Source organism: Choloepus didactylus, chromosome 17 (genome assembly GCF_015220235.1).
Source record: "Choloepus didactylus isolate mChoDid1 chromosome 17, mChoDid1.pri, whole genome shotgun sequence".
NCBI classification, from domain to species: domain Eukaryota; kingdom Metazoa; phylum Chordata; class Mammalia; order Pilosa; family Megalonychidae; genus Choloepus; species Choloepus didactylus.
The window spans coordinates 22,105,077-22,351,720 of NC_051323.1; the positions used below are offsets into that span (position 1 = coordinate 22,105,077).

Consider the following 246,644-nt stretch of genomic DNA (forward strand, 5'->3'; position numbering starts at 1 on the left):
GACATTAAAAAAAAAGATAATAGATGAAACAAGTAGATTAAAACGAAAAGGGGGAACTGGATATAGGGTCAGTAAAAATAAAAGGAAGCTAGATAAGGTAAGGGACTTCTTTAAGGAAATGAAAATGCAGAATTTTTAAACTATATTAGATGCAGTAAAAAGCTGAGTGGTGCGTGTATGCATGTTGCGGCAAATTTGAGACGTTCTCTCAGAAAGCAGGGGAAAAGAACAAAGGGTTGAAAATGCTAAGAGATGGGTTCATAGACACAAAGCGCAGAGAATGAAGACCTGACATGTTCATAGTTGTTGTTCCAAAGAAAAGATGAGACTTCAGGGGCATAAACCCATAAAGGCAAGGAAAACAGTACAGGGGACAATAGCTCTACATTTTTGGAAGGGGGAGCACAGATAAGAGTGGTAAATTATTGAGCAGAGCAGAGAAGGTTGCCTCCAAAGCCCACAGTGGAGAAGGGAGAACAAACCCGATTTACACCGTGATTTCCAAAAGGCTCAGGAGTTGATTGCAAAAGGTGACGATGGAAGACTTGGTTGAAAATCTGTTTAGGGAGCAGTCTGATCTTCTCCCCCACTCTCAGCAGCCAAGTCACTGCCTCCTGCAGTTCTGCCAAAAGGAATGGAGGTTTATTTCTGGAACGTGTAAAACAGAACACGGGGCATGTTGTGAGCCAAAGAATGGCACTGATGGTGAGATTAGGGTGTGTGTGCACACTGCAGACTGGCTTCCCTAGGTCTCCCCCCCGCAACTGGGTCCTCCAGCACAGGGGAGCAGGTCTCGCCCTCCAGGCCGGAAATTAGAAGCATCTTCTTTGGGGGAATCTGACTAACCCAGAAGGCTTAAAAAATGGACTTCAGAGGTACACCCTATAGTGCCACTTACAGTCCACAGATTCTAACTGAACACTCAGTTACCAATCCACGTTTAAATCTGCACTCTTAAATAGGAATAGAAATCAGGGATTATCACATATTATGGAAATCCTTGAATATGAAACACAGAGAACTAATCAAGCTAATAAATGGAAAAAAGTAACCTGAAGGAAACCAAGACCATGTAAGGAGAAGAAAACATAAAGAAAAACAAACAAGCAGAAATTGTCATTAATCCTCATGGAGATATTATATTCATGAAACAAAAACAGAATCATATAAAAAGAAATATCTAAAGAACACAATAAACTGAAAAATTTATGATTTCTAAATTAAACAAGTTTCATGCCTACTTTTGCTTATCATTTTATCATTTTTATTCTCAGTGCCTGGCAGAGCTCCTTGCACATAATGGGAAAAGCAGGTTATAATTCAATATATTCTCTATCAGCTAAAACTATAAACATACCCACATACATAAATAATATATATGCATATCAAAAAAGACAGGAATGACATCAATCTGTTGATAGACTTTTATTTTCTTCTTTCTGCTTTTCTATTTTTTCAAATATTACAAAATGATTCTATACGGTCTTGAGCAGAAATATATTTTTAAAACAGTCTTTCATCCAAATAAAAAAAGCAGCTAGCATCAAACTGGGAAAAGGGGATTTTCCATTTATCTGACAATGGGCTTTAATTAATGTCATTCAAATATAAAGAGCTGAATATCCAATCTAATGTAGTCACTCAGACCCTCTCTATCATATCACCCAGTACAATTTTGTGCATAGCATTCATCAATATCTGACACTTTTCTTGGCTTGTTAGCTTATCTACTGTGTTCCCTCCACTCTCTGGGTGGACATACCTTGTTCATCTTGTTTGGCATTATATTCCCTGTGCCTAGAATAGTGCCAAGTTCATAGCAGGTATTTCAATATATACATTGGTTGAACAAATAAAAGAGCGTTATCAAATCAATTCTTAAAAGTGGTTGCTCCAACAGAAAAATAAGAAAAAGATGTGAACAGGTGACCTAAAAACAAAGAAATATAAACATCCAATAAGCACTACATTATAAAGTGAGGGAAGGAGCATGTCTACCTTAGTTATCTTTATATTTCCAGTGACAGTTTTGGCATGCTATATGTGATCAATAAAGCAACTGGTGAATAAATAAATGAAAATTAAACAGTGTTTAAGCTCACTAATTTGAAGAACATAAATTAAAGCAATGAGCACTATCTGCACCTATCAAGTGGCACAGATTTGATTCTTTTTAAACATGCAAACTCAGTGTTGACAAGTGTAGGGGAATACTTAGAGATTAATATCTTATCTTAAGATTAGAAGCACCTTGAGGACAGACAATGTATCTACTTATATCTATTTTGTTCATTGTAATAAACTTTCCAGTGCCTTGCATCTGGTAAATGCGTCACAAACGTTTGTTAACTGAATCACTGAGTGAGAGTAAATCAGTTTAACCCTCCTGGAGGGGCCTGTTGCTCCTTAGAGTCATAAAAGCATTCTTACCTTTTGACCCAGATTTTCCACTTGTGAAAACAGTAGACTTAGAAAAGAATCAAAGAGGCACACAACAAAATATTACAATATTTCAATCATACATGTAACAGTGAAATTTTCTAATAAAACAATATAATGCTCAACAGTAAAAGATTTGTTGAGTACTGAGCAGCCATTAAACTAATGAGTCTAGATCCCTCCCTGAGTAAGATGGTGAGTGAGACACTTCAGGGCTTCACCCCCCCCACTGAAGTTTTGAACAACAATCAAGAACTGGCAGAAACATCTTTCTCAAAGCTCCAGAAGTAACTTAAAGGACTGCACTGACAGCGTGAACACTGAATCAAGGAAAAGGCTACTTAAAAGCAGTAGGATCCCACAGTGCCCTGACTGGCCTTCCCCCTTCCCTCACCCCCAGTGCAGATCCCTCTTCCCAGTTCCAGAGGGAGTAAGTAACCCTTGTGCACTTACTGAAAGCATATATGTCTGGCCCAATCTGTCTGGTGGTGGCCTGAGGGATTTGCCACCCTAGAACTTGCCCCGCATGTAGAAGGCAGCTCACTGAGCTCACTCTCCTATAGAACGCTGTGGGAGCACAGTCCAGTGACTGCCTGTGGCAAGGGATTGCTGGTAATAGGACATACAATGCATGGCCCTGGACCGTGAGGAAACTGTGAAGAGACATTTTAAGAATTCCCAGGGCCATATGTGCATGCCCAAGACAAGATGCATATCTAGAAAGGATCAGGGCAGGCCCCTACACTTTGGCCTGAAGCTATTCTCTAAACTCATTGTATGGATAACCATTGAAGGAGAAGCACTCACACAGGTCAATCTGCAAAGACTGGGAAAGGTGTTTTCTTTTTTTCCTTCTTTTTTTTCTTTTGTTAGCTCCTGGTATTCAAGGAAATCTCTGTCATAACACTAGCTGGATATAAGCTTAAGGAACAGATACCTCAGATTCTAAATTCCAGCAATAATACATTAAAATATCAAAATGTCCAGGTTTCAACAAAATATTACAAGATATACAAAGAAACAGTAAGTGATGGCCCAGGCAAAGGAGAAGATTAAAGCATTAGAAACCATCAATGAGGAGGACCAGATATGTACTGGACAAAGACTTTTCTAAAAATGGCCCTCAGTATTCTCAAAGATCTAAAGGAAAACATGGACAAAAAAAGTAAAATAAAGCAGGAAAACAGCAAATGAACAAAAGAGAATATCAATATAGAAGTGAAAATTATGAAAAGAAAACAAAGAGAACTGAAGACTATGGTCACAGAAATTTAAAATTCCCTAGAGAGGTTCAACAGCAGATTGGAGCTGGCAGAAGAAAGAATCAATGAGCTTGAATATAAAGCATTTGAAATCATCCAGTCTGAGAAGCAGAAGGAAGAATGAAGTGAAAAGAGCCTGAGGAACTTGTGGGGCCCATCAAATGTACCAATATATGCATTGAGGGAGTCCCAGAAGGAAAAGAAAGAGAAAAGGGGGCAGAAAGAATATTTGAAGAAATAACGGCTGAAAACTTCCTAAATGTAAAGATAGGTATGAATACATACATCCAAGATGCTCAATGAACTTCAAACAGGATAAAACCAAATAGACCCGTGCTACAGCATATTATAATCAAACTGTTGAATGCCAAAGATAGGGGATTCGGAAAACCACAAGAGAGAAGACTATGTCACATACAAGGGAGCCTCAATAAGATTAAATGTCAATTTACCATCAGAAAACATGGAGGCAAGAAGGCAGTGGGATGACATATATAAGGTGCTGAGAGTGAAAAACTACCAACCAAGAATTCTATATCTGACAAAACTGTCTTTCAAAATGGAGAGAGGGATTAAGACATTCCCAGGTAAAGAAAAGCTGAGGAAGTTCGTCACCACTAGATTAGCCCTACAAGAGATGCTAAAGAGAGGTCTACATGTTTAAAGGGAAGGACAATAGACAATAGAGAGAAACTGCATGAAGAAATAAAGATCTCTGGTGAGGGTAATGACAAGGGTAAATATAAATGCCAGTACTACTGTATTTTTGGTTTGTAACTCCACTTTTTACCTCCTCCAGGATCTAAAAGGCAAATGCATAAAATGTAATGATGTATCAGTGGTTTTGGACTCATAATTATAAACATGTAATTTGTGACAAGAACTACATAAACATAGGAGGATGGAGGTGCATAGAACATACTTTGTGAATACTATTGAAATTAAGTTGATATCAAAGTAAACGAGATTGTTATAGATTTAGGATATTAAATTTAAGCCCCATAGTAACTACAAAGAAAATATCAGAGAATATGCAAGCCCAGAGAGACAGAAATTAGAGTACAGGTTGCCAGGGGCAGGGGGCAGGGGGAATGGGGAGTTAGTGAAAAATGGGTATAGGCTTTCCCCATTTGGGGAAATGGGAAAGTTTAGTAGTGGAAGTTGGTGAGGGTACCTCATATTAGTGAATATGAGTAATCTCCCTGAATAATATGCTTGGAGTGGCTGGGATGGGAGATTTTATGTTGTATATATGTTCTCACAATTAATAAGAAAAAGAAAGAGCAACAAAGAGACAGCGACAATTAAAGGCAGTACATGATCCTGGACAGGATGTAACAAGGGAGGAGAGAAGGCCCAAAAGGACATCATTGGGACACATGAAAAAATTGGAAAATAGAATGTACACTTTTTAATAATGTTAAATTTCTTGAATTTGTTAACTGCACTTAAGGTTGTTACATAAGTGAATGTCCTTGTTCTTAGGAAATGTACATGGCAGTGTTAAGACTTTCAAGGAGCATTGTGTATACAACCTACACTCAAGTGTTCAGAAAATGGATTGATAGACGGATGGATAGATGGATTCATAGATTGTTAGCATGATACAGCAAAGGTGGCAAGCTGTTATATTTGGTGGATCTGGTTATCTAGGGGCACAGGGGTATGCTAGAGTTCTCTGTATGGGGTTTGTATTATTTTTGTACCTGTCTTGTAAGCTTGAAAGCATTTCAAAATAAAAAGTTTTTTTTTTTTTAAATAATGTGTTTAGAGAATATATAACAAAATGGAAAACTATTAAGTGGAAAAAAATTATAAAACAGAATATACTAAATATATAATGTGATGCCATATGGTAAAAAAAATTATTGTATTTATGTATGGGAAAAATGCTAAAAGAAAGTGATCAAAATGTCCATAGTAAGTATTTCTGAGAAGAATAATACAGGTGATTTTTTTTTAATATTCATTTTTTGAGATATATTCACATACCATGCCATCATACAAATCGTACATTCAATTGTTCACAGTACCATTACATAGTTGTGTATTCATCACCAAAATCAATCCCTGACACCTTCATTACCACACACACAAAAACAACAAGAATAAGAATTAAAGTGAAAAAGAGCAATTAAAGTAAAAAAGAACACTGGGTACCTTTGTCTGTTTGTTTGTTTCTTTCCCCCATTTTTCTACTCATCTATCCATAAACTAGACAAAGGGGAGTGTGGTCCTTATGGCTTTCCCAATCCCATTGTCACCCCTCATAAGCTACATTTTTATACGATCGTCTTCAAGATTCATGGGTTCTGGGTTGTAGTTTGAGAGTTTTAGGTATCTACCGCCAGCTACCCCAATTCATTAGAACCTAAAAAGGGTTGTCTATATTGTGCGTAAGAGTGCCCACCAGAGTGACCTCTCGGCTCCCTTTGGAATCTCTCTGCCACTGAAGCTTATTTCATTTCCTTTCATTTCCCCCTTTTGGTCAAGAAGATGTTCTCCATCCCACGATGCCAGGTCTACATTCCTCCCAGGGAGTCATAGTCCACGTTGCCAGGGAGATTCGCTCCCCTGGGTGTCTGATCCCACGTAGGGGGGAGGGCAGTGATGTCACCTTTCAAGTTGGCTTAGCTAGAGAGAGAGGGCCACATCTGAGCAACAAAGAGGCATTCGGGAGGAGGCTCTTAGGCACAATTATAGGGAGGCCTAGCCTCTCCTTTGCAGCAACTGTCTTCCCAAGGGCAAGTCCTGTGGTAGAGGGCTCAACCCATCAAACCAACAGTCCCCTATGTCTAACTACAGGTGATTTTTACTTTCTTCTCTATCTTTTCTACAATAGGCATATAAATTACTCTCTAACCAGAAAACAAAAAACTAAAACAAAACCAAGAAATGTTCTTTTTAAAGAAGGGAAATGGTTTTTATTAGATCTTCTGCTAAACAGTGGTTCTCAAACTTGAACGTGTATCAGAATCATCTGGATGATTGCTGCCTTTGGCCTCCCTTCCCTGTCAGTAGGTTGGGGTTGGGCCTGAGAATTTGTCTTTCCAAAAAGTTCCACTGGGCTAAGAGATGGGAAGATAGAATAGCCTTATGGTGTAGTGAGAATGGCAGGGGTTTTGGAGGCCGTCTATTCTATTCTGGTTTTGCCTTTTGCAGGCTGTGTCTAACTCTGGTTAACCCCTCTCAACCTCTTTTTTCACATTGATATAATAAAAACAATGAAAACCTCATAGATGCACTGTGAAGGATAAATGATATGGTCCAAAGAGCCAACCCAGGGCCTGCCTTAATTAAGGTCCTTAATCAGTGTTAGTCTCTCTGCCTTTTATTTCCCCTAAAGGTGCAGCACAGATGAGCCTCAACTGGGTTACTCTGACATGATTTAGCTGCACCACAGGTCAAATGATTTCCTCCAATCCTAACAAACCATACAAGTCCCTCTGCTACTAACAAATTCTTTATTGAGTCATCATTAATATTGGGATAACAGTATAATGGTATCCACTTTGATATAACAGAGAGTAGTATCTACTTTGCAGGGATGCTAGGAGGATCAAACAAGATAATATGTTAAGTGCTCACTACAGTAGCTGGCATATGGAAGAAACTTAGCAAATGCGTTTCCTTCTCCCTGCTCTTTAATTAGGTATTTCTCCATAGTACCTCCTAGGTCTAGTTAAAAGGACCACCTAGTCTAGGACACCTCAAATCAATCTTTCAGCCTCAATCAGATTGTTCTTTTCTGTGTCACATTTAATATTTTGTGTTTTTTAAATTAAAAAAAATACAGAAGTCTCATATACCCATCCCCTGTTTTCCCTACTATTACCATTTTTACATTAGTGTGGTATATTTTTTACAATTGATGAACCAATATTATTATATTAACTAAAGTCCATAGTTTACATTAGGGTTCACTCTTTGTATTGTATGGTCCATAGTTCTGTAATAAATACAACATAAAATTTCCCATTTTAACCACTTTCAAGTATGCAATTCAATGGTGTTAATTACATTCACAATGTTGCATTATGATCAACACTGTCCATTCCCAAAACTTCTCTATCACACCAAACAGAAACTCTGTACCAATGAAGCATTAACTCCACATTGCCCCTTCTAATCTGCAATCTACTTTCTATCTCTTTGAATTCTCATATTCTAGCCACTTCATATCAGTGAGCTCATCCAATATTTGTCCTTTTGCGTCTGGCTTATTTCACTCAACATGATGTCTTCAACGTTCATCCACGTTATAGCATGGATCAGAAGTTCATTCCTTTTTACAGCAGGACATTCCACTGCATGCATATACCAAAATTTTGTTTATCCATTCATCCATTGATTGATACTTGGGTTGCTTCCATCTTTTTGCTATTGTGATGACGCTATGAACATTGGTGTATAAACATCTGTTTGAGTTCTTGCTTTCAACACTTTTGGATATATACCTAGAAATAGGATTGCCAGGTCATATGTTAAGTCTATACTAATTTTCTGAGAACTCGCCAAACTGTTTTCCACAGTGGCTGCACGGTTTTACATTCCCACCAACAATGCAAGGGGGTTCCTATTTCTCCACATCCTTGTCAACACTTATTTTCCATTTTAAAAATAATAGTCATTCTAGTGGGTAAGAAGTGGCATCTCACTGCGGTGTTGATTTGCATTTCCCTAATGGCTACTGATATTCACCATCTGTTCATGTGCTTATTTGCCATCTGTATATTTTTTTTGGAGAAATGTCTATTCAAGTTCTTTGCTCATTTTTAATTTGGGTTGTTTGTCCTTTTGTTGTTTAGTTGTAGCAGTCTTTTATATATTCTGGATATTAAAGCCTTATCAGATATATGGTTTCCAAATATTTTCTCCCATTCTGTGGCTGTCTTTTCACTTTTTTGATGTCCTTTGATGCACAAAAATTTTAAAATTTTGATGAAGTTCAATTTATCTATTTTTTTCTTCTGTTGCTTGTGCTTTTGGTGTAAAGTCTAAGATACTGCTGCCTAATACAAGGCCCCGAACATGTTCCCCTATATTTTTTCTAGAAGTTTTATGGTTTTAGTTGTTATATTTAGATCTGTGATCCATTTGAGTCATTTGTATTTACAGTTTGAAGTAGGGGTTCAATTCATTCTTTTGCATGTGGATATTCAGTTTTCCAGCACCATTTGTTGAAGAGACTATTCTTTCCTCGTTGAGTAGACTTGACACCCTAGTCAAAAATATAAGTGAAAGTTTGTTTCTGAACTCTCAATTCTATTCCATTGGTCTATGTCTGTGCTTCCATGTGTCACATTTAATTTGAAGTCAATTATTTGGTTTGTTTAAGTATTGCTAAGGACACATTCCATGTAAACTGCTGTATTGGATGTTCAAGGAGATAAATAGTAGACCGTTTCCTGCTTTCGGGGTATTTGGCTGAGTTGACGACATATATGAAAAGTTGAACAGGAATACGTGGTAGAGTGGGATAAATTTTACAGAAAGTATGGTAGGAGTTTCGAGATTACAGTTTGATTTGTGATTATTTTGTACTCTGAAATTAGAGAATTACTGAAAGTCATAAAACAGCTCTGGCTTTTTAACAGAAAATTGGCCAGGAATCTAAGTGGTCTGAGGTGACAGACATGGAGTAGCAGAGGGTTCCCGTCATCTACTACTATGCTGTTTGTAGAATAACTATTCCCAAATCTTTTCATAAATTTATGTTTGTGTTTTCTATGTAGGCAGGTTAATGTAGCCAGTTAAACACTGGTCTCTGAGGCCAAAATATCTGGGTTTGAATCCTGATTCTGCCACTTACTAACTCTATGCCTTTGGGGAAATCACTTATCTCCACGCTTCAGTTCCCCCATTAATAAAATGGGTATAATAACAGTACCCATGTCATAGGGTTGTTTTGAGGATTAAATGACTTACTATATGGAAATCACTTATAAACTGTGGCTTTATCATAAAAGCTATTAACACTCTGAGAGTATGGAGGGCCAGGAATCTAGTCTTGTATTTATTTACTTTCTGTTTTCAACCTCCTTCCTCAGATTCTGATCAAAGCATCCAGGTGGATGTTCAAAAATACATGTTAGCTACCTTATCCTATTGGATAAAAAAGGTATTTTTGTATTTCAGAAGGGAGACTTGGGATTTGGGTAAACCTGGCCTAGTCTGGTACTAGGGAGAAGTCTAGAAAATGAAAAACTGAGATGGCAACAGATTCTGGGATTCAGTAGCCTCTCTTAATAAGTCAGTCAAAATTATTGGGTGCTGAGAAAGACTGGGGCCAATGAATGTAATTCCAAATGAGCCTTCTCATCTATTTTAAGATCTATGTCAAACTTCCTTAGACAAAACCTAGCCTTTTAAGGAAAGTGCAGAGAACACGCTTACCGGGGTTTGCTCTGAGGGAATGTTTCAGTAAGTGCTTCATTCCACCCTTGAGGTGGCTGCATAGGTTTGTGAACTGAGACAATTACACTGATTCTTTCTGAAAGAAAAGATGCTGTCTCAACACAGGAAGTGTAATTACAATGATACTACTTTAAATCTAAGTAAGCAGCAGTAGAAGCAGCAGCAACAGCTGCCAGCGCCAGCCTAGTCACAGGTCAGCTCAAAATTCAGATTAGAGAGAGCAGGAACCATTTATCACAGGGCACTCTTCTCAACTGTCCTCAAATTACTGCCGAAGAAATTCTGGAAAGAATTACAAGCCAAGAGACTGTCGCAGTACTAGGGAGATGGGAGAGCAGGTGGAGGTGAGAAATAACCTATAAACAGGGGATAGGAAAAATCATGGAATTTTTGCAGGGATGTGGCACGACCTCCAGCGCCATTTATCAGGAAATCTAGGACGGAGAAAGGTACCAACAGGTTTTCCAAATCTTCCGCGTTTGGCAGATGCAAAGCACATCGTCCATCTCCCTCAGCATTTAGGAGTTATCAGGGCAAACGAAGCATCAAAGGGGATCTTGAAGCGAAAAAGAAGTAACAGAAGGTCAGCCTAGGATTATTGTGTGGGAAGGGTTAGTGACGGTCAGCCCCACCCATAGCATCAGCAAAGGTGGAAGAATTAAGGGTCACCGTGGACACCGGAATCCAAAATTTGGGGCGGAGCCAACGGGCAGGGTGTCCTGTACGCCAGGGTCTGCACGCACACAATCTTCAGCAGTTTCTCGGTTTGATTCTTGCCTGTAGGTTCCCCAACGAGACACCGTCTTATTGAGCGTTCTCACAGCACTTAGCGCAAGAGCTGACCCTTAAGCCGGTTCTCAACAACATCTAGGAACAAAAGCAACTTTCCAGCTTGGGGGCGGAAGGCACCGACAGCGTTTGCTTATTTTAGGGTTGGCATTCCGCTGTGGCCTGAATCATCTGCCAGCAGATTTTCCACCCCGATCACCCTCCTCTTCCACCTTCTGTTCAGGTGACATCGGAAATCCTCGCAGGAGCCGCAAGGGGCTAAGCGGTTAAGCCGCGTCCTTCAGGTGTCAGCTTATTCCGTTTGGAAACCACAATCCCCAGAATCCCTTTTGCAGGGAGGCCAAGCCACAAATAAGATGCCTTCAGAAGGGTAGAACGTGCAGCGGGGGGAAACTCTGGTATCTGGCAGTTAGTTTACCGGATGTGTTTAAATAACCGAATCCCCATATATGCACCACACAGCTAACCAGCTTCGGGGCCGCGGAGGCCACGGCAGCAACTTCGGCCGTTCCCCCAGGTGCGTCCTGGGAGTTGTAGTCCTGCCGCCGCCTGCGCCGAACTACCTTTCCCAATGTGCCCTGCGAGCCGTGACTATCAAGGTTCTTTTCCAAAACTCTGTCCGCACTGAGACCTCCTTCCCGGACCCCATTCTCCCCTTAGCCGACTGCCTCCCATCTATCGCGACAGACCGGCGGTTGCTGGAGAGCCTCGGGTCGCGGGCCGCGCCGCCCCGAGAGGCACTTCCGGCGGCAGTTCACTTCCTGGTTGGGTGGATGGAGCCGGGCGGGAGCGCGCGCGGGGGAGGGGCGGCGGGTCAGTCTCCGCCGGGCGCTGGGAGGATCAGCTGGCGGGCGGGCGCCGAACGCGGCCCCGGCTCTAGCTGCAGCGCCTCCTCCTATCCGCGTCGCACGATCCGACGGCCGTGACAATGTTGCGGGGCTGGTAGCTGGGCGCCGGCCACCAAGCCGTCTCAAGTGGGTGCCGCCGGGATGCTGCCTCGCGGGGCGGCGGGGAGGATCGGGGAGGAGGGGGAGGCACTGGCCGGCCGGGGTCCGCGCCGCCCAAGGCGGCCCGAGTCCTTCCTTTCCCCGAGCCCCGGGTACAGCGATCCCGGGGTCCGGGCCGGGGATGCGTTTTCAGCTTCAGAGGTTTTTCTCCCCCAAGAAAATGCATGAAGCGTTTCCCCGGGTTGATGGCTTTGGCTCCCCCTTAGGTCTCAGCAGTTGAATTTTTAAGTGTGTTACTGATTCATCCTCTTTCTCTTCCTCTGTCATCACAGGTTTAAACTTACGCGAATCGCTCTCCTGAGGAGGAGGGGACCCGTCGCGCGATTGACACGCATATTCCTATAGGCATCCTCCCTCAGCCCCCACCCCCACGCCCGGATTCGGGTGGCTCCTTTCCGAGCTGAAATCCGAGAAGGAATCCTTGGATCTCTTGTTTTCCTTTAAAAAACAAAAATCCAGAAACCATTGGCTTTTTGCTATTTTGCTGTTCCTTTTTTGCAAGATGAAGAAGTTTTTCGACTCCCGGCGAGAGCAGGGAAGCTCTGGCCTGGGCTCTGGCTCCAGCGGAGGAGGGGGCAGCACCTCGGGCCTGGGCAGCGGCTACATCGGAAGGGTCTTTGGCATCGGGCGACAGCAGGTCACTGTGGACGAGGTGTTGGCGGAAGGTACGGTGGGACTCCGTCAGTGCACCCGTAAATTAAAATCTTGTGCTGACACGGCAGGACCCTGGTTGTCTAGTTGGTGAATGTATGAATGGGTTTTGACCAGTTGACCCCCCTTCCCCCTTCTCTTGCCCTGTGATTCATTGTTCTTGAGAGATTTAAAACTGAGATTTGAGAGTGACAGGGCATATGGAGGTTGAGGGGAGGTTGCCGGAAATCGTTTACCTTAGTGGCATTTTATTTTTTTAAAAAACATTGAGAACCCACCCTTGCCTATCTCACCGAATTTTGAGGATCAGATGAGAAAACGTATGTGTGAAAGTATAAATCTTTATATCAAATACAAGGTAGTCAGTTTTGCCATCCCTTTGAAACTTGAAATATTGACATGAAGGCTGAAAGGGTGGGGATGGGGCCTTTAGGAAAAGAGGGTTTTCTCCTTCCACCCAACTTTCCCACTTCCAGGGGCAGACTTTGGGAGGAAGAGGATTTTTGGAGTATGGGAATGTGTTTTTCTAAATTTACAGCTACCACAGCCAAATCTCTTGGATTTGACTAGGTTTTTTCCCTGACTTAACTGTGATCAGGTTCCCAAGATGTAGTTAAAATAGAAATTATATGCAATGAATGTAGTTATTTTGAATTCAGTGTTGTAGGCCCTTCTTCTTGTTTTATTCTTTTTAACCCAAAGAAGAATTACTTGAGGAGCTAAAACCGAGGTGGCTTCAATTTTGTTTTTATTTTATTGGAGAGGATGTTATTTAGATTTGCTGTGTAAATTCCCTACGTGTGTGTGCATCTGTAGATCTATTAATAATGTAGATATGTATCTTTATCCCCCAGGCTTTAGGGAAATCTTTGCACGTCTCTTCTGCTAACCTTAACCTCGACCTTCATAATTATTCCAGACTCATACTTTTCACAGCCCATTGCCTGCCTGGTGTGCTTTTATTTTTAATAAAAGCAGCAATTTCCTTGGCATGAAGCTATTCAAACTAATTGGATGGGGCCAACCTGCTGTAGGTTGTGTTATAGACTGAGCGGCGGATGGGGGAAGGGGTGGCCTCTATTACTGCAACATGGGGGAGAAACAGTTTATTAGCTGGGGTAGGAGGAGGAGGAGAGAGAGCCAAGAGGCCCCCCTTAAAAAGGAGCCTTTGGCAAGCTAAGGTTGAAGCAAGGGTCCTGACCCGGGCTTGGGAAATGCCTGTCATGGTGAGTATTGCAGGCGGGTGGGTTGGAGGGAGGAAGAAGCTGTGTTTGGCTCTCAGCTTGTGTAAGCACTGGATTCAGCAGGGCCCAGTCCTCTGGGGCTAGGGCTGAAGCCTGGACTTTAAAAACACTGTTTTTAAAAAAGATGCCTGACAATCATGTCTTTGTGAAATTGTTGCTCTTTTCCGTTCTTAGTACTGCTCTAGCTGGACTTACTCTGGGGCCTGAGTCACTGTCCCTCTGGATCCTTCTTTGTGGGCTTTGGTGCAGGATGGGAGATGCTGCTGTGCCCACTGCCAGATCCGCACCCTTGAGTCTGATCTGTCTTTTTCATCCCAGTGCTAAAGCCCTTGACTGCAGTGGGGGTGGGGGGTGGGGAGGGAGTGTGTATGAGAGAGAAATCAGGAAGAATGAGGAGGTGCCCAGCTCTTTCCTTCCCTCAGAATGGCCTCTGCTGACTTTATAACCCAGGACCGTTTTGCTCATCTGGGATATTGTCTCCTTACAGATTCTGCTACCCTAAGTAGTGCCTGTTCTCAGTTCTCAGAGTTGGAGAAGAGTGATAAGGAAGAGAAAAGGCAAAACTGGTTTTAGTTATCTAGGCTACCCTCCTCTTCCCCAAAATTCATCCCTGAGAACTGCCACATCACATATTATTATGATGTTTTTATGTGGAACTTAGGGTTTGCAGCTCTGCATTCATTCATTCCTTTGCCAGATAGTTATGGAGTGCCTGTAATGTGCCAGGTGCTGTGCTATTGAACCAGATGCTGGAGTAGAACACTACTTTGAGAGATGGGAAACAGCCAGTTATGGTGGAGTGATAAGTGTTATCATGGAGATAAGCCTGGGGTGCAGTAGTCCCCAGTTTTAGGGACCCACGAGTTGCCTGCTTGTGAAAATGACTTCTAAACAGAGGGCTGAAGAAGGAGTAGGACTTAGCCAGGTCTCTCCTATGACTTACTGGTCTCAGAGTAGCGAGAGAGACTGTGATGCATTTGGGGAGATTAATAGACTTACATTTTTTTTTTAAAGTTAGGATTCCATGGAGGTGAGGTAGGGTTTCAACCCCTGTTTGAAGAGGCAGGGGAAAGAAGTAACTGGCTTTAATTAATTTATTTTTTTAGCAACTGGGTATAGAAACTGGGTCTGGCCATGTTACCTTCTTTATGTTCTTTGGCTATAATTGAGTTTGGAATTGTGGTTCATAGAAGTATGCAGATATGTAGACGGCCAGAATACAAAGCATTTGTGTAGCATCTGCTGTGCACAAAGGCACTCCTAGGTTCTGAGAGGTCTAAAATGTGTATGCCCGTAAGGAGCTGACAGTGAATTTGGGAAGACAAGGCCTACATTCACACATATAGTAATATGGTTACTAGCACTGGCTTGGAGAGACAGATAAGTCTAAGTTCAAATTCTGGCCTTGCTCTTTTCCAGCTATGGGACCTTGGGCACGACATTTCACACCTCTCTTGAGTTTCCCTATAGCAGTGGTTCTCAAAGTATGGAGCCTGGACCGGTAGCATGCCTAACTTGGGAGCTTGTTAGAAATGTAAATTTTGGGGCTTTGACCCATAAACTGTGGGGTTGGGACTTGAGCTAATTCCTTGAGAGATTCTGATGCAATCTGAAGTTTGAGAACCACTTCCGTATGGGGTGGTCTTGAAAATTAAATGAGACAATGTATATAAAGTAACATTTCTTGAGTGTTCAATAAATGGTAGCCATTATTTTCCAGCAACATTACATCATATATACACTCATGAGGGAGGACTGGTGGGGTGGAGAATGTCAAGGCTGGTTTGGCTGTATCAATTTGAAGCAATCACTTTTCCCCCTTGTGTTTGGGTAGAACCAGTTGAGGCAAAGTCCTCACTAGGTCTTTAAAGGTTAAGTAGATGTTTTGAGTAGCCTTGATTCTTTCCTGGACTCTTTTCTCGGTGAGTCCCCGGGTGATGACCTGTTTACCAGTCCCAGTCAGAGGTATCTAAGGGCAGTAAGAGCTGTGCATGGAGTGGCCAAGGCAGTGGCCAGGGAAGGGAAGGGGATGGGGGCTTCTAACACAGACCCTGTTGCTACTTTCTCACTGATTATCCCTTTTGCTCTAATATGGGTGTTGGGCTGTGTTTCATAGTGAGGAATTGCAGGAACCCTGAGAAGCTGGGGCAGACAAGAGAATGCTTGGGCAGCCATCTCTCCATCAGCAGCATCAGCCCTGCTGGCCTGGTTTCACTGAGTAGCGCACGGGGCTGTGTTGACCTGGGTTTAGTGAAGGTTCTAAGTGCCAGGTTTAGTAGTGGGTTATGGCTAACTCTGGGCTGGGTACAGGGGAGGATATTTTCTCTCTGGCTTTCTTAGTGAAGATGAGATGCTAAATCATGTTCAAGTTATTGGGCATGGGATGTCAAGGGAATATTTGGTTTGAGCTTCTGGAATGCATTCAATGGGAAAATGAAGCAGTGCTCCAAGAAGGACTGAGAAGCTGTGTTTTCATTATACCTCCTTAGCTAAATGAAGCCTTACAGCTAAGCTTTAAACAGTATTACTTAATTAAAAAATATAAACAAAATAAGTAAATGTTTGTTGGATTCCTCCTTTGTCCGAGGCAACATTCCATAACTGCATCAGGTGGACGAGGTTCCCCCTACCACCGCCACCCCCAGGACAGTTTTCTTACCTACATTAAAGGAATCCAGCTCTAGGGCTAATGAGAATGACTAAGTCTCCATATCAGTAAACTTTGATAATTTCTCTTATCTACAGTGCAAGGTAGTAAAGCTTAAAAATGTATATGAAACCACCTAAAGTATATATATAAGGCATGTAACTGCAAGGAGTGGGTGGTATCAATATGACATATGTATATATTCATTTAGTGAATATTTATGGTCTCCTCTTTGTGGCAGGCACTGTAATAGGTTCTGGAAATAGAAAAATGAATGGGACATGGGCCGGCTCTTAAGGAATCCATAGGCCATCAAATAACTATTTAGCATGGCCCTTGATTTGTAGCAGATGGCCATAGATGTTTGTTAGAAAGATGTTATGAGACAATAAAGAGAAATGGCCCTGGGGTGAGGGTTTATAGATGATGTATGGTTTGATCAGGAATGGAAATTGCCCAGCAGATGTTCCACTGGACGGTTACGCAAGGCCTTCCAGGCAGAGAGAATAACGTGTGAAGATGTGGAGTGGTGAAACAGTATGGTTAAGTTCTGGGAATTCAGACTAGTCGTATCAGTTTGGTTAGCACAAGCGTCCTCCTCCAGAATCGAGGAAAGAAAAACTTGGAATGGTAGAATGAAATTCTCTACATTTGCTCCCTGGATGTGCTTGCTGCCCAGGGCCCTTTGAAAATAGCTACTGAATAGCTGTCAGGTATGCACAGTCCCCTACTGTGCTTTGCCCTGTGCTAATTGTGGTGCAAGGGAGCATCTGGTGCCTAGGGAAGGAGTGGTCCAGGAGGGTTCCTGGAGGAGTCAGATGAGATGCAGGAAGCTTGAAGGATTTGGACAGAAGCAGGTGGGGGAGTGAGATGACCAGTGATACAGAAAGGAGTGAACAGGAGGAGTTTGACCAGAGCAGATGGTATGTGGAGAGAATAGGAAGAAATAAGGCTTTGAACACCAGGCAGAGAGGTTAGTGGTAAGCACCTAAGGTCTTTTCTTGACCATACACCAATTTGATCCTTTCTGCTTGGGATGCCTTTGCCTGCTGGGAAGTCTGGTTTTTAGAGGCAACTGCAGATTTTCAGGGGGTGGTTTATGAATGGTGTCTTCTTCCTGGCTTGGGCATGATGACGGTTATAGCTTTGCTAAATATAGCCAAATCTAGAATTCAGAAATGAGGTCCAGAATAAGCAGTTGCCATGGTCAGATCCTTTCCTTTGGTCTTTCTACAAAGTCGTGCTCGTTTAATGAGACGTAATGAGGAGAGTTTCATGTGAGATGGTGTAGGGGTAAACACACACTTGCACCTCAGTAGCTGAAACTGCATGTAGAGTACACAGGAAAGGCTTGATGACTATTAATAAAACAGACATGAAAAAATATTACTGCAACAAGCAGTCATTTTAACTTTCAGTATTTGAAAGTTGGCACTTCGGAAAAGGATCTAGTACTACCATCTACTTTCATGTCCTCTTAGAAGGATGCTTTCTGGGACTGCATAAGAAATAACGATATCTGCATCTGAAAGAGTCCAAAATTATAAAAACAGAAATGTTATTGTCTATTGAAGTAGCTTCTAGCACTGAGAGGTGGCAAAGAAGAGCCTCCCATCTGCTTTTCCAGAGCCACGCTTTGGTGTAGGAGTTGGGAGATCAAGATTTGTTGATTGGTTCTTTGCCTTATTCAGTAAGTCTAAGGTTCTCATCATGTGCTGGGCGTTGTGCAGAGGTGATGAAGACATGGCTCTGTCTTGAGGAACTCACAGTCTTAGGACTTAACACACAAAAGGAAAGGACCGGGGGAACAAACATGAGGGAGTAATTAATTTGGGGAAGGTTGGGGAAGTAGTCAGGCAGAACTAAAGAAAGGTGACATTTGAGTGTATCTTCAGAGATTAGGACACTTTATTGCTAGATGGACGAGGTAGAGGAGAATGGCAGAGGCGATAGCATGGCCAAAGACCCCAAAGCAGGTGTGTGCACTGCTTGCTGGGGAGCTGTATGTTTTGAGGTAGCAGTAACCTTTTAGTGGCCCAGGGATGTGTTGTCCATTATGGTAGGTGCTAAACACATGTGGCTGTTTAAATTTAAAAAAAACTGAAATTAAATAAAAACTTAATTCTTCAGTTGCACTAGCCACATCTTAAGTGCTCAGTAGCCACATGTGGCTGATGCCTGCCATTTTGGACAAAACAAATAGAGAATATTTCATCGCAGGAAGTATTGTTGGACAGAGTTGGTTGGAGCAATGGTCTCAGTTTTTTCCTTTTGCTAGAACAGCACTGTTGATTTTTTAAAAAGTATGAGTCTCCTTCATGTATGTATACTTTTTTGTTTATAAGTTATACTTGTGTGCTGCTATTGTTAGCTAATATCTGTAGGTACAGTATATACTTAGGATGAAATTCATCATTAGTGATAGTGGAAGTAAATCCGTATTTAAAAAAAAATTTCAGTAAGGTTTTGGTGAACTTCTTGTCAAATCTTATTAGATTGTGATTATTTCTACATTGTAGTATGACTGATGAAGAGTTGATACCAGGAATACAAATGACAGCTCTGCCATTCTCTTGTTCATTTAACCTTGTGCTGTCTTTAATCTGTGGTTTCTTTGCAGGAATCTTTTTAAGCCTCTTTTTAAATGAATTATGAGGGTTAATTCATTTAAAACAGTGTAATCAGAAAATCCATCTAACCAAGCACACATGAACTGCAGTGCATCTCAGTGTGCTGAGAGGATGTCACCGTCAACCTTCTGTGCTGTGGAGCATCCACTTTTCCCACGGGATTCCATCAGCTTTGTATGAGACATGTGACTAACGTATGGACTGAGTGGGAATGCTGGTGTTGGATCATATATTAAATATTAATAAGGATAAACTTATTTTTTAAGATGAATATAAATAGAGGGTCTCTTGTTTCTTTTCATACTGCAGTGGGTTGTCTTTGGTACCCTTTTGGAGACCACTGGTCTAGCGCATTGGTTCTCAGCCTGGGGCAGTTACCCCCAGGGGACATTTAGCAGTGTCTGGAGACATTTTTGAGCAGCACAGTTTGGTGGGGTTTAATACTGGCATCTAGTGGGTAGAGGCTGGGGATGCTGCTAAACATCCTGCAGTGCACAGGACAGTACCTGATAACAAAGAATTATCTACCCAAAATGTCATGAGTGCCAAGGTGGAGAAACCCAGGTCTAGAGAGCAGGATTGTGGTGGAGATGATGGGAGGTGATGTGGGGAAGGACAGCAGGGGCCAGTGTGTGGTTGGCCTAACTGACATGCATTTTGTTGGCTGGGGAGCAGTCATGTATTTAAAGCAGAGATGAATAGCTATCCACTTGTGTAATTTGGAAAGATAACTGACAGCAGTTTGGGAAAAGATTGGAAGGAGGAATGATTAGTGGCAGGGAGATAAGGAAGAGACAATTGAAGTAGTCTGGGTAAGAGAAGCTGGATTAGAGCAGGAGGATACAGAATTTGGGATGACCCTGAGACATATTTCAGAGGCAGAAACAACATGATTTGTTGACCAATGGGGGAGAGAGAGAGAGGAGTCAAGGATGGCTCAGAAGGGACTAATTTTCTGTGGGATTTTAGGCAAATGACTTAATTTTTGAATTTATTTTCTCAGTCAATGAACCAGCAAACTGTCTTAACCTGTTATGTTAAAAATGTTTAAGTCATTTTCTGCATAAAATAGCTCTTCCAAAAATAAACAGTAAACCAAAGGAGGTAAAATGGTAAGTCTTTGTTGGCCCTGGCTAAGGGAAGTTGTAATAGTATTCTACCTCTTACTGGATATGGATTTTGAGCTTTAAGAAATTCTCCCCAGTTCTCATATTTCAGCACCTAAAATGTGTGGAACCATTTCCTGACTTAAAGAGCTCATAGGGAGGTGCAGATGGGGACACTTATTAAAGGTCAGGGCGTTATGAGAGAAGATATTGATAAAACTTGGTACAAGGAAAAATTTGCTGGCACAGCCCTGCCAGGGACCTTGAGTTCAAGTTCTTTCATTGCTACTTCTTGTCAGTGTGGCTTTGGGAAAGTCATTTAACCTCTGCTTCCCTTCTGTACAGCTGGAGTAATAACCATCCTGCCTACCTCTTGTAGGGATGTTGTGATCATGAAATGAGAGGATGTAGGTATAATGTTAGAGAACCTAAGAGACAGTTTGCTCTGCCAGCAAAGAGTCAGCAAGGTTTATTGAGCAGCTAGTATATTCTGAGCTCTGTTTTAGATACTGTGGGAAACAGAAGTAGTGCAAGATTTGACTTCTCTGCTTCTTGTTGCCATGATGTGTGACCAATACACAAAAAATAAGTGAACCCCACAAGACAAAATCTACTGAGATGCTGGTGTGTGTGGTGTAGTCTCTAAATTTTGGAGGGGTTGAAGGGAAGGAGATAAGAGAGGACTGAAATGGTTAGGAAAAATGGATTGTTCTTAACTGCGAGTTTTTTTCCCAGATCGCCTCCTTCAAGGAACCTTGATTTAGGGAACATATCTAGTTCACCACGTTTGCATATGTTATCTACTTCTCTTAGCAAAGTTGAAGTAAGTATTGCAATATTTTTGATCTTTCTTGAGGAACAGAAATGCCCACATAAATAAATCAGATGTTCAGTGCTTATACCAAAAGCCAAGAAGCCTTTTCATTCTATGTGGTTTTGAATTACTCAGGAATAATCAATATTAGTTCATCAAGGTGATACCTGTTGCAGAATTTTGTGCCTACGTTCTTCCTCCTTTATTATCTTTATTAGTCTGTTATCTTTATTATTGTTCAGTCTATTATCTTTATCATTATTCAGCCAATTATGGATTCTAAACAATCTCAGTTCTTCTGTTGAGTCATAGGCAATTGTTATGAAAGGGGAATCATTCTCACCAGTGAGACTTCCACATTGCCAGAGTGAGTTCCTGAAGTTCAGACAAAGTTGAAAGGATAAAGACTTGGAATTTCATTTGAGTTCTTCTGTGGGTGAATTAGCTTGAGCTAGTCACTTTTCTCCTTGGGCTCTGAGTTAACCTTGGCAGACAGTGGATTGCAGTATCAAGCGAGGTTTTGTTATTTATGATTTCTGAAAAGCTGAGAGATTATTGGATGAAACAGCTTATAGCATCCCTATATTATTAAAATAGAGGGCTAAGCCTAGCATTGAGGTTAGATTATCATTTGTATTTATAATGATCTTAAATAATGAGGCCTTTCATCCAGGACTTGAATCCTGGAGAAAGCAGTAAAATTCTCTGTAATTTGTTGAGTGCCTGTTTTCAAGGATGCTTATGGCTATTGTATTGGAACCTTTAGAGTGAGAGAAAGATGATTGTTTCTCTGATGCTGAACAGGAATTTTAGGACAAACTTCCACTTATTACCCATTTTCTTACTCATTGGCGGCTTCATTACCCATCAGTGACAGGAAGAAGGAAGAGAACCCAGGCCTCGTTGGTCAGGCCCTGTTCTCCAGGATTGAGACCCAAGCGGTGTTTACAGAGATAGCAGGTCTCCTGCTAATACCTTTGGCTCATCATTTTCCCTGGTCAGTGAATCTTACATGTTTCTTCTACTTAGTATTTAATTTCCCCTGGGAGTAGCCCAATCTTTGGCCTTTGCCCTCTACTATTTTTAGAAGCCCAGAAATCTTGGGTGATGGGGGTGGGGTAGTTAGGCAGTGTTGGAAGAAAGAATTCCATCAGCTCTTTGGCTGTTGAAAAATCTTTTCTTGACCTGAAGGTGTAACTCAGTAGTGATGGAAGAAAACCTGAAATACATTACTGTCTTTTTTCCTGGAAAAAAAGGGAGTGCTGTGATCTTCTCCTTAGAAGATGACCTTCAAGGTTAGCACCATGGGTGGGGGTTTAAAAGCATGGGATTTGCAGTTAGGCAACCCTTGGTTTGTATCCTGGATCTGCCACTGTGATGTTGGGCAACTTACTGAAGTCCAGACTTCTCACTTAAAAAAATGCAGATAATACTGAGGAATTGGATGAAATGATACGTGCAAAGAACTTAGCACAGTGCCTAGCATATAGTAAGCGGTCTTTAAATGGTAGTTCTTAATATCTGAATGCATGAATTTTGTTTTTCTCAGACAATATTTGTTTTGCTATGTGTATAACCTGGTGGAGCCAGATTCTTGGATGTATACGTCAGAGTTGCCACAAACCCCAGGATTAGGAATAGAGAGAAGAGAGAGTGTCTCATTTATACTGTGGTTTGATTTTTTTTTTTTCCTTCTTTTTTAAAGCCATCTCTGTGTTAGGAAATTCTAACTAATTTATCAAGTTGCTATTAGGATGATGGGCCTCTCTGCCCCTGAGAAATGCCTGCTCCAACTGCCTATCTAACTTCTTCTCGTACGTTAACGTGGGTCTTCAGCTTTGTACTGGCCTGGGCCCTCCTCATCTCCCGTGTACCGTGGATTTAGTTCTTTCCAGTGCTTTGCTCATAGTATTCCCTGCACCAGGGATGCCCTCACCTTCCCCATCACCTACCTTAATTAATCCTGCCAACCCGTTTATCCTTCCTAGCCTTGGTACCCCCCTAACTGCTCAAGTGAGTGCTCTTTCCTTCTATATTCTGGATGCATGTCGTTTTTGCTGCCTATGGTGATTGTTTTGGGCCCATAATCTCCAAGTTTTATTTTGCTGTTTATCTATTGCAGTTGTGAGTACCTACTTTGCAGTGTTAGACAATTTGTTCTTAACGAGCAGGGCCTAGGTTGCAATTTTATTTTGTATCCAATTCGGGACCCATGAATTCGAACAATGCAACAGAGGGTACTGGAGAATAAGTTAACTGAATGAATATTACAATTAATCAGTACTAATTCAAACTCACTGAGCAGGCAGGAGAGACTAGACAGAGTTGAGATATACAGACCTCCCTTATTCCTATTCCAATAATATGATCTATGTTGGGATCTTTATGTGGTTTGTTACCTTTTAAGACCTATTCATTCTTCTATGTGTATAGTAAAGTCAAGAAATAAAATTCAATGCAAAGTAGAATATTTCTAGAAAATCGTGGGATTCTGTTTTTTTAATTTTTTAAATTCATTTTTATTGAGATATTCACATACCATGCAGTCATACAAAGCGTACATTCTGTTGTTCACAGCACCATAATATAGTGCATTCATCACCAAAATTAATTTTTGAATATTTTCATTACCAAACTCACAAAAATAATAAGAATAAAAATTAAAGTGAAAAAGAACAATTAAAGTAAAAAAGAATACTGGATGTTTTTTTGTTTTGTTTTGGTTTTTTTTTTTTGCCCCCAGTTTTCTACTCATCCATCCATACATTGGACAAAGGGGAGTGTGGTCTATATGGCTTTCCCAATCACATTGTCACCCCTCATAAGCTACATTTTTATACAATCGTCTTCAAGATTCATGGGTTCTGGGTTGTAGTTTGATAGTTTCAGGTATTTACTGCTAGCTATTCCAATTCATGAGAACCTAAAAAAGTTGTCTATATTGTGCATAAGCCACCAGAGTGACCTCTCGGCTCCTTTTGGAATCTCTCTGCCACTGAAGCTTGTTTCATTTCCTTTCACATCCCCCTTTTGGTCAAGAAGATGTTCTCCATGCCATGATGCCGGCTGGGACTCTCTCTTTTGATTAGATTACATCATGGGTCCCTAGTTCTACCAGTCTCCAAAGTTGAAATATAAGGTATAAGTATCTTACTATAAAAAGATGGAAAAGATTAGATCAAGTATCAAAAACTCAGATATTATTGGGATTTATCTATAAGCAAGGCATACATTCATTTTCCAGCTTGTGATGACTGTTCGCATGTGGTAATTTTAGGACAGTGATTTTCAACCTATGTTTGGGATAGTGAGCATGGGGGCACGGAGTTCATAGGAAGGTAATATATAATTTGATAAAATATACTAGCCCCAGGTCCAGCTAGGAAAGGAGGGAGCCTCTAACAGGGTAGGCATGTTGTAGACTTATGGGGTTGTGGTATAGAGAAGACATGAAACTTTTATATTTGTCAAAGGGGACATGGTTTTAAATGGTTGATACATATGGCACTAGAAACTTTGTTATAAAATGAGTCTAGACAGGTGGTTCCCAAAATTGAACCAGGTATGTATCTCTGAGAACATAAATAGAAACTTATTTCTGCTTGTTCTTGTTAGTTTCAGAAAGGAGGAATAAAAAGAAGGATCAGCAGCAAACCCTGCATGTTTGTTTGCCCTGTGAGCTTTGTTGAAAGGTCAGCTCTAGGTGGTTCTCTGACCAATGGTGGGAATGCACTTGAAAAAAATTAGTTTTAGATAATAGAGACTTCCCAGAAGATGAAGTATTTCTTTGTCTTTTAGTATTGTAGTCTTAGAATCAATGTATAATACAATGAGTTATGTAAGTGCCTATCCACTCACCAGCAATTATGGGGTGATTTTAAGGTGATATGATAAAATGATTTCCAAGTCTCTATTCAAGTCCTGGTTCTAGGGTTAGCTCATAGAATATGAACAACTGCATTAGATAAGGGAAATAGGTCATCTGGTCTTCTCATTGATCTTGGGCACATCATTCCCTGGAAGAAAGTTTTTCTTTCCTTAAGTGCATAAGGAGATCACTGGGTGATCTTGAAAGTCTCTTCTAACTAACATGATTTTTAGGTTCTGTAGTTTCTGGCAAGACCATTTAGGAGGGAGAGTGGGGTGAGGTTGATTTGATTGAATTGTTAGATATGTGTCTAACAATTGGGACTAAGACACCATTCCGGAGATGAATGGTTAACTTTGGGCTGTGTATGAGTCAGAGTGGGAGGTGCCATTATCAGTGGAGGTGAAAGATTCCACTCCTTTCTTTCTTCTCACTTTTTTCCATATCTTCCCTTCAACTTAGAAAAATCAGTGCTGGGGATGAAGGGAACCTAGATGAATCTTGGGCTTCTGGTTTAGGTAACTGGGTAGATAATAGTGCCACTGAAAAGAACAAGCAGGAGAGAGAATGACTTTAGTTTGAAACTTTTTAGCATGAAATGCCAGTGAAAATCCAAGTATGGATATAGTTCAGGACACTGTTGGAAAGACTGGCCCGGATTTTAGGGAAGAGTTTGGGTGGGAGTTATCATATAACCATGTGATATTAATTCAACTTGAAAAGAAATAAGATCTCACAAAGAAACTGTGTAGAAGGTGAGAGAAGTAGGATGTGGGTGGATTTCTTGGGAGCATCCGTGTGTAAGGGGCAGATGGAGGAAGAGGATCACACCAGGAATAAAATCCTGACTTCTTACTCTGACCAGCAAACCCCTCTTAGAGCATGTTTCTCTTTACCTCCACCAGTGTGCTTTTTAGCCACAGTGATCTTTATCTTTTTTGAACACATAGCACTATTTCCTCTTTCGTGTCTTATGCCTTTCTGGTTCCTTGTCTGTAATGTTCTTTTTGATCTTCCCATGGCTATATTCATATCTTTGTGTCATGCAGATCTTGCTGAAATTTCACCCAGGGAGGCCTTCCTTGATCACCCAAGCTAAAGGGACCCATCCTGTTGTAGCATGTATCAACTGATTTTCTTGCTTATTTATTTGTTCATTTTTCCCAACTGGAATTTAAGTTCTGTGAAAGCAGTGGCCTTATCTAATTTGTTCTGTGCTGTATCCCCAGTGCCTAGCATTGTGCCAGGTCCATGTTAGAAGCTCAGCAAAAACCAGTTGAATGAATGAGTAAGCATGGAAAAGAGGTGGAGGGTGACTGAAGATGTAGAAGTAGAATTATGAGAGAATGAGGTGATGAAAATCCATGCCAAGTAGATTTAAAAGAAGAGAGTTGATTCTTTAGGTGTTCGTACATCAGAGAGGTCAAGATAAGGATAGAAGAGTGTTCCCTGGATTTGGAAATAAGATCATTTGTGAGCTTTGTTCAGAGCAGTTGAAGTGGAACAGTGGAGAGGAATCCAGGTGACAGTGAAATGATGAATGAATGGGAAGTGAGGTGGATGCTGTGTCAGGGAGGAATTTAATATTGTTTTTAATGGAGGAAGAATCTTAAATATTTTAAGTGGAGGATAAGCAGCCAATAGAGAGGAAGAGGTTGAAAATACAGTTCAGGGAGACTACTGATAGGATAGGGCCGAAGAAGTGATGGGGAAGTCATGGATGGGGTATGAGCTCAGGTGGAAGGCCTGAGTGTAGACAGGAGAAAAGGCACTCGGTTCATTGACCTGGAAGGGAGAGGAGAAAGACTGAGCATGGAGGAAGAGAGGTTGGTGGGGATTGGGAAGCTCAGGGAGCTCCTGGCTCATGCCTTCTGTTTTCTTGGTTGTTTGTTGAATGCTAGAGAATGGAAGTTGAATTGAGGGTTTGAGAAGTGTGGGGAAGGATGCAAAGGAGTTCCTTAGGTTTCTGGAGCAGGGGACTGACAAAGGATGAGTGAAAGAGTGGCCTGGTCATATTGAGAGTGCATTTGGTTGACTCATCATGAGGAGGTAGCTTTTCCTGACCCCTAAGGGTTTATCAATTTTTAAAAATTTGCTATTTTGGATAGGAATTTTTCTGAAGTGTGGAATTTAGTTCCTGTCTTCTTGAACATATGCAACAGAGGCGGTGTAACATAGGTGGAAAGTGCTCCTGATCTGAGCCAGTCTAGTGACTGCTGCTAAACTTGCCCTGCAATCTGGGCAGATTGCTTCCCAACTGTCCATGCAGTTCCTTGTCTGTAAAATGAGGACTAGATGACGGTGAAGTTACTTTCCACCTCTAACATCTATTATTATTATTGTTTCTCAAAGGCATTGTTATTTAGAATATCACTGTTTTGTCATAGAATCTATTAGGAATGTTTGCTTGGTGTGTGTAAGTCAGTTTCCCCCTGAATAAAATGGTCCTGGGTTGCTACCCTTTTTGAATCTCATGTTTGTTCTTTATGGTGTTTTCTGGTTCCTTCTTTAGGACACTGTTGGTTGTCACTTGCTGCTCTCAGTTTGCCTTCCTGAATTAGTGCCTCTCCTTTAATTTGCTGCTTTTAATCTGCTGTGGACTTGAAAACCAGATGACTAAGCTTGTTACGACTGTGTAACAATAAAGACACTAAAAGTATCATGAAAAATGTAAGTAAGAGTGAGGGTTCGAGGGTCTTTCTATGATTAAAGTACATGAGCTGTGCTGCACAGGCTTTATACATCTCTTGTTGGTACAGAAACCATTTTTTCACATCTCATATTCTAGAAAGGTTGAGTTGCGACGAGATGAACAGGTTGTTTGATATTTATTATTAATTAAATGTTTTTAATCCATTATTTGAAAGGTTGAGTATTGATGCCTTAGGGATTTAACTTCTTTTTCCTTTCCACTTTTACTCTCCCTCCCCGGTTCTCCCCCAATCCTTTCTCCTCAGTCCCTTCTCTACACCTGTCAATGCAAGGCAGTGTTCTAGGCACTGTTATAATATTGTTTCAGTCATTCAATATGGATTTATTTGAAACCACAGAGAGGTTTCTAGGATTATAATCCCTTGTTCAGTGCTGTATCTAATATCTCAATTTAGGGCCCTGTTGGAGACCCTCCTATGGTGTTTTGTGGTGAGGGCTGAAAGACTTGAAACAATGAAATAAATGCTAGTTCCATACATAACCTTTCGTTGATATGAAAGAAAGCAATCAAAAAGCCTTAATACTTTTTTTGTACACAAATTAATCCATGGTGATAGTAGAATAATTAGAAGACAGAGCCAGACCAAAAGAAAAAATCTTACCCCTAATCCTGTAGATTACCATTGCCAATATTTTGGTATACACACTTCTAGACTTGTGTATTTTCATAAAAATAAGTATATAATCTACAAAATCGTTTATAATCTGCTTTTCTCAGTAGTGTATCCTAACTCTCTCTCTCTGTGTTAAATGTCTGCATCATCATTTTCAGTTCATCTAATGACATTTAAGATTCCAGGATTGCCACGATTGCCTGTGTTGGCAAGGTCTAGGGTGTGGCCGTCGATGGAGGCGGTTAAGAGGACCAAAGGTCACTGGAGGCAAGAAATTAAGAGGCTGAGGTATAGGAATACATCATCCACGTGGATGTTGAAACCACCCAGGAATATGGCAGGAACTGTGGTGAGAGGAAGCTAGATGCCAAACACTTCAGAGAACACTGGGGAATGAGTAGGAGGGTGGAGGTACAAAGGCAGGGCAGGGTGGAAGTCAGAGCAGCCAGGTGGCATGAGCTCAGAGGAGCAGGAATTTTTACGTGAAGGTGTAGGAGGAATCATCTGGAATCAACTTAGGAGAGCAAGGAAAATTCTGACCGCCTGATCTAAGATACTTGGGATGTAGAAGATAGAGCATCAGAGGGCTCATGATGCAAATGATTGTTGGCTGGCTCAGGAGCAGGCCAGAGCAATTTGGAGGATTTATCTTTTGGCCAGGTTATGGAGCTACATTGTTTTTATTATTATGCATATATAATTTATGGCATTTATTTGAACAACTTTTTGTTTCCTTTTTTATTAAAAGGAATTAATGTTCCTTTTACTTGTGACCTTCAAGTTTTATATTTATATTTATGTCTGTAAATTATTATTATTATTATTTTATTTTATTTTTCTCCTTTGGGTCTTTGAGAAGAAAAGGACCTCACTGTAGAGACACCCCTAATACCTGGTTTTGAGTTTACTTTTTGTATAGTTTGTTGCTAGAGTTTCTAGGTTGGTTGCTTCTTGGTTTTCTTTTGTCACACTGTGGAAGCCCTTTACCTCAGGGGTTGCTGGTGAGGAAGGACCATTTCCCCGAATCTTTGTTCTGTTGCTTCAAGATAAAGGAGGAGGTCTGACTGTGTCAACCAGAATGCCCAAGCTGTGGTTTAGAAATGGTGTCTTGTGTATCCTTTCCAGTTACTCATGAACCAAAATGGTTAGCAAGGGAAGTCTCCATTAAATGCTCCGTCTTCCACACCCCTAGTGCTTCAAAGCTCCTCACCTCACCTCCTGCACAGGTATAGGGTGCTGCTGAGAATGTCTGCTGGCTTCTGTTACATGTGATTAGTTGTTGCTGATGTTTGTATTTCCCTACACTGGAGGGCCTTTGGCATGTACCTCTTTAGTGTTTATTGCATCTGGTTATAATTATTTATTTATTTATTTATCTCTTTGTCTTCTAAGCTGCTCCCCACCTGCCCCTGACCCAACTTGAACTTCTTGAGAGCATGGCTAAGTTCCTACTCTTCTTTTTGCATGCTTTTAGTAAGTAGGTACTTAAGAAGTAGATACTGAATTAATGCATTAAATTTGGAGTTCAAAGAGCCTAACTCACACATCTTGCAAATGAGAAAACTAAGCTCAGAGGATTAAGTGACCTGTCCAAGGTTACACAGCTCTCCTCTCAAGCTTTTGGGGTTTTCTGAAGGATTAATGTCAAAACAGTAGGCCTGAATTGATGGTGCTCCCTGAGATTGGGGAATGAGGGCCTATGCACAGGGAAGTTCTGCCCTACTTGTAAAACTGGTAGGTTTGCTTTTTCCTTGTTCTGTACCTTCAGGACGTCCTTCTGTCCTGTGGGTGCTAATGGAGACATGGAGCTCTGCACGGGGGACAGGACAAGGGGAGCAGGATCATCTGTGGCCTGGCAGGCAGTCAGCAGAAAGCAGCATATCTAAGGCACTTGGGGGTGGTTTGGGGAATTTAGGAACTCGAGATTAGAAGAAAGGACATTATAACCAGGTGCCAGAAGTTCACAGATAGGCCATTTGTGGTTGGTAGGGTTAGCAGGAAATAGTGAGTCACGCTGGCAGATTGAACAGGGAATAAAAAGAACAAATTCTTAGTAATTTGTGGGAGAGCCCTTTTTCCATTTGGACCAGTGGATCTCAGTTGAGGGTAGGGGGACCTGTTTTACTCCCCAAGAGACATTTGGCAATGTCTGGAGACATTTTTGTTTGTCACATCTGAGGACTGGGGTACTGCTTAGGTCAAATGTGTAGAGGACGGGGATGCTGCTAAACATCCTACAATGTACAGGACAGCCCCCAACAACAAAGAATTCTCTGACCCTAAATGTCAGTAGCATCCAGGTTGAGAAACCCTGACTTGCCCTTACCAGCAGAACTCTGATGATTAGATAAGACCAAAAAAATGTTTATATGTATGCTTTATTTTGAATTCTATGCTTAAATAGGAAAGTTGGATTGATTTCACCTTTTGATACAGCCAGGCCAACAGATATACTTTGAGCATCTGCTCCTGAGGGCCCTCTTGAAAGCATTGCATGCATTTTGATGAGCGAAACAGGTTTGGATCCTGCTCTTCTGGAGCTTACAGTCTGTTGGAAGAGGCAGGCCTTATTGATTCCCTGACCAATAAGTTTTTAAGTCCTGGAAGTGATTTTAGCAGAAGGTTTAGAAGGCATAGCTAGTGTGCACAGTTGACTGTCACAATTTATTGGATGCCATCCACTTTCTTTGTATGTGTGTGGTTCTTTCCATGTAAAAGCAAATCCACAGTTTAAAAGACACAGGGGAAAATAGACAAATGAAGGGAAATGAAGAAGCCCCAGGAGTGAGGAGGCAGGAAGACTGGGGCAGTGGCATTTGTCCTTGCCCTGTCATCTACTGGGGAAATCCTGTGTTTCAGGCTCTTCTAGAACTCTCTGGGCTGGTTCTTTTTTTTTTTACAGTTTTTTTTTTTTTTTTTTAAATTCAGTTTTATTGAAATATATTCACATACCATACAATCATCTGTGGTATACAATCAGCTGTTCACAGTATGATCATATAGTGATGCATTCATCACCATAATCTATTTCTGAACATTTTCCTTACATCAGAAAGAATCAGAATAAGAATAAAAAATAAAAGTAAAAAAAGAACACCCTAACCATCCCCCCCATCCCACCCTATTTGTCATTTAGTTTTTGTCCCCATTTTTCTACCCATCCATCCACCCACTAGACAAAGGGAGTGTGATCCACAAGGCCTTCACAATCACACTGTCACCCCTTGTAATCTACATTATTATACAATCATCTTCAGGAGTCCAGACTACTGGGTTGGAGTTTGGTAGTTTCAGGTATTTGCTTCTAGCTATTCCAATACATTAAAACCTAAGAGGTGTTATCTATATAGCGCATAAGAATAGCCACCAGAGTGACCTCTCGACTCCATTTGAAATCTCTCAGCCACTGAAACTATTTCGTCTCATTTTGCATCCCCCCTTTTGGTCAAGAAGATATTCTCAATCCCATGGTGCCAGGTCCAGAGTCATCCTCCGGGCTGGTTCTTAAAACATCATCCATTGGGACCTGTCTTTATCTTTTAAGCTAGATAGATAGGTCAGTCTTACTTCCTCTCAATTTTATTAAAAAACAAAATCATATACTCTGCTGCCCAACTTCCGTGTGTCCTGTAAGGATCGGCACCCAAATGAGGTGAGGTGGGCTGGATGCCCGGCAGGACTGAACTCTTCTGGCCTGTGGGGCCCCTTTCTCCACGGAATCCCCAGGAGGTGGGCTAAGCTGAGGTTGAAGTCCACATGGAGAGCATAATAACCAGTGGGCATGAGATTGCCTTGGTAGACTATGTAAGTGAAGATTCCCCAGAAGGAGGATTTCTGATGGCATCTATGAGGAAGTACAGGAAAGAGGTTATTATTATTATTTTTTTATTGTTGTTGTTTTACCCCTGGTTGGGGGTGAAGGACCCAAGGAACCAAGAGTATGGGAAAGTTTCCCTTAAAAAAAAATTCCTGGTTGGTAGAGGAGACACAGTGCTATGGAGAGGGGCATGACTGGAACCCATGCCTGGGTACCAGCCTTACTGCCCGCACCCTCCCTGAAAGCTCTCAGCTTGAAAAACTGGCTCCACAGGGAGAGAAGCACAGCAGCCTGACTTGGCCTGGCTCCCTGAGACATAGCTTATCAGATCTGGCCTCATAGCAATTGACCCTGTCCCCATGTGAGCCCACTTCTGTCGGCCCTTCCTCTGCCTTCTCTCCTTCCTTGCCAGTTATTCTGAGCCTGTTTCCTCTCCGGTGCATTGCTTTCCATTTTGTATTTTTATTTCCCCATTATGGGCAGTCATATGAAACAGCTGCAGGTGTTTTAGTAATTTTTATATTTATCAGGAAACATTTTGTTGCTTGTCTTGTGAGTCGGCTCAGCAGATGATGGCACTGTAGCCATAAAGTGACCTTGCCCCCTTCCTAAGTTCTTGGTCATGGGCCACATGATTTGGGATGGGATTCTTGAAGCTACTGGGATTGCATAAAGAATGTGCCTTCAGATACTTGCATTTCCTCTTCTTTAACAAGAGTGCCTGTCTTAAGGTGGTCCCTTGGGCTGGGGAGGGAGACAGACTTCCCGAGACCCTCTCTCACCCTCTTAGAATCACCCGCTTGTCTGGATTTTCCTGGTATCCCTGGTATTCCTTAATCCCTTCAGATTAAGAATTCAGTCCATCACACATGGTTAAATTATATTACTAAAATGCAAATCTCCCCTAAGGACAATAATACTTATAAAGGTCCAGAAGCGTATTCAGCACTTCTCTGACTTTGACAATTACATTGACAAATCTGCAAAGTTGACATCATAAGTGGAAAGAAGAACTCATAGCCTTTGAAATCTGACTGACTTGGAGATGGGCATTGAGGTGCTTTTTATAAATTGGGTCTTCTCTTCCACTTTAGTATGAATGTGCCAGTTCTTAATTTTTCCAGGAAATGTCCTGTCTCCTTAAGGCAACATTGAAACCTGCTGGGTAAAAATTATACAGCAGATAGTTTAATCCCTAATAGGGTTGAGTGGTGAAGCGGGCAAGGGCAATTAAGGGAGGTAATAGAAGAGACCTTTATTAATAAAATACTACAGTAACTTCAGACGCTAACTACCAGCAGATTCTGTAGATTAAATTTATAGTCCTCCGCAAGACTTGCCACACCAGCTGCAATTTTGGGGCTCCGAGGGCCACCCACCCTTCTGACAAACTGTCCACAAATTTAAGCTTCCCACCACCCCCCAAATTCGCTAGGAAGTCTCAGAACTCAGGAAAGCCCCATCCTTATGATAACAGTTTTAGGATAGCAAAAAGGAAATGAATAAAGAGGAGCCAATAGAAGAGATGAATAGGGGAGGACCTGGGAGAGTGCCCAAATGTGAAGCTTCCACGTCCTCTCCTTGTGAAGTCAGGGCATATCACCCTCGGATGCATCCATGCAAGTTGCTCACCCAAGCTTTGGTGGGGTCTCATTACTTAGGCATGGTTAACTGAATCAATGGCCACTCGGTTGAACTCAGTCTCCAGCCCACTCCCTTCCCCAGAAGTCTGGTTCATAGGATGTAGGTCAAAACCCCAACCCTCTAATCACATGGTTGGTCCTTCTGGAAGGGCCAGCCCCTACCTGTAGTCATCTCCTTAGCATAAAGGGTCAGGTGTGGTCCAGGAGCCCACCTTGAAAACAAAAAGCACTCCTAAAGAGGGAAATTCCAAAGGTTTAGAGGGCGTCTCCCAGGAACCAAGGAGGAAGCTCAGCCAGGTTCTTTATTATACAGCAAACAATGAACAAAAATTCAAACATCCTTCTCTAGGTAATGATTCAAAAATACATTTACAGTCCTTTTCTCCTAAACCATCAGGGAATCAGCTTTTACCATCCTTATAGTTATCTTCATAATAATAAGAGCTATCTTTGGTGCCTGCCTGGTAAGTGCTTTACTGGAATTATCTCATTTATCTCGACAGGCTCCTGAAGTAGGTACTATTATTACCTCATTTTATAGCTGGGTGAGGTTAAGCAACTTGCCCAAGGTCACAAAATTGTCTGATAGTAGATAGAGGGATGGCTTGACCCTAAGCCTAAGCTTTTTTTTTTTTTTGAAAAAGTACTGAATATTTGTTTAGCTTGAGGATAAGCAGAAAAATTACAAATTTGAAAAAGCTGATGAATATCACTAATATCACAAAATCCATAAAGAAACATAATACTTTTATTAAGTAACAATGAAGATTAGCTTTTTTTTCTAAAATTTTATTCACACACCAAGGCCCAAGCTTTTAACTTGCTGTATGTAACTCTTTATCTTGTTCTGCTGAAGTTAATTCCTCCCTTTTTTTAATCCTATATTTCTCCTCCATGCTCTTGAGGAATTTAAGTTCAACTTGGTCTTAGTTTTCGGTTGCTATGACAAATACCACACACTGGCTCTGGCAAAATAAACAAACGTCCTCCCAAGGTCAGTGGTGTCCTGGCTGGCCAGCGATCCTTGGGACCCTTGGCTTTCCTGTTACGTGGTCTTGTCCTCTCCGTCTTGTCCTGTCCGTTCTCTTCAAAGTTCCCACCGACTTCCACCTTCCAGCTCCTCTTCTGGCTTTCTCTTTATATGACTTCCAGTGATAGGATTAAGACCCATCTTGATTCAGTTGGCCACACTTTTAACTAAAAGTAATGTTTCCAAAAGGTCCTATTTGCAACTCATTCAAACCCACAGGAATGGATTAAGAGTAAGCACATGTTTTTTTCTGGGGTACTCAACTCAATCTACCACACATTACCAACTTGATTTCCTGTAGTCCTCAATTTGCCATTCCTTTCCTCCATTGCTATTTAAATTCATATAGCACTCAAAATTTTAATTTCCTTTCTGTATTTCCTGGTTTAACCCCCCCTTTTTAAAGAACAATTATTTTAGTATCATAGATATAGTGGCTCCTTAGATCTTATTCTGAATATAGTTTTATAGAGTTGCATAACCATCTCAAAAATCTCATGGAAAATGGATTCTTACAGAGATACCTGTGAATCTTTTACTTCTTCAAATCCAAATGAAGGAAGGGGGGAAGTTTAGCATGACTGAATTTACCCTGGGGCTGCTCATGCCAGGACTCAGCCTGCAGTGCCAGTCCCCCTGCCAGGCATGTGGCAGGGAGCGGAGCGGGGTGGGTGGGGTCTGTTTGGTGAGGGTCTTGGCCTGTGTTGCGCCTCTGTGCCTGCTGCCCTTGCCCTCTGCATGTCCTGCTTGTGCTGCCTGCACTGGCTTCCAGAACACCTGCTCCAAAGCTTGCTAGGCCTTCTTTGGTCCCGCTCCCTCTTGCCTATATCTAGCAGAAATTCCTCAACATTCTGGGCAGGTGAGATAGCATCCTTCCTAGTTTCCATTCTAGATGCAGGTTTTTCTCTATTTTTATCTTCCTTTAGTCTATTTTGAAGGGAACCGGGGGCAGGAGACAGCTGTCCTCTTGTTGTCATTTTACCCACATGTCCTGTAGGATAGAAGTTCTGTTAACCAACTCCACTCGATGAGATTAATAGGCTCTCCCTATTCCTGCTGTTGAACACATGGCCTGTTCATGGTGAGCTGAGTGATCATGGCTAGTCTTGACTATGTCTACACGTTTGAAGATTACGACTACTGGCTTAATTGATTTGGTTGGAGAAGAGAGCATCCTCTGTCTTATTTTTGTGATTGAGGGGAAAATACTGACTTTAGGAATGGGTTGGTTTAGTATGTCTAATCTTGAAGGCTTTGATGAACTTTCCTGCCTTTTGATGACCATGCCCAATTGGTTTTGCTTCCATTGTAGCTAGCAGTGGTCCTTATCTATTTTTGGTGAATTGATTTAGCCTGAGTGCCATCTTTGGGGCTGTGGGAATGGGAGAGAGAGGCCAAATAATAATGGGAAAGGGAGATAGGAGGAAAAGGTTGGAGTGAAAGTGTCATCAGCCATCAAAGTAAAGTCCTTCCAGTATCCTACAAGGTCCGACATGATCTGTGCCCACTCCCCATACACAGACAACCCTCCCACCTTTCTGAGCTCATTTCCTAACACTCACCTGCTCCAGCCATGCTGGCCTCCTTGCTAGTCCTTGAACAGGCCAGGCATGCTCTTTCCTGCTCTTTCCTCCACCTGGGCCAGTCTTCCTCCAAATAGACATGGCATGCTGGCATTCTCCCTCACCTCCTTCATGATTTTGTTCATGTCACCTTCTCAGGGAGTCCTTTTCTAACCATTGATTTTAAATTGTCCGCCCCCCGTAGCACAAACATACTGCCTCGTTTCCCTTCTTTCTTTCTGGCTTTCTCTCTATAACACTTATCACTCTCTAACCTACTTTTTAATTTACTTACCTGTTTTATTGCCTGTCTCCCTGCACTTGAGTGGAAGTGCCATCAGGGCAGCGTTTTTTTGTTGGCTTTGTTTGTGGCTATATCACCACTGCCTAGGATAGTACCTCATGTATAGTAGTCACCTAGCAAGCACTTATTGAATGAACCAATAATCGGTGGCCTCTGGTGTCACTCAGTGGTTATAAGGCCCATTGATGAAATATGTCCACCTTAGGTCATAGAGTCTTAAAAATGTTTTCAAGTGACCTGCAGATTTCAGGCTTCATTCATTTCCTGAATAATCCATAGATGTTCCAGTGACAGTATAAAGTAAGTCCTCCCAGTCTGTTAAAGTGTATTTATAGGGAGTTAGAGACAGAAAATGAGCAGGAGAAAGAGAGAGAAATCCCCATTCTGAAGTCAAAAGGTGGGTTCTGCACCCTCCTAAGATTTACTCTATTAGAACTGGGAGCTCTCATAAAGCATACCACTGATAAAAATGGAGTTCATGAAGAAGTTTCCTTTTTCATTATCTTTCCCCCTCCCTGCCTAACCAGCTGCCATCAGCCAAGAAGTTAGCAAATCTACCTTTGAGTCACTTCAGAGAAGCTCTCATCACATATCTTCAAGACCCATATATTTAGGTAAAACATTTAAAAGTAAAGGTGGGGAAATTAAAAAAAATATGGACATCTTGTGCAGAAGAACCCAAGCTAAAATCGTCCTCCTCATCATTATCATCTACTTTTGGGACTTTACATAGTATAAAAAACAAGAGACATTATTCAGCGTACGCTTTTTTTTTTTTTAAATTCAGTTTTTTGAAATATATACACATACCATACAGTCATCCATGGTATACAATCAACTGTTCATAGTACAATCATATAATTATGCATTCATCACCACACTCTATTTCTGAACATTTTCCTTTATTCAGAAAGAATCAGAATAACAATAAAAAATAAAAGTTAAAAAAAAGAACACCCAAATCATCCCCCCTCCACCCTATTTGTCATTTGGTTTTTGTCCCCACTTTTCTACCCATCCATCCACACACTAGACAAAGGGAGTGTGATCCACAAGGCCTTCACAATCACACTGTCACCCCTTGTAATCTACATTATTATACAGTTGTCTTTAGGAGTCCAGACTACTGGGTTGGAGTTTGGTAGTTTCAGGTATTTACTTCTAGCTATTCCAATACATTAAAACCTAAGAGGTGTTATCTATATAGCACATAAGAATGTTCTTCAGAGTGACCTCTCAACTCCATTTGGAATCTCTCAGCCACTGAAAGTATTTCGTCTCATTTTGCATCCCCCTTTTGGTCAAGAAGATATTCTTAATCCCATGATGTCGGGTCCATATTCATCTCTGGGAGTCATATCCTGTGTTGCCAGGGAGATTTACACCCCTGGGAGTTGGGTCCCACGTAGAGGGGAGGGAGGGCAGTGAGTTCACCTGCCGAGGTGGCTCAGTTAGAGAGAGAGAGAGAGGCCACATCTGAGCAACAAAGAGGTACTCAGGGAAGACTCTTAGGCACAATTATATGTAAGTTTAGCCTCTCCTTTGCAGTAACGAGCTTCATAAGGGCAAGTCCCATGATAGAGGGCTCAGCACATCAAACCGCCAGTCCCAATGTTTGTGACAACATCAACACCAGTCCAGGTGAGGAAGTCCAACACTTCTGCACCTCCCCCCAGCTCCTTGGGTGGAGGTGGGGGTGGGGCTGTAAATATATTTTTTATTCTCTGCCCAAATTACTTCAGGATGTGTCACTATTTCATTCTAACCTATACCAACACACTGTATCTCACTTCCTATTCAAAGCTCCACAGCATACACTTGTTTTTAAGTTCTCTGGTGTTTTGGGGGTTGGCAGAAGGTTTTCAGAACTCAGACAATGGGCATCATTCAAGTAATGGACCCAGGAGTGGGGAAGGGAAGTGGGATCCTCATTCTCTGAATCTGTTCTCTTTCTGGGACTGGAAAATAAAGCTTTTCTAATAATAAAGGCACAGAGTCCAACATCCAGCAGGGAGCCTGCCCTGTTCCAAGCAACTTGCCCTACAAAAGGCAAAGATACTTCTGAAATGAGGGAAGTTAGAGAACAATCAGAGCTTAAGGTTACAGTAACCCAAATCCCCAGTATTATTTTGATTAACTTCATAAAAACAAAAGCTGACTTTGATGGAATTCAATGCCCAGCCTCCTCACCAGAGAGTCAAATATTAAAAATTAATCAGGCTGGCAAGGCACTATTCAGTTTCAGGCAGCCTGACATAGGAAATGGAGGTCGGGGGGAACTTAAATGAATGTTTATCTTTTGTTGTCATGGAACTTCTTCAATTTAGACCATGGTCTTTTTCTTCTCCTGGTCATGTCTGGTTCTGGTTGGTGACCTCTGCGTGGCTGAGTAATGAAACTTCCTTTTGGCCTCACTACTTCTTGGTTCTTCTACTCTTCAGTTGTTCATTTCCTTCTCCAGGCTTGTCACCTACAAATGCAGGTCACTAACTCACCCTCCTCATGCCCTGCTGCGGCATCCACGGACACCATTACATATATAGGCAAGGATCCACCCATCACCTCTATTCTGAACTAGATAGAGGCAACATGTTAGTCAGCACAGGAACGGGATTTCACCAGATGGAGAAGGAAGGTGGGGATGGTGAAGAGAGAATTCCAGGCAGAGCCAGGCAGAAAATAGGCTGAGAATAATTGGGGAAGTGACCAGTGGTCTGCTGTGGATGAAGCTCAAGGGCCAAGCCATCTCAGCCTCTGGGCTCTGCTTTTTCCAATCTCCACACTTCAACTGCACACCGGACCTTTCCACATGGGGCCCTTCAAGTACCTCAAACCAGACATATTCCTGGCCCAAACCTTCCCCCCCCAATATTCTCAATTTTGGCTAATAGAGTCACCATGCACTTTTGCATTATTTGAAAAATTGTACAATAATCAAAATTACTTTTGTAATCAGAAAAGTTACGAATATTCCCATTGGAACAATAAACATTTAAAAATCAGGAAAAGATGGTGAGAATGCCTCTTTATTGAACTTATGTCTTTTTCTTTTTTTGGCTTATGTAATTGGTGAATTGTATTAATGGATTTCTTGATATTAGTCCATCCATCCATCCATCCTTACCTTTATGAACTAAAATGATTTTTGTCATGGTCTGTTATTTGTCTAACATGCTGCCAGATTCAGATTCAGTTTGCTAGTAGTTATGAATAAATGGGGTAGTCTATAATTTGTTTGTTTTTCTATATTGATTGCCAGAATTTTGGTAATTAGGGCTGTATTTACTTGCTCCATAAAATTACTTACATGCTCCTTAAAATAAATGGGGAAGCCTTCCATATTTCTCTATTTCTGGAAAATTTGAAATAATAACTATCATCATTTATGGCGAGCCTAGTTTGTGTGAGACACAGTGATTAGAACCCAGATCTCTACAGCTCCAAAGTTCATATCCTTCGTTGCTGCCAACATGGAAGGAAGAAATCCAGCCTTGGAACTCTGGGACTGCCGTGGTCATCCTCCTGGCTCACTAGGGCCAGTCTGTCTCTCATCTTATTTAAAAAAAAACAAAAAAACAAAAAACGCTTTTAATTTTGAAATAATCTGAATTACAGAAACAGTTCAAAAATAGTGCAAAGAATTCCCAAATACCATTCACCCAGATTCACCAAAGGTTAACATTTTACATTTGCTTTTATTCTCTTGCTAACTGTGTTCTGAATCATCTGAGAGTAAGTTACAGATACAATGCCCCTTTACCTCTAAATACTTCAGTGTATTTACCTCTAAAAACCACAGTACAGTTACTAAAATCAGGAATTAACCTTGATACTGTGCCATTATCTAATCTGTATTATTTAAATTTTACCAATTGTCCCATTAATGTCCTTTATAGTAAATGAGAGACATTTTCCCCGGTCCAGGATCCAATTCAGGATCACACATTGTATTTAGTTGACGTATCTCTGAAGTCCCCTTTAATCTGAAAAAATTCCTTGATTTTTCTTAGTCTTTCAAGACCTTGACATTTTTTTAAAGAGTAAAGGCCAGTTCTTTTTTGGAGGATATCTCTTCATTTAAGTGAGTCCTATGCTTCGAGTCAGGTGACATATGTTCGGCTGGAATAACCACAAGTGATGTCGTGTCCTTCTCTGTGTGCATCATGTCAAGAGGTACATGATGTCTATTTGTCTCATCACTGGTGATTACCTTTGACTACCAGGATAGTGTGGTGGCTGCCAGGTCTCCCCTTTGTAAGGTTACTATTTTTCCTTTATAATTAGTAAGTGTGTTGTGGAGCAGTACTTTGATTCTATATAAATTTCTTGTTCCTTATCAAACTTTCACTCCCTGATTTTAGAATTCATCAAATCTTTTGAGGCAAGGAGCAGGGGTACTCAAAGTAAATATACCCTGTATCCCTTGGAGCTAAAGTAAAGCAAAGAGAAAGACAGTCGATAAGGTAGATCAGCCACATTCTTTGTACCCAGTGCTTAGGCTCTTTGGGTTTTATCTTTGCATGTATTAATTTAACTTTAGTCTGGCTCTTCATGATAGTGGTCAGGTGTAACCTGCAACCACTGGGTTCCTAGTTGGGTCTCCCAAGACCCAAGATGGAGCCAACCAGTTTACTCTGGTCGCAAGTGCCTGCTGGATATGAGGCCTGTGGCCCCCCATTCTGTCTCTGACTACAAGTTTTTTTACTTCTGGCTAAGATGCCAGAGTAAAGTGCCTCTGTTGACCCACTTGTCGTGAACAAGTATTGCTTCTGGCTACCAGGCCCAACAAATCTGGCAACTGACTTCTGAGCCCCAGTTTCACATCCTGTGCTGTTCTAAGGCTGCAGGTGTTGTGTTGTAAGAGTTATACAAGCCAATTTTTTTCTTTTTTTAAACTTCTTATTTTGAAATAATTTCAACAGAAGCTGGTTTTTAATGTGTTAGAGAGTCCAGAACTATGTATAATAAGAAATTAAAAGAAAACAAAACCAGTGGTATATAATCAGTTGCCAGTTCCTGTAATTACATGCCATGGAAATTAAAGAAAGGAGAGAGGATTGAATTGAAGAATAATCAAGGAAGACTTTTTGGAGAAAATGAGCCTAGAATGGTAGGTTGGTAGGGATGTTGTGAGGAAAGGCACACTGGGGAGAAGGAGCAGGCTCTAATCAAGCCTGGGAATCGATCTTTCTAACTTATGGCTCATCCGGAAGCTGAGGGTAGGGAGGTGAGGCAGGGCGGTAGGGCCACCCTTTGGCTTACTTCTAGTCCCAGGAATATAGATGAGCCACGAGCTAGCTGTCTCCGTGCTCATTTGCAGGCATACATAACAGTTGTGCCTCTGCTTCCGGTGCCTGGTTCCAGGGCTTTCTGGCTCTTTAGTTGAATTAGAGGTTGGGGGGTGTGTTGAAACAAAGACATTTGGTCTTGGGGTCAGTATAGGTATAGAGAGACTGCCCTCTCCTCTCCCCACTTCTTTAACACGTTTCTCTGCCCTTTTTAGAGCAGTTGCTCAGAATTTCTAAGATGCTTACCTCACCAGACTCCTTTTGGGAAAGCTGGTGGCTACAGTTCACGAGACCAGAATGAGGTAAAGTCGATAGTAATTGTTCACGCCAGTGCCCTCTTGTTCAGCTCCTGGCAGCCGTGTCTCTGAAAAGATGGCTCTTTGTTGTGGTATTGCCACATGTTCCTGTCATATTAAATCTAAAACATTGGCTTTAAAATCATTTACTCTTAGATACATTTGTAGAGAGAAACACATGAAGAAATTCAAGGTTATTCCCATAATAACATGACTCCCTTTCAAATTTTGGTAAATTTTCTTGAGTGCCAGGGAATGGTATGGAGGTGTCACTCCACCCCTGAGGAGCTGGGCCCAGCCTCGGGGCTCTCTTACCTGAGCCGGCCCTCGAGTGAGCCCCCGAGTGTCCAGGGCTTCTGTCTTATCTGTGAGTGTCATTAGGGTGGAAAGCAGTTAAATGACCATGCCAGAAATAACTTTGAATTTAGAAATGTACTGTGCCCTGCCCCCAACTTCCCCAAAGAAAAGTTTCTGGGTGGCAGAAATCTCTCACATAACCCACTCTATTCTGTACCTTTGGAGAGCTCCTTACGCCCTTGGTCTCTATTCTTTCTCTTTTTTTATTGAGTTCCTGTGCTTTTGGTTTACCACTAAATTAAAATGGAGAAAGACCCAACCCTGACAGTAATGAGAAATGATTGGAGACACTGAGGTAGGAAACAAAGATGTAAAAGCTGAAGAGGAGGTCAAAGCATTGCAGTCTGGAGCTACTTAATGAGTGAGGGAAGTAGCATCAGACTCTCCATTAGCTTCCGTGGGCATCTCAGTGTTGAGCACAGAACAGGTAGTTAATATTTGCAGTGATTCCTCCAGTTAACAATAAGGGTGGAATTATGTCCAGCATACAATTTGGGAATATCAAGATGTGAATAGTAGTTTACTGTGAAAATTTTTTCTTTTATAAACTTTTGTAATGTACACTAAATGTAACTACTCAGAAACGTAAAAAATGTAAATAACAGTCCATAGTCTTACCACCCATAGATTTAATTACTCATAACATCATATTAGTATATCGCTTTTTAACCTTTTTCCTATGAATATGTATAAATATAAATGTATTTATACTAAATGGTATATTATGTGTGAGAACTTGAAGTCTGCTTTTTTAATTCATAGTATTTTCTCATATTGAGTATTGATGTTCACTTTTAAGACTGTATGGATATACTTAGTTTATGTTTAATCAGTTCCTTGTTGTTGGATATTTAGGTTTCCAATTATGCTTATTAACACTGTATCAAGCATCTTTAAAAATACATACCTCCACATTTCATCAGGGTAAAGTCCTAGGAGAGTAATTGTTGGATCAATAGATGTGTACTTTCTAAAGGATTCCAATATATATTGTCAAATTGCACTTCTACCATTTTTAAGTAACTGTTTCACTGTATTCCTGCCAGTATTTGATATTATAATTCTTTTAAATCAATGTTTATGTAATGCGGCCTTTAATGCAAGAAAAATGCCAAAAAAAAAAAAAAATGCAAACAGAGCAGTAAAAAAAGAAGTCAATTAAAACAATGTGTTTTAGGGAATGTGATACAGGAGATTATTATTTAACAGACTGACTATTCACACAAGCCTGGGGTCTGGTATTAAGACACTCACCTGTTCATGGAGTGCACAAAATCCACATCACTTCTCAGGAGGGGCAAGAAATGCCTCATAGTTTGAAGGAATGTTCAATGAGTCTTAATTCTCACAACCCAAAGGGATGAATCTCATTTTAAGACTGTTTATTTTTACTTACTTATTTTTACATAACTTTTCTGTTTTAACTTTTCTCAGTTGCCTTTAACTTTGTGTGTGGGTTTTGTTTTATGTGCCTAACAGAAGTTTCAAAGTTTAATCCGGAAAAATAAATCAAACTTTTCATTTCTCCTTTCGTAATGTGCTTATAGAAACCTCCTTCCCCACCTCAAAGTTAGAGTATTACCTTAATTTCTCTTAGTAATTTTATGGTTTTATTTTTTACATTTAAATTAGAAGTTGCAAACCTTTATATTCAATAGGCTGCATTCCGTCTGTCTGAGAGGTGGATTTTTTGATATCTCCAATATAGTGTTTTTGAAAGTTGGAATTTAGATGCCTTTTAAAAAGGCATGTAGCCTCTTCAATCCCTATGATTCTCAGTCACCTTATACCTTGCTTATTCACATTTGAGCATATTATTTTACCAATTTGTTCCTATTTTGTGACCCCTGATTTAAAGTATTAGTCCATGAAGAGTATATTTTGGTAATTGAGTGATACAGGAATTGACATCAATCCCCTCACCCCTCCCCAAATGATTAGTTAGCAGTCCCAATGTTTTTTTGGGGTAATTCCTTCACATGTTAAATTCTTTCATATTGTTGAAATCTTTGCATTTTCCTGTCTGTTCTTGTAACAATTATATTTTATAATTTTGTGTCTAAATAGTATGTGTTAATTTAAATGTCTTGTGGGACCAGCCTCCCTTATACCTGCCCATTATTTCCTCTCCTAATCTTGACTAATCCAATATTCCATTGCATCTCTTTTCTTTTTCCAGGTGAATTTTCAAATAATTTCATCCAAAAAGCAAAGAAGCCCATTGAAATTTTAGTAGCATCCCACAAATTTTTCTATATCATGTTTTCAGATCAGAATACTTTGTAATTTCCCTTTTGATTTTATGTTTGATGCATGGGTTATTTAGAAGAGTTTTATTTAGTTTCTAAATATTTGGTTATTTTTCCAGAGATCTTTCTATTATTAATTTCTAACTCAATTCTGTTTGAGTTCATAATAGTCAGAGAAAATACTTTGTATAGTTTGAATCTTTTGAAATTCACTGAGAATTGTTTTATGGCCCATAATGTGGTCTATCTTGGAAAGTCTTCTGTGGGCACTTGAAAAGAACATATGTTTGGTTGTTTGGGGGCAGAGTTTTCTATAAATGATCAAGTTGATTGATAGTGTGGTTCAAGTCTTCTATATCCTTACTGATTTTTACTTACTCGCTCTATCAATTATTTAGAGAAGGTTATTGAAATCTTAAACTATTATTGTGGATTTGTCTATTCTTCCTTGCAGTTCTGTCAGTTTTTGCTTCATATATTTTGAAGCTCTATAATTATGGGCATAGACATTTAGGATTGTTATGTCCTCTTGAAGAATTGAACCTTTTATCATTAGAAAATGACCCTAGTAATATTCTTTCCTCTAAGATTATCTTTGTCTGATATTAAAATAGTCATTCCAAACTTTCTTTGATCAGTGTTAGCATGGCATATTTTTTCCATATTTTTATTTTTAATTTATTTGCCTCTTTAAAGGGGTTTTTTTTTTAGGCAGCATATAGTTGTATCTTCATTTTTTTTATCCAATTTGACAATCTATATTTTAATTGGGGGTGTTTAGCCCATTTATATTTAATGTGATTTTTGATATGGTTGGGTTTAAATCTTTCATAATGCTATTGTTTTTTTATTAGTTCCATCTGTATTTTTGCATCCCTTTTCCTCTTTTTCTGCTTTCTTTTGGATTAATTCAATAATTTTTTTAATCCATTGTATTTCATTGTTAGTTTATTGGATACATTTCTTTGTTTTCTGTTATTAGTGTTTGTTTTTTAAAGGTTTATAGTTTATGTCTTTAACTTAACACAGTTATCCATCAAGTGATATTATACCACTTCACTCAGAGTATTAGACCCTTACTATACTTTGTTTTTCCCTCTCCTGGCCTTTGTGTTGTTTCCATCAAAAATTTTGTTTCTGCTTATGTTATAAAACCTACAACTGATTGTTACTATTTTTGCTCTAAACAGTTAATCACCTTTTAAAGTCTTTTATTTACCCATATATTTGCCATTTCCGGTGCTCTTTCCTTTGTCTAGATCTAGATTTCTATCTGGTATCATCTTTCTTTTGCCTCAAGAACTTTCTGCTGCTGCTTATTTTTTCCCCAGCTTTTCACGGTCTGAAAACATCTTTTTTCATCTTTGTTTTTGAAAGATTTTCTCTGAATATAGAATTCTAAGTTAATCTTTTTTTTCCCCACCTTGGTACCTTAAAGACATTGCTCTACTGTCTTCTGGCTTGCACTGTTTCTGTTAAGAAGTATGCTGTCATGCTTGTTTGTCCATCCCTTCATAATGTCTTTCTTTTTGTTTTCTTTTAAGATTTACTCTTTATCACTGGTTTCAGAAAATTGATTATGATGTGCCTTGGTATAGTTTTCTTCATATTTATTGTGCTTAGGTTTTCTAGGAGCTTCTTGGGATCTGTAGATCTATATTTAATCAAATAGGAATAATTTTGGTCATTATTTCTTCAAAACTTTATCTGTACCCACTCCTCATTTAGGGTTTCCAATTACATGTGCTGTATATTAGGCTGTTTAAAGTTGTCATGTAGTTCAATGTCATATAGTTCAGTGGTGCTCTCTGTTCATTTGATTTCAGCCTTTTTTCTCTATCCAGTTCACTAATCTCCTTTTGCACTAATCTGCTGTTCATTCCTTCCAGTGTTTTTTGTTTGTTTTTAATTTAGACCTTGTATTTTTCATCTCTAGAAATTCAATTTGGGTTTTTGAATAGTATGTTTTTCATGACTCTCCTTAATGCTTATGGTTCCTCTAGCTTCTTGAGCATATGGAATATAGTTATAATAACTGTTTTTATGACATTGTCTATCATTTTGTAAGTCATTTCTGGGTCTACTTCTATTGATGGATTTTTTTTCTCTTCATTGTGGGTTGTATTTTCCTGCTTCTTTGCATGCCTGATAATTTTTCATTAGATGCTAATCATTTTGAATTTTATCCTTGTTGGGTGCTGGATAATTTTGTATTTCTTTAAATGTTCGTTAGCATTCCTCTGGAATGCAGTTAAGTTACTTGGGAACTGGTTGATCCTTTTGTGGCTTGCTTTTAAATTTTGTAAGGAGGCACCAGGACAATGTTTCATCTAAGACTAATTATCCCCCACAACTAAGGAGGCATATATTCTATCCAATGCCTCATGTACCAAGAGGCTTTTCCCCCACTGACTGGTGGGAATGTGAACTACTCTAGGTCCCATATGAGCTCTGGATTTGTTCTGCCTGCTGTTTCCAGTAGTTGTTTCCCTAGCCATGTATAAGCTGTGACTTGAGGAGAACCCTCTACAGATCTCCAGAGCTCGCTCTCTGTGCAGCTCTCTCCTCCCCAGTACTCTGCCCTACTGATTTATCCACACTGGAACCCCCGGAAAAAAATTCTCAACTCTGTTTCTTCAACTTTGGGAGACCACTGAGCTCTGTTGTGGCCTGAAAACTCTTTGCCCCCAATAAGCTGAGCTTGTTGTTCAATCTGAAAGTCACGGTTCCTCTATTTTCTCTGGTTTTTGATTGTTTAAGGTGGGAAAGTAGATCTGTTTCCTATTATTCCATCACGGCTGGAATCAGAGTTCTCCCCATTGGAATGTTGTTTGGAATTGTGTTAAATGTTTAGATTAATTTGGGGTGAATAGGCATTATTGGAATGCTAAGTGTCTTTTATAACTCATGGTAAAGTTTTACAATTTTCTTCATAGAAGTATTGAACATTTTTTTTTTAAGTTTTTATTCCTAGATATTTTAGATTTTACTTGTTCTTGCTTTGGTTAGATTTTGTTTTCTAGTTTTATTTTCTAATTGATTGTTGCTTATATATAGGGAAGCTATTAATTTTCTAGTTTAATCAACTTTATTAGGGATAGTTTATATATAAAAAAGCAGCCAGTGAGTTTTGACACATGTCAACCCCACTGCAAACAGATATAGTACATGCCATTTACAGAGTATCCTTGAACATAGTCTTATTTCTCCTGCCCTGGTTCACCGTGGATTGTAGGAATGATATTTCCATACCTTGCTGGCACATGGCAAATCTCTTATGTGGGATCAGAATGGCTTGTGGATGATCCATAGATCTTACTGCTTTTTGATTGATTTCCAGTTATCCAGGCTCTAATTGAGCCCATAACACAGGGTGCTGATTGGGGTTCCATTTGTTGCTTTGCTACTATGGCCTATTCCTTAAATCTACCTGTTTCTCAAGGTCATTGAAGGTGACTGCAGAGATGCCTGTAATGTTATTTCCTTAACTATGGATATCCTAACTACGTTTAAATAAATGCTTTATGAAAATCTGGACATACAAAAATGGATTTGCCTTTCAAAATCTCAGCAGTCCTTCAGAACCCATCCAAAGTTCCATCTGTCCCAAGAAACTTTCCCTCCCAATTCCAGCTTGCTTTCATCTTTCCATAGCATGTACTGTATGTAGGCTTGCATTCTCTCTCATTGTTTCCTGCCTTATCTCTCCAACAAAATTGTAAATGAGAGGGTAGGGATTTGAGGTGATATCGTATTTTCATACTATATTAAATCCCTTTTATCTCATTTGTTCTTCCTTCCAATTTTAAGATTATTAGGATAGATATCATTATTCCCATTTTTGGCTGTGGAAATGCGGCTTTAGAGAAGTTGAGACTTTTTAGAGCATTATCTGGTTAAAAGATGGTTAAGCCAAGGATAATAACCCTAGGTTTTGAGATTTCTAACTAGAGAAATTTTTTGCAAACCTGAAAACTGGTTTTGATTTGCCGTGATAACTGCAGTGTGCAGAATCTTAGTTTTGCCAGTTGAAATATTGAGACATCTAAGCCTGCTATATTAAGTAAGGCTGTGTACGAGGTTAGTGGGGAGGGCTAATGCTGAATCATTGCTGCCCTGAATCTGTCCTCCTGGAAGGACAGGCACTGCGGAATGGCAAGCCGGTGTTGGGTATGCAGACAGATCACACAACAATTTCTCTATATAGCTTTCTTGGAACTTGTGCTCTCTCCTGTTCTCAGGCACCTTTACTAAACAAAGTCCCCAGTGTCCTCTGTTTTCATCCTTAGCATCTCCACTGCTACCGATAGAGCTTTGTGATAATAATAGCTAAAACTGGGTGTTCTAAGGGCAGGCTCCAGCCTGCCTCTTTCTCACCTTTGTGATACGCACTGAAGTGACCAGGAAGTCACTTGTACAGCCTGGTGACTGCAGACAGTGACATGGTGTCCTCGGCTGGTGTAAGATGGAGCCTTGTTTTCATCTCACGTTATACAGTGTGGTATGAAGCTCCCGGCTCACCTGCATGTCTGACTTCCATTGTTGGGTTGTCCCACACATTGAGCAGAGCCCAGCAGAGGTTTAGACTTATTTTCCTGGACTGGCAGTGTTAGCTTCTGTAGATTATTTTATCAAGACCAGTTAGCCCTTTGTTTTCTTTTTATCATCTTGCTTGGCTTTCTTCTGTGAAGGTAAAGTGGAAGCTCCTTTGAAACAAACTAGGAGCTTCTAACTTCCCTGTGCCTGAACTACCTAATCCAGGTTCTCTGTTATTTGTACCTGGATGCTTGAGGCAGATTGTGCCTGGAGATTGGTCCCTGCTTTCAAGGGCATTTATCTGAGCTTCGCAGACGCAACATTCCTTTACCTTACCTGCTTTTAATTGGAATATTGCATCTGTTCTGTTCACATCTCCTTGGTCCCCTTTTCCTGCTCATCTTCTAGGTCCTGATTCTGTACCCCAGTGCCTGACAACTAGCCAGTTTCACAGACAGTACTGGAATTCTCAACTCTGTCCAGTATACAGTCTCCTGCTTGTCTAGAACACTGTTTAGTTTTCCAGATTCCCTGACTTTGCCACGTCATCACTTAGTGCTAGTTTTCTGCCAGGTCTAAGGAATATTCAACTCCTGCCCAATCTGACACATCTCCACCCCCTCCTCTGACCAGGGGATTCAGTGAAAACTCTGGTTTCTCCTCTGTGCCCTGACCCTGTTGTGCAGACCCCAGAATGATGATGATTATACCTTAACCCCAGCTGATACTGCAGATGGCTTTATCACCAGGCTAAGAGGGAAGACTGACTTCAGGCAAACAATATGAGGATGGTGTTTATATGCCGCTCATGCCTGATTCCACTGTAGCTAAAAGGCATCTAAAAAGCAGCGAAAAATCTTTGAAAATCAGGTTTTCAAAAATCTTTTTGAAGCCAAAAACTGGCTTTTTGTTAGCAGTTCTTTTGTTTATTCTGTTGGAGGACCCAGATTGGGCTCTCTATAAAATATTCTCCCTCACAATGTACTGAGCTGGTGCTAACAATAGCAAACCTTGATCCACAGATCAGATATGCTGTTTGATAAAAATAAATAATGCAGAAGAACTCAATAAGACCAGCCTGTTTAATGGAAACATCATAAAAACCTACATGGAAAAAAAAAGCATGTATCTGTGGCAGTGAGTATAAAACAAACATAAGAGCTGAGTAGTAACTAAACTAGGTGTCAGCTCAGCTTCTTGGACGGTTTCATATATACTTGATACAACCTTGACTAGGTCTCACACTGACCACTCAGAGGGTAGGATTTCTGGAGCCATCTATTGCTGACAGTAAACCATTATAAGATATAGAGAGTCATTGGCTAAGAAGAGGATGGGTTTCATCTTCCTTAGTGTAAGGAATGTGGAAACTGAAGCCCATGGAAACTACTGAAAATGGAGCAAGTCTCATATCAGCAAAAGTTCCCAAAACCAAAGTTTTTCTGAAGGCTGCTCATTGACCTGTAGTAATAGTGTTTTCACTGCTTTAAGTAATCTACAAAAATCTATGCTTTCCCTTCTATCCATGTAAGTCTTTGACTTCTTTGGAGTATTGAATGTGTGTCCTTGTGTGTACTTGGGGCACCTAATGTCAAGGGCCACTTGTGTCAGACAGCTCACCTGATGGACAGTTACTTAGGATAGAAGTGGTGGTGGTAGTGGTGGAGGTTCACATTGGTTGAATGCTTTTGTGTGTAGACTTGTGCTAGGTGCTTTGTGATAGTTTCTTATATAATCTTCACAACACCCCTGTGGAGTAGGTGATGGTTCTGCATTTTGTAGATGAACAGAAGTCACATCCTACTGAGTGTCAGAGCTGGGATGTAAACCTGATCTAACTCTGAAACATTGCAGGTTTCCTGTGGAGAATGAATGCTTCTGAGTTTGGCAGAAAGGTAGGAGACATGGACGTAGGATTTAGCCTCGTCCTTTTTTCATAAAGATTGCTGCATTTGGAAAGCATGCCTCATTAGCTCTCAACTCCAGCTGTCTATTAGGATCACCTGTTAAGAAATTAAAATGCAAAAGCAAAAACTCACAGTTCTGAGGACTCTGGATCTCAGTGGGTTCTGGATAGAGTTGGGGCATTTATCTTTTTGGAAGCTTCTAAGGTGATTTCTATTGTACTGTTAGGATTGAGAAATGGTTGTAGTACAGGGATCAATGGGATGAATGCGAGCCCTGCTGTGGCCCTATATATAGTCTTTCCAACTCTTGTGATATAGGAGTGGAAACTGAGGCCCAGAGAGCTGAAGTTTCTTCATTCAGTATTCACACAACACTATTTGTTATTCTACGATTCAGGAAATGCAAAGAAAAAATACTTTTCTTGCCCTAGGAGATTTATTATTATTATTTTAATTATTGATGTGGTTAGATGAAAAGCTATCATTTTGCTGGGTGTTTTTCTATCTGTTCCATCCATTCTTTGTTTTCCTTTGCCTCTTATCCTTACTGCTTTGGGATTATTAGAGAAATTTTAGGGGTCATCATTTCATCTCCACTTTTGGGCTTATTAGTTATGCATTGTTTATTTTCTGGTGGTTCTCTTGGAGTTTACAGTATATCACTTTAATTCATCACAGTCTACCTCAAATAATATTATACCACTACATATGTAGTATAATAACCTTTCAAGGGTATACTTTCAATTCTTCCCTCTAATTTTTTCTGCTATGCTGTCATACATTTTAATTTTACCATGCTGTAAACACACAGTGCATTGCTACTCTTTTTAGTGGTCAATTATCTTTTACATGAATTCAAAATAAGAAAAAAAAACACACTTTTATGTGGACCCTCATTTTAACTCTTTCCAGAAATTTTAATTCTTTGTGTACCCTTTGAAGACTTTTTAGCCTAAGGCCACACAGTTGGTTAATGGCAAAGCCACAATTGTAACTCAGGTTTCTCTGACTTCTTAGTTGTTAAATTTTTGAATGTTGTCATTGCTAAGTCCTCTTTATTTCCCCCAAGCCCCTAAAAGGGTTCCTGTTATCACTGTTGTTAGTGGCCTCCAAAACCCATGGCTTCACCCTGCCAGAAGTCTCCTGCCTGCCTTTCTGCCTCATTACCAGCCTGGTATTCACCCACCCACTTGGCCTTAGGTTCACAGGCCCACAGCTTTGCAGCCGACTGCTTTGTACTCAGTGTCTAACCTGGAAAGGCCTGAAAAGCTGTACAATGATTATTTTAGAAATGCAATGCCTGAACAAAACCTGCCCTATTGGCGGTCGCCCTGATCTCTTTGCTATGCTCTCTAATTATTAGTTCATAATGCTCTGGACCATCCCAAAGTGTTTTGCAAACTGCATATTTTTCTGAGTTTTCCCCGGACTGGTCAGGGTGGTGATGCTGCAGTGAGGAGGAGCATTTTCCTGCAATGAGGCAGAGGATGGTAGCAGGGAGAGAGAAGGTGGGCAGTCCCTGTGTGTGCCTGGCACCCCCCTAGGCCCTTACTTTTTACGTTTTTCTTTTGTCCTTCTCAGCCTTGAGTTGGGGAGAGTTTTCACATCTGCAAAAATATGTATAATAACTGAGACTTACAGAAGTTGAGTAACTTTCTTGAGGTTACATAAACAAGTTTTGTAGCTGGGAATCAAACCCCGGAGCATTCTGACCTACTGGTCATGCTCTTTTCCTTGTACCACATGCCACGTTGTATGTAAAGCTTTTGATCTAGTCCAAACCAGCTTTTTGGGTGAGTCTTAAATTTGGTTTCTGGTGTTAATTTTCAGTAGGGTTTAGAACTCCAGGCTTTGGTCTAACAATCCAGGAGAGATGTCAGCCTTGGGCAGGACTCCAGAGAGGGTAGTGTTAGATATCACACTTTGAGAACTGGGGTGAGGGCAGGAGTCAAGCCCGTAGGCCAGCCCACTGGAACCAGGGCCAAGACAGCCCCTGTGCCAGGCCATTGTCAGGACCTGGGAAAACTCCAGGTGACAGAGCATAGGTGCTAAACAGAGGACTTTGGGCAGCCAGAAGTGGCATGGAGGGATGTGCATCTTCCATTATACCTTATGCCGTTTGGAGATCATTAGTCTCTCCTTTTAATAGAACAAATAGTCTTTTCTTTTAATCCTTGAATTTTTATGTAACCTTCCTTTTATTGTAATACTTATCTGGGCCTCAGTTTTTGAATCTACAAAATAATAATTCAGGGTTTATTGTAAGGGGCAAATGAGAACTTATATGTGAATGACTTTTGTAAACTGTAGACTGTCTATACAAATACCAGGGATGAAATGCTGGCTTCCCTAAAAACTAATAGGTTTATGAGAATGCCAGTTTTGATGTTGGGTGAAGGGAACAGTGATTTTTGGAATATAGATAACTCCAGGGGAGCAAGATCAGTGTGGGGAACCTGCAATGGAAGTTGGACAGAAGGCTTTAGGTTTCTTGGGGGCGGTGTGTGTGTGTGTGATGCGGCCTCTGGTTGACTGGGGTTGGAGACAGAGGGCGATCAAACACTGCACCTGGTTTGATGCTGACCTGGGATCCTGCTGACAGAGCAGCTGCCTGTGTGCATGTTGACACCACCTTGTGCAATCTTTAGCTCGGTGGTGAGTTGTTGAGAGCCTGCCATGACACCTAGAAAAAGCGAATCTTTGATGTAACATTTATGTAAGAGCTCTGTAATGGAACCAGTGCAACTATGGGTTGGCATGGCTCCGTGTGACAGGCTGGGAAAACAAGGCACCAAGAAGGGATGCTATCAGTTACAAGACTGCACTACTCAAAATTGGAGCTAAAAAGCACCATTCTGATTCTTACGTCTCTCTCACACCCTCTCTCACCTTGTTTCTTTTCTTTTAACAAAGCATGGTATTACTGTGTTGCTGAAAGCGAATTATAATTAAAGCAATGACGTGTAAAGCTCATCAATCCAGGGTCTCAACACGAAAGGTAGAGAAGCTGGTTAGAGAAGAGGTATTATGTAATGATCTAATTATGAGGCCTGCCATCTGCTTAGGAGTCACGCCTGCCTGGTTAGGATTCCCTGATTGTGTTTTTCAAGGAGGATGCTCCATTGTTAAGGGAGCAGTGTGTGTGGTAGAGAAACTACACTAGAAACATTAGTGCCTGTCTTGAAGAGGGTTATTGGGGTGCGGCGAGGGGAGGGAAGATGAAGCAGCCTTTGAGGCCTCCTTAGCAGCTGTTACCTGATAGCATGGAGGGCAGTAGTGGAAGGTTAATTAGTCCTGTAGAGGAGCCTGCATGTATGGAGAGGGGGTTGTCAGGTGTAGGTGGCTGTCAGAATATGGCCACAGAACCCAGCTCTACCTACAGGGTGAACTGAGATGTTTGTCTCCATTTGGAAGAAAGGTTGAACAATCCATGTTTTGTAGGTTGGGTGGCTTTTGTTATGGATGAAGATATTAAATCCAGGATCCTGTCAAAAATGGGACCAAGGCCATTTAGAATTGAAACACAAACCACTATGCTCAGGGCACCTGAAGACCTGGCTCTGAAGGGACTCAGGGCCAAGAATCAGATGAAGAATTCATACAGACAGTAAGAAAATGACAGGCAAGGGGTGTGTGTCTTTGGACCTGTGGGGTGCTGTGCTCAGGCTGGAGAGGGGTCTTTGGGCTGCAAGCCATGAGGCGGGGACACATGAGAATATTGACATACTGCGTGTACAGAAGACAAACGGGGTGACTTTCAAGGAAATACCACACTTTCTAAGCACACTGTAGGAGTTGCTTTAACAGAAAATCTCTCTGCCTTCAGGGTTTGAAAATGTGCCCATATCAAGAGAATTGGCAGGTTACTAGAGTGCTAAAGAGTGAACATCCCAAAGAAAATAATGTTTTGTCAATTCCTATCCCTACTCCCCACCTACCAGAGAGCTTCTTTTAATTTATTTCCTTCTGTTGTGCATCTCTCTTTTTTGCCCCAGAATGAGAACAATCTTATCTTAAAGAATTGATAATTCACATTCCTGCTTGGAAGTTAGGAGGTTGGTTGGTGTGTTTCATATCCTTAAAGATTCACCAAAATGTGGTGTATATTTGGCAACAAAGGTCAGAGATTTTTCTGTTTCTCTAATCCAGTGCCACACTTTTATTTTACAGGTAAGGAAACTGAGGTCCAGGAAAGTGTAGTGACTTGCTCAAGGTCATAAGCTTGTCCTTTGTAGAACTTTGATTAGAACTAGATCTCCTGACTCCTGACCTTTGTTCTTTCTGTTGCCCCTCGGTATCTCTCACGTGGAGATTAATTTGACATGTTGCCACGAGTCGAGTTTCATGGCAGTGGTAGTCACACCTGATTATGGCAGGTGTGTTATAGCACGGTCCATGGATATAACCCTTTGGGGGTTGTGTGGGCTCTCAGTGGTGTCTCAGCTTCCACTAGAGTCCTTCTAGCAGCAGGGAAGAGTTTCAAGGTACTAGACATCAGCATTCTTTTCTGTAAGTTTACAAAGACTTTGGAACGGAAAGTTTTATTCCTGCAACTGAATCCACCCCTTCTCTTCTCTTGACCACCACTTCTTGTTGAGCTGTTGCTGAAACAACCTTGGGCTAACCTTTCTCTTTCATCTCACTTTTCCAGCATTCATAGTTTAGCTTGGGCAGATATTAGGCCATGAGGTTTCTCTGTAGGATCTTGAATAGCCATTTAAAATGCAGATTATGATATTTTATTTTTTTCCATGGCAGGTCTTTTCAGGAGAATCGGAGCTTGCAAAGTTGTTAACTTCTTTCCCAAGACAAAGATAGCCAGCATGGTCAAACTCCCCCACCACCTCTCTCACCCCCAAACCACTGGTAGTGGTTATTTAATTTAATCAAATACCCATATACAAAGGCTTTTAACCCTGATTCTATTCTAAGTGTTCTCAGTATGATGCAGGTTTTACTCAGAGAGATCCAAAATATTTCCTGAACCTGGGACAATGGATCCCCAAATGGCAGATTATCTGTGTTGCCTAGGAAGCTTCTTAAAAAAATGGATACCGCGACCCTACCCAAGGCCTATTGAATCAAACTCTGTATCAACATTAAGCTATTTACCAAGTACTTTATCAGTGATGTAATTTGTGCTTTGGATATTGGATACTTAATAAGTGGCTTACGAATTCATCTACAGCCTGTTGAGTGGACAAAAGGTTTTATTCTGCTTTTTTTTTAAACACGTAGTGCATTACATTCAGTGTGGTATTATAAAGTAAATCTATTTTTTTTCCTGCAATAACAAAAGAAAGAATAGTGAAAAGTTTTCTCTAAATATGTTTAGAAACATCCCATTTGTAAATGGACTGGTCCACCTGCAGAATACTAAAATGAGGTCTTCTAAATTGTGGAGAAATGTTTTAATTCAGGGCTTTAAAAGACGTAATTAAAAAATGTACATTTATGGTAAATGGTTGAAAATTGACATGAATAAAACACGTTCTTTGGGTTAAAAAATTCTTTTATTAATTTTTTAAATTCAGCATCTTTTAAAAAACTTGACTATTAAAAAAAACACACAACCCTAAAATATATATTTGGCTGTCCTTTGGCAGGTGGTGACCCTCCGTTTGCACATAGACTGAATAAGAAATAACACACATACTGTGTCTGAAAACTATAGAGTGTTAATGCATAAAACCTTCTTAGAGTTCATTTAATTCAATCTGCTAGTTTTACAGATGGGGAGCTGAGATCCAGTGAGGAGGTGTGAGTTGGACCAAATGACTTAGTTAAGACTGTGTATGAGCAGTTGACAGTTACCTACTAAACTAGCTAAAATAAGAAAGGGAATGTTACAAAGATAACGTGGAGGTGGGGAGTCTCATAGAATGTAGGCTCGGCAGTGCTGCAATGCTTGGGAAGGGTCTGGAATTGGGAACAAGAAAACAGGAGGCTCCATCTCTCTGTCTTTGTCTGTCTCTGTCACGTCTCTCTTTTTTTTCTGCCTTGCTTTAGTCCTCTCTTTCTTTGTAGAGGGAGTTTCTCTGCTCACGTGGCTCAATATGGTTGCTGTACACCTCACTCTCTCAGTTGTTATAGTTAAGTTGCATGCACAAACTACACCGAATTCCAGTTTTTGAGAGAGAATCTGGCCCAGCTTAGGTCAGGTGTCCCTACTGATCCCATCACCTCTGGCAAAGAAGGGGGTGTGGCTCTTAATTAGTACAAACATGACTGGGAGGGAGAGGGCATGTCCAGAGAGAAGTGAATCATTGAGTTGAGCAGACACCCAAACAGTTCTGTCTCTTCTGAGAGTGCACTAAAAAGGGCAGTATTCTAGGAGAAGAATAAGGAGGATGTGAAATAACGCAATGGCAGTGGGTATGAGGAGAAGCAAACAGATTTGAAAGAGATGTAGGAGAAAAATCAGTAAGATTTGGTAATTGGTTGGATACTGGGGAGGGGGTTTTTGAAGACTGGAAATGGGGTAGGTGGTGATGGCATTCACTATAATGGGGAACCCAGGAAGACGAGGCTTGGGAGCTACAAGAGAGAGGGAGCCTGTGAGGCTTGATTTCAATTTTAAATATGTTAAGGTTGGGGTGCCTGTGGAAATTCCAAGTGGGAATGTCCATCAGATCAGATTAACCGAGTCAGTTGAATATATGGGTCTGGACCTTGGGAGAGAGTTGTTAATATTATGAATGTAATTAAAAGATTTTTGAAATGCTTAATGGGTGAAGTCTCCCAGGGAGCATTTGTGGAGTGAACGGAGATGTCTTAGGACTGAACCCAGAGAAACACCAGCATTTAAGGAACAGGAAGGGGACCAGAGAACTTCCATTGGAAGCCCAAAGCAAAGAGTGATTCAAGAATAGTCAGCAGATGACGTAAGATGACATCTGAAAAGGGCCTACTGGTTTGAGCCACAGAGAGAGGTCCTGGGCCTTGGGAGAGGCCAAAGTCAGATTAGCAGAGGTTTCTGAATGACGGAGAGGTGGAATGCAGGAAGAGAGTATAGGCAATTTAAAATGTCTGGTTGTGAAAGGGTAGAAAGGGGTGGTTGCTAGGTTAAGAGGTGGGGTGAGGAGATTTTTTTTCTTTCTTTTCCTTTTTCTTTTTAAGACCAGAGAGACTTGAAACATGTTTAAATACTGGTGGGAGAAAGGCGGTAGGGAAGGAGCAATTGAAAATACAAGAAAGGGGGGATACTCGCTGGAGCGAAGTCCCTGTGGGGGCAGTGGTGGTCTCTAGAGGTGGAAGGAGGGATGGAGGTAAAGTAGGGGTCAAGACAGGAAACTTAGAAGAGGGAGAAGGTGCCCAAGCTGAGGACACTGGGCCCAAGAGTCAGATTCAGGACTTTTCAGGACTTGAGAACTGTCAGTAGGTCGAGGTGGTGCAAAGGGAGCTGTTGAGGCCCCTTTCAGCACTGAGACTTTTAGAATGATCTTTGGCCCTGAGAGTAGTTTTAGATGCAAAAGTGGGTGGCTGTGCTGTATGGATCTGTAGGAATGGGGGAAGGTGGGTTACCAGGGGACAGATCTCATTGTGTTTGGCTTGAGCTCCAGCCCCAGCCTGGCTGTGGACATGCTCAGCGCTAGACTCAAGTTTCCTTAGGGTTGAATCACTAATCATGACAACTGAGCAAGCCTGGCCCATGGGCAGCATTCAGAGAAAAACCTAAGGATATCTTTCTGTTCAACCTTCCACTGAAAACAATTCCCACACCTCCATCACATACTCTTTCTAACGTGACCATCCTAGGACATGTGTATGATCTGAGTTTGTTTAATGCTAACTCTTTTTCACTTCTTCCAAAACCCTTGATTTGCAGTAATGAATTACTGCTGGGAAGCTGAGAGGTAAAAGTGGCCGAGTTCCCTTTTATAGTCCTGGGAGTGGGGGATGGAGGGTGGGGGCAGAATGTAATGAGTTCTGCTCCTTCGGCTCCCCACCTCTGACCCTGCCCTTCAACTCAGACCCATTGCCCCTGAAGCCTGACTTCCTAGAGCGCCTTTATGAAGGTGAAGGTGAAGGGGATATCCAAGAACAGTGAAAAGAGGTAGAATTAAAGAATCGGAAACAGCCTCTCCCCCGTTGCCACTCCCTCCCTGACCCAAAACGCTAGCCCCCATGTAAGGGTGCTGCTTCTTGGTCAGGGTCCCTCCTGTGGAGACAAATGTGGCAGGGATAAGGAGGGGTTCTCTTGCCAGTCCTTGGTCTTCTGGGGTCATAGTGTACATTGCACCCTGCCTCTGGCAAATACAATATTAGGGCAAATACAGAGGGCCAGGGAAGAGGGGTTAGAGCAGGGAAGGAATGTAATTTAAGCCTTGTAGCTGAAATCGTCCCGTCTCCCCCTCTGGTTCTGCAGGCAGGTCTGGGAAATGATCTCCGCTGCTCTGGAAGGTAGAAGATGATGTGCTGAAAGCTGATGCACCAACAAGTTACCTGGCGCACTTCCATGTCGTCTCTCAGCCCTCCCTGTCATGGGGGCTGGAACATGATAGGGAGAGCGTTGGGGCACCAGCTCTCCCTCCCAGGGTAGGGGTGGGGGTGGATTCTACAGAGCAGCCCAACTGCTTAGGATGGCAGAGTGGCCCACTATAAGCATGGGGCCAGAGATAAGGCCATGGAAAGTTGAGTGTATTACGTGCCACACTGTGTCTCATTTTCCTTATTGGTCAAATGGGTCCTAAGTCTCTGAATGGGTAATAGGTAACTTGATGAGAAAATCACAGTAGAATGTGCTGGAAGAGACTTTGGGAGCAAGTTTTATGGGTGGGCTTTAGGAAATGAGCTGCCAGGCACTGACCAAGGGCACCAGGCACATGCCCAGGTTATTGGGCAGAAGATGGGGTTCTGCCACTTATAGAGTGAACCTGCCGGTCCCCGTTGGCAACACGGGTATAATAATACTTGCCACACAGGGCTGTCATGAGGATGCAATTAGATAATACATGTGAAAGTGCTTGGCACGGAGCTGAATCTCAATTGTGCTATTTTTGGATGTGTCCTAAACAGATGTGCTATAAAGTAGCTGGAAGATGTGAAGGTCTGATGGGGGATGTGGAGGGGGGTGGGGGTGGGTCAGGGGGCCTTAATGCCATGGCGTGTTACAGCATGTGAATCTTTCCTTTCTTGTCCCTCTGGATTCTATTTGTGTTATCACCAGAACAATTTTTTCAGACTGCTGGGGTAGTGATGCTTCTGTGATGATTGACTTGAGCTGGTGAGAGGAGGCACCTGAGGCTGTCTTTTCGGTCCTGGAGGCCTCTGCCCATCACCAGGTGGACCCAGGCCTTGATAAACTCCTGATAAACCTGGTTAATTGAGTTAATTATTATAATTCACTTTCATTCACTTGCTTTTTGAATGTGTGTGTGCATCATATATTTATACCACCATTAAAACTCAAGCATGACCCCTTTTCAACATGAACAGGTTAGGGTGGTCACTGCCTAGACATCCCTGAAGATAGGGAAAGTGATTAAACTAGAGGAAGGGGTAGCAACAGACAAGATCGAATTTAGCAAAGGATTATGAATACTGAATCTTTATATAATTTTATTTTCCTTAGTTGCTAGGGTATTAGAATAGTTAGAAGGAAAAAATTGAAATGGTGGAACTATAACCCATAACCTCCTTTGAAATTTGTTCTATAGCTACTTGTTAAACTGTAACTTGAAAGCCATACCTTTTTGTACGTATGTTAGATTTCACAATAAGGGAATGACTGAAACTATGGTACCATAACTCATGATAACTTTGAATATAACTTTAGATATAACTTTAGTGTATCTACTAGTTAAATGATGCTTTGGAAGATAGTACCTTTTTGTATATATGTTATGTTTCATAATAAGGAAATAGCTAAAACTGTGGAATTGTAGCCTATAGTATTCTTTGAAATTTGAAAACAAATCAAAACAAAACTCAAGCATGATTGTTAACAGGGAAACATTTAAAAATAGTGTTTTGTTAAGGACTGACGCCCTGGTTGGGGAGGGGTTGTCAGTCATTGTCTGTTGTATGTTTTCTGACTGGAAAGGATTTCTTTATTCTAAATCCCAGAAAGTCACTGGGGAGAGAGAGTGGGCTCCTGGCAGGGTGAGGAGTCTTTGTGGGAGTCGTGGTCTGGGAGAACCTGGGTGAGTGAGCGAAACTCTTCACACCAGCCTGCTCCTCTCTTGAGGCCATTACCATCCTTTTGTTCCTGCTGACCGTGGCAGAGAGGCGCGGAAAATTTTCCAGGAAACAAGCCAATAGGGATTGCGGTAAGCATAGAAAGAGATTAATGCAAAAAATCTGTGACGAACAAAATATCAGAATTTTGAGTAAAGACAGGATCAGTAACGTTGCTGGGCCCAGCCATATTGGGGCCTGAGGCAAAAGGAAAAATCACAAGTACTGATCTAGTCTCTACTTTGAAATGTTGTTCATCACGGATTTTTGGCATTCATTTGTATTTTTTAAAAATATTACATTAAATATTATTTATGTATAGGTGAATGTGATTAAAAGGGGAAACTTCTGGTCGTATATGTTACTAGAATAAAAATTAAAAGATAAAACATAGGACTGTATAATGCAGTGAACTCTATTGTAGATGATGAACTGTAGTTAATAGTGTAAGAATGTTTTCATGAATTATAACAAATGTACAACAGTGATACAAGGTGTTAATAAATAGGATGGTATATAGGGGAAAATATACCTTTTTAATGTTTTATTATTTAAAAAATAAAATACATTGTTTTAAAAATAATGGATGATAGGTAATAATACTATTTTAATAATCTTTCATCCATTTTAACAAAGGTAACTACTGTTAAAAAAAACAGTACAGTAATTAAAAAAGTGCCATCATCTGTTGTAACAAATATTCCACACTAGTGCAGGATGTTGGTGGTGGGGTAATATATGGGAATCCTGTATGTTATGCATGATTGTTCTGTAAAACAACATCTTCTCTAATAAAAAATTTTAAAAACCCCAGCACAAATGTTACAATTAACGTAGGATGATAAGATACATTAAGATATCTTGTTGCTTTGTTACAAATTGCCTCAAAATAAAGCTGAAAAGCCAAACAAAACAAAACAGAACAAAGCAAAACAAAACCCCACATTAAATATTATTTATCTTGGTGACTGAGATTGTGGGTACTTTCTTAAATCTTTTGCACAAGGCAAGTGCCTCACTTGCCTCAACCTAGTCCTTGGCCCTTCATGTAATTTAGTTCACTGGTTGTTACTGGCCCTTTTTTGGAGACTTTCCATCCTAAGAGACCTCCCAAGGAGTGGAGGGAAGGTATTTCTTTAAAAACAAACAAATATAAAATATAAATATAAAATATTTATAAATATAAACTTTTTATATTTTTTTAAAATAATGTGTTCACTATCGAAAATTTGGAAAATACAGAAAAGGATAAGGAAGAAAATAATCATCTATAATCCCATGATCCAGAGGTAACCCAACCTTAGAAAGTTTTTTCTGCATGTTTCAATCATAGTTTTCTGTATTTTCCTCTAGTCTTTGCTACACATAATTTTTCCTTGTTTTTAACCTTTTTCTGTTATTAACCTTTTATTCTGAAATAATTTCAAACTTACAGGACAGTTGCAAAAATAATACAAACCCCATACAGAGAACTCCAACATACTGTCACCCCTGAAAACATCCAAAGCCACCTTTTTAACATTTTGCCGCCTTTGCTTTTCTCCCTTCCCTTCCCTTTCCCCTTCCCCTTTCCGTTCCCCTTTCCCTCTTTCCCTCTTTCCCTCCATTCTTTCCTTTCTTTCTTTCCTTCCCTCCCTCCCTCCTCCCTCCCTCCCTTCCTCCCTTCCTAACATTTGACAGCAGGTGCACACATCATCCTCCTTGACCACATAATACTTCCATGTACATTTCCTACAAATAAGGATTTCACTTTTCACCTTAAGTGCACTTATCAAGTTTAAGACATTTAACATTGATATAAAGCTTACATTCTATATTCCAAGTTTTTCTTATGTCCCAGTAATGTCCTTTTGAACCTTTTCTCCTCTTTAGATCCCATCCTGATCATGAATTGCATGTAATTGTCATTATCTCTTTAGTTTCTTTCTTTTTTTTTTAATTGTGGAAATATATATTCAATATAAGTCTTCCCATCTTAACCTTTCCCAAGCATGTCTTCAGGGGGATTAATCACATTCACCGTGTTGCAGTACCTTCATCCATTACTACATTTTTCCCTGTACCCCAAAAGGATACCCTTCACTCATTTTGCATTAACTCCCCATTGCTCTTACCCCCCACCTCTGGTAACCTGTACTCTTACTTTCTGTCTTTATAGTTCCATATTCTCTGATATTTTCTTTGTGGTAACCATGGGGCTTAAATTTAACATCCTAAATATATAACAATCTCATTTGCTTTGGTACCAACTTAACTTCAATAGTTAACATAAACTTTCCTATTAAGCTTCAGCCATTTTCTTCCTAGGCTTCTGACTGCTCTTCACTGACCTTGTGGTCTCCTTCAGTCCTTTGTTGAAGGCCCCTAAGACTCTGGTTATTAGTACACCCTGACCCATAGTCCTCTGCTCTGATTTGGCTGGCTCTCATTTATTATCAGTCTAGTTGAAGAGTTTATACTGTATTTGGCATCAAGGCTGTTCATGCTGGGTCTCTCCTTCAGTGAAGCTTGATCTCGCTATGTTTTGTTTGGAGCCAGTGTTCAAGTGTGACTTCAGCTGTGCCCAGGAAGGCTTGGGAGTGGGCCATCCCTGGAGCCTGACTGCCCAACGTAGCTCTGGGGACGCTGACTCTACAAGTCTGTTTCTCTTCCTCTTTCCCAGCTCTCTTTTCCTTTGGAGTCACTCACTAAGTTTCTGTTTTCAGCCTAAGGAATGTGCCAGCCTCCCAGGTCTTCATGGAGCAGAGAGGAGAGACCACAGGCCTGGGCAGACTTTCCCAGGCTCAGGCTGTGTTTCTCATTCAGGCCTCTGACCAGGAGAGTGGGCTTTCAGAATTGCATTTGATCAAAGGAATTTTTTTCAACTACTGCACAGACAGCTGTTTCACACAGGACCAGGACTTGAATGAGGCACTCACCTCAAGCTCAGAATTTAAGGGGACACCCCAAAACTCAGTAATCAAGACAAATAATTTTAATGCATGTTTAAAAAAATAAAAATTAATGCAAAAAAAATCCATGATGAATAAAATATCAGGATCAGTAACAATGCTGTGCCCAGCCTGCTGGAGCCTGAAACAAAAGTAAAAATCAGTCATACCAACCTTGTCCTTTGTGCCCAAGGAAGTGCCTCACTCCCTCATCCTGATCCCAGCCCTGGCTTTGTGCTGAAGGCAGAGGAAGTTTTCCTGCCTCATGTAATTCAGTTCATTGGTTGGTACTTGTGTGCTCCTAGTCATGACTGGAGACTTACCTTCTTGGCAGGTCTCCCTGGGGTTGTCCATGCCTGGGTTCTTTTTTTTTTTTTTTTTTAAATTCAGTTTTATTGAGATATATTCACATACCATACAATCATCCATGGTGTACAGTCAGTTGTTCATAGTACCGTCATATAGTTGTGCCTTCATCACCCCAATCCATTTTTGAACATTTTCTTTATACCATAAAGAATAAAAATAAGAATAAAAAACAAAAGTAAAAAAGAATACCTGAATCATCCCTCCCCATCCCACCCCAATCTTCATTTAGTCCCTGTCCCCATTTTTCTACTCATCCATCCATACACTGGGTAAAGGGAGCGTGAGCCATAAGGTTTTCACAGTCACACTGTCACCCCTTATAAGCTACATAGTTGTACGATCGTCTTCAAGAGTCAAGCATGCCTGGGTTCTTAATTTACCTGAAATGAAAGACTCAACTTGTGTGTTTCCTCCTATTCCAAGGCTACCTTGTCTTATCTTTGATTGCTTTCTGATAATCCCAAGTAAGAACCATTTTCCCAGCATCTCCAGATAATGAGTGCTCTGAGTGCTGGGGATCTGGTCTCTCTATTCCCTAACCCTGATCTGTGAGCTCCGGAAAGGTGACAACACAGGACATGTCCCCAGTTCTATTTCCCTGTGACTATCCTTTCCCAGATGGAGTTTTGACCATTTTTATTCCTAAGATCTTTGTACATTGATGCATAGCAAGTTCTTCTATAATGTAAAACTAGTCCTTAAAAATTCTAAATCTTCAAGTGTAGTTTTTATACTCTGTTTTTAACACTGTTCTGGATGTTTTCTGTTAAAGGAGCCTGTGATTGTTAACGTTATTCAAACTCTAGATACTATCAGAGCTCATGTATTCTACAAACACATTGGTGCAAGGTGCTTGGATTCAAAGGTGAATGTCTTAGGGTCATGGGGGGCAAGAAATTTAATTATAGTTATCTTAATTTAAAAAGGAATTTATTGTTTAACTACAGGGGAACCTCCCAGAACCCAACAGCTTGAAGTGAAGCTGGATTCTGTGGGAATTTCAAAGTTATCAGGTAGCTTTTCTGTTCCCCCCTGCCTCAGCCTCCCTGGAGCCTCCTAGTGTCAGATTACAGCTTCTTCTGAGAGTCGGCTTCATTCTCTTGCCTTCTTTGCACACTTGTGGGCATGTAAATGACCGATAGCACCAGCCTACTTAGTCTGCATGGTTGTACAGCACCATCTGATTACAGTTCCTGTAATCGGTTCCTGGGGCTGCCACTTCGTATCCTCAAGGGAAAATCTGGGCCAGCTCTCCAGTGCTGGTCCAGTTAGCTGTGGCCAGGGGAAAGGGGTCACCTGGTATAATGTGGCTAATCATTATTTCAGCGTGGGGTAAAGAATATGGTAAGCTAGATTGTGTCTCCTATGATGAGTTTTTGTTCTTGTTTTTAAAGATATAGTCTTTGCCCTCTGAGAGAATATAGTCCTAGTGAGAAAGAGTGGTATGTTAGACAGGGGGGATATGATCAGGATCAGAAAATAATGTGTGGGTGGGCGTTTCATCAGGTGAAAGGTCACAGAAGAGTCCTTACTTGAGCTATGTTTGGACTTACAGTTACAAATTTACCAATTAAAGAAAGAATGGACATTCCAGATAAAGAATACATGCAGAAAGCACTGGGCCATCTAGGATGTTGGCCAGGTACTCTGGGAAGTTTGGTGTGGGCCCCATGGGCCTTGCATGCCTCATTAAGGTTGGGACTTAAACTCTGTACATGGTAGAGGGCTAGGGGAGAATTATAAGCAGGGAAACAGGAGGATTGGATTTGTTGTTAATTTATCAAACATTTATTAATCCTTTGCCCTGTGCTAAGCACTGGTCTAGCCCTGAGGATTTCAAGAGAAAGAAGAAGCTCTTCTTGCCACCTTTGTTTTCTTTGGTAACTGATTTTTCAAGTGCCTCACTCAGAGAGCAATCATGAATGTTGTCCTTATGGTTTCACAGAATTCAGAGTCCTTAAACTGGGGAACAAATAAGAAGTATCATTTCTACTAAGACAGAAAAGAATGTTTCCTTCTGTCTTGGTTTGTCCAGTGGAGAGAGCAACATACCACAGATAATCGCAATACACTGTGATAATTGCAATAATAAAAGTAAGGCCAAAAGCACAAAAGCCGGGGTGATTGGCAGGAAAAGGGAGGACTTCACAGAGAAGGTGTTATTTTAACAATCTAAACTCCTTTGATCAGGCAGAAGGTTGGGACAGGGTATTCCAGGAAGAGGGAATCGCACGTACAAACCTCTTAAGAAGGAAGCAGCAAAAAGATGAAAGTTCTTCAAGCTTGGTGGTAATGGAGAGGGGAGAGTTGGGGAGAAGGCAGGATTGGGAAATAGTGTAGGGTGAGGATAGGGCAGTATTCAGATTATGAAGGGTCTGGAACCATTGTATATTGTTGGTGGGAATGTAAAATGATACAGTCCCTTTGGAAAAAGTTCTGGCAGTTTCTTATCAAATGTACATCTGTTCAGCGATCCTGCAGTTCTGCTGTTAAGTATTTAACCAAGAGAAGTAAAAACATATGACACAAAAAGACTTGTACAAGAATAATTATTGAACTTACTCACATTCGCCCCAAGCTAGAAAAAACCAAATGTCTGTGTATAAAAGAATTAACCAAGTAGATTAATTCAAATAATGGAATACTAGTCAGCAATAAAAAGGGATAAACTATCGATGTGCTCAACAATACAAACTGCTACAGTGAGTAAAAGATCCTTCCACAAAAAAGCACATGCTATACAATTCCACTTACAAGAAGTTCTACAGCTGGCAAAGTTAGTAATAGATGAGATGGGGTTGTCTGGAAAGGGGCATGAGGGAACTTGCCTGTGATGGAAGTGACTTGTATCTTTATAGGGATTTGGATCACATGAATGCGTGCATTTGTCACAACTCAATGAATAATACACTTAAGATTTGTACATTTCACTGTGAATAAATTTTATCTCCCCCTGTCCCCCCAAAAAAAGAGCCATGAACTCTGAACTCTAGTTAATGATACGCATGTGCACATGTTTAGGGTGAAGTGGACTGAGGTCTGCAACTTACTTGGAAATCATCAAAAATAAGATGCGTTGATGTTTGGATAGATGGATGATAGGTATGTGTTAAAGTAAGCAGAGCAAAATGTTAACAGTTGTAGAATGTAGTGGGGAGTATATGTTTACAGTTTGATCTTTTCAACTTTACAATATGTTTGAAATTTTTTATTATAAAATGTGAAAAAACATAACAGTTCTTTTATACTGCTACCTTAGGGAATTTGGACTTTTTTCTGGCTTTGGGGAACTAATGGATGATTTTTAAAGGAGTTTCATATATGAGTTTTAGGAGAGAAAGAGATCTGAGGCAAAGAAACCTAGGACTTTTAGTTCTGGTAAGAAAGAGGAGGGCGTGAACTAAGGAAGTGGCTTCGGGGATGGAGGGGATGGATTCTGGAGAGATTTAGGGGAGAGAATTGGTAAGACTCAGTGAAATCAGGTTGGGTAATGGCAGAAGATGGTTGTGGAGGAGATTGTTTGCAGGTGCACAAGACCCTGCTAAGGGACCATGAATTGAGGACTGGTGGGAGATGGGGCTGGGTGGTGCATCAGATTGCTCCAGCCTTAGAGGATGAGGGACTTTAGCTTGGAGTTAAACTGGAATGGTCTGGAATTAACAGCTGGAGCTATGAGAATGTCAGTCTGCTTGCTAGGATGAGTTCATCTCCTTTCAGAACTAGGAGGATTGGGGAGAACAGAATGACTTGGATAAAGCGGTTGTGTCTGGAGACAGATGCAACCTAGAATTGATAACTTTTATTATGCACCTTGGCTGCTGAGCCCAAATCCCCACCCTAGAAAAACACTCTTTCTAGAACAGGTGATTGATTCTGAGCTGGTTAACCTGATCTTACTTCAAAAGCAGTAAGTACAGAAAACTAAGTAAGCTTTGAAGCAGGAAGTTAAACTGGAGTGCTCTGGAACTGACAGTGGGGAGCTGAGAGAATGTCAGCCAAAACTAACTTCAGCTTTGCTGAAACCCAAGTTTTCCTCTGGAGAATGTGTACCAGTAACGTACATGAAGTCCTGGTTGAAATGGTTAGAGCCAGGGGCTTGGGTGTCTGCGGTGTGTGGGGCAAATGATTCCGGGCACTGCTGCCGTTCCCTCCCTGTGACCTCAGCTGCTCCACCTGCATGCCACCGAGAAGAGGACAGCTGGACCCCATGGCTCAGGGCTGTGAGCAGAATTCATGCCCGAGAGGTTCTCCGTTCCTTCAGGTGGGGAGTGATGGAGGAGTGGGCATAGTGTTTGATTTCTTTTCCTTCTCAACTGAAGAGGGTTTTCATTTCCAGCCCAGGTGTTATTTTTAAAGACGGGATCCTGTGCAGAAGAAGCATTTGCTATTATGACAGCACAGAAATTTCTCTAAATTTCTCCACAGAGCTGCACCTTGAGCATGTTGCCACAGAATGAAGAATTCCGTTGGCTCCGATTTCATGCTGCTCTCAGTTGTGCCAGACTGAGGGGGGTTTTTCTCCATAGGGGTAGACTGCCTCGTCACTGAGGGGGTGGGCCTTCTAATACATGTCTCTTCTATCCCAAAGTAGAGTCTAGCCTGAAAGGCTGGGACTGGTAGTGTGTTTTTCATTTGTTTTATTTTTATTTTTACTTTTTATATCCTTTATAGTACTAGGTAATCCCATTGTGTAACAAACACTTGAGTGTGTAAACACTTGAGTGCCTGTTCCATAGCAGGTGCTGGACGACAGAGATAGCACAGTGAGTTAGTCATCGTCCCTGCCTTGTGCAGTTGCAGTGTACAGGGGCAAAGGGCGTTAAACAAAGAATCAGACACACAAGTATTTAATTATACTTGTGACGTCATGAAGGAAGAGTAGAAGGCGCTGTGGCTAACAAGGGACCGAACCCAGTCAGCAGAGGGGCTGGGGCTACAGGCAGGCAGGGAACTCCCAGAGGAAGTAATGTTTGTCCTGAAACCTGAAGGATGATGAAGGAGCTGGCCAGGCCAAAAATGGGGTGAAGGGGGGTTCTGGTCAGAGGGGATACCGTGCACAAAGATCTTTAAGTAGGCTGGAGCAAAAGCAACTCTGAGGGAGTAAGAAAGTCACTGTGGCTGGAATTGAGTGAGCAGTAGGAGGCCATAGTGTGCGGATGAGGCTGGAGAGAGATCATAGCATGCAGGGCCTCGTAGGCCTTGGTCAGGATTTGGGATTTTATTCTAAGAGAGGTGAGAAGCCACCAAGGAATTTCAGACAGGTTGAATGATATTCAAGCTCTTGTTTTCAAAAGACCACCCTAGCCACAGTATGGAGAATTGATGACAGTGGGGCAGGGATGGATATGGGGAGACCATTTAAGGGGCTGTGATGGTAGCCCAGGCAAGAAGCTGCAGTGACTTTGATGAGAGTGGTGGTCACGGTGGTGGAGGGAAGTAGATGATTTCAAGATACGTAGGTGGTATGTTGATTCTATATGAATGGAAGGGAAGGCGGTGTCTAGGAAGACTCTTAGGCTTCTGTTTTAAGCAACTGGGTGCCACCTACCCACCCAGTTGCTTAAAACAGAGGCCTAAGAGTCTTTCATTGGGATGAAATCTTTCATTGGAATGAAGAACAGAGAAATTTGGAGCAGGAGGTCAGTTTTTGACATGCTCAGTTTGAGATGTTTGTAGTAGAAATTTTATTAGTCCATTAGATATATGATTCCAGAGCTCAGAAGAAAGATCATGGCTAGAAATGTAAATGTGAGAGTTGGAAGCACATGGATAGCTATGTTAGTTGTAAAATTGACTGAGGAGAGAGAATAGAGTGAGAAAACAATGTGTGTTTGAATTGAACATTGAAAACATAACAGAAAATGACTCAGACTGACCTGAGGAAACTTCTCTGTGGATTTCAAATGAACAAAGAATATGGCCTCACTGATGTCTCACACTTTTTCTCTCTCTGTTTGCCAGATAGCCAACCCCACGGTAATAGTTCAGTGAAGATAGGGGTGGTGAGCTCTGGGAAAGGCTCTCTCTCTCTCTCTTTTTTTTTCTTTTAATTAAATTCAGTTTTATTGAAATATATTCACATACCGTAAAATCATCCATGGTGTACAATCAACTGTTCACAGTACCATCATATAGTTACACATTCATCACTCCAATCTATTTTTGAACATTTTCCTTACATCAGAAAGAATCAGAATAAGAATAAAAAATAAAAGTAAAAAGAACACCCAAATCATCCCCTCCATCCCGCCCTATTTTTCATTTAGTTTTTGTCCCCATTTTTTCAACTCATCCATCCATAAACTGGATAAAGGGAGTGCGATCCACAAGGTTTTCACAATCACGCTGTCACCCCTTGTAATCTACATTGTTATACGAACGTCTTCAGGAGTCCAGGCTACTGGGTTGGAGTTTGATAGTTTCAGGTATTTACTTCTAGCTATTCCAGTACATTAAAACCTGAGAGGTGCCATCTATATAGTGCATAAGAATGTCCACTAGAGTGACCTCTTGACTCCATTTGAAATATCTCAGCCACTGAAACTTTATTTCATTTCATTTTGCATCCCCCTTTTGGTCAAGATGTTCTCAATCCCACAATGCCAGGTCCAGGTTCATCCCCAGGAGTCGTATCCTGCGTTGCCAAGGAGATTTACACCCCTGGGAGTCAGGTCCCATGTAGTGGGTGGGGGGGGGGAGAGCAGTGAGGTAACCTGCTGAGATGGCTTAGTTAGGAGAGAGAAGGCCACATCTGAGCAACAAAGAGGTGCTCAGGGGGAGACTCTTAGGCACAATTATATGCAAGTTTAGTCTCTTAAAAGGCTCTCTTTTGATCAGCTTTAGCTGTTGACAGGCCAGGCCCAATGTGCTCTGGTTAGAGAACCAGTAATTTACAAGCCTCTGGTGTGTATGAACCAACTGCGGTCTTAAACTCTTCCCTTTTGCTCCAGATGGGCTCCAGGCAGGCGGGTGCCTTTCTAGGAAATGTCTTCTCTTTCCAATTCCAAAGAGAACCCCAGAATTGGAGATTGCTCCCCAACCATCGCGGTTGCGGAGACAAAGAACCGATTGCTGGCCAACCCATTCAGCCTGGCCTATGGCCTTGATTGGGTTCTGTACCACTGCCAGAGTTGGCCAGCCACAGCTCCCAAATGGGGAGACAGGAAATTGAATACCTCTAGTCATTCCCCATCTGGGTGTTCTTTCTGCCTGGGGATAGGACTGCTCTGACATGTTCCCCAGAAGGAGCTAGCACATGGTGATTTTTAATTTGAGGCAAGTGAAGAGAGATTGACATGGAAAAACAAACCCCCAGTCCCCCACTGAAATCAGTGTTGAACAAATGCTTCAGATTGACCTTTTCTCCTGTAAAATCTTTGCTGTGCTCCTCGCCATCTGTTCTAGAGTTTTGAAAATTTTTGTTTCCTCTGAAACTTTTGGCGAAGTTGCCTTCATTGTGACTAAATCATAGATGGGTGTTTGTCGGCATATTGGTCATCACCCAGTATCAGAGCTCACGAACGCTGTTGACCGTGTGCCCAGGTTCTCAGAGCACAGAGGGCCCTTACCCACCTGGTGAGCTATCGAGGCAAAGCATTGGTCAGCCCCACTTGCCTGGCACTGTGTCTTTTCTTTTATCCCTTCCCTGGTAGTGGAGGTGTTCCTGCACAGTCTTGATGCTGGGAGGAGGTGATGGCAGCATGAGAGGGTAGGGGGTCCAAGTTTCGGACCGGGAATTGGCACACCTGGCTTCTAGCCCTATCCCTGCTGCTGAATGGCAGTACTAGGGAGGCCACTTGTGCTTTTCTCTGTGCCTCGGTTTCCAGTCCATCAAGTGGAGATAGCAATACATGCCCTGCTTACTTCACAAGACTCCTGCAAAGATTGGAGTAGGGCTCTCTGGTTCAGTTCTAGCCTGGAGATTGGCTTTCCTTAATGTGCATAGGGTTTAAAAGATTTTTTAAAGCTCATTGCCTAGATTTAAAAATCAGGAGGATTCACCTAAAAATCCAGCTTCTCTTGGAAATCAAAAAGACTTGGCAACTCTTGGCCCACATTCCTCCCTGGCAACAATTGGCTGGAGTTGAGGGGTGCCTGGCCCTTGAGATGGTGCGCACCCTCTCTGGTGTGCACCCTTTCTGGTGTGCCACAGTCCCAGCCACCCCAGTGGTCTCCCTGACAGTGAGTCTATGTCATTGGACACCCTTTATACACATGGTTATACCTGGACTGTTTCACTCCTTGATTTTACCTGTCTGGCCCCTGTAGACACTTGGGTTTGTGCCTTTGATCTCAAGAAGATATTCCAGATCTAGAACTTTATGATAAGTAAGATACACAAATACAAAGGATTTTCGGGGGAGAGTAGAAGTTGAGGAGGGGACGCTTGTATTCATCGCATACCTCCTATGAGTTCTGGAGCTTTATCTATCATTTAATCCTCCCCAAAGCTGTGAGGTCGATCTCTCAGCTTCCCTTGACAGGTGAGAGGACAGGGCCTCAAGGAGACTGTGGCTTGCCTGAGCCAGGGTTGAACTTAATCTGTTTGCCTCCATGGGAATGCTACCTGGTCTCAGTGTCAAGTGGAGGTGGTGGCCCAGCTCCTCCTCCCCAGAAGCTGCCCCTGCACCTTCATCCCTGAGGTAGACATGTGGGTGAGGACTGTTTGCATGACTCCTAGTACCTTACACTGGTGTAGTTCTTTATTCTTTATAAAATACATTTGCATAGAGTTACAGAATATTCTTAGGGTACTTTTTTTTTCCTTTAAAGCAGAGTTGCCCTCCACCCCCCCAACATCTTTTTCAGAATTAATAAAACAGATAAAAGCTTTATTTGAAGCTGAGAAGGAAGCTGTGTGCATAGCCCTCCCCTTAAGCGGAGTCATTTTTCCCTTACCTAGCCACCAAAGTACCTCTTGTGATCCTACGGCTCAGAGGAACCCAGTTTAAAAACCACTAATCTAGTCATAGCTTCTGGAAGCCAAAGAGATCCAGTGACTTGTCCAGATTGTCCTCTTCTTTTACATCTCCCTGATAAATTTCACTTTAACTGATTCTCTGATTCTGTAGGAAAACTTGAGGTGGCTATTTTATTTTATGCTTGTTTCTTCTTCCTCAGGTAACTCAAAGAGAAATTACAGTGAATAAGCAGCACTCATTAGGTTAAACTTTATTTTAAAAGAGAATCAGTAAACAATCGAAAGTACAATTTGTTTTGTATGACTGCGTGGTATGTGAATATATCTCAATAAAATGATGATTAAAAAAAAAAAAAAAAAAAGAGAATCAGAGAATTTGTTGAACTGGGCAGGAAAGTAGAAGACAAAGAGCAGAAAATGGGTCTGGGTGAGGTTTTTCTCTTTTTGTTGTGTTGTCTTTCATCCTTAAGTGGAAGCTATTCCTAAGGATGTAGATGGGACTTAAGTAAGGAAGGAGGTTTCCTTTTACCTGCAGGACATAAGCAGGCAGCCAGTTTCAGTGCCTAGAAGGCCCGTTTTGAAAATATTCACCAAAGCCTCTTTGGCAGCAAATCCCAAAACCCTGTCTCAGCAGCATGCCGGGCTTGCCTTATATTCCTGGGTCTAATCATGCTCATTTTCTGCTCAGCTGTTTCCCATCTCTGTGCACATCTCTACTCAGATCATCAGTTTGGTGCTTTTCATCTCTTCGCCTACCTTTCCTCCCTCTGCCCTCACATTTCCTTGGGAAGTGGAAGTCGATGGTGCCGATTCATTCAGAACAGCCCCCGGGGGCCCACTGCCATCTAGCATGATTCAGTATTTGCTACAGATCCAGGTACTGCTTACTTGTTGAAAAACCCCATTGCTGTTGTTAAATATCATGATCAGGCTCCTGAGGAGGTTTCATGCATCTTTGTCTTCAAAAAATGTCAGTCATGATAATGATGTTTGTCGGAAATAAAGCAGTACCTGTAAGGGAATAAACGCTCTCTCGGTTCTGAAGGAGAAAAGAATTTATTTACGATCTTGCAAGATGGGGCGTCCAGCCAAACACGCGGAAGGCTGGCGCGCCAGAGGAAGAGAATGGCGGTCTTTAAATCTCCTACTCCTAATTCGCAAGTCCCTCCCCTGTTTCCCCATTGACTGGGTACTACAGAGGTTACAGCCTATCCGAGAACACTAACTAATTCATCTTTTGATATTTTAATTTGTACAGCCAATCCCAGAGAGCCAACTAGCTCATTATTGAGATTTTGAACTGATTAGCCAATCCCCCCCCCCAAATTTTTATTTTATTTTATTTTATTTTTTTGCTGTGAGTTCCCGCCTCTGATACTACCTCATGTCTCTTTACATCAGGCAGATTCTCTCTTCTCTTTGTCTGGGGCTTGTTTAAACTGGTTTTGCCTCCATTTCCCTTATTCCATGCTGTCTCTATGTGAAAACGAAACTTATTCCTTTCTTACAGATTCCCTCCTCTTTCTTTTTAAACACTTTTAGTTTTCACATTTTAGATTCTCAGATTTGCTAAGGGCTTTTTCACATTCCTCATCATACGGATCTTTCTTATTTTTGATTCTAGTGGTTTTGATGGGTTTTTGAACTAGCCTTTGAGCACACGGGATTATGTAGCACCCAGCTGTTATAAACATTTTGGCTGGAATGATAAGGAAAATTAAAATAGATGTTGCAATTCCTTTCCATTTCTCGAACCAATTTTCCAACCATTCTATGAGTGGGTTGTTAATGCTAGAATTCTTTTCTAGTTTCTGAAATAAGGCTGTTAAGCCTTGTAGGGCTTTGGTGATAGTTCCATTAGGCGCGGTATTATAGGGGATGAATGTGCGACAATTTCCCCCAACTATAGCACAGACGCCTCCTTTTTCAGCTAGCATCATGTCTAGGGCCATTCTTTTTTCCCATGCCATTCGGCTAGTGGCATCTAACTGTTCTGCTATTTCTTTAATGACATCCCTGGTATAGTTGATAAATTTTAGCTGATGATTGACATTTTTATTGATGGTGACCCACCAGATTTAAATTCTGCAGCTACTTGATTTTTAGCTTTAAACTCATTAGGAACTTTCTGGGGAACCCCTATACTATCTACAAACATTTTTTTATTGAAGGAACTAGGTACACTTTGTACATTTTTCTTTTCTCCTTTGCCTTGGGTTGGTACTTTTTTATTACTTTCAAATGCCAGGGTAAATGAGATAGCCAGTTGAACCAGAGCACAGGTTCCTCCCCACCTTTCAGGTAGTGTTGGCCAGAGGATGCCCTTCCCACAGTACCACCAGAGGTCTGCTCGGGGTATAGTTAGGCTGGAGAAGTTGCCAGTACTATCCTTGCTCACATTCCACACCTGTGTACACAGAGCCATGGTACCAAGATCCTGGAGCCCTTCTTCCCATCTGGAGAGACAGGCAGAGTGGTTTCCGGGACCAAGGTGAGACGCTGGTATGGCTTTGACACTTCCCTTCTGGACTGGAGGGAAAAGGGAGGACAACGTACTACAACTTTCACCAGGAGTAGCATTTTGAAAGAGGAGTGTTATACATTTAAACTCCCTTTCATGCTTTTTCATCCCCAAGGGGAAGGGCATAATCTGAACAGTGGGTTGTTTGGTTGTACAAGCATAACAGTCACTTCTGTTTAGACTCTGGATGGTATGTTTGCCCCATTCTACCCAGGCATTTGTATTTCCATAACCTGTCTCTATTTCTGTGGTTTGCTTTAAGTCTTTGGCCTTAAGAATTCTAATGACCTTGGGGTCAATTTGAACTGGAGAGTTAAATTCCAGCCAAGTTTCCCTTAATGGTTTTTCCTCCAACCTGGGTAAGACCCATCCCTCATACTGTGTGGTCCACCAAGCAGTGTTCCAAGAATAACAGGGGTTAGGTGTCTCATAAGTTATACTCTCAAATGTTCGCCCCCCAACAATCTTGCTTTCTATTTGAACAGTCTGCTTACATAAATGCTTATATTCCTCCCTCAGTTGTTGCTGACGTTTTAGATTTTTACAGCTCATTACTTGACAAACATCAAATTGTACAGTTTGAGACTTTAAGCCTTTGACTACACTTATAACCAGCTTAGCAGAACCTGTTACTCCTTGAATATAGAACATTATGATCAGTATAAGCAATTTCATCATTAAGCTATACACAGAGCACAATGCAAACATAGGGTTTAATCCAGCCCTTCCTCCCTCCTAGTATGTTCTTTCAACTGTTGCCTATTTAAAGTGATTCTTAGGGGATCTGAGGTAGGAGTCACTTTCCAGGATTTGGGTTGAGTTGCTGGATACTTATTGTCTGGTTCAGGCACCGGTCCCTTCACTCGTGTGTAATAAGTCCAGCCTCTTTCTGCTGTTTGGACTGCCGTCTCAGTTGTCAGCAAGACCTGATAGGGTCCTTCCCAGATCGGTTGATGTTTGGATTCTTTCCACGACCGGATCAGAACCCAGCTGCCAGGCTGTTGTCGATGGGCAGCAAATTCAAGAGGCGGGGTCTGAGCCAGCAGTCCACGGTGCCTGAGAGATGATAAAGTAGAAGACAAGGCCAGTATATAATTCTTAAGAAAAAGATCTTTTGTGTCTAGGGAGGGGAGCTCTCCAGTCCACCTGGGGAAAGGCAAACCAAAAAGCATTTCATAAGGGGAAATTCCCAGTTCTTTTCTAGGGGCAGTCCTGATTCTTAGTAGAGCTATAGGTAAGCACTTGATCCAAGGTAACTTTGTTTCCAAAACTAATTTAGAAAGATGTTTCTTTATGGTTTGATTCATTCTTTCCACTCTCCCAGAGGATGGTGGATGCCAGGGAGTGTGGAAGTCCCAAGTGACACCCAGGCTTCTCATGACATTTTGCAACACACGGGAGGTAAAGTGACTGCCATTATCAGAGTCTATATTTTCCACTAACCCATAACGGGGAATGATTTGTTCAAGGATAACTTTAGAAGTTCCCAATGCTGTAGCTGAGGATAGAGGGTAGGCTTCCACCCATCCAGTGAGGTGGTCGACAATTACCAAAATATATTTTAAACGACCGATTGGTGGCATTTCAGTATAATCAACTTGAATGCTCTGGAATGGTCTCAGGCCCGGCTCTCTTCCCCCTTGTACCTGTTTTCTTAAAACCTTTTTATTAATTTTTTGACAAATTATGCACCGCTCACAGATTTGTTTAGCAACTGTATAAAGGCCTACACATCCAAATTGTCTAAGTACTACATCACACATGGCTTGTACCCCCCAATGACTCCCCTGGTGTAGGACTGCTAATATCTCCCTCATTATTTGTTTATTTAACATTTGTCTGCCATCTGGGAGAAACCATTTCCCCTGATCATTTAAGGTTGCTCCTAACTGTTTCAACTCTTTTACTTCTTTGGCAGAGAATGTAGGGACCCCAAATTCCTTAGGGATAGAGGGTATTAGGATCATTATTTTTAAAGGGGGGTAGAGAGAGGCCTCCTTAGCCTTTTCATCAGCCAACCTATTGCCTTTTGCCTCAAAAGTAGGTCCCTTCTGGTGTCCATTTATATGCACCACTGATATTTCTCTAGGTAAGAGTAGATTGGTTAATACTTGTTTCACCAATTCCCCATGAACCAGTTCTTTTCCTTTGCTATTGATTAATCCCCTTTCTTCCCAGATCTTTCCAAAGGTGTGGACTACCCCAAAGGCATACTTAGAGTCAGTGTATATTGTACCATCCTTTCCTTCTAATAATTTGAGGGCTTGATTTAGTGCATACAATTCATAAGTTTGAGCTGACCACTTATTGGGCAATCGGCTAGCTTCTTTTACTTCACAAGTTATCCCATCCACAACTGCATAGCCATTGTGCCTTTCTCCTTCTAGGACTTTGGAGGATCCATCTATGAACAGTCTTTCCCCCGAGTGCAGGGGAAGATCCCTTAGTTCAGGTCGGACTCGAGTTTGGTATTCAATTAGGTCTAAACAGTCATGCTCAGGGGTCTCTACTTGCTCAGGCCCCTTCCAGAGGAAGGAGGCCGGGTTTAGGCTATGTTCTGTTGTTAAGACCAAATCATCTTTTTCCATTAGGATTGCTTCATATTTTAAGATTCGAGAATCAGTTAACCATTTCCCTGCCCTTTGAGACAGAATAGTTCTCACTTGATGAGGAGTACTAACTACTAATGCCCCTCCAAAGGTTAATTTCCTGCTTTCTTCTACTAAAAGGGCAGTTGCTGCAATGGCTTGAACACACCCAGGCCACCCCCTAGAGACTGGATTTAAAATCTTCGAAAGGAAAGCCACCGGCCTTCTTTGGCCTCCCCAGATTTGGGTTAGGACCCCCAAAGCTGTTCCCTTATCTACTGTAACAAACAGGTGAAAGGGTTTTTCGAGGGAAGGAAGTGCTAGAACAGGAGCTTGCACCAGTGCCTGCTTGAGTTCATTTAATGCCTTTATTTCCACTTCCTCCCATTCTATCTTGTCAGGCTCTTCCTCTAGTAATTTTTGGTATAGCTCTTTAGTTCGAGATGCAAAAGAATCTATCCACAATCTACAGTACCCTACCAATCCCAGGAATTTTCTTAGCTCTCTTTTTGTTTGAGGAAGAGGCAACTCTACTATGGCCTGGATTCTTTCTGGATGGATTTTTCTTTTTCCTTCACTTATGAGGTGGCCTAGGTATTTAACTTCCCTTGCTACAAATTGCAGTTTACTTTTAGATACCCTTAATCCTTGTTCCCCTAAAAAGTTCAGTAGATTTTTCGTAGCTTGAGCCACCACTTGCCTTTCTTTACCTGATATTAATAGATCATCTACATATTGCAGAAGGGTGATTTCAGGTGGGACTGGAAATTTTTCCAGTACCCTCTCTAACTCTTGCCCAAAGAGATTGGGGGACTCCGTGAAACCCTGAGGTAAGACCGTCCATCTGTATTGCTGCTTTCGCCCATTGAAGGGATCTTCCCACTCAAAGGCAAACAGGTCTCTACTTTCTGGATCAAGGGGACAGGCCCAGAAGGCATCCTTTAAATCTACTACACTAAACCACTTATGATGGAAGGGAATTTTACTCAGGAGAGTGTAAGGATTAGGAACTACAGGGTGTCGAACCTGGACAATTTTATTAATGGCCCTTAGATCCTGCACCATTCTGCAGCTACCATCTGGTTTCTGAATGGGGAGAATGGGAGTATTAAAAGAGGACATACAGGTTTCCAAGAGTCCATCCCGAAGGAGACCCTCAATGATGGGTTGGAGTCCCTGTCTTCCTTTAAGAGGAATAGGATATTGTTTCTGGCACACGACCTCCCCTTCCTTTTTTAACTTGATTTTAATTGGGGGAATTTGCAACCCTCCCCTGTTTCCCCATTGACTGGGTACTACAGAGGTTACAGCCTATCCGAGAACACTAACTAATTCATCTTTTGAGATTTTAATTTGTACAGCCAATCCCAGAGAGCCAACTAGCTCATTATTGAGATTTTGAACTGATTAGCCAATCCCCCCCCCAAATTTTTATTTTATTTTATTTTATTTTTTTGCTGTGAGTTCCCGCCTCTGATACTACCTCATGTCTCTTTACATCAGGCAGATTCTCTCTTCTCTTTGTCTGGGGCTTGTTTAAACTGGTTTTGCCTCCATTTCCCTTATTCCATGCTGTCTCTATGTGAAAACGAAACTTATTCCTTTCTTACAATGTTGAAGACCGTGATATCTTGTTGATGTCAGAGTTGAAGGAGATCTTAGAGATTATACAATTGCCCCTCTGTGTATTACAGACTCTTACTCACCTTCTTCTCCCAGAAGAGAACTAGGCGCTCGTGTCAGTTTTACTTATTTGAGAGATGGAAGTCCAAGTTCTCTGAACAATTTCATTGGTGATTCCATGATCCTGTGCTTACTAAAGCCTTTTATCAGGAAAGTGGTGAGAAACTGCTACTCCTAGGAGTTTAGATGGTGAAGGATCTATAGGGAAATGCAAATTAAAACCAAAATGAAAAAGACTGACAATACCAAGTGTTAGTGATGGTGTGGAACAATCAGCACTCTTTTGTGGCTCGTGGGAGTGTGAAATGGAATGATCACTGTGAAGAACTAGTTGACAGTTTCTTAAAAGGTGAATATACATTTCCATATGACTCAGCATTTACCTAAGAGAAGTAAATACCTATGCCCCGCATAAAGGACTTTTACACAAATGTTTATAGCAGTTTGATTCATAATAGTCCAAAGTTGGAAATAACTCAGATGCCCTTCAGCAGGTGAATGGATAAACTAAATGTGGAATATCCATATGGTGGATAGTGCTCAGCAAGAAAAAGAAACAAACCACTGATACATGTTACAATGAGGATGAATCTCAGAAATATTATGCTGAATGAAAGAAGCCAGTCACATACTCTACATATTTTAGAGCAAGCACAACTAATCTTTAGCGAGGGAAAGCAGGTCAGGGGTAACAGGAGGTGGTGCAGGGGGAGGAGGGAGGGAAGAGTTGGGGGGCGGGATCGTCTCCAAGGAGGCCCGAGGGAACTATTTGCAGTGATGGAACTTTCTATATCTTGATGGTGGTGGGGGTTACAAGAGTGTATACGTTTGTGAAAGCATATTACACTGTACATTTAAAATGGGTACATTGTATTGTATGTAAAGTTGACCTGTAAAGAAGAATTTTTTAAAAACGGGAGATCTAATCTGAGCTCTATGACTAACTAGGTCTGTGAGTTCTTGGGAAAGGAATTTAGGAACTTAATCTCTCTACGTGTCTTATCAGGCAAATGGGAACAATAGATTGCTCACCCACCTGATTCAGTTACTGTGAAAATGTAAATGAAATAATTTATCTAGAATGCCTTTGGAAAGCATAAGGTAGTGTACAAATGCTGGATGGGGAAAATATTCCATAAATTCTTCTTTAAGGAAAAAAGGCCCAAACTGTGATAAACCAGTATATAAGCTAGTATATATATATATTGAGCTTGTTTCCAAGTCATCTTTTAACTGTGTAACATTGGCTGTGTCACTTCCCTTTTCAGGCCATCACTAAAATGAGGGGGTTAGACTAGATCAGAGATAGAAAACTCGAGGTTCAGAGACTCTAAAGTTTTTCACTGTGTTTCCTTTCATCTACAGCATTGGCCTGACCAACATTAACTTAATATGTGACTTGTTGCCAGTATTAAAATCTGGAGATTTCACAGATGGAATGATTTGAGGTTTCCAGCTTCTCCTAAAAAAGTAGCAGATCGACAAAACTGGGTCCTTTATTCTCACGTGTCAACAATTTCCTGGAGTTGCATAGAAGCTGCCCCCTTATATGGGGCACATACACTTCAGTTTGCATGGTCTCCACCCCTCTCTGTAGCCTTTTCTGTTCTCTGTAGTAACATTAAGAAGAAGATTAATTCATAATTATTGAGCGCCCACTATGTGTTAGGCACTGTTCCAGGGCATGAGGAGACAGAGGGGAGCCAAGCAGACAGTCTCTAAACTCATGGTGAGTGGTAAGTACCCATCTACATCTTCATCAAAATAAGGGGAAATTTAGGGAAAGTGGGAGAAAGCACGTTTCTTTGTGGAAGTAAAACGATATTCTGACATATTTAGTAGGCAGTGTGTCTGTGTCAAAATTATCCCCTTTATTTCACTTGGCTATCTCATGCAATAAACTCCATTTGTGATTCAGTAAATTAATGAATGAGATTTTCTTGGCATTTCAAAAAATGCCAGTAGGCATAGAGACTGGCACAGGCTCTACTGAACATTAGATTTCCTTGCCTCTGTCCAAACATCCCCAGCTCAGCTTTAGGTTTTTCCATTTACTCAGGAGCTTGGGCTGGAACTCTGTCTGGTTTAAGCATCTCTTGGCAGCAAGGTAGCTGTCTCCTTCTGTAGTAGCCTGAGCCTTGTTTAGCTGTGGCTGAGAATCTCTGCCAGTCCCCTTGATTGGTGTGGTGAATGTGGATATGTGCTGGAGAAGTATCCAGTATCTAGTATCTACTGTCTAACCTAGTAATTGTCATGTCCATTTGGTCAACTACACAGTGATGTTGGCTGAAATCATTAGACTGATGAATCCTATCAGGCTTGGATTTTGATCTCATGGTCAAGATTTTCTGATTTAAATGTTTCTTACCCACAAAGAAGCCCTTCTATGGGCATAGATGCCAAATAGCGTGGTTCCTTCTATGTTACTTATAGTGGTTCGTAGCTTTGCCTTCAGATTCATCACGGGATTTGAGATCTGGACTGGCTCTTTTCAACCACTGTGTTTGCTGGATCGTGTGGTAGGTGTCTGACCCACTTCTTCACTCCTGGCTGGAAAGTTTGCTATCTGGCAAAGAAAATGACACTGCTCCCATCTGGTGGCAGTTATCTCAAATTGCAGCACCACCAACCTGCTCCTAAAAGGAACTCCTTGTCGAGTCAATGCTATTTAATGGTGGCATGTATCACAGAATTTTAGGGAGTAGCCATTCCCAACTTTTGTTCTGCAGCACGATGAGATGTTGCCTTTGGAAGGGGGTATTGCACAGATTTTCTCTAAGACAAGTGAAATGAAAAGAACATTTTTTGGACAGTCGAGAGAGTGATAGTGTTCCAGCTCCTGCCTGTAACTAGCTATGGGACTCCTCTAAGCCACACTCAGTTCCTGTGCCCATAAGCAAGATGCTTGGGCTTAATGCTCTCTCTGAGTGCTCCCGGTACAAATTCTTTGGTTCTCTGATTTTTTTTTTTAAAATTCAAAATAGTTAAATGAATATCTACTAAGAATGTGTGCAATAGAATTACGAATGTATATAGAAATTTTGATTTATACTACTATTTTCACCTATTCTAATTTATTATAAAACTCTCACGGACTTAATAGCTTTTTGGAGAAAAAAGGAACAGAAGATAAGTACCTATTTATTACAAGATAAATTCTGATATCTTAAAAATTAAAATGTGGAAAGTATGCATCTTAGAATTTGAGGGAAATTTTTTTTAGTATAAGACCTCTAATTTTGGTGAATGAAATAATACAATGCTAGCTTTTTAAAAAACAAATACTCAAAATTATAGAATTAAAATTGACAATTGAGCAATGTAGGTGGACTTTAAAGTATTCCAAGAAAATGGAAAATGTTATTGAGGTACGAAGATTAGAAAGATGACAGTTGAAATTAAAGATTGTATGATAAATTTTAGTGTTTACCTGAATTCTGAAGAAGAACATAGTGTTAGGAACTATACAGACATACAGTCTCTGGTAAATTGCTATCAAGAAGCACATTTGGAACACTTGAACCCATTAAAATAAATATAATTTTTTATAGAATTATGAATGTATTTTATCAAAACATGCAAAAATGCTTTAGGATTAAGGCTCTTTTTGGTTGCAAGTTGCAGAAGCCTACTCAAACTAACTTGAAAAAGAGTAATTATTTTAAAGATACAGTAGAAAATGTCATGGATGTCAACAGACAGGTACTGAGTACCTACTGGGCCTCAGAAGAATGAAAATTGCGAAGTCAGGACCCAAGGCTTATCTCTCAGCCTGAGACTTCTCTCTCAGCAGCCTGAGTCTTAGTAGGCTGCTCATTGCTCTATCATTTCTGCATATGGCTGCTTGCCCTAATACTGTGTCATAACCTCAGCCCGGTTCCCATGCGGTTGACTTCCCTCTGTGTTCACCTCCATCCAGTCATCCAGTCATGATGATTTTGTCTTTTTGCTGCACAGGGTCAACGGACAGAATAGTTCAAGCTAAATTATGAAGGTGTCCAAGGCAGGCAGATGGAGTAAGTGCCCGACACAACTGCTACTCACTCCGAAGCCTTCAACTCTGACAGTTTGCCACACCCCTTTATCTTAACAATGGTACTGAGCACCTCATATGATGTTTTGGAGGGGAGGTTGAGTGTAGGCGTTCTAAAAATTTATGGAATGCTAAAGTCTAACAAACTCAGGACATTTCGGAATTCCTGTTAGAATTATATAAAATTTTATCAGTGAACCGTGAACCATTTTTTAGGGAAAGGTTAGTGCTGATGTTAAAAGCCTGCTCAGTAATCAAGTCATACTTGGCTAATATCTGCCATGAAGGGTGATGCTTTCATACCCAGATCTTGTGTCTTCTCAGCAGCCCATGAGGTGGGGAGGGCAGGAGAAATCCTCAAGGCTCCTGTTGGATTTGAGTGGGAGGATGGGATGAGGAGGGATGAAAAAGAAGGGAGAGAGGGAGTTTCTTAAAGTTCATTGACAACTAATATTATTATTACTAAAATATTAAATTACCGAAATGATTTCTGGGCCACTTTGCTATGTGGGAAAGAGTGCTGGACTTGAGTTTGTGGTGTTTTTTTTTGTTTTTGTTTTTTTTTTTTGGTAAATGGGGACTTGGTTTGAAACTAATCTCTTTGGGTCTCTGTTTTCTTCGCCCGGGAATTGTTGTTTTAAATGAAAAGTAACTCAGCCTCAAGGGATTGTGGTAAGAATTAAACAAGAGTGTCTAAGTACTTAGGACAGGTTGGAATATAGGTGGTTCTTTTCTTTTTTTTCTTTTCTTTCATCTGCTCATTTATCTGTTTATTTGTAGGTTCTTTGGAAGATAGTTGTTATTCTTCCTTTATCCTGAGACATGTTTAGGAACAGTTTCTTGGACTCTCGCCAGCCAGTTGTACTAGTAGTATCTTTGAGTTACAGAACCTAACCTGCCTTCTAGGCCAGGCCAGCCCAAAGGCTGGCTGAGGTGGCCTCCTGACCATCATCAGTGACAGCACAACCTGCAGCCACCAGGGTTATCTGACTGACTTTTTGAACGTGACTCAAAACAGCTGGTGTGTGTGTGTGTTTTTCTCACAGGTGGATTTGCTATCGTGTTTCTGGTGAGGACAAGCAATGGAATGAAATGTGCCTTGAAACGCATGTTTGTCAACAATGAGCATGACCTCCAAGTGTGCAAGAGAGAAATCCAGATCATGGTAAGGCTGCTTCTGCAGGCTTGGGCCTACTTATTTAAAATGGAGGGAAAACTGCGTGCTGACTCGGACTGTGTCCTCTCAGAAGGAAGCCAAGTTGGCCTGGCACTTACTCCCTTGTGCCTCGTCCTGTCCGGAGGGCTTGTTTTCTTTCCCTGAGACGGCAGAGAAGTCTCTGGACAAGAAGGAAAGGAACAGCAGTGGGGTTGAGGAAGCTGCTCCTGCCTTAGCCACCTTCAGCTGAAGGTTGAGGAGAAAGGAGCATATTGAAAGAACTGACCAACTTTTAGGTCAGAGAAGTAGTTTTGGGCATTGGGAAAAGTTTATTTACCAACTTGGTTCCCAGAAATTACCTGTGAAGGTTAATCGGAAACCCTAGCTTGCTGTACAAGCCTCTGTATAATGAACTTACTTTTCTAGTCGTGTTTTCTGTCAGTTACCTATCCCAGTTTTCAACCCTCCCGGATTCTTCAGCATTTCCTGAACATATCTTTCCACAACTTCATATTTTGTACATGTAGTCCTTTCTACCTGGAATGCTTTTCCCTTCTTGTGGCCTAGAAACTTCCTATACGTACTTTATGATGCCATTTATTGAGATGAGGCAAAAGTGATCTATGATGATAGAAATCAGAGAGTGGTTAATGGGACATGGGAATTTAACTAGAAAGGGATACTTGGGAACTCTCTGGGCAATGTAAATGGTCTTTTCTTGTTTTAGGTTGTGGTTACATAGGGTATACAGTTGTCAGAACTCAATGTACTGAACACCTTAAGATCTGTGCATTTTATTATGTGTTAATTATACTTCAATTTAGAAAACTTGCTCATTCTTCAAGATTCGGGTTGAGATATATTGTAATTATGTTTGAAGAAAGAGTCCCTATCTGTTAGAGATACAGGCTGAAATATTTATGGATGAAATAATATGATGTTTTGAAAATAATGGGTGAGTTTAGAGGAAGAACAAGATTGGCTGTTTATTGACAATCATCAAAGCAGAGTAACGGGTTTATCTACGGCAGTTGTTAGAGTAGTCTCTTACTTTTACCCGTTTGACATTTTATATAATACCAATTGTATTGTTTACCCTGTTATGTTGTAAATATTTTGCCATCAGAAAGTAAGTTATTTAAAATTGGCGACTTTATTTATCTTTGTAGTTCAGCTCATTGCTTGACATAGAGTGAAGGCCCAGTAAACTTTGGATGAAATGAATGTATGAATAATAGTACTAGCATATGCATGTGTTTGCCTAGAGATGATTATTCCTTTGTGCACTGGATTGTATTGCTTTTTTTTTTTTTCATTTTTTTATATTCATTTTATTGAGATATAGTCACATACCACACAGTCATACAAAACAAATTGTACATTTGATTGTTCACAGTACCATTAAATAGTTGTACATTCATCACCAAAATCAATCCCTGACACCTTCATTAGCACACACACAAAAATAACAAGAATAATAATTAAAGTGAAAAAGAGCAATTAAAGTAAAAAAGAACACTGGGTGCCTTTATCTGTTTGTTTGTTTGTTTCCTGCCCCCATTTTTCTACTCATCCATCCATAAACTAGACAAAGGGGAGTGTGGTCCTTATGGCTTTCCCAATCCCATTGTCACCCCTCATAAGCTACATTTTTATACAATTGTCTTCAAGATTCATGGGTTCTGGGTTGTAGTTTGAGAGTTTCAGGTATCTACCGCCAGGTACCCCAATTCATTAGAACGTAAAAAGGGTTGTCTATATTGTGCGTAAGAATGCCACCAGAGTGACCTCTTGGCTCATTTTGGAATCTCTCTGCCACTGAAGCTTATTTCATTTCCTTTCATTTCCCCCTTTTGGTCAAGGAGATTGTATTGCTTTTTATAAAGAACAAAAAAGAGATTTTAAAAATGGATGGGGGTGGCATTGTAGGGACAATACCAGGCTTTGTTTGCTCCTGCCCATCCCTAGCAGAGTTGTCCTTGAGGTGGCTGTTTAGAGTAGCTACTTGTACAGCAGCTGGGCTGCTGCAATAAGAACTCAGGATTTGAGACAGTCTGGTGCAACTCTGGATTCTAGAAAGCTAAAACTATTTGGGAAGGAGCTTTGGGAAAAGTAAGTGTTGCTGTCACTATTGCAAAACAAACAAATCCCTCCACCACCACCCTCCCTCTGAGGCTTATATACCTATGTTCAAGGTCACGTGGATCTATCTGCAAGGCACTAGTGACCTTCCAGTCCTCTGTCCCATTGCCTCAAACCACCTTTCTAGCTGTGTCTCCCATCACTCACCCAGTGGATTGTCTGGATGCTTTTCATTACTCCTTCTCCTCCTCTTTCCATGCCCCAGCTTTCGTCCCTTCTCATACACTCGGTTTCCTGCCTTGGCTTCTGCTGTTTCCTCTGCCTGGAAGGCTCTTCTCATTTATTTTCTTATGTGCAAAAGTGATCCCGTTCTTTAACTTTCTCTCACTTGTTTAGAAACATTTTGAGCTAGTCAGGTGTTATAGTAGAGGAACTAAGAAGACATAGGCCCCCCGGGAGCTCACAAGCTAATAGACCAGATTAGGAATTAAATTACATGGATACACGTTCTGGCTCAGCCATGTATTAGCTGTGACAATTGTGGTTTTTGTTGTTGTTTTGTTTCTAATTTAGCTTAATTCTTTATCAAAGCTTACATATGCTAATAGGTGAACTAAACTTGTTACAAAAACATCAAACGGTTCTCCGAGGGGTCCTCCTATGTCATTTCAAGGTCCCAGAGGCAACCACTTTTAATGAATTCTTTTGATATATTTCTAAACAACACACTAATATTGTGAGTTCTTGATTTTCCCCCATTTCGGGCATTATCAACAATAGAAAGTAAAGGTCTAGCTCTCTTGCATCCCCTGTATGCTCCCCCCACTCCCGTACATGTGTTATCCTCACCCGCCCATTCTTCCAAAATGCCGGTAAGTCCCGGTAAGATGTTGGTTGTCCCAGTGTCCAGGTTGTACATTACTATCCATGTAAACACTCCTCCTGCTGAATCTTATAGTGCATGACCCTGTTTTCACTGGAATTAACAATTGCCTTGTTTTGTTTTGATAATAGTTTTCTATTTCCTTTTTACCAATTTAACCCTGATTTCTCCCTAAATTGTGTAACTAGTTTTTAAATCCTTTTAAACCCATTTGATATTGTATCCATTTTATTTTCTTGAAGAAATCACAGTCTTCCCAACTTAACAGAGTATGGACTGGTTGGTCTCTAGGCCTAATTTATAGTCTTGGAATCCTCTAGGAATTCCTTTGTCTCTCTCTTTTTTGTGTTAGATCCCCTGACTCCTTTTTCACTTCCCTCCCTCATTTTGGTGGCAGTGGTGCATGGGAAGTAAATTTTTTGAGACCTTGCAGGGCTGAAAATACCTTTATTTTACCCTCAAACTTGTGATAGTTTGAGTATAAAATTATGGATTGGAAATAATTTCATTTGGATTTTTGAAAGCATTGCTCTACTGTTACCTGAGCATTCAGTATCACTCTTGGGAAGTCTGAAGTCACTCTGATATCTGGTCCTTTGACTTGTAACCCTTTTTTTTCTCCCCAGAAATTTAGAAATTTTCTCTTTGTTTCCAGTGTTCTGAAATTTTTTGATGATATACTTTGGTGTATACATTTAGGATTTATTGTGTTAGATAGTTAGTAGTTCCTTTTAATCTAGAGATTCATATCTTTGTGTTCTGAGAACTTTTAATTTGTCTCATTTGTTGATTTTCTTTTCTCTTCCCTCTGTTTGAAATTCTTATTATCTGGAGATTGGCTCTCTTGAATTGCTTTTCAAATATTCTTGTTTTTGCTCTTCTATTTTTCATTTCTTTGTTTTTTTGCTCTGTGTTCTAGCAGATTATATCATAATCACCCAGTTGAATTTTTTTAAATCAGATTTTTAAAATTTTAAGAGCTCTTGTTTCTGAAAATTGCATATCGTTTTTGTTTAAGTGACAGTTTTTGCTTTCTTTGTTTTCTTCCTCCTGCATGGCCACTTTCTTCCATGGTTGCTTGTTTGTTTTAATTCTGTCTTTCATATTAGAAGTTTCTTCAAATACTTCTTGGCTGTCCATTCATATTTATTTGTGAACTAATAAAAATTTGCTTGGCCGGTAGGACTTATTGCCCAGGTGCTTCACTACAGGGTGATCTGGCAGGCCAAGTTCACTGAAGACTCTCCAATGTCAGTATTTTTAGATCTTTTCTTTGGGGCTGATCAGATAGCTCAGACAATATTCCTCTAGTCTTCTGGCTGCTTTTGTCCTAAAAGTTGAGTGGGGGTGTTCAACATTTAGGATGTAAATTTTCACTTAATCTTCCTGCTTTCAGAACTTACCCCTGCCCTCAACAAGTGTCTAATAACCTCAGTCTAGAGACTTTTTTTCCCTATCTTCTCTAGGGAATAAAACTTTTTTTCTTTTGGGGAAGGGGAGTGGGCAGTTCCCCGGCTATATAATTGAAGGATCTAAGGACTTAATTTCTTAAGTTTTTCAAACAATCCTTTTATTTTTAACTTCACCTTCACCCCATTTCTAGAAGTGTTCAGTGTGGCCAATTCTAGAACTTTCTGGTTGTTTCTTGCTTTTCCTGCTGCTGGATTAGGATACAACCTTCTTGGGTCTGATAAATCAGTTGCCACCTGTCCATTTGCTTTCCAGTTTCCAAGTTTTGTTGCTCGTCTCCCTTCCAGTTTTCTTTGTCCTTGTGGGCTCTTGCCTGTTTTTTTAAAATCAAACTTTTTATTTTGAGGTCACTGTAGATTTACGTGCAATTGTAAGAAACAATACAGAGCAATCCTGTGTATCCTTTACCCATTTCACCCCAGTGGTAATATCTTACAAAAAACTATAGTATCATGTCACAACCAGGATGTTGACACTGACACAGTCATGATAGAGAACCCTTAGGGTGCCCTTTGATAGCCACACCCACTTTTCTCCCACCACCCCCCCTTCAGCCCTCCTTAACCCCTGGCCAACACAAATCTAGTCTCTTCATTTCTATAATTTTGTTATTTCAAGAATGTTATATAAATGGAATCATAGCATATGTAACTTTTTGGGACTGGCATTTTGTCACTCAGCATAATTCTTTGGAGATTCATCTAGGCTGTTGTGTGTATCAGTAGTTCCTTTTTATTGCTGAGTAGTATTCCATGGCATGGATGTACCTTAGATTACTTCAACCGTTGACAGACACAAGGGGTATTTCCAGTTTGGGGCTATTATGAATAAGGCTGCTATAAACATTTATGTACAGGTTTTTGTGTGAAAGTTGCTTGTTTAGTTTTTAAAGAAATTGCCAACTGGTTTCCTTAGTAGCTATTCCATTTTACATTCTCACCAGCAAGGTATGAGTGATCCAGTTTCTCTGCATCCTCACTAGCATATGGTGTTGTGACTGTTTTTTATTTTATACATTTTGGTAACTGTATATGATATTTTGTTGTGGTTTTGATGAAGTCCAGTTTATAAACGTTTTCTTTTATGGATTGTGCTCTTGGCATCAAATCTAAGAGCTCTTTGCCTCTTACTAGATCGCAAAGATTTTCTCCTATTTTTTTTCTAAAAGTTTCAAAAATTTATATTTTACATTTAAGTCTGTGATGGCTTTTGAGTAAATTTTTGTATAGGTGTGAGATTTAGGTCAAGGTTAATTTTTTGGCCTATGGATGTCCAGCTGTTCTGGCATCATTTATTGGAAAAGCTGTCCTTTCTTCACTGAAATGCTTTGTCAGAAATCGTTAGGATATATTTCTGAGGTTGTATGTCTAGGATCTCTCTGTCCCATTTATCTGTAGCTATATAGTAAGTCTTAAAAACAGGTAGACTGATTCCTCCCACTTTTTTATTTTTCAGAATTGCTTTGGCTATTCTAGTTCTTTTGCCTTTCCATATAAGTTTGAGAATAATCTTATCTATATCTACAAAAAATCTTGCTGAGATTTTGAAAAGAATTGTGTTAAACCTGCATGTCAATTTGAGGAAATGGATATCTTTTCTATGTTTAGTCTTCCAATGCATGATCATAGTATGTCACTCAATTTATTTACATCTTCTTTGATTTCTTGCATCAGCATTTCGTAGGTTTCAGCACCTAAGTCCTGTATATGTTCCTAGAACTACACCTAAGTATTTTTCTTTAGAGATATAAAATGGTATTGTATTTCTAATGTCAGTGTTCATTGCCAGTATTTGGAAACACACTTGATTTTTGCATGTTTATCTTGTATTCTTTGACCATGCTGAACTCACTTTTTAGTTCTGGATTTTTATTTTAATACATTACTTAGGATTCTTTATGTCCACCACCTGTGTTGGTTTGCTAAAGCTTACAAAATGAAGTATATCAAAAATGTACTGGCTTTTAACAATGGGGATTGTGCCGGTTTGAATGTATTGTGTCCCCCAGAAAAAGCCATATTCTTTGATGCAATCTTGTGGGGCAGACATAATAGTGGGGATTAAGTTGGAACGTTTGGATTAGGTTGTTTGCATGGAGATGCGCCCCACCCATTTTGAAACCAGAACTTTGGAGCAGATGCCAGCCACGTGCCTTCCCAGCTAACAGAGGTTTTCTGGACGCCATTGGCCATCCTCCAGTGAAGGTATCTGATTACTGATGTGTTACCTTGGACACTTTATGGCCTTAAGACTGTAACTGTGTAGCCAAATAAACCCCCTTTTTATAAAAGCCAATCCATCTCTGGTGTTTTGCATTCCGCAGCATTAGTAAACTGGGACAGATTTTGGTACCAGAGAAGTGGGGTGCTTTTGCTGCTGAGTTTGCAAATACCAAACATGTTGGAACAGCTTTTTAAATGGATAAGGGGAAGATTCTGGAAGAATTGTGAGGAGCTTGATAGAAAAGGCCAAAACTGCTTTAAAGAGACTGTTTATGGAAATATGGACTCTAAAGATACTTCTGATGAGGACTTGAGCAGAAATGATGAATGTGTTGTTGCAAACTGGAAGAAAGATGATCCTTGTTTTAAAGTGGCAGAGAATTTGGCAAAATTGAGTCCTGGTGTCAGATGGAAGGAAGAATTTGAAAGTGACAACCTGGAATATTTAGCTAAGGAGATCTCCAGACTACATGTGGAGGATGTACCCTGGCTTCTTCTTGCAGCTTATAGTAAAATGCGAGTGGAGAGAGATAAACTTAGAACTGAATTCGTGGGTTCAAAGAAACCAGAAGCTGATGGCTTGGAAAATTACGAGCTTCCAAGGGGTGGAATCCCAGAAGCTACAGCCCAACGTGAGGATGTAACCAAACATGGAACCCAGCTGCCATTTCAGTACAAGCCAAGATTGGAGATGGAATTATCCAGAAAGGATTTGTGGAAAGTCCTATTGTCTGATGGCTTTGACTCCTGCATGCTTCATGCGAAGCCAACAGAATTTTTGCGAGATCTTTACAGACAGAGCCATTGCCAGTCTGGACTGGAGAAGACAGACAAGGCACAAACTGAAGGAAAATTTTCTTCAAAGATAAAGCCATGGAAGTTGAGGTCTGGAGTCAAGAGGTCTTAGGCTGGGAGAGCAGAGTGGCCCACATGCATGGAAAGGGTGAGTTTGCCATGGAGGCATTCCGCCTCGATGCTCAGAAAAGCCCCAAAGAGGGTGGAGCACGTTCCCAGGGAATTGGGGAGAGCCTGGCTGCCACCCCACTGTTCTGAAGGGGTTGAGCATGTGCCCAAGAGATGGACGGGAATCCGGGAGCTGCCCCGATGTTTGAGGAGGGTGGGGCCGAGAAGGTGGTCTCCCCAATGTGTGGATATGTTGGAGCACTCACCCAAGTGTTTGGAGAGGAAAGGGCTGCCAGAAAGGCTCTTAGGAAGGGTTAGACTCCCTCACTCTCAAGCCCCAAGGATGCAACTTCGTTCTGTTAATGACTCTCAGACTTTGAAATCTAATGGAGTTTGTCCTGCAGGTTTTAGGAACTGTTTTGGTCCTGTTAACCCTGTTTTTCTTATGCTTTCTCCTTATGGCAGTGGGAATGTTTATCCTATGAATGTCCCTCCTTTGTATATTGGAAGCATATAACTTGTTCTAAGTCCACAGATCCAAAGCTAAAGGAAAAGTATGCTTTAGGACTGACCACGCCTATATTTGATTTTGATGGGATCTTGTACTTAACTATTGTTACTGAAATGATTTAAGTTTCTGTGGTATTGTGGGATGAATGTATTTTGTATTTGGAAAGAATATGTTTTTCTGGGGTCCAGGGGGTGGAATGTGCCAGTTTGAATGTATTATGTCCCCCAGAAAAAGCCATATTCTTTGATGCAATCTTGTGGGGCAGACATAATAGTGGGGATTAAGTTGGAATGTTTGGATTAGGTTGTTTGCATGGAGATGCACCCCACTCAACTGTAGACAATAACTGATGGGATATTTCCATGGAGGCGTGGCCCCACCCATTCAGGGTGGGCCTTGATCAGTGGAGCCATATAAATGTGCTGACTTAAAGAGATGGAACTCAGTGCAGCTGTGAGTGACGTTTTGAAGAGGAGCAAGCTTGCTAGAGAGGAACGTCCTGGGAGAAATCCATTTTGAAACCAGAACTTTGGAGCAGACGCCAGCCACGTGCCTTCCCAGCTAACAGAGGTTTTCTGGATGCCATTGGCCATCCTCTGGTGAAGGTACCCGATTGCTGGTGTGTTACCTTGGACACTTTATGGCCTTAATACTGTAACTGTGTAGCCAAATAAACCCCCTTTTTATAAAAGCCAGTCCATCTCTGGTGTTTTGCATTCCACAGCATTAGCAAACTAGGACAGGGATATATTAGCTTACAAATTTACAGTTGTAAGGCTGTGAAAGTGTTCCAGTTAAGGCATCAACAGGATGATACCTTCTCTGAAGATGGGTTATTGGTGAGCTTGGGCTCCTCTGTCATGTGGGAAGACACATGGTGCTGTCTGCTGGTCCTTCTCTCCTGGCTTTCATTGCTTTCAGCTTTTGGCTGCACCATCTCTCAGGCCCTCTAGGTGCTTCTCTCTTTAGGTTCTGTCTGTCTTAGCTTTTGTATGGGTTTTATCCTCTTATAAAGGACTCCAGTAAGAGGATTAAGATCCACCTTGAATGAGGTGGGTCAATCTCAATTGAAATAACCTAATCAAAAAGTCCCACCTACAATAGGTCTATTCCCACAGGAATGGATTAAAAGAACATGACCTTTTCTCTGATACATACAACTTCACACTACACATTGTCATTTATCTGGAAACAGGGTCAGTTTTATTTCTTCCTTTCCAGGCTATATCTCTTTTATTTCCTTTTCTCACCTTACTGTAATGCCAGATTTTCTAGAACTCTGTTGAATAAGAGTGGTGAGGGAACATCCATGCCTTGCTCCTGATCTTAGGAGAAAAGCATTCAGTTTTTCACTGTTAAGTATACTGTTAGCTGTAGTTTTTTTGTAGGTTCCTTTTATCTACTTGGCTCTTTTAAAGGGGGTTTATTTGGTCACAAATTCACAGTCCTAAGGCCATAAAAGTGTCCAAACTAAGACATAAACAAGATGATACCTTCACTGAAGGAAGTCCAGTGGTGTCTGGAACACCTCTGTCACCTGGGAAAGCACGAAGCTGGCATCTTCTGGTCCTTTGTTCCCAGGTTGTGTTTCAAAATGGCTTTCTTCAAAATGTTTCTGGGCTTGTCTCTCTTAGCTTCTTCAGCTCCTGTGCATCTAAGCATCTGGGTTCCTCTATTAGCTTTGCCAGGGCAAACTCTGGGGTTCATCTGTTAGCTTAGCATCTCCAAATGTCCTTCGGTCTGCATCTCCAAGCATCTCTAAGCATCAACATGCATCTGGGTTGGCTACTAGCATCTCTGTCGGCTCCCAAGCATCTCTCAAAGGACTCCAGTGATCTAATTAAGACCCATCCAGAATGGGTGGGGCCACATGTCCATGGAAATAATTCGATCAGAATTATCACCCACAGTTGATTGAGTCAATCTCCATGGAAACACTCAGTCAAAAGTTCCAACCTAATCAAGACTAATACATTGGCCCCCACAAGATTGCATTAAAGAATATGGCTTTTTTGGGGGCATAATATATCCAAACCAGCACAGTGAGTTTAATCAATTTAAATTAAAAGTATTTCTGAGAATAGAGGGTTTACTTCAGCCATTTTTCCTTTTCTTTAAATATAGTTTTATTGAGATATATTCACACACCCTACAGTCATCCACAGTGTACAATCAGTTATTCACAGCACCATGATACATTTGTGTATTCATCACCAGAATCAATTTTTGAACCTTTTCCTTACTCCAAAATAAAAGTAAAAGCAAAAAGGAACACCTAAATCTTTCCATCCCCTCTATCCTACCCTATTCTTCATCTAATTTTTGTCCCCATTTTTCTACTCATCTGTCCATACACTGGATAAAGGGAATGTGAGCCACAAGGTTTTCGCAATCACACAGTCACACTGTGCAAGCTACACAGTTATACAATCATCTTCAAGAATCAAGGTCTCTGGGTTGCAGTTCAACATGGAACTAAAATCAAAACAAGTTAAGGCAATTGTTAATTCCAGTGAAAACAGAGTCATATAGGAAAGCTGTCAAATTGCCTTTTATTTTTGTAAGTCTTTTGCCTTTTTTGTCCCTCATTCTGCTGATTTGAGACTATTATGTACCCCAGGAAAGAATCTTCTTTTGATTCACTCTGGTGGGTGCAGAGTTACTTTGGGCGGGATCTTTTTTTTGGATTGTTTCCATGAAGATGTGACCCTCACAAATGTGGATGGGACCTTTTGATTAGATTATTTCCATGGAGATGTGACTCTGCCCATTCAAGGTGGTTCTTAATTAGTTTACTGGCATCCTTTATGAGGGGATAAAAGGCAGAGACATTTTGAAGGGAACTCAGAGAGACACTTATATTGAAAACACCCAGAGACATTTTGGAGACAGCCCTTTGGAGTTGCTAATCCAAGAGATGAAGCCCAGAGTTTGTCCTAGAGAAGCTAAGTGAGAACCCACAGATGCTTAAAGAGAAGGCCACTGGAATGAGAAGCTGAAAGCAATGCAATCTGGGAGCAAAGGTTAGCAGAAACTAGCCACGTGCCTTCCTTTTTTCAGTGAAGGCATCCTTTTGTTGATGCCTGTTCTAGTTTGCTAATGCTGCCGGAATGCAAAACACCAGAGTTGGATTGGCTTTTATAAAAGGGGGTTTATTTGGTTACACAGTTACAGTCTTAAGGCCATAAAGTGTCCAAGGTAACACATCAGCAATCGGGTACCTTTACTGGAGGATGGCCAATGGTGTCCGGAAAACCTCTGTTAGCTGGGAAGGCACGTGGCTGGCGTCTGCTCCAAAGTTCTGGTTTCAAAATGGCTTTCTCCCAGGATGTTCCTCTCTAGGCTGCAGTTCCTCAAAAATGTCACTCTTAGTTGCACTTGTGATGTTTGTCCTCCCTCAGCTTCTCCAGAGCAAGAGTCTGCTTTCAACGGCCAGGTTCAAACTGTCTCTCATCTGCAGCTCCTATGCTTTCTTCAAAGTGTCCCTTTTGGCTGTAGCTCCTCTTCAAAACATCACTCACAGCTGCACTGAGTTCTCTCTGCCCGTCAGCTCATTTATATGGCTCCACTGATCAAGGCCCACCCTGAATGGGTGAGGCCATGCCTCCATGGAAATATCTAATCAGAGTTATCACCTACAGTTGGGTGGGGCCCATTCCATGGAAACACTCAAAGAATTCGAATCTAATCAGCACTAAAATGTCTGCCCCACAAGATTGAATCAAAGATAATGGCGTTTGGGGGACATAATACATTCAAACTGGCACAATGCCTTAGTTTGGACATGTTTATGGCTTTAGAATTGTAAATTTGTTACCTAATAAATCCCCTTTGTAAAAGCCAATCCATTTCTTGTAGTTTGCATGGTAGTGAGGAACACTCACTTCCTCACTGCTGCCATCTTTTGGGTTTAGTTGTTCTTTTGTAGTGAAACATTTTAATTTCTTTTTCTCATTCCTTTCTCTCTCCCTCTCTTTTTTGTGTGCTCTTAAAATAGTTTCTTTATGGTTATTGTGGATTTACACTTAGCATTCTAAATTTGTAACAATCTAGTTTGAATTACTATCGACTTAACTTCAATATCATACACAGCATCTGCTCCTGTAATCCTTTTCCCCACTTCCCACTATGTTCTTGTCGCCAATTTCATCTTTATACTTTGGGTGCTCAATAATGTAGTTTCATGATTATTTTTATGCATTTGTATTTTAGATCCTGTAAGAAATAAAGAGTAGAGTTACAAACCAATGGCACAATAATACTGCCATTTATGTTTATCCATGAAGTTACCTTTATTGGGTGTTTATTTCTTCATACGGCTTCAAGTTACCGTCTAGTGCTCTTTCCTTTTCCTGAAGGACTCCCTTTAGCATCTCTTGTAGGGTAGATATAGTGGTAACAAACTTCCTCAGCTTTTCTTTTTCTGGGAATGTTGTGATTTTTCCCTCATTTTTGAAAGAAGTTTTGCTGAATATAGAGTTTTTAGTTGACAGTTTTTCCTTTCAGCACCCTAAATATTTCATTTTAGTGCTTACTGGCCCACATGGTTTCTTTTGAGAAATCAACACAATTTTATTGAGGATCCCTTGTATGTGATGAGTTGTTTTTTTTAGAATTCTCTATCTTTGGCCTTTGACAGTTTGACTGTAATGTGTTTCAGTGTGATTCTCTATGAGTGTATTCTATTTGGAGTTCATTGAGCATCTTGGATGTTTTATATTCTTGTCTTTCATCAAACATGGGGGGTTTTCGGTCCTTATTTCCTCAGATGTTCTTTCTGCCCCTTTCTCTTTTCCTTTGGGGACTCCCATAATGCATATATTGGTATGCTTCTTGGTGACCCACAGGTCTCTTAGACATTTGTCACTTTTTTCTTTCTTTACCTTTCTGTTCCTTGGCGTGAATAATATCAATTTTCCTATCTTCGAGTTCACCGATTATTTCTTCTCTCTGTTCAAATCTGCTGCTGAACCTCTCTAGTGAATTTTTACTTCAGTTTTCTACTTTACAGCTGCAGAATTTCTGTTTGGTTCCTTTTAAAAACTGCTATCTCTTCATTGAATTCCTCCCTTTGTCCATGTGTATTAGTCAACATTCTCTAAGGAAACAGAACCAACAGGAGATCTCTGTAAATAGTATGAGATTTTATAAAAATGTCTCATGCAACTGTGGAAGTGCACAGGTCCAAATTCCATAGGGTAGGCTGCAAGATGGCACTCTGATGAAGGTTTTTGATGAATTCTCCAGGAGAGGCTAGCTGGGTGAAGTAGAGATGAACGTTCTCTCTTCTGTTTGCTGATGTCTTCACCCCCCCCCCCCAAAGCCTTCAACTGATTAGATTAAGTATCTCTCATTGTGGAAGACACTCCCCTTAGCTGACTGTAGATGTAATCATCGTACTGATGATTTAAGTCCATGAAATGTCCTTACAGCAACAGATAGGTCAGTGCTTTCTTGACTCTATAACTGAGCACATCACCTGGCCAAGTTGACACATGAACCTAACCATCACACCATGTATCATTTTACTGATTTCCTTTAGTTTTTTTGTCCATGCTTTCCTTTCATTCATTGAACTTATTGAGGAGAGTTGATTTCAGGTCTTTGATGAATAATTCCAATGGTTGGGAGTCCTCAGGTATATTTTCTCTTGCTTTATTTTGTTATTTTGAATGAGCCATCTCTTCCTGTTTCTTTGTATGCCTTGTGATTTTTTTGTTGAAGTCTGGACATTTGAATGTTTTGAAATGTGAACTCTGAAAGTCAGAGTTCTCCCCTATCCCAGGGTCTGCTGGGTTTTTGTTTGTTTGCTTGTTTGTTTTTGATTGTTGAAAGCTGTAGTGAAATTGGCTCTGTGTTGAGACTGTCTTTCAACACTTAGTCCAGCTTGCCCTGAGGTAAATTATTAGGTCTTTCTGAGCATACATCTTGCTTTGTCATGCGGCTTAGTTCCAAAAGTCCCCCAGATGCATGAATGCTCCCAAGCCTCCTGATATTCACCCCCCCCAACCCCCAGCCTCCAGCCCCTATAAAAGATACAGCCCAGGTGCTGTATTTTTTGTCTCAACTGCAGTCTTTGGCTCTGGGTGACTGTGGTGCCACATCTCAGCACTACTTCTCTGCCCTCCCCCCCTGTGAGTTCCAGGTTGGTTGAAACCATACAAGTTCTCTGAGTCACCTTTCAGGGATTGGCTTGGAACAGACATACAAACACACTAAATTTACACATTAGGTGCTCTGTTCCTCTATAATCAGATACCAAGAACTTAAACTAGGAATGGAAACTGCTGCACTAGGAATGTGGGCTGTTGTCAGATGTGTGTAAGCCAGTAGAGGAGGTGGGGCCATGTTAGGTAAAAGTAACTTGCAATTTGCCTGCTGCTTTTAAGTTTCCTTTTTCTTGATTCAGCATTTGCCTAGTTGCTCTTTACCCTTAACTGTTTTCCAGAATTCTGAGAAATGTTGGTTCTTGCAGTTTCTCTCTTTTTTTAAAATGTTTCTTTAGAGGGCATGCATTTGTAGCTTCTTACTCCACTGTCTTGCTAATGTCATGCCTCACTCCTCATAGGTTTTTTTTTGTTTGTTTGTTTTGTTTTTTTCCTGTTCCCCCCCTCCAATCTATTTGTTCTCTGTTGTTCATACTGGGTAGTTTCTGTCTCTCCATCTTCTAGTCCCCTGATTCTTTCCCCCTACCCCTTTTATTCTGCTCTTGAGCCCATCCATTGCACTTTTTACTTTTGGCTATTGTATTTTTCAGTTCTGAACTTTTTATTTGGTTCTTAATTGTGTCTTTTGTTTCAAGCATGTTCATAATTACTCATTTAAGCATTTTTCTCATGGCTTCTTTAAAATCTATGCCAGATAATTCTAACATCTTTTTGTCATCTCAGGGTTGGCATCTGTTGATTTTCCTTGTACTTGATATGATGAGTGATTTTAGATGGACACCTAGACATTTTGTATTTGTTATGAAACTCTGGATCATATTTAAAACTTTTGTTTCAACTGTCTGTCTCTGACACTGCTCTGGCAGGTTACAGGGGGTGTGGTGTCACCTTTTTACTACCAGCTAAAGTTAGAAGTTCAGATTCACCACTGAGCCTCTTTTGATACCCAAGGCTCCTTGTTACTGCTGGGTAGGAAAAGGCATCTAGCTCTCCATTAGACCTCCACTGATACCTCCCTGCCTGGGAGGGGTGGGAGTGTCTTGTTACTGCTTCCCAAGTGGCCTCCACTGACACCATGAAGGTAGAAGGTAGTCCTGTGGTTGTAAAAGTCCTGGCTTTCTGCTTGGCCTCTTCTGATACCACCCATGGGGAAGAGGGAGGGCCACCCTGTTACCACCCACCAGGATGAATGTCACGATTCCTTAGCCTTTTCTGACACCATCCCTGGTGGGGGGATTAAGGCATTTTGTTAACAGCCTCCCAAGGATAGACGTCTAGGCTCCTTACTTGGCCTTTGCTAACATGGGTGGGGATGGGGCCATAGTTTCTGTGATTGGGGGCTGGAGTACAGTGGTTGTTTTCTGAAGGTTTTCTGTCTTGTTAGGTTGCCCTTTCCTGTGTTTGGCTAGACTCTCTCTAGGCTTTCACTGGGACTTTTTTTGGTCTGTCACTGTTGGCATTTCAAGGTTGCTGGCTCCTTTAGCTCCAAGTCTGGGATATCTGAAGCAAAAAAAAAACAAAAAAAAACACAAAAAAAACCCAGGTAACTCACTACCATGTCTTTCCTTGATCTCTAGCTACTATGTCTTTTTCTCTCTACTCAGTCTTTTTATGTTTGTTTGTTTTATATATAATGTCCAGGGGTTTTTGTTCGTTTGTTTGTTTGTTTTAATTCTTGGGTCTTTTATTGTTTTACCTATGTATAGTTTTTTTTTTTTTTAATTCAGTTTTTTCAGGTATATTCATATACCATACAATCATCCATAGTGTACAATCATCTGTTCACAGTACTCCAATCTATTTTTGAACATTTTCCTTACATTAGAAAGAATAAAAATAGGAATAAAAAATAAAAGTAAAAACCACCCAAATCATCCCACCTATTGCACCCTATTTTTAATTTAGTTTTTATCCCCATTTTTCTACCATCCATCCATACACTGGATAAAGGATGTGCGATCCACAAGGTTTTCACAATCACACTCTCACCCCTTGTAAGCTACATAGTTATACAATTGTCTTCAAGACTCAAGGCTATTGGGTTGGAGTTTGATAGTTTCAGGTATTTACATCTAGCTATTCCAATACACTAAAACCTAAAAAGGGATGTCTATATAGTGCATAAGAATGCACTCCAGAGTGAGTTCTTGACTCCATTTGAAATCTCTCAGCCACTGAAACTTTATTTCGTTTCATTTTGCATTTCCCTTTTGGTCAAGAAGATATTCTCAATCCCATGATGTAGGGTCCAGATTCATCCCCGGGAGTCATATCCTGCGTTGCCAGAGAGATTTACACCCCTGGGAGTCAGGTCTCATGTAGGGAGGAGGGCAGTGAATTACCAGCTGAGTTAGCTTAGCTAGAGAGAGAGGGCCACATCTGAGCAACAAAGAGGTACTCAGGGGGAGACTCTTAGGCACAATTATAAGCAGGTTTAGCCTCTCCTTTGCAGTAATGAACTTCATAAGGGCAAGTCCCAAGATAGAGGGCTTGGCACACCAAACCGCCAGTCCTCAATGTTTGTGAGAACATCAGAAACCATCCAGGTGAGGAAGCCCAACACCTCTGCATTTTCCCCCAGCTCCTCAGGGGGGTCTTGCATGTATATTTTTATTCTCTGCCCAAATTACTTCGGGATGTGTCACTATTTCATTTTAGCCTATACAGCCCCACCAGATCTCACTTCTTAGTCAAAGTTCAGGTCATTATGGTGTTTGAACAAGCTGACTGTATAAGTTAAATTGTTTAGTGTACTACAGAAAATATAGATCCTGCATCAAATAAACATCTCTTCCCTTGGTCTCACATGGAAGCAGAAGTTTTAGAACACAGTCAGTATCGTCTTTTACCCTTTGGCCTGATTTGCCCTAGTCCTAACCAGATCTGCTTCATTCATATCTCTAATTGAAGTAATGTCCAGGGTTTTCAATTGTACTTAGCAGGAGGAATAAGGAAAAGTACCTCTACTTCATCTTCTTGGAAGTGGAAGTCTTTGGTTTATGCCTTTAAAAATGTTTCTTTATATCATTTGGCAAGATTTTGCAAGGAAGCGCAGATAAATGTCTATGTTCAACCTGCCATTTTTAATCAGAAGTCTTATGTGAGGTTCTTAACCTCTTGAAGCTCAGACTTCTGTTGGATAAAGGGCATAACCCCAGTCCTACCTCCTCACAGATTGTAAGAATTATGAAAGTGCTTTGGAAGATATAATATGCTTTATTACATGTTAGGACTTGCATGTTAGTAATCAAAGAATCAAAGTAATCAATGAAAACCTCTCTGTGTTTTCACTGGGGTAAAGATCTGCAAGTTGAACCCAACTTAGGAACAGGCAATAGTTTTACTAGAGATATTTTGTTTCAAGAAATACTTGTACTATTTACTAGAGTCTGGTATGAGTCTTTTGATTCATTAAAGCTGTGTCTCAGTCACAACCTGTGTGCTCTGATGGAACTGGGGAGATTCTAGTTGCTGATGGACAGTTGGAAGGTAGGTTTTTGGACTTCTTATCCTCTTGCTTGAAAGCAGGAAAAAGATTATCTTCAGATTTTAAGAAGTAAGAACAGTGATGGGAAAGAATTGAAGCTCAAGATGTTTCAAGTGCTGTTCTGTGTTCACGTCTCCTGGCCCAGATGGATTACTTCTTCAGTGAGCTGATAATGAGGACACAGAGCTGTCACCAGTGATGTTTGAAGACTTGCTTAGAACAGAAGAGATGTCAGAAGATTTGAGGCAGGCAAATATTTCCATTTTCCAAAAGGGAAGAAGTTAGATTCTGCACAATAGGGAATTCAGAATTGATCTGGGATAAGAATCAGAAACAGATTATTTAACAAGATGCTTTGATGCTATCTTTTGTATAAGAAAGGGTGTGTGTGTGTGTGTGTATATATATATTTGTGTGTGAGTGTAGGTGTGTGTGTATATATATTTGTGTGTGAGTGTAGGTGTGTGAGTGTAGGTGTGTGTATACTATATGTGTATGTGTGTATGTGTATATGCATACATGCATATTGCTTGAATTTGCCTAAAGAAACACTGGAGGGATCTAAAAAGAAAAACAGAAAAAGCGAGAGAAAGAAACTGGGAGAGAAAAAACAAATAAATGTAATTCCCAAAGGTGATGGGTTTAGAAGTAAGAAATAATTGTTTAATAGTTTTTGGCTTTTAAGCAATGTAAATTTACCACCTACTGAAGAATTAACATGAAATGTTAAGCTGTTTTATAGTCATCTGAATGAGGAACCAGAGATCTAAAGGGCCATCGGGTTCAGTAAGAACAAGCCATGTCGGATCAACATCATATCCTCTTTTGGGAAGGTTTCTGCATAGGGAGCACAGAGGGGTACAGTAGATCCAATGTCTCTAGATTTTGGCAGCTTGATCAGCACTTACTAGAGATCTTTGAGCAAGTGGAGAGTGTAGGCTGGATGCTAATGCAATTGGGTGTAATTGCTACTGGTTGTAAAGGTTTTGGTTAATGGTTTGATGGTAACCTGGAGGAGACTTTCTAAGGAAAAAGCACCATGGCCTTATGTTATTTCAGCTTTAACAAATAACTTGGTTAAAGAAATAGAAGACTCACTTATCTAATATGTACCTAATATAAAGTTGGAAGATACAACAACTCCCTTGGGAGATAGTCTCAGGATCCAAAATGACCTTTTTATTAGAACAATGGACTAATTTTAATGAAATGAAGTAACAAGGACAAGGTCATATCTTTGGATTTTTTTTTTTTTTTTTTTTCACTTTAATCAGTTTTACAGGCACAGTTTCGGGAGCCAGGAAATAAAAGCAGCATGTGTGAAAAAGAGTTAGGTGTTTTAGTGGTCAATTAATTCAATATGAATGTATAGTATGATGTCACTGCCTGTTCCTGTTTGCTAATGCTGCCATTATGCAAAACACCAGAAATAGATTGGCTTTTATAAAGGGGGTTTATTTGGTTATAAAGTTACAGTCTTAAGGCCATTAAGGGTCCAAGGTAAGGCATCAACAAAGGGTACCTTCACTGAAGGATGGCCATCGGTGTCTGGAAAACCTCTGTTAGCTGGGAAGGCACGTGGCTAGCATCTGCTTGCTCCCAGGTTGTGCCTCAAAATGGCGTTCTCCGAAATGTTGCTCCTGGGGCTTTTTGTCTTCTCTTAGCTGCAGCTCCTCTTGAAATGTCACTCTCAGTTGCTCTCTGGTCCTTCTGTCTGTGAATTCCTTTATACGACTCCAGTGAACCAATTAACACCCACCCTGAATGGGTGGGGTAACACCTCCATGGAAATTATCCAATCAAACATTTCACTCACAGTTGATTGAGTTACATCTCCATGGAAACACTCAATCAAAGAATTCCCCCCTAATCACATTAGTACGTCTGCCCCACAAAATTGCATCAAAGAACATGGCGTTTTGGGGGACACAATACATCCAAACTGGCATACTGCCCAAAGAAAAAAGAATGTAATATTTAGCTACATTAATAGAATTACAGACAGTAGTAGTTCTGGTCTTCTCTGCCTGAGTCAGACGAGCCTGGGGTATTTCATTCATTTCCTGGGCCCATTCTTTTAAGGAATGGACAAAGCAAAGCACCTAAATATGGGAGCAGCCATAGTAATGATGTGACTAAAAACCATGCTGAGGAAAGACGGATTGTTTAATCTAAAGAAGATTTAAGGTGTAGATAGTGCTAGTTTAGCTGTTTGGAAAGTGAAAAGATGAACTAGACTTGTCCTTTTCGTTTTAAAGAGGAGTCTAGAATCAAGGGTAGGAGGAACTGACCAACAATGAGGATGGTCTGAGGATGGGCTGCGGGCCTAGGAAGTGTCATTATTCTCAGAAAACCGCCATCAGGAGGCTATAGCAGGGATTCAGACATGAGGTACCTGATTGCTTTCCACCAGTGCTACTCAAAGGATTTTTTCTCTTTTTTTTTCCCCGTGTGCGTGTTTTTCCACAGCTTGTCATTTAGTTGTTTTTTGTAAATTGAGATAAAATTCACTGTTTTAAAGTGCATGATACAGTGGCTTTTTAAATTCACAAGTTTGTACAACCATCACCGCTATCTGATTTCAGAACATTTCATTGCCTTGAAAGGAAATCCCATACTCTTTAGCAGTCACACCCCATTCCCTCCTGGCTCCAGCCCCTGGAAACCACTAATCTACTTTCTGTCTCTATTGATTTGCCTATTCTGGACATTGCATATAAGTGGAATTACATAATATATGTGATCTTTTGATTCTGGCTTCTTTCATATCACATAATGTTTTTAAGGTTCATCCATGTGTAGCATGTATCAGAACTTCATTCTTTTTATGGCCGAATAATATCCCATTGTATGGCTATACCACATTTTGTTTACCCATTCATCAGTTGGTGAACATTGAGTTATTTCCACTTTTTGTTGTAATGAATAATGCTGCTATATTCTTGCCAACATTTGTTATTTTCTGTTTTCACTTTGAGATCTGGGGTGATTCATATGCATATCAGTTTGAGCATCACTCTCCAGAATCACTGTAGGTGTCTTTAAAGGCCTATTGAGTAAGTACAGGAGTGATCAATGAGTAGGACTTGGGAAAGGGAGGAAGAGTGTAGAAGGAGAAAGGTTATCTGAGACTTCTTATGTAGCAGAAGCCCCAAAGGCCCCCAGATACTTGGCCTTTGATAGAACTCCAGGGCCAGCTCAGATTTAAAAGTATTTCTTTTCATTACTGCACTGGACTTAATTGTTTTGGTCTGTGACTAACTCCTCTTTTAGAGAGTTACAAAGGAAATTTAGGATTATAGAGAAAGGGGACAAAGAAATGAGATAGTAAACCAGAAGAAGTTTGTGAAACAACCTTGGGAGAAATGAACTAATTCCAGATCTTAGAAATGTGTTCCTTCATCTTTAAGTAGAAAGGAGCTGAGATTTGGTTATGAAGGTCTGTTGAACCATAGTGGGATTCCAGAAGTAGAAATCAATTGTATTGAGTCGTAAATTGCAAAAACGTTGAATATTTGGATGGAGAGTCAAGGCAGGTAAAAAAAAAAACCTCTTTGGAAACTTACTATCTACAAATATAAGCACTATCTGCCCCAGAAATTTTTAGGTATAATGTAATTCCAAGAAAGGGTGAGCTGATCAAATGATATGTAGAGAAATTTGTTATATACAGTACTCATCTTTACTTTTTTTAGGTGAGAGACATGTTATTGATAGGTATTGAGAATATTATCTCCTTTGTTTTCCTGAACATAAAAGTTATGGAATGTCAGGATTTTTTTATAGATTTACTTAAATTTATGAATTGAGTCCTTAGTTTTCTTATTAGGCCTTAAGATTCTTAACTAGGAATTCTGCACAGTGATTTCAAGGTTAGGGATGGAATACTTTTCTGTGCTACAGAACTTCGTTAACTAAGACTCCCAATGGACTTGGAATTTATTATAATTTATAGCATATGTCTTGAAGGTTGGCTTTCAAATGGAAGCTGTTGGACAGGTTTATGGAAAAGGGTTTTTAGCACTTCAAGCAGAGTAAAATATGAAAGCTAATGAGCTAAATACAAGTCATTTAAAATCTGTTTAATAAAGCAAATCTTCTGATAACAGTGTTTGTCAGCACTTTGTTAATTTTGAAAGTTTGAAATGATAACACAAACCCTTCGGACTATCACTGCTTAAGTCATGTGATATAAACTGATCTGGTCTGTAGTTTAACTGAACACTCCTTCCACTCTCCTAAAATCAGGTTTTGACATATCCTCTTAGACTTTTATCCCAATATTCCACGTAATAGCTATAGGTAGCCAAGGGAACCAAAGCATGTTCCCCACATCCTGCCTTTTCCAGAGCATGTAAATGGTGACTGAGGTGCTACCCACTGTAGGTTCTATGTCCATTTCTGCTTATGGGCCTGGTACTTGTCTTTTAACTGAATCTTGGGGGAAGCTTGGGTATCCTCTGGCCCGTTGCTGCTGCCAACAAGGCAGGAACTGCTGCCAGTGTATCCTAATGGTGAATCAGTCTCAATTTGCGGTAAGATTTTCTCTTGACCTTTCCCACAGTTCACAGCTATTCAAATAGATCTGCTCCATCAGAGTTGTAAACCAGTGAGGTTTTACTCTAAAATCGGAGATATTACTTCATCATCAAGTAGTTAAAGTCAAATGCCATGGTCTCCCTCCAAGAGTGGGATCTTGAGACATATCTAAGGATTTCTGCAGAAGACAAAATGAATAGAAATTTGTTCTTGACCTGTTCAGCAAATGTCTTGGCAGACTGTTCTAAGGTGCCTTCTGTAGATGTTAATTATTTAGTTTGGGTCCTCGACTAGCTCTGGAACTCTACTCTGTTCTCTTGGATCTACTGAGTGTTGTTTTTTAGTTTTTTCAGACTCTGCTATGCCTTGCAGAGTGAGACAAACTCAGGGAGAACATTGCTGATTCTTTTTCAAATAGTTAAATGTAGAAATATTAGCCTTTCACTCCTACTTGTGGACATTTGGAGGACATGATCATCTCCATTTTGGTTTCAAAGGTTTCTCTCCAGTTCTTCCTAACCCCAGGACTGCCTAAATGGAAACAAATTCTAGGAGAGTTGATGAGCTAGAAAAGCACAGGCAAGGAAAGGTCTCTAAAACATGAGCCCTGAAACCACTTTCTGTTTCAGAGAAACTTGAGACTACTTTTCATTCACATCACTTCCCTTATCTATTATCCAAAGCAGTTTACTTTAAGCCTTTTATTTCTCTCAGCAAGCCTCTTTCTCATTCCTTTACACCTGGAAGATGATCTTGCTCTCTACCAAAAACAGGGAAATAAACAAAACTCAAGAAGTCTGAATTCACTTAAATTCCGTTTTCTCCAGCCTTAAACCAACATGCATATCCATCCCTGTCTCTTGCTTGCTTGCCAGGAAAGTGGTCTTTCTATGGCTATCCCCTTTAACAGTGCTCTTAATTCCCACTCCTTCTACCTCCAGGACTTTGTTCCATCAGTTCTCCTCACTCTCTCCTGTGTCTTAAAGCTTTCTTCTTCTGACCCCTTTCTCTCTGCAGTGCTTAATTCTCACCCATCATAACAATTTCTTCTCTCAGGGCTGCTCCACTCTTAAGTACAAAGTGTTCTGAAAGGGTAAGCTGGAGACACTGGCTCTACTTGGTCAATTTCCCTTCTTTGCAGGTCTAATTCCATTCTCACCTCCACCCATCTCTGCTCTGAAACTGCACAGTCTCCAGTAACTTCCTAATTGCCAGTTCTAGCAGTCATGTTTCTACCTTTATCCTACCTTTCAGAGGCAATAATCATTCTTAATCCCTCACTCAGAAAGTTTTAATGAGTTTTAACTTTGATGCTCAGGGTTCAGGTATGTTCACTTGATACTGCGAGGCTTCCTCTTGTTTTGGTATGTAATTTCAGATTGAAAGAGGCATTATTTATCACTTTGAACATCAGGTTCTCCAGTTAGGTGGTGGGAAGTACCAGTCTCATAGTCCAAGCTGCCAGGTTTGTGTGGTGACTCTCATAGAACCACACGTTTTCTAGCCCTCTTGCCCACTGCCCCCCCCCCCACTTAAAAAAAAAACACACACACACAATTAATTAAAACTAGTAAAAAAAAAAAAATCTTACCTTGTTTCTATGTGAAAAACATATTTTCCAGCCTGGTCACGTTCTCTTTCCCCAACTTCCTTCTTAATGATCTTGGATTTTGAACACTGTCATTACAAAGACTCACCTCTATGGATATTGAGATGACTATATTGAGGTGCGAGGCAACTTGTGCCTAAACAGAACCTGACGTATTGTCAGGTGCTCAATAAATATTTCTTCAGTGAATTCCAGAAGCAAGCCTTAGAGATCACATGTGGTTCCAAAGGGGGAACAGGAAACATGACCCACCTTAAATCCCAGTTGGTTGGCTTGAAAGGCAGCAAGCAAGCAATTACCTGGAGTACATTTGGCTATAGAATTTAGAGTGCTCCGGTTTAGTAGGGTTATGGAATTACTATCTAAGATCTGTCTGTGAATCTCAGAGACCACCCAAAAGCTGTTCTTGACTATGCTCCTTATTCTTACCTCTCAACACTGTTGGTGTCTTCTCTGGGTATTTAAATTATCTGTGCTTATGGAACTGATGGGCACATTCTGTCCGTGTTGGTGTCTGTACCTGATCAGGTATTTCTCAACTTGTTCACAGAGGGACCTGTCAGGGCACAAGAACATTGTGGGTTACATTGATTCTAGTATCAACAATGTGAGCAGTGGCGATGTATGGGAAGTTCTCATTCTGATGGACTTCTGTAGAGGTAAGTATATGAATCATACCATTAAGCTATCATTTCTCTAGCATTTTGATTGACAAGGGCATGGGGGTCATTTTGGTTACTGTGCATTGCACCCTAAAGTATGTTCTGGTTTTAAAGATGGGAAAACTAAGAGGTTAAAAGATACAGAATTTGCTGTCAACCCTTGGGTATTCTTATAATGGTAAGGAGCATATTATCCATCACAACTCAAAGTGATGGATAATATGGAACTTCATTTTTGTTAGGTCTAGGAAGATTTGGTACTTATATATGAATAAGCATATATGAGAATGGCAACAAATGTGTTCTTTGTGATGCTTCAAAACAAATGATGAAGGCACATAATAAAGACAACTCCAGATGGACAAAAAAGCAGTGCAACTCCCCCATTCCCTCACTCATGTGTTCCCTTCTCTCCCACACCATCATCCTTGGGTGATGGTGTAAAGGAATCCTTTTTGTCTGGAGGAAATGACCCTCTTCTTGAAGTGCAACTATAATTCCTAATAAAGCTACATTCAAATGATGCTGTTATGAACAGTGGAGTTAAGTAGTCAAAAACTTGAAGCTTCAAACAGTATTTATCTTTGGAAATCCAGACTTTAGCAAAATTTATTGAGTCCGCCACATTTCATACAACTGTTATTTGGAGGTTTGGCAGCTGCCCCTTACAGGCTTAGATCATTGTCTCACTGTTTGCTGTCCTGTTTTGTAATCACCCTTAGTTCTGCTAACATTTTTCACTGGCTTTCTAGATACTGTGCATCAATTAAATTTATTGCTAGTTCCAAAAAATGTGGTGTTAACCAGGAGCCAATACAATCTCCACTGAAATCACCTGATTTTGTAAAATACTACCAAATTTGAACTTGACAATTTGTTTCCTTCTACCCATTCTTTTTTGGGCAGTAAAATGGTTAGAAACATCCTGAGATCTACATAATTCATAAGTGAGGTTATGTCTTTTGGAGATTAAATGTTGGGATAGTATTTCCACAGTCCAAGCAGCAAGTTGTGAAGGTAGAAAGATGAAGCTAATCCTAAAATACAGATTACAAAGCTTTCCTGCTTCCTGCAACCCGTGTCAATCGTGCAATCTGATTCTTACTAAAAGAGGTGGCAAGTTGAGTCTGTGTCCTCACCTTTTACACAGTTGGGACAGTACAACCAGGCAACTGGAGCAGGGCTGTATTGTCAGTTCCACTACTAATCTGGAAGACACAACGTGGGCCGCTCATCATGTCTGGGTTGCTTCGTAAAATAAAGAAACTGCTTTTGACGTATTAGAGCAGACACTGGGACATAAGGAAACACACCCCAGGCCGTGAGTCAGGACACCTCGGTTTTGGTCATCAGCTCTACTACCTTAATCTAGGATAGCCATTCATTCTCATGGGATAGGTGATGAGTCGGAATGCTTCTAACTTGTCCTTTGTTCTGCATCTCTTCAGGAGGCCAGGTGGTAAACCTGATGAATCAACGCCTGCAAATAGGGTTTACGGAGAATGAAGTGCTTCAGATATTTTGTGATGCCTGTGAAGCTGTTGCCCGCCTGCATCAGTGCAAAACTCCTATTATTCACCGAGACCTGAAGGTAACAGATGACGCTGTTCCATTAAGTACGTTGTTACTGAGTGTTTTCTATCTGCCCCAGGCCCAGAGTAGATGCTGTGGGGATGTGAGAACAGTTACGGGCATGGTCTTGAATTCTAAGCTTACATTCTGCTAAGGGAGATAAAATACAAAGGGGAAAAAAAAAGTGTAGTACAATTATCAATGTTATTACCTAAGTAGCCTCCAGAAATTCTTTATAATCATCAAATGCCGGAAAACATTGTTTTTGTTTTTCCTCATATACCCCCAAATTCCTTTTCCAGTGTCATGAAAAGTGATATACTAATTTTAATAGTTTGTAAACAATGATGTTTGGGCTTTAAAGTCTATTTCAGATTTTGAAAAAACTGCCAATTGATTATTTTTTAAACTTGTCCTACTGATTACCATCACCTTGCACTAGGGCTGTCATATTGAAGACCCTTGACAATGTTTGTTGAATGGAATTGGCATCTGGTTGGGATTCAGCTAGCATTTTTTGAACTCCATGCGCCGTATACTCTGTTAGACACTTTATGTACACTGTCTCCATGGAGGGAGAGTCTTATTTCCATTTTACAGTTGAGGAACCTAAGGAGCGAGAGACTGTCTGACTTGCTGAGGTCACTTAACTAGGAAGGAGCAGTACCAAAATTTGAATCCACCTCTTGTGATTCTAAATTACAATTTCTTTTCATTATGTCTGTGTTTTGGGAAACAGGCTTCATGGCTAATAAATTGCATCAGAATGCCCTAGCATGCTGGTTAAAAGCAGACTGCTAGGTCTACAGTGAGTGTATTAGACTAGAATTTTGGTGGTGAAGTCAAAGAGGCCTAGAAATTCACATCTTAGGAAGCACTCCAGGTGGTTCTTGAATACTCTAAAATTTGAGGCTCAGGCAGCATACTGTCATTTCTTTCCTTCTTTTCTTTTTTTTAACTTAAAAAAAATTGAGGCATAATTCGTATACCATAAAATTCACAAAAGTATACAATTTGATGATATTTACAAGATTGTGTGACCATCACCACTACCTAATTTCATAAAGTTTTTATCACCCCCAAAAGAAATCCCATCTCCATTAATAGTCACTTCCTATTTCCTCCTTTCTCCAGTGCCTGGAGACCACAAGTCTACTGTCTGTCTCTGTAGATTTGCTTATTCCAGACATTTCATACAAATGGAATCATACAATATGTGACCTTTTGTGTCTGGCTTCCTTCCCTTAGCATAATACTTTAAAGGTTCATCCATGTTGTAGCACATTTCAGTACTTCTTATGTCTGAAAAGTCTTCCATTGTATGGATATACCACATGTCATAGGTAAAGGGACATGTTGCCTGTTTCTACATTTTGGCTTTTTTGAATAATGCTATCTGAACATTCGTTTGCACATTTTCGTGTGGACCTGTGTTTTCAGTTCTCTTGTGCGTATGACTAGGAGTAGAATGGTGGGGTCATTTTGTACCTCTAGGTTTAACTTTTTTGAGGAATTGCCAAACTATTTTCCAAAGCTACCATACCATTTTACCTTCCCATCAGTATGAGAATTCCAGTTTTTCCACATCCTTGCCAATACTTTCCATTGTCCGTCTTTTTTATGATAGTCATTCTAGTGCGTGTGAAGTGGTACATATGGCATTTCTGTACTGAGGCAGTTAGCTTACAGGAAAATCTACTTCCAGCCTACCTTTTTCTGAGTACAAAAAAGGAGAACACATCTCAGCGAATATTATGGGCCTAGCATAATACAAGTACCTAATTCTGTGGGGATAATGCATATATAACATGGTTTTCTTCCTCAAGAAGTTTGAAGTATTCTTGGTGAGAGGATATAAATGAAGTATTTAGACTTGAAACAGAAATAAGTGGAATACAAAACTCTTTACAGTAAAATTATGAATGGAAGAGAATCAAGCAGTTTAATGTATGGTCAGATAGTGAGATCAGGCAATGATGATTGGATTTATGTGGAAAGTGGGATTTCAAAGGATTGGTGGGATGAATATGGGAGGTCAGAGGATGAGGGACATTCCAGGCAGAGAGCAGAGCCTGAGGGCTGCCTCGAGAAGGGAACAGCAAGTATTAGGGATGAGGAGGTAGGTAAGGGCCCACTGCACGGCCAGCTGCTTACCAGGCTGGAGTAACTGCTGGAGTAACAGGCTGGAGTAAGTGCTCTGAGCAGGTACTGGCACTTCATTCCTAGTTGCCTTTACCAATGGGTGAAATTCTCAGGCCTATTAGCATAATATTTTGACCTCTGTCCCTGCTGCCTGGGAAGACTTGCGAGGGGCACAGAAGTGGGGAGAAGTGGGCAGGCTGCCACAAGCACTGGTCTGGGGGTGTGGACTTTACTTCTGTGACCTGTACGACCTTGGACCTCTCTGTGTTCCCATTCCGCCCGCTTCTATTTTGTCTTTGAACTCTGCAATTCTGTAGCTCTGTGTGACTGATAGGCATAGAACAAATGCTAGGTCGTTTCCTCCGTATTGAAAAATGGGTCTTTGTCTTATTCTCTTCCCTATGGCCTTTGACTCCTTTGTGCCCCGCTCCTCCCTTGACCTCTGTGACAACGCTCTCTCCTGTTAGCTTCTTTCGCTCCTTCCCAGGCTCCTTGGGTTGCTCCTCAAATCACTTAGCCTCTCTGAGCCTCGATTTCCTCATCCATAAAATGAAGATGATATCAGTGCCTGCCCTGTTGGGGTCATTGTAAGCATTAAATGAGATGGTACTTGTGAATCTCTAGGCACATCTCTGGCACAATAAATGCTTGAGAACACACAGAGGTGGGAGCTAGGGGAGGGGCGGAGTGTGCCATAGAGGACCGTTTTAGAGAGTGTTGTTTCCAAGGTTTTCCCTTACTTAACTTTTTAAACATTAATTGGATTAAGGGAGGCCTAAATGATGATTCTTTCACACCAGTAAATAATACCTATCAGATTAACTTATATCCAGCATATTAATGCCCTGTTAGGTTCACAGTGCTGCTGTGGGGTGCTGGGGAAGCATCACCCATGGTGGGAACCTGGGGTGCAGAGAGCTCGTTGTCTTCCCTGGGGACATGTGATAGGTCAAGAGTTCCACACTCTTTCTTCACCTCACTGAACAGCCCGTGAAATATTGTAGCAGAAATTAGCAGAAATAATAAAATTAATGAAGAAATTAATGGAAAGATATTCATGGAAGAATCAGTATTGTTAAGATAGCAATACTACCCAAAGCGTTATACAAACTCAATGCAATCCTTATCAAAATTCAAACAGCCTTTTTTGCAGAAATGAAAAAGCCAGTCACCAAATTTCATGTAGAATTGCAAGGGGTCCTAAACAGCCAAAACAATATTGAAAAAGAAAACAAAATAGGAGAACTCATACTTTCCCATTTCAAAACTTATTACAAAGCTACAGTAATCAAAACAGTGTGATAAACATATAGACACAAGGGTGCTAAGACCATTCAATGAAGAAAGAATAGTCTCTTGAACAAATGGTGCTGGGGCAACTGAATATCTATATGTAAAATAATGAAGTTGGTCCCTTAGTTCACACCATATACAAAATTAATTCAAAATGGATAATGACCTAAATACGAGCTAAAACTTGGAGGCATTGAAGAAAACGTAGGAGTAAATCTTCATGACCTTGGATTTGACAATGATTTCTTAAATATTACATCAAAAAGCATGAGCAACAAAGGAAAAAAATAGATAAATTGGACTTCATCAAAATTAAAATCTTTTATGCATCAAAGTACATTACCAGGAGAGTAAAAAGACAACCTACAAAATGAGAGAAAATATTTGCTTGTCATATATCTGTTAAGTGTCTAGTATTCAGGATAGATAAAAAGAAAAAAAAAATCTCTTAAACTCAACAACCAAAAGACAACTCAATTTAAAAAAATGGGTAAAGGAACTGAATAGATGATATTTTCCAAAGAAGAAAAACAAATGGACAACAAGCACATAAAAAGATGCTGAACATCGTTTTAGTTTCCTCATTGCTAAAGCAAATACCATGCAGTGGCTTGGCTTAAACAATGGGGAATTTGTTGGCTCATGATTTTGAAGCAAGAATTTCAAATCAAGTCGTCATCAAAGAAATGCTTTCTTCCCAAAGACTGTTGTTCCAGACTGGCTGCTGGGGATCCTTGCTTTGGCTTTTCTGTCACATGGCAATGCACATTGCGGCCTCTTCTGGCCTTTCTCTTCTGGGTTCTGTTGACTTTCAGCCTCTGGCTGCTCCTTACGGCTTTTTTCTTGCTCTGTGACCTTCCCTATAAGGCCTTCAGTGATAGATTAAGACCCATCCTGGGCCACATCTTATTGAAGTAACCTCATCAAAAGGCTCAAATACAAGGGTTCATACTCACAGGAATAGATTAAGTTTAAGAACATATTTTTTGGGGTACATAGCTCCAAACCACCACAGTCATCAATCAATGAGAAAATGTAAATCAAAACCACAGTGAGATACCACTCTTACCCACTAGGATGGCCATAAGCAAAAAATGGAAAATAACAAGGTGAGGTTGAGGGAGAAATTGGAACACTCTTACAGTGTTGGTGCGAATATAAAATGGTGCTGCTGCTGTGGAAACCAGTTTGGTGGGTCCTCAAAAAGTTAAGCAAAACTACCACATGACTCAGTAATTCCACTCCTAGGTATATACCCCAAAGAATTGGAAGCAGAAACTCAAAATACTTGTACACATATGTTTATAGCAGCATTATTCACAATAAACAAAAGGTGGAAACAACCCAAATGTCCATCAACAGAGGAATGGATAAACAAAATGTGGTATGTCCATGCAATGGAATATTATTCAACCATAAAAATGAATGAAGTTCAGATACTGGTACAGCTTGGGTAAACCTCAAACTTGATGCTAATTGAAAGAAGTCAGACACAAAAGGTCACATATTGTATGATTCCAATTATATGAAATATCCAGAATAGGTAGCTCCATAGAGACATGGAGGAGGTTGCCAGCAGTTGGCAGTAGAGGGTGATAGGGAGTGAAGTTTACTGGGAATGGGGTTTCTTTTGGGGATGATTAAAATGTTTTGGGACTAGATTGAGGTGGTGGTTGTACAACAGTGTGAATGTACCAAATAACCCTAAATTATACATTCTTAAATGGTTCATTTTATGTTATGTGAATTTCACCTTAAAAGAGGCTTAATGATTTGTGCAAGGTCAGCATCTCCAATAGTCCTTGAAGTCTTCTGCCCCTCAAGTCCAGTGTGGTGTCCACACGCCAGGCCATGCATAAGCGTTTTTGTTGAAGATGATGGCAGTGATGTTGGAGGGGAGCAACAGCGGCCAGTTTGGCCTTGGAGGCTTTTGCAGGTGTTGCAAGTTGTGTGGACAGACTGTGAGGGGGGTGCCAAAGCAGCAACTGCTAAAGTGATTGCCACAAAGTGATTTCACCTTTGTAATCTCATTTGCTCCTCCCCAAAGTTTGCCAAGTAACCAGAGCAAGGATTACTGTTTTTACGTGGCCAGCAGTGTGCCTCATCTTTATTGTATCCTTTGTCTGCTTAGTTCACTTCTGTCCCCCATCAAACAGTGATTTTGATCCCTGAAACTACCTTGTGTGTTTTTTGTTATGAATTGAATTTTCAGTTTTCTAAATGTACACTCGGCATTAGAAGTATAGAAACTGACTAGAAGCATGAGGCCAGGAAGTGAAGAGAGTATAGATTATTTCTGAATGACATTGAATGAATGATCTTATCAGCAACGTTTAGGGATTCTTGGTATATGTGAAATACTGGCTTGGGTATTGTGGGTGACACAGAAGCATAATATAATGTCCTACTTCCAAACATTTTGTACTCTGGGAAGGGAGAGCTTAAGTTCGTAAAAAGTTATGTTTCAGAATTCTAAATGAGTATCAATGGTTATTATAGACCAGAGGTCGGCAAACTTTTTCTGCAAAGGGGGCTGGATGGTAAATATTTTAGGCCCTTCAGCCATGTGGTTTCTGTCATAACAGCTCACCTCTGCTGCTGTAGCTCAAAAGCAGTCATAGTTGATAGGATAAGTAACCAGGGGACATGGCTAGATTCAGCCTGAAGGCCTTGGTTTGTTGACATTAAATTCTGTAGATAATGGAGGAATGAAGGGTCACTTCTGCTTAGGGTGGACAGGGAAGGTTTTACTGAGGAGATACAACTTGACAGGGCCTTGAAGAATGTCTACCTTTGACCAGTGGAGACTGAGTAATTGAATAAATGAAAACATTAGGTAATATAGGAATGTTTAGGAGACACTGAATATCTGGCTAATATTTTGACACTTGGTTCCTCCTTGATTAGATTCCTAGTAAGGAGGCATTTTTTAACATAAATAACTAAGGTAGCCCTATCCTTAAGCTTGCATCCAGTACATTGGGCAAGTGTAAAGTTCATAATCATCCCTACTGGGTTGGAGGGTGGGGAGGGATCCTTGAGTAGTTGCTCTGCTTCTAACCTGTATCCTACCCTGGCAGAAAGGTGCTCAATTACCTGTCCTACTGAATGAACAGATATGTCTTGTCTAATGTGGCAGCTGATGGTAATTTGTAGCGTTAGATTGCCGAGGTTCACTTCCTGGCTCTACCACCTATGAGCCGCATTGCATTTGGCAAGTTAATTTAATCACTGTGACTCTCCTTTTCCCCATTTGTAAAATGGAGATGATAATTACATTGTTATTATGAAGTTTTAGTGAGCTAATCCATGTAAAATGCTGAGTACTGTAGTAGTGGCAATAGTAAAAGCTCAGGGAATGGTGGCTATTTTTATAACCTCTAAATTAGATTGAAAGCATTTATGTTGCTTTGCTTGTATTTTTTTAGATACCTGAGGTGAATATATCCTTAGAATAGCTTGACTGTTTCACTTTCGTATAATAGGTTAAACTGAAGAGCTTAAAAAAACATTTGCCTGCCTCAGCCTTGTCTCTGGGGAACAAGTGTCTCTTAGGAACTGGTAATCACAAGAGCATGTCCACACGGGTTGATGGCCTTAGTTCTCGGTCCTCAATGTCTGGCTAAAAATCCCGAGGTCAAAATTTTAGATTAAAGTGATTCCAGGTTAGCGTTGCCCCCCAGATGCACAAGCATATGTATCTTCTCTGAAGGAACAGTAAACTTTAAACCCAGGTCTGAAAGATTTCCCACAGATCAAGTTTCAAGATACATGAGTGTTCTAGTTTGCTAATGCTGCTGGAATGCAAAACACCAGAGATGGATTGGCTTTTATAAAAAGGGGTTTATTTGATTACACAGTTATAGTCTTAAGGCCATAAAGTGTCCAAGGTAACACATCAGCAATCGGGTACCTTCATGGAAGGATGGCCAATGGTGTCCAGAAAACCTCTGTTAGCTGGGAAGGCACATGGCTGGCGTCTGCTCCAAAGTTCTGGTTTCAAAATGGCTTTCTCCCAGGACCTTCCTCTCTAGGCTGCAGTTCCTCAAAAATGGCACTCTTAGTTGCTCTTGGGTTATTTGTCCTCTCAGCTTCTGCGGAGCAAGAGTCTGCTTTCAACAGCTATCTTCAAACTGTCTCTCATCAGCTGTTCTTGTGCTTTCTTCAAAGTGTCCTTCTTGGCTGTACCTCCTCTTCAAAATGTCACTCACAGCTGCACTGAGTTCCTTCTGTTTGTCAGCTCATTTATATGGCTCCACTGATCAAGGCCCACCCTGAATGGGCGGGCCAACACCTCCATGGAAATTATCCAGAGTCATCACCCACAGTTGTGTGGGGCGCATCTCCATAGAAACACTCAAAGAATTACAATCTAATTAACACTGATAGGTCTGCCCACACAAGATTACATCAAAGATAATGGCATTTGGGGGGACATAATATATTCAAACTGGCACAATGAGTTAACAAAAACAACAAAAACTCTCACAACACCACCATGAGCAAGATTAAGTAGGAATGAAAAACAAACAGAATCATATCTGCAAAGACTTTAGATGCTGGAATTAGCAAATACAGACTATAAAATAAACACGTAATTTTTAGAAGGATTAAAATGAAGTATAGAAACAAGTATAAGAACAAGAAACTATCATAATTAACCAGATCATTTAAAAGAACAGTAGTAGTGATAGTGGCAGTAGGGCCTGGGTATTTGATGGCTCATGTTTTGCTTCTGACAGAATGACACACACACACAGACACACACACACACATACAGTGTGGCGCACATTTTTCTGTTTTTTGGTTTATTCCATTCAACACGCATTTTCTATACCAAGTACTATGTTAGGAGCTAGTAGAGAAGACTACAAATATATTTGAGATATATGATGCCTGTCCTTAAGGAGCTTATCGTCTACTCCTGCCTTTGTTTTCCATAGATGATCAGTCTTTAGAAGGTTGAAGACAAAAGGCAATGGGTGTCTATAGATTTATTGTGCTAACAAAATGTTTTGGCTGCCATTTTATTTCTCAGTCAGAGCCAGGTCTGTCCTCCAGCATACCAGTCAGCTCAATTCACCCACACCAAAAATTAATCAATATATCTTGAGTATAGAAATACCCACTATTGTGGAGTTGTTAAGATATTTAATTGCCAGAGTCCCTTAATGCCAGGAATTTTTCTAGGTTCTGGTCTTCATGGCTCCCTGCTCCCTAGAACTCTACAGGAGTATGTCCTAATTCCCTGCCCAAGGAATTCATTTATACTTTAACAGGGAAACTGCCCATTTACCCCAGGTCTTTAATCGCTTTGAGAAATAACTAAAATATAACAAATAATAATTCTGAAAACCCTAACTCTGTATATTAAAGAAACTGGTGTATGTACTTACAAGGTTCAAGTGAAGTTATTGACATTATGGAAGAATCAAGTACTGAAGGAACATAGGGAAGGAACAATGTTTGCCTGAGGGCGGGCCAGGGAAAGGCTTCAAAGACAAGGTGGTATTTACACTAGATTTTAAAAGATGAATGGGATTTTGATAGTTGGTAGGTAAGTAGGTGAGATCATTGAGAACATTCTTGACTGAAAGAAGGAAACAAGCAAAGGCACAGAGGCTTGAAAGTATGTACTGTTTCTGCAGAGGTGAGAAATGTGACTTGGAATTCTAGAAAAACTGGACCCTTGCTTCTCCATTGCATTGTTAGTATCTCTGTGGAGTCTCCTCTTTCTGCCCCCTGTGCTCTCATTTTACCCTGTTACTGTGCATCTCTTTTTGATCCACTTTGGATGACCCCTGTTGAAATACTTGGAAGGGAGTAGATTTCCTGTGCACATTAATGGGGTTGCCAGAAATAACATATTTTATTTATGTGACTGTGAAACCAGATTTTTATGTACGTTACTAAGTGATATCTTGGAATGTTTTTCAGGTTGAAAATATCCTCTTGCATGACCGAGGCCACTACGTCCTGTGTGACTTTGGAAGCGCCACCAACAAATTCCAGAATCCACAAACTGAGGGAGTCAATGCGGTAGAAGATGAGATTAAGAAGTAAGCATCTCCTTTCTTGGAGTTTTGTCCATTTTTAGATCAGCAGCTTTACTTTCACTTTATGGCTGAGAAGGTCGGGATGGGGAGAGAATGGTGCCAGTGTGGCATTCATTGCCCCTCATCTTAGGACATCGTGTTAGTAGTCCAGTTGCTTGAGTTCAAGGGAGAGGTCAGGAAGGAGTTCACAAGCATTGGTCAGTAGAGTAGAATGAAGGAATCTCATAGCACTTTATCAGTGACCCAGTAGTCATCACAGATAGATATTTTGAAATGCGACATCACAAAGCTGAATGGTTCACACGTCATTGAAGTATTATGTGCGACATTATCAGCCACTCAGATGTGCTTTTTACTGAATCCTGAATTGCTGTGTATTCCTTCCTGTCCATAAAGAGCTCACCTGCAGTCTAGTGGGATTAATGGTGAGTAGGGTTATCGAGATCTCTGCAGATATTGACCGCTGACTTTCACAAGAAACTGCTCCTTTAGATTTGTGACTGCAGTAAGAACCTAAACCATTTCCCACTAATGTCCACAGTGTTGAATTTTTCATAGGCAGCAACGCTTACTGTTACTACTATTAAATAAAAAGTCTAGCATGTGCAGTATATCCTGATCCTCCCTCTCCTTTCATGCATCACGCCAGGCAACAAAGCCCCAGGGGCAAGACTTCTGGTCCTGGTCCCTGATGGACACCTAACCACGGTCCCATCTGGGCTGTAAAGACTCAAGCAGCACAAGTCTCGTGCTCAGTAGCACCAAGGCACCCACTTTGGTGACATGGTTTTACTATTCTTTTCTTAAACCAGAGATAAGAGGGAAGTTGGCTGCCTGTTGCAGCCCTATTCCACTAGCAAAGATCAAGGGCTCTTCATCTCATCCACCCCCCTCCCCCAGCCCAGCCAGGTTCCTGCTCTCTGCTGCTCTCCAGAGCATTCTAGTGGATATTATGTGGCTCTGTGTTGGGCAATATTTAAAGGGATTACTATTTCTAAAAACAAATCAACAAAATGTGTTATTAGATCTCAAGGATTTACAGGACCCAAGAAAAATTGCTTTTAGAGTTAATATATAATAGCATATCAGTGTCTGGGTCCTTTAAAGAACTGCTGTTGGGGGGCGACAGGTGTGACAAAGCCCTTACTTGGGCAAACTGATAACATAATTGTAGCAAGGACAGCTTTTCATTTTATCTGCGCTAATATTTCATTCTCTTCTGCAGATTGCTCCCAGGAAACTGGACTCTATTAATATATATAAAACAAGTATTTCTGCTGCCCCTGGTTTTTTATTATAGCATTGAGATATTTAACAAAAAATGAATCTCTCGATTGCAGATACACAACACTGTCCTACCGAGCACCGGAAATGGTTAACCTGTACAGTGGCAAAATCATCACCACGAAGGCAGACATTTGGGTAGGTGTCAACTAACCTGTCTGCATCTCAGATATCTGTGGCCTTGATTGTACACACTCCCTCGTTTAATCCTGACAGTGTCATAGCATGGGTGACCACTGTGCCATATCCTTGTCTGCTTATCTCTGGGGATTATTCTTGAAGTCAGAGACCAACCACTGCTTCCTGAAGCATGTCAAAGAAGATTGCTTCAGAGCACTGTGAAAATTGTTTAGGTGACCTGCCCATTGTTTAGGTGATTTTCACATATCTGTTACTAGTTCTTAAGATAAAGACAGCTGAAATACTTGTTCATCATTGGAGCACAATTTGGTAGAAATAATGTAACTGAGGGCTAAAAAATGATATTGGGTTCTAAATTCAAGTTTCTAATAGAGTAACAGTATACGGTCTGTTAAGTAAATGTGAACAGTGCCATTAGATCCTTTTGCAACTTTGGTACATACACCACTAGTAAGCAATCTCTGTTCTTTATTTGTTTAGGCTCTTGGATGTTTGTTGTATAAGTTATGTTACTTCACTTTGCCGTTTGGAGAGAGTCAGGTGGCAATTTGTGATGGGAACTTCACAATTCCTGATAACTCTCGATATTCCCAAGACATGCACTGCCTAATTAGTAAGTATTTCAATTTCCTAGTTTCATTTTTTTTTTTTTTTTATCTCTAATCTCTGGGATTGAACTAGAGAACGGAGTAAGGGATTAGATCCCAGGAATAATGGGTTGGATACAAAGATAAAGAAATCAGCTGGTGGTGGTTGGGACTGCAAAGCTGGAATGGTTATAACAGTGTCTGGTTAGAGTGATGGGTTATTGCACTGGAAGTCTAAACTCAGTTTCACATCAGAGCCAACCAGCTGAATAGAAATCCTAACTGCGGGTTTTGATTGCAGCCTATTGGGAAGCTCTGTTGCGAAAAAGAGAAACGCTGACTCATATCAAGTGATAAGAAATTTGTCTTTGCAAAATGATTGCAGTGCGTTGGCTGGAGTGAATACCTAATTAAAACTATATAATTCTATGGAACCAGGTTTTTCCTTTCATTTAGGGATAATCACTGGATTTTGATAAAAAGCATCTAAGCACAGTGCTTTGTTTAAAATAATCTTTTATGATTCCCCATCCTTTTGTATCATTGTAGCAAGCATATGTATGAATGTTTATTAACTAGACAGCAGAATAAGTCATCTTTTCACAAGCCCCTCTACTAAGATGCTAAAGAAATAGAGGTTTTATCATCTTTCCATATTGGTCAAGATACTTAGCATCTAAATTTTAACCATTATGGGCTATAAATCCTGAGTAACCCCTTTCCAGCCCTGGGTTGGGGGTACACTGGGGAATGATAGAAAAAGCAAATGTAGGATGGAGCATCTGACAGTTATTGAAGACCTACTTGTAGCTCAGTTAATTTTTTAAACCTTTTACAAATTAAAAATAGTTATACGCATTATACAAATGAGGCAACTGAGGCTCAGAATGTATAGGTAACTAACCTAAGGTAAAATAATCATAGCTTTTAAATGGCTACCCATGCTGTTTCCATTTTACCCATTTTATCATTCAACCTCTACAATTTATTAGTAAGAGGGGAAGGAGGGTATTTAAAGGAATGGAGCATGGCATTTAATGATTGTTGGATTATTTTCAGAGATAAAGCATGATATCTCTGCTAGAATTGCAGCTATGTAAATGAGATTGGAGGGAAATATGAAAAGTGTCCAAATTTAACGTTAGAAGGTAGCACTTTTTTGGTAATAATTTTTTTCTTTTAAATTTTTATGCCATAAATTCATATTGGAAAAGACAACTCTTGCTGAATATAATACTGACATCTTTCCCAAGCTCTGAGCTGTCTCAGTTTACAAACTACTTCAAGATTCCTCTGTCACCCTAAACTCATGTACCTAAAATTAATTGTTATTGCCCCACCCTTCCCTTCCATTCCCTCCCAATACAAGGTCCCCTCTCCCCTTTTCAGGGTCTATCAGTGGTGACACCATTCAAGCCTGGATGACTGAAATATAAGGTTGTCTTTGGATCTAGCTGGCAAGAAGGATGGAGGAACCAGTCATTTCTTAGCTGTGTTAATTCTTTCTTTGGGGTTTCTACCATTTCCAGTATAATTTCTCTGTTCTCCTTACTGTCACCATAGTATACCTAGGCCCTGTCAGTTCATTCCTGTACTAGTGGATTGGCCAGTAGCCTCTCTCCCTCCTCTTCAGTCCATCTGACACACCCTCACCACAAGATTAACCTTACAAAATGCCACCCTCTTATGTCCCTGTTCAGTGAACGTCACTGGTTTGCCAGTGATCCTACAGGAGGGCCTGGACTTCTTTTGGGTGAGATCCTTCATCTTCTGGTTCTAACTCTGCCTCTTATTTCCCTATGTTCTCTGACAAGGAGACCTCTATCCTGTCTTTCCAGCTCCTGTTTCCCTGCAACAGAGTGTTCTCTTTCCTTTCTCCAAGTCCATTTTTGTACAGACTGTTATCTCACCTGGAATGTCTTTTCCTCTCTTTTCCCTTCCTAACTAAATTCTGCTGGGCCCTCAAGAATCGGCTCAAGTCCTGCGTCTTCTCCAAGGCCATACAAGGCTGTAGTCTCACTGATCTTTTCTGAAGTTATGTCTGAACCGTTCATTTTACTACTTAAGTAATAAACTGCCTTGCATTGTGGTTTGCATGTATTATGTGTATGTGGATATGTGTTTTCTCAAAGACTTTTTTCCTGAGGGTTTTTCGCTTCAGAGAGGGCAGAAGCTTAAAGGACCTGGAAACAGACTGGTGATCTGTAGATCACAGTAAAAGTACATATGCATGTGTGACTTTGTCATTTCTTTTAGGCTAGAAACCAGCTAATATCTCCAACAGAAGAATAATAAGTAAAGTCATGAAATTTGGGTTTTGGTTACAATTTTCAAAAATACGCATTTGTTACGCATGATAGTATGAACTAAAGAAGTTAGAAGCAAAACCACGTAGCCTCCTAGGTATCAGAATATGAAGGTGTAAACTTTGCTGGACTCCTCATTGTGTGAGACACAGGGTGTGAACTTCAAGCATCTGTTACAACTCAAATAGTTTATTTTATTGTTAAGAATTTTAGGAATGTCCGAGCTTCCCTTTCTTAGAGGGGAAGAAAAGGGCTAAATTATACTTTCTGACTTTTGTGAGAAATAAAAATTTTAAAACAATGAAACTTTGGTAGTGGAGGAGGAAATTATGCTTCCTAGCTAATGTTAAGACGTTATTAAATAAGTTAATATATGTTTGTCTTAGGGTATATGTTGGAACCAGACCCTGACAAAAGGCCAGATATCTACCAGGTCTCCTACTTCTCATTTAAACTACTCAAAAAAGAATGTCCAATTCCGAATGTACAGGTATGTGAATGGTGGGGGAAGTAAGCATTATCAAATTGCCATTTATGGTTCTTGTGTTGTTAATTAGCCTTGTAAATGAATATAATGTCACTTGCTTTATCTACTAGGGGGCATTCAAGCAAAGCTAAATATGAGACAATTGCTATAAAGGGAATTCAGTTTTCCCATGGAATTTAATTACAGAAATGAGGCAATTACACTGTTAAAAAACATGCCCGAGGGACTGAGTTGAACACTTTGGATTAAGATCGACCAATTTCATGTCTTGTCAACTTCTACAGTTCACTGAGAACCAAATGCCTGTTGTATTTACCTAGTAGTGGTTAGGCAGGGTGTTTTTCTGATGCAAGGCCCTGGATTTGTCCCCATGCCTTTGTCCCTTTCCTCCTTCCTTGCAGCAGAGCTTTCTTGATTTTGCTTCTGCTGTTGGCCATCTATAAATTACCCTCCTCTTTCCATACTCTCCTGACACACATCAGGCCAAGCCTAGAAGCCTAAACTCTATATTCAGTTTTCTTGCAATCACCCTTTTTGTAATTTTACCCTATTTTTCATGATTCAATTCTTTTGACTATATTACTAATGGATTCCATAATCAGCTGGGTTCTAATTTGAAATTTTCTTGCTAGTTTTTCATATTAAGAATTTTTAATGTCACTATTGGGGCTTGAGGATTTGATGAAAACTCTTCTTTCACTCTCACATTTGGAATCAGATTTGGGAATCATTCAGACAGAGCTCAGAATATTGGCTTTATTACTAACAAGGTTGAGTCAGATAGTATGGCTTGACCATTCAGGCTCCCTAGCATTAGACCCACATGACTGAGCAGCAAATGTCTGGTTCCTGAGGGCGGGCTCTTCTGCAAAGGAGACAGGGCAAAGGTGAGCCAGGTGAGCTCACTTTTTTTTCTTCCCACTCTCCTCACATGGGAGAAGAATGTCTGAAGGGTGGATAAGAAGCTAGGAGAAGTTTTCTAGCAGAAACTCCCCCAGTGGAAACAGAAGGAAATGGGAGTTCCCGCCAAAATGCCCGTTTTGAAACTGGTATTCTGTTGGTCATGTTTCCCAGATGACAGCGGGGGCTACCTGTACAGTCACCTAACGTGACTGTGTTTTCTTTTGCTGTATCATTTCCCATTCATAAAATTAAATAACATGAAATACAATTGGAAGCATTCAGATTGGTCTCTACCTTAAGAAAAGTAAACTTCACTGCAAGTGGCATGTCATTTGGTACTTGTTCGCTAGTGGTAAGCCATTGTTCTGTGGTTCGGGACAGCTGGCACTCCCTCAAGAAGCAATATTAGAAGGATGGTGCAGAATCCAAGCTAGAGCAACTCTGCTTGCCTTGTGCTGGAGCTGCCAAACACATTGGGTGTCCATAGTTTTCTCCCAGCATTCCAACTGGAAGACTGAATGCACCCTGGCTTGGCACACTAGTCAGCTCTGACTTCTTTGCAATCCAGCTGGGAATGAGGCTTAAATAATATGGGGTACAGGCATCTCTTCCATTCCTTTCATCACAACATTTCTAAGCTGTGCTGTAGGAAGAGAAGGCAACTGACATCAAGCCCCATGGACCTGACCCCGGTACAGAAGGTGGAGACTGAAGCGGGGAGGAGAGGGCTGCAAGTAGGCTGCTCTCTTCCCTTCCCAGATACTTTGCCTCCCTGGCTGGGCCTGAGGCTGGTGGGATATGCAATTGGTCAACTTCCCTTCCCTCTACCAGAGATCAGGCCTGGAAGAGGCTCCGGAAGACCCTAGTATGTGTTTCCGTTAGCCACATATTGGAATTTTCTTAGTAATTCCTTTACAAAGAGGATCTGTGATGTCCCTTTTCCCTCCCTTTCAATTCTATAGAACTCTCCCATTCCTGCAAAGCTTCCTGAACCAGTGAAAGCCAGTGAGGCAGCTGCAAAAAAGACCCAGCCAAAGGCCAGGTAAGAAATGCCTCTGGGAGCATATGCCCTGCTCCCGTTGCTGCAGCAGCAGGGGAGGTTGTCTCGTGTTTCTTAGTTCTTGTACTGCCCTGACCCGGACACTTCCTGGAACAGGAAAGCAAGCTCTGCCTCCCCTAGGCAAAAACTGTTGCGTGGGAATGTGAAAATGAAATACTCTAATCTACATTTGAAAGAGAATCAAGAATTCTACAGCTGTTTGTTTCCCTCACTTGGGGATAGAGATGAGTCAGCAGCAGACTTCAAATGTTGCCTAGTAAAAGGGTGTCCTAAACACAGACCCTGGCCTATGTTTAGCCTCCTTCACCACCCTAATCCTCCACCTCCCCTTCTTTCTTCCTTTCTGTGTCTCCAGCCACATTGGGAAAATGACAGGCAAAGCATGGAGTCCACCAACAGCAAAAGGCCCTGTGGGTCTTAGCTAATCACCTTCTGTGTCGCTAGGGGCCTTCCAAGGAGCAGATGCCACAGAGGATTAAACAAGCAAGATTTTTTTTTTCTTTTGAAAGATAGTCTTTATTGACACAGCTTTATGGGAAACATTTTTTGGTGCTGAAGCACTTTTTCTTGCTTTTATTTAATTTTCTGACTATTTTAAATGGAAGCCCACCCCCACCCCAAATACTGTCAGAGAATGACTCTGTCTGCCTATCTGTGGTATTGTTTTTTGAAATTTATAGTTTTTTTAAAATACCGTTTTATTGAGATATATTCACATACCCTACAATCATCCACTGTATGCAATTAGTTTTTCACAGTACCATCATATAGTTGTGCATTCACCACAATCAATTTTTGAACATTTTCCTTACTCAAAAAAAAAAAAAAGTAAAGAAGAACTCTAAAACATTCCATCCCCCCCATCCCACCCTGTTTCTCATTTAATTTTTGTCCCCATTTTTCTACTCATCTGTCCATACACTAGATAAAGGGAGTGTGAGCCACAAGGGTTTCACAATTACACAGTCACACCACACAAGCTACATAGCTGTGCAATCATTTTCAAGAGTCAAGGCTATTGGGTTGCAGTTTAACAGTTTCAGGTATTTCCTTCTAGCTATTCCAATACACTAAAAACTAAAAAGGGATATCTAATTAGCACATAAGAATGCCATCCTGAGTGACCTCTCCACTCCATCTGGAATCTCTCAGCCATTGAAACTTTATTTTATTTCATTTCACTTCCCTCTTTGGGTCAAGAAGGCTTTCTTAATCCCATGATTCTGGGTCCAGGCTCATCCCTGGGAGTCATGTCCCACATAGGGGGGAGGGCAGTGAGTTCACCTACCAAGAGGGCTTAGAGAAAGAGCAGCCGCATCTGAGCAACAAAAGAGGTTCTCAGGGGGTTGCTGTTCGGCACAATTGTAAGTAGGCTTAGCCTCTCCTTTGCAGTAACAAGCTTCATAAGGGCAAGCCCCAAGATCGAGGGCTCGTCCTTCTAAACTGGTAGTCCCCAATGCTTGTGAGAATATCAGTAATTCCCCAGGTGGGGAGGTTTAATATTTCCACATTTTCCCCCAGTCATTCAAGGGTACTTTGCAAATACATTTTTATTCTCTGCCCAAATTACTTTGGGATGTATCGGGGCTTCACACTAACACTTCCTATTCAAAGCTCCATGTAATTATGGTGTTTGAATAAACTGACCATACAAGTTAAATTATGTAGTGAACAAGCAGGAATTTTAACAGGGGAAATGCTCAGTGAGAGAAAATAGAAAGAGAGCGAGGAGAATCCGGTGGAGTCTTCAGCGGCAGTGCACCTTACTGGAGAGAGGGAGAAGGTTGCGTGGAAGCGAGGTAGGTTGCTGTGCAATTTAGGGAAAGTTTGATGGAAGGTGTTGTGGAGTCCTGGAGCCTGTGTTGGCAATCAGCAGGATCCTCTATCTCCCAGGAATGGGCCTGCCTTAGTAGCCGTGCGCACTCGGTCATTGGCAGGTAAAAGTGTGTGGGATGCGTGTCCTCGGGGCAAACGTGGAGGTGGATTTCAGAGCTCTGCAGTTGGGGCACTTGGTCATTTATACCCCCATAATTGAAAGTCTGCAGGGCACTTTCTCATGGCTGCCACCCCTTCCATATGGCAGATTCTGCGGGGTTGTCCAGGAAGATGTTTATACCCCTCTTCTTTCTACCACGCTCCCAAGGCAAGGGTATGTTAGGGGCAAACCGTAGCAATAAAATACTTAAGTGGGAGTATGGGAACTTGAGTAGGACAGTAAAATAACTTCTGTATTCTTAGAAATTCTTGAACATTTATAGAATGCCTGCTGTGTGCATAGAGCTACTTCCAATGTGGCTCTAAATTAATGAGACTTTGTTTTTTTAACAAACTTAGCACACCACCTATCATGTTACTTTCTAGCCTGTCAGTTTCTTACGTGAATAATTCTGCCTTGCTCACCTCTTTAGGACTGGTTTTTGGGGCTAATGTAATTAGCTTGTCTTTCGGGTTTATGACCACCTTTTACTAGGCTCAAAAATGGTCAGAGGCTAAGCAAAAGGTCCCTTTCCATGTCCCACAGAGCACACACATAATAACCACTAGTATGTGTGTGGTGAGTGATTTCACTTGCATTATGTATTTGGTCCCCAGTCCTGAGAGGTCAGTGTGGAGATTCTTAGCGTTTGCATTTCTACAGAAGTCTGTTTACTATCCTCATCCTTGGCTTCTTCTTTCTTAGACCTTTCTCCCACATCTGTTCCATTTTCCCTCCCGCCTCTCTTCCTGAAGTTACAGTCTCCTCCAAATGCAATAGCTTTAATATTACACATTGTCCACCTAGCACAAGAGCGTTCTTCTAGCAGGACTCAGAAAAGCCTCTGGGTCCGGAATAGACATTCCTCAGCAGTATGTAATGGGGAAGGACGTGGGGCCAGCTGTTTTGCTTCCTGTTATTTCATGGAGGCCATGCCAGATATATTTTGGAGATACATGAAGCTTGTTGATGTTGTCCTTAACCTCAGCTATACTCCTGAAGTGCATTTTCAAAGCACAGCTGTCTTTGATCTGAGTTAGGTAGTAGCCAGCTGCCTCAACTGCTAGTAAATAAATGGACTTCAACCCCATCACAAGGAGCTGTGTTCATTTGGATTCGAATTGGCTGTGAGTCACAGAAAGTCCAAAATAATGGTGGCTTATACAAGGTAGATGTTTATTTTTTTCTCTCAAGTAAATAAAGTCTGGGGGCAAGCAGTCCAAGGCTGGTGTGGCAGTTCTGCTCCATAGAGCTCTAAGGGACCCAGGCTTCAAGCTCAGCACTCTGCCATCCCCATGGTGTGGCCGTGACCTCGTGGGTCAATATGGCAGCATTCCCATTCCAAAAAGCAGGATCAAGAGGGACCAAAGAAGAGAGGCAAAAGGCATGCACCAGTATTTCCTAAGGGTTTTAGAAATGACCACATAGCAATCTTCTTACATCCCATTGGCCAGAACTTAGACAGAAGGCCACATCTAGTTGCACGAGAGGCTGAACAATGTGATTTTTACTCTGGGTACCCTACACCCAGCTAAAAATTTAACAGCATGGAAGAAAGGGAGCATGTGTACTGGAGGAAACAGAGTTCCTACCACACTCCTCAAATCCTGTGCTTGACATACTTGCTTATTCCTTCGAATTGCCTTATTAGATTCACTCATTTGCATCCTTTTTATTGTAGAGAGACCACTTTGACATCTAGTTCTAACTAGGCTTGAGTTCTCTCTACATCTGAAAACTACTTGCTTCAAACCCCTTTTTGCATCATCACCCAAAGTATATTCTGGGAAATCCTAGGAGGTATTATAGGTAAAGGGTCCCAAGATCAAATTAGTTTAAGAAACATTGCAGTCTGTACGAAGTGAATCTGGAAGATTTGGATGGATGTCAGAAGCAAATCCATCATAGACTCTGCCCACTCCTTCCCTATTTTCCTGCACTTTAACATGAATCTTCTCTTTCTTCTTCTTTTACTTTTCTAGACTGACAGATCCCATTCCCACCACAGAGACTTCAATTGCCCCTCGCCAGAGGCCTAAAGCTGGGCAGACTCAACCGAACCCAGGAATCCTTCCCATACAGCCAGCCCTGACACCTCGAAAGAGGGCCACAGTGCAGCCCCCACCCCAAGCTGCAGGTCAGTGACCAGAATGGTTTGAAACTTGTTACACCTCTTTGTTATCCAGGAGCAATTTCAGGACAAGAGGGAAATCTTGGAAAGCATGTGATCCAGAGGCACCTAAGGAATAATGGCTTTCCTTGAGGAGAAGGAGATGGGCTGTTGTTGAAAGTGTATGGCAGGTGACTGACAAAAGGGGAGATGGATCTCCAAGACCACTGAGGAATGTTCTCTACTTCTTCTAACTGTGGCCCTGCTATTGTGGTTCGGTGCATTCATTCCATTTCCACCTCTTTATTTCATGTGCTTCTTCTCTGTGCTTTTAAAGAAACAAACTCACCTCTTTTTTTGACACTCACAGAAGAATTATTTCTTTAATGCTTTGTCTCTTGAAGTGTCTATCACCCCTCCATGTTTTGGTATTCTGTTTCTAATGAGATGACCGAGCTTGGTTTCAGAATGAGGATTGATCCATATTATCAAGTAACCGAACACAGCAGAACTTTCCCCAACCAGGAAGCTGTCCTGGTGAATTTGGTGACCACCTACTTGTAGCCAGGCATCTAGACTAGGGTTGTGTACCTACACATAAAACATCAAAGAATGCCTTTGTCCTGCAACAAGCCAACAGGTGCAGAGATTGTGTTTATATAAAGCAGCATCAAAGGCCAGTTGAGTATGTAGATACTTGGGGTGCTGACTAAAGGAGTAATTGACTAAGTTTTATGATCAATTAAGGAAGACTTTCTGAAAGAGGCAAGTATTGAACTTTGTTACTGAACCTGGTTTTAAAAGATGTGAAGCACGTAGTTTAGCAGGAAGAAGGAAAGACATTCTAGGTGGGGCAGAACATATGCAGAGACAGAGAGGAGCACATGGATCTTAAGATAATCTGCCCACTTATCACTCTCTCTTTTTTGCTTTGGTAAGAAAAAAAGAAGACATTTTTGTCTGGAAGAGTGTTGAGCCCTTATATGAAGTTTATTCTCATTGCAGGACCCAGCAGTCAGCCTGGCCTTTTAGCCAGTGTTCCCCAACCAAAAACCCAGCCCCTACCCAGCCAGCCTCTACCACAGTCTCAACCCAAGCAACCGCAGGCTCCAGCCACCCCACAGCAGCCGCCTTCCTCGCAGGCCCAGGGGCTGCCCACTCAGGCCCAGGCCACACCCCAGCACCAGCAGCAGCTCTTCCTCAAGCAGCAACAGCAGCAGCCGCAGCAGCCGGCGGGCACCTTTTACCAGCAGCAGCCGCCGCAGCAGCAGCAGGCCCAGACTCAGCAGGTAGGGTGGTCAGAGCCTGCCTGACCCTTGCTTTGCATGTCTGAGTCACTATTGAAAAAAGGTTCGCTAGGTACCGGTATCTTCTTTGAGAAGCTCTGGTAGGCAGAGAGCTAGCAACCATTCCATCGCCATTTCCCACAGATGGAGATATTCAAGCTTTCCATCGCCGTTTCCCACAGATGGAGATATTCAAGCTTCAAGTAGAATGATCTCTTACACCTCTTTCACCTCTCTTCTCAGGTCATGGGAAATTCTTAACCTGATTCAGGAACCTCGGCAAGGGAGCGGTTTTTTTAAAGATTCTTTTTTCCTAATATAACTCCAACACCATCATCATCATTAAAAAAAATAAATAACTATAGTACCTTAATATCATCAAATATCGAGTCAGTGGTTAACTCTTTCTGATGTCTCATAATTTTTGTTAAGTTGGTGTGTTTGAATCAGGATTCAAGCAAGATCCACATATTATATTTAGTCAATAGTATCTTTTATCATCGTCTTTTCTTTTTTTTTCACATTTTAAAATTTTAAGTCTATATTCATTTTATAATGGTCCTCTTTTATCCATAGGTTCTCTTGCCCTCTTCCCCCCACCCCCCGCCTTTTGAAGAAACTGGGTTGTTTATCCTGTTGAATTTTCCACATTCTGGATTTGGCAGACTGCATCCCTGTTGTATCATTTAATATGTTCCTCTGTCCCCTGTGTAAAGTGGTAATTTCTTGAGGCTTGATCAGTATTTGATTCAGTTGACAGTATTTGTTCTTCCTATGGCACCACATCAAGAGGCATGTTATGTCTGCTTGTCCTCTCATTTAGTAATAGTAAGATCCATCCATGAGCTTGGGTGTTGTTGGTCCATTTGTTTAATGCTCCCCATCAGCTTAGCAGCCATTGCTGATCATTTCTTACATCCATTCAATCCTTCGGCATGGCAAAATGTGATATTCTAGTATTCCTTCTTCACCTAGAGGCTGTAATTTTTCTAGGAAGAACTTTCTGCATTAACTATTTGAGGTACAGTTTGTACATAAAAGACAGGACAGGATAAATGCTTGATTCTTTCCCTTTGTTTACCAGTTTTCGGATAATGAGCTTATGCCTACGATCATCCAAAGGTGTGCAATGAGGCTGGTTTGGATTTTTTTGTTTTTGTTTTGATATCGTTATGAACTCATGGATTTTAACATATTTGATGTTTCAATATATTGCAGTTCTTAAAAATGTATTTATTTTAGTGCTCAAATTGTCCCCACTTTGGCCAGCAGAGGCCTCTTTTTTTTATTATTAGAGAAGTTGTGGGTTTACAGAAAAATCATGCATAAAATACAAGGTTTCCATATGCTACCCTGTTATTAACACCTTGCATTGATGTGGTACTTCTGTTAAAATTGATGAAAGCACATTTTTATAATTGTACTATTTAGCATAGCCTGTGATTTACTTAGGGTTCACTCTTTGTGTTGTGCAGTTCTCTGGATTTTTAAAAAAAGTTTTACCATATATACAAACTAAAATTACCCCCACTTAATCACATTCAAATATTTAATTCAGTGCTGTTAATTCTGTTCACAATGTTGTGCTTCCATCACCACCATCCATTACCAAAACTTTTCCATCATCCCTCCCTGTTCCCTAGATTCTAATTATTTCATGTCAGTGAGATCATACAATATTTGTCCTTTAGGGTCTGGCTTGTTTCACTGTGGAAGCCTCTTTGAGCTCCTGAATCCTTTGTACGTGATGCCAGTGGCTTAATGATTTCCTTGCTGTCTGGTATAATAAGCTGGTCCAGGCTCCTTCTGGTCTGGACCTGGAATCAGCCACTTCTCCAAGGAGCTCTGTTTCCTTTTAATGGAAATGGTGTTTAGAGACCACAATCTTGGTGTTAGGGATATTCCCTTGCTCATAGGTTGGCAGTTGTTTCTAGGCCTTTATAGTGCACAGTTAGGAAACACATTTTGTTTTGTTAAGAGAACATGCATCACAAATTTAAATTGATTTGGGATTACAGGGTTTTTGTTTAACTTCTTGTATTTTACATTTATATTTTTTCTCATCTGAAAATCTTGATTCCTAACAATGCTAGTATCATTATTTAATTTATTTATAGCTTCAGGATAATACTGAATAATATGATTACTGAAAATAGTTTGAGATGTCTTTGCCCTTTTTACCCTTAGAATATTTAGTACATTATTTTCTGGGGGAGTTTAGCCACCAATTTGATACACAGGTTTGTTTTCATTTTTCTTTTGATTTTTAGTTGTTGCTTTTTAAATTTTGATTTTATTTTGTTTTATGAATATATAAAACCTTTACATATTTCCAGTGTTAAGTCTGCAAAATTCTGTCTCCTCCATCCTGTATCATTCCTACCTACGACTTCAGAGTATTCCATCTAAAGCATATATCATAGTTTATCCAGCTACTATGTGTATCTGTTGATACACATTTGGGTTGTTTCCAGCATTTTATTGTTATACAAGGCAGCTATTTTTTGACATCTGTTTCTCTGTTCACCCTTTAACTTTTCCCCAGTAGACAAATAATATCCTCCCAGTTAACTCTGTAACTAACAAGGTCTTGACTTTTGTTCACCAGTGTACCCTTATTTGAGCACTTTATATGTCTAGCACATAGTCCCTGGCAGTGGGGATTAGATGTGGTCCCTATCCTTAGGAAGCTTAGAAGAGAATATAACTTGAAACAATTAGTTACCAATATCATTAAGTGTCATAGAATATACTGAATATTTTGAATGTTTAATGATAGGAGAGGTTAATAAAGATACAGCCATTAGGAAATAATTTTCAGAAGGGCTTGAGATGAGTCTTAATAGTTGGGCTGGCATTTAGGTTATTCTTTTCAATGCTACCATTGCTTCATCCTTATTTAACGTAGGGAAGCATTTTAATCTCGGCTATTTCCAAATACTTTTATAAAAGGGATTACTTCTGAATAGAGAATAGCTAACTGACTGTGAGATTGGAAGATCATTTATCAGCTTCTGTCATGCTTCAGCTTGTGGAGTCACAGTCTTGAGTCGAGTACATTCTGTCAGGTTGGGTGTAGCAATCTGCATGGAACCTATTCTGCAGTGCAGGAGGCAGCATAGCACAGTGGGTGGAGTCTGGCAGGGTAAGGTACTGCTGTTTTTATTTTAATAACTTTGAGGCTCTCACCAGGAGTTTCCAAGCCTAGCTAAAAGATTTCTACCTGTCCTTGCCTGTGGCTTCCAGAACTGGTGTTAGCTGTCATGGGGACATTTGTCTTTTATGGAATGTGATTCTGGAACATGCTATTAGTCACAGTTACCTCCTCATTTCTTGCCCCTGTCTCCTGCTCAGTTTCAGACAGTACATCCAGCAACACAGCCACCAGCAATCACTCAGTTTCCTGTGGTGTCCCAGGGAGCCTCTCAACAGCAGCTGATACAGAACTTCTATCAGCAGCAGCAGCAGCAGCAGCAGCAGCAGCAGCTGGCCCCAGCCCTGCATCAACAACAGCTGATGACTCAGCAGTCTGCCCTGCAGCAAAAAACCCCTGTGGCAGTGGTGCAGCAGCCCCAGGCACAGCCGGCTGCAGCCCCACAGCCACCCTCGGCCCAGGAGCCAGTGGTAAGAGTCAACCAGGGCTCAGAGCACAAAAGCAGAGGAGGAACATACAGTGGGCTAGGGAGAGGGCAGGAAAGAGGCATCAGCGGCTGGCAACAGGGGCCTCTGTGCTTGGGCTAAGTTGCTTCCCCATCCTTGTGGTTCAAATATCTGATCCTTTCTTGGCATATCCAAGGACAGATGAGATATTCTGTAAAATGTAGAGCTTTGTAAAAAAATGATTCTAGGCTCCTGATGAAGATGAACATCCTTATTTATCACTCTAAAATTAGGCTGGCAGGAAGAGCTGCTTATTGTTGGTGCCACTATTGAGCAGTCAAAGACCTAACTAGGATTAGAAGTAATTCCTTTCACTTTTTCAGGGGGTGGTTTGGTCCAGGTGGCTTTTTTAGTCTCTGGAGGTTCATGTGGGCCCCACCTCTACTCCTGAGGCCTAACAGCGTTGTGTTTAATTTCTTTGTCTTGGATGACATTACTGGCCACATCATCTAAGTCCACCATGCAGCACCCTTCCAGGGCCTGCTTGCCTGGAACCATGAACCATGGCCATATCCCTCTGGGCACCAAAGCATCTGGAATATCTAATTATTTGAGCCATCTTGTCAGTTTAGAAGTTGGGCATGTCCACTTCTAGATATTGAATACGGCATCAGAACCCCTACATTGTCTCCTGATTGTCTTCTACAGTTTCAGCATCCTCCAGCACATGGTACTTTGGCCTTTAATAAGTGACCTTTATGCTGTACTCAGATTTTTCTACTTATCTCCTCGATTTTATAGTTACAGAAAAAGACGTTTTATATGCCCAGCTGATAGAATATCATCACTGCTCTCTTATTTCCAGGGAAATCCAACTCCTAGACAAATGAAGGAAAAGCCATCTTTCTGAGGATTGATTTCTAATAGAGTTTTATTGCCCATTTTAACTTAGAAAACCTACATTCCTTCACAAGGAAACAGTGCTGTAGACAGATTGTCTTTAAGTCTCAACTAAGTATGTGTTTAGTGTCTTTATACTTTCCTTTCTGAAACAACTCAGTCTTCCTACAGGAGTATGGTAGACAGTTACTGTCTGTGTTTTTTTTTTTGTTTGTTTGTTTTGTTTTTTGTTTTTTTTTACCAAGAAAGAATGTTTCTCTTATTAATAGAAAAAGAGTGTTTAAAAAATTACTGTGTGATATAGCTTGAGTCCAATCCCCTCATTTTATGGATTTGGAACTGAGGCCCAGGTTAGAAAGTGCCCAAGACATACAGATGGACAGAGCTAGGAAAAGAACCAAAGAATCTGATCTGTCAAGGATAATGACAAATACTCACCCAGGGTGATGAAATGATCGAGTACCAACTGACTACACTTCTTATGAGATTCCCCTCTGCTTTCCCTGGATAAAAGTGTTCACTTTGGTGAGAATGAATGATGACTCTTCTCCATGTTCCCTGGATAAGAAATACTTTGAGCTCTTTGCTCTTGTGTTAGTTGGTTGAGGGAACGGGGAGGAAACAGAAGTAGACTGTGCTTTGGCCAGAACCAAAGAGCTTCTCAGCTTTGACCCATCCGTTTCTCTGATGACCCTTGGCAGGGCCTATCTAGAGAAGCAAGTAAGCGTAAAGAATACCCTGCAGCCACCTTAAAGCAATAATCTGCAAAGGGAAAATGGCCATATGCCATAGATGTTTATTTTCATTCTATTAACAATACCCTAAAATATGGGCACAACCTAAATTGTTCAGGAACCCAATTGTACAGCCATTACAAATCATGGTTATAAAGTCTTTGCAACTGTATGAAAAAATGCTTATGTGATAATATTAAAAAGAGATGTAACCAGCCAAAAAAAGTGCATACTTGAAAACAGACTTAAATAAAGACACCAAAAATGTAAGAACAGTTATATAAGAGTAGTAGAATAGAATTCTGGGTGTTTCTTTCTCTTTTCTTACTTTCCTTGATGTGATTGTACTCCTTTTATAATTACAAAATTTGTTTAAAAAAAAAGTCTTCAGCATGACAGACACCTGAGCCTACCTTTCTGCTTTCTTCTCTTGTGGTCTTTCTCTCCATCTTCCCCCTTTCTATTCCTGTCTTTGGCTGAGGAGACCTTGTGGTGTAGAAAAGAGAGTCTTCAGGGGCAGTTAGGAGACAAGGATTTTGCCTCCGATCAACTGTGTGACCTTGGCAAGTACTTATTCACCTCTGTGGACCTTGGTCTCAGACCTTCTAAAGTGAGAGGGTTGGAGTCTATTATTTCCTAAGGTCCCTTTCAGCTCTCACATTCTTTGCTCTTAAATGGAACTAAAACTGACTGCTTGCTGGCTTGTTGCGAGGAGAAGGTGAATGGGTCGGGGCCTCTTGGTATCCTAGATTGCCGTACTAGGGTGAGGTGCCCTCATCTGTTTGTTCTTCAGTGTGCTGCATAGGGAGAAGAGGTAAGAGGTGGGGAAAATGTTCTCCGAGTATTGGAAGTCTTCAAAATAAAGAGACTCAACAGTGAATTGTTCTTTTCAGAATAACGAATGTCTTAAACTCCAATAAACAAGCAAATCCAATCCTGTCCTGAAAGCCCTTCTGGCTGCTCTGGGTGCTGGCACTAGGCCGGCTGTCACAGGTGTGGCTCTGGACCTCTGGAGGAAGTCTAGAGGTGGAGCTCTGGCCTTAGGAGAACACTCGGCTTCTCCCTCAGAAGTTTCCCTTCTAACCTTCGTTTGATTGATACTAGAACGTTCTCTTATATTGTTCAGCCAATTGGGGAAATGGTTGGTGTAAATACTCACACATAGACATAACATACCTCAGTAAACTGTCCAAGTCTGAATCAATACAAGGACAGAAAATCCCACGCCACAAGCAATTCTGACCAAGTAGCTGGATAGTTGGGTTTCTCTAATCTGAGATGAAGGACTGGAGCAAAGGGACAGTTAAATCTCCAGGGCATTTAATATCCCAAACCATTTTATCTTGACAGAGTTAAGGTTTGACAGAGTTAAGGAAAGGGTTCGGTGGCTTTCTTAGCCTTAATTTTTGTTCCCTCCGCCTTTATAGAGTACTTTTTAGACCATGACTTCTGCTTAGGGACTAACCAGGTGGCTGCAGGGATGGCTCCACCTGTTTGTTCTGTGGTGACGGTTTGTCCCACATTTTGAAAATGGCCCACATCTCAAGGCTTATCTTATTAGCCCAACCATAATCCCATGGCCCCAGTGCTATATATTTTCTCAAGAGTTATCAGAGAAATAGGATCTTATAGTTCCATCCCATCAATGAAATAGCCTTCAGAGAAGAAAAAATAAAACGCACAAAGCACTACCATTTATTAATCATATTTGTCTAATGCACTCCCAGCAAGTAGTCTCAGTCATGCCAGAGTCAGGAATCTCTTAGCAGAAGCCACGAAGCTTAAATGTATTTTAGGTGGAGGTGTATGGCAGTAGGGTCTTTAAGGCCTGCCATTTGGGAGGAATTGGGGACATGTTTCTGCATGTCCCTAGAAGCAGAAAGTGGCCTTTATGATACATTCTAGATCTTTAGAGTTTGAATTAGCTTCTGCAGTCTATGATCTGGGTTGAATTACATGTGACTACCCTGTATATCACTGCTGATGAAGATTTAGATTTGTCTATAAATAACAGGTAAATGCCATATTGGAATCAGTCTCAAAGTTGCCGGTCAGATCGTCAAAGCCTAGTTTTTTCTTTCTGGGTCTTATATAAACCTAGCCATTTGTGTTCCATATTAGCTTTCATGTGGCATTTTTTGTTTTGTTTGTCTGTTTATTATTCTTTTTTCATTTTGGGGGCAACACTTTCCATCTTTCTTCCTAGCAGATACAAGCCCCAATAAGACAACAGCCAAAGGTTCAGACAACCCCTCCTCCTGCCGTCCAGGGGCAGAAACTCGGATCTCTCACTCCTCCATCATCCCCCAAGACCCAACGGGCTGGGCACAGGCGGATTCTCAGTGATGTAACCCACAGTGCAGTCTTTGGGGTCCCTGCCAGCAAATCAACCCAGCTGCTCCAGGCAGCAGCAGCTGAGGCCAGTCTCAATAAGTCCAAGTATGTGGTGCTTCCCCTTTGTTCTGCTTACCTTTGTGGGCAAGGTCTGCCCTAGTCCACTGTCATTGTGATTCTTTGCATGTGTATGTGTATGTGTGTAGATGTATATATGGTGGTGAGTGTATGCATGTTTATTAAGAGGCTGTGACTTTGTAGTGCATGTACCATGCTGATCTGAAGAAATAACTTCCTACTTGGCTCACTGTTTCCATTCTCTCATCCATTCCATGCCTTGCACTGTTGCCACAGAATGTTTTCTAAACTTGTGATCTTTCCATGCTGCAGACCCTTCATCGGCTCCCCATTGCCTATGGAATAATTTCTGAACTCACTGGTTAACACAGCAAGGCCTGTTGTATTGTGTTAGTGAACTTGCCTTTCTCCACCCTCAGGGGCCCCTTGCCCATCTCATGCCCTCTCCTCACCTGCCCCCTCCCTCCTGTCCACCTAGAAGAAGCTTATTTATCCAACAAGATCCATGTCAGAAGTTACGTTTTCTTCCTTTGGTATCATTTTGTCCAAACCTGTTCTAAGCTTGTATCACATTGTATTATGACTTCTTTGTGTGTCCGGCTGGACTAGCCTGTGAATTCCTTCAAGGCAAGGGCCGTGTCAACCTTTGTAAACCCAGTGACTGACTCTGTGTCTGACATAAAATGGATTTTGACAAATGGTTGTTGAATGAAAGCCATTTTAGTCCCTTGGCCTTCTTGGAACCATGTACTCTAAAGTTAGAAATCTTTAAGTCACTAGCTAAATGAAAAAAGACATCCAAGAGGGACTTTAGAGGAATATCAGGTATGATGAACTGGAAGCATGAGAAGGTGGTAGCTGTTCTCATTCCTCTTTGATTGTGAAGGTGACCACTGCTGGTGGCCCTTCATTCTAGGCATGCTGGATCCCGAAAGACAAGGAGCAGCTTGAATAGGCATTGGCCCCGGCCCCTCCAGGGGATGACACACGAGCCTATGAGCAGGTTGTTTTGGGACCCTGCATGGAAAGGAAATGCAGTCAAGACCAGAAAACTAAGCAGGAAATTAAAGAAGTAATGGGAGGTAGTGAGTCAAGTTGGAAAGGGAGTCCATGGAAATGGTAAAATTCCCATGGAAAGCCCTTTTAGGAAAACATTGTGGAAACAATGGTTTGATGAAGAAAATAGTTTGATACAGAAATAAAGAGAAAATAGGTTGGCCCTTCAGTTCAACTTTTATATGTCTTTTTATTTCGTGGGGGTGGGAACCTACCTAGGTCTGCAACTACCACTCCATCGGGCTCCCCTCGGACCTCCCAGCAAAATGTTTATAATCCTTCAGAAAGTTCTACATGGAATCCATTTGATGATGACAATTTCTCCAAACTCACAGCTGAAGAACTGCTCAACAAGGACTTTGCCAAGCTAGGGGAAGGTGAGTAATTGGTGAATTCTCTGTGTTGGGAGATAACCAGGACTTAGAATGAACCTCAACTCTAGAGAGGTAATGTATCTCAAAATGGGGGCCTGGGCCTCTTGTCCCCTCAAAGGCCTGATCTTGAAATGTGTGTGCAAATGGATTTTTATTTTTACCAGATCACTGAAGTCTTTCCATCTACAGGAAATCTTGACTGTATTTTGGGGGCAGCAAGGAGAGTGTGAATGTTCAGGAAGACACTGTGTTTTGGGAAAGATTCAGCGGCATAGCTCAGGATGGTGATGAGCGTGTCACTCCTTAGAGGAATATGACGGCAGCCCCTTCCCCTCCTGTGACCTAAGTGCATTTATTTCCCAGAAAGTCACAGCTCCTTGCCCGTGAGAGTCTTCCCTCATGTGGACACTGAATCTTCCAGTGTGTTCAGAGTTCCATGTCACTATGACTGACCATAGAAAAGAGATCAAATAAATGCAAAAGATTGTTTCTGCCTTCAAACTCTCAGTCTTATTTGAAAGCAAGTCACAGACGTGTACATACAACACACACACTTTGGAAAACAACATCGCATACACTCTCAGTTACTCGGATGACCAGAGAAGGATCTTTGAATACCTGAAGTGTTGCCATAATGCAGAGGCTAGAAGTTGATTCAGAGGGTGCCCTTCACCTCCCACGTGTGTGTGCATGCTTGCACATCACAGTATTCTGGCCGGAATGAACTGAGTGGTATTTTGTCCCTCCAGGCAAACATCCTGAGAAGCTTGGGGGTTCAGCTGAGAGTTTGATCCCAGGCTTTCAGCCATCTCAAGGTGATGCTTTTGCTGCTTCCTCATTTTCCGCTGGAACCGGTTAGTATGGCAAATCCCTGAAACATGGGGTTGACTGTTGTTATCTTCACTCTGTTTTCCACTTCACAGATGATTCCAACATGCCAGTGAATCCCAAATCCTAGAAGTAACTCATGTTTTCTTTTATTCAAAAGATTTCCAACCCAAAAGGTAGAGAAAGATCTAGAATCACTGAAGACAGGATGATCTGACTATAATATTCAGGGCTTACTCTTTCTTTTCCATGGACATGTCTTAAGCAAAAATTTCTGAATTTGAGAAACAATAGCTATCTAACATTAAACCAAGAACAGTCCATCCCCACCCTGGGAGTCCGTTCACTCTGTTAATCCCTTCTCATTGCTTGGGTTCTTTGGAATGATTTGAGGAATTCTGAAAATTAAGTGTCCTGTCCTATATCTGAGGCCTCTGCTAAGTGTGTTTGTGTGTGTTTGCTCAAAGGAGAACTGCATATATTTTGCTTAAAGAAACTGTTAAAAAATTATAGTAGTAATAATAAACGAATTTGGGTTTTTAAGCATATATGTACATACACGTATAATGTACACATACAATGTTCTCATTGTACATAGTATTTTAGAATCTAATTTTTTTTCACTTAATAAACCTGCCATATTCCCCCACTCCCTGTCATTTAAGAAGCTCCTAAAATGTAATTTTTATAATATATACATTAAATTCCTTTATGTGTATATATCCTAATGTATTTAATCAAGTTCCTCTTGTTAAACATTAATTTGGCTTCAGTGTTTTACTATTGTAAATGCTTCAGCAGTGGACATAAGTTTTGAATATATTCTCTGTAGGATATGGAATTTAATGGATGTTCTGATTTGTTAAAGCTGACGGAATTCAAAATTCCAGAAATGGATTGGCTTTAAGGGGATTTATTAGGTTACATATTTACAGGTCTAAGGTCATAAAAGTGTCCAAACTAAGGCATCAACAGGAGGATACCTTCACTGAAGAAAGGCCAGTGGCATCAGGGGTTCCTTTCTCACACGGGAAAGCACATGGCCGGAGTCTGCTAGGCCTCTCCCGGGGTTAGCTTCTGGTTTCTGTTGCTTTCTCCAAAATGTCTCTGTCTTTCAGTTCCTGGGTGTCCTGGCTTGTGTCTCCCAGGGCACTTCTCTCTGGGGGTCCTCTCTTAGCTTCTCCAGGGCAAACTCTGGATTTCATCTCTTTGCTTCTCTCCTGGTTCTAATTTAACGGCTGCTCTAAAATGTCTCTGGGCGCTTTCTCTCTACGCATCGCTGAACTCTCTTCAAAATATCTCTGCCTTTTATCCTCTCATAGAGGATGCCAGTAAACTAAATAAGACTCACCTTGAATGGGCAGGTCACATTTCCATGGAAACAACCTAATCAAAAGATCCCACTCGTAATAGGTCCGCACCCACAAGATTGGATTAAAAGAACATGGCTTTTGTGGGGTACATAATAGATTCAAACCAGCACAATGGACTTCTGATGTTGATCTTTCAGAATTAGAATATACTAAATAATTTCTGCTTTTAAGTTTACGTATTCTTTCTTCCTGCTTTCTTTAGTTTTTCTAAGCTCCTAAATTTATTTCTCATTGGGACTTTGGCTGCCATTTTATAATATTTGATAAGTAATATTCTCTATTCCCATTGTTTGGTGGATATTTTTAAATTACAGTTTTGCTTTCCTCTTTAAGCAAGAGTTATTTAGGTTATATTTTAATGGCAGTGCAGTCAGTATGTCTGATACAATTTTAGCTTTGGAGTATTACTGAGGGGTTTTACTGTGGCCCAGTTTGTTACCCATTTATAAATGTTCCACGGGCATACGTAGTTTTTTGTGTCAATAATTATAATCTACAACAGGAGCTTTAACAGAATTGTGACATTATATTTAATGTACCCTTTGATGAATACTTAGATTGTTAACAATTTTTCACCAGATAAACATTCTTGAAGCTAAATTTTTGTATATATTCCTTACAGTTTCTCTTAGATAACTTGTAGGAGATTATTTGCAATCAAAAGTGTATGTGTATTTTAAGGCTTTTGATATTTCCAGATTGCCCTCCAGGAAGACTCTACAAATTTTATTTTCATCAGAGGTAAATGAAAGACTTTTTTCCCTCCTGTTTCCTCACCATCAGAGGATATTATGTTTGTTTACCGGCCATTTGTATTTCTTTTGGAGTTGTATTGTTCATGTCCTTTGCCTTTTTTGCTGTTTTGTGTTCATTTTTTCCTTATTAATTGGTAAGAGCTCTTCATATGTCACATATTGTAAACATTTCCCTGTTTGTCATTTTTGCTAATCTATTCCTTTGGCGTTAGTGTATCATCCCCACTTCACTCTTGATGTATGAGGCTGAGGCTAGTAGCATCTCTTCCAGGGTTTTATAGTGAGTGAGCGGTAGAGCTGGGGCACATTCGGATCCTTTGGCCCCAGATCCTCTTTATTCAGGTTTTTTGCCACTTCCTGAGGCAACTTTAGTAATTACATGTTCCTAGAAAATCATCTACAGTTTTAAAATATATAAATCTTTTATACTACTTTCTTTGTGTATGTCAATTTTGATTGGACATATTTGTGTTTTTCTATTTTCTGTTAACACTAGCTAGAGGTTTGCTAGTTCATTATCATTGCAAAGACAACTCTTGGAGTTATAAAATATACTACTGTTTTTCTCCTATAATTCTTTCACTTCTGCTTTTACCTTTTTAATTACATTTCCCTATTTTTCTCAGGTTCACTTTGTTGATTTCAAGAGGAACACTTATTTGTTTTTTATTATTTTTTATGAAAAGTATTTTATTTATAAAAGTACTTCTCTACTATAACAGTGATTTTCAGCCATCATGGGAATGGGGAAGGAGGCTAATTATAATCCCTAAGGAAACTTTTCCACAACACAGATATTCTAGTATCCCCTTTTCTCCTTCTCTTTCCAATTGTCACTACATTACCCCAACCTTTGAGAATTACTGTGTTTATTGAGAATGCTTTCTAATAGGTATGTGTTTTCCTAGTAAGGAAGCACTGAGTTTTACGGAGCTTTTTTTGTAAGTCCTCATATGATGTCCTAATTGTTATTATTTTGAAATAGTCCTTGAAGTTATTTGGGAGTTATATCTTTTTGTAAGTGGTTTTATTTTTTTGTATTATTTTTCATTTTAGAGCTTTGTAGCCTGGTCTGTATAAGTTTTTAATTTCTTGATATTTTGGTCTATTAACAGTGTTCTAAGAATCAATTCATGGTGCTTGAAGTTTGATATCCATCTACTATGTCAACTATACCATTTCATTCTCCTTTCTGTGTAGGGTCATCGTTTGCTTTGTATATATTTATCGTGTATATATTGTGCTCCAGTGGTATTTAGGACCTAAAGATTTAGGATGTTTGTACCATTGGGGACCATACTCTTTATTTATATAAATATTTTCTTTATTCCCTTTAATGCTTTTTACCTTGAACTATCCTGTGGTTAATATTGCTTTTGTTTGCTATTTTTGCCCACTCTTTTATATTAATTATTTATATCACCTTGGTTTGGGATGTGCTACATCTAAATAGCAAGTAGTTGAGTTTTAACTCACCCTGAACGTCTGTCTTTTAACAGGGAAGTTAATACCTTTATATTTATTTTCATGTTATTTATGTCCTTGTATTTTATTTTTGACTTTATTCTTTTTTTGCTTCTTTAGTGTTGCTTTTATTTTCTCATTTCATATTTTTGTTTTATTTCCTTGGTGTTTTGAAAAGAATCCATTCTCGTGGTAGTTTACATAGCCTCTTTGCAATTTTGTTTTTTTTTTTAATCACAACTTAGACATTTCTCTAATTTCCAGCATTAATAATGAAACATTCTACAGACTCACCACTGTGTAAGATGAAGAAATCAGCATGCTTTTTCTTCCTTCTACTTCCTGGTTTTTCTTAATATAATCTAAGATTTAAGACTTGATTTGTTATTGTACAAGTTTTTACATTAAATTTCATTTTTCAAGAATTATTTTGTTTTGTACCCATATCTACAACAATAACTTAAATTTAATTTTTGGTTAATTTATTTCAATACTTACTACCTGTGCCAGTTTGGTTATATTATGTCCCCCAGAAAAGCCATATTCTTTAATGCAATCTTGTAGACTGACTGATTAGTCTGTTGATTAGGGTGGAACCTCTGATTAAATTCTTTCCATGAAGGTGTGAACCCCGCCCATTCAGGGTGGGTCTTGATTAGTTCACTGGACTACTTAACAGAGCTTAAGAGCCGACACAGATGCTGGTGCTTGCTGATGCTTGGAGATGTAGACAGAAGGACATTTGGAGATGCTAAGAGATGAAGCCCAGAGTTTGCCGGGAGAAGCTAAGAGAGGACCCCCAGATGGTTAGAGAGAAATGCCCTGGGGGAAAGAAGCAAGGAAGCACAGGAGCTGAGAGAGAGGAGCGAAGACAGAAGCCAGAGATATTTTGAAGAAAGCCATTTTGAAACACAGCCTGGGAGCAAAGGACCATCAGACGCTAGCTATGTGCCTTCCCAGCTGACAGAGATGTTCCGGACACCATCGGCCATCCTTCAATGAAGGTTTCCTCTTGTTGATGCCTTAGTTTGGACACTTTTATGGCCTTAGGGCTGTAAATTTGTAACTGAATAAATCCCCTTTATAAAAGCCAATCCATTTCTGGTATTTTGCATAATGGCAGCATTACCAAACCAGAATGCTACCAAGTCTTTTGTATCACAGTTTTTACCATTTGTGATTTTTAAAATTGATCCCTCTTTGGCCTAGAGTATCTCTTCAAGAAAATTTGTTTTAGGATGTACTCTTGGTTGATATACTTTTAAAGTATTTTTGCATTTCTGGGGATATTTTTATTTTCAGACAAGTGACAGCTTGGCTTGATAAAATATTATTGGGTCACAATTTATTCCCTTTAAATTCTACATAAGCTTTTCTATCATCTACTAATGTTTAATGTGGCAGAGGAAAAGTCCATTTGTTCTTTTATAGGTAGTTTGTTTTTACCGCCTTCTCCCTGGGTGTTTACAACTTTCTTTGAATTTCAAAACTGTCACTAGGATATAGCTAGATATAAATTTCTTTTTATACTTTTTGCTCAACACCTGGTGAGTAATTAGTATTTACAAATTCAGATCTTTCTTTAGTTCAGGAGAACTTTCTTCTATTTTGTCTTTGTCATTTCATTGCTTTGATTTGTTCTGTTCTTCATAAGGAAAAGTTATTATCCTATTGAGTCTTCTGTCTTCATCTCTTGCATGTGTTATCTTTATCACTATTTTAATCCTATTGTTATTTCTTGTGAATTCTGGGAGAGCGTCTCAATTTTGATTTGATGGGTAGTAGTGTTGAGTCTTTTCTTTGTGGCCAGTGAAGATTTTAATTCTATTTATAAGGAATTATTTTGTTTCTTTGCATTATTTTGCTGACTTCCAGCTTCATTTGTCTGCTTCTTTTATGTTGCAGAATCTTTTCATTCTAACTCTGGCCCTCAATTTATCTCACCAACAAATTGGTAAGAAAAATCATAGAAAGATAACATCTCTCTTTCAGTCCTAAAGCAAACCTTTTCTGAGCTGCCCATCCATACTTTTCTTTCCCCTAAATCCACCCTAACAAGTAACTTAAAACTCCTAATTTGTTTCTGTCTCCAACAGGTTGATCTTTAGCTTTATTTGAAAAAGGTAACTACTATTGAAGTTGCTGATTCAAAGCCAGTTTAGGAGAATTTAAAAATAGAAATAACTTCAATGATATCTTCAGGAAACATTTCTTGGTACCCATGTATAGTGTATGGGCTTGTGCCGGTTTGAGTGTATTGTGTCCCCCAAATGCCATTATCTTTGTGGTCTTGTGTGGGGCAGAAGTTTTGGTGCTGGTTGGATTTGCTTGGAGTGTGCCCCACTCAGCTGTCGGTGATAATTTTGATGAGATGTTCCCATGGAGGCCTGGCCACACCCATTCGGGGTGGGCCTTGATCAGTGGAGCTATATAAATGAGCTGACTCAAAGAGGAAAGAGAGGGCAGCTGGGAGTGATGTTTTGAAGAGAAGCAAGCTTGCTGGAGAGGAACGTCCTGGGAGAAAGCCGTTTTGAGGCCAGAGTTTTGGAGCAGACGCCAGCTGCCTTCCTAGCTGGCAGAGGTTTAGAGGACGCCATTGGCCATCCTCCAGTGAAGGTACCCGATTGCTGAGGTGTTACCTTGGACGCTTTGTGGCCTTAAGACTGTAACTGTGTAGTGAAATAAACCCCCGTTTTATAAAAGCCTATCCATCTCTGGTGTTTTGCATTCCACAGCATTAGCAAACTAGGACAGGGCTGGTACTTAAAGGTACCAAATGTATAAAGCATTGACCATTGTCCTTGAGACAGAACATCAAAATGACCAAGTATTGTCCTGTGTAGGACATAGCTTCCCTGGAAAGGAGGTTAGAATAAGTTCTGGGAGAGTCTTTTTGGCTGCTGAATTCCAGCCTTTATTTCAATGTTTGACTCAATACAGATTTGTTGAATGAATGAAAGGGTTATTTTTTGCCAAGTGGTAGGAGCTTGGATTCACCAATGTTAATGACAAAGATCCCTAATCATTGCCTATCCACCTCCAATTTTAATGTCTAATTCTTATTTATCACAAATGGTTATGCTTATTTTTTATTTATCTGTATGAACTGTTTTATAAATAGGCTTTTTTTGGGGGGCAGGGGGTTCTTCCCCTTTTATGCCTACTTTGAAGGAACAAATGGCAGTATATTTTTTAATGGACTTAAAAGCTCGACCATAAAAAAAAAAATGCCTATTTGAGTGAGTAAATGTATGAAAATACTAATGGTGAGCATGTATTGAGTATGTGCTACATGGTAAGCTCATTGGGTAAGGGCTTTTTTTTGCACGTTATCTTAGGTAATCCTTCCAACAGTCCGAGGCTGCAGCTGGAGAAGGACAGAGTAGAGATTTGTTTCTGGATATTCCAGCTTAGGGGCCCAGCTCGGCTCAGAGGCTGCAGTCTTATCTGTGTCTTGGGAATCTAAGCTTTAAAAATATTTTGAAATGCTTTCATATTTCCTTCAGTTAATCCAACATTTTTCTCTAAACAGTTGGTATTTTCCCTTCTTGCTTGCTTGCTTGCTTGCTAGTGGTATGATTTTTTTTTTCAATGACTCTTTTATTCTTTACAAATGAAAGAAAATTATACCTAAAATCCAGAGTGTCATTTGCCTTCCTTTGTAGGGAGTGTGGCACCATTTTCTATAAGTTTTCTCATCGAGCTCAGATCGTTTTCTGATTTTAAACCTCTGACCAAGGGAAAAAATAAGCAGGAAGTTTGGCAGTGGGTAGAGGAGGATGGCACAGGGTTATTTTAAACATTTTTATGGTTAAAAACTACGAAGATGTTGATTAACATCTTTCATACAATGGCAGAGGAATAGGCAAAAATTTAAAACTTGACATTGTGTTCTTTATTTAAAATATTTTTATGTTGATAAGTTATACATGTCCATTAGTGAAAATTTTGAAAATTCATAAAAATCCAAAGAAGAAAAGCCCCACTCCCAGTGAAAATCATTGCTGACATTTTACAGTATTTATGCCCAGCATTTTATTTCTACATATATTTTCTCAAAATTGAATTATACTATATATTCAGTTTTAGAACTTGCTCTTCTTATTTTAATATATTTCATTGTTTCTCATTTTTAAATATTTCAGAGACTTAAGAGCAGTGATTTTCACCCTTCTCTTTTCCTTTCTACTTTTAAAGACCCTTAGTTAAAACCAATTTTAATAACATTCTTGAAATGACAGAATCATAGAGATAAAGAACAGATACATGATTTCCAAGAGATAGGGATGGGCAGGGCGCAGGGTAGGGGGGTGACCATGAAGGGGTTGCATGAGGGAGTTCCTTTGGGGCACTGGAACAATTCTGTATCTCGATTGTGGTGGTGACTACACTAATCTGTACATTGAGTAAGTTTGCACAGAACTATGCACACGTATACACAAATGATTGCTTGGAAAAACTGGTGAAAACTGAATAAGGTCTAGTTAAAAGTGTTGTACCAATGCCAGATGCTGTACTACAGTTATGTAAGGTATCACCATTGTGGGAACCTGGGTGAAGGGTTCCTGGGACTCTATGTCCAGCAACTTTTTGTGATTCTATAGTTATTTTAAAATAATTTAAAAGAAAACCACTTTATAGTATGCAAAATGAGATTTTAATTAATGAACAAATATAAAAATGTAATGTAAAGATCAATTGGCAACCAAGAGACCTGAGTTGTGATCCTAGCTCTCCTCTGGCCCATCTCTTTAATTTCTGGACTTCGTTTTCTTTTCTGGAAAATAAGAAAATTGTACTAGAAGATTCTAAGCCATTGGGCTCTGATATTCTTTAGGGTGTAGAGATTTCAGTAAATCTGTAATTTTGACAAATATTGAATGAATGCAAATAGAGATTAGGACTTAACTAACCTTGCAATAGGCAAGAAGTCGATTTCTGTCTCTTCCTGTGTGTCTGCCTGACACTATTATAGACACAGCGATGACATAATAGGACCTAGTCCCTGAAGACCTCACGGGGTGATAGGTGTATAGGTAGTACCTGTACACATGTGCTGGATTACAAAGTAGACAGTGTTTACATGCCAGAATGTGTGGGATGGACAGTAATTGCTGTGAGAATTCTTAGAGATCACTGTGGGGTGCAGTGATCCACCACAGAACAAGTGGAATTTCAGATTTGTGTTAATATCCTGGTCTTACCAATAATTGCATCTCATATTATGTTCAAGGGTCAGATTATACATCTCATGGGTAATTGGCCATTACACTGAAATATATCTACTTATCCTTTATTCTGCCTCTAAGTTTAGACTTACTGTCTGATTTGAGTTGCTAGTATTAGAGGGTAAATTCATTTAGATTTATGGTGTTTTCTGCTTTCTCTTTTTTCCCCTCTTTGACTCTTCCTTCCCCTTCAACCAACTCCAGCTGAAAAAAGAAAGGGGGGGCAGACTGTGGATTCTAGCCTGCCACTTCTAAGTGTGTCTGATCCTTTCATTCCTCTTCAAGTACCTGATGCACCAGGTAGGTCAATAGAACTGATCTGCCTGAGCCGTCTGATTCTTATGTCTTGGGGCCTCTTGAGAGTTCCATTTTAAACACACTATGAAAGGGGTCTGAATTTCAAACACTAATAATAGGTTCTGTTATATATTTTTTCTATGACTTTATATGAGGGGCAAGCTTGTCTTTGAGGGTACCAACCCTTAACAAAGATAATAAAATTAGTTCGTGTTATACCAAATTTTATTCCACATACCGGTGTTCAGTTTTTCTTTCCTGATTGTATTAATTGTAATTGAAGGGGTCTGTGTATTAGAAAGAACATTAGTCCAATATGATTATAACCATGTGGGGGGAACCTATAAGCATATGGAAAAAAGAATAAAATGCTAATGGTGGTTATATCATAATGATGGGATTATGGGTAACTTCCTTCCATCTAGTTCCTATTTTTCTGTAATGTGCTTTTATTTTACAATATAAAATCCATAATAAAAGTTGGTGGGAAAGGAGAGTCAGGAGCCCATTACCTGAAGGCCTTTCTACCATTACCTGAAGGCCTTCTACATCTGCCTCTTCATCAGTGAGGTAGCTTGGACTGTGTGACTTTGAATATTCCTTCCAGTCTACCGTATCCTGACTTTTCAGCAAGCAGTTTGAAAACTCAGAAATAGTGTGTACTGATTGAGGAACTTTTGAACAATAATTGGATATTATCTATTTGGAATTCTTGAGTTTCAAAGATTCCCTCCCTTCTACTCTCTTTTTTTGTGGGGATGGCTTGTAAGGAACAGAAGCCACGCTTCTCATCTCCATCAGTCCCTTTTAAAGAGGAAATAGATGGGCCCAACTCCTTAGAAGTAGCTGTTGGTCACTCTGTTTCTGATACTTTTTCCTTTTCTCCCCCATTCTCACCCCTGCCTGATATGATCTGTTAAAGGTTTTGGATTAATTGCCTCAAGATTAGAAGTGACTGAGATATCCATATCCTCTACTTACTAAGACTGCAGCTAGGATGCTAGATAGTTTTCATTTCTTTAGGCAATTTCTTGACCCTTCTGAGGGGAAAGCAAAAACTTGCCATGACCAGGTAGCTTTGCTGCCTTCTGCAGGACTGTTCCTCTGACATGCTGACCTGACCCCACCGTCTTCCTGTTCCAGGGCCTGGTAGTAGCAGCATTATAGGGGCAGACATAAGCCCCCTGTGGGAACACCAAGTTACCATATAACTATAAACAGACCACCCTACTTGGTAAAGTCATTTAAAATACTTATTCTTTTTTTTTTTAAAAAAGAATAAGAATAAATGTTCTCATTCTTAAAAATGGGGGTAGTAAAGCCCATCCTAGTTCCCTTATTGGGTGGTTGTGAGGGTCAGATGAAATCTTATATTTAAAATTGCTAGATAAAGTGTAAATTACTATAATGATGGGAAATGCTATTACAACTTTGGCTCTGGGTCCCTAGTCCTAGGTATCATATGGTCTTAGAATTTTCTTCTTTTAGGAATTAAATTTGCGTACATAATCTTTAACCTTTGCACCACTGAGAGCTGTTAGAATAGAGATCCTTGACTCAATGCTTGTCAAAATGGGTGAAGGAGTGCTGGATAATTGTGGGGTTTGGTTTTTAAGGAACATTTTTGTTTTTGTAAGACACCGTAAAACAAATTTTCTTAGAAAATATGGAATATAAAAATCACAGCCATGAGTGTGTGTGTGTGTGCTCACAGAGCTGCCAGCTGACGCATGGCTAGTGAGTCTCAGAGGATTTCATTGATGTGCATAAGCTGTGTGTTCATTTGTTTTGTCTCCTATTAGCATTGAGGAACAGACAAGCTATCTGTAGAACCAAAAGTTTTAAAGTATGGTCTAAAATACGAAGTCTGTGTTCCACGAGACTAAGCAGTTGTTCCCCTTTAAGTGCTGCTTCCTAGAATTAAAGGCTTAAAAAAAAGTGCCCCTTGGTTTATGGCCCTCACCATCCCTTCACCAGCAGCCAAGAGAAACTGTTTTCTTAGTGGTTTGCTGTCAGGAGGAGCATTCCTCTCACAGCTGTTTGCCTGGCATCTTCCTCACTTTCAACAGCTTTTTTGCGAAATTAAATAGTCCAAGGTTGTCCATGGTATGTGTCTCTAGTCTGGAAGGTTGATCTTCCTGCAGATTCACTTCTTTGAAATGAATTTGGAATTACCCATATTTGTCATAGATGTCATAGATGGCTTAGTGGTTGATTTCTCAGAAATAGGAAATATTGTCCCTAGGTTTTCAAAACAGCATCGATCATCAGAAGACTTCAGGGCTTACACCCTAAGTCAGACAAATTTCCAAGGCCACAACACTGAGGCAGCTACATCATCTTTTTCGATGGGCTCACATCAGGCCACTCCATGTCTGTTCTCTCAGCCTGCTGTACTCCTCCCGTTCCTGTTCCTTCTTAGGGTTGGAATGGGCCTTGAATGAGCTCTTAAGTTTATCAGCTCAAATAAATGGGTATCTCTCCTCTCTTTTGATATATTAAAAGAGAAAGGGTCAAACTTCCAGTATATTCCAGTCTCATGTCAGAAAGAGTTTGATTATCTAACCTTAGACTGGATTATGAAGGATTTATTACCTTTTTGTCTGGTGGATGATAATTTTAGTGACCAAGTCTCGAGAGGGGAATCTGAAATGGATGAATTCCTAACTCTAAGTCTAGCAACTGCCTCCTTCCCTCTTCTCCTCCCCCATCCCACTGCCTCTTGAGTTATGTTTAAGAGGAGAGAGGGAGGTGCTCAGAAGAGAAGACCTATTTTCTCACATCTCCCCTTAATTTCAAATTCTAATAATTCTCCTTTAAAAGGACTCTTGGTTTCCATTGTTCAGCCTAAATAATTCTAGGTACATTTTTCTTTAGGACTCTCCCTTTCCATTCCTTTCACCATGATTTTAGTCGTTCTCTTCCCCGGATTCACTTTTATTTGGGAACCCCAGAGACTTGAGAAAGAACTGAGTGTAGTAATGGAAAGGGGAAAAGGAGAAACTCTTAACAGGAAAGTGTCAACAGATAACTCACAAAAGAAGAAATATAAATTACTAGTAAATGTTTTTAAGTTCATCTGCATGATGAATCCAAGAAGTACCCATTATAAAACCATGAGGTGCTGTGATTTTGGCTATCAGGCTGGTAAAGATGGGAAGACCAACGACCACCACCTCAGGCTTAGAGAAGGTAGACGAAATGGACATGCTCACATCCTCTGGTCAGAGTGTCAATTAGTACAACTTTTTGCAACGATAGTTTGGCAGTTTATAACAAAACCCTTTAAATTTTTACTTTGTCTCTGACTTAGCAATTCTATTTCTAAAAAAAATATTATTCTAAGAAAACATGGGTATGCTCAGATATTTGTCTAGAGATACATTCGTTGTGAAGTAGCATTTATAATTGCAAAAACAAACTAAATGTCAAATGATCAGAAATTGGTTAAATAAATTTTATCTATGAGGAAAAAATATTATTCAGACAGTAAAATTGATATTGTAGAATAATATCTGTGACTTTAGAAGATGTTGATGATGTTTATTATTGAGTGAAAGGGTTGAAAAGTGGTGTGTTTAACATTACCAGTTTTGTATGTATAAAAATGCATTGGAAAAGATTGGAAGGATATTTATTTAAAACTCTTAGGGGAAATGTTAGATTGTAAAAATGGTGACAGAATAAAAATTTTTTAAAAATCCATGGAACTACACTATACAAACAGGGAACACTATGTTAAACCATGGACTTGCATTAATAGTGCAATTATAAAAATGTGCTATCATCAATTGTAACAAATGTTCCACACCAATGCAAGATGGTGGTGGTGGAGTGGTGTATGGGAATCCTGCATTTTATGCATAATTGTTCTGGAAACCCACAACTTCTCTAATTAAAAAGAAAAAAAAAAAACCTCAGTAGTGGATAGCTCTGGACATGGGTTTATAGGTAGTTTTTACTTTTATCCTTTGGCTTATCTGTGTTTCCCAAATTTTCCACAATAAACATTACTTTTGTAATGAGGAACAGCAGTAGAAGTGGGGTTTTTTGTTTGTATTTTTTTTCAAGTGAGGAGCAAGATTACATCCTCTCCCCTGCCTCCCTCCCCTCCCAACCCCATCCTTCTGTGCCTTTTGGGACAGAGTTTGCATGTTGAGCAGCAGGTTGAGTCAGCTCTCTGCGTTCCCTAAAACGTGCTACCTTGGGGCCAGTATCCGCACTTCCTGCCTGTGTCACTGAGGTGCCCTCCGAAGTGGCCTTCCCTGCAGTTATTACAGGTTCAGAATGAGAATGAGTTTCTCCTCTTGAGTCCATCTTCGAATCTATCAGTTTCTGCTTCTTGTTTTTCCTTCCTTCATGTGGGATGATTGACTTTTTTTTATATAGAGTTATATTCACGCACCATACATTTATCCACAGTGTATAGTCAGTTGTTCATGGTTTCATCATAAAGTTGTACATTTATCACCACAATCAGCACTTGAACATATTGTTTACTAAAAAAAAAGTTTTTTTTAGCAAATAATAAAAAAGATGATAAAAAGAAAAATAACATGTCATACAATACAATAGTAAAGACAGAAAACACCACCACTACCAAGAATCCCATGACCCTCCCCTATATCCCCCTCTCATAAACACTTAGCATTGGTATATTGCCTTTGTTACATTTATTGGAAGTATGTTACAATGTTACTGTTGACCATAGACTCCAGTTTGCTTTGATTATGTTTTTTCCCAAATACCATCCCTTTTTTGACACTTTGCGGGCTGTCATTCATTTGCTCTCCCACATGCAAAAACATTTTTATATTTGTACATTTAGGAACAGTCATTGGCCACTCCAGTTTTTGCCAAGTTATACAGTCCCAGTCTTTATCATCTATCTTTACCTCTGGTGTCATACATTCTCTTATCCCACCTCTTTCAGCTCTACTCACAGACATCTTTGTTCGATGTACTACAATACTGTGCTACCATCACACGGTATTATGATATTTATTTCTGTATCTATACAATCAGTCCCACTGAACATTCTGTAGTCCTTCAGCATCAAATGCCCGATCTCTACCCTCTTTCTGTCTCCTGGTAGCCTGTGTTGTCAGCTTTTAACTCTCAACAGTTTGTTCATTAATGTTTGTTCGTATTAGTGAGACCATGCAGTATCTGTTCTTTTGTTTCTGGCTAACTTCACTCAACATAATGTCCTTAAGGTTCATCCACGTTATTATATGATCCATGTCTTTGTTCTGTCTTACAGCTGCATAATATTCCATCATATGTATATACCACAGTTTGTTTATCCACGTATCCGTTGATGGACATTTGGGCTGTTTCTGTCTCTTGGCAATCATGAATAATGCTGCAGTAAACATTGGTTTACATATGTCCGTTTGTGTCTTAAGTTTCAGTTCCTCTGAGTATATACCCAGCAATGGAACAGCTGGGTCATATGGCAAATCTATACTTAGCCTCCTGAGGAACCTCCACACTGTCTTCCAGAGTGGTTGCACCATTCTACATTCCCACCAACAATGAATAAGTGTGCCTCTTTCTCCACATCCTTTCCAGCACTTGTAATTTTCTGTTTTTTTTTTTTGATAATGGCCATTATGGTAGGTGTGAGATGATATCTCATTGTGGTTTTGATTTGCATTTCCCTAATAGCCAGTGAGTTGAGCATTTTTTCATATGTTTTTGAGCCATTTGTATTTCCTCTTCAGAAAAGTGTCTGTCCATGTCTTTTGCCCATTTTTAAATTGGGTTGTGTCTTTTGTTGTTGAGTGTAGGATCTCATTATACATTCGGGATATTAAGCCCTTATCTGATATGTGGTTTCCAAATAGGGATGACTGACTTTTAAAGGTAGGGAGGGCCTTTAAGTTTATCTTCATTTTATCAGTAAAGAAACTTAGATCCAGAGAGAGTAAGTGATTTGCCCACATGCCACAAACTTGGTTGCAGAAACCAGGTCTCCTAACTCTTTGTACCTTTCTCTGTTAGATTATGCTGCCTCTTCTCCACATTTCACTTTATTCAAAGAGTTCTGCTTATTCTGGCCTCATTCCAAGACATTTAAATAAGAAGTTAATCCTTTTATGTACCAAGCAGTTTGATATATATACCCACTAATTCTGATAAATATATCCATTTAATCCTGACAACCCTATAAAGCAATTCTTATCTTCATTGTATAGGTGGGAGAATTGATGCTTAGAAAATTTAGGTAACTTAACTACCTAAATGCAGGCTCTTTTACTCTTTCATGCTGCTTATTTATTTTTTGGCATTTGTTAAAGTCCCCCAAAATGTACAGTGTCACAATAAAAGATAAAATAAATAAAATAAAACCCTCCCCAAATCCAGGTATTTGCCCACGCATACATACTTAGAATGTGGAGCCAATTCTGAAAACATCAGAGCCAGCCTAGGGACTCTGATACAAAATTGGACCACTTCCTTGTGTTCAGAATATATATCCAGTGCTTTTCACATGCACTGGAACATGACAGTCATGGACATGTGATTCTAACACAAAGAAGATGAAACAACTCTTATAAAATGTCTTAGGAGAATTTAATCTTTGCTAAAATGTGATTTATAAATTGTTCTGGATTTCATTGGTCTGTCACCTTGCGTAACTGAGAATAAGAGTGCGAGTCTTTATGCATTGCAGGTATGAAATGTCCCATAAGATGTGTTTTGCTTTCCTATCCAGAGAAGCTGTTTCCCGTGATTCATGCAAATTAGAAAGTCTTTGTTCATTAGATATCCCAGGTCGTGATATGGCAATGTGGAGCTTCACTGAGGTTTTGGATCTTAAAGAATGCTTCCAGCACAGTTCCCCAAATACATAGCTCTCTGCTCTGCAGTGCTCTTCCCCCTCATCTTAATTGGCCTCCATGTGTTTTTGTAAAAACATAAGCACAAGTACAGAATTCACGGAAGGACACAGCCTGGATGGAGGCTCCGTGATGTACAGCCTGCCCTTGCTCATCCTCTCCCTTTTAGGTGCTCAGCCTCCCATATGTTCCTTGTGCCACTCCATTACATCCTGTTCTCAAGTTCTTCATTTTCAGTGACCAAAAATGACCAATAATAATTTTAGATGTGACCTCTTCTACAAGTCTTTACATTTATAGCAATCCAAACCTTAGTTAAACCAGATGAGTGAATCTCTACTGTGGCAGAATTTCAGACCCTTCAAAGTAATATAGTACAAAGATCTGGAGTTTAGAAGATGTGTGTCTGAGTCTTAGCAGGCTCTGATGCTTACTTGCTGTAAGATTTTTGGGCAAATTACCTTTCTGGAGCTATTTTTTCATCTGTAAATGAGAATGCTAAATTAGATGAGATTTGAAGTTCCTTCCAGTGCCAGCACTTTTTTGATAACTTTACCATTGTGCATAGGACTGTGTCTAAGGGAAGACCCTTCCTCGTGTGTTGTTGGAGATAGTCAGCTGGTGGAGAGAATTTTGACATCAAGTCAAAGGTCTACCCGTTCTTTCTTTATTCTGTCTATATTCTGTCTGTGACTTTGCGCAAGTCACCCATTCCCACAGTCTCTGATTTCCGTTTTCTTCAACTATAGCAGTATTCCCAAACCCAGGATTTTTTGTTTGTGTGTGAATAATAAAGGAAAAATACATGGCAGCTCTAAAAATGTAAGTGATTGTCATGATAGTCCCTGAGGCCTGCCACCCAGTAGCTGGGAGAGTTCATTTGCATACACTGTGGTCCTGTACTCTCCCTCCTGGATTTCTGGCTGCTGTTACCCTGCCCCCTGCCCTTTCTCCCACATTTCCGGTATTTGAGTTTTCCCAAGCAGCCATGGCCAAACAAATTATCTATGTGAATGAGTAGCTTGTTACTTTGAGGGTTGATTGGAAACAAACCTCTCTACATTTGGCAATTTACCCCATCCCCACCCCACTCCATTCCATCTCACCACATAATCTCCCCACTATACACATACACATGTACTTTTATACCCTCTTACATGCTTTTTGCTAATAAAAGAATTTGATTCTTGTTGAAGTACTTGACTCCCCCCCCCCACCGCATACCCCTCCTTGCTCCCTCAACAAGCCAAAAGGCAGAGATGTGGCAGGACGTATAGGGAGTTGAGCACTGGAAATCCCGAGATTCATAAGACAACTTCCATGCCTCCAGTAATTTCCATAGGGTCTGTAAGAGAAGTGAGTGCAGAGTGCTCTAGAAAGTTCCTAACATGGCTGGGAGGGTGGGGAAAGGCTTAAAGGAGATGGTACTTGAGTGATCAACAGAAAAAGGTGGGGGGAAGGTATCACAGTTTTACAGATGAGGAGATAGTGACAGAAGATTAAGGAATTGCCCCAGGGACCAGGTTAGTCACTGGAGTAGTTTGCAATAGGTGTGTTTCTTCCCATGCATCAAAGGAAACTGTTTGGGATGCTAGAAATGTTCTATATCAGTATTTCACTGGTAGTTATATGAATGTATACATTTGTCAAAAATCATCAAATTGTTCACTTAAAATTGGTTATTTTTATTATATTAATACCTCAAATAAAAACAAACCTAGGGTAGCATCTTAGATGCCTCACAAAGGGACTACTTCATTTGGGGAGATAATCATTTTTAAACTTTGAACTTCGAAAGTCTGTTAACAAGATGCTAACAGTATTCATTCTTATGGTGAAGCTATACAAAATTTTGGCCCCTAAAATGTATTTGCATAGCAGATGATGAATGGTTAGCTTGCTTTGATAGCTTACTGTATTTTTGCTTTTTCTTTACCTCTCTGCCCATCCTAGAAAAACTAATTGAGGGACTCAAATCTCCTGACACTTTTCTTCTGCTCCCTGACCTCTTGCCTATGACAGATCCTTTTGGTAGCACTTCTGATGCTGTAACTGGTAAATTCTTCATCTCTGTTTCTTCAGTTATGCATATATGTGTGTCTGTTTCAAGAATGATAAATAACTGCTTAACAGATTCCTAGTGAATGGTCCCTGGGGAGGAGTGGAAATGCCACCAAGCCTTTGGTTTAGGACTCACCCCTGGTGCTAACCCCAAAGACAGGGTTATTTAGTCTCACTTGTTATCATCCCAAATGAAGTGGTTTTTTTTTTTTCTGCCTTCCAAGGGTACAACACTGTTATTTTTGGCTTTCTTGGTAGCCTGAGATTTCTAGAATAAAGTTCTTATGAAGAGGAATGAAGAAAAATTTCCATGTAATTACAAAAGCTTCATGGAAGAAGTTGGTTTTATGCTGAACCTTAGCTTTACTGAACTTAATGGGATTTGGCAGATTCTTCTTTAGAGGCCCCTTTTATATGCCAAGTATCAGGAACTGAGAAAACACTTTGCCTGGTGGTGAAGCCCCATGAGGAAAATCCAGGGCAGCTTACTCTTGCATTTTCCTGTGCTCCAACAGCAAGGCAGGCAAGACCTGTAAAATGTCCGAGGCCCCTATACTCCAGGAACGCCTAATCCGTAGAGACATACTGATGCCTTTGGGCCCAAAGTCCTAGAACATAGAAACGCCATGACCCTAAAGAGGGACAGGCCTCCAGCTGAGGGATGTCACCCAGTGTGGAGTATCTTCCGGCCACATCGTGGGGTGAGGTTTGAGGTGGACTAGTGGCCCTTGCATGGCATAGAGGATGATTTGCCCCAAAGTCTGTTCATTAAGGAAAGCAAATTTACCAGAAGGTGTGAAGATGTCTTGCAGCACTGCTCTCTCTTCTGATGTGGAGGAGATCTGCTGGGTGGCCGGGTTCCACATTAACTGTAAGAACTGAGAATCACTGAGACTGGCTAGCAGTTAACCTTCCACATGCATGCCCAATCAGTGAAGTCTAGACACTTAAAGCAGGAGAATAAAGTAAATTACTGTGTTTTCCATCTCACCTGAGTCTGACATTTTATAGCTCTGTAGATGAAAGCCCTTACAGAATCTTCTAAAGAACCTTTGACCCCTTTTCCCTAACCCTCTCCTCTCCTTTCTTAATGCTCTGTTACAAAAGAAAAAGCTGATGTTGCCGTTGAGAGTCTCATACCAGGACTGGAGCCCCCAGTGCCCCAGCGCCTCCCATCCCAGACGGAATCTGTTACCTCAAACCGCACAGGTCAGTCAGGTGTCCCTGCAGCTGCAGGTGCTGGTCAGGATGGTGGGCCCTCAGAGCCCATCTTTCTACCCATGACAGGTGATGGAGGGCTGGCTTGTTTTTGCAGACTGGTTAGCTCCTCCTAGAATGGGATGCTCTGTATTGTTCTTTCTGCCCCGGCTTCTAGATGTTGAGTGCTTGTTTCCTCACGGAATAGCAGAGAGTGTTCTTTGTAGAGTGTTCCCTGGGCATCATTCTCTGGTGACAGTATTTCTTTATTCAAGATTCTTTTCACAGGTGGCAGGGTCCTTCCACCTCCTTAATTAAAGCACTCTGCTACGCGGGAAGGATGTCCTTATCCCCTCCAGCTTGCTGAGCCGTCTTTCCTAAGTGGCAGTGTCATTGGTATCCATGGAGTCGTCTGTGTGTTGACATCCTGTTCCCAGGACAGTGTTTTAATCGTATATGCGTGATTTGCTACGAAATTGTAGGCAGAGTTGAAATCTTCCCTGGATCTAGCATTGCTTTCACCCTACATTCAAAGTTAAATCTTAAAGTAGAATTTCTTAACTGCCCATAAATACAGATTTGATAACCTATATTTTTATTGAGTCCATTATCTTAATATAAGTATCTGATTTCTTAACTTGGAACAGAAACAATTAGAAGTCTATGAAGTGTGAGAATAAACTCTTCTGGGTAGAAAAAATAAATTAACACAGAAGTCAATATAAATTCCTCTCCCTTGTCCTCACTTGGATGCCACAGAATCTCAGAATTTCTTCCAGAAAACTTACACAGAAAGCAATTCATGTGTTAAAATGCCCAAACTCTGAATTTTGTCTTCCTTTTGTTCTTTAACTGAAAGCCAAATCATGTGTTCAAATTTAAAGAATACTAGTAGGTGGCAGGATTAATGTATTTTGGGTGGGAATGTGGTTGTATTCTAGAAGGTACTATTGAATCATGTCACATTCTGCTAATAACAAGCTAGGGACAACCCTCTCCCACTCAGCTTGGATACCTTGTCCTGTAGTAACTTTCTTCCATGGATGTTTATAGAAAGTTTAAGTGGAATTCTGTAATTGCCAAGTCCCTTTTCCCAAATGACGTAAGCTGAGACTGAGTTGCTAACATTCTGTTAGCATCCAAACTACAGACTTGCTTAACCAGCAACTTCTGAGCAAAAATTCGTACATATTTACATATTAAGGTTAAGAGGAGTCCAGAAATATGTGTTTCTATAGATGGAAATCCAGAGGACTTGCCATGTTTCTGTTGGTTTTCTTTTTTCTGCCTTGGCTTGTATGTATAACATGTAAATGCATTAACTTGGAAGACTGAAGATCTAATCTCACGATATTGTTGTGTGTGCCATTTAATGCCATCACTGACCTGCGACGCTGTTAATGTGGACTCAGATTCTCTCACCGGGGAAGATTCCCTGCTTGATTGCTCTCTGCTTTCTAACCCTACCACTGACCTTCTGGAAGAGTTTACCCCCATAGCGATCTCTGCTCCGGGCCATAAAGGTAAATGCTTTCTTCTTCTTGGGCCCACATGTATCCTTACAGGAGAAGAACTGAATGCCGCTGAGAGTTTTCCTTACCAATAATCTTCGCTAGTGAATTTTTTTAGCCCCTCCAGAGGTGGAAAACTTGAGTTTGCACTCTTCACCACCATGTGATAACACCTCTCAGTAAGAACATTTAGTAAGTCTTGGATGACAGAGTGGTGGAGGTATTGCTTTCTGGCAAGAACCTGGAGGGTACATATTCCACATTACCTGTGAAAGGCAGAGCCATGTACCTTTGCAGTCACTCAAGTAGACGGGTTGACTCTCCACTGGCTGATTGTCATTATCAATGATACTTGTTGGCCTCAGAACCTAAAGTTATTTCAACAGATCTTTTTAAAGTTTTTGGATAGTAATGGCTGCAATAAAGACACAGGCATCATTCCTCAAAAGTGAACCCTTAAAGACTGAATGTATGAAAGTTTTGAAATTCCATTCACCTTTAAGTCTTGATTGATTCCTTCAGTTTCTCTTGCTAATCTACCATCTACATATCTTAGTCTTGGGTTAATACTGGTTTGAGATTTTGATGGACAGAGGTAGTTCAAAGTGAGTTGTTAATTGAACAGCTTATAAGCTTATGGCTTGCTACGGACAGACATTTGTGAAACTATTCCTTTCTGTGCTTGGAGAGGGCAAATATGTAGAAAAGGAGCAGATTAAGTCCTTTCTGAAGGAAATTCAGGAAGGAAGCCTCCCTAGATGACTAAAAATAATTAGCCCATGGTTTGCAGTGGTAGTAGTGGAGTTTTGTATTTTTTTCCCTGACAGAATCAAAATTATGTTTTTATAAAGCATGCAGAGAAAAGTTACCTCTTGAAACAATTAAGCCTGGCAGGAGTGTGTCAGCAGCAACGTGTAATTACAGAGAAGCATCCCTTGCGAAATAGGTGTTCAGCTAGCACTCACTGGTAGGGTAGCTTTAATTAAAATTGAAAAGAGTATTCTAACAAACTTCTGTTTGGAAGTTTCTTCTCCCAGTCCCAGAGCAGTGATTCCTTCCAGAAGGATTTTATTTGCCTTAGAGATAGTGATGGCTTCTTAAAGACCCACTGCCTCCCACCCCAGGGTTTGAATTTTTGAGTGTTAGCCTCTCTGTGTTCAATAAAGAAGACAAATGGCTGATGCCTGTGTCTTTGTGAATTAGCAACATTGAAGAGATTCCTAACGATAATTACAGTTAACAGTCTTAAGTGGTGGAGAGAATTCCTCCAATAACCCTTCTCCCTTATCAGTTTTGGAGGCTGTGACATGGCCAACTCGAAAGCAAGTTTTTCTATATCCCTAAGTTTTCCAGTTTCACTGCTTTTATTTTAACTCACAAAAATAAGTACTTTCACCTTTAACAACTTCAGTGATCATACAGTTGGGAACTTTGTGCCTCTTATACTTTCTCTCATTTGCTAATCTCTGCCTCTGTTGTTTCTGCTTGTGTACTTGCATTTTGTATTAAGCTGCAGAAGACAGTAATCTCATCTCAGGTTTTGATGTCCCTGAGGGCTCGGATAAGGTGGCGGAAGATGAGTTTGACCCCATTCCTGTATTGATAACCAAAAATCCACAAGGTAAGAAAGAGAGGATGGGGAAAAAACAGAGCTTGGTATCAGCTTTCTTTGAAACAGTAATGTACCTACTCTTCAAGGGGGGAAAACCACATTACCGCTTAATGAAGGAAAGGGGAAGGAGTTGGTAATCACTGTGGGCTGGACAATTTAGATAGAGATGGAGACCCCGAAACAGACATAGATACAGATATCTTAAAGCTTAACCGTGGTGTTTATTTAGAGAGAATAAAAGTATTAAATAGTTGGACTAAAAACTGGTTTTTACAAAGTGTCAAACCAATAATAAAGTGATCTTCGGTCGATAGAAACCTGAAGGCATGTATCAAACAAAGCACTTATCATTTTATATCATGATTGGACCAATCTGTAATAAATATTCTTCCCAAAGAGATTAACAATGGTGCTTTGAGAGCATTCACATCTTTCAGACACTTCTGGAACACCTTTTTTCCTCTTTGATGGATTAAATAATTTGAACATGCCATAAAACACTGAATTGCCGTAGGTCCATCTAGTTTATTTTTTTATAGCATGTTCTTATTGTAGTGGTCTTCATAACTCATTTCTACCCAAAGCAAAAATTACTGATTTTGACTTTATCAAGGAGATGGGTGAATATTTTCGGGAAGCTTAAGGTATAACTAGCAATTCTTGGGTAAAATATATATTCATTTGGAAATAGCATCCTCTTCACAGGGTGTTCTGTCTGTACTATGTTGTACATAGACTGCCTGAACTTCTGGTGGGAGGTGGTGGCTAGCTAATATATATATTTAAAAATCAACGTGTAAGAGTTTGCAAATGTAAAATGTTGCTTCTCTAGGTTTTCTGTTTTGTTTTCTTCTCCTTTGCTTGCTCTGCACATCTAAACCTTAACCCTCTATGTTTTGTACTGAATTCCTATCTCTCCACTTTCAGGTGGGCACTCTAGAAACAGCAGTGGGAGCTCTGAGTCCAGTCTTCCCAACCTAGCCAGGTCTTTACTGCTGGTGGATCAGCTCATAGACCTGTAGCCGTGACCCAGTAGCAGATGCAGTTCTGTAATCTTCATACCGTAATATACATTTTCATTATGGAGTTATAAGGAAAAGCGATTTAAAAAAAAAAAATCTGCAAACAAGGGGCCCTCTAACCCTTAGTTCCTACCCTTTGCCTTCTCCTGTAGAAATGATAAGGAAAGAATATCACTTCGGCCCTCCAGATACTCCTCGTTCAGTTCCTCCCTGTTAGTTTTGCTGTGTTTTTTCATTATCCTTCTTCAATAGCATTATCTTAAATCAAGCACTAGATGCCATGAGCTTCACTTCTGCTGGAATCGACTCCACCAAAAGCTTAACTCGTAACTGAAACTAGTGAACTGATACCTTTGTCTCATTCTTGCTAGGAATGGCCTCCCAAATCAATCCTCCCAATCCGTCTCCTTTGGCCAGGCACTGATGAATGTGTTTACCTGTTTTTGCTTTTCTCCTGATACATTTTCATGAAGACATGGCTTCTTCAGTTGCTATTAACTCTAGAAAACAGCCTGGAGACGGGTGGTTTAAGAGAGGATAGAAATGACTGATAGTAGTATGTTTGAGAAGAGATATTGAGCCCAGCTCTAGCCAACCAACTTTTGAACCTGTTTGGTCATAGTTTTAGCCAAGGGATTTTACACCCCCTGCAACCTGCCCAGCATTCGTCCAGCTTTTGGGCTTCCACTGAACCGTGATTTCTCAGATCTGGAGACGTGACTGCAAGTACTTGAGAAGCTTGAAGAAAATGTGTACATTATATAAATCCCAAGTATTGCCATTCCTTTTCATGTTATCTGTCCCAAGCTGGGATCTCAGAATAGACCAAAATGAGACAATGGTGGTAATATGATACCTTTTACTAGAAGACTTTTCACTGGGGGGTGGATGGGGGAAGGGAAGGAATTGTAGCAGAAACAGATGTATTTTTCTTGTGATTTTTATTTTGAATCAAATATTGTAAATTGTGTATAAACGAAGACGCTGAATAGTTCTGTTTCCACTTGGCGTTTCAAGTCTGATATCAGGTGTCTGTACAGGGTTTTGATCTCTTTCCCATGTATAATTACACAGCAATCCTACAGTGTAACGTATGGAATCATTTTGGAGTAGACTTGTGCATTCCCTTCAGCAGGGCCTCTGTCTTTGTAGAATAAGCATGTTTGTTTTCAGATAATCAGAAATAAGTGTGCGCATAAGTTAGGCCCAATTTGACTGTGGCTACTTACCTTTCTTTCTCTCTGATGTTTAAATTGAAGGCCGCAGCCAATGGATTATGTTCAGTTGGTTTTCCTTGGCCTCCTAGATCCAAACAAAACAAAACAAAACAAAACAAAACAGCAGAATCTTGTTCATAAGTAAATAAAGGACCCTGCCCTTACATGACACCATGCCTCCTGGCACCCTCTCTATATGGACTCACTCATTGAAGTGTATTTTTTTTTTCCTTACTTGGAAAAGCAATTTTATAAAATCACCCTTTTGAAAAGAGGTGCCATTTCTTCCTTGAGTGCCATTTTCCATGATCCCAAAAGGGATACTCTTTAGTTGATCTCATTTATACAAATAAAATTCCAAGTTCATTTGCTTGTTTCTCTACATAGTACTTTTGTTTCTTCTTCCTCACTCTTGCACTTTAAGATGGAAAAAAGAAAGTTGAACAGCAACTATAAAAGGCTGCAAACCCCTGCACTTTGGACGGTAAGCTCTGACCCCAGTAATATGAGAGCAGCCTTTGAAACAGGCATCGGAGGAAAAATCTGACTCTGTCAGTCTACCTTCTGACTTTAAATACCTCCCATGCTGGCTGAAATTAGATGAGCAAAATAAAGGCCTCTATTAGGATAATGGATCATTTCCACAATTTAGAGAGGCACAACCTACTTGCTGAAGATAAACAAAGATATCCCTGAAGAGTTCTCTGTGATTGGATAGCAGTGAAAATGGGACTTGGTTTACCCTTCTATGGACAGGAAAAATTGCTGCAGATCAGAATTCTGTTCTCTTTCCTGGAAATAGAAAGAATGTATAAACTAATGAAGGAAATGTTTATTTTTAAATAACAATGTTTTATTCCTCTGTTTTCAGATTTGATTTTTTTTTCATATATACATGTTAGAAATAAAATGAAATATCTAGTTTCTCAATGTAGTTGAAACCATGAAGCTTATAGTTTAGAAATTAGGTAAATGTCTCTAAATTGTTCCTTTCATGCATTACCTGTAATTACATTGAGATATATTATCTAGTCATCGGGCTCAATAAAGTTTAATGGAGGCTGCTAATGAAAATGAACAGAAGAGAAGCAAGAGACTGGGTGAATGGTGGAAGCCTGAGGAACATAAGAACATGAAATTATCTTGGGCTTATTGTTTCGGAGTAGGGCTTGAGGGAGAGAACTAGTTTTCTGTTGAGGAATATGCGTGAGGGAGACTCAGTAAATGAGGCCTTCCTGAGTTTATAGTGTCATTCCTGAGCTAAAGGGTTGGCTTGAGTTGAGTGTAATGTGCTGGTCACTGATAGACCTGTGGAACCACAGGCTGAGCTACAAGAGGGACCCTAAAGGCCATCTTCTAGTCCATCCTCTTTGTTCTGCAGACACGGGGCCTGAGCTGGATGGAGGCAGGATGGTGGGAGAAGAGGCCTGGGCAGGACAGGTCTCCTGCGATCTCCTCCTGACCCTCGCCAGCCCCTGGCTAAGTGGCCTTCAGCAGGTGCTTCACCTCTCAGAGCTTCCTTTTTTATACAACAATGGGTTTGGACTAGATGGACTTTAAAATTATAGAATTAAAGAGTTCTAAGTATATATTATTATTCTTTAGAAGGACTATGAGGGATTTATATAATCCTGATGTTCTTCAGTTACCTTCTGTAGTTCTTGCTATTACTGTAGCAGTATTTACAGTTTAGAGAATTATAATGGGCTTTTACTGACCTGGGCTGTTATCTGAATAAAAAGCCTAAATCAAAGAATTTGGACGCAGATGTTCCTTTTTTAATATTAAACACACACACACACACACACACACACACACACACACACATCCCTACATATTTAAAAACAAAACAAAACAGTATCAAAAGATTTTAGTTCTTTTTAAATGTATAATCAAGGGTTTGCCATTTTAAAATGGACAAATACTGTAAGCCTATGTTTCTGATCTGCTTTTATTCCAACTGTGTAAGAGTGGTAACTATACCAGAAAACATCAAAAATTGTTTTTTCGCCCCCTTTAGGGCAAAAACTAGATCACCAATTTCAAGACCCTATGTTTTTAAATACACAGACCTCAAAGGAAATAAGGTTTAGATGGACACTTTTAAAAACATGATTATACCATTATAATCTAATGATTTCTTTAGCAGACATATCAGATATTTGACATCCAGTTGAGTATTGCTTCCATCAAAGACACCTGGTTTCAGTTGGGAAGATGATACGTATTCTAATGATGCTGTCATCATTTAAGTTAATTTTGAAACTCTTCTTCTTAGAAATAACATCAAGGAAAGTAATAAGGTATAAGAAAATGTGTTGTCTTATTATCTAATTAGTATCGCTTTCAGCATCTGAAAGTATATTCCTTTGGTCTATTTTTTCCACCACTCTTGGTTCTGAGTAACATTTGGCTATTTCCAAAAAAGCAGAATCACCCACATAAGATGAAGAGTGGTTATTATTGAAGACAGTAAAAAGACTAATCCAGAAAATTCTCAGAAGACCTCATATGGAAAGTGAAAATGATCAGTTGTAATTTCTTTACTATTCTGAATAAGGGAACTCTGTGATCCCCAGTCTTTAGTATGGTTTAGAAAATGGAAGGATAAGGATTTAAAAATGCTTCTGAAATGCCTCATTTGATATTGGACTTGGCTCTTTCTGAATTAGAATTAAGGAACTTTGATTGCTAATAGTTGAAACAAATCCAGGAAGAGAACCTATTTATCGCAAAACAGAATACCTGTTTTGTTTTTAATACTTTTTTCCTGGTCTTCTGACTTCAGCAGTGCCGTGGGAAGGAGGGAACTCTGAGGCTGACCTTCAGCCCGGAGGTGCAGAGGGATCTGAGTTCTGCTGAATAAGTGCATGCTATGGATAGGTACCTTGGGCCAGATTAAAGTCTCCCAGAATGAAGTTTTTTTGTGATCTGCAGGGTCATTAACCTTCTCAGTCTATAGTATCAGCACAGTCCTGTGGCCTCTAACCTAGTTTTGGGATGAAAGTGACAGGCTCACCAAAGTACTGAATTAGGCAAATTACAAGCTGCCAGGCAGCACAGAAAAATATCCCATGGATGGGTATTTAGAATGAGATCTTTCCTGAAACACTCCAGATATTGCAAAATTCTTGTATTTCTCTCTAGAGACTATAATTTTACCAACCCAAAGTTAGCCTTTTCCTTTTCCACACTAGTAATGTCCCTGAGGTTGGATATGCTTGAGTTTCTTGAGTCAGAATGAATCCCAGATGGCCTCCATTTCAAATAATTTGTAACAAGATACTATTTTGTTTCTCCTGGCTTTCCTCTTGCTAAGGTGGCGGAGGGAGGCTCCTCCGGTAAAGAAACCTATGCAAAGTTACCAAATGGTGGTAGTTACTAGGATGGAAGATGCTTTCTTGGTCCCCACTTTGATGTAGTGTCCTGAACTCTACTCTTTTCCTGTGAGTATTCTCCTCTGCCCCATTGCACACTCCCCTGTCATGTGGATGTGTATTAACTCTCGATCTTTATCCTGTGCTCCCCAAGAAGACAAAGCAAACAAATCTACATGAAGCTATCTTATGCAGTAAAAATGTGAATCTGAACATTGCTACGCAAGTATTGTATAGATAACAAGTTCTGTAAACAAATTTCTTATGTAAACATACAGGGGAATAAAGTCTTTTATCTGTTCAAACAGGAGCATGTTTAGAGATGTAAATAACTTAAAATAGTTGCTGTTAACTTGAGCCAAAAACACACTTTTGCAAAAAGGATTTAAACACGCTGTTGAGTGACACCACGAACCTGTGCACAAGAAAAGAGAGGACACATGAGAAAGACGTACTGAGGAAATTTTAATGAGTCATGGCTACCCTGGCTTTACTTTGTGAAGACCCTGTGAAACTACATTTGGTATGATCCAGAAGCAGGGCTATAAAATGGAGCACAGATTTGCAGCTACCCTCCTCTGATTTAGTTTTTAATATGCTCAGGGCAATTCAATTAAACATTTGTATGTTGGCAATAGCACTTACATGCCCAGTGAGAAATCTCTTCCTTTTAATTGTCCCGTTGGCTTGAAAGGTACAGCATCGCTGGTCAGTTTGGGCCCCCCCAAGTCCCTTATTCCCCAATCATGGGTTTTAATGCCATTATACAACATAGGGCACAACCAAAGGCTTAATTGCATTATCTAAGCCAAAAGGTCATGGAAGGTAATAATTTAGTGTACCTCTCTTGATGCCCTGATTTAGTTCCAGGATGGTACATTTCAATTGGTGCTGCCTTTCTGGATTTCTTCTGAAGGAATATTTTGCTCTCCATTCCCCAACTAAATGAGAAGACTGCATATACTCAAAGTCTTCATTTTCAGTTTTTGATACTCCCTGCGACTGTTACTTCAGTTTATAGTCTGGGGAAAAGTAAAATAATCTGGTTGTGCATGGGATGCCACGTTAGGGAATATCCAGCCTAAAATTTAAGTCTTCAGATCTCAAGTGTTTGTAGAGCTCTCAGAAGACCCACACTATGTCCATCAGATTTTCAGTGTAAACCTATCCCAAATCATGCAGCCCTTGTGGTTGTTTTGGAAGTTAATAGGGAGCCAGTGAAGATAGTTGCCAAGTCATAAAGTACATTTTGGGACTCCTTTCCTAGTCTCTGAAACACATGAGAACGTACTGAAATCTTCATAATTTGGAGCCTCTAAGTAGACTACAGTGGAGTTATCCTTTATGCATGTGTCAAAAAGTGGTACACAGTCCCACATCAGAGCAAGAAAAAGAAGTATGTTTGACATCCAGCTTAATTTAATGTGCTAAAACAGAATAAAAGGCAGCATGATCCAGCGTGAAAGAATTAGAGCAAAATGCCCTACCTTAGGGTTCGGGATAAGTAAGTGCCTTGTGCAGACTGCGAGACCCGATCCTGGTCTTAAGCCTCTGAGGAACAAAGAGCCAGCTTGATTGAGTTCTGAGGTCACGGGGTATTCGCTGTGCCTGCTGTTGGTTACCAGAGGAACTGGGCCAAGGCATGAGATTAAATCTGTATAAATCCTTCATTGCTAGTGAGCAGACTGCTTCAAATACATGTTTTCCTGACTGTACAAGACCACTTTTGTATAGGACTGTCCACCCTGTGAACACATGCTTTCCCTATAAGAACACACTCACAGATTCTAAAATAGACCTTTAACCGCCTGCAGGATTTAACATCTACCTTCTGTTTACAGTTATTTAGAATCTCTCCTTCTCTTGACTACCTTGTTTCTTGTGCTTCCACCACCAAAATTCCCTAAGGGAAATGCGGATGTCTGTACTTTCCCCTTACCTGCCGGCATTTCTTTGGTCTCTGGAGTTCCAGAGTTGGGGAATTGCAAAGTGTGGTTGTTCTCTGCCTGGGTCACACCGCATCTTCTCTCAAGAGAATGGAAAGGTTAAGAGACTTGTCCTTCTCAAGTGAATCCTTTAAATGTGTGTTTCCAGTCCCACAAAGCAGATTCATATGGAAAAAGACACCTGAAAAAGTTCTGGCCTTCATTTTTTTTAAAAGACAGTAGGAGAGTTTCCCCTCCAGATGATGGTATGGTACTTTTGTGACTGTGAATTTTAAAAATTTGTTGGAATTTCAAGTATGATTTTCCCATTATTCACCATGAAGATCACAGAATATGCTCCCAGTTGGCAGGTTTCCAGTTGACTTGACCAAGAACCTACTTTTTTAACAAAGTTCTGATAGGTTAGACATGTTCTTTCCTCCTGTCCAATGTTGTTTCTGGGCACCCCCCACTTGCTATCTCAGAATTCTCAAAATGTTATCTAACACTGCAAGCATCCAAAGGGTCCTGGGTTCAACAAGTCACTGATTTTTGGCTCGCTGTGCTCATCAACTGGTTTGACTGAATTTAAATTAAATTTTCAAAAAACATTGAATCCAATCGGATTAGTGTTCATTTTGATTATTGTTCTGTATGTGTCATAGTTAGTCATTAGCTTGACTAAATTTTCCATTTTTTCCTGAAGAGATATTTTGCCCTCCTGCAGAACCAGTTTAATAATATCAATCTTTAGGGTAGTTTTGAAAGATGAAGGAATTGGACCTCGGTTTTGGCAACTAAAAGCTTTGTCCAACTGCTGATATGTTGGGAAGTGGTCCAAGGAGATTTGGGGGGCTTCTCATATCTCTTTGCTTGGCAAATTTTATTTTGAAAAACTTTTTTGCCCTCTTTCATCTGTATTAGCTCCCAGAAATCATCATCTGGCTATCACTGTGACAGAGCTAATATTAATGTTTGCTTGAGAAAATAGGCTTATTTCTTTCCACATATATCTCAAGGGAAAAAGTGGTCATTTATTTCCTATCAATTGACCAGTGCTTTCCTATGACCCATATAACTGCACATTTTAAAGTTGTAATACAGGAAAAAAGTTAATCCTCTTCAAAATCATAGTCTTCAAATACTATACAGAAAGCTATTCAGCACCCGTACAAAATTTAACTTCAGAACTCTAATCTAGAATTCACTAAATTCATTCAGATGGTTAGAAAGGGAAATAAAAATGAGCATAAAATTGTTTTTGAGAACAATATTTAGGTCAGAACTCTTTAAAAAGCACTGCTAAAAAGTTATAAAATTCAGAGAAACATAGTATTTTTGTACAGTATCTTATAAAATGTTCAGATCTCTCTCTACGTTCTCTTTACAATGTAATGTCTTTAAATGACTAGTTTCCCAATAAACTGATTTTGATGCCTCTTCTTTGTGTTCCGTGTGCTTAATTCAAGCAGAAACTTTATCGGGATAATTTTCAGCAGAAATAACTCTGCTAGCCAGTGGTTTGCATAGGTGGGGAGAGGGCACATGTGGGGTGGGGATGCTTGAGTTCCATCTGTACAAAGGTAACTGAGCCACTTATGGATCCAAATCATTGTACCTAATTTTCTTATCCTGAGGGGTTGGTTGTCTCCAGTGGTATCTCTTTATTGAGCCCATGATTAAATGATACCCTTACCCCCAACCACCCTTTCTCTGGATTCTTCTTGCTTAGTTACATATGCCTTTTTCCTGCCCTCTTGCTAACATGTGCCCAATGACACACTTCTAACCTGCTAATATTTCTTGGAAGGTAAGCTCTCTTGCATTCTGATAATTGTCTATTTGATTTTAAAAGCCAGAGCACCCTGAGGCACCTCTACCTAGATAGAAATAGACTAGTATTTTCTTGCTCATACGTCCGCAGTTACCCGTGCATTTTACTCCTTCTGCTTAAAGAACTTTATGATGGATTCATTTAAGCAGGGGAGCTCTTTGCTAACTTAGAAGACTGAAAACAAAACTCCAGAGCAACTCCAGCTGAAGGTGATTTATTTAGTATGATTTCAATTATGTCTCCTCCCCTTACAAAGTGCCTTCAGTATTTGCATTTTGGCCACTCTTGTGCTCTAAGTAGTGCTTGTGATGTAAATCATCAACTAACCTTGCATTTATCAAGTAGCCATGATCTGCTCCTTCTCAGAGGGCCTGCCCTCAGGTGGAGACAGTGTGGAGCAGATGACCACATGCCAGATATTGAATTGAGTTCATCCCCAGACAGTGTTTTTCTACATCATCCAAAACCGTCATGGTACCTGTGGAGATGAATGACTGGGTTTGTTTTCATTCCATTATGAGCCAGTGCCAGGTAGAGCAGGTGTGGGTGCCTGGCCCCGCGAGTGGGAGCATTGCATAGTTATGCTGAATGTCTGTGTGCCTACCGTCTTCATCTCCTTTCCTGCACATTGTGCCTACCATGTTCCAAAACGTGAGACAGTGATTGGTCGTGTTCCAGTTTGTGTGCAGTTTCCCTGCCTGACTTATTTTTCTGTTTTTCCTTTTCCATTTTTGACATCTATTATTTGGCCCCACAATGTTTCTGTTGACCATTAAATGTTACAAGAATAGAGTTGGACCGACTGGTGCATTAATTCTGCATTTTGTGCTTTTCTAGGTCTCCAGACAGAGCCCAATTCCTGTCCTGTAATAACTGTAGAGCATTTTAAAGGACCGACGGTTGTTAAAGGCCTTCCCCTGTATCCAGACCCCTCCAGCGAACCTGGTACAAAAACTCAGAACAACTTAGAATCCGACTACTTGGCCAGAGATGGTCCTTCAAGCAACAGCTCATTTCACAGCAGCGAAGAAGAAGGGACTGACCTCGAGGGGGACATGCTAGACTGTAGTGGGTCTCGACCTCTCCTCATGGAATCTGAAGAAGAGGATGAGAGCTGCAGGCCTCCTCAGGGGAAGCTGGGAGGAGCTGTTCCATTCTCTCAGCCAGAAGTCTCTACTGAGCAAGCAAAGGCGGTACAAGGTGGAAGAAAGAACCAGTTCCAGGCCCTCACACCACCATCTGCTGATGGTCTCAGTGAACCAGATGTTTTTGCCACAGCCCCATTCAGGAGCTCCAGGGTTCCGACGAATGACATGGATATTTTCTCCAAAGCTCCGTTTGTCTCCAAGGGCACTGTGGCTCCTTCCCAGCCAGAGGAGGCAGATGTGTTCTCAAGAGCTCCTTTTACCAAGAAGAAAAGCATGGAGGAATTAACAGTTGCCCAGAGCCCGTCCCAGGAGTTGCCTGTGCAGGCCAGTCTCCTTAGTCAGACAGGTGATGTCCCTCTGCTCTCAGGCCTCAACAGAGCAGTGTACACCTCTGTCCGAGCTCAGTATTCCATGGCTGGTTTTGTCCAACAATCTAACCTCCCCTCACATTCTGTACAAGCCGCAGACTATCTTGACAACATCTCTCCCAGGGGATCCTCCCTGGAATCCAGGGGCCATCCTAATGACAGAAACAAAGGACCTCCACCCCAGAAGGATGCTGTCTCAGGCCCTGTGGCAGGCAAACCATTCCGTCCCCAGTCTTTATCCAAATATTCCCGTCATTATAGCCCAGAAGATGAGCCATGTCCAGAAGCCCAGCCCATTGCCGCCTACAAAATTGTTTCACAAACCAACATGCAGTCGATAGCTGGCTCTGTTTCTATCACATCCTTTTCCTCCAGGACTACGGAGCTGCCAGCTGCTGATCCTTTTGCTTCAGCTCCCTTTCCTTCAAAATCAGGCAAGCAGAAACCTTAGGAACAATACCTGAGCCTTGGGCTTCTGTCTCTACCCTAACCCCAATACCTGTCACACCTCTCCCAAATGAGCCTTCCCAAGAAGAAATATATCAGTTATTATCTTTCAGTTTTCTGCTGTCAGAGCAGAACTTCTTCAGTTAGACACAGTTGCAGTGACATTTATTTGAAACCCATTTAAGTTATGCTCATTTCTTCTGTTTGTGTTGCTTTCTGGAGTTTCAGGCATTGGCATCTCCTTCATAGAGGCCTTCAACCTCCACCCAGCACTCTGGGTTTGGTTTTTTTTTTCGCCCAGAAACTGTTTAAGGCCAGAAAAACTTCACCCCAATCCCAAAGGGGCCATATCATTGCTCATTTTAATTCCTGCATGTCCTGTTCTGAGTCGTGTCCACTGAGGAATCAAGGTTAGTCCTTCCAGGACTGATTTAATACTCTTGAAAGGGGAGATTTCTGGAAAGAAGCACAAGATTAAAATCCTGCACATGAAGAGGGAGTGTAATCCTGCAGATACTAATCATTCCTGTAAAGCCAGAAGGATTCTCTGAATCTGTTTATGAGTCTGTATGCAAGTCAGGCTGGCCCTTCTGCATGAGTGTGTCTATGAGTGTGTAATGTACATCGTATCTTTTCCTGTGTAGACATGCATGTAGGTGGGATATCTGTGCTCATGTTTGGTAATCTTGGCAGAGCCTTCCCTGCAACTATATATTTTAAATTAGTATGAGTGCACAGGTGTGTGTGTGTGTGTGTGTGTATGTGTGTGTGTGTGTGTCTGTGTCCATGCATGTACACAGGAGCATTTTACCATTAGGTAAATCCTGTCCACCATGCCTACCTCCACATTCAAATCACTCATTTACTGGCATTTGTCTGCTCACCTGACTTGAACCCTGTTTTAGTTTAGGTTTTTTTTTTGTTTTTTTTTTTTCATGGAAAAATTGGATTCGTTGGACCATTTAGGAAAATCCTGACTGGAACTGAGGTTTGCTATTAACAAATTCAATTTACCTAGTCATGAAAAATTGCCTCTTCAGAAGAAGAGAAAAGAACATTTTATTACAGTTCCAACCACTAGATACATGGTCTTAGTAATAAAATAAGTGTTCAAAGACTTTAGGTCTGAGCACTCAGTGACATCATTATGGAATACATTAAATCATGAGACTAGGCTACAAACTAGGGTTGCTTGTTTTTTGTTGTTTTGTTTTGTTTTGTTTTTTTCTAAATCCTTGCCATCTTTCTCTGCTGCCTCTTGAGGAGAGAGAAATCTGATATGTAAGTTTGAGAGAATGGAAAAAGAGGTGAATGAGCTAGCCATGAAAACCTTTAAATTATCCCGTTTAGGTAGTAGGCCAGATAGGCAACTGACTTGTGTTTTTGAAAATATCTTCTATTTCTGAAAATATCTGACTCATGCTTAGCTTTTTTCATACCTTTTCTTATTAGTGCCTTAAAATAAAACCTATGTCTGAATGGGAAGATTTCTGCTGAGAAAGTTCATATAAAGAGTTGCTGCACCTAAGTTTCAACTTCAAAGCTTCATGCGATTTCTAGTAAATGTTAGTGATTTCTCCATTAGTTAGTGAAGTTGGGATAGTTGTTTACCAAACCAGATTAATAAATTGAGAATGATTGGAAAGTCATGTGAGAATCAAGCCTAAATGTCAGTCTCCATTGCAGTTGATTAGGTGTGGCATTTTTTAAATTTGAAGATCAGGGATCTTGGCAGTAAACTATAAATAGCTGTTTTTCAAGACTTTTTCTAGTTTAGTCTCCATCTATTTCAAATGTCCAGGTTAAAAAATAAACTTGAATAATTGGCACTGTATCAGGTCTACTGGCAATGGTTTTCCAACCAACATCTCAACTCTGCCGGAAACCTGAGTTTGCTCTCTCCCAATTATCATTTCTGATTTTTTTTTTTAATGTAACAGTGGATGCAAAGCCGTTCTTCCAGTTGAGTGAATACTTTTGGCTAATGCACTTGAAACTTTGCATCCAAAACTCTTCCCATGAGCTTTTATCAGTTGAAACCCTCAAAGGCATGAGCTGTTTCTCAACTCCAAATCAGAAAATCTTAAAAAGTGAAACATCATTCTAATTTAATCTTCCAAATGTTCAGGATTACTTAGCAGTCCTGCAAAATGTCCTTCCTTTGGTTATTTGATCACTCCTTCCTAATAAAGTGGCCATTTTAATTCTCAAAATAGAAATCAGAATAAAATAATGATTTTGTTATGTAATTGTTTATCAAGAATTGACTTGTAAACCCTTTTTTATTCTCTCTGGAGGCCTGGGATGGGTGGAGACTCTAAATACAGATTGTGAACAGGGGAATGAATGTAAAGACATTCAAATTGCTTTTATTTTTTTCTTAGTGATAAATGAAAGATTTTTATGATTATTGTATTACATTAATTATTAGCCAATAACTGGTGAATTTTGCAGACATCTGCTACCAATAGGATTTTATTCCCTTTCTACTGATCTTCTTTTCATTTAAAGATAAAATGTTATTGCCAGAGACCATCCTGAATCTGGAAATCTGGAAAATTCAGTTTTAAGGGAAATCAGGAGTGCTCGGGGTGCTTTTAATTAGTAGCAAATACTTGTTTCCACCAACTAAACCACAATAGGTTAATATTAAAGAGAAAAAGAGAAAAACATATAATCACCAAAAGCTGCACTTTGTCTCAGTTTGTTTTATGTATTATTTGCTTATACATCTGATAGAAAACACAGGAACTGATAGAGTGACCTTTTATTTCAGTGGAAAACAATGAGCCAGAATATATTGAGATATAAGTTATTGAGCCACAATCTGCAGTGATGAATTCTTAAAGAGTCCATGTTAATTAACTAACAGGCACTTTTGAATTAGTGAAATTATCTTATTTATCTTTTTAATGTGAAAAATATATAACATCTGTTTGTTGGGTTCACATATAGCCTTTTAGCTCCAAATCCTTGGTTAGATTGGAAAATAGAGTGAACAAAATTTGAGGATGTAGCTGATGCTGAGCAGGACCTAAAGCCATAATCCTATTTTGTGTTGGACCCACACATTGTTGAGATGAAAATTTCACCTGTAGACTGGTGTGTATGTGTTTAAATCCCTGTGTTAGGTCTGAGTTTAATCTGGTAACCAAAGTATCTTTCTAAACTGCCAGGAAAGGTACTGTTATCTTATTGCCCTTTTATTTATTTAGTAATTTTTAAAGTACATGTACATCAGTGTTTTCATCTATTTAGTTGGCATTTCACTGGTTCATACAGAGAGTAGCAGATTGCACTTTTATTTAAATTAAGTATAATCACCGAAGTGATCTGACCATAGAAATTCAATCATGGTCTATTTCTTCCATAAAGAAAAGTAATCAAAACATGTATCAGATCATATAACATGATGTATCATATAAAATAGGAAAATTTTTTATAGGACACTAGAGAAGGATGAGATCCAGTTCACTCTGACAGGAAAGATAGAATTTAAAATGGAGTCACTTGGCTCCCTTTAATAAACTTAATAAATGCCAATGAAATTGAAATTGGAGAATACTTATCAGTCAACTCTGTGAGATGACTGCTGGTCACATATATACGGTTTTACCTGAAAAATTAGGAACCCAAATTATTTTGGTAGAAAGTGTATAGGAGAGCCACTGAAAACCCTGCAGCCTCTAAAGAGGCCAGGGTCCACTGTTAATGTCCACGAGCCCCCTGAGTTCTGATCCTCTAATCCTGCCTGAAGAAGTAAACATTGGAGATTTTAAATGGAATTATGTAAGTTAAATTCTTATTTTTTTCCAATGCCTTTAACAACTACTACTTGCAAGGTTTTTGTTTTTTGTTTTTGTTTTTTTTTCCACTACCAGAACACTTGAAAGCTTGTTACTGCAAAATTTCTTTAAGGAAGTGTTTCAGAATGCTTGATAATGAAAATGTATCTGGTTCGGAATTGTTTTTATGTTCTTGTGCTACAGGACAAATTTGCTAGGGTGCTGGAACGCACATCTACCCAATTTGACAGTCAGACTGCTGCCTCAGTTTACACAGCATCACACGTGAGGAACTCAAACTGGCCATGTCGTGATTCCCTGTGCTCTCTGACTTCTCGGTCCTCTGCTGCCTCATTTGCACCTTAACCTTTGTTAGGAAACGTCCCCCACCTGCCCAAAGTCCCATCATTATAACACTTCCAGATACAGTTCTTTTCCTGCTTTTTCTCTCCCCTGACAGTATTCCCCACTGACCTCCCTTATTCCTATTCCCACTGCATTTCCTCACCCGACATTCCCCTGTTATAACCACACCTATACAGTGCATGATGAAGGAAATGGTTGAATGATCATGTTAACTTTTATTTGCCTCCCTTGTTTCTGTAAACAGTTTCTTCTTAAGTTTCAGCCCAGCCTGTGACAATCTTACCACACTGGAATAAGTCCAAATAAGAATGAAATGGCTCACCTTCCCCATTTCTTGTGGACTAGAAGAAAGGATAAAGGAAAGTTGGCAGGATCCCAGCCTTACTCTGTGGAGACACAACCAAGAGACAGCACTGCACCTTGATCTTATGCAGGTCCAGAGGGCCCTAGAATGGAAGGGCAAGTTTATGTGTGAAGGGGCTTTATGCTATCTAAAAAAAATGGCTAAATGATAACCATCACCCTGGTGACTTAATCCAGTATTCCCGTAATTTGTAATTCCATAAGAAGTTTAGTCTGAGCTATTATCTCAGCCATCTCTAATTTAAGTATGCATGATAGTTTTGAGTTTATGGAAACTATGTTTTGTTCTTGAAATCAAATCAGTGCTATCTGCATTGCCTTGTAAAAGAACCATATGCACATGTTAAAGGAATCTGTTGCTTCTTTTTGGCAAGGAATTGCAGAAACGGTTTTTACCAATGTCAGTTAAAAGTGAGAGGGGTAGACTTTGGGGGTTGAGGGGAGTGGGAGAAATGCAGGCTTTTCACTCTAAAGTGACAAGTCAGTTGTGGTCTCTGAGTCTAGCAAAGAATCCTGTTTGAGGTGTGTGAATGGACTGTGTGTGCGCGCGTGTGTGTGTGCGGGCTTGCACGTATGCCTCCCTCACGGGTTGTTTCCATGGTATTAACTCAAGACCTCCTAATAAAGGCATCCAAAGAACACCAAAAGGTGATAGTAGTTATCTTGCCTGAGTAAATTCAGTTCCTTTTGCTGACAACTTTTCAAGTTAGAACTGGATTTCTTGATAAATGTGGGGAAAATCAGACCATTGCCTTAGCTTCATTTCCACAGTAAGTAGGTTCTCTGGTCTACGAGAATGAAACTCAGTAGGGCTTGACTGGACACGTGGCTCCTGTGTGGTGTGGGGAGGGCAGTAGTGACCAGAACACCACAGGCCTGCCAGGTATTACTTTGTACGAGTGAATATTTAAAGTCATTTGTTAGGAGATAGAAACCAAATGATAAATGCCCATGGCATCATTCTGGGGAGAAGAAACAAACTCCCTCTGCTGACTAATGTGAGTTGACTTAATGAGGAGGTCAACTCAACTGTAAGGAATATTGAGGTCATCAGGCCTCAGAAAACAATATGTGCATCCAAACTCAAGGGCTGTGAACAAGGGAAAGGAAGGGAAAAAGACATATTTTATAAGTCAATCTTAACATTTTTGCAATACCTCTTATTTGCAGACTATTGGATTTATGTTATTGCACTCTTGGTGTGATCTGTTTTATGTATCTGATAGTTTTTATGAATAATTGTTTGAGTTGTAAACTCCTATACACTTAATTAAAATAAATAAGTCACACTTTGTGTGTTTTTTTTTTAAATCAGATATTCTTAGGATTGAAGTGATCCAAAGGCCTCTCTCAGTTGGTACCAAGAGTAATAGTACATTTTAAGTTTCAGAGAACAACTTTTGGCTGGTTGGTTGATTTGCTTCCAGATCTCTGGCAGGCCTTAAATCTATGGATGTTGGCACTGCTATTTCCTGAGACCTACTTTCCCTTCCAGGTGACATGGAAATATAAGCGAAATAATACAAAATAGTGGGACCATAAGGACTGAGCTGGGAAAACCACATAGCTCCCTGCTACACCTGAACCCTGCTACACCTGAATGTGACCTGCATTAGTATGCAGCCTTACAGACACACACACACACACACACACACACACACACACACACACACTACGGTCTTGAAGAGAAACCACCATTAACATAAGAAGAAATGGAGAACAGTTAGAGAAGTCTTGGAAGAGATGAGTTATACCTAAGAATTTTGAAATCCATGCTGAGCGGGAGGGAACCTGCTGCCTGTTTGCTCTCCAAATTTGAGAAAACAGCATAAGTGATTATTTGAAATTTAGTGAACTTGACCTTATCCATGATTCAGGGGGAACTGGTAATGTGCTGAGTTCACAGACATGGTGTTCCAAGAAACCTAAGGATCCAAAAAGTTCTGCTATGATACCCATGAGTAAAATCAAAGTTGCCTACTTTTTCTGAAGATTTATTTAAGATCTGATAAGTTTCTCTATTTTTGAATATATGCCCCACCTAGTTCAATAGAGAAGTGATGTTCTTACGCCTTTTTCTATTTTAGTTAGCATTAACCAGAAATACAGTCTTCCTTACCCATGACTCCCCAGCTGCTCTGGGGGAAGGCTTTCTGCTCCCACTGCAGGAAACAGAGCCTCTGGGCAGGTGTGCAAAAGCACTTACCGCAGTGACGTAGCCCTGCCTTCCATGTACGGGGTGCATGGGTTGGAAGCTCCTAGAGAACAAGGCAGAAGGAACTAGGGTGAGCCCCAGAGGAAAAGGCAGCCCTGAGCAGGTTATTTAAACCTGCTTCTCTGGATTCGAAGACAAAGCTATTTTCCTCTTCCCTCTCATGTATTTTTCCTTGAATTCATCTTTTCTGATATTGAAGTAATAAGATCTGGAGGGCTTAAGTTAGCATGTCAGCTTATGTGGAAAGAGACCAAGTAGTCACTCAACCTGCTTTTATGTAGGCTTAGCCCAGAGGCCCAAAGGAAATCCAAATCTTTCTTTCAAAATGCAGCCCAGAGCTCTAGGGCTGGGTTTGGGGACCAAGACCATAGCTAAAGAATGGAATTCCTGAAGCTGGGTATGGTGGAACTAATAGTTCTACCAGACACCCCAAGTTTTATCCTGGTTTTTGAGCAGGACCTTTTAATCCCTAGGACATACTTTATCCTTCTCTTTAGAGAAACCTTAGGTGAGCTGAGGCGAATTGCTCACAAGCTTCTCATAGAGTAACCAAAAATTAAATATAAACTGCTAGCCTTTATTCAGTGTATAATGAATATTACTGGTAGAAATATTCAGTACAAGTTAAATTCAAATTACGTCAACCCGCAAATGGTTAAAAATTGGTGGAAGGATGAAATCTTGACAAAATTTGATCAACAAAATTTTGACTTTGGAAATTTGAGTTTAATAGGAATAATGGCCATAAGAGAACTCAGTGGCAGAAGATACCATCAGTGAAACTGGAAAAGGCCCAAAAATTAAATCAGATCTCCATTATAAAATGAATATAGAAAAGACTGGCTCCCAATGAAAATAATTATGATAAAATGGAAATGCATTGCATAGGAAATTTATCCAAATATTTTAATTGGTTTAATGGAGATGCTTAATAGAATTTCTTGATAAAAATTCATCAATAATGGTATTATCCCAGTTAAAATATCTGTATTTAAAAGCACTAGGTGAAACAGCCACAGTAGTTCAAAATGTCCTGTGCCTGCATATAGGCTGTTGCAAGTTGTCCAAGGTGAGAATTAGCTATATGAGTCAGGAGAGAACTCTTAATTGGTGATAGAGGTAAATAATCAGTGAGGATATTTGAATGCATGGGCATAGATGTGATCAATGAAGGAAAATGCAGAGTAAGGAGAAGAGCACATATCACATCACTTTGTGAACATCAACATTTAAGAGGTGGGTAGAGAAACAAAAGCCTGAAGAAACTTAGGAGCAGGAGCCACAAATGTAGGCAAAAACAAGACAAAACAAAACAAAGCAAAAAAGGGGGGAAAAGATGTCAAGAATGAAGCAGTGGTCAGTAGCATTAAATGCCATGGAGTGATCAAATGAGACATTAAAATGTTCGCTGGATTTGTCAGTTGGGAGGCCATTAATGGTCTCAGGAAGAACACTTTAGTAGTAAAGCATTGGGAGCAGATTTCAGTGGACTGAGTCAGCAGGGGCTCAAGAATGAAGGGTGCATTTTAAAGAATAGAGTGGTTCCATTTTGTACAAGGGATGCATTACCAAAGACCTTGACTAATTCAAAATTTGCTTAATTCAAGACTGATTTTCCCATAAGAATTGAAAGTAAGGGGAGTGTGTTTTGGCTCAACCATCTAGAGCTATTGTAGCTTAAGGGCTGCACTGACCCTTCTACCAGAACACCCAACCCGGTCCCCCATTTTTTCTTTTTTTTAAACAAATGGTGATTTTTTTTCTTAAAAAGTGTATCTTCTCTCGTAAATTAACATCTTTCTTTATTTTATTTCATCAAACTTGCATTCTAATGTTATTGATTTGTACTTCCCCCTCCCCCAGTTTGATACAAATAACATCATTTAACACATGTTTAGATGACATTTTTAGGATAGAAATGAAGAATTACACAATAATTTCAGTGAATGTAAACAAAACAAAACAAAAACAACCCAACAGTAATCACCAAGTGTTCCGGTTTACTAATGCTGCTGTTAAGCAAAACATCAGAAATGGATTGACTTTTACAAAGGGGGGGTTTTTTGGTTACAAAGTTACAGTCTTAAGGCCATAAAGTGTCCAAGTAAGGCATCAACAATCGGATACCTTCACTGGAGGATGGCCAATGGCATCCAGAAAAACTCTGTTAGCTGGGAAGGCATGTGGCTGGCGTCTGCTCCAGAGTTCTGGTTTCAAAATGGCTTTCTCCCAGGACATTCCTCTCTACGCTGCAGCTCCTCAAAAATGTCACTTTTAGTTGCTGTTGGGCATTTGTCCTCTCTTAGCTTCTCTGGAGCAAAAGTCTGCTTTCAAAGGCTGTCTCCAAAATGTCTCTGTAAGCTGCAGCTACTCTCTCAGCTCCTGTGCATTCTTCAAAGTGTCGCTCTTGGCTGTAGCAAGCTTGTGCCTTCTGTCTGAGCTTATATTGTTCTCTAGTAAACTAATCAAGGCCCATACTGAATGGGTGAGGCCACACCTCCATGGAAATTATCTAATCAGAGTTATCACCCACAGTTGGGTGGGTTGCATCTCCATGGAAACTTTCAAAGAATTACAATCTAATCAACACTAACTCTGTTCTCACACCCCCCCTTGTCCTAGCCCTTATAAACCACCCTGGCACCCCCAGCTTTTGTGGAGTATAACTTCCATCTTTCCCGGCCAGCCACTGCTGTGGAACAAACCATATCTCCTGTAAGTAAATGCTATTAAACTCATGTCTAATTCCTTTAAAAAAAAAAAAAAAAGTCAAAGGGAGACACAGAAACCAACCTGAAAGAGGTCAAGGGTCAAAGTTGGAAAAATTTGAGCAATAAAATAAACAATGTAGTATTAGATTTTAACCCAAAGTATAAAGCAAATAACCAAGTTTCCATACTGATATAAATAAATGGTTGAATGAATAATTGCATGGGAAGAGACCAATCTCTCATGCAGAAGAATTTCAAATAATTTATGCCAATGCCTGCCCTCCCCTCCAAGGAGATAAACTTAACTCCACGTTCCCTGAATGTGCACTGCACTTCCAAAGAGTAGAGTATGGAAAGCTGGAGGAAAGTAACTTTACAGTGGATACACCTGATCAGAACATGACCTCAGCAGATGATCAAGATTAATATCAACAGTGATAAGTCATGTTCAGAATGTGACTTTGAGAGGATGTGAGGAGAATGGCCCTTTGCCTCTGTGGTCTTCCTCTCCCAACCCCCTAACCCCAAATCAAGAGAATAACATCAGACAAATCCCAATTGAAGGACATTCTACAAAATACCTGACCAGCACTCCTCAAAATCATCAAAGTCATCAAAAATAAGGAAAGTCCGATAAACTGTTACAGACTAGAAAAGGCTAAGAAGACATGATGCCTAAATGTAATGTGGTATCCTGGATGGAAACCTGAAAGGAAAAAAAAAGTTAGGGAAAAACTAGTGAAATCCAAATAATCTTTGGAGTTTAGTTAATGTTGGTTCCATTGCTGTAATCATAGCTGTAGTACTAGCTCCTTACTTGTAGCAAATGTGCCACAGTAATGTAAGATGCTATCAATAGGGGAAACTGGGTGAGGGGTGTACAGGAACAATCTGTACTAGCTTTGCTACTTTCCTCTAAGTCTAAAAGTATTCTACAATAAAAAGTTTAGTTTTTAAAAAGTAAATGGAGCACAGTCCCTGTGGAGCAGCAGGGGTGGGAATGTGGTGGGGGGCAGGGAAGGGGCAAGATCCAGAGGACAGATGGAAGTACTGGCTTTGGGTAAGGAAGTTTTCTTCTTCTTCTATGGGAGGAAGTTAAGTTAATGCAGAAAGAGAGAAGTGTGTAAGTTTGGGCAGGGTGCAGACAATTTATAAAGTCCACTGCCACCATGCTATCTTTTTCTCTGTGAAATGAGATACAGGGTTGTCTGCTTAGAATGAGGATGGGAGGGGAAGTTTTTGCTAAGAATGAGGATGGAAGGGGAAGTTTGGCATCACTAATAAAGGGTCTGGTTAAAATATATGCACCCAGGATTTTGAATGGACTGAACTCAATAATGCACAATAAGCAAAGGGCTTAAATATGGTCTTTTAGATCTTCCTGCCTCATTCCTTCATGAAATCTGGCAGATTTCATAGCTTTCTGGTCACTCTCAATTATAAGAACAATCTTATTTTCCATCTTACTTTTTAAAGTCCAGTCTAAAACTTCAGTTTCATATCTGCCTCAGAGCTTCTTTGCTGTTCCCAGCTCAAGTTCAGGCACCATCATCCTCCCCCTTTCTACAACTGGCTCCTGCAGATTGGGACACAAGGAGGGGGAGTGGGATCAAGGTACAGTGGTCTTTTTCCTTGGCTGGTGTGCCCTGTGGCTTTCTGCACTGCTCCTATCCAGGACAATGCACCCTCCAGCTCTTGCAATCCGTTCTTCTTGCTTCCTGTCCTGGCCATACACCCCTCTTAGCAAATTGGGGCCCTTTACCCTGCTGGAGACCCTTGTGATTAGGATCCTTCTGAGTCATCTCAGCCTGGCTAACTTTTGCAGCATCCACTTGGCCCATGGGGAAGCTCCTTGTGATGGTTAGGTTTATGTGTCAACTTGGCCAGGTGATGGTGCCCAGGTGTCTGGTCAAACAAGCACTGGCCGGTTACTGCAAGGATATTTGTGGCTGGTTATTCAACCAGAAGGCTGGTTTACTAAATCATCAATTGACTGCACCTGTGACTGACTACATCAATGAAGGGCATGTCTTCCACAATGAGAGAATTCAATCAGCTGGATTTAATCCAATCAGTTGAAGACGTTTAAGGAAAAAAAGAGAGAACCTTCACTTCTTTGGCTAGCCAGCATGTCCTGGGGAGTTCATAGAACACCTTCACTGGAGCTGCCAGTCCGCTGCCTGCCCTACGGAATTTGGACTTGTGCATCCTTCTCTACAGAATTTGGACTCGTGCATCCCCACAGTTGCATGAGACACTTTTACAAAATCTCATATTTACAGATATCTCCTGCTGGTTCTGTTTCCCTAGAGAACCCTAACTAATATACTCCTGCACCTCCTTTTCTCTTTACCATGCCATTGTGGGCTGCTTTAGCCAGCCTCCCATCTTTAGACTTCATCCCCAAAGTACTGGGGATACACCAAGGACTCTCCCACTATGTTTTACCCCAGTAATTGGGGAGATGAACCCAAGAGTTTCTGTAGCTCAGGAAGCCTCCAGCTTGGGAGTGAGACATCAGATTCCCCTTCTCACAGGCACCCTGGGCCTTAAAGAATCGTTTTCAGTTGGCCTGTGTTATAGAGCCTGGATGGGGCAGTGGCCACCAATTTTTATGTCTTTTAGGAAGTCTCCCGATTTATCTCTAACAGTTTTAAAATGTCAGGGCACTTGTCACCCACTGTCCTTGCTTTGAGGCTTTAGCCAAAGCTGAGACAACAGAAGAAGTCCCAGTCCATACCCTGTTACATAGTGCTGCCATGCTGCACAACTCCAGGGGGTGCTATTCACATTGTAGCCTGTGTTATTTTGCTCCCCTCGCCCCAAGTGTTCAGGGCACAGCCTGTATGGTCAGAAGCAGCACCCTGATGCTACATATATACAGCAATAAACCCAAATGACCAGGTATTCCAGATGTCTTCTGCTTATATCTCACATCTAAGGACCCTTTTGGAAGTGAAAGGGAAGATGCAGTTAGACGAAACCAAAGCTTTTATTAGTTGTTGATATAAGCCACTGGGCATAAATAGCAGAGGGGCAGCAAGGCTTAGAGAGCAATTTGGGGAGACACGTAAAAGTAGGAATTTTGCTTTTAGCAATGTTTATTCCCGAATTTTTTTGGTCTCACTTAACAAACCAAAGGCAGCAGGGAGAAGGGTATATGCAACTATCGTGATAATTAGAAGACTTTATCTCTTTTGTCACCCTCTTAACCTGTTTATTGAGGCCTGTACCAGTTTGGATCTATTACGTCCCCCCAAAAGTCATATTCTTTAATGCAATCTTGTGGGGACAGACGTATTAGTGTTGATTAGGTTGGAATCTTTTGATTGAGTGTTTCCATGGAGATGTGACTCAATCAACTGTGGGTGAAATTTTTGATTAAATTATTTCCATGGAGATATGGACCCCACCCATTCAGGGTGGATCTTGACTTAATCACTAGAGCCTATAAAAGAGCTCATAAACAGAAGGAGATCAATGCAGCTGAAAGGGACATTTTGGAGAGAAGCTAAGTACTGATGCTGACACTTGGAGATGCTAACCCAGAGTTTGCTCCGGAGAAGCTAAGAGAGGACCCTGACACTTAAATGCACAGGAGCTGAAGAAACTAAGAGAGACCCAGAGACATTTTGGAGAAAGCCATTTGAAACGCAACCTGGTATTTTGCATGACAGCAGCATTAGCAAACCAGAACACTCACCAATCAGAAGGCAGAGACTGGCAGAATGAATGAAAAAGGATGATCCAATTACCAGAAATGGATTGTTTTTTTAAAAGGGGGTTTATTTTGTTACGAATTTATAGTCCTAACTCCATAAAAGTGTCCAAACTAAAACATCAACAAGATGATCCCTTCAGTGAAGAATGGCCGATGGAGTCTGGAATACCTCTGTCAGCTGGGAAGGCACGTGGCTGGTGTCTGCTGGTCCTTTGCTCCCAGGTGGCCAAGACTCCACATTCCTAACTCCAAGCAAGCAGGCAGGAAGGGTCAGCAGCTACAAGGAAAGCAAAGCTTTCCAGGCATTCCCGGTGATTTTCACATTCGTCTCATTGGACAGAACTGTGCCACACAGCAACCCCTAGCTGCCAGGGAGACTGGAAAATGGTTTTTCTAAGTTTTACATTGTAAGAACATAAAAAAGTATTAATAATGGATTACATATATAAAGACTTTTTTATTTTAAGGGGAATTTTGTTTTTTTTTTTATCTTTAAAATATATCTCTAAAATCAAAGCCGAAATCCAGTAAATCTGTTTTTGTGATAAAACTTTTCTTTTTTTTCCCTGTGAAATAAATGCCATATTCTGTTATATGTTAATGGCATATATCTATCAGACATGTTTCAGAATAATGCATCAGAATTTCAGACAATGAATTTCTAATGCTTTTGGCTACGTGTTATTCTGTAAGATTTAATACCTTGCTATTGTAAGGTTATGAGTTTTCCTACTGTTGATAGATGTGCTCTATTTTTATGTTTACATTCAGAAAGTTCTTCTGACTTCTTGTCCTAAATGAAAAGTTCAAGGAACTTATTATACATTTACACCTTTTGAATGGTACAAGTTTCACATTGCTTGTTGTATCATTCATTATCTTGTGGTTCCTTATATTCCCAGAGTCACATTTGTCTGAGGAAAATCATTCTAGAGAAAACTAAAAAGGGGCAAAAAATCAGAAACTACTTGGGAGCCTAATCCTGGTGCCTTTTGATAAATTCAGCATATCAGAAAAGAAAGCAACTATGTAAAAAGCTATCTTAAGTACAAGTGATACAAATATCTTTGATTAATGGCATGCTATAAAACGTAACATTAAAAGGAGAAAAAAGGTAGGAGGAAGAGGTAATTTTTTTCAGAAATTAGGGCAGTGTTGGTTGCTTTTTATTAAAAAGATTTTTTTTTTGTCTTTTATAAAGATTGCCTTTTTTCATTTCTCAATTACTATATGACAGTATATATGGTAACTGGTCACATGACAGTTCCACTGCATAAATATGAATGACTTGGATTAAATCTGGTGTGTTTACATAGCATATACACAATTGAAATCTAGCATAAAAGTCAGGTTTAAAAGGAAATATTGCACAATATTTCTAAAAAGTCAAATACTTTGTGGTGATGAGACAATTTGGTTTAACATCACATTATTATGTTATGTCTTTTAAAGTTTTTGGGAAGTGGTATCATTTGTAGAAAAATCTTGATTTGGGTTCACTACTGTAAAACTATGACTGCTAAGTCTTTTTTATATTTTTATGAAAAAGTAGTAGAAAATTATGTTTGCAGAAAATGGGCTTCTATTTAATCTTGAAATACACATATGTTGTGAGTTTAAGGAATCTGTGATTACTTTTAAGATTTATAGAACCATCTGCTTTCAATGATGGTAAATAAACTCTAAAAATATCATTTCAAAGACTCCATAAAGAATGTATTATTTGACAGGTAAACTTTATAAATTAATAATCAAACACATTTGACAATATTTGTAGTCTGTAAGGGTAATTTTGTCAGTTAAAGAACTTGGAAGAGGAAAAATATGACAGTACTTGCAGTTAATAAAACTCACTGTGCTCACACACACAAAAAAGACATAGTTGACATCTTTACTAAAATGATATTAGGGAAAATAATTGTCTATCAGTTGTCATTATGAATTTATGTATATGTATGTGTGTGGGGGGGTTATAAACAGAGACAGATTTCTCAAGTAGCTGTTTTTCCTTTTCTGAAGAGTCACCTTCCCTCTACTATATTCGGAAAAAAAAGAGGTGGCTGTTTCATATCTGCTCCTGGGTTGTCCACCCAGTTGTCCTCAGTTTCATGTGCTACTGGACACAGTCTTCTCCAAAAAAATGCTGCTCCACACCCCCCTCAACCTCTACTCGTTGGCATGGCCACACTTGCTTTCCTGCCCTCTCTTTCTACTCTCCATGTATCCATCATGTAGGGTTGAGTTAGTGCATTGGACATGACAAAGGTTTGAGGTGACTATTTATTCACTCAACAAATACCATTTGAGCACCTACTATTTGCCAGATACCATACTAAGGGTCTGGGGATACAAGAGTAAAGAGAGACATATCTCTCATAAGCTTAGAGCATAGTAGAGGAAATGCTCATTAAAGAAATCAATACCCAAATTCATAATTTCAAGTTGTGACAATGTGCTGTGAAGGAAATGGACAGGGTGTTTTGAGAGAGAATAACAGAGAAGGCTTAATTTTGATGGGGATAACTTGAGAGGGTGTCAGGGAAGGCCCTGTAAGGAAGGGCTATTTAGACCCAGACCTGGGGCTGGGTGGTGGGGGGTGGTGAGGTTTGGAGGGGTAGGGGTGGTGATGGGTGGGATGTCAGTACAACGGAGTCAAGAAAGGAATGGAGACAAGGCATTCCCTCAGGGCAAACTGAAAACAATCAGGAACTGAAAACAATCAGGGGAGGGGCAAAGAGAGAGGGGAGGCTGGCAACCTTCCTTCCAGACACCACTATGGACATACGCACAAGGACACACACAAAAAGATACAATTTTACATAAATGGCATCATACAATACATGCTGTTTGTAATCTGCTTTTGTTCACAATGTAAATGACCAAAAACTGGTAAAGTTTGTGTGTGTGTGTATGTGTGTGTATAAATGCATTTTTAATTGTGAACTTTAACATACATACATAACAGTGATAACCTTCAAAGTATGATTTCACAAGTAGTTAGAGAGCAAATTTCAAAGGATGTTATAGGTTAGAGTTTCACCCGTCATTTATGTAAAGTTTCAGTATTCATAGGCCTTTGTTAAATCTTGTTTGTTACTACCCCTTCCTCTCACTTAATCTCTTCCTTCATCTTCAGGGGTGTCTAGACAATGAGCACCCTAACTTGTTCATTTTGAAAAGGGGTGCCGACAGTATGGGGAAGGGGGCTGCATCTGATTGTTGTTCTTAAAAAGGCTCTTGCCCCTGGGTTTTAGGATTTGTTTGGCATAGGAACACTCTGGTGGATTTAAGTTTCTGAGAGATAAAACTTAGTGAGTGAATCTTCTATGGTATCTCAGGTAGGGATCTAGGTATTTGGGGACTAATTTTGGTAAAGGCATGGTATATTGTGGCCATTTGGGATGTCTAGCTGGAGCTTGCATAAGACTCTTGCTCTCTTCAGAATAGCCTCTCTATTTGGGATCTCTCAGCCACTGTGACCTCAGTTTGTTACCTTTCTCCCCACCTCCCCCTTTTTGGTCTAGTAGACATTTTCAATCCCTTGCTGCCAGGGTCAGGCTCATTCCTGGGAGTCATGTCCCAAGTTGCCGGGGAGATTCATTCCCCTGGGAGTCATATCCCACATGGAGAAGAGGTTAATGAATTTATTTGCCAAATTGGGCTTAGAGAGAGAAAGCCCACATCTAAGTGACAAAAGAGGTTCCCTGGAGGTGCCTCTTAGGCATCATTATAGGAGGGCTCAGCCTGCCATTTACAGCCTTAAGTTTCATAAGAGCAAGCTTCGAGTCAAGGGTTTGATTATTAAGTTGTGGGTTCCTAATTTCACTTAATATATATTCTATCCCAGGATAAACAGTCAATTTCTTACATTGTCTTCAATTAGTTGTACAATAATCATCACTCTCAACTTTAAACAATTATCCTAACACAATACATCCTAGAGCCCTTATCAGCTGCTAATTATTCATCCCTAGTATTAGTGTATAGTTGGTAAGATATTCCTATTAAATATAGTCTTTAATATGTAATGGGTAGTTTTTCCATACCACTCTGTTGTTAAGCCTCTGCAGCAGTGTCATACCTTATAAGTATATCATGCTAACACTTATTTAGGTTTGTGTTGCTACTCAGTGGGTTACTTGCCTTTAAACAACCATTTACAAACATGTTCACCTTCAATGCATCACTGATACTTATAATCCCATTAATGAACCACAGTCACTCCTGACCATTTCCATACTATTAAGATCACACTAATTATCACATCTGTACATACTAGATTATTTTTCCCCCTTCACTAGGTTCTGACTATCTCTAGGTGCCCAATATTCCACATTTTAAGACACTTATTTTACATTTTTCACAGAGTTCACATTAGTGGTAATATACAATGTCTCTCCTTTTGTGTCTGGCTTATTTCACTCAGCATTATGTCTTCAAGGTTCATCTATATTGTCATATGTTTCACAACCTCATTCCTTCTTACTGCTGAGTAGTATTCCATCTTATGTATATACCACATTTTGTTTGTCCACTCATCTGTTGAAGGACATTTGGATTGTTTCCATCTCTTGGCAATTGTGAACAATGCTGCTATGAACATCGGTGTGCAAATATCTTTTCATATCACTGCTTTCAGATCTTCTGGGTAAATACTGAGAAGTGAAATTGCTGGACTGTAGGGTAACTTAATATCTAGTTTTCTGAAGAATTGCCGTACTGTCTTTCACACTGGCTGTACCATTATACAGTCCCACCAGCAATGAATAAGAGTTCCAATTTCTCCACATCCTCTCCAGCATTTGTAGTTTCCTGTTTGTTTAATGGCAGCCATTGTTATTGGTGTAAGATGATGTCTCATTGTGGTCTTAATTTCCATCTCCCTAATAGCTAGTGAAGATGAACAATTTTTCAGGTGGATTTTAGCCATTTGTATTTCCTCCTCAGAGAAATGTCTTTTCATGTCTTTTGCCCATTTTATAATTCGGCTGTTTGTACTACTATCATTGAGTTATAGGATTTCTTTGTATATGCAAGATATCGGTCTCTTATCAGATACATAGTGTGCCAGTCTGGATGTATTACGTCCCCCAAAATGCCATGTTCTTTAATGCAGTCTTGTGGGGGCCAACGTATTAGTGTTGATTAGGTTGGGATCTTTGGATTAGGCTGTTTCCATGGAGAAGTGACCCACCCAACTGTGGAAAATGCCTTTGATTAGATTATTTCCATGGAGGTGTGGCCCTGCCTCTTTAGCATGGGTCCTGATTAGTTTATTTAGAGGATAGAGGACAGGTGGCTCAAAGGGACACAGTTGAGACATAAGGTAAAGGAAATATAGAATGTAAGCTTTGTATCATTGTTGAACCTGTTGTACTTCTTAGCTGTGCTTAATGGGATTGCATAAAAGAATGTTCTTGTTCATGGGAAGTGTATACGTGAATTATAGTGTATGTTCAAGGATGTGTGCAGCTAGCTCTCATATGTTCAGAAGACAGAGCAATAGACGATGGATGATAGATAGGGAGCGAGGGAGGGAGGGAAAGAAATAGCGATGTGACAGCATGTTAAGGTTGGTGGATTGAGCTATCGGGGGAGGGGCGTCAGGGTATGACGGAATTCTTTGTATGGGGTTAGTATTGTTTTTGCAACTGTTCCTATAACTTTGAATTTATTTCAAAATAAAATAAAAAAAAATGAATGTACAAAAAAAAAAAATGCTGACACAATAAGGTCCTGCAACCTCATTAGGCGGCACATATTGGAAGATCTGAGAGCTGGGACATGAATGGACATTTGCACACTGGTTTTATGGAGGCAGTATGCATGATTTGCAATGGGTGGAGGTGGCCTAAGGGTACATCTGCTGAGGAACAGAATGGTCAACTGTGGTGTGTGCATACAATGGAATATTGAGCAACTACGACGAGGAGTGATGCTGTGAGACACACACCACAATGAGGTGAATGGATCTTGTAGACAGCATTTTGACTGAACTATACCAGAAACAAAGGCAAATACTATAATGCCTCACCAATATGGACTAACTACAATGTGTAAATGCATAATTGAATCTTAGAGTACAGCTTATCAGGGGAATGTTTATTGTAATGGTCCCTAGATTGTAAGCTCTTACAGTAGTCACATCTATTCCTGAATTGTAATGGCTATTTCCAGATTCTGAGATGCTGATCCCTTTGTGTATAACCTGATCAATCCCTGGAACTTTGGGTATCTGTGTGACACCCAAAACTCAGAGCCAGAGCTCGGCAGATATAAATGCCAGTATTTGCGCATACAGCAACTGTTAAAAAAGCTGAAAAAGAGTTCAGACTTCAGTTAGAGATATGCATGAAGCAGATCTAATTAGGACTAGGGCAAATCGGGCCTAAGGGTAAAGGATAATACTGTGCTTTGAAACTTCAACTTCCATATGAAACCAAGGGAAGAGTTGTTTATTTGGTGCAGGATCTATATTTCCTAAACAATTTAATTCATACAATGTGTTCAAATACCATAATTACATAGAACTTTGAATAGGAAATGAGACCTGATAGGTTTATACAAGTTAGTGTGAAATGGTGACACATACCAAAGTAATTTGGGCAGAGAATAAATATATATATGCAGGGCCCCCCTGAGGAGCCGAGGGAAAATGCAGAAGTGTAGGACTTCCTCACTTGGATTGTTGTTCATGTTCTCACAAACATTGAGGACTGGCGGGTTGGTATGCCAAGCCCTCTCTCTTGGCACTTGCCCTTATGGAACTCGTTACTGCAAAGGAGAGGCTAAAACTGCTTACAATTGTGCCTGAGTCTCCCCCTGAGTACCTCTTTGTTGCTCAGATGTGGCCCTCTCTCTCTCTAGCTAAGCCAACTTGGCAGGTGAACTCACTGCCCTCCCCCTATGTGGGACCTGATTCCCAGGGGTGTAAATCTCCTTGGCAATGTGGGATATGACTCCCATGAATTAATATGGACCTAACATTGTGGGACTGAGAACATCTTCTTGACCAAAAGGGGGATGTGAAATGAAACAAAATAGTTTCAGTGACTGAGATATTCCAAATGGAGTTGAGAGGTCACTCTGGTGGGCATTCTTATGCATTATATAGATAACCCTTTTTAAGTTTTAAGGTATTGGAATAGCTAGAAGTAAATACCTGAAACTATCAAACCATGACCCAGTAGCCTTGACTCTTGAAGACAATTATATAACAGTATAGTTTACAAGGGCTGACAGTGTGATTGTGAAAGCCTTGTGGATCATACTCCTTTTATCCAGTGCATGGATGGATTAGTTGAAAAATGTGGACAAAAACTAAATGAAAAATAGGGTGCAATGGGGGGGATGGTTCAGATGTTCTTTTTTACTTTTATTTTTTATTCTTATTTTTACTTTTTATGGTAAAGGAAATATTCAAAAAATAGATTGGGGTGATTAATACACAATTATATGAGGGTACTGTGAACAGCTGATTGTAAACCACGAATGACTGTATGACAAATGAATATATCTCAATAAAACTGAATTTAAAAAAAAACAAAAAAAATGCTGGCACAGACCCAGTGGCCAGCTGGCTTAGCTCAGAGATGTTTGGAGTTGCAGACTCCTGACACTGACTGCAGCATGAGAGAGACATTTTGAAGATGGCCATTGAAAGCTGATGCTGGCATTTTGGAAAACACCATTTTGAAATGCAACCTGGGAGGAAACAGATGCCAGCCACATACCTTCCCAGCTAACAGAGGTTTTCCAGATGCCATCGTCCATCCCTCTGTGAAGGTACCCTATTGTTGATGCCTTACCTTGGACACTTTATGGCCTTAAGACTGTACCTTGCAACCAAATAAACCCCCTTTATAAAAGCCAATCCATTTCTGGTGTTTTGCAAAATGGCAGCATTAGCAAACCAGACACACGGTTTCCAAATATTTTCTGCCATTGTGTTGGCTGACCCTTCACCTTCTGACAAATTCCTTTGAGGTACAGATTTTGATTTTGAGGAGTTCCAATTTATCCAGTTTTTCTTTTGTTGTTGTGCTTTGTGTGTAACGTCTAAGAAGTGACCTCCTAATACTAGGTCTTGAAGATGGTTCCCTACATTATCTTCCGGGAGTTTTACGGTACTTTTATATTGAGGTCTCTGATCCACTTTGAGTTAATTTTTGTATAGGGTGTGAGGCAGGGGTCCTCCTTCATTCTTTTGGATATGGAAACCCAGTTCTCCCAGCCCCATTTGTTGAAGAGACTATTCTGTCACAGTTCAGTAGATTTGGGGGACTTATCAAAAATCAGTTGACGACTGATCTAGGGGTCTATTTCCAAATTCTCAATTTGATTCCATTGATCAATATGTCTTTGTGCCAATACCATGCTGTTTTGACTATTGTGGCTTTATGGTTGGCTTCAAAGTCAGGAAGTGAAAATCCTCCCACTTCATTTTTCTTTTTTAGAATGCTTTTAGCAATTTAAGGCCCCTTTCTCTTCCAAATAAATTTAATAACTAGCTTTTCCAAGTCTGCAAAGTAGGTTGTTGGAATTTTGATTGAGATTGCATTGAATCTGTAGATCAGTTTGGGTAGGATTGACATTTTAACGACATTTAGCCTTCTTATCCAAGAACACAGAATATCTTTCCATCTCTTTAGGTCCCCTTTTATTTCTTTTAGTAAAGTTATGTAATTTTCTGTGTAGAGGTCTTTTACATGCTTGGTTAAGTTTATTCCTAAGTACTCGAGTTTTTTTAGTTGTTATTGTGAATGGAATCTTTTTCTTGAGTGTCTCTTCAGTTAGGTCATTTCTAGTGTATAGGAACATTACTGATTTATGTGCATTTATCTTGTATCCCACCACTTTGCTGAATTTGTTTATTAGCTCAAGTAGCTGTGTTGTTGATTTCTCAGGGTTTCCCGAATATAAGATCATATCATCTGCAAATAATGAGAGTTTTACTTCTTCCTTTCCAATTTGGATGCCTTTTATTTCTTTGTCTTGCTAGATTGCTCTGGCTAGAACTTCTAGCACAATGTTGAATAATAGTGGTGACAGCAGGTATCCTTGTCTCATTCCTGATTTTAGAGGGAAGGCTTTCGGTCTCTAACTATTGCATACTATGCTGGCTGTGTATTTTTCATACATGTCCTTTATCATATTGAGGAAATTTCCTTCGATTCCTACCTTTTGAAGTGTTTTTATCAAAAAAGGATGCTGAATTCTGTTGAATGCTTTTTTAGCATCTATTGAGATGATCATTTGATTTTTCCCTTTTGATTTGTTAATGCGCTGTATTACGTTCATTGATTTTCTTATGTTGCACCACTCTTGCGTTCCTGGGATGAACCCCACTTGGTCGTGGTGTACGATTTTTTTTAATGTGTCTTTGGGTTATATTTGCAAGTATTTTGTTGAGAATTTTTGCATCTATGTTCATTAGGGAGATTGACCTGTAGTTTTCCTTTTTTGTAGCATCTTTATCTGGTTTTGGTATTAGAATGATGCTGGCTTCATAATATGAGTTAGGTAGTGTTCCATTTTCTTCCGTTTTTTGAAAGAGTTTGAGTAGGAATGCTGTCGGTTCTTTATTGAAAGTTTGGTAGGATTCCCCTGTAAAGCTATGTGGCCCTGGGCTTTTGTTTGTAGGAAGCTTTTTGATGACTGATTGGATCTCTTAGCTTGCAATTGCTCTGTTGAGGTCTTTCATTTCTTCTCTGGACAGTCTAGGCTGTTCATGTGTTTCCAGGAAATTATCCACTTCCTCTAAATTGACTAGTTTGTTGGCATACAGTTGTTCATAGTATCCTCTTATGATTTTTAAACATTTCTTCAGGATCTGCAGTAATGTCCCCCCTCTCATTTATTATTCTATGTATTTGGGTCTTCTCTCTTTTTGACTTTGTCAGTCTAGGTAAGGGTTTGTCAATCTTGTTGATCTTTTCAAAGAACCAATTTTTGCTATTGTTTATTCTCTCTATTGCTTTTTTGTTCTCCTTATCATTTATTTCTGCTTTAATCCTTGTTATTTCTTTTCTTCTACTTGCTTTAGGATTAATTTGCTGATCATTTTCTAGCTTCTTCAGTTTTTCCATTAGTTCTTTGATTTTAGCTTTCTTCCTTTTAATATATGCATTTAGAGCTAAAAATTTCCCCTTCAATACCACCTTTGCTGTATCCCATAAGTTTTGATATGTTGTGTTCTAGTTTTCATTCGTCTCTAGATATTTAACAATTTCTCTTGCAATTTCTTCTTGGACCCACTGATTGTCTACAAGTGTGTTGTTTAACCTCCAGATATTTGTGAATGTTCTAGATCTTTGATAGTTATTGACTTCTAGTTGCATTCCACTGTGGTCAGAAAATGTACTTTCAATAATTTCAATCTTTTTAAATTTATTAAGGCTTGTTTTATGCCTCAGCATATGATCTATACTGGAGAAAGTTCCATGAGCACTAGAGAACAATGTATATCCTGGTAATTTGGGCTGTAATGCTCTATATATGTCTGTTAAGTCTAATTCATTTATCACATTGTTTAGGTTCTCAATTTCCTTATTGGTCCTCTGCTGGTTGATCTATCTACAGGAGAGAGTGGTATATTGAAGTCTCCCATGATTATTTTGGAAACATCTATTGCTTCCTTCAGTTTTGCCAATGCTTGTCTCATGTACTTTGGAGCACCTTGATTGGTTACATAAACATTTATAATTGTGATTTCTTCTAGATGAATTGTCCCTTTTATTAGTATATAGTGTCCTTCTTTATCTCTTATTACATCCTTGCATTTAAAGTCTACTTTATCCAAAATTAGTATTGCTATCTCTGCTTTCTTTTGGCTGTAGCTTGCATGGAATATTTTTTTCCAACCTTTCACTTTCAATCTTTTTGTTGCTGGGTCTAAGATGGGTCTGTTGTAAACAGCATATTGATGGTTCATATTTTTTAATCCATTCTGCCAATCTATATCTTTTAATAAGGGAGTTTAGTCCATTCACACTCAACATTATTACTGTGAAGGCAGTACTTAAAAACAGCCATCTTATCCTTTGGTTTTTATTTGTCAGATCTATTTCCCCCCCATCTCTATTTCCTTTAAGTTACCCTTACTAATACTCTTCAGTTCTGTGTCCTTCTCCAGGCTTCTCTCTCCTTTCTTTTTTTCTCAGCTGGCAGAGCTCCCTTTAGTATTTCTTGTAGGGCAGGTGTCTTGTTAACAAATTTTCTCAGCACTTGTTTGTGGGAATTTTAAGATCTCTCTCAATTTTGAAGGAGAGCTTTGCTGGATAAAGAATTCTTGGCTGGCAATTTTTCTCTTTCAGAATTTTAGATATGTCATACCACTGCCTTCTTGTCTTCATGGTGCCTGCTGAGTAGTCAGTACTTAAGTCTTACGCTGTTGTATGTGGTGGGTGAATTGCTCCTCCCTTGCTTCTTTCAGAACTTTCTCCTTCTCTTCAGCATTTGGCAGTCTGATTAGACTATGTCTTGGAGTAGGTTTATTTGGATTTATTCTATTTGGAGTTCGTTGGGCATCTTTGGTTTGCATATTCATGTCATTTAAGAAGGGTTGGGAAGTGTTCCCCAACAATGTCTTCAAATACTCTTCCTAGATCTTTACTCTTCTATTCACCTTCTGGAACAGTAATGATTCATATATTTGTGAGCTTCATGTTGTGAATCATTTCCCGGAGATCCATTTCAAATTTTTCCATTTTTTTTTCACTATTCGTTCTTTTTTGCTTTCACATTCCATCGTCCTGTCCTTGAGTTCACTAATTCGTTCCTCTAGTCTTCAAACCTGCTGTTATGTGTCTCAAGAATATTTTTAATTTGATGAACATTCTCATTTATTTCCATAAGATTTATTTACTCTTGCAAATTCTTCTTTATGCTCTTCTAGGGTCTTCTTTATGTGCTTTATATTCTGAGCCATGGCATTGATGTTTGTATGTACTTCTTTGATTAATTGCTCCAAGTTCTGTGTCTCCTCTGGCTTTTTAATTTGCACATCTGGATTATCCATATTTTCTGGTTTCTTCATATGCTTTATAATTTTCTGTTGTTTTTGGTCTCTTGGCATTTGCTTATCTTAATAGGGTTCTTTTAGGATATGCAGGATTATTTGAACATTTATCTATAACTTGGCAGAGCTACAGCTTGGTGGCGTGCACTTTCCCTGACCTACCAGCAGATAGCCCTCTTGAGCCACCTCTTACCCTCAATCCAGTTCTCCCCTAACTTCATCTAGGCACTGAGTGGGGGTCCAAACCATGTGGAAGTCCAATCAGTGCACCAATTTTCCATGTGCAATGGGGACTACAATTCCTGTGGGTGGAGGCCATGCTCTGTGCAGTTTGGTAGGGAGTCTGCTACTGAACACAGTGGCTCTGGCCATTCCTGGGGCTTCAGGTGGAGTACTCAAGGGCTGCAGAGCTATGCATCTCACCTTTCAGCTCAAATGCCCCACAGTCCCTCTCTGCTGGGCGCCCATGAGTCTCTGGGATTGGGGGAGGGCTTCCGGCACTTCTGTGCAGTGCCCTTGCCTCTAGGCTGTGCACACCACGGGCTTCCATGGAGGAAGAGTGGCCGCCATCACAAGGCCATCAAATCTTGAATTCCTTCAAGGAAACTCTCAGCTGTGGGGCTATGAAGGGTCATCTCCCCAGCCAACTGCCAACATGGCTGCATGGGGTATAGAAAGCTGCCCCCTTCCACACTCGTCTGCCTGCTCCAACTGCCAGTCCCTGGCACAGGGGCTCTTGGCCATGGGTCTGCAAAGAGTTATCACCCAAGCCAAGTGCTGAGGAGGGTGCCTGGGGCATGGAAGGCTGCTTCCCTCCACGCTTATCATCTGGCTCCAATTGCCTGTTTCCCAGGCTGAACACTCACTGGTCTTAAATGCAGTCTCTCGGCTTCTCCAAGTACACACTCACCATGGGCATATAAGTCCCTGCCCAGCCTGTGGAATGCCTGAACTGCTGTTCTGGAGTGCTTTCTGTCCTTCAGTGTTTTTCACAGAGCAGAATTTTGCTCTGTCTCTTCTAATCCGCCATCCTGTTTGTTTTTAAATCCAGTTCTGCCAAGGGAGAGAAACACTTATTCTGGTGGCTGGTGGAAGTGCTCATTGATAAAAGCTCCCTGGAGTGAATGAAATTTGTCATTTAATCACAAAAGAGTAGAAGAGGGCCTGGGATCAGGTCCCACAAAGCACCGACATTTAAGGGGTGGGCAGATGAAACCTGCAAAGGAGCCTGAGGAGTAACCAGAAATATAGCAGGAAAAATAGGCAGTTGTCGTGCCAGGGAAGACAAAACCCAAGCCTGTTAAAAGGAAGTAGTGATCATCAGCATCTGATGTTGCAGTGGTCATGAAAAGCAAGGACCTAGAAGGGTCCTTCAGGTTTGGCAACAGGGAGTTTGTGGGTGACCTCGACTAGAGCAGTTCCTTGGGAATGGTGGTTTGTGGTTTCTGTGGTTTGAAGAGTCAGAGTTGAAAAATGGAAGACCAAGAGTGTAGGCAACTCTTTAAAGCCATTTAGCTCTGAATGGAAGGAAAGAGAGAGTGGTAGCTCAGAGGAGACTTGGGACAAGGCAGGATTTTTCTTATGAGAAGGAATTCAAAAGAGAAGTTGAAGTTGAAGATCAGAAGATTATTCTCTAACCAGAGCCTGTTTTTGGATGGAAGAGGCACATTTTACAATTGATTTTAGTCTCAGAGAGTAAGAAACCTAAACTGAGATCTAGAATGTATCACTGAAGAGACAGGGGTTGGAAGCAAACAAGGGCCTTGGGAATGTAAACTGCACCCAGAAGAGTCTATCTCCTCCGTGTCCAGGCCACCCGCTCCACCCACCCCCTTAAGACTTCACTAGAAGCCATAAAAGCCTCCGGGGATATGTTGGGTGTGTGGCCTCAATAGCTCCAACAGCAGAGATTCTGTTTCAGGTCTAAGGTAAGGCCTGCATTTTTAACAGGTTCCTAGGTTTCAGGTGATGCTCTCACTATCCCAGTCCACATTTTGAGAACCAACGTCTTAGAGAAAGATAGATTCTGGAAGTGTAGTTAATGAACGTTTCTATCTTGCTCTGGAGACTGACCAATATTCGTGCTTATCAGCGAGGTGTAGAGCTGCAGGTTTGTCCTCTGTGCGGATTTGTCCAAGATGACCAAGTCGCGGGCCCACAGGAACCAGTCTAACCGAAGATTAAAACACGCAAGTCTACCTCAGCGCCATGGCAGTAGCGAAGGGAAGCAGCTCGCTGGAGGAAGGCGAGTCCCTTCAGAGGGGATGGCAGGGGAGCCTTTTGGGGCAGTCACTGAGGTGGGTCTGGAGGGCGGGCAACATCCCATAGAGGGGAATGGAACGGGTTTAGGGATGGAGAACAGCATCCCAAGCGCAGGACCAGCACAAGCATAGTACTTCGGTGGCAGGAAAAGGGAAGTACGGTTGCGTGCATCAGCGCTGAGTCCTCATGCCTTAGCGAGAGCGCCTGCTTCAGCATCGCAGGGATTTTATTCCCTTGCCCCCTTGTTCAGGCTTACGTAGTAGGTAGGCAATGGGTGGAAGCGGCTTCCCGCAGGCCCGCCCCACTCACCCGCGTCAGCGCGGCCCGCAGCCTGCAGGGTTCACGCTCCCCGGTGTCCGCCCCGCTCCCGGCCCGGCTGCGCCTGCGCTGGCCTTCCGAGTCTCGGCGAAGGCTAAGGCGACGCTTCTCACGCCTGCGCAGTCTCCGACTAAGATGGCGGCGGTAGCCCTGCGGTCTTGGGGAGCTGCGGCCGCTGCAGCTGGGCTGCGCCGGCGGTAGGTAACAAGCCCGTAGCCTCCGGATAGGGGTACCGACTGGCTTAGCCAGCAGAACGGTCGCCGCCTGCGGACTTTCTCTCATACGGGGCAGGGAAGTGCCTCAGACTGAAGCCTTGTGTCGGTCCCCGTCCCCGCAGTTGGGGTTTTGCCCGGAGGTGCGCGGCGGGTCGGTGAGGTAGCTCGGCGCCTCCTGTTGGAGTGGTCTCAGCTGGAGCGCGGGCCTGAGTCTTGGCAGCGAGGAAGCGCTCAGAGACCGGCGCTAGAGACAGAACGAAACAGCTGTCTTTAAATCCTGTGTCCCTCCTTTTTCGCTATGTGCATTCCCTCTTCTGTCTTTTGAACACATTTCGTATGTCTACAAAACGAAAGAGAATAGCATGTCCCATTTCTTCCATTTTTCCAGTGAGGCCCTGAAAGGAGACTTGACTTAAGGTCAGGCAGCTAAGTGATGGAACCAGATGAGAATCCAGATACCTAGATTTCCTCCACTTAGGCCAGCTTCATTCTCTTCTTAACAATTCCTTGCAGAGCCATTTGAGTTTGACCCCAGTGTCATCTGCTAACATTGATTAGGTGGAAGGCTCTGAGGACTTACTTAGGTGTCCTGCCCTAATTTTGCTTTCTGAACAAAGAGAAAAAGACCTAACAGACATTTTGGCATTAGGTATTAGGAGTTTTAATGCTGCTGATATTATGAAAGTTTAAATACATTTCCTTAAAAAAATTAAGTTTATAAAAGTTTTTTTTTTGTCCGTCACTTCCTGTCTCCCTCTCATAGGTTTTGAATAATTTAATTTACTCATACATTTGTTTTACTTTAAATCCACCTATGTCAGAATATTTATCCATTCTGCTGCCTTATTTCCTTTTCCTGAACTGAAGGGACTAAAATACTGTCTTCCAGTGTATGTTCAAATTCCAGAATAGTCACAACAAGACGACAAGAGTTAGGAAATGAACTATAGGTAAAGGTGTTCTTACCCCAAACCTTGAATTTCATTTATTCAATGAGTAATTAAGTATTGGGCATGTATTACATAATAAGAGTAGTAGCTAATATTCATGGAGCACTTATTACATGGCCTGGCACTGTTTTAAGCACTTTGCATGGATTTTCTTGACCCATCTTTACCCTGATATTTATGATAGCAATGAATATTACCTTACTTTTGGAATGAGGAACTGAGGCCATTGTGCTAGCTGCTGGGGACAGAAATGAGGACATTCCCTCCCTTTGATGAATTCCCAGTCTAGTAAGAAAAGATTCATTGCAAATAATGACAAAGTCTTGAGAGTTATAATAGAGTCAAGTGATTGAAAAAGGTGACAGAACTTTTCATGACCAATTCTGTTTGGAGCCAATGTGGGGAGTGGTAGTCAGGGCCTCCCAGATTCCTTGATTCCCTATTCAGGGTTGTTTCCACTTTGTAACTAATGCTTGCTTTGTTCTACTGAATCCTCAGTACCAGACCTTTAATCTCTCCTGTAGTATCTGAGAAACTCTCTGGGTTACACACACATTAGCCCAATTAAAGTAGTATTTTGTTCATAAATAGCATTTAAAGATTATTGAAGGAAGGGAAAATTGTAAGGCAATCTTTATTCTAGTTAATTGGTGTTCATTCTTGCTTCATGACAACCAGAATATCAGTTTTGTAAGAAAAAATAATGATACAGCTTCTGTCCTTTTTTCCTTCCTAAGATGGCAAATAATCAGAAAAAAGAAAAAAAGAATGATTATATAGATGATCACAAAGGTGACTCCTGTGCTTAAAATTCTTCAGTGATTCCTGTAAAATGACAATTGTAATGGATAGCAATAATACTGTTTACATTTTATTGTGGTAGCATATGTACAACACAGAATTTCCCATTTTAACCACTTTCATGTGTACAGTTCAGTGATATTAATTACATTCACAATATTGTACTGCCATTACCACCATCCATTATCAAAATTTACAGAAACCCTGTACCCATTAAGCAGTAACTCCCCATACCTGCCGCCCCCCCCACAAACTTGATACCCTGTAATCTACCTAGGTATTTCACAAGAGTGAAATCATACAATATCTCTCCTTTTGTGTCTGTATTATTTCACTCAACATAATGTCTTTAAGGTTCAACCATGTTGTAGTGTGTATCAACTTCATTCCTTTTTATGGCTGAATAATAGATAACAATAGTATTTTAAGTGAAGTGGATTTTAAAGTAAATTATATCAGTTCTCTATAGTTTTTTGCCGTTAAAGTCTCTTTTTATTTCCTTTTCCAATAATATTTGTTTTTCCTTTCCATCTTTGTTTTTAATTTGTTGAAGCCATGTAAAGGTAGTCGGTCAAAAAATCTCAATCAGCGCAAAATAACCAAAGTTACAACACTGGGTTAATATGTTTTACCCAAAAAGTATATATATATTTACCTTCTTTAACAGTTTGGAGAATAATACACTTTCTTTTAGACTTTTAGAAGTAATGAAACACCTTTCCAAATAGTCGATATAGGTTATGTCTAGAGTGGGAAACGTGGTGGGGACAGAAAAGGAGAGAGACTTTTCACTGAATACGCTTTTGTTTCTTTTGAATTTTGAACCAGGGAGTCTGTTACCTAGTTTAAAAAATTTTTAAAGAAGAAAAAAAACTTGGGTTATAAATCACTAATTTAGATGCATTTCTGTTTCTTACACCCAGATGCTAATGCTATCCTGTGTCTATCCAGTTGCTGAGAATATGAGTTTCCATTTTAGTTTTACCTGTTTTTGAATTGTTTGTAGATATTTCCTGCCTCAGTAAGAGGAAATAATGTGGATGGGAAATGAAAACTCAGCTCTGTAATTATTTTCATTGTGGTTATGTTTCAATTTTACTTGTGTCTTTTTTTACATTTGAGAAGTAGAAACTTAGTTTAAAAGACTAGATCTCTTTAAATGACCTTATTTGTTTTTAAATGTAGATTCTGTCATGTAAAGATGAATCCACACACCATTAAGAAACAGTCTTTGCATCAATTTGTACAAAGATCACTTTTCCTTCTACCTGCAACTTTATATAACACAGGTAAAATTTAACTTCTTTTTAGAACAAAGTGTGTTTTAGAAGCTAATGGAATTGTGCTAGAATGTTGTGGGGTGTAAAGAATGAAAATTTGTAAATTTTCAATTCATAAGCCTGTAAATAGAACATAGCATTTTGAATGTGGTTTTTCTTTTTTTGTCAAATTTAATCACCATGGTTTTGTTGATGTTACATGTTTTGGTATACAAGATTTTTTTTAATGTTGGAAATAGTTATGAAGACAGGATTTGAAAGTCAACTGTGACTACCATCATGTGGTTAGGGAAGTTCGGAGGGAGTGTGTGTATGTGTATGTGTGTGTAAATGTATACCTGTATGTCCTTAAGGATCTGTAAGACTGTGGATTCAGCTTGTGGCCCATCCTCCTTTCCATCACTACCTTGAACAGCTCTCGGTGGCCATACGCTAGAAGGCAGTAGACTATGGCTGAAGGCATGAGCTGGATCAGGGTAGAGACCTTACTTCTCCTGTAAAAGAGCAAGAACAGGAGTGCTTGCTGGCTGGCTTGCCTGTCTCCTTGAATCACAGAATAGTTTAGGCATAAATATTGAGTAACTTAGCAGACTGAAACCACTTTAATTGGTCTTTTAAATTTTGTAGGATGGTCATCTTTTCAAATTGGAAACTCACTGGTTTTAGTTTTGATATTGACTTTAAGCACCATTAATCCATATTTTTGGAGAGCTTATTCCTACCCATTAGGTACTTATTAGTACCAACTATAGTAGGAAAAAATATTTTAGATCAGTCTCTATTTTGTTGTAATCCTCATAACATATTCAGTAGTAGCTTTAGAAAGATGATGGACCTGGGAGTTATTTTTGAAATACCTGATTAAATTCAACTTAAACTATAATGCATGACTTTGTTAAATACCTATTCAGATTCATCTTTTGAAATAGCTTTGTTCATTGTCAAAAGAAAAACTTTATGTGGGGATTGTTAATGTCGTATTTTCATTATTTCTATTTCAGAGAGTATGTATAGATTATACTCCCTTAAATGATTATTTCCATTTACAGTTTTAACCTTTCAGTATTTCTAAAAATGTTTGTTTCTGTAGCTGTACTTCTATTCAAATAGATTGAGTAGAATAAAGCCAGATTTAATTCTTCAAATGTTGATAGAATGTCTATATGTGCAGAGTTGACTTACCAATAAATTGTTAAGAAAAGCTACAAGAAATATCGGTTCAGACCCAGGGTTAAAAGAATGTAGGTGTCTTAATATTCATAGAAAGTTGTGGAAGCCCTTCCTTTAATGTTTCATCTGAAAAACCTTTCTCTTATAGTAGTTTTCAGAGGAATTTATTGGTTGGAGGTTAAAATATTTTAAGTCAAGTGCTTGGACATGGAAGTTATCATTCTAAAATTTTTCTCTTTTATGGTTTGCCTGGTCACCAAGTTATCAACAGATATCTTTGTAGGACTGTGACATAGCAAATGTATACTAGTTTAGTTTCAGTTTCCACTTTATTGATGAAAAACGGTTCAACTTCATTTAGCTGGAACTGCGTGGTGAGGTGCAAAAACAACTCTCAGCTGTCAAATTAGAATCTTCTCCATTATAGACGAGAAAAGCACTGCTATACCAAGCTTATGTTATGCCATATTTGTTCCCTTTCAAGTTTAAAATAAAACTGATGCTTTGATATTTTACTGTCTCTCCTAAAATATGTGGTATGAGGATTATGACAGGATGGGAAGACTGAGCCTAAATATATTTTCCTATTATGCTTGCATTAATTGATAAGGAGCAGCAGTAAGCAGAGTAGTTAACAGAGACAGCGTTCGAAAATTGGCCAGTCTCAATTCATGGCTCTGTCACTTACTAGCTGAGTGACCTTAAGCTTTAGTTTGTTCATTTATAAAATGGAATACAGACAGTACTTCCTTGGGAGGATGTAAGGGTTAATTCATGTAATGTGTGTAAAATGCCTAGTACCCGCCCAGCACGTGATATGTGTTTGATAAATTTTAGTTATTATTATATACTATTGTCAACCTATTTAAATATATTGCTCTAAGATGTGAAATTTTTTTTATTCCGAAGATTTATTTTCATAATAAATAATCAGGATGTTAATAGTTTTAAAACTATTAAAACCCCAGTTCTATCTTTTTGCCCTACAAGTTGTTGTAATAGCAAGGTGAGAAATTAAAAATTCATTTCTCTTATTGCTTTAATGAATTCATTCTTAATGTAATCATGGCCTTAGAGAAAACATACAAGAAAAGAACTTATAAAAATATTTTCAAAATATTCAAGAAAATACTTTGCATAGATTACCACTTATATATGATATTTTATAATTAACTAATGCTATACCTTTGGGCAAGTTAATTAACACCTCTAAGCCTCAGTTTCTTCATTTGTAAAATGGAGGTAATAATATTATAGGGTTGTTAAAGGCATAAATACTTTTAAAGCACTTGACCCTGTAACTGGCATGTACTAAGCAAATAATAAATATTAGCCATCAGTAATAGTAGTAAAATAAATTGTAAGATAAATTGCTAATTTTACTTTATGATCTTTAAAACAATGGTGGAACTTTAAAGGGTAGAGAATGTAACATTTTACTGTGTTACTGTTACTATTACAGTGGAGATGATTTATGATTTTGATAGTCATTGAAGACTCTTGAATTATGATGTACCTTCCTACTTAAGTGGAAGAAATTGCTGGAATCTGTTGAGTAAGAAAACTATCTAAATTTAAGTAGAGTATTAATATAAAATTTTATGTAGTTATCCTAAATATATTGATATATTTCCTTCTTGTCTTTTAAAATTCTTATTTTATCAACATGGGTAATAAAGCCTTATTTACTTTTTTTCTAATTTTTCTTCTTCTGGGTCTCTGAAAATGAGCACTTCATAGTTCATAAGCTTGTTAAGTACTATTTTTTCAAGAATGACTTACTTTCTTCTTTTTTCTCTTTTAGTGAGATACATGTTCATCCAAACACAAGATACCCCAAATCCCAACAGTTTAAAGTTTATTCCAGGAAAACCAGTTCTTGAGACAAGGACCATGGATTTTCCCACACCAGCTGCAGCATTTTGTTCCCCTCTGGCTAGGTATATTACTGTTTTTCATTTGCTTTTATAAGAAACATAAATAACTGATTTGGGGGGTTAAGATATCCTTATTTAACTTTTGCATTTTGTGTGTACTGAATTTTTTTCAGTGTGGAAAATATTTTTTTTTCAGGTAAGAGATAAAGAAAAATAAGAATTGATATTAGGAAACCTTTCTCCTAAAGAGTGATGCACTTGAGAGATCTGTAGTATAAATAAATAAAAATTTATGTTTTTACTTAATGAAAAAAAATCCATTACAATGAAAATCATGGTAAACTTCTATTCCAGGTCTTTAAAACTTGTTATTTTTTAGAAGCAATGAAAACTTAACTCGTTTTATTCTTCAGGTAGCTGAATATCTAGATGTTTCAAGGAATAGTTTCTAAAATATTCCACTAAAGAACTATAAATGATAATAGTTATTATGATAGTTATATAGCATGATTTCTTAAAGCTGTTCAATGGAGACAGTTTTTACATTTATAGATAAAGACATGTTGAATATATGTCAGAGATGAGAAAGCATAAAAGATGAAGTTGTTGGACTGAACTTCTTTTTAACTGATAGCTAGTGAAATTATTTAAAAAAAGAAATTTTAGAGTCAGCATCAATTGAGATTTTTGGTAACCTAGGCCCGATACTCATTGCCAAGGGTATTTGGAAAATATAGCATAGATAAATACTTCAAAATATTTCAGCCATTTTATATGTCTTATTTAGAGGAACCAGACATATGCTAAGTTCAGGAATAGTTTTTAAAATTTCTAATTAATAAAAGTACGTTTCCTTTGACCTAAATATGCCATCTCTCAGAATATACCTTAGAGCAGCGTTTTTCAAAGTTTTTGGTATAAGCTTTTTGTTAACAGTAAGAAATATTTTATATCACAATCCTGTAAACACATAAATACGTGTATTCATTGTTATATGTTGTTTGATGAAACAATTTTAACCCATACATTGTTTAATACAGTCTGATATTTCCCTTCTTCTTCTCTTCTTTTTATTCTATTCTATTCTGATTTGTTTCATTAAATAAAATTCTGGGCACTACATGTCTTAGTTTGCTAGGGCTGCTGTTACATAAGTACCACAGACCAGTTGGTTTAAATGACAGAAATTTATTGTTTCACTGTTTTAATTGTTAAAAGTCTGAAATCAAAGTGTCCACAGGGCCATGCTTCCTCTTAAAGGGAAGAATCCATTCCATCCCTGTCCCTTGCTTTGGTAGGTGGCCGGCAATCCATGTGTTCTTGGCTTGTGCTGCCACATTCAGTCTCTGCCTCTATCACATGGTTGCCTCCCTCTCTGTCTCTTGGTCTGTATCCAAATTTCTTTTCCTTATGAAGACATCAGTCATTGGATTAGGGCCCTCTCTGATCCAGTTTGACCTTATCTTAACTAATAACATATTCAGACATGCTATTTTATGATAGATTCACATCCATAGGACCAGGGGTTAGAACTTAAGCATGTCTTTTTGGGGGACACAATTCAATATATAACACTACACAATTGAGTTCAAAACTTACTAGTGGATTTGAAAACACTGCCTTAGAGAATACCCACTCATATAATAAGGTGTGTGGAAACAACCTAAATAGTCACCAATAGTAAGAGTTAAATACCAACTGTTCATCAGAAGATGAATTGACAAACAAAATGCGGTTGTATACATACAATGGAATATTATTTGGCTATAAAAAAGAAATGAAATTATGTTTCATGATGCAACATGGAGTGAAATAAGCCAGAAACAAAAGGAAAGTATTCTATGATGCTATTTATTTGAAATACCAGTAATAAACAAATTCATAGAGATAAAGAAGATTTCAGATTCCTAGGGGTGGAGGGGATGAAGAGTTATTGCTTAACTTTTTGGGGTGTTGAAAAGTTTTGGTCATAGATGTTAGTGATGGTAGCACAACACTGTGAGTAAAATTAATACCACTGAGATTATTGTATACTTGAAAGTTGGTTAAAATGGGAAATTTTATATTGTATTTGTTGCCACAATAAGAATTAAAAAGAAACAAAGAGTTAAACTGTCCTTCCATAGACTGTAAATTAAAAAAAAAAGAATAATGTCCCATATTTACTATCATGCAAAGATCTCTAAGACATGCTTTTACGTGAAGAAGGTAAGTTGCAGAATAGTGCGTACAGCAAGATGTAATGTATATAAAACAAAAAACGCAGTAGTCTTTTGGACCAAGCTGGTGGCATAAGATGCTCCAGGGCACCATGGCCCCATAGAATCTTTGAACAACTAGCAAAAACTGACAGAGCCATCTTCCTTAACTCCGGGAAACAGTTAAAGGATTGTGGTGACTGAGCTAGTGCCAAATCAAGAAAACGCTGCTTTAAAAAGAATAGGAGAAGCTTGTGATACCCGTGCTGGCCTTTCCCCCACCTCCTCCCTGGCGTGGTGTGGAGGCAGCCTGTGCTCCTGTTGTGGTCCCTGGCCCTGTTCTGGAGGTGCCAATTTGTCGGTGCCAGTTAATTGTATGGCATCCTGAAAGACTGAACCAGGAAACTGTCTCTGTCTCATCCACACAGAACTTACCTGGCAGACAGAAATAGCTTGCTGACCGCAAAAGCAGGGGAAGAATCAATTAAGTCAAAGGAGCCTCGGGCAGAGGATTACCTGCTTCAAGTCATGCAATAGAGCATCAAGGAGTGGGAGAAAGTCTATTTCATAGGGAGTAAAGAGATAACTGAATTCATGGAAGACAGGACCCTGCACTTTGCAATCACCTTGGGCTGATTTTCTTGGCAGGAGGCTAAACTTTGAAGGAGACCACTAGCCAAAGTAGAGCCACTTTGTAAGAATGTAAATGGTGGTTATTTTGCTTTGGTTTGTTTGTTTTTGTTACCTGGAACTTAAAGAAATCTGTCATATCACTAGCTAGATACAAATTTAAGGAACAGACAGCTCAGGTTAACACTTTAAATTATTAAAATGGATTTTTATTAAAATTATTAAAATAGATTATAAGACTAACCAAAAAAAACCAGGAAATGATGACCCATCCAAAGGAACAAGATAAAAATACAGGAACCATCAGTGAAGACAGGACTTGGAACATACCAGAAATATGTGATATTTTAAATATGCTCAAGGAGATAAAACAGAAGAATAAAGGGTATTGGGAAACCAATGAGTAAAAAATATGAGGATTCCAAAGAGATAGGAACTTGTAAAAGGAACTGAACATAAATACTAGAGTTGAAGATTACAGTAACTGAAATGAAAAATTCCATACAAGGTTTCAACAACAGATTGCAGGTGGCAGAAGTAAAAATCAGTGAACTCTAAGACAAGACAATTGAAATGATTCGGGCTAAGGAGTAGAAAGAATGAAAAATAGTGAGCAAGCCTCAGAGACCTGTGGGACACCATCAGGTGTACCAATATGTGTGCTGTGGGAGTCCCAGAAGGAGAACACAGAAAGGGACAGAGAGAATATTCTTAAGAAATAATGGCTGTGTTATATTTCACAATAAGGAAATAACTGAAACTATGGTACTATAACGCATAACATTTTTGGAAATTTCCTATATAATTACTTGTTCAATTGTACTTTGAAAGTTATTACCTTTTTGTGTATATGTTGTATTTCACAATAAGGAAATAACAGAAGCTGTGGAACTGTAACCCATAACATTCTTTGAAATTTGCTTTCTGACTACCCGCTAAAACCCGCTAAATTAAACTTGGAAAATTATCATTTCTATGTATATATGTTATATTCCACAATAAAAAAAATGTGATAAAAAAGAAATATCTTCTTGACCAAAAGAGGGTTGTGAAATGAAATGAAATAAGTTTCAGTGGCTGAGAGATTCCAGAAAGAGCCGAGAGGTCACTCTGGTGGGCACTCTTACGTGCAATGTAGATAACCCTTTTTAGGTTCTAGTGAATTGGAATAGCTAGCAGTAAATACCTGAAACTATCAAACTACAACCCAGAACCCTTGAATCTTGAAGATGATTGTATAAAAATGTAGCTTATGAGGGGTGACAATGTGATTGGGAAAGCCATGTGGATCACACCCTCCTTTGTCCAGTGTATGGATGGATGAGTAGAAAAATGGGGGGGGGAAGCACCCAGTGTTCTTTTATACTTTAATTGTTTTTTTTCACCTTAATTTTTGTTCTTATTACTTTTGTGTGTGTGGTAATGAAAATGTTCAAAAATTAATTTTGGTGATGGACACACAACTATATTGGTGGTACTGTGAACAATTGATTGTACACTTTGTATGACTGCATGGTATGTGAATATATCGCAATAAAATTGAATTATTAAAGAAAAAAGAAATGGCTAAAAACCTCTCATATTTAACAAAAGACATGAATATACATATCCAAAATGATCTGAGAACTCCAGTCAGCATGAACCCAAATTGATGCATGCCACACCATGTTATAATCAAACTGTTGAATGCCAGAGATAGAGAAAATTCTGAAAATCACAAGAGAGAAGCAAATGTTACATACCAGTGCCTCAATGAGATTAACTGCCGACTTCTCATCAGAAACCATGGAAGCAAAAAGGCAGTGGAAAGATATATTTAAAGTGCTGAAAGCCAAAAATTGCCAACCAAGAATTCCGTATCCAGCAAAACCATTTTTGGAAAATGAGGGAGAGATTAAGACATTTCCAGATAAACAAAAGCTTAGGAACATCATCACCACTAACCTACAAGAAATGCTACAGGGAGTTCTGCAGGTTGAAAGGAAAGGATTCTAGACAATTGACTGAAGTCACGTGAAGAAATAAAGATCTCTGATAAAGATAATGACATGAGTAAATATAAATACCAGTAGTATTCTATTTTTCAATTATAACTCCACTTTTTAATTCCTACAGGATCTAATGGCAAATGCAGAAAAAGTAATGATAAATCAATGGTTTTGAACTCATAATGTATAAATATGTAATTTGTGACACAAACTACATAAAGATGGGAGGATAGAAGGGTATAGGAATACAATGTGTATATACTGTTGAAGTTAAGTTGGTATCAAAGCAAACAAGATTGTTGTAGATTTAGGATGTTAAATTTAAGCCCTGTGGTAACCACAAAGAAGATACCAGAGAATATGCAAATTTACAAAGAAATTAGAGTACAGTCTACCAGGGGTGGGGAGCAGGGCAATTAGGATTTAGTAAAAAAAATTTGTGTAGGGTTTCTATTTGAGTGAAGGGAAAATTGTAATAATAGATGGTGATGACGGTACTGCAACTTTGTGAATGTGATTAATCCCACTGAATGGTATGTTGGGAGGAGTTGGGATGGGAAGATTTATCTTGTGTATGTTTCTACAGTTAAAAAAAAAAAGATAAAGAGATAACATTTAAATGCAGTACATGATACTGGATGGTAACTAAGAATAGGGAATAAAAGGCGCAAAAGGACATTTTTGAAACAAGAAAAAATTGGAATGTGAATATGTAAGCTTTATATCAACTTTAAATTTCTTGAACTTGATAATTGCACTTAAGGTGATTACATAAGTGAATATCCTTGTTTGTAGGAAATGTGCATGGAAGTATTATGTGTTGAAGGAGGATGATGTGTGCTCTGTATTCTAAGATCTTCAGAAGTTAGATTGCAAATAAGGGAGGGAGGGAGGGAGGGAGTTGCAGCAAAGGTGGCAAAATATTAAAATTTGTGGATCCTGGATATCTGAAGAGGTGGAGGTATGTTGGAGTTCTCTGAATGGGATTTGTTTTATTTTTGCAACTGTCCTGTAAGTTTGAAATTATTTCAAAATAAAAAGTTTAGAAAAATACCAGAATACAATACTACTTCACCCATTAGGTTGGCTGTTACAAAAAACGGAATATAATAAGTTGACAAGGATGCGGAAGAATAGGAACTTCCATATTGTTGTGGCATAGTAAAATGTTGCACCCACTGTGGAAATCAGTTTGACAGTTCCTCAAAGTTGAAAACAGAATTATATGACCCGATATTCCCACTTCTTGGTGTATACCCCTAAGAATTGAAAGTAGGGAATTGCACAGATGTACTCCAATATTTAGAAAAGCATTATTCACAATAGCCACATTGGAAGAATCCGAAGTGTCCACCAACAGATGATTCGATAAACAAAATATTGGAATATCCACACAATGGAATATTATTCCGCTGTAAAAAGGAATGAAGTTCCAAGGCATGCTACAACATGAATTAACCTTGAAGACATCATGTTGACTGAAGTAAGCCAGATACAAAAAGACAAATATTGTATGATCTCAGATACATGAAACATCTAGAAGAAGCAAATTTCATAGAGACAGTTGATTTTAGATTAATAGGGGCTGTGCATGGGGAGAGGGAGTTATTACTTAATGTGTACAGTGTTTCTGTTTTGAGGTGATGAAAAAGTTGGAGTAACAGATACTGGTGATGGTAGCACAATATTGAGAATGTAATCAATACTGAATTATACACTTACAAGTGGTTAAAATGAGACATTTTGGGTTGTATATATGTTAGTACAATATAAAATTAAAAAAATGAGTAGCATGATTATGGGATGGAAGAATCTGGTCTTTTAGTTATTCAAGTGGGGATATGATGGTAACTCTCATGAAGCCATTTGAAGTTTAATAGTCATAGTGTCCAACTCAACGGGGTAACAGTCTTTGTCCTCTGAACAAGTCAGACTACATTTGGAATATTGTTTTGTTCTTAGTATTGTACCGGCATACCTTATTTTATTGTGCTTCACTTTATTGCGCTTCACAGATATTGCCTTTTTTACAAATTGAAGGTTGTGGCAATCCTGCACCAAGCAAGTTTATTGGTGCCATTTTCCCAACATGTGCTCACTTCATGTCTTTGTGTCACATTTTAATTAAGGTATGTACATTGTTGTGTTTTTTTTTTAAAATTCAGTTTTATTGAGATACATTCACATACCATACAGTCATCCATGGTGTACGATCACCTGCTCACAGTACCATCATATAGTTGTGCATTCATCACCCCAATCTATTTTTGAACATTTTCCTTACACCAGAAAGAATCAAAATAAGAATAAAGAGTAAAAGTAAAAAAGAACACCCAAATCATACCCCCCATCCCACCCTATTTTTCATTTAGTTTTTGTTCCCATTTTTCTACTTATCCTTCCATACACTGGATAAAGGGAGTGTGACCCACAAAGTTTTCACAATCACACTGTCATGCCTCGTAATCTACATTGTTATACAATCATCTTCAAGAGTCAAGGTTACTGGGTTGGAGTTTGGTAGTTTCAGGTATTTACTTCTAGCTATTCCAATACATTAAAACCTAGAAAGTGTTACCTGTATAGTGCATAAGAGTGTCCACTAGAGTGACCTCTCGACTCCGTTTGAAATCTCTCAGCTGCTGAAACTTTATATAGTTTCATTTTGCATCCCCCTGTTGGTCAAGATGTTCTCAGTCACACGATGCCGGGTCCAAATTCATCCCTGGGTGTCATATCCTGCGTCACAATGAGATTTACGCTCCTAGGAGTCAGGTCCCACATGGAGGGGAGGGCAGTGAGATCATCTGCCAAGGTGGCTTAGTTAGAGAGGAGCAACAAAGATGTCCTTGGGAAGACTCTTAGGCACAATTATAAGCAGGTTTAGCCTCTCCTTTGAATAACAAGCTTCATAGGGCCAAGCCCCAAGACAGAGGGCTCAGCATGGCAAGGCATCAGTCCCCAATGTTTGTGAGAACATCAGCAGCAATCCAGATGAAGAAGTCCAGCACCTCTGCATCCTCCCCCAGCTCCTCAGGGGGGCCCCGAATATATATTTTTATTCTCCGCCCAAAGTACTTTGGGATGTGTTGCTATTTCACCTATACAGACCTACCGTATCTCACTTCCTATTCAAAGTTCCATCTAATTGTGGTGTTTGAACAAACTGACTGTAGAAGTTATATTGTTTAGAATGTACATTGTTTTTTTAGACATACTATTTATTGCACACTTAATAGACTACTGGATAATGTAAACATAACTTTTATATATACTGGGAAACCAAAATATTCGTGTGACTTGCTTTGTTGTGATACTGGCTTTATTGTGGTGGTCTGGAGCAGAGTCTGTAATATCTCCAAGGTATGCCTGTATTTTATTTTTGACATTGACAAATTGAAGTTTGTCCCAAAGAAGGTATATTAAATGGCAAATTATGTGTTACAATGTCTGAAACTCCTGTTTCAGCTTTTTCTTTCTTTTCAGTATAGAATTTATGAACTCTTGATTAAAGCAGTCCTCATGATTTGGCTAGTTGATTGAGTAGATTCCTTTGCATGGTCCTTTCATTTGGAGAAGACTTTGCATAAGTACCAAAGGCTAATTCACTGAACCAATCAAGGGAATTATTAAAGACCCTTTCTTGGGTTTATTGGATCGTAAAATGCAACCAAAGACCTAATGAATACTTCTAATTTAAATATTGAGTGGCTCTGGGAAGGAGCCAGATGGCATTGTTTCATATGCATTCCTAAATATTTCAAAAACAGAAATAATTCCAATAGCACTCTTGCAGTTGTAGGTAAAGAAAAGGATAACTGTGACCTTCTTTTATTCCTATGGTTAGGAGAAAGGAAACTGCCCTAGAGTGTGCTAGGTACTGTATTAGGTATGTTACATACATCAGCAATTGGGGAGGGTGCATCTCAGGATTCATTGGAGGAGCTTTTCAAATTGTAATCTGTCCCTCTATCTCTCACAGGATTTTTAAAAAATCATCTTCATTGAGGTATAATTTACAAGCAATAAAATTTACCAATTTTAAATGTACAATTCGGTGAGTTTTGCTGCACGTATACAGTTACGTAGCCGCCATCATAATCAAGATATAGAATATTTTTAGCACTGCAAAAATTCACTTTATATTATGCCCTCTTGCTTCGTCCTCAGGTCCTGATAGCTACTGATCTTATGTCTGTTATTATAGTTTTGCCTTTTCTAGAATTTCATATAAAAGGGACCATACAATGTTTTGTGTCTGGCTTCTACTTAGCATAATGCTTTTGAGAGTCATCCTTATATTTGGATGTATTGATAGTTCATTCTTTTTTATTGCCAAGTGGTACTGCAATATGAATATACCACAGTTTTATTTATTCATTCACCATTTGCTGGACATTTCCTAAGTTTTCTTTTCTTTTTTTTTAGCTATTACACATAAAGCTCCTATACAGGTTCATGTATAAGTCTTTGTGGAGCATTTGTTTTCATTTTTCTTGGGTAAATACAAGTGGGATTACTGGATCGTAGGGTAAGAAGATGAAACAAGATTGGCCGTAAGTTGATAATTGTTGAAGCTGGTGATGAGTACATGGAGGTTCTTTTACTTTTTATCTTTACTTTTTCATATATTGAAACTTTTCCATAATAAAACATTTTATACTTATTTTTTCCTTATTCACAGACAGTTATTCAGGATTGAAGGAGTAAAAAGTGTCTTCTTTGGACCAGATTTTATCACTGTTACAAAGGTAATTGTAGGAATATATAAATAAGACTTGAAGCACTTTTAGCCCAATGCCACTTTCCAGAATTTCTGTTCTTAATGTATTTTACACATACTGTTATTAAAAATCTCAAATTAAGTTCACTACTCACATTTCTCAAGAATTTTCAAGTAGAAATTAACTATGGTCCAGGTTCCTTAGTTTTTAGAAGGAAAACTTAAGTTTCTGAGGGTTAAATGCAGTGTCCAAGATTACATACCTAGCTGCAGCAGGAGCAAAACTAACTTTGGCATAACTAGAATTTAGGCTTCCAAATATTATTTTTATTAATTCTCAATTTAAGTTGCTAGAGTAAAAAGGGAACCAAATAAATAAATATTTGACTGACAGAATGATTGAATATATATCTCCTTTTAAAGTGAACACATATCGTAACATCTGACACATTCTCACCACTCTGCAGTAACAGTTCAGAGCTCCACAAATAAGAGCAGCACTTGGGTAACCTCTGAAGGTCAAAAAATCAAGCTAACGGTGCCACCTATTCCAACAGTGGAGGGGGGTATCTTCTAGAAAAGGGTTTTTCATTTTTAAGTCTCCTAGATTAATGGGAAATGAACTATTTAAATTTGAACTATATTAATCTAATTCCTATGTATCCACTGAAAGTAATCACTTGTGGTATATTGTGTCAAAACCAGAGTATTCTTAAACTTCCCTTAAGCAATTTGAAAGGATTACTCCAAGTTCTTCATGTGTCAAAAAAAAGAGAACATACTGGGTAAGGACTTGTTATATCCAGTTCAGTATTTTCTTTTAGGTATTTCTCTTCAAGAGAATTATTTTCCTCCTTGGTGACAATCTCAGTTTTTAATAGTATTTAAGCATAGACTAACCAGTGGCACCCTGAGAGTCTAAATCAACTGCATCTAACAGTTTTTCTTCCTTAAGAGTTCTCCTTTAAAAAACAAAAATAAAACATGTTGCCTTTCTCTTTTTTTTTTTGTTTTTTAATCTTCATTTTATTTAGATATATTCACATACCACGCTGTCATACAAAACAAATCGTACATTCGATTGTTCACAGTACCATTACATAGTTGTACATTCATCACCTAAATCAATCCCTGACACCTTCATTAGCACACACACAAAAATAACAAGAATAATAATTAAAGTGAAAAAGAGCAATTGAGGTAAAAAAGAACACTGGGTACCTTTGTCTGTTTGTTTGTTTGTTTCCTTCCCCTATTTTTCTACTCATCCATCCATAAACTAGACAAAGTGGAGTGTGGTCCTTATGGCTTTCCCAATCCCATTGTCACCCCTCATAAGCTACATTTTTATACAGTTGTCTTCAAGATTCATGGGTTCTGGGTTGTAGTTTGATAGTTTCAGGTATCCATCACCAGCTACCCCAATTCTTTAGAACCTAAAAAGGGTTTTCTAAATTGTGCGTAAGAGTGCCCACCAGAGTGACCTCTCGGCTCCTTTTGGAATCTCTCTGCCACTGAAGCTTATTTCATTTCCTTTCACGTCCCCCTTTTGGTCAAGAAGATGTTCTCCATCCCACGATGCCAGGTCTACATTCCTCCCCGGGAGTCATATTCCACGTTGCCAGGGAGATTCACTCCCCTGGGTGTCTGATCCCACGTAGGGGGGAGGGCAGTGATTTCACCTTTCAAGTTGGCTTAGCTAGAGAGAGAGGTTGCCTTTCTCTTAAAAGCAGTAATACTATTTAAATGTTTGATAATCCTGTTTTTTATTATGAGATCAACTAGTTGGTGAGGTATAGAGGTAAAACAGTTATGAAATCTCTCTTACGGGCACCAGTCATGTTGATAGTCCCCAAGTCTTCCAGCAGAGTAGTCATAGGTAAGACTTGTTATATGTTTTTGTTCTGTAGTTGGATCATTGAGTTTTTTCAGTACTCTTAAGTAATATCTGTGAGTTAAAAATTTTTTGAATAGTTGCAAGATATCCTGTATATTTGATCTAGAACTTTCATTCTGTTTCCTTCAGGGGAATGGGAATCTCTTTATTATCTTCTTTGAAGACAGAGAATCCATTCACTATTTCAGTTGTCTTCACTTCATGAAAAATAACTTTTAATCATTTTATATCTCCTGCATGGTGCATGGCACATACAACACACTTAAAGGTGTGATGAGTGACTGAATGGGGGATATTTTAAGATTATGAGCCATGCCCTTTAAGAGCTGATCTGATCTTAAGCAACATGTATTCTCCAGAAATGGATGTTTTTTTGCATAGTATAAAAAGCAGGTAGAAAAAGATTCTTGAAAGATACAAGGTATTGTTTTGTATTTGTCTTTGCTTTTGAGTGGAAATGTTGAAGCATTTTCCTTCACATGTTTATAGGAAAATGAAGAGTTAGACTGGAATTTAATCAAACCAGATATTTATGCAACAATCATGGACTTCTTTGCATCTGGTTTACCCCTGGTTACGGAGGAAACATCTTCAGGAGAAGCAGGTAACATGTTATGTTGGGTAATTAATATTTGTCCTTTTCTTTTAGACTTTTGTGTTTTATTCACATTTGCTCTGATTTCAGAAATAACGGGAAGACAGACTTATTTAATATATTTAGCTCTAGAACCAATTCCAGAGGGAACAAAACTTTTTAAACTCGTGTATAAATTCAATCTATTGTATAAAACTAATTTTTTAATTATAAGAATTTTGAAACAGGAAAATAATTTGCTAGTCACCAGTTTGCCCTCCACTTATATTTAACACATTAATTTTTTGCCAGTTATTTTTGTTTCCTAGGCTGCTTAAAGCAAATACCTTGAAATGGTTCCATTTGAACAATAGGAATTTATTAGCTCACAGTTTTGAGCCTGAGAAAATGTCCAAATCAAGGCATCATCAAGGTGATGTTTTCTTCCCAAAGACCAGCTTCTGGCAATCCTTGGCTCTCCTGCCACATGGCAAGACATGTGGCTGTGCCTGTTGGTCTCTGCCTTCACTTCTGGGTTTTGTTGATTTCAGCTTCTTGCTTCAATGGTTTTCTTCTCTCTTTCTGAATTCATTCCATTTATAAAGAACTCCAGTAATAGGATTACGTCTCTGAATGAGGTGGCTCACACCTTAACTGAAGAGTCTCATCAAAAGGTCCATCTTAGAATGGGTTTACACCCACAGGAATGAATTAGATTTAAGTACATGTTTTTCTTGGGTTCCTATAGCTTCAAACCACCACAGACCTATTTTTAAAAAAAATATTGAAGTTACAGCTAAAGCCCCACGACTGCCATACCTTTTCTCTTCTTCAGAGACACATATAGGGTTGCTTTGTTTTTATACTTTTGCTACACATGTAAGTCTGCAGAGAAGAGGTAGTATTGATTTTTTTCTTAAATTTTAAGTAACTTGTGTTATACTACAACTTAACTTTTTCACGGAGCATAGTATTTTTAAAATATCTCCATTTTAAAAATTGTGGATCTAGTTTATTCATTTTAGTTGCTGGATAGTATTTCATTATATGAATAAACTACAGTTAATTAACTTGTTCCTTCAATTATATCCCATTGAGTTGTTTTTATTAATTTCTGTTTCAAACATTGCTGTAGTGGACATCCTTATACAAGTCTCCTTGTGCACATGTGAAAAGTTTCTTTAGAGTGTATTTCAGAAGTGGAATTGCTGCATACTGAGGGTCTACAGTTTATTAGATAATATGTAAAGTTTCTCCACAATGAAGTTGTTCTAAGTTACATGCACATTAGCAGTATATAAGAATTTCATATGATTAATTCCTTATCATCAAGTGTCATCTTTTACATTTTTTTTTTTTTGCTAACATGCTAGATGTAACTGAATTTACAAACTGCATGCACCTTTTTTATCGTTAAGTTTCCAACAAAATAGATAGCCTTTGTTTCCTCTGCCACTTTTCAATCCTTGAGAATGATAAAAGTTTATAAATTTACTGGTCAAAAATTTCAAACCCTAACATGATGAGTAGATCAAGGTATTTCATTTCGGTATACCCACCTTTATCACTGAATATTGAGTTGATTAGCGCTCCTTTAATTTTTATTCAGAGAATTTAATGAGTGATCTTTTTTTCATTTCCTTGAAATAGGTTTTATCACCATACCAAGTCACATGTCCTGTGCTTTTATGTGTTTAATGAGCTATGAAATTAAAATCTTCTTGTACTTGTATTTGCATAGATATAAAATTTCTACTGTTGTTTTTTTTATGATTGTTTCTAGCATCTGAAGAAGATGATGAAGTTGTGGCAATGATTAAGGAATTGTTAGATAGTAGAATACGGTATGTGCTCTCTCTCTACCTGAAATCAAATGTTGCAGAGGCAGTTTTCATTATACCAATATACTTTGAGATTATAGAATTCCAAAATACGTGTATGTTAATGTAAACCACAGTAGGTAACCATGACAGTTGAATTTCAAGTTTGTACGTTCTCTGCATTTACTGAAAATTTAAAAACATTCAATCCATTTAAACACTATCAATGAAGGAATTTATCTTTCACAGTCACCGTTTAGGTTTGGTATTGTTATAATACCAAGTTTCTTAGAAGGCAAAAAAAAGACTTAATGGTGTTTGGGAGAAGGAGTGCCTATTTTCAGGCTATTTCCCATGAAGTTTAAATGAGTGTAGAACAGCAGACTTCTACTTCTGCTTGTAGCATACCATTGGTGCTGCTGAGAACTCCCAGAAAAACTAGATAAGATACAGTTTAAAAATTTGTTAGAAGGCATTAGAGAGCTGCCAAAGCAACCAAGATTTCAGCTGCCAAGATCTTGGAGATAAGAGAAGCCCATTGAGATGGGGCCAACATTCTGCACACTCCTTTTCCCAACTTGGAGCAGCTGCTGATTTTTGGCATGAAGATAGAATATGAGAAGCTGACCAGAGGGCAGCTGCTAAAAATCAGAGAAGTCATTGAGCTTTTAGCAAATTTGCTGAGCTGGGAAGACAAAAATTAAAATTCTGGGTTGTCAGTGAATCCTTTACTTAAAGGGCCAAGATTCCAGAGAGAAGGGAAGCTCAGAAAAGTGAGCCTGACATTCAGAGGTTCTCCTCACAAGGCACTTGTATGCTTATTCTTAGCTCTGTGGGTTTGGAGACTACGGAGACAAAGAGCAATTGAAAGGCAGAGTTTTGGCAGCCTTTATGGTGCCGGAGGAGACAAAAATTGCAGCTTAGGAGCTTTGAAGAAGGAGGGACCTCAGGAAACATCCAGGCTCTCAGTCAGGCTCCCTGCAGGACTAGATCCTAGAAAGGGGAGCAGACCAGAGGTAGACCAAGCCATACAAAGACTGCCATTGAGTATTAAGTTAGTTTAATTCCAGATTGGATTGAGCTGCTGCCAGAAGATAGGATGAATCCTTTCTGTTGTAATATAACCCAGAGTTACTTCAGTTTTTCATGCAGTGTTCCGGTTTGCTAATGCTGCCTTTTCGCAAAACACCAGAAATGGATTGGCTTTTATAAAGGGGTTTTATTTGGTTATAAAGTTACAGTCTTAAGGCCATAAAGTGTCCAAGGTAACCAGTCAGCAATCGGGTACCTTCATTGGAGGATGGCCAGTGGCGTCCCGGAAACCTCTGTTAGCTGGGAAGGCACATGGCTGGCATCTGCTCCAGAGTTCTGGTTTCAACATGGCTTTCTCCCAGGATGTTTCTCTCTAAGCTGCAGCTCCTCAAAAAAAGTCACTCTTAGTTGCTCTTGGGGCATTTGTCCTCTCTTTGCTTCTCTGGAGCAAAAGTCTGCTTTCAAAGGCCATCTCCAAAATGTCGCTGTAAGCTGCAGCTCTGCTCTCAGCTCTTGTGTGTTCTTCAAAGTGTCCTTCTTGGCTGTAGCAAGCTCACTCCTTCTGTCTGAGTTTATATAGTGCTCTAGTAAACTAACCAAGGCCCAGGCTGAATGGGCGGGGCCACACCTCCATGGAAATTATCTAATCAAGTTATCACCTACAGTTGGGTGGGTCACAGCTCTATGGAAACACTCAATCAAAGAATTACAATCTAAATAACACTAATACATCTGCCCACACAAGATTGCATCAAGGATAATGGCGTTTTGGGGGACATAATACATTCAAACTGGCACACATAGTATCTGTCATTTAACCAAAAAAGCAGGCATACCTAGAAACTGGACCAAGCAGAAATAAAATGGATCTAAAGGTAACTCAGATATTAAGAGTTATAGCCTTGAAAATAACTTTATTAAAGAGTTATTGCCATTAAAATGTCCAAGAAAATAGATGACAAGATGAGGAATTTCTTCAGAGAGCTGGAATTTATTAAAAAAAAAAAAAAAAAGAAGAAGAAATAGTAGTTCTAAACTATAAAAATTTAATAATTGAACTTAAGAACTCATTTAGATGAGTTTAACATCAGTTTGGACACAGTTGAGAATTGTGAATTAGTAAACTGGAATAGATCAGTAGAAAATACCCAGATTAAAGCACAAAGAGAAAAAGAGTATGGGGAATACAGGAGAAGAGCATGAGAGACATATGGCATATGGCAAAAAGATATTACAATGTCCTGCAGGGTTTTAAGTATACCTAGAATTAAAATGCATGACAAAAATATAAAGGTGGTGGGTGTAAAAGGAAATGTTGTTAGGTTTTAAAAAGCAAGAAGGCACATTGTAGGGTAAATACTAAATGAATAGTGAAAGAATATATAATCAACAAACCTACAGAGGTGGGAAAAATGGAATAATAAAAAATACTTCATTAATCTGAAGAATGCAAAAATAGGAAATAAATAATAAGATGGTAATATAAAGTCAAATATATCGGTAATTACATTTAAATGTAAGTAGATTAATAAGAGATAAGATTGTGAGACTGTAAAAAAAAAAGCCAACTACATACTTATAAGAGGTATGCATCTTAAATATAAGGTTCAAAATAAAAGGATTGAGAAATGTATAGCATGCAAGGACTAAATAAGAGGAAGTTGATCTAATTATACAAGTATCAGACAAAATGTTCTTTACAGCAAAAGACATTACTAGAGATAATGAGAGATCTCATAACAATAGAAGGGTCATTTCTATCAGGAATATGTATGTATTAATTTAAATTAGTATATATGATAATTTGATGCTTGTATGTACCTAATAATATAGCTTCTAAATAAATGTAGCAAAAATTCCTTAAAAAGAGAAATAGATAATCTATAATCGTAGTGGGAATCTAATCCATCTCTCTCAATAAAGTGAACAAGTAAATAAAATAATCTGTAAGGCTATGAGAGGTTTCAACAACATGACTAATAAACTTGACCAAATTGACATATATAGAACGCCGTACCCAAGAAGAACAAAATATTTATGGTTTCTAAGTGGGACATTTACCAAGTATGCTGAATTATAAAGCAACTCTCAATGAATTTCAAGGATTGAAATCATTGAGAAAATGCTTTCTGACTGCAGTGAGATTAAAGTTAGACATCAGTTGCTAAAAGATAACTAGAAAATCCCCAAATATTGGGAAATTAGGCAGTGTTCATCAAAAATACTCATGAATACATTGAATAGGAAGTGAGATCTGGTAGATTTGTGCAGGTTAGCATGAGATAGCGATACATCCTAAAGTAATTTGGTCAGAGAATAAAAATAAATATGCAGGGCCCTCCTGAGGAGCTGGGTCGGGGGGTGTTGGACATTCCCAACTGGGTTATTACCAATACTCTCAGAAACGTTGAGGACTGACAATTTGGTACACTGAGCCCTCGATCTTGGAGCTGCCCTACTGAAGCTTGTTACTGCAAAGGAGAGGCTAAGCCTACTTATAATTGTGCCTAAGAGTCTCCCCCAGAGAACCTCTTTTGTTGCTCAGATGTGGCTTCTCTCTCTAGCTAAGCCAACTCGGCAGGTGAACTCACTGCTCTCCCCATTACGTGGGACCCGACTCCCAGGGGTGTATATCTCCCTGGCAATGCAGGATGAATCCTGGGGATGAATCTGGACCCAGCATTGTGGGATTGAGAAAATCTTGACCAAAAGGGGGAAGCATCATGAAACAAAATCAGTGGCTGAGAGATTTCAAATGGAGTCAAGAGGTCACTTGGAGTGCATTTTTGTGCACTATAAAGATAACCCTTTTTAGGTTTTAGTGTATTGGAATAGCTAGAAGTAAATACTTGAAACTATCAGACTGTAACTCAGTAGCCTTGATTCTTGAAGACGATTGTATAACTATGTAGCTTACATGGAGTGGTGTTACTGTGAAAACCTTGTGGCTCATACTCCCTTTATCGACTGTATAGATGGATGAGTAGAAAAATGGGGACAAAAACTAAATGAAAAATAGGGTGGGATGGGGGGATGATTTGGGTGTTCTTTTTTACTTTTTTTTTTTTTTTTTTTTTTTTTTTAATCATCATTTTATTGAGATATATTCACATACCACGCAGTCATACAAAACAAATTGTACTTTCGATTGTTTACAGTACCATTACATAGTTGTACATTCATCACCTAAATCAATCCCTGACACCTTCATTAGCACACACACAAAAATAACAAGAATAATAATTAGAGTGAAAAAGAGCAATTGAAGTAAAAAAGAACACTGGGTACCTTTGTCTGTTTGTTTCCTTCCCCTACTTTTCTACACATCCATCCATAAACTAGACAAAGTGGTGTTTGGTCCTTATGGCTTTCCCAATCCCATTGTCACCCCTCATAAGCTACATTTTTATACAACTGTCTTCGAGATTCATGGGTTCTGGGTTGTAGTTTGATAGTTTCAGGTATCCACCACCAGCTACCCCAATTCTTTAGAACCTAAAAAGGGTTGTCTAAAGTGTGCGTAAGAGTGCCCACCAGAGTGATCTCTCGGCTCCTTTTGGAATCTCTCTGCCACTGAAGCTTATTTCATTTCCTTTCACATCCCCCTTTTGGTCAAGAAGATGTTCTCCGTCCCACGGTGCCAGGTCTACATTCCTCCCTGGGAGTCATATTCCACGTTGCCAGGGAGATTCACTTCCCTGGGTGTCTGATCCCACGTAGGGGGGAGGGCAGTGATTTCACCTTTCAAGTTGGCTTAGCCAGAGAGAGAGGGCCACATCTGAGCAACAAAGAGGCATTCAGGAGGAGACTCTTAGGCACAAATACAGGGAGGCCTAGCCTCTCCTTTGCAGCAACCGTCTTCCCAAGGGTAAAACTTATGGTAGAGGGCTCAACCCATCAAACCACCAGTCCCCTATGTCTGTGGTCATGTTAGCAACCATGGAGGTGGGGTAGGCGAATACCCCTGCATTCTCCACAGGCTCCTCAAGGGGGCACTACATCTTTTTTTTTTTTTTTTTTTTTTCCCTTGTTTGTCTTTTTTCTTTTTTTTTTTTTTTTTTTTTTTAACTTTCCCTTCTTTTTTCAAATCACCTGTATGAAAAAAAAAGTTAAAAAGAAAACAAACATACAATAAAAGAGCATTTCAAAGAGACCATAGCAAGGGAGTAAGGAAAAGACAACTAACCTAAGATAACTGCTTAACTTCCAACATGTTCCTACTTTACCCCAAGAAAGTTACATAATATAGCAACATTTCAGTGAACTTGTTCCTACTACAACCATCAGAAATTAACAGACCATAGTCATTTCTGGGCATCCCCAGAACGTTAAATAGCTTATCTGTTCTTCCTGGATTATTGTTGCCCCTTCCTTAATTGCTCTCTACTGCTAGTTCCCCTACATTCTACATTATAAACCATTTGTTTTACATTTTTCAAAGTTCACATTAGTGGTAGCATATAATATTTCTCTTTTTGTGCCTGGCTTATTTCGCTCAGCATTATGTCTTCAAGGTTCATCCATGTTGTCATATGTTTCACCAGATCGTTCCTTCTTACTGCCGCGTAGTATTCCATCGTGTGTATATACCACATTTTATTTATCCACTCATCTGTTGAAGGACATTTGGGTTGTTTCCATCTCTTGGCAATTGTGAATAATGCTGCTATGAACATTGGCGTGCAGATATCTGTTCGTGTCACTGCTTTCCGATCTTCCGGGTATATACCGAGGAGTGCAATCGCTGGATCGAATGGTAGCTCTATATCTAGTTTTCTAAGGAACTGCCAGACTGACTTCCAGAGTGGCTGAACCATTATACAGTCCCACCAACAATGAATAAGAGTTCCAATTTCTCCACATCCCCTCCAGCATTTGTAGTTTCCTGTTTGTTTAATGGCAGCCATTCTAACCGGTGTTAGATGGTATCTCATTGTGGTCTTAATTTGCATCTCTCTAATAGCTAGTGAAGCTGAACATTTTTTCATGTGTTTCTTGGTCATTTGTATTTCCTCTTCAGAGAACTGTCTTTTCATATCTTTTGCCCATTTTATAATTGGGCTGTCTGTACTATTGTCATTGAGTTGTAGGATTTCTTTGTATATGCAAGATATCAGTCTTTTGTCAGATACATGGTTTCCAAAAATTTTTTCCCATTGAGTTGGCTGCCTCTTTACCTTTTTGAGAAATTCCTTTGAGGTGCAGAAACTTCTAAGCTTGAGGAGTTCCCATTTATCTATTTTCTCTTTTGTTGCTTGTGCTTTGGGTGTAAAGTCTAGGAAGTGGCCTCCTAATACAAGGTCTTGAAGATGTTTTCCTACATTATCTTCTAGGAGTTTTATGGTACTTTCTTTTATATTGAGATCTTTGGTCCATTTTGAGTTAATTTTTGTGTAGGGGGTGAGGTAGGGGTCCTCTTTCATTCTTTTGGATATGGATATCCAACTCTCCCAGCCCCATTTGTTGAAAAGACCATTATGGCTCAGTTCGGTGACTTTGGGGGCCTTATCAAAGATCAGTCGGCCATAGATCTGAGGGTCTATCTCTGAATTCTCAATTCGATTCCATTGATCTATATGTCTATCTTTGTGCCAGTACCATGCTGTCTTGGCAACTGTGGCTTTATAATAAGCTTCAAAGTCAGGGAGTGTAAGTCCTCCCACTTCGTTTTTCTTTTTTAGAGTGTCTTTAGCAATTCGAGGCATCTTCCCTTTCCAAATAAATTTGATAACTAGCTTTTCCAAGTCTGCAAAGTAGGTTGTTGGAATTTTGATTGGGATTGCATTGAATCTGTAGATGAGTTTGGGTAGAATTGACATCTTAATGACATTTAGCCTTCCTATCCATGAACATGGAATATTTTTCCATCTTTTAAGGTCCCCTTCTATTTCTTTTAGTAGAGTTATGTAGTTTTTCTTTGTATAGGTCTTTTACATCTTTGGTTAAGTTGATTCCTAGGTACTTGATTTTTTTAGTTGCTATTGAAAATGGTATCTTTTTCTTGAGTGTCTCTTCAGTTTGTTCATTTCTAGCATATAGAAACATTACTGACTTATGTGCATTAATCTTGTATCCCGCTACTTTGCTAAATTTGTTTATTAGCTCTAGTAGGGTGTATCGTCGATTTCTCAGGGTTTTCTAGATATAAGATCATATCATCTGCAAACAATGACAGTTTTACTTCTTCTTTTCCAATTTGGATGCCTTTTATTTCTTTGTCTTGCCGGATTGCCCTGGCTAGCACTTCCAGCACAATGTTGAATAACAGTGGTGACAGCGGGCATCCTTGTCTTGTTCCTGATCTTAGAGGGAAGGCTTTCAGTCTCTCACCATTGAGTACTATGCTGGCTGTGGGTTTTTCATATATGCTCTTTATCATGTTGAGGAAGTTTCCTTCAATTCCTACCTTTTGAAGTGTTTTTATCAAAAACGGATGTTGGATTTTGTCAAATGCTTTTTCAGCATCTATTGAGATGATCAATTGATTTTTCCCTTTCGAGTTTTTAATGTGTTGTAATACATTGATTGTTTTTCTGATGTTGAACCATCCTTGCATGCCTGGAATGAACCCCACTTGGTCATGGTGTATGATTTTTTTAATGTGCCTTTGGATTCGATTTGCAAGTATTTTGTTGAGGATTTTTGCATCTATATTCATTAGGGAGATTGGCCGGTAGTTTTCCTTTTTTGTAGCATCTTTGCCTGGTTTTGGTATTAGATTGATGTTAGCTTCATAAAATGAGTTAGGTAGTGTTCCATTTTTTTCAATGTTTTGAAAGAGTTTGAGTAAGATTGGTGTCAGTTGTTTCTGGAAAGTTTGGTAGAATTCCCCTGTGAAGCCATCTGGCCCTGGGCATTTATTTGTGGGAAGATTTTTGATGACTGATTGGATCTCTTTGCTTGTGATGGGTTGGTTGAGGTCTTCTATTTCTTCTCTGGTCAGTCTAGGTTGTTCATATGTTTCCAGGAAATTGTCCATTTCTTCTACATTATCCAGTTTGTTGCCATACAGTTGTTCATAATATCCTCTTATAATTTTTTTAATTTCTTCAGGATCTGCAGTTATGTCACCTTTTTCATTCATTATTTTGTTTATATGGGTCTTCTCTCTTTTTGATTTTGTCAGTCTAGCTAGGGGCTTGTCAATCTTGTTGATCTTCTCAAAGAACCAACTTTTGGTGATATTTATCCTTTCTATTGTTTTTTTGTTCTCTATGTCATTTATTTCTGCTTTAATCCTTGTTATTTCTTTTCTTCTACTTGGTTTAGGATTGGTTTGCTGTTCATTTTCTAGCTTCTTCAGTTGATCCATTAGTTCTTTGATTTTGGCTCTTTCTTCCTTTTTAATATATGCGTTTAGTGCTATAAATTTCCCCCTTAGCACTGCTTTTGCTGCATCCCATAGGTTTTGGTATGTTGTGTTCTCATTTTCATTCGTCTCTATATATTTAGCAATTTCTCTTGCTATTTCTTCTTTAACCCACTGATTGTTTAGGAGTGTGTTGTTTAACCTCCAGGTATTTGTGAATTTTCTAAGTCTCTGATGGTTATTGACTTCTAATTGTATTCCATTGTGGTCAGAGAATGTGCTTTGAATAATTTCAATCTTTTTAAATTTATTGAGGCTTGTTTTATGTCCCAGCATATGATCTATTCTGGAGAAAGTTCCGTGAGCACTAGAAAAGTATGTGTATCCTGGTGATTTGGGATGTAATGTCCTGTAGATGTCTGTTAAATCTAATTCATTTATCAGATTGTTTAGGTTTTCAATTTCCTTATTGGTCTTCTGTCTGGTTGATCTATCTATAGGAGAGAGTGATGTGTTGAAGTCTCCCACAATTATTGTGGAAACATCAATTGCTTCCTTTAGTTTTGCCAATGTTTCTCTCATGTATTTTGTGGCACCTTGATTGGGTGCATAGACATTTACGATTGTTATTTCTTCTTGCTGAATTGCCCCTTTTATTAGTATGTAGTGGCCTTCTTTGTCTCTCAAAACATCCCTGCATTTGAAGTCTATTTTATCTGAGATTAATATTGCTACACCTGCTTTCTTTTGGCTGTAGCTTGCATGAAATATTTTTTTCCATCCTTTCACTTTCAATTTCTTTGTGTCCCTGTGTCTAAGATGAGTCTCTTGTATGCAACATATTGATGGTTCATTTTTTTTGATCCATTCTGCGAATCTATATCTTTTAATTGGGGAGTTTAATCCATTTACATTCAACGTTAAAACCGTGAAGGCATTTCTTGAATCGGCTATCTTATCCTTTGGATTATGTTTGCCATATTTTTCCCTCTCTCTATTAATATCCTTTATTGTACCCATACCGAATCTCTTTAGTACTGAACCTTTCTCCAAGTCTCTCTGTCCTGTCTTTGTTTCTCTGTCTGTAGGGCTCCCTTTAGTATCTCCAGTAGGGCAGGTCTCTTGTTAGCAAATTCTCTCAGCATTTCTTTGTCTGTGAAAAATTTAAGCTCTCCCTCAAATTTGAAGGAGAGCTTTGCTGGATAAAGTATTCTTGGCTGGAAATTCCTCTCTCTCAGAATTTTAAATATATCGTGCCATTGCCTTCTCGCCTCCATGGTGGCTGCTGAGTAGTCACTACTTAGTCTTATGCTGTTTCCTTTGTATGTGGTGAATTGCTTTTCTCTTGCTGCTTTCAGAACTTGCTCCTTCTCTTCTATGTTTGACAGTGTGATCAGTATATGTCTCGGAGTGGGTTTTTTTGGATTTATTCTATTTGGAGTTCGCTGAGCATTTATGATTTGTGTATTTATGTTGTTTAGACGATTTGGGAAGTTTTCCCCAACAATTTCTTTGAATACTCTTCCTAGACCTTTACCCTTTTCTTCCCCTTCTGGGACACCAATGAGTCTTATATTCGGACGTTTCATATTATCTATCATATCCCTGAGGTCCATTTCGAGTTTTTCAATTTTTTTCCCCATTTTTTCTTTTATGCTTTCATTTTCCATTCTGTCATCTTCCAGGTCACTGATTCGTTGTTTAACTTCCTCTAGTCTTGTACTATGAGTGTCCAGAATCTTTTTAATTTGGTCAACAGTTTCTTTAATTTCTATAAGATCATCCATTTTTTTATTTAGTCTTGCATTGTCTTCTTTATGCTCTTCTAGGGTCTTCTTGATTTCCTTCATATCCCGTAATAGGGTCTCATTGTTCATCTTTAGTTCTTTGAGTAGCTGCTCTAGGTGTGTCTCTTCTGGTCTTTTGATTTGGGTGCTTGGGCTTGGGTTATCCATATCGTCTGGTTTTTTCATATGCTTTATAATTTTCTGTTGTTTTTGGCCTCGTGGCATTTGCTGTCCTTGATAGGGTTCTTTTAGGGTTTGTAGACCAGTTGAAGTCCTTATCTCTAATTTATCAGATCTACAGCTTCGTGGAGTACACTTTCTCTAACTAACCAGCAGGTGGCGTCCACGAGCCACCTGTTCTCCACAAGCCAGATCTCCCCTGCTTAGCCTTTTTGGTGAGTGGGGGAGTGAGTCTTGTGGGGCCCAATTGGTGTCCCAAGCTTGCGTGTGTAGTTGGTGTTGCCTGCCCTGTATGTGGGGCGTGTTTCTGGGCAGTCGGGGAGGGGGGGTGGCCGTAACAATCAAATCTCCCTGATGATCCTAGAGTTTTAAAGCTACTGCAATAGTCTAATCCTTCAGTTCAGTCCTGCCACAGTTTGTCTCTGCCACTGACCCACAAGTCTTTGGTATTGGCGTATGGCTCCTGAGACTTGCAAGTGGGCCCCTCTTCCAGGCTGTGCACCCCGGGTCCTCTGTTGAGGGATGACTGTGCTATGTCGCAGGTGAGTGCCGTCCCCCCAGGGCAGTTCTGGGCTGCTGGGCTGTGTTGGGAGGCTCCCAGTCTGCTCAAATGATGGCTGAATGGGGCTCTGTTAATTCACACTGCTCCCCCTTCCCAGCTCTGGGACATTCAGCTGAGGTTGCAGGGAAGGCTAATGTCCACGCCCAGTTTTGTGGTGTGTGCCTGTTATTTGAAGCACTTCCGTCACACTGGGTTGTCTGGGGCAGCTCTGGGCTATGGGGCTGGCGATGGGCAGGAGTGTTTCCTGTCCACCAGGATGGTGGCTGTGAGCGGACACCCCCCTTTTCTTGGGAAGTTGTGTTGTTTAGTGAATTTTCTCAGCCACTGGATTATTGCCTTTTGTCTCAGAGCTCTCTTAGTTCTGCTCTTGACTTGACGTGCCCAAATTTCAATTCTTTGAAGCTTTCTGTATTGAGCTTCTTAGAGTAATTGTTTTAGAAAAAGCAAAAAGGATTTAAAAAAAAAAAAAAAAAAAACGGCCCTCCTCAGAGATCTAATGGGTTATTGAAATGCTAATAGACAAAGCAACCAGGGCCATTAAGGAAAGGTGCCCTGGGCAGAGAGATCAGCCTTGCTTCGGGATTTGCATATGCGCCTCAAGGCCTGATCTCCGCCCTTCCCCTTTCTGTGTTCACCAGAACTCCAAAAATCCTCTGCTTTTACTTTGGAGCTTCTCGTGTTGTTTTCCTTCTATGCCTGTCTCCTCTCTGCTGGGCTGGCTGCTCTCAGAGTCTCTGGTGTCTGGCCTCAGTCTATCTATGGTTGGAGTTTGAATCAGTAGAATGAGTTTCCGATGAGAGCAGCCACTGCAATTCTCCCTTCTCCTTCCTGGAGCTGACAGCCCCTCCTCCCCCGGGACTGAGCCTGGCAGGGAGGGGCGCGGGTCCCCTGGCCGCAAAAACTTACAGATTTCGCTGATCTCAGCAGTTCCACGTTTTCATGAGTGTTGTATGAAGTATGCCCAAAGACAGATTGCTCTGTGGTGTCCAGTCCACGCAGTTCCTGGCTTTTTACCTACTTTCCTGGAGGAGTAACTAAAACATACAGCTCACCAGTCTGCCATCTTGCCCCGCCTCCTCTCTTTTTTACTTTTATTCTTTATTTTTATTTTTATTCTTTATGGTATAAGGAAAGTGTTCAAAAATTGATTGGGGTGATGAATGCTCAGCTATATGATGGTTCTGTGAACAGTTGATTGTACACCATGGATGATTGTATGGTATGTGAATGTATCTCAAAACTGAATTTAAAAAAAAAAAGGCTCATGAGTCAAAAAAGAAATCTCAAAGGAAATTAAAGTAGGAGAATATCTCCGTGGCCTTTGAGTAGGCAGTTTTTTTTCAATAGGACACAAGAAAACAGATAAGAAAAATCAAGGGAAAGATATATAAAGTGGATGAATTATGAATTTTTCCTCTTCAAAAGACACCGTTTACAGTAAAAAGGCAAACTATAGAAGATATTTATAATACATATGTGACAGAATATGTACAGAACTCCTATGAATTAGTAAGAAAGAGACAACCAGATAGAAACTTCACAAAAGACGGTAACCAAATAGGTAATCAACATGAAAAAGTACTCAACCTCATCAATCACTATGAAAATTGAAATTAAAACCACAATGAAGTATCATTACACATCCACCAGAATGGTTAAAACCATTAAGATTGACAATACTCATTGTTGGTGAGGATGTGGAACAAAACTACACTGCTAGTTGGAATGTAAGTTTATACAACTTCAGAAAACTATTTGGCAGTGTCTACAAAATCTGAAGATACATATACTCCCAACCCAGCAGTTCCACTCTCAAGTATACAAAAAGACATGTACAAGAATCTTCGTAGCTGCTATATTTGTAAATGTCAAAAACTGATATTGACCCTAATGTTCATCAACAGTAGAATGGAAAAAGAAGCCATTTTACAAAAGAGTAAACACTATATGATTCCTAAGTAGAATTTATATTTATAAATTATAAAGTTCAAAATCAGGCAAAATTAATCAATAGTGATAGAAATTAGGATAATGATTGCTTAGTTGGGGGGAGTGAAAAGGAAGAAGCTCAAGGGGTTCTTCCAGGGTACTCCTGTTCAGTTTCTTAGTGTGGGTGATGGATGTGTGTTTACTCTGTGAAAATTTTTGAATTGCATATACATGATTTCTGCATTTTTCTGTATTCATGTTAGTTTCATTTGAAAAGTTCACCTAGAGGAAAAAAAGCCAGCATTTGTTAATTTGACCCTTTCCCCACCTAAGAGAAATGAATGAGTGTATTTTAGGTAACCACTATAGTTAAGTGCTCCTAAATGCTTAAAAACATTATTAATAAGTTAGATAAAAATAAGTAGAGTAAATTTTAATATGAATGGGTTTTAGTATTTTATGTGAAAGTAAAGCATATTACAAATAGACAACCACAGTTACTCTCATTGTAAAAGTAGCTCTAACTTTGTGAATTATACCGTTGTAAAATCTAATCTCTGAGCCTTATAAAATTATTTTCAATGAAATCTTCTCTTCTTTTAACTATATAACAAATACTCTGTGACCACAGGCCGACTGTGCAGGAAGATGGAGGAGATGTAATCTATAAAGGCTTTGAAGATGGCATTGTACAGCTGAAACTCCAAGGGTCTTGTACCAGCTGCCCCAGTTCAATCATTACTCTGAAAAATGGAATTCAGAACATGCTGCAGTTTTATATTCCAGAAGTAGAAGGTGTAGAACAGGTAGGTCAATATTATATGACAGTTTAGATTTATTATTTAAATACTTGAAAAGAAATTCATGATCTTTTTTTTCAAGGAGTAGATCTTTGTATTGCGGTTTTATCAGATTCGAAGACTGTCTATTTTAGAAGTAACTTTAGTGTTTTGATATCTTCTATGTGCCAGGCATTTTCACAAATGTTACCTCATTTAATCTTCTAACAACACAGCATAGTAGGTAAAGTCATTCTCATTTTATAAATAAGGAAACAGACTGAGAGGACACACTGCTGCTCTGTTTGTAGAAAAATTCTGAAAAGCAGAATTCAAACGTGCTGCAGTTTTATCCAGATTTAGAAGTTGAAGAATTCCAGTAACTCACATTTATCTACTTCTTGTTCTTAAGCTCAGAGGCCAGCAGCTCAACTAGAAATCATACTTTGTCAAATAGTGAAATGGAGTAGGGTTATAGAGCCTTTTCTATAGAATGGGATCAGCATTTTTTCTGCCCCCAAGATACCTAAGGATTATAGGACACCATCTTCTCAGCAGTAGTAGTGACTCTCAAGAGTCAAGGCCATGGACCAAAGATCTCAATATAAAAGAAAGTACCATAAAACTCCTAGAAGATAATGTAGGAAAACATCTTCAAGACCTTGTATTAGGCGGCCACTTCCTAGACTTTACACCCAAAGCACAAGCAACAAAAGAGAAAATAGATAAATGGGAACTCCTCAAGCTTAGAAGTTTCTGCACCTCAAAGGAATTTCTCAAAAAGGTAAAGAGGCAGCCAACTCAATGGGAAAAAATTTTTGGAAACCATATATCTGACAAAAGACTGATATCTTGCATATACAAAGAAATCCTACAACTCAATGACAATAGTACAGACAGCCCAATTATAAAATGGGCAAAAGATATGAAAAGACAGTTCCCTGAAGAGGAAATACAAATGGCCAAGAAACACATGAAAAAATGTTCAGCTTCACTAGCTATTAGAGAGATGCAAATTAAGACCACAATGAGATACCATCTAACACCGGTTAGAATGGCTGCCATTAAACAAACAGGAAACTACAAATGCTGGAGGGGATGTGGAGAAATTGGAACTCTTATTCATTGTTGGTGGGACTGTATAATGGTTCAGCCACTCTGGAAGTCAGTCTGGCAGTTCCTTAGAAAACTAGATATAGAGCTACCATTCGATCCAGCGATTGCACTTCTCGGTATATACCCGGAAGATCGGAAAGCAGTGACACGAACAGATATCTGCACGCCAATGTTCATAGCAGCATTATTCACAATTGCCAAGAGATGGAAACAACCCAAATGTCCTTCAACAGATGAGTGGATAAATAAAATGTGGTATATACACACGATGGAATACTACGCGGCAGTAAGAAGGAACGATCTGGTGAAACATATGACAACATGGATGAACCTTGAAGACATAATGCTGAGCGAAATAAGCCAGGCACAAAAAGAGAAATATTATATGCTACCACTAATGTGAACTTTGAAAAATGTAAAACAAATGGTTTATAATGTAGAATGTAGGGGAACTAGCAGTAGAGAGCAATTAAGGAAGGGGGAACAATAATCCAAGAAGAACAGATAAGCTATTTAACGTTCTGGGGATGCCCAGAAATGACTATGGTCTGTTAATTTCTGATGGATGTAGTAGGAACAAGTTCACTGAAATGTTGCTATATTATGTAACTTTCTTGGGGTAAAGTAGGAACATGTTGGAAGTCAAGCAGTTATCTTAGGTTAGTTGTCTTTTTCTTACTCCCTTGCTATGGTCTCTTTGAAATGTTCTTTTATTGTATGTTTGTTTTCTTTTTAACTTTTTTTTTCATACAGTTGATTTGAAAAAGAAGGGAAAGTTAAAAAAAAAAAAAAAAGAAAAAAGACAAACAAGGAAAAAAAAAAAAAAAGATGTAGTGCCCCCTTGAGGAGCCTGTGGAGAATGCAGGGGTATTCGCCTACCCCACCTCCATGGTTGCTAACATGACCACAGACATAGGGGACTGGTGGTTTGATGGGTTGAGCCCTCTACCATAAGTTTTACCCTTGGGAAGACGGTTGCTGCAAAGGAGAGGCTAGGCCTCCCTGTATTTGTGCCTAAGAGTCTCCTCCTGAATGCCTCTTTGTTGCTCAGATGTGGCCCTCTCTCTCTGGCTAAGCCAACTTGAAAGGTGAAATCACTGCCCTCCCCCCTACGTGGGATCAGACACCCAGGGAAGTGAATCTCCCTGGCAACGTGGAATATGACTCCTGGGGAGGAATGTAGACCCGGCATCGTGGGATGGAGAACATCTTCTTGACCAAAAGGGGGATGTGAAAGGAAATGAAATAAGCTTCAGTGGCAGAGAGATTCCAAAACGAGCCGAGAGATCACTCTGGTGGGCACTCTTACGCACACTTTAGACAACCTTTTTTAGGTTCTAAAGAATTGGGGTAGCTGGTGGTGGATACCTGAAACTATTAAACTACAACCCAGAACCCATGAATCTCGAAGACAGTTGTATAAAAATGTAGCTTATGAGGGGTGACAGTGGGATTGGGAATGCCATAAGGACCAAACTCCACTTTGTCTAGTTTATGGATGGATGTGTAGAAAAGTAGGGGAAGCAAACAAACAGACAAAGGTACCTAGTGTTCTTTTTTACTTCAATTGCTCTTTTTCACTCTAATTATTATTCTTGTTATTTTTGTGTGTGTGCTAATGAAGGTGTCAGGGATTGATTTAGGTGATGAATGTACAACTATGTAATGGTACTGTAAACAATCGAAAGTACAATTTGTTTTGTATGACTGCGTGGTATGTGAATATATCTCAATAAAATGATGATTAAAAAAAAAAAAAAAAAAATTAAGTTAAATAACTACCCTCAGTTTCCTGAAGGCAACATCACTGATTTTCTTCTGCAAAAATACCTTTCTTTTTAAGTCCAATGAATCCTAAATATTTGTCTGTAGATATTTGTAGTAATTATTCTTTTCAACGGATTATAATTTTCTTTGCATCTTTCCAGTTGTTTACATTATGTTAAATTTACAAACTCTCCGACTTTTCAGGTTTGGGACCTTTGTAGATGGAGCTGCATTTAGAGCTTGAATTGTAGCATTTTAGCCCTATTTTCTTACTATGAGAGGTGGGCTCATCATATAAATGCAAATCCACCTGTAATAGGGATGCTATCTTGCTTTTCCTTCCCAAAAAAGAAATTTAAAAAAAATTTTTATTTATAAAAACTCTACCTACCAAGCAAAAACATACCATCCAATAGTTTCCTGAGAAAGAGTGATTGAGTTACATTTTGAAGATCCTGAACTCCTTCACACTTGTTTGGTAGATTATCTGGGCACAGAATTCTATGATAGTAATCATTTTTCAAATTGTTTAATCATTTCTATTACCTTCTAAAGTATCCATTGTTGCTCCTTTAAGATATTTGGTGTCATTTTCATTGCAAGAGCTTTGCATTTGATGGGGTTTTTAATTTGGTAGTTTTATCCCAAGTCTTCTGAAATTTTTTGATACTGTGCTTTTCATTCACTGAGCTCAATATTTGGTGCTTCTTTTAATCTGGAAATTTCCTTTCTTTTTTGTTTTTAGTCTCTAAAATTTTCAATCACAAAATATATCATTTATCCAAAAGTAAAGTGTATATCCAAATAAAATGTATAATGTATATGTAAAAAAAAAAAAAAATAAATAAAATAAAATGCAAAAAAAAAAAAAAAAAAAAAATCAATTGGACCAAATCTAATACATGCCATCTCATCTTTGAACTTGTTGTCTGTGACAACTTGTAATTAAGCTCTACTTAGACTGCTTCAAAGCCTCTTTTTCTGTGTCTATTTCAACTTTATGTTTATTCTCCTTGAGAGACTTGAAATCATATCTATGTCTTTGTATTCCTCTGCTGCACTTAGCCCTCTGTCTTATACAAGTTCTGTATGTAGTTGGTATTAAATAAGTATCAGGAAATATTATTCCAAATTTAGGAACAATTCCAACCAAAACAGGAATTGATTGACAAAATTTGGATTGGATGTTGCTGGGAGTAGATATAAAATATCAATTCCTTGGCTCTTTTTAAAAATGTATTTTGTTCTATTATCCCCTGGTTGCTTTTTTTTAAAAAAATGCATTATTGACACTTTGGTGGACTGACAAAGAACATTTTTATTCACTTGTCCAGGGTGGGGAGATGAATTGGCAGTCAGATTATAAACTTGAATGGGCATTTTCATTGGAGTAGGTGTGATGAGGAGAAAAAAAATTACTAGGTTTATATAACTCTTCCTCTCCAAAGGATTTGGTCTTTTATCTGAGTAATACATTAACTCATGGAAAGATATTAATCTTTTCAGTTTTTTTCTTTAAGCATTAATTAGTATTTTTCTTAACTCATTAGAAATTGAAGACTTCCCAGTTTTTCTAAGACTGTAAGTGATTTTTTTTCTCTGAATAAGACCAAAATAATTTGTTGCCAATATGATCTTTTGTTTCTTTACTTATTTCAGAGATTCACTTTTTAAATATATTTATATTTATAAAAACAGTTTGTTATAGCTTCCCAGAATATATTTAAGTAAATAAGCTACTTCGGGAAAAAATGACAAAAAGTCAATTATATTAGTCTTATGGCTAGGGAATACCAGAATCATTTCTAGTCTTCTCTGCCTACCTGAGATTCTGCTACTGGAAGCCTCTTTTGAGACAAAGGAAAAGGGACCAGTGCTTTAATTAATTTGCTCATCTTTAATTTGCTTTCACATTGTTAGGATACAGGTTATGATACAAACTCTGCACTTTGGGGGGTCTTGATAGATTTATACTTATTGGATTTCAATACATTGTTATAGAATAAAGTACTTAGGTGAGCAAGTAATATTAAAGTCAGGAAAATAGCAGTTGCTAATCCTTTTCTTAATTCTTAAATTCTTTTTGTTTTTGGTTTTAGGTTATGGATGATGAATCAGAAGAAAAGGAAGCAAACTCACCTTAAAATAATCTGGGTTTTATTTGGGCATAACAGTCAGATATGTTGATAATATATACCAAACTTCTATTATTGGTCTGCTAAAGAAGTTGAGGATCAATAAAATATGCCACTTACTTCAGAGAATGACATATAAATACTGCATGTTTACTTTACCTCATATGAGTTATTTATAACATCCTGAATCATCTTCTGGACATGTGGATTTTATCCAGGGATATTTTTATTTTTGCTCTTCATTTCTCATGGCTCTTTCTTTGCATAATGTGTGAAGCAGTTTAAAATACATTTTCTCCATCTAATTTATTACTTTATATATATAGAAGTAAAAAGGGAGAATGCTTTTTAAAATATTCTAAAATGGCTTAGCTTTTTGTGGGATATTTGAAACTGCTTTTACTGAATTTTTTAGCTAGTTAAGGAAAACAAAGCTAAACAACAGAATTCTAGTTTAAACATGTAGCCCTCAAGGTAGTAGCTTTTAACTTCTCACTAAAAGACAAAAAAAAGTCCAAAAAAAAAAAAAAAATCACAATGCTAAAAACTGGTAAAGAACCAAGTTCCAGAACCTGGATGAAATTCCCACTTATTATAAGATAGAGCTGAATTGAGAAAAAAAAAAAGTGCTTAAGGATGCCCAGACTTTACCTTTGAAGCAGAAACTGCCTGAAAAAAAGATGGTCCATCTTCCACTCTTGCCTCCTGACTCAGAGATCCAAAAATCGGTGCCGTGCCAGAAATTGGGACAGTTATTTTTCTACCATAGGGATGCTACTTTTTCAGACAGGCAATAGTAAATTACCCTTTTCATTTTTCTTTTCATTTGTCTCTATATTCAGAGACAGTGATTCACAGAAAATAACTGGGAAAGGAAAGATGAATAAATAACAGTGGTATATTTTATTTCTGGAAGTCTAGTCCCCAAAAGTAAGGAGATTAAGATACGGATGAAACAGGAAGAACTCCAGTATTTCTGAATGCTGGGAACTGAGGTTTTTATTTTTGTGTGTTGGTTCACAAAACCAGGCAGTGGGCTAGGAGAGTTCATTCCCTGACTGTTACAGATGAGTTCAGGCTAGACACTGGGAATTGCTATGCGAGCTAGGTACAGTAACCTGCCCTTTAGTTACAGCTATAGAAAATTGAGATTTTGGGGGAGATGCAGTTAATGACAAGTTTTGGGTATGGCCATGAAATAGGTGGCTAAAGTGGGTGGAGGATTAGTTTATTTTTAGTGAGGAAATTGTGGAACTGAATGGCCGAGATGTTGGAAAGATTTCCTACAAAAGGAAGCAGCCATGAAGAGCAAGGAATCAAGATGGGGAAGAACGTGAGGAGCAGTGTAGTCAAAGTCCAGAAGGTGTGAAATGTATTGGGGAACTACAAGAAGTGCAACTCGACTGTAAAGTGGAGGAGCTTAGTTGAAAATGATGCAGGAGGAGGCGATGGGTAGTGGAGGATGCTGCAGGTAGTCTTGGTTGCCTACCCATCTTATAACCCTGCTGCTTCTTGCGAAGAGAGGCCCTCTCAGTTATTGGTTGGTAGCAGTGTGCCCAGAGAAGGTAAGTCCCACACAAATCCCAGGGGATAAACCAGTCACTTTAACTTCATTTTTCTTTTCCAGCCATTAGTCTAGGGGTGGACATATGACCCAGCTCTGGCCAATGAGCTGTAAGAGAAAGTGTTGGAGAGTTTTGGAAAGATTGTCTTCCCTGATTGAGAGTGTGCAGGTAATCTCTGGACAGAAGCCTCTTTGCCCACCATTCCTTTCCTTCCTGTGTGGTACACTGTGGTTTGAGGGCTTGGTATATGAGACTTTGGCAGACATCTTGTAATCATGACAAAGCCAGTCCACTGAGAACGACAAAGTGGAAGATAAGCAAGGGCCTGAATCCTTGAGGACATTGTTGACCTTTGAGCTAGTTACAGAACTACTCACAGGTTTTTTATGATATGGGACAAATGTTTTACTTGTTTTAGCCACTATTGTCAAGTATTTCATAACCTGAAGTAGATTGCATTCTAACAGAGAAAGAGCCTCGTAAATCTGGAGGACTTTGTAAATGTTATGATTCATTTTTATTTGTGGTAGACAGTGCCAAATATCAACCTTAAAATGAAAACAGTATGTATTTTTAATTCATTGAACCGTTTTAAATCAAAGATTAATTTAGAAGGTATACTTTAATAAGTTAATAGTTATTTAGAAGATGTACTTTAACAAGTTAATGGTTATTTTTTAATATTTAAATCATACTAAATTTCCCCCTATATAATCCTAAAAAAAGAAAATAATCATTCACTGTTAGGTGTGTTTAGCTAAAAAAAAAAGGAAAAAGCTCCCCAAAATATATAAAATATTTTTGCATAAAGTACTCTTGAAAACACTATAAATATTAATTTGATGGGATTGGGAAAACCATAAGGACCACACTCCACTTTATCTAGTTTATGGATGGATGAGTAGAAAAATAGGGGAAGGAAACAAACAAACAAACAGACAAAGGTACCCAGTGTTCTTTTTTACTTCAATTGCTCTTTTTCACTTTAATTATTATTATTATTATTTTTGTGTGTGTGCTAATGAAGGTGTCAGGGATTGATTTAGGTGATGAATGTACAACTATGTAATGGTACTGTGAACAATCAAATGTACGATTTGTATGACTGCGTGGTATGTGAATATATCTCAATAAAATGAAGATAAAAAAATATTAATTTGAGTAGATATTTGAGACTAAGTTTAGTATTGATCAAGAATAAGTCAGGCACTTGTAGGATTTTTCACTAACAGAAATTAGGATGAAGCCTTATACAGAATGATGAGGTCATATTGGGGCAAAACATGAAAATAACTTGCATTGAGCATTCACTATGTGACAAGCACCATTCTAAGCACCTTATATTTAAGAACTCCCCTGAGATAGGTAATATTTTTGTCCTCATTATATAGATGGAGAGATTGAGGCACAAAGAGAAGTAAATTTCCCATTGCCATAAAACTTAAGTGGAAAAACCACAAACATGAACCCCAGCATTCTGGGTGCAGAGACTCTGCACATTGCTACAACACCAGTCTGCCTTGAGAGAGTTGGTTCCACAGCCTACTGGAGGGAGGAGAATTCTCATTGTCTTTATAGGTCCTGTTTCCTAGTGGGCAAGTCTCTTCAATCTCATTTCTTTATCCCTGAACGACAATGGGCAAAAGCAGTGGCGTGTGTCCTTTTTTTGTCCAGGAATATGAAGCTGACTGCTTTCTAGTCCCAGTGGGA

General features: G+C 39.7%; 2 protein-coding genes across 13 annotated transcripts; both read left to right on the forward strand.

Moving 5' to 3' along the window:
* Positions 1-11,501: 11,501 nt before the first annotated feature.
* AAK1 (AP2 associated kinase 1) lies at positions 11,502-177,780 on the forward strand. 9 transcript variants are annotated; one of them, XM_037806542.1, is made up of 22 exons: positions 11,502-11,881; positions 12,187-12,579; positions 85,459-85,577; positions 109,992-110,100; positions 111,552-111,694; positions 121,048-121,169; positions 122,507-122,588; positions 123,072-123,204; positions 125,871-125,974; positions 127,837-127,916; positions 131,892-132,046; positions 133,025-133,308; positions 136,660-136,929; positions 140,749-140,978; positions 142,227-142,384; positions 143,131-143,235; positions 152,234-152,329; positions 161,125-161,226; positions 162,340-162,441; positions 163,842-163,952; positions 165,451-165,561; positions 166,480-174,531. In XM_037806542.1, exons 2-22 carry the CDS (start codon positions 12,417-12,419, stop codon positions 166,572-166,574), a joined length of 2,874 nt encoding a protein of 957 aa, XP_037662470.1. In that variant the 5' UTR covers positions 11,502-11,881; positions 12,187-12,416; the 3' UTR covers positions 166,575-174,531. The 9 variants fall into 9 exon arrangements, with proteins under 9 accessions (XP_037662470.1, XP_037662469.1, XP_037662463.1 ...); XM_037806541.1 differs by having other exon boundaries at positions 11,503-11,881; positions 140,746-140,978; XM_037806535.1 differs by lacking the exon at positions 166,480-174,531 and adding an exon at positions 175,765-177,780 and having other exon boundaries at positions 11,506-11,881.
* Positions 177,781-204,717: 26,937 nt separating this feature from the next.
* NFU1 (NFU1 iron-sulfur cluster scaffold) lies at positions 204,718-243,952 on the forward strand. Of its 4 annotated transcripts, none has more exons than XM_037807210.1 (9): positions 204,718-204,847; positions 207,802-207,905; positions 210,871-211,006; positions 220,444-220,510; positions 222,869-222,983; positions 224,737-224,797; positions 238,204-238,378; positions 242,785-242,815; positions 243,334-243,952. In XM_037807210.1, exons 1-8 carry the CDS (start codon positions 204,786-204,788, stop codon positions 242,809-242,811), a joined length of 747 nt encoding a protein of 248 aa, XP_037663138.1. In that variant the 5' UTR covers positions 204,718-204,785; the 3' UTR covers positions 242,812-242,815; positions 243,334-243,952. The 4 variants fall into 4 exon arrangements, with proteins under 4 accessions (XP_037663138.1, XP_037663137.1, XP_037663139.1 ...); XM_037807212.1 differs by lacking the exons at positions 204,718-204,847; positions 242,785-242,815 and adding exons at positions 210,529-210,621; positions 217,775-217,888 and having other exon boundaries at positions 207,807-207,905; XM_037807209.1 differs by lacking the exon at positions 242,785-242,815.
* Positions 243,953-246,644: the final 2,692 nt, after the last annotated feature.

Coding starts and splice junctions, on each gene's coding strand:
- AAK1 (XM_037806534.1), top strand. CDS start 12,417: ATGAAGAAGTTTTTCGACTCCCGGCGAGAGCAGGGAAGCTCTGGCCTG. Junction 161,227..162,339: donor CACTTCTGATGCTGTAACTG/GTAAATTCTTCA, acceptor CTGTTACAAAAG/AAAAAGCTGATGTTGCCGTT. Junction 165,562..175,764: donor GATAACCAAAAATCCACAAG/GTAAGAAAGAGA, acceptor GTGCTTTTCTAG/GTCTCCAGACAGAGCCCAAT.
- NFU1 (XM_037807209.1), top strand. CDS start 204,786: ATGGCGGCGGTAGCCCTGCGGTCTTGGGGAGCTGCGGCCGCTGCAGCT. Junction 220,511..222,868: donor ATTTTATCACTGTTACAAAG/GTAATTGTAGGA, acceptor ACATGTTTATAG/GAAAATGAAGAGTTAGACTG. Junction 224,798..238,203: donor TTGTTAGATAGTAGAATACG/GTATGTGCTCTC, acceptor CTGTGACCACAG/GCCGACTGTGCAGGAAGATG.